Source organism: Antechinus flavipes, chromosome 1 (assembly GCF_016432865.1).
Source record: "Antechinus flavipes isolate AdamAnt ecotype Samford, QLD, Australia chromosome 1, AdamAnt_v2, whole genome shotgun sequence".
Classification (NCBI taxonomy): Eukaryota; Metazoa; Chordata; class Mammalia; order Dasyuromorphia; family Dasyuridae; genus Antechinus; species Antechinus flavipes.
Window position 1 is genome coordinate 119,490,731 of NC_067398.1, and position 288,358 is coordinate 119,779,088.

Below are 288,358 nucleotides of genomic sequence, written 5' to 3' on the forward strand. Positions count from 1 at the left end.
TCTCCAGAAAGTCACTTAGAACAAAAAATTTTAAAAGTGGGGAAAAAAACTTCAGCAAAGCTAATCAACACATTAAAAATGCCTGAAATTATATGTTGTATTCCACAATGTTTCTCTTCCACATTTACAAAGAACCATAACTCCCCCATAGCTCTTCTTTGCAGACAAGCTGAATCACTGTAATTTCCACAAGGTTCAGGATCAATTGTTTTATTTTTGTTGCTCTTTCCATTTTCATTAATTTTACTCTGTATGTGTATTGTTTTCCTTGTTCTGTTTTCTTCACTTTGTCAGTGATGAAAAGAAAGGTCATTCTTTTTTTTTTTTTTTTTTTTTTTTACATTTTCTTCTTCATTCTCCCATTATCATCACAATCAGGACAATCTTCTCCCACCCAATTTAATCAGAGATAAGAATCCAAAAGCAACTCAGATGTTGTTTTCTATCACTTTTTACACAATTATTTAATCTGGAAAAAGACATAAAGGTTAAAGCTATTAAGAAATTCATTTAACTTTTGCATTATTTGTGAAGTTTTTTTTTTCTCTTAATGTAAGGAAACCTCTCACTCTTATTTCGCCCTGTATGAGACAATAAACTAAAATTAAAATCAGAGACTCTCAAGATAAAAAAAAAATTATTATGATCTCCCAAGAAAGGGCAACTCCCAACAGACTAGGTGTCAGTAGAGGAATAAAAAGCACAAACTGCAAAACACAAGATTTATTGACTAAAGACCCCCACCTTCTCCCCTGACCTTTTCTCCCATTGTGTGGGGGAGTCCAGACTTACATTCTAAATCCCAGAAACAAAAGAATATTAGCAAATAACAAACTCTTCATTTAAATTTTCCTAGAGAACAGATACTCTTGGATGAGAGAATTGTTATCTGAATTGCCAAAGCCATCATCGCCTTTAAAAGAACTACTTAAATAGATAGCTCAGCTTGTTATTGTAAAGTCTCCTGGCCATATTCCCATGAGAGATCTTCATTCAGTTTATTCCATTCAGGCCCTCCTCTTTATTTATTGACCTTTGAAGACCTCTCACACTATTCTTGATATATTTCCTCAACCATTTTAGTCTCTAATCCCTCTGAGTCTGGTTTGTTCTTTTTCTCTAGTGAGTCCATCCTCCTCAAGAACTTGTTTTCAGTTTGATTCCTTGGTCCCATACTCTTCAAGTCTAACTGAACTCCCCCTACATATTGTTCAGCTTTCCTCTGTGGAAATTCCAATCATATTCCTGAGGTTAAATCTTCCCTATAAAACCTACTTGTGAGCCATCCCATGGCTGCTTCCTTCCTTTGGGTCAATCTACCACAATACTCTGCCTAGTAGTGTCTTTTCCCTTCCCCCATATTACATGGTGTCTCCTCTAACTCCACTATGCTTCCCAACCCCACTTCTTCTCCTTACAGCTAACTAACTCTTTTAGGGTACTTAGTCCCTTTAGGATTTAGACTGCGAGCTTAGAACATGTCCCAGCCTTATGGTACTCCCTTTCTATGGGGAAACTGCGAGAAAGGGGTATGAGAGAAAATGAGAGAAAAAATGAGAGAAAAATGAGAGAAAGGGGTAAAGGAAGATTGTATATGACTATAATGAGATTATGTATAGGGAAAAAGAGGGTGTTCATAGTGAATAACCTTCAATAATCAAAGTATTTTAGACCTAAAGTCATTTCAATCATGTCTAACTTTTCATGATCCCATTTGGGTTTTCCTAGATTTTTGTTTGTTTGTTTGTTTGTCTTCTGTGACTTGACTGGGATCTTAAAACAAGTTAGTGACAGAGTTGGAATTTGAACTCAGGTCTCCTGATTACTAAACCAGTGTTCTTTCAACCCTCTTTCTACTACTTTAAAGCATATAAATGTTGCTAATTAAATACTAGCCCATGCTATAGGTAGAGAGGAATCTAAAACCATATACACCTTAACACCTTCAAAAGGACTAACATTCTGAATGTTTCAAACCCACAATGATGAATGTATTAGAGACATTGAGATGATAAAAATGGAGCTTTCTGGGGGGGGGGGAGGTGTATGTGTGTACCACTTAACTAAAAATGTAATCATCAATGACATTATACTTTATCTGCTGTTCACCTACCTATTTAGGAAAAGAAAAAATACAAAACAAACATAAACAAGTACTCTCTGGCTCATTTTCTTAGAGCCAGACTGGTCATATCTCCCTTTAATAGTTATATCCCTCTATAGGGGTAGCAGTCATATCTCCCAGTACTTGCTATCAATTATCTTTTACATAGTGATAGATAGATAATAGATAGATAGATAGATAGATAGATAGATAGATAGATAGATAGATAGATAGATAGATGATGGATGGATTTCAAAAATATAAGCAAGAAACAAAAGTACTAAGATTCCCCTGCCCAACACCTCAGTGACATTCTGCCCTATCTCACCTGAATTTCTGGGGTTATGGTTTCAAACTTAGGCCAATTCCTATTTAACAAATTCATTTCTAAATACAGTTAGTTGAGCTGTTGTCTCAGCTATTAATTAAATGTAGAGAGCTAGAACTCTGGAAAAATATACTTGAAAGAAGGTGTTAGTTAACTCAGAAGAATTGATGATACAATGGTTATCTAGTTTACATAACTTAGTACTTAGCATGGTGATATAATAGTTCTCTAAGTTCATACATAATCAATATGCTGCAATGATGTAATTACAATAAGGTATATAAGAGCCAACAAGGATTGGAAGAGAGATGTTCTGTCTCCCACCATCCTGGTGGCTCTTCTGCCTTCTGCATTCCTCCACTGAGCATCCATCTGAAAGTCCCCCAGAAAGCTAGCCTGGCCCCAAGCAAAAGAGACAGATTGTGAAGGAGGTAATAAAGATTGTGGACTTTATTCCTGACTATTCACATGGTGATTATTCTGCTGAAACTAAGGCCCATTCAGAGGACCTCCAGAGAGTTAGCCAGAACATTACAACGCTATGTCCTAAATGTCACTCCTTACTTCTCTGGATAGTGGCACTGCGATACCTGAAAATGCCAAATTCTAGTACCTGGTGCCCATTCACTAGAATATCTAGTAGCCCAGATACATGTTCTCCTGATTTATCAAAACTTCACAAATTTGGAAGCTATAATTCTTTCACCTAAAACACAAAAGACCCATTTTATAAAACTACATATATGCCTAAGATGGAAGGGCCCACGGCCTTTCACCTTAAAACCATTTATTTCTCACCGGGTTTTATCATAAGAGCAGAACTGCTAAGAGAAAGGGAAAAATGGTCAAAATTCTGACCTTTTGAAAGTGGCTTGAGTTCCATTTCTGTAACTGAAGCTAATCAACTAGGCTGCCATCCTACTCTAGGTTAGCAGTACAGAACCAGTTACAAATGGTAACACATACTTCAGCATCCCTCCAAGGAATTTTCATTACATGTTATTGCAACACTCTCAGAAGCAGACTTCCAGCTTCTTTCATATGAGAAACATGATCTGGATATGTACCAATCCCATTACACAGACAAGGCAGATGGAGGCCTAGACTCAAGACAACTTGGTTGGGTCCATGTTCCACCTGAAAATAAAAGTTGGGGTAGAAGCAAAGAGCATAGTCTTTCCCTCTATAACTTTAAAGGAGATTAGGGATAGGTTACATACTCTTTACCACATGGAGTAGAAACAAAAAAAATCCCATCCAGATAGCTATTTCTCTTTTGAAAAGCAGAATCACCAGCTCCTGTGGATGAGAAGTCAATAAAAGCATTACTTCATCATTCCAAAGCTCCCAAGTTCTTCAGTGCAAGGCTATCACATGGCCATAAAACAGCCAGGAAGTTCATCATCTTTTATGTTCCCAAATGCTGAGTCACTATGTCTCTGGAGCCCCTAGGAGTTGCCAGGGAAACACCTGGAGTATACTCCCTGGGATGATGGTTCCTAAAGAACCAGTTTAAACTCTGCTACAAAATACATTAGTTTAATTCTTTCTAGGTAGACAATAAAGCAGCAAATAAATATTTTTAAAGCAATCTTTTAAAAATAGAAATAAATATTTTAAAGCAATCTTTTAAAAATAGAACTTTCCACTTTGATGCTCCTAAAAAAAAATCACTATCTTTTAAAAGAAGAATTTTTCACTTCGATGTTTATAAAACGTCAACATGTAGTAGGCCAACACCTCAGAGGTCAACAGATATTTTTTACATCATTGCCTGTATGAAACATAATTTTCTCAGCAATCTGGAAAACATTTATTCCAATCCCACTAGTTTATATGATTCTGAAATTAAAAGTTTGGAACTATTTTCCCCAAGGTAGCTATGGTCATCATTTAGAATATACCACTAGACTGATAACAAACAGAACTGTTGTTAAAGCTACTTCTAATCCCACATTGTGACCTTTTACAGTGTGTTCTGGGATAAAATGTTCACTGCAGGTTTTATGAGATATTTTCCCCAGGCTCTGGTGACTATTTAGAATCTAATGTTTTTTTTTTTTTTTTTTTTTTTTTTCCAATTTGTCTAACTCTAAGGCAAAAAATTTCAACATACCAGGACCTATTAAGCTAACCATAAATCTCTCACCCATTTGAGTAATGACTGTAACATTGTAGGTATGCTGAGACTTTCCTAGCTTTGCAAATAACATTTCCAATTCTTTACAAGATGCTAACCTGCCTGAAGCAGCCAGTCCTCAGATTTATCACCCTTTTGGATTTTACACCTAAATAGGAACAAAATTATTTGATGGGGTTAAGGTGATAAGGAAAGAGGGTAGTTTTGATGCTCTGAGAAGAATTGAAGAACATTTAGAATATAATCTAAAATAAACAAATAAAAATCTAAACAAGATGGCTTGACCAAATTGAACTCAAGGTTGATGACAGCTTATAGAACTATTTTTTTAAATATTGTGTAAACACAACTAATGAGTTCACTGTTAAGAATTTGCATTCTTTCACTCTGGTCACACAGACTAATTTCAGGGGATATTAACAGTAGTTTTGGGACATTGAAGAAAAGAGCAAGGCAGCAGGAGGGAAAGCAAACCAGTTTGTGTGGACTTTCTACAATCTCTAAATTCTAAAAACTGATAGGCCTGTTAGGTGTCATGTAAAAAATGCTGGTTTAGAAGAAGTCTAAAATATTACTGTCTTCCTTTGATCAAGGAGTCCCTTTGAGCAAGGTCTTTGGGGCCTCAGTTCTGTAAAGTGTAAAATGACTTCTTTTGTGGGTAAACTCCAAAACTGATGTTGTTGTTGTTGTTGTTGTTTTTAATGCAATTTAAAATTATTTATAAAATAGATGAAAGTAGGTTTTATTCACTTTAAAAAAAAAAAAGATAATAGGGTAGCTATAAGAGGGAAAATGTAAGTCAACATGAAATCTTTTTTTTTTCTTTCCCAATTTAAAAACCATATTATTTTTCTTTTCTTTAGACTTTAAAAAATTGTTTTGGAGGTTTAACTTCTTTCTTCTATTTCTGACTTGGAAATAATTTCGGTGTATGACTTACTCCTTCTTTCAAATTCTTCTGCTCCCTCCCTAGGACTTTTTTCAGATGCCTGTATCTTTTACCATTAATTAAATCGAATCCCGAGAGCCTCTCACCTGTTGCACCTTTGGGGCTTTTTGCGCCTGTGCTGTACACCTTTCGAGCTGCCTAGCCCGAGCCAGGACTAAGCCCTCTCCTCCCCAGAGGCTGCTTAGGACTTGACTCCTCCTCCATCCTTAGAGACAGGGAGCCCGAGCTAGGAGACACGCCCTTAGCTACCGGTTGCCCCTAACAACGAGAGGACGCGTCCCGCTTCTCCAAACGTATCTCTCCCGCCTGCAGGTGCTTACTACACAAGGGGAGCGGGCGAAGCCATGTCGGACATTGTATGCAGGTGGTTAAACCAGGAGGTGAAGCTTTCCCGGACCGTGAGTGAGTGACCGACGTGGGGTCTGGTGGGGTTGGAGAGGGGAGGGAGGAGCCCCTTTCTCCACTGAGTTGGAGGACGGAAGGGCAATCTGCCCTGAGTTTTTGGTGCAGAAGGCCTAGGTAACGGCCCTTATGCACAGCATCATAAGTAGAGCAGGAAGGGAGCTTTGACATATTCTTTTGGAGGTTATTTTCAATTCTCTCAATTTTATGGGTGAAGAAACTGAGTACCAAAGTGATTTCCTTGAGCCTTCACGGGTAGTAAGGCTCCCAATTTCCCAATCTATGAGGGGATCTTACTTCAGAGAAGATTTTTTTTTTAGCTTGTAGAGGGCCATGGATTGACCTCCTTTGGCAGTTTATAAGACCCATTCTCAGAATAATGTTATTAATAAAAAAGATAAAATACATATGTTCACAAAGAAAAACAATTAGTATAGAAACATAGTTATTAAAATATTTTTTTCTAAAAGTTCACAGATCCCAGATCAAGAGGGACTAGGGCTTGACCCCCTTAGCTATTTTCCTCAGTAGCCTTTAATTTCTCTTCCCACCACGGGACTAATCTCATAGTCCCTCTCTTTCCAATCCCCACTGTTATATACTGCCTTGTTAATGTAATTAAGATTTCACATAATTTCGTATCATAAGGAATTTGCTTTCTCATTTGAGCAAAAAAAGAATTTATGAATGTTTCTTTTACTGTCATAAAGAGAGGGCAATATCAGACATTAAAAACAATACTTGAAGGATATCTTATATTATAGATTTATAAGTGGAAAAGACTTTAAAGATTATCTTATAGAACCCCCTTTTTTAAAGTTAAGGAAACCAAGGACCAGAGAGATTACATTATTTGACTTGCTCAGATGTTAAGTACTGCAAAGTAATGTAATTCAAACTTAAGTCCTTTCAACTCACATTTAGCCTTCTTGATATTCATCTTTGTGTAACATCAATTACTATCCTTGCCTTATCTTGAACTTTCCAGCAGCACACACTACCAATTTCAGGATTGTTCTGAGTATTCGGGATGATAAGAAGGATTCATATTTATAAAGCATTTTTAAGGTTTGCAAAGTGTTTTATACACATTATCTAATTAGATTCTCACAGCAGTGCTGTGATGTAAGTGCTATTATGCTTACTATTTTACATGAGAAAACTAAGGCTTATACAAGTTGTCTCATTTGCCCATTTTCACACAGCTAAAAGGCATTTGATATACAGCTTAAGTCCACATCATCCTTAACTGCAAATCCAACATCCTATCCACTATTTCTATTTCATCATTAGAGATTGTTGTTCAAAATTCATCCTTAATGCCCATCTCTTAGGGAATAGCTGAACACATTATGGCATATGAATGCCATACTATTGTTCTATAAAAAATGATGAGCAGGTGGATTTCAGTAAAACCTGGAAAAACTTGCATGAGCTGATACTCAGTGAAGTGAGCAGAACCAGGAGAACATTGTATATAGGAACAGGAACATTGTGCACTTATCAACTTTGATAAACTTAGCTCTTCACAGCAATACATTGATCTACCACAATTCCAAAAGACTGGTAGTAGAAAATGCTATCCACATCCAGAGAGAGAACTATGGAATCTGAATGCAGATTGAAGCATACCATTTTCACTTAATTTTTTTTCTTGTGGTTTTTCCCTTTTGTTCTGATCCTTTTTTTCACAGTATGATTAAGGTGGAAATACAATGCTTATTGTCTTTGGGAGGGAGGAGGATAAGGAAAAGGAAGGAGGAAGGAAGAAAAAATTGGAAATCAGAACTTTATAAATGTTGAAAACTATTATTAAGTGTATTTGGTGGACAAAATAAAATACTATAAAGTAAGGAAAAAAGGATAATCAAAAAAAATCTCTGAAGTATGACAGCAACTTTATCACTAAATCTCTCTGAAGTTTTCTTTTTTTCTTTCTCTTTTCTTTTCTTTTATTTATTTTATTAAAGCTTTTTATTTACAAAGCATATGCATAGCTAATATTTCCAACATTGACCCTTGTAAAACTTTTTGTTCCAAATTTTTCCCTCCTTTTTCCTACCTCCTTCCCTAGCTGACAAGTAGTACAATACATGTTAAATGTGTTGAAATACATGTTAGATTCAATATATGTATACGTATTTATAGTTATCTTGTTGCATAAGAAAGATCAGATCAAGAAGGAAGAAAAAGAAAAACTGAGAAAGAAAACATAATGCAAGCAAATAATAACAGAAAGAATGAGAATGCTATGTTGTGCTCCACACTCAGTTACCACAGTCCTCTCTCTACATGTAGATGGCTCTCTTCTTCACTGAATAATTGGAACTGGTTTGATTCATCTCATTGTTGAAGAGAACCATCAGAATTAATCATTGTGTAGTCTAGTCTTGTTGTTGCCGTGTATAATGATCTCCTGGTTCTGTAAAGCTAAATTTACACAACTATAAAAGAAAAAGCTTGGACTAAATGGTTCCCAAGGTGCCTTCCAGATTGTAATCCTGTGATTCAATTTGGGGCAAAGGCTTACTTAAATTGGAATTATCCCACACCTGCAAACTGATATTCTAGGATTAGACCTCCAGTGGTCTAGCATATGAACAGACTGCTATATCTTTGTGGTAAAAGATGGGATTAATTTCTATAATGATTTAACAGCCTTTATGCCTTAGTCCCATCACAGAGTGAATTTCACCTACCAGCAGACTCATATGACACTTACATTTTTACAGCAATATGCCACATCAGTTGTGCTGGTTTTATTTGTCCCTATTGGTTTGGTAAAAAATTCATTAAACATTTGGTGTCATTTTATCTCTGGACTTTTGCCAAAGAGATTTATAAATCTTTCCTTATTATGGTACCAACCAGCTTTTAATAGCATTGGTTTCTTTGATATAGTAGTTACAGTGTAATTCCATATTAAGGCCATTTCTATAAAGTGAATCAAAACTTTTTAGAGGAAAAGTCAGTCCTACTTTGTGGACGGGGAAATTGTATCCAAAAGAAATTAAGTGCCACAAATATCGGCTTTTGTACAGTAGTGATAAATTTTCACTAACAGTCACTGGATTTTCAAAAAACACATTGCATTCTGCAACAGAATCTGAATACTGTTCCTTTACCAAACTCCAACTTCTACACTGATAAATAACAGGCAAAATCAAATACTCAGGGCTATCATAGTCCCACTGTGGATCTTGTCTCCCTAAAATATAATATTAATAGGTAATATTTGGTATCTTTTGCATACTCAAAAACTACCTCTTCTTTCATTACACAACCAAAAATGCAATATTAAGCTATTAATTTAGATTTCTCTTTAGTAAAATTGTTACCAGATTGCTTAGCCTAATTTGGCTTATTTATTGGCTCGATACAAAAGCATTTGCTCAAGAGTCTCCAGGGCTCAATTGCAGCATTGAAGGGCTTAAAATAGATATATAAAATTAATTTTTTTAATAGCAAAAGAGTAACACCATTAAAATTTCAATCAATTTTGGTAATGCCAGCTTGAAAAAAGAGGACTTATTTTAAGTTTTAAAAAACTAAAGCTCTTCAAGTCCTAAAGACATGGGCTGTTAATGGAAAATTCCCAGCTTATGCTTCCCTGGTGAACAAACCTGGTGCTTGTTAGCAGAAATACCCTTGCCTAATATAATGCTAGAAACCCCATGTACTCTCACTATATATTACATGTAATTTTTTTCATTTTAACTGCTTGGACAATATATTGAGAAAGAGACAAATCCCCAGAGAAACAAACTCTAGATGATGGTAGTGCTTTTCAAAGTGAAGTTATACCTTGGGTTGTACTTGGAAACAGACATCACTGGAAAACATAAACAAATGGTGCAGTATCTCCCTTGCTGTTAAAACACATAATTATATAAACCATTCTGTACTGCCTACACTAAAACTTTTAGATGATAATAAGGAAAATGGGCAATCATATTCAAGATAAAGTAACTTAAAAAAATTAATTTTCCAATTGCAATAAAGAAAGAATTACAGATTATAAAGCCATGAAAGTTTTTGCAGAAATGTGTTTCTCCCACCCAAATATACTTTGTTTTATAGAATTTTTTTCTTTATGGTTGAACCATGAAAGGATATTAAGAAATTAACTCTTGAATCATTTATTTCTTTGTATCTCTTATGATAGTCCATATGCTATCCTCATGTAATATAATCCAAAATTTATGAAGCAATGAATAATTTGTTATGCTAGATTAATTTCCTTGGAAAGAAATACAAGGATTCAATCATGGGGGAATGCTTTTACTTCACAGCTCACTTACTGGGTTCCCACTTGGAGTGAAAAATGAGAAATTTTGATTTTGATATTTCTTAGGAAAGGTATGTGAACAACTACCCTGGATATCAGGTTCCCAATCTATGAAATGAGCTATTGGGACTAAGCTACCTTTTAATCACTTCTAAATTCTACAATCCAGTGATAATCCTAAAGATCTGCTCAAATATAAGAAATAAAATATGATTGACGAGATATGTCCTTTTGTTGCCTCAATGACTCTGATTCTGCTTTGCAAATTGAAGAGAAAAAGCCAAGTAATGAAGCCTAGGAAACCAACAGATATCATTGCTCATACTATTCCTATGTAGCCGAAAGGTTCTTTTTTACCTGCATAGTATGTGACAATGTGAGAAATAATTCTGAATTCTGGTAGAATCAGAACATAAACTTCTGGGTGACCAAAGAATCAGAATAGATGTTGATATAAAATGTTGAATGTTAACTACTATTGGTAGCTAGAAAGAGCCAAGAGTTTAATCAGTCATATTTTTTCTGCATCTCCCAGCAATCATAGACTTTGAAGGGGAAAAAATCTATTTGAAGAGATAATGAGATTAAGGGATCTTTAACTGATGATACTTAATATCCTTTTAATCCTTAATATATTCAGTATTTTCATCTTAATAACACTATAAATTTGGCATCTACTACCTTTATATGCCTGTTAAAATAAAAATTGTAGAGATCAGTAGATTACAAATTAGTTCTATTACATGAAAATCCAAATATATTTAAGATTCTGGCATTGAGAACTGAAATGAAGTAACTATTTTATATACAACCATTAAACTAAAAATATTCAAGTTAAATGTAACAATAATTTCTTTCAGGGCTAAATCTAATCTAAGGGCTAAAGAAATTAATTAAAATAACTCCTAAACTATAATAGAACATGAAAGACTAATCTTAGCATAAACTTTTTTTAAGTTTAAACAATTCTTTTATAACAGAAAAGAGCACATGGATGATAATACTGCCCAAAAGCTTTTGAATAATTCTTGGTGCTTTTTCTTATTTTCCCCCTAAGAAGAAGATTCTATTTTTTTACTCAAGGAAGAAATTATTCATTCATCAATCAAGTTTATTGTTATTCACTTGTAATATTGTTGTTCAGTAGTCTTTATGACCTTATTTGGGGTTTTCTTGGCAAAGGTGCTAAAGTAGTTTGCCATTTTCTTCTCCAGCTTATATTACAGATGAGAAAATTGAAGCAAGTAGAGTTAAGGGACTTGCCCAGGGCCACACAACTAGTTAGTGTCTGAAGCCATATTTGAAATCAATTATCCTGACTCTAGGCTTAGTATTCTACCCACTGCACCATCTAGCTGCCTTTCAGTCAATTAACATTTGTTAATGAATACTGGTATAATGCACAGTGCTGAATACTTGGAAAATTCAAAATTAAATCAAGCCTTCTGCCCTTAAGAACTTTATAGTCTTCTAGGGATTGTTACCAAAAAACCAAACATTTAATTTAGGTAAATGAAAGCCCTTTCAACTCCATCTAGCATCCAAACCAACTTAAATATAAAGAATTTCAAAGGACTGGCAAACTATTTTTACTAGAATATATTTTTAAATAGTTGTATGGACATATGATATTCAATATATGTCAGTACTGGATTAGACAATATCATATGATAACTTATATTTCTTATGTATTGCAAATACCAAGTGTTTAACCAGACTTTGTCAAAGTTATAAAGTACTATTCAAAGGAAACAATGCATAGTAAAATTTCCAAATAGTTTCCCCACCTACCCCTGCCCCTATCCTGGATGTTGTAGTCATAGTAAAACATAGGATTTTTTAGATTAATATTGTTGTATAATCGAAGAATTTTACAGAGAGAAATTTTGAGCTAAACTTTTTTCTCTTAAACATTTTATTAAACTGAGAGGTTAAGGCACAGGCGTGCCCAAGGTTAATTAGGGGCAGATCCAGGTCTAGAACAATCTTCTCCAGTGTAGGGCTTTTTCCATGAATAATCACAATCCTAATTTGTCTCAAATTTCAGACACTATGTTCATCAGAAATTTTATTCCTTTTGATATCAATGCAACAGTTTGATTTCTTTATTCTGTGCATAACCTGGCACTATTGTACTTTATAGCAGTGTGGCTCAGAATGAATATTAGTTGAGATAGTGAGTACAATAGCATTTAGGCATTGTACAAATTAAGATCAGACTATTCATCTCATAAAACTTTGTTTTTCAAATTGCCAAGAAGAGGATGATGGGCAATAAGGTAATAAGGTAGCAATTAAGGTTTAATGCCAAATATTAAAGATGTTTGTAATTTCTGTTAAATGCTTGAAAGGGATAGATTATCAGAGTTTATGGTTTCAATCTCATACTGTTGAAAAAATTAAAAAGAACTAAATTAATTTTTCAAATGAGCAGACACAGGTTAGCTCTTTATTTTGTGAATATAGATCTTTTAATGAAGTCATTCAAATTATAGTGGTATTGTTCAGTCATTTTCAGCCAGATATTTGAGTCTTTGTGATGCTATTTGGGGTTTTCTTAGCAAAGATACTGGAATGGTTGGCCATTTCCTTCACTAGCTTATTTTACAGATGAGGAGACTGAGGCAAACAGAGTTAAGTAACTTGCTTTGGATCACATAGTTAGCAAGTGTCTGAAGCCATATCTGAAATCAGGAAGATGAGTCATCCTGACGTTCTAGGTTTGACATTTTATCCACTGTGTCACTAAGCTGTCCCAAATTATAGAATAGTACCTGAATTTTATTGTTAATTTTTTTTCCACTGAGCAATGTAAGGGGGATGGGAAAGAGAGAAAGAAAAGAAATTTGGAATGTAAAAAAAGTGCTAAAAATTATTTTACATGTAATTGGGGAAAATAGAATATTAAATCTTTTTAAAGTTCCATTATTAATGATAAAAGAAAAGAAATGTGCTGTTTTTATAATTAATGCTATAAGAATCAAGGCTTTCTAGGATATATTTTGAATTCTTTATCATTAGAAATGTTTGTGTAGAGCTTGACTGACAGCTTTTGAGGCTTACTAGGGAAAGTGTTCAATCAGTAAGTTAATAAGTATTTATTAAGCACCACTAGACCTTGCACTAATCATTAGGGACACACAAAAAAAGAACTGTCCCATCTCCCAAGGAAATTATAGTTTAATTATTGGGAGATTAAGTAGAGAGTTGGACTGGAAAATCTTTAAGTGGTTTTCATATTTTCAAGATTCTCTGACTACTTCAATAGTCTTAAAGGACATTAACTACTACCTGGAAGGGCCTCCCCATTGATGTTCCATCAATCAGTAGAGCTCAGCTATCACATAGCTTAGGAACAAACCGAGTTCTGATGCACGATAACACCGTATTTATACAGTAGTTTATACAAAAAAATAGAACAGAGTTCTCTGTGTTACATGAGTTTTTCCATTGTCTGGTGGAAAGATCTAAGGATGTCTCAGTTCTGGTTCAGGGTTAAATGAAAATTTAAAATCTGACCTATCTATGTTTATATTTGGAGTGGAAGCTTTTGCTGTAGACACAGACACAAAAACAGACTCAGTTACATATACATTCATATATGTCATATATGTATATATGACATATATAGATTAAATGACACAGATATATGATAGAAGCAAGCATAATTATTTGAGATTGAAATGAAATAAAATGTTAAGTGCAATAAAATAATATTTGGGGCAGAAGAGGAGAATAAGTTAGTGACTAGATCATTGCCATTTTTTCTCTTGCAAATATAATTATTGTTGCACTGAATAAATGTGATTACCAGGTAGGATTGAGAAGGGAGTAAGTGAGAAGGGATTAAGAATGGATTTAGCTACTACCCTCAATAAATTCAAATTATTGGGCTTATACAAACCTCATTGAATTTTGGAAAAGAACTACAGAAGGTGTATTTTGTCCCACTTTTTTTAAAGAGAGAAATGAGTGGAATCGATAAATTATAGATAAATGAGCTTAACATTGCATCCAGGAACAATTCTAGAACACATTAAATGGATATGTATCATCTGAAGGCACCTCTATACTTACATATGGATTTTTCCAAACAAATTAGGCCAGGTTCAATGTATTTTGTGGGTTCATACTTATAAAAAATAAGCTCAGGAGCCCTTATCTATGCATTTACTTTAAAAAATAAGCCAGAGGACACAGCCCATAGCAAATTCTTTCTAGGAAATAACATAGGAAGGAAGACAGCAACACAATATTATTTATATAACCTCGGGAATACTCTTCCACAAATAGTCACATTATCATTTGGAAGAATGGTCACACATAATAAGCATTTATGGAAAAGCATACAACGTGTAAGGAGCATGGAGTCCTCGGGGTACACATTTGGAAATGCACACCAGTAGGGGGTATTTATGGTTGTGGTGCATGTGTAAAAGTATGTGTGATCAGAGAAGGTGAGGAGAGCACAAGTAGGGAACATGTCGGAGGGCAAATTCAATAAGTAACCCCTTCTTCCTCTGCTCCTACTGGACTTCCTCCAACAGGTCATTTGTGACTTGCAGTCCTTGCTATGTAAGTGTCATGACATGTTGCTCTCCAAAGGTCTCATGGTACTTGCTTGATGTCTGTGTTTGCTGCCAGAAGGAGCTATTTAGCACAAGATTCTCTCTCTGTTTCCTCCTTCTGGCTTCTGAATTTAGCAGGAGTCTTCTGCAGTTGATAGCCTCATCCAGCTGGTTACCACACTAGGGAAAAATCTAGAGATGCTTTTATTCTCTTAGATTGAGTGTCTGTGACTCTCCAGAACCTTGTCTATGATAGACTTTTCCTCTGCAAAAAGAGAATCCTTGTCTGAGGATTCTAATCAATATCTTTGTAATACCGAAAGACCAGTTGGCTAAGTAATACCTGCAGGTATTAAGTCTATTTTTTAAACCTTGCTTTCTAGGTCACCAAGAATAATGTCTTGGTCTCAAGGCAGTCAAGAGAATGTTGTCATCTAAACTGCATCAAGAAACATATTCAGAACTATTCAGAGGATTGTTCCCCTTTTATTGTACCTTGGACAGAGTAATGGAATATCTAAGCAATGGGAACAGAATTTTAGGAAGCATATGGATAACCCTGTCATTTTGAGAAGAGTAGCTGAGATGATGGAACTGGTAAACTTTCCATATGAAATATAATTTAAGGAAATTGGGACATTTAGGAAATAAAAGACATAGTGGGAGACTGATAGCTTCAAGTACTTGGAGAGACCATTTTATGGAAAAAATGATATTATTTGGACTGTTTGGTCATAGAAATTAGAACTAGAGATAGTACATACAACTTTAAAATGATTCATATTCCAGCTATATACATAGAAAGCCTCTTGACAATTAGGGCTGTTGAAAATGGAGTTGGTTGTCTCCCTTCACTGCCTTTAAGGTCTTTGAGTAGAATTGGATAACCATTTTTCTACAATGTTGTAGAAGAGTCTTTTGCTTGTATTGAATAAGATGGACCTTTGTGGTCCCTGTCAATTCTAATACTATATGTTAGGACCTACTAATATTTTTACATCTTTCTTCTTGTCAATGTAGTCATGTATTTAATTCATGTGTCAGGACATTGTTATCTGGAATAAATATTATTAAAGAAGAGATTTTGTGATAAATTTTGATCTTTAGCAAAGATTATATGTAGGATTTTCAATTTCATCAATAGAATCTAATCCTCAATTTTCAAGGTGTTTATCTTTGAAGTTATATTAAAATACTAAGAAGGACATGGAGAAATGCAGACTGATATTGGGCCTGTAAGTTCTCATCTCATTCTAGTAATGAATGTTAAGTCGTACACTGCCCAAAATATGGTAGCAAAAGTTAATGAAATGGGAAGAGATATATCATCTGATTCTACAATCCATAAAAGAATGTTATGAAAATGACAGAAAAAGGAAATGGGCTGACAAAGAAATACTTCTAGTGCACTGTGTTTTTGATTCAGAAATCATGCTTATTATGAGTGCACCTAACAACTTAAAAGATGATGATTTTTTTTAGAAGAGATATGGAATTGTTTGTTTTTTTTAATAGTTCTTTTCTTTTATTTTTAAAGCTTTTTATTTTCAAAATATATGCACGGATAATTTTTCAACATTGACCCTTGCATAGCCTTGTGTTTCAGATTTTCCCTTCCTTCCCCCCACTCTCTCCCCTAAATGGCAAAGAATATGGAAATAATTTGGAATAGAGCTCCTTTGCCTTTTGATTATATTTTGCAGAAATTTTAAACTTTACACAAAGTATACCATGTTATATATACTATTCAATCAGTAAATATTTGTTAAACACCTACTAAAGCTCAGTTGTCTTTTTTTTTTTTTTTTTTTGCCTTTTGGTTCCTGAAAGATGGGTTATTATTTTTGAAAATAATAGTCAAAGAAAGGTAAAATTTATCCAATTAAACCTTAATTATTGACAAGAGAGGTGTTCAGAGAAGCTCATTTCTCTGCCCTCCAGCCTTCCAGTCAGAGAGGAGAAGCACCTGGTACATGCAGTTTTGAGAATCACAGACACAGAAATAAAGGTGGCTAGATACTCTCCACTACATTTTTTAGGAAGCTACAAATGACAAAAAATGCACGTTGATATCAACTTTTTCCCCCAGAAAGAAGTTTCCATGCTGTCTCAGTTCTATAGTATATGTCATCTGCATCTATGAATTGATTTCACAGTTGCACATTGAGCATGCAGTACAAAAAGTAACTGTTAGATCCCTGCCCAAGAACTTCCAAAGGCTTTCTCTTGCCTCCAGGATCAAATATAAAAGCCTGTTTTAGCTGTAAAAGTACTTTGTAACTTAGTCCCCTTGTACCTATGAAGTCTTCTTATACCTTATCCTTCTATAATTCAGTTAGTCTGAACTCCTACTAGCTCTTCCCACAAGGTCCTTTATTTCCCAAAGCTCCTATGCATGGAATCCTACTATCTGCAAGAAATGTTTCTCAGTATTCCTTAATATCAGTGCCTTTCCCCTGAGGTTTTCACAAATTTATCCTGCATATGTCGTCTTTGTATTTTTTTTTTTTTTTTTTTACTGCTCTTTGTCTCCTTCCATTAGATTGGGAGATCCTTAAAAACTGACTTAATTTTTTTTTGTTTTCATTTTTTATCCCCTTTGTTTAGTCAAGTACCTGGCACTTGTGGTGCTTAATAAATGCTTAATTACTTAACTGATCACTCTATTTGATACTAGACAACTAAAATAGCATAATAAGATTCTTTAAATATTTTAGCATCCATGCTTTTGTTTTTAATTCTAGCATTATAGTCATAGAATATTAGAATTGCAAGTGACTCTACAGATCATCTCATTCAATTCTTTCATTTTTCACATAATTAAATACACACAGAGAGAAATAAGGTAATGATTCAAGTGCAGAGACAAAGCTGGGATACAGTTCTCCTGAGCAAACATACAGTGCTGGTTCTACTATGTGGTTTATCAACTTCACTTCTGTTTTATTTCTGTCTGTGGTTATCTTTGGCAGCTAATTGGAACAGTAGATAGAGTACCAAACCTGAAGTCAGGGAAGGATTCCTCTTCCTAAGTTCAAATCCTGCCTCACACTCTTACTAGCTATATGATCCTGAGCAAGTCACTTACTCCTGTTTGCCTGTTTCCTCATCTGTAAAATAAGGTGGAGAAGAAAAAGGCAATCCACTCCAGTGTCTTTGCCAAGAAACTCCAAATGGAATTCTGGAGTAGACTCTTTCCTTTCTTCTTTCCTCTTTCCCTTGTTTCTTCTTTCCCTTCCTCTTCTTCCTCTTTCCTTTTTATTTTCTCCTTTCCTTTCCTTTCTTCCTTTTTCTTCCCTTCCTCTTTCCTATTTCCCTTCCTCTTTCCTTTCCCTTTTCTTTTTATTTTCTACTTTCCTTTCCTTTCTCTTTCCTTTCCTCTTTTCTCTTCCCTTCTCTTTCCTTTCCTTTTCAGGTTGGGGTCATTTGTCCCCAGGAACTCTGTTCACTGCAGACTACCTAACAAGAGCTTTTATCTCAAAGCATCTGTCTTTTATATCTTCTTTTGTGCTTTTGTCTTTGCCACTGTTCTCAATCAACAGTCGTAGTCAATTACAGAGAATTCATATAATCTGGCCAAGCATGAATAAAAGAATTCATCTATACTGTGCCAAATTGCTATATTTTGGCAGTACTAAGTTTAGCATCCACATCAGCAAAGGGGAACTAATATCATTTAGTTGTCTCTTTTTCTTTTTCAAAATTCTGCTCTTTGCCATTTCTTAGCCATATACTCTCATGATGGCTGGTCTATGAACTTAGTCCCTCCTAAATCCTCCAGCATACAGAAGGAGGGAGTTGGGAGTAGGCTTGCTCCCAGACGAACTTGCCCTCCAGTCAGGGTAAAGAGAGGAGGAGACCGCTATTAAAGCTCAGTTGTCTTTTTGTTTAGGTTTTTTTTTTTCTTTTTGGTTCCTGGAAGATGGGTTATTATTTCTCAAAACTCTATTTTTATAACTCAAGGAATTAAATATTTTTTTGTTTTGTGTAATTTTAAGAGTTTCATATGTGTTACATTCACTGTTTTAAAATATTTACATCTTTTAAAATTCAGGTCCAAAGGCACTTGAAAAAGATTTTTCTAATGGCTTCTTACTTGGAGAACTTCTGCACAAATATGAACTTCAGGATGACTTTGCTCAATTTTTAGAAGGCAGGTAAGGATGCTTTTATGCACTGACTATTTTTATTGTTGGAACTTCATGATACTACTGAACCAGAATGAAAAAAAGACAAACAAGCGTGCCTTAGAGGCTACAAGGGTACATGCCTGCCCACAATTCTACTGGGCTACTGAAAAGTTTTAGAAAATACCCTGATGGCTATTCCCATGCTTTTCAACTTGGAAATTGAGAAATTAGCTTGAGTATCTTGTAAATGTCAATGGCATGGACAGTATTAGAGTAGATTGTGTAATTAAAAGTCTTCCAGTACTTTTTTACTTGAGATTTATAACAGAACTTCTCAAAAGTGTGGTCTAGAGAATACATAGGAGGTCTCTGAAACCTTATGAAAGGGTTTACAAATTCAAATTTTTTTTTATTTCTAATATGATAAACATAAATATAATTCACATAATCAAAAACTCTTAGAACAGATCCTCAATAATTTTAATAATATAAATAGTATAAAATATGATAAAAAGTAAAAAATTTTAAAGTATGAAGTTTTGAGAACAAAAGTTTGACAACTACTGATTTAAAGAACCAGTTACAAATTGTGTGGTTCCCTCCTCTCCTTTAAGAAGAGGAAAAGAACAAGAGGCATCTGGGCAGAAATGATCACATCATAAAAGTAAAAGGATACTGATGGATAATGATAGGAAGCTCCACAGATATGGAGTTCTTTGATGCTCATGGAAACACCTTTGGAGGCCTCTCCCCACCAATTCTTAGAATGCTACTACCTGTTTGATGCCCAGGTATCTCCTGCTCTATATCTTCTCTCTGAAAGGGGTTGAACAGTAAGGCTCAAGTAGATAAGCACTGGTAAACCTGTGGGTTCATGTATTTTGGGAGTGAGTTGAGAGTGAGACTGATTTTAGTGATTACACAAGGGATAGTAGGTGAGTCGGTGCAGATCCTAGCTGGATATTTGTGAACTGATGTGAGAAATGCTATGTACCGGGAGAACACTGCTCTGATTGCTCACTCTATACACACATTTCAACATATATCAGCTGAATTAACTATGATCAGAGTCTATAAGAACATACTCTGTAGCATACACCACATTGGATTCATGAATATGAGCTCTTCCTAATTTGTTTTCAAGAAATGATTAGATGGGACCTTGGAGTGATCAAAAACATCTCCAGTTATGATTGGTGCTGCTTTAAGAATTAAAACATTTGTGTTGTCATAGATTTGAAGATACTTCCCCTCACTAATGTATATCACATCTCTCTTATGTGTTTTTTGAGATTGGCTCTGGCCAAAAATTCATTAACCCATTATTCATTAGCCAACTAGTGAAGAGTTTCTTTATTCTTTAAAGAATACGTAGCCTGGCACTAGTTCCAATATTGAAAGCAACAGAGCAGATTGGAATACGTGCTGAATTTCCATCACAGGACATGGATTCAAATCCTGGTTCTGCAATATAATATCTTTACAAACATGTATAGCCATTTCTCTAGTCCTCCATTTCTATAAAATGAAAAGATTGTGCCAATTATCTTCTAAGAAACCTTCCAGCTCTAAATGTCTAATCCTGTGATTCATTCTAACTTGCATTTCCAGTACATTCCAACATGTGGATGTGTCCTTCCAAAGCCTGGGATCTCCTTCATACTCTTACACAAGATGAGGCTTGTTGTTGTTGCTGTTTGTTGTTTTTCAGTCAATCATGTCTAACTCTCCATGACCCCACTCAGAGTTTTCTTGGCAAAAAATACTGGAGAGGTTTGCCATTTCCCTTTTTGGCTCATTTTACAGATGAGAACACTGAGGCAGACAGAGTTAAGTGACTTGTCCAGGATCACATAGCTATTAAGTGTCTGGGGCTACATTTCCTCCAGACTTAGTGCTCTCTGTGCATGATGAGGCAGTAGTGAAGGCCTTTAAAAGAGAATAAAATAACTCTAGAATGGGTAAATTCTTTTGTGTTTTAAAATGTCTTAAGCTCCAAAGTTAACCTTGAAAAGCATTCTTTTCAAAAATCTAAGCAATAAAGAGAAAAAGTTGCCTGGTACTTTAGGAGATATTTCCAAGCCATAGTCATCTCTTTTGTATTACAATCACTCTCAAACTCCATTATTTCCTCTGTTTGGTTGCCTCCCTTCACATCTCCTATGTGGCCTCAGCCTCAGAACTTGTATTTTGTTGGGGATTAGCTATTTACAACATCAAGTTGAAGAGACACACTTTGTGCTTAGTAGAAGGTAGTATTTTGGTTTTGAATTTTTAATGCATAACCAAAAGAGATGATTCTGATCAAAATAAATCAGAATAACAGTTATAATGGGTCTGTAATTATTGAGTCTAATTCCCCTCTTCAAGCTGAAAGGAGCCTGCTAAAAAAGAGGATAGCCATGTGGTTTTATTGACGTAGAAGAAGCACTGGAAAAATTGTTCTTCTGTACCCACTTCCTTCATTACTTCCTTCATTATCAATCAATCAAACAATAAAAATTTATTAAGTATCTACTTTGAGGCAACTGCTGCGGTTAGTGTGGGGTTACAAGGACAAAAATGAAAGATACTTCTTTGAAGGAACTTATTGTAGTCACTTGCAGGAGACAACATGAACACATATTGATTTTTTGAGAGAACAAATTAAATTGAGGAGGAAGGGCTCTAGTGGTTGCAAAGATTATATGAATCATATTCCTACCTAACCTGGAAAAGCAGTAGGCTAGAGAGAAAATTTGCTGTGCTATATACATTTGAATCTTGAGCTAATTTCTAAATTTCTAGGACACACTATTTTAGTAATTCCCTTCCATACATTACCAGTTTTCCTTTCCCACTCCTGCCTTTCTCTTTTACCATAATATATCATGGGAGGGATGACGCAGAATAAGATTAACCCCAACAGTTGAAATATTTTGAGCTACTGAGTCAGTTCTTATTTCCTTTTTTCTCTTGCATAAGATCAGACATGGTCTTTGAAGGCCATTACTATTCTGATATATTGTCATATTCTGGTGTCTGGTGATGATGACTTTGTTGTTAGAATGGTCCTTTTGGGAACAATCATTTCTAAACAGAAGGAAATTATTCACACCCCTGCTTCCCACATGTCCTCATGTTCTACAGAAAATCTAGAATTCAACTGGTTGTGGTGGCACATACCTATGATCTCGGCTAAAAAGAGGACTAAGGTTGGTGCATGTTTTGCCCTTGGGAATTCTGAGTTGCAGTGGACTAAGCTAATCAGATGGTCTGCCCTAGTTCCAGTATCAATAATATGGCGATAATTGAAAACACCAGGCTGCCTAAGAAGGAGAGAACTGGCCCAGGTCTGAAACAGAGCAGGTCAAAGCTCTAGTGCTGATCAGTATTGTGATCAGGTCCATGAATATCACTGATTTTCTGGGCAATGCGCTCCTTAAAAGAAAACAAAAATAAAAAAAGAGCATAGGATAGTAGAGAGAAAAAGAACAGAATTTAGATTTTCCAGAGCTTTGAGAACTGGCTCAAGCTCAGGACGGATTGTCTTCATATAATCACAAAGGGTTTATTTGCAAGTCAATCTTAGCCAAATGATATTATGTGACATTCTAGGGTCACCAAATTATATCAGGATTCTTTCTGAAAGGGATAAATTTGATTTCTCACTAAGATAAACATAATTTTATCCTTCTGGATCAGTACTGGGAAACCAGATATTTGAGCAGCAGAATAATCAGCCATATTCAATCTTTGGTCCTACTCGTCCTCTCTTAGACCATACCTTTATGGCTGTCACATAAATCAGCAAATATATTCTGAAAAAAATTTTCTTTTCTCTTAGCCTTGAAAATATCACTTTTAAACCAATTCCCAATTCTGTGGTCCATTATCTTTTGAAATTATGTTTAAAGTTTGAAAAAAAAGCTAAAAATATTTTTAATAAGAAGCATTAATTTTTTCTCCTTCCCACTTCCTTGCCAAAAGAAAAGTAAAATCTATGCTCATTATAATCAGAATTATGTTTCATTCTGTGTCATTTTTATCACTACTATGAAGATGGACAACTATTTTCATTATTATTACTTTGGAATCATAGCTGATCATTGTATTGGATCCAAGATCTCAAATATTTCAAAATTACTCCTTTTCATGATGTTGTTTTTATTGTATAAATTGTTCTGATCCTGTTTACTTCATTGTATATCAGGTCATAGAAGTATTTTCAGGTTGCTTCAAAGTGCTTTTGGCCCTTTTCACATTTCTTAGGAAACAGTAATGTTCTATTACATTCATATAACATAATTTATTCAGCAATATTTCTTGGTTTCCAATTCTTACTATTACAAAAAAGCTAATATAAGTATTTTTGAGAATATGGGTCTATTTCCTATTTCTTCCATTTCTTAGATCAAGTAAGGGTATCATCAGTTACCATCTTTTAGGGACAGGGCTCCAAATTGTTTTCTATAATGGCTATGCTGATTCATATCTTTATCCAAAGTTCTTGAATGTACTTGTTCTCCCATAGTCCTTCCAACATTTGCCATTTGCGGGGGTTAATTCTGTGAACTGAGTACAAGGTAGAACTTCAGGACTGCTTTAATTTTCATTTCTATTATTATTGCTGTCTTGGATTCTTTTTCTTATAGCTGTTGATAGCTTAGATTTCTTCCTTTGAAAACTACCCGTTTATATCCATTGACTATAATTGAGGAATCATGCCTATTTATCTTTACATTTTACATTTTTTAATATGCATAGTTAAAATCTAAGGGGTAGCAATAGGAACTGAATCTGTGATTTCACTGTTACAGGGAATTTCTTGTACCAATGAAACTTAGCACCTTCTCTAAAAATTATAGTCTTAGAGAATAACTTAAAATACTGAAAGATTAAATGACTTTCTAAGAGTACCAAAACTACTACTGTGTCAGAAGTGAGAGTTGAACATGGGTCTTCTTGGATTTGAGGAAAATTCTTTTTATGTTATATTGCTTCTCATATTGGAGTAAAAAGTTTGTTTTTAATTCAGCTTTAAAAAGGATTCTAAATTAGTGAAAAATATAAAATTGTTATAATCCAATTTTGAACCTTCCTTATAGTATAGAGGTGACTGCATTCTCAAAAGTTATTTAAACAGAGGACAACCTCCATAGATTTTGCCAGGCTAGAAACAGACTTTGGGAATGGGCTCAGACATGAGATATATATTCTATCATTCAAGAACCAAATAGCCCAGTGTGGGGTAGTTCATCACCAGAAGAATGATCCTAATTTTTCAGTAATGGGAACGTGAATGAATTGTGATCTTTGTTGCCACTGGAAGAAGTTTCTATTTGGATGAAATCAGTGTTCTTTCCAAATATCAAAATAAAGCACTAGTTTGAAGGCATTTGCCTTGGTAATTGTCCATGTTGGGGATAATATTCCTCATTTTGAAAGAAGAGTCTGCCTATCAATGTGGTTAGTTCTCTTGTTTAGGGTGAAAAGTGAGCATAATATGTACAAAAATGAACATGAATTTCCCTGGGAGGGTAAAATCTCCTCTCTGTACAAGAGAGTTATTCCCACAACACACTGGGCATCAAGGGAGGAGAATGGAAGTCCCATGACAAATAAGAAGAAAGGGTAGAGAGGGAGAATACTTTTCCCAGAATACTTATCTTGGTTCTTAAGAAGTCATCATTTACATCATATGCTTGCCTCTAGAGCAAAGAAGTCCTTAAGGTTTAACTTATCTACAAACAACTGTAGCACAGGAGCCCATAATGATGATTATGTTGCATTTATTAAAGCTAGTTTATGGGATCACCATTTCTAATTTGTGAATAGATTATGTTCTCAAATTTTGAAAATTGTTTGGAACTCAGAAAGCATTTCCCATTAAAAACTATTTTAAATGATAGTTACATACATTACAAGGATAAACTACAAAAATAACCCATTTGGCAACTAAACTGACATGTGAGTGCTGTTTACCCTTTGCTCTGAACTGTTAAAACTAGGAGCCATTTTGGGGCAGAAAGACTTTTTTTTCTTTTCTATTTCTGATAGAAGTGCCACTACAAGGTCAAAGTTAAAGTCAGTTTATGTTTGGCATATTCTGTTCTTTTTTTCTCAACCCTCTACCAATTCCCAGTGACCTTACTTTCAGGTGCCCACTATGCCTATTAATACTTTAAGTCTTCACAATACCATCCTACCCCATCCTGTCCCATGCCCCATATAATTTTGTTCTTCAAAGTTTCCGGTTTCTTTTCTCCTTGATCAAAATATCCTGTTACTTCAGCTAGGCAATTAATACCCCATTTAAACTAATTCATATGTCTTAACCCTTCCATAAACATAGAATTTATAAAAGAAATTGATTCGTGCCATTTTAAGTAATGTCATCAAAAGTAAATGGAAAAAAATCAGGTGGCAGGGGGAAAATAATTTTTATTTGTTCTTTTCACTATTCCTGTTTAGACTTCATCTTGGAATCATGGAAACTTGGTTTTCTCTAGAACTCGGCTTCTTAAACTGTGGGTCTCAACCCCATATGGGGTCTCACAACTGAATGTAAGATTTGCAAAAGCATAATTTACAATAAATAAATGTTTTATATGTATATCTATTTTATATTTCTATATACTCAGCCTTATGTAAAAATTTCTCTGGCAAAAAGGAGTCATGAGTGGAAAAAGTTTAAGAAGTCTTGTTCTATACTGGGTCTATATCCCAAAAGAGATCATAAAAGAAGTAAAAGGATACACATGTGCACAACTGTTTGTAGTACCTTTTTTGTGATGGCAAGGAATTGGAAACTGAGTGGATGCTTCTCATTTGGGGAATGGTTGAATAAGTTATGGTATATGAATGTAACAGAATATTATTATTTAAAAGAAATGACGGGTAGGCTGATTTCAGAAAAGCTCATTCACAGGTCCACAAAACAGTACATTAATGTGCCTGCGATCTTATTGGATTAAAATTACTAATTTTCCCTCCAAATTTTCATTTTTTTCCCTTTTTTTTGATGATTTGATGAGAGTGAGGTAAAACCTCAGAATTGCTTTAATTTGCATTTCTCTAGCTATTGGTGACTGGGAGATTTTTTGTTTGCTTCGTTCCTGTCATTTTCTCTGTGGCTATGCATAGCCTGGTTTTCTTCTATTAAGAACTGAGTCACATTTTTATATCATTTATCCATTATAGAAGATTCTTAATCTCACAAATTTGAATCAGTTCTCTAAATATTTTGGGAATAAGACTTTTGTAACTTAAATTATTTTGCAAAGATTTTCTTCCAAGTGAGTCCCTTTCGATCTTAACTTTATTTGGTTTGGGAGGCAAAAAGTTTTTTTTTTTTTTTTAATTTTAGATAACAAATACTATTATTTTAATTTTAAAACCTATGATCTTTTCTATTCCTTGTTTAATGAGCTTACCTTCTATTCATAGATTTTATAGGTGTTTTCCCTGTGTTTTTCATATGAGATGTAAGTGCTGGTATAAATCTATTTTTTCCATATTGCTAATTTCATCACAATATTTTTGCAAAAATAAGATAGTCCTCCTTTTGATAGGGTCTTTGCATTTATCAGACAGAAGGCTAATTGGTTTGTTACTTATTTGTTGTTATTAAATAATTGTGTTTGATTATTATATATAATATATATATACACATATGTGTATTATACATACAAATATATTTCTGTATTTGTTACATACTCTGTACCTAATCTCTTCCAGTGATCAACTTATTTTTAAATCACTACTAAATATTGTTTTGAGCATTACTGTTTTGTAATAAAATTAAGAGATTTGGTACTAGGAGTTACCCTTAATTCTCATTTTTTCTTTCTTCATTATCTTGAGCATGACCATATTCCTCTTTATGAATTTTTTTGTTATGATTTTTCTAGTTTTATAAAGTAATAATTCAGTACATTTACTGATGTGGCACCATATGAGTGCATTAAGTAGAATTGTCTAATTATATTAACTTATCTTACTCATAAACAATATTTTCCCAATTATTTATGTTGAAATTTCTGTAAAATTGATTTGAAGTTCTATTCCTATGGATTTTGGTGAGTAGTGTTCTACTTTTTGTATATTTTTAATCATTTTAAATATAATTTTTAAATTTTTCCTCACTATTTTTTAGAATTTTGATTTCCATTTTGAAATTTTGGAATTCCATTTAATGGAATGTTGATGATTATTACATTTATTGTATATGCCTCAATTTTGCTACTTATGTTCCTTTAATTGTAGTCAACTTTCTAAGGTTCCCTCTTTAATTATACAATTTTATTATCCGCAAAAAGTGATGATTTTGCTTCTTCTTTATCTTTGGTTATTCTCACAATTTTTTTCTTGCCTTATTCTAGTTGGCATTTATACTACTACATCAGATAGAAACTAGAATTTCTTAACATTTTCAGCATTGTGGACCCTTTATCAGTCTGGCGAAACCCTTCTCAGAATAATATTCCTATTATTATTATTATTATTATTGCTATTATTATTACAGCTTTTTATTTACAAAATATATACATGGGTAATTTTTCAACATTTAACCTTGCAAAACCTTTTATTCTTTTCCCCTCCTTCCCCACCCTCTCCCCTAGATAGCAGATAGACCAATACATGTTAATATATTAAAGTATATGGTAAATTCAATATATGTATACATATTTTACAGTTACCATGTTGTGTAAGGGAAATCAGATCTAGAAAGAAAGAAAAAAACCTGAGAAGGAAAACAAAAATTCAAGCAAACAATAACAGAAAGAGTAGAAATACTATGTTGTGGTCCACACTCATTTCCCATAGTTCTCTCTCTGGGTGTAGCTGATCCTCATCTTTTCTGAATAATTGAAACTGGTTTGAATCATCTTATTGTTGAAGACAGCCATGTCCATCAGAATTGATCATCATAAAAAAAAAAAGAATTGATCATCATATAGTATTGTTGAAGGGTATAATGATCTCCTGGTTCTGCTCATTTCACTTAGCATCAGTTCATGTAAGTTTCTCCAGGCCATCCTGAAATGATCCTATTGGTCATTTCTTACAGAACCATAGTATTCAATAATATTTATATACCACAATTTATTCAGCCATTTTCCAAATTGGTGGACATTCATTCAATTACCAGTTTCTAACCACTACAAAAAGGGTTGCCACAAATATTTTTGCACATGTGGGATCCTTTCCCTTTAAGATCTCTTTGGGATATAAATCCAGTAGTAACTATGCTGGAGCAAAGAGTCTGCACAGTTTGATAACTTTTTGAGCATAGTTCCAAATTTTTTCCCCAGAATGACTGGGATTTGTCCACAATTCCACCAACAATATATCAGTGTTTCAGTTTTCCCACATCCCCTCCAATATTCATCATTATATTTTCCTGTCATCTTAGCCAATCTGACAGGTGTATAGTGGTATCTCAGAGTTGCCATAATTTACATTTCTCTGATCAAAATGATTTGGAGCATCTTTTCATATGACTAGAAATAGTTTCAATTTTTTCACCTGAAAATTATCTGTTCATATCCTTTGACCATTTATCAGTTGGAGAATGGCTTGGTTTCAGAATAGTATTCTTAAGTAATTGAAGGTAGTGGTAAATTTCAGTTACAAGTTGATGAAAATAAAATGTTTTTCCCATTCAAGTTCAAGAAGATAAAACTATCGGTGATCCCTTTTAGAAGTCTGTGGATCCCAGATTAAGAACCCTTGATCTAAATAGAAGACTATATTTCAATTGGGAAAAAAATCACACAGAAAAGCTTCCTCTTTCTAAGTCAGTATTTTGTATCACTTCAATATTATTCCCTGTTCACTCCTCCTTGGCTCCAGTGTTGAAGAGAGTTTACCGTTGTTAAATCACTTTCACTATTTGTGCCCTTCATCCTATCTTCTTAGATGCCCTCCAAAAACTTGTCCTTTTTTTCTTCTGATTTTAAATCTCATCTTATTTATTGCCTACTTCTTGACAGTTTACAGACATTCTCTGATTTGAAAATTCTTCACTTGATGCTATCATCTCTGAATCTTCCCTTTCAAAACCAAATTCCTAAAAAAAAAAAAAATGCATATTCTCTTTTTTATTTCCAACTTATTTCACAATGTCTATTGCAATCTAGTTTTCAAAGTCATGAATCAGATGAAACTACTTTTCCAAAGTTACCAATTATCTTTATTTTTTAAAAATAAAATATTTATTTTATTCATGACTTTTCTTATCATGTGAATTTCTGGATATCTTTCTCTTCCACTCTTGCCTAGTGAGTCATTCCTCATAATATATATAGAAAAAGGATGAGGGGAAAAGATTAATTTAATAGATCTAATCAATGCATTGGTCTTGCTTGACAGCATTTGACCTATCTCTGAAACAAAGGGAGTGAGGCGCACATTTTCTCAAATCTTTTTTTAGCATTAAACTTGGTCTTTGAGCATTGGGTTCAGCTGTGAATTTCATATGAAATTCAGCTTCTGAATTTCCTTCTTTCCTTCTTTCCTTCCTTCCTTCTTTCCTCTTGGCCTTCACTTGTTGAAAAGGCAAGCATTATGATAATTGAAAATCATGAAAAGCATATTTCCATATAAGCCACATTTTTTTAAAAAGAAAAAGAAAGAAATTGAAAAAGTTATTCTTCAATTTGCACTCAGAATTCACCACTCCTCACTCTGGAAGTGAATAGCATTTTTTGTCATGAATCCCTTGAAATAATCATGAATCTTTGTATTAATTAGAAGAGCTGTCTTCCATAAGAAATTATTTTTTATTTTTTTTATTAAACCTTTTCTAAATATATGCATGGATAATTTTTCAGCATTAACCTTTGCAAAACCTTGTGTTCCACTTTTCCTCCTCTTCTCCCCATTCCCTCCCTAGATAGCAAGTAATCCAATCTATGTTAAACATGGTAAAAATATGTTAAATCCAATATATTCATATATTTATACAATTAACTTGCTGCACAAGAAAATCAAATCAAAAAGGGAAAAATGAGAAAGAAAATAAAATGCAAGCACACAACAACAAAAAGAGTGAAAATGCCATGTTGTTGTCCACACTCAGTTCCCAAAGTCCTTTCTCTGGATATAGAAGGCTCTCTTCATCACAAGATCATTGGAATTGGCCCAGATCACCTTGTTGTTTAGAAGAGCCATGTCCATCAGAATTGATCATCTTATAATCTTCTTGTTGCCATATATAATGATGTCCTGGTTCTGCTTATTTCACTTAGCATCAGTTCATGTAAGTCTCTCCTGGTCTCTCTGAATTCAACCTGCTAATCGTTTCTTACAGGATATTAATAACATTCACATACCTTAACTTATTCAGTCATTCTCCAATTGATGGAAATGCACTTAGTTTCCAGTTTCTTGCCACTACAAAAAGGGATACCACAGACATTTTTTGCACATGTGGGTCCCTTTCCCTCCTTTAAGATCTCTTTGAGATATAAACCCAGTAGAAACACTGCTGGATGAAAGGGTATGAGCATTTTGGTAGTCCATTGGGCATAGTTTCAAATTGCTCTTCAAAAACAGTTTACATTTCCATCTAAAATGCACCAGTGTCCCAGTTTTCCCACATCCCCTCTAACATTTGTCATTATCTTTTCCTGTCATCTTAGCCAATCTGAGAGGCATATAGTGGTATCTCAGAGTTGTCTTAATTTGCATTTCTTTGATCAATAGTGATTTAGAGCATATGACTACAATTGTTTTTAATTTCTTTAGATGAAAATTGTTCATATCATTTGACCAATTATCAATTAGAGAATGGCTTGAATTATTATAAATTTAACCCAGTTCTCCATAGATTTTAGATATGAAGCCTTTTGAATGTAAACATGTTTCCCTAGTTTATTGCTTCCTTTCTAATCTTTCTAATCTTGTCTACATTAGTTTTATTTGTACAAAAACTTTTAAACTTATAATCAAAATTATTATTTTTGTTCACTAATGATTTCTAGTTCTTCTTTGGCCATAAGTTCCTTCTTTCTCTATAGATCTGAGAGGTAAACTATACTTGTTCTTCTAATTTGCTTACAATATCACTCTTTAAATCTAAATCATGAACCCATTTCACTCTTGGTATAGGGTGTTAGATACGCATCACTGCCTAGTAACTTTCTGCCATACTAGTTTCCAATTTTTTTTTGTCAGATACTGAATTTTTATCCTGAAAGTTGGGTTTTTGAGTTTGTCAAAGCCTAGATTACTATAGTCATTAACTATTTTGTCCTGTGAACGGAACCTATTCCACTGATCAACTACTCTTATTTCTTAGCCAATACCAAATGGTTTTGATGACTTTTGCTTTGTAATATAGTTTTAGATCTGGTAAGGTAGGCCACCTTCATTTGTATTATTTTTCATTAATTTCCTTGAAATTCTGGACCTTTTCTTCTTCCAGATGAACTTTGTTACCATTTTTTCTAGATCTGTATAAATAATTTCATGGGAGTTTGATTGGTTTGGCACTGAATAAGAAAATTAATTTAGGTAGTGTTGTCATTTTAATTCTATTACTTTGATCTATCCATGAGCACTTGATATTTTTCCAAGTGATTGTATCTGATTTTATTTGTGTGGCAACTGCTTTATAGTTGTATTCATATAGTTCCTGACTTTTCCTTGGCAGGTAGACTCCCAAATATTTTATATTATCAACAGTTATTTTAAATAAAATTTTTCTTTATATCTCTTGTTGTTGGACTTTGTTGATAATCTATAAAAATGTTGATGATTTATGTGGATTTATTTGGTATCCTTTAATTTTGCTAAAGTTGGGAATTGTTTCTAGTAGTTTTTTAGCTGATTTTCTAGGGTTCTCTAAGTTCTCTAATAGTATGATAAATCATTATATCTGCAAAGAGTGATAATTTGGTTTTTTAATTACCTACCATGATTCCTTTCATCTCTTTTTCTTCTTTTATTGCCAAAGCTAAAATTTGTAATACAATATGGATAGCAATAGTGATAATGGGCAACCCTGTTTCAGCCCTGATTTTATTAGGAATGTTTTAAATTTATTCCCATTACATATGATACTTGGTGATGTTTCAAATAGGTGCTACTGATCATTTTAAGGAAAAAGTCCATTTATTACTATACTCTCTGGTGTTTTAATAGGAATAATTGTTGGATTTTATCAAATGCTTGTTCTGCATCTATTGAGATAATCATATGATTTTTGTTAGTTTGATTATTGATATAGTCAATTATGCTAATAGTTTTCCTAATATTGAATCAGCTTTGCATTCCTGGTATAAGTTCTACTTGATCATAGTATTATTATCCTGGAGATGACTTTCTGTAATTTCTTTGTTATATCTTATTTAAGATTTTAGGCTATCATTTTTTTAAATAATGCTGCTACTATGTACACTGATCTCCTCCTGCTCACTTTACTCTGCATTAATATACATAGGACTTTCCAGGTTTTTATAAAACCACTTCCCTCAACATTTCTTATATCACAAGAGTGTTTCATCACAATCATATTCTACAGCTTATTCAGTTGTTCCTCAGTTGAAGGGCAACTCACTCAATTGTTTGTCACCATAAAAACAGCTGTTACAAATACTTTTGTACATATGACTCCCTTTCCTTTGGGAAGCAGACCTAATAATAGTACTGTTGGGTCAAAGGGTATGCATAATAATTGTAATAATTCTCAGATTATCTCTCCTAGATCTATTTTCCAGGTCTGTTGTTTTCCCAAGAAGGTATTTGATATTTTTTCCATTGTTTCATTTTTGTTTTGGTTTTGTTTGACTAATTCTTGGTGTCTCCTTGAGTCATTCATTTCCATTTGTTTGATTCTGATTTTTAATGAGTTATTTTCTTCATTCACATTTTAATATCTTTTTCTAATTGTCCAACTGAGTTTTTAAGTGAGTTGTTTTGTTTTATGAAATTTTTTTCTATTTAGCCAATTTTATTTTTTAAAGAGCTATTTTCTTTTTCCAACTCACTAATTTTGTTTCTCAAGGATTTGATTTCTTTATCCACTCTATTGTTAAATGAGTGGGATGACTTATCCAGACTCTCTTGCCAAGCTTCCCTTTCATTTTCCCATTTTTCTTCTAGCTGTTTTGTGATAGTCTTTTTAATTTCTTCTATGAGAGTCTTGTGTATTGAGGACCAGATCATATCCCTCTTTGGAGATTCATCTGGAGACAGTCTGTTTTTAGTTTCCTCAGGGTTTAAATTCCCCTCTCTCTCCATATAGAAACTATCAATAGTTAGAGTCCATTTTAAGTTTTTGCTCATTTTGTCAAAGAAGAATCGAAGAAAACAAACTAACAAGAAAAACAAATGCAGTCTGCTTTTTTTGGGGGGGGGAGGGGGGAAGAAGGTCTGGATAGTATTACTGAGCTTCCTCTACAGACTGCAGGGTGGAGCAGTGAGGCACTAGCAGGACAGCAATGGCTGCCCTGTGTCTGAGCTCTGAGACTCTGAGAGCATGTTAAGACACTCCAAGTGGGTGTGGCCAGGTCCCAAGAGGCCCTGGCTTTTCAGGGCCCAGGGGACATAGTTTGAGGACTCCTGATTTAGAGAAACATAAAAAGACATGTAAACTAATCTATAGTAAATAAGTCCATAGTAAAAATAAAGAGAAAGGAAAAATACAAAGAATGACTATTAAAAATGTAAATTGAAAATAATAGAGTAGAATGCTAGAATTTATCAAATAAGCAATAGAAGCAAGAATCAGAGATAACTAAACATAATAACACAATGCTTGATATTCCAAAGCATGTAACTTTCATATTTAATATGAATTGTTGAAAAAATGGAAAACTTGATAAAAACAAAACAGTTTAAACCAACATCTTAATACCACAGATTTTTTGAATTCCAAATGGATATTCAATAAACATCCAAAATTATCTAATTTTAACATATAAGAAAACAGAGATATATTTTAAAACTGAGTGGGGTGTTCAGTTTCAAATGATGAGGTTGATCATTTGAATTGAGAAAATGGATCTTAATTGCAGAAGTGGAGAATAATGGATATAGAATATCATATAGTATCAAAAACTGTTGGTGTATTGATTAATTTTACAGAATTCCCCCCTATATTTCTTATAAGGAAAAGCTCACTGAATAATAAGAGCTTTCTCCAATTTTTTCTTATAATTTTATTACATTATATTATAATATATATAAAAATAATAATAATATAATAACTATCTTATAATAATAATGATAACCCTTTCTACCCCTCTGTTTATGTGAAATATACCTGCCATGCCTGGTGTCAAGCTGGCTCATGTAGCCAGTCTCCAAGACTTCAACTAATATCAGCTACAAAGATTCAGAAAGGAAAGTTCTTGGATCATTCCAAAGTAAAATCAATCATTCTCAGAATCAATGCAACATTAATATCTGCACATACCTATGTGCATTGTCTCTACCTGTTAAATTGAGCTCCTTCTTATCTCCCAAGATTGTTGTGAGATAATTGTAAAGTATTTATTAGTATGGTGTGTGAAATGTAGTTGGTCTTTAATAAATGATCTTTACCTTCCCCTTACTTTCCCTTAGTCATTTGATTCTGTTTATTTTTCAGTACTCAATTCATCTTATTCATCTAAATGCCTTCTATTCACTATTTCTTCCTGCCTAATAATGTTCCATTGCATTCACACAACATCAAGTCTTTCAACCATTAACCCACTCAATGGGAACCTGTTTTGTTTCCATTTTTTTGCTATTGCAAAGAATATAGCAATGACTATTTTTAGTATATGGGGAAATTTTATTTCTGTCTTTGATTTCACTGCACTGTATGTCTAGAGAGCCATTTTTGGTCATCATAGTTTATGAACAATTTAGTCATTTTTCTTTCATCATTCATAATAGCTTTCTGAAATGGTTAGGCCAGTTTCTCTAAGAGACCATTTAATATTGCTTTTATTCTACACATCCTCTTCAACATTGTTTCCATCATGTGTCATCTTTACCAATTATTTGTGAATGAGATGAAACTTGTATCTAATGGTTAGCCACCTGACACATAATAAACATTTTTTTTGTTAAACATGGTAATAGTATTTGTCAAATCCAATATATACATACGTATTTATACAATTACCTTTTTGCACAAGAAAAATTTAATAAAATCAGAAAAATAAGAAAATAAAATGCAAGCAAACAATAACAAAACGAGTAAAAATACTATGCTGTGATCCATACTCAGCTTCCACAGTCCTCTCTCTGGGTGCAGATGGCTCTCTTCATCACAAGACCATTAGAACTGGCCTGGATCACCTCATTGTTGAGAAGAGCCACATCCATAAGAATTGATCATCACATAATCTTGGTGTTGCCATGTATAATATTTTCTTGGTTCTGCTCATTTCACTTAGCATCAGTTCATGAAAGTCTCTCCAGGCCTCTCTGCAACCATCCTGCTAATTGTTTCTTATAGAATAATAATGTTAATATTCATTATACCATAACTTATTCAACCATTCCCCAGCTGATGGACATCCATTCAATTTCCAGTTTCTTGCCACTACAAAAAGAGCTACCACAAATATTTTTGCACATGTGGGTCCCTGTCCCTCTTTTAAGATGTCTTTGGGATATAAACCCAGTAGAAACACTGCTAGATCAAAGGATATACACATTTGGATAGCCCTTTGGGCCTAGTTACGAATTAGTAAGCATTTTTAAAAGTGCTTGTTGATTAACCAATCTCAATATTTTAATTTGCTTTTCTTTTATTAATTGGAAGCATATATTCTTGTGGTGACATATAGTTAACAATTCATTTGAAAGCTATTTTTTCTAACCTTTGAGTATTTATTCATTGGAGAATGGTTCATAATGTTACAAGTTTGTCACATTTGTAACACTGATTTTTATACAAGCATATTTTCCAAGACCACAGATTCCCTTCTATCCTATTTGCTATTGGTTTTATTCACATGAAATATAGGTTTCATACATAGATAGTTAAAAGTCTTTTTTAAACTCTATCCATTGTTTGATTAGGAATTATACTTCTAGCCATATTTTTAAAATATTCTTGATCTCATTTTTTTATAATTTTTAAAAAAGTTATGTGAACTTTTTATACTGATGAAATGTTTATACTAGGCATATTGTAGTATGTGGTCTAAGATGGTGTTCTAAATGCCATTTCTTTCTGCTTTTAGTTTTCATAGATCTTATCTAAAAGATAGTTCAACTCAAGTTATATTCTTTGATTTAACAACTAGTGGATTATTGTCTGTATGTGTCTTTCTATATTGGTAAACCAGTTCATTATACCTATAAAAAAACTCCCTCCTTTCCACATCAAAGTTACTTTTCTTCAAACCTAAGACAAAATAGTCACATTTTCTTAAGACTGCCATGATTTCAACCCACAACTGTTTCCTCTTTATGAGTGAGATACAAGACCAAAAAAGTAATTCCCTTTGTTAGCTTCTCCATCTTTCGAAGGATGAAATTATTGTTAGGTAAGCCAAAAAATTATCTATTCTGCTTTTGTCAGAGAGTGTGAGTTCCAACTAGATGATTGAAATTTTCATTACATTATGCCTCAGTGCTAGGTATTAAATCTGTTTCATAAATTCTTCTCCTATGAATGTAGTCAATAGTGTATTTTACTGACAATATCACTTATGTTTCTACCTCCAATGATATTCACATAAATATTCTTCATCATTCTTGGCTCTTCTCTTTAGTGATCATTTCATCTGAGACTATATTCTAAATTTATAATGTCACTCTACTATCACCCTTTTTTTCACACCCAATACTAACTGAATATGATACACAGTTCTGGAGTACTACATTAGTGTTGGATTCTGTACCACAAAGATTTACAGATACTTGTGAAGTCAAATTTGCTTCCTTGTATTCTAACCTATACTCCACTGTTATGCACATTTCTGTATTAATATCTGACATGTGGTTATTAGTTCTGACTCTCTTGAGGGGTTTTCTGTGTTGAGAATTTTGAGATCTTTCTTGTTGCTGTTCAGTTTATCATGATCTTTGTAACCCCATTTGGGATTTTCTTGGCAAAGGTACTAGAATAGTTGCCTTTTTCATTTGCAGATAATTTTGCAGATAAGGAAATTGAGGCAAGTTTAAATTATTTGTCCAAGATTGCACAGCCAGATAGAGAGATCAGCTCTGAGATCAGAGGTGAATTCAGTTCTTTCTAATCTCAATTCCAGCATTCTATCCATTCTCTCACTTACCTGCCTTGAAGCATTGCTGTTTTGTTTTTCAGGCGTGGAATCAGGAAGATGTGAGTTTAGATTCTCTCATTAACAATAGTTCTGGGGGGAAAGTTACCTAATCTCTCTCTCAGCCTCAGTATATTCATCTGTAATATGAAGGTATTAGTATTTTATGGAATTGTTGTATTAATCAAATGAAATCATATATGTAAACCACTTGCATACCTTAAAACACTAGATAATAGTACTACTTTTTGTTATTGTTATTACATTCCCTTTGAGCAAAACTGAATGATCCTGGTCACATCCCCTAACCTCTCCTCAGAAAAAGCCCACTTCTCCTTGTAATGTTCATTACTTGTTAATCACTCAAATTGATTTCCACCTTCAGGAACACCCATTCTTCTAAGGTTATATAAACATTAAATATTTTGTTTGATCTAAGAGAGATGGCCAAATAACCATCTTTCTATTAATAATGTGCTAGCATTATTAATAAATTGACTAATTATCTACAAAAAAGATATATATGCAGGAAAGGAAAATAAGACTACTGTCCTTAATAAAGTCTGATGCAAAAAATTTTAGAGAGAATATTATTAAGTAAACTACAATAATATGTGAATTAGAATAATTGTATACTATGACCAGATTTAGTTTATACCAAGAATGGTCATTATGCTCAACATAAGGAAAACTGTGAATATAATAAATCCTACTTGTAATATAATATAAATAAGATAACATCATTAAATCAATAGATACTTAATAGGCTTTTGAAAATCTATTACTTATTTCAATTTTTAAAAAGTTTCTAAAAATCTTAATAAAGCTCTTCAAAGAGCACTTATTTAAATGTAAGAGCAAATGTATATAATGAAGAAAAGTTGCAGAACTTTCAAAAAACCAACTCGCACTTGCAAAGTTGCAGGATATAAGATAAATTCATATAAATCTAATTGTAAAATAGTAGGGTATTTATTTTAATCCAAAAGACTTCCACTATTGAGGAAAGATAACAAAAAATAATGGGAAAACAAATTATATTAAGGCCAAAATCTCACATCAGACTTCAAAATAAGGTCAAATGAATATATGACCAGACATAAAAGTTTCTATCATAAACAAATTAGAGGTGGAAGAAATTATGTTTTAGATTTATAGTTTATGATAAAATAAGGAATAGATAAAATTAGATGGGATATGTGATTCTTATATAAAATACGAAAGGTTTTACACAGCAAAATCTAAAGGGAAATAGGTAGATGGGGAAATTTTTGTGTGTGAGCAGACCTTTCAGATGAAAGTCTCATTACCAAAAAGTATGTGGAATTAATTTAAATTTATGACTAAAAGCTATTCTCCAATAGGTAAATAATCAAAGGATATAAAGATGGACTTTTGAAAGAGAGAAACAAGCTATCCACAATCATATTTTTTAAATGCTTCAAATCACTTTAATTAAATATCTAGAAATTTTAAGCAACTCTGATATCATACTATATATAGGACTGTTAAAGATAACAAAAGCAAAAAATAACAAATTTGAAGGGGCTAAGGGTGGAGAGGTACCCTAGTGAACTCTTAATATTGAGGTGTTAAATTGGTCTAATCATTCAGGAAAGCAATATTGGAACTATGCCTACAAAGTTAATCAGCTATATGAGTATAAGAACTCTACCTCAAAGAAATTTTTCAGAAGAGAAAAAGGAGCTATACTTCCAAAATATTTGTAAACAGATCTTTTAATGATAGTAAAAAAAAAATTGGAAACTAAAGGAGTGTCTTGCTGTTGGAGATCGGTTAGTATGGTACAAAAAATTTAGGGGACTGTTATTGACACATAAGAAATTATGAATTGGATACTTTCAAAGAATCAAACCTTACTGAGGTTCCTTATTTGAAAAAGAAAAGAGTTAGAGTAGATGGTTTCTATGGTCTCTGCCCGTTCTAATTTGATCGGAGAGTCTTATGATTATTTTTGTTATTTTTATTGTTATGTCCAACTCTTCATGACCACAAGACCACAATTGTTTTCTTGGGGAAAATACTAGAGTGAGTTGCTGCTTGCTTCTCTCTCTCATTTTTGGAAATTGGTAAATGGGATTAAGTGACATAAATAACACAGCTAGTAAATATCTGAGGCAGATTTGAACTCAGGAAGAAGCTCAGCATTCTTATCAACTGTGCCATCTAGCTGATCATTATGACTACAATTATAATGGCGAATAATTGGTGGAGTTGAGAATAAAGTAAGGCCTTCTGACTCTGGGCCTGTGCTCCTTGGTATTTGTTTGTATGAATATGTATATGCACTCACACATTTGTGTATATGCACACACACAGATATGCACATATAATATGTATGGGATGCATAAATAAAGATATATGTGTGTGTGTGTACTTTTTTGTTCATGTAACTTTCCCTAGAAATTTTGAAATCTTAATGTGCAGAAATTTATGTCTTTTTCATTCAAACCTAATATAAAATAAATCACTATAGTGATATGAGAAAGCTTGAGTTTTAAATGGTATTAAACTTTGAGTGCATGGGAAAATAAAACTTTTTAAATGTCATACAATTTGGAATTGCATATCATGAAAATATTTGTTACTTGAAATGGTTGCTTGAAAAGAAATATTTACTACTATGATTAATGTTTCCATAGCTTGTATGTAATTGTTTAGATAAATCAATATTTAATAATGAATTTTTTTTTTCATTTTAGGGTTTCCAATGTCAAGCTTAATAACTTTTCTCGCTTAGAACCAACATTCCAACTCCTGGGAGTTCAGTTTGATCAAAATGTGGCCCAAAATATTATGACAGAAAAGCATGGCTCTGTAACCAAACTTCTTTACCAATTATACATCGCACTCCAAAAAAAGAAAAAAAGTGGACTGACTGGAGTTGCAATGCAAACAATGAGACCTTTAGCACCTGCAAAACTACAAAGTATGAAGAGTGAAATTTATAGAGAGGTAAGTACACCTGTAGAATTTAATATGTTAAACAGTGTGAAAAAATGGAAAGAACTTCACATAATTCCATTAAGATCCCACTGGATTTTTGAACATTTTTACCTTTTTTTTTTTAATGTTTCCTTTTGGGGCAGCTAGGTGGCACAGTGGATAGAGCACCAGCCCTGAAGTCAGGAGGCCCCCAAGTTAAAATCTGGTTTCAGACATTTAACACTCCTAGCTATGTCACTTAATTCCAATTACTTCAGCAAAAAACGAAAAAAGTTTCCTTTTTATTGTATTATTTTTGTGTAATGGTAGTTCAGAAATAAATTATTTATTCCTCTTAAGGTAATTAAGTGGTATAGAAGATAGAATGATGGACTAGAAGTCAGGAAGATCTGAATTCAAATCCAGTTTCAAATACTTAATAACGACAATCCTGGTCAAGTTATTTCATATCAACCTGCTTTAGTTTCTGCAAAAATAAAATATGGATAATAACAACACTCATCTCCCAATACTGTTTCAAAGATCAAATGAGATTATATAAAGTGTCAGATATAGTGCCTGTGTTTTAATAAATAATACTGAATAAATATCTCCTTCTTTATTTCCTTCCTTTCTTCCATCTACCCATCCTTCCTTCTGTTTTCCTTTCTTCCTTCTTTCCTTTCCTCTTTCCTTCCTCCTTCCTTTCTATTTCTCCTTACTTCTCTCCTTTCCTTTCCTTCCTTTCTCCTTTTTTCTCTCTACTGTTCCTTCCTCTCTCTTTACCTCTTTCTTTTCTTTCTTCTTTTCCCTCTTCCTTCCTTCCTTCCTTCCCTCCTTCCTGCCTCCCTCTCTTCTCTTCTTTCTTCCTTTCTTTCATCCCTCTTTCTCTCTTTCCATCTCTATTTCTCTCATACATACACATACACACAAAAAAACACTTAAAGCTAAGAATGACATATATGATTTAACACTCTCCCTTATCCATTTTATCTCATCAGTCAGGATCATTCAGTATTAGAGCTGGAAGGGATCTTCTTACAGATATTTAACAAAATAAGGAGATTGAAGCCAAAAGTTGCAATAGCTTGTCCAGGATCACACAGCAATCAAACTGAGAGTGCAGAACTCAAATTGAAGACCTCTGAGGCTGGTTAGCCCTTTGTATTACCATTATGCTGCACTTTTCATCCTTAGGGAGTCTCATCATTGCCACCACCTAGTTTAAACCTTCTTCACTGTGTCTTCCTTTCAATAGGTTCCTTATTGTTCTTATTGCCTCCAGGCCCTTTTCTCTCCAATCCATCCTGTACATTGTTGCTAGCAATATCTTCCAATGATATTGCTTGGATAATCTCACATCTCTTCAGTCTATCCTACCCCATAACTATGGAGTCAAATCCAAACTCTTTAATGTGGAATTCATAAGATCCTGTGACTTTATCATTTAGAATTAAAGAGCTTATGGAATACCATCTGCTAAAGATCAAGATGGAAAAAATAAACTGAGGACCAGGATTGTTGAATGATTTGCTACCAGCTGAGATTTAAATACATGCCCTCTAACCCTAAATCCAGCATTAACTATCCTACACTTCAAAGCATTCAATTTATTTTACAACTAGGTCTCAACTTATCTTTTGAGTTTTAAGCATTAATTGTACCTGAATCTATAGCCAGATTGGTCTTTTCATTTTTCTTTAATATATTTCATACATCCTACTCTCTTGGTTTGCTCACAACATTCCTCCACTTGGAATGAGCCACTCTCTTCCCAGTTTCCTTTTTGACTATACTCCTCCTTTAAGGTTTAGTGGCAGCTCAGCCTCCTCCATGAAACTGGCTGGCAGAGCCCACTTATAAACTCCAGTCTAGCATATTCTCTGGGAGATGCTTCAAGCTTTTTGATATACTCCCGTACATTGTTAGATAATATTTTATATGTATATATTTTATTTCTATTTGTAAGTCTATTTCACATCCTAACAGGAAGAATCATGTAATATATGCTTACATCCTCCCTAATTCCTTTACATAGTGCCTCACGTGTGGCAGGTACATAATTTGTGATGAGATAGGAATGAGATCATGTAATTTCATTGACAAAAAATAGAAATTTTTTTCTGCCCTAAGAAATTTCCTTACAATGAACAACATGTACTGTTAATTTTCTAAACTAGCGGGTAATAAGTAGCATTTTAAAATTTCAGTTTAGAACAATTTTCAGTTTAATAAATTTCAGTTTAAAAAAAAACAGAGTCCTTCAGTCATATAGGAAAATGTAATAATTATTCAGACCCCTAGTCGGCCATAGCAACTCAATATGGTCCATACCTGAAAATATCCTGAACACAAAATCTTTTCTAATTTCAGGACCTCTTAATGGAAAATGATAACAGTTAAGACTCAAAAAACAAATGGGATAGTTAATGAAAGAAACTGTATTGCTCATTTTATTTAGTATAAAAGATATGCCAATAAGGAAATTTTTTTTACCTTTTATTTAATTTTTAAAGCTTTTTATTTTCAAAATATGTGCATAGGTAGTTTTCAACTTTCACCCTTGCAAAACCTTTTCAAATTTTTTTTTCTCTCCCTTTCCCCACACACTCCCTTAGATGGCAAATAATCCAATATATGTTAAACATGTGTAATTCTTCTATACATAAGGAAATAATTTTTAAACAAATATACCAGCATTCATATGTCCAGAAGATTCTAAAATTCTCCAAAATTAGTCAGTCACCATGGAAAACTATTTTTTTATATTTATCAGAATTGCTGAAAACATTTGAAATTTCTCTTTGGGAATTACTTTTAAAGGTATCTTATAAGCAATATACCTTCTCTACCCCCCCAAAAAAAAATCAGCCTTCCTTTGTATATAACTAAATGAAACTGTTAACATTATAAGATGGAGTTCTTTGTAGCTTATAGATACTTTAAAAAATCAAATGTACCTTCATTACACCAAAACTTAAACACCAATGGAGATCAGTCAATAAACAATGTGTATTATATGCCAAATACTATCCAAAGTGCTGAGAATGCAAAAAAGAAGCAAAAAGCAATCCTTGCCTTAAAGGAGCTCATAACCTAATGGGCCAGATAACAAATAAACAAACATATACAAACAAGTTATAAATGAGATAAAGAGGAAAGTATTAACTAATGGAAGACATTGGAATTAAGAACAGATGAAAAAGACTTCTTATTGAAAATGGGATATTCCAAGAGATTCCATTGTCTTTGAAAGCAATTCTCAAAAAGGAAATTCAACAGCATCTCCAATAAAAGCAATTTTATTCCTTTATTCAAACAAATAGTTATTAAGTGCTTTCTATGTGCAGAGCACCATATTAAGTGCTGGAGATGGAAAATTTTAACTAAGATATCCCAAATGTTTGTCTCATTGGAATAAGTGTATAATGCCAAGAAAACTCTTTTGGAAGGTTTTAATCACATAATTATTTAGATTTTTTGGTATGAATGTCAAAAAATATTCTATCAAATTCCTTGGAATCATGGAATCATATATTGCATCAAGATAATCAAGAAGTAAAAATATTAACTCTGATGAGTCATATTTCCTTCACCACATCAGACTTGTTGACCTATTTGATTTCTAAGATTCCCTCCAAATCAAAAATATTTGCTTGCCAAATTACTTTATAATGCATAGACTGATAATCTAGTGACTTCAAGAAGCTAATGTACATCATTTCTTTACTAGTTGTGGTTTAAGTAAGTTGTAAGTTAAGTAAAAGAGAATTTGTTAATTTATTTTTCAGGTGATATTGATTCAAATGAAACTTGCATTTTGAAATTATTTTTTAAAAAATCAAACACAGGGCAAAGAATTTCATTAGTCTTTGAGAGACTATTTTATAAGAATTCAAGTGTTTTGTCTTTAGTTTTAGTTCAAATTTTTTTCAATTTTCTTTTATAACTAACATTTTAAAGACATTTTCTGACTAATATACTTGTTTATTTAAAAATTAGTTCAGATTATTTGTTGAATATTTTAAAATTGTTTGTGTTGTAAAATTGTTATTTAAAAGATGAACAAGCCCATTCATTTCTAACCTCAGGGTCTTTGGAAATGCTTTCTTTATTTAGAGACTTAAGAACCTGGTGCCTCGACAAACTGATTTGAATCTAAAACGGGTTTCAGAAAAGTTTCAAGCAAAGTTTAAACAGATGGAAGAAAAAATTAATCGTATACATTTTGAAAATGCCCAAAAAATTCTTTCGTTAAAGGAAGAACAAAGAATACAAGATCTTGAAAAGGTTCTTTATAAAACAATATTTTTTGGGGAAAATTGATGCAAAAGGCCAAAGATAGCATATTGTGTCAATTGTAATTTCCTGCCTATAATGTATTAGATATGAGCACTGACATACAAAGTTAAATTTCCCAAATATCTCTCATATGTCATCTTCTCAGTGCTTCTCGAAATCATTTCTAGGCACTGTTATTTTATGGAGGGATAAGGAGAATTTCTCCTGTACATCTTGACAGAGCTGCTACTATAATCTGGAGAGTTGTCCCATTCATAGAAGGCAGGTCCTGCCATCATTACCAAGATAAAAGATTGTCAGGAATGAAAGAAAACATGGCAAAGGACTGTTGAGATCTGCTCCTATTGGGGCACTTTCTCCAGCTTTTGTGAATTCTTTCTTAGTAGTCTTGCTTGCTTTCTCCCTCTGCCAATGCCCTGCTCGCTCCTCTAGATTCCTTTTACTTATTCCCTTTAAAAAATGCCTCAGCTGCCTATTTACCACCTTGCTTTGACCACCCACCTGCAAGACCTAAAATTTCTTTAAAAGATCTTTAACGAATTCATATATGTTTTTAAAACTGAAAAGGAAAATGGTATTTGAAATCATTGAAGACTTTTATGAGAATTTTAGGATGATAGGTACATGGGAGGTATATACATACTATAGGCATGAAATTACAATTCCCATTGCTATTGCACTATAAATTTATGGGGGTTTTTTGGTTTTTATTCGTGTGTTTACAATGCTAAGAAACTAAATGTGACCTGAATGTAGTTTAACTAATAAATAGATGCCTGGATAAGGAATGATTCAATGCCTATCCTCAAAGGAAAAATTTTAAAGAATAAATAAAATTAGAAAATTTTGTGATTTAAATAGTACAAAGAGAATATTTTTTTTTCTACTTTGGTTTCTATGGCATTTCCCTCTGTTGATTTTCGTCTTGTCTAATCCTTCTGATCACCTTTCTTAGATCATTATTTACATATATACATATGTCATTAGGCCTCTGTCCCATTCCCTGTCTTCCTCTCTATTTTATATTTTGTTAACTGTTTTCATGGGTATATCATCTCTACTGAGATGACGTGCATATCTGTACATCCAATCCACATCTCTCCTGAGTCTCTGTTGGCACCAGCCCATTGGATTTCTCTTGGAAAAACAATAGACATCTTAAACTTAACTTTTCCAAAATGGAATTGAATTTTCTTCCCCCCCCCAAAAAAAAAAACCTCACCATTTCCCAAAGGAGCCCATTTCTATTGAACTAAATTTTAAATGTTATTTAAAATCCCACTATTTTGCCTAATAAGTTGATGTTACTTATCTAAATATATATTAAAGATTTGAATCACTATATTTCAGATTAAATTTAAAGAATTTGGGGTATAGCTATCTAATTACTTTCAGCTATCTAATTTGCAGTTTTTTTAAAAAGGATTTATTAAAAAAACTCTTTTCCTCTTCATCATGCCTTAATAATTCTGTTTTCAAAAAACAATTATTTCTTTCATATAAGAAATGATGACCACAAATAATTCAGAATTTGGAACAAATTCTTAAATTCATTGTTTAAATATTATTGATTTGTTGGTAGACTTATTTAATTGATCTGTTTTCAACAGAAATCTTCCAGAATCTTTAAATAAATTCCAATCTCTCTAATAGTTTTATTTTTCTGCTAATATTCCACAAGCATGACAATATGTAATCACTTCCCATTGTATGATGGACTGGGAACTATATCTTTCCTATTCTTTCAGAACAGCATAACCAGCACTTTTTGTTTATCAAAAAGGAAACAAAGGATCACAGAGGACAGTAGATTGGCAAGCCTGGTTTACTTGTTGCTAATATGTTTTTTGAAAATTTGTCAGATCATATAAATAAAAAGTTTTGCTATATATATCATATTTACATGTATAAAGAACATCAATTTCTTTGATGTGTTCTATGAAATTTTTTGTGGATGAATTTTAAATAGAATGTTGTGGATCCTTCTGAAGAAGTGACAAATAGAATTAACTTTATATGTAAATAAACAGCACCGCTTAGGCAGAAGACGGCAACATGAAATGATGGCTAGAATTCAAGCAGCCATTTTACAGATTCCCAAAGTCTTGCCAAACCGTACTTTGAAAACTATTGAAAGAAATAAAATGATGTTGAAGAAAAAAGAGGAAGAGGTTAGTTATCATCTTTATTTTGTATAATTTCCTATCTTGTTGCCTAAATATAGAATTTTAAAAGGATAAAATAGATTTGAAATACTGAACATAACAGGCAAATTCTTCAAAATTTGTTTAGTCCTACCATGCTTTTTTTGTCTTAGCAATTATTGTTGTTCTTATTAAATCATAAAAATAATCATAAAGCTTAAAGGGACTAAATAACCATTTTATCTAAACCATGTACTTTACAGTTGAGGAAACTGAGACTCAGAAAAGTGAGATGACATTCCTCTTTCTGCCTCTTATTATGAGCTTCAGTTTCTATTTCTGTACTTCAGTTTGTTTACTTGAAAAAATAAGAGCAATAAAATATGTACAACTTACCTCATAGAATTATGAAAAACAAATGAGCTAAGAATTTGAAATGTTTTGTAGCATTTTTTGGAGTCTTTTCACTTCTGTCCAATACTCCATTTGTCGGGGTTGGGGAGAGAGACAGACAGACAGAAACAAAGACAGACAGACCCTTGCACCCCTGAGAATATAGAAAATTATTTTCCAAACTGAACATGATCTAATTACATTTGGATTGCAATTTGCTGGACTTCAAATATCACATGATGACCACTAGATGGCTCAGTAGACAAAGTAACTGGGCTAGAGTCAGGGCCTAGCCCCAGAGTCATATCCAATCTCAGATATTTACTAGCTCTGTGATTCTGGGCAAACAGTTCATTTCTGTTTGCCTCAGTTTCTTCAGCTAGAAAATTGGAATAATAATGGTACCTATATCCAGGTGCTTATAAAGATTGAATGATATTGTATTTTAAAAACACTTAGCACAGTGCCTAGCTCATAGTGGATGCTATATAAATATTTTTATTAATCCTATTGTTACTATTATAACAGGCAGTATCCTGTCATGTGACTGTCCTCACTATATAATTGGTTAGTACTCTAAGAAGCTCTTTCATAGAAACCTCCTCTTGAATTTTTTAATATTAAAAAATATCTAAACTTAGGAAAGAACTCTCTTGTTTTCAGATTTCATTTCAATACAAAGTTCAGTTTATTTTTTTTTTGTATGTTCTAACAATTAAGAATTTATTATGATGACAGTACAAATGAGACTTCAGAAGAATATTTAAAATGTTTAAAAGGGGGAAGTATACATCTATATTAATCTGGTCATTATGGCTTAAAAACAAATTCATTATCATAATTACATTGGGACATAGAAGGACATCCTTTGATTTAAAAAATTTTCACAATCATACATAGGATTTTAATCTAGATGGAATAGAAGGGAAATTGAATATGACAATTCTCTTGACCTCTTAGGCAACATTTACTAAAAGTAAGGAAACAGTATTCCTTTTAAAACAAACCTATAAGTCAATTTTTTTCACTATTCAAACTAGCCTTGAACATAATTAACACAAATTAGTGATGTCTGACTATAGCCTATCATGCATAATAACATCTTATACATTTTAATATGGTAACTGAGTGTCTTTATTTTTTGGAAAAGTATTAACTGACAATATGCTTTCTTTAGGATGTGCTTAATGAAATTAAGAAGTTTGAAGTGTTAATAAAAAAGGAGATTGAAGCCAAAGACAGGTGAGATTTTGATATCGCTTTATAATGATGAAACTGTGTTCTGCCATAAAAGCTTAACTACTTAATGCAAACTGATGTTTTTAATAGAGGAATAAACAGGGACATGCTGAAGCCAGCTCACACAGTCTCTCAGGAAGTGATTATTAAATTTTAGGTGTGAGCATTGTTTGTATTTGGAAATTGGCAAATGCTACAAATCAGACAATGTTTTACTTTCTTAGCAATTATCTAGACTTAGGAAAGTAATGGAGAAAATGTTAATAATGCAGATTAAACTTTAAAATGTTTTACATGTAAAATTTCTCTCCAGAGATCCACATGCTCATCATTTACCAGCACATCTCTAGGAACATGTCACATAAATTATAATACATAGTAGTACATGGAAATGTAGTAGAATAGTGTAAAACAAATTGCCTTGTGAGATTAAAAGGGGAAAAGACTGATAACATTGGTGTTAAGGCTGTTTGTTTAGGACTATGAAAATGGCATTTGATATGAACCTTGAAAGATGGTAGTGGATCAACAAATGAAGGAACAGAAATGGAATATTATAGGCTTTGGGAACGATATGTGAGCAAAGGCACATAGGATTAAATAGAGCAAATTGTGTTTGAACACTAGATAATTTACTTGTTTGGCATATAGAATGAGTGAAGTGAGTAAAAAACTTGGGTGATGCTAGTTTGTGGAGGGCCTTCAAGTTTGAAGTCTACTTTATAGGAGACAGGTAACTATACTTAAGAATTTGGAGCAGAGGATCAAAGCATAAAGTATAGTCTGATTAGCAATATGAAGGAGACATTTTTTGGGGAAAGAGGAAAACTGGGAAGTCCTCTTACAATACAGGCAATTCACAATTCCAAAGACCTAGAGGATCAAAGAAAATATTATAAAAGAAAATTTTATCAACAAAGACACAGCAAAATATACTAAAACTTAGAGAATACAACTAATACTGTTCTAAGGTAAAAAAAAAATTAATATATCTAAATTATTTATGAGCAAAATAAAGAAAAAATCAATAAAATTATAGTTTTAAAAATATTTAAAATTTGAAAAATCTCAAGCAACAAAAATGAAAAAAAGCCTAAGTAAATAACAATGTGAAAATTGTGGTAATTAAAGAAGAAATTAATTCAATTGAAGTAAAAGAAGACTACTTTATAAATAAAATTAAAAGCCTATTTTAAAAGAATTAATCAAATAAACAGCTAATTTTATTTCAAAAGAAAAAAGAAAATTGGTCATATCAAAAAAGGAAACAATATTTTGAAGAGGAAATTAAAGTATTAGAAAGTACTTTGCCCATTAATATGCTTACAAAATGTATGAGTTGGACAGAAAAGATGAATTCTTACAGAAATATAAAAATACTCATTAATAAAAGAAGAAATTAACTATTTAAATATCAACTAAAATATCAGAGAGAAAGACAGGTCTTTATCTGAACTCTCCCCAGCATCTCTCAGATCAATACTAGATGAAGCCTCTTAACTGATTTTGGAGTGACAAAACCAACAAATATTTGGAGGGTAACAAATTCCCAGCAGAATTTTGGAATAACTTCAGAAAAATTCTGTTTGAATCAGGCATGGTTAGAGGAGATAACAGAGGAAGGGGGAGGTGGCCAAACACAGGCTACATGGCAGTGACCCAGGACCTATGGCGTCTGTGCATCAGGGAATGTATCAGGAGGCCCTTAGCCAAAATACAGAAGCCTTGGCTACTCTGTCCTGATTATGAGCCAGTAGATCAGCAGATTAGCTGTGAAACATCCAATGCAAATACTAAATCAAATAGTGAGCCTCTGAACCCCAGAATAATAGGACCAGCCATTCCCACCCAGCACCAGAAGGAATTGCAGCACCATCCCAGAGCAGCCTAAAGCCTCTGCTGCCTGTAGAGCAAGCTTGGAAGAATCTCCCCTTTTCCATAAGAGGAGATCTCAACCTTTGCTCAAAATGAGCAAAAAAGCAAAAAGAACTCTGAAATTTATGGAGAAAAAGAAGAAAAGTCTTCAAATCCTGAGGATCTTAAAGGAAAATCATCTCTAGATGAGGCACCAAAGTAAGATGTAAATTTGTCCACATCTCACAAGGGTCTCTTGGAACAATTAAAAAAGAATCTTAAAAGATAGTTAGAAAGAAATGAGAACTTTTTAAAAGGGAGTTTGGAAAAGGAAACAAATTATTTGAAGAAAACTTTTTAAAAATAGATTTATTGAAATAGAAAAATCATATAACTCATTACAAATTAGATTTGACAAAATGGAAAAGCCAAATAACTCCTTACAAAATAAATTTGAAAAAGGAAACAATTAAAGAACACAATGTGTGAAATGATAAAAAAAAAAAAAATGAACAAAATACCTCATTTAAAAGTTAACTTGACCAAATGCAAAAAGGGATTTTAAAAAGTTAAGTGAAGAAATTAATTCACTAAAAATTAGAATTGAACAAATGAAAATGAATAACAATAAAACTTCAACAATCAGTCAAACAAAACCAAAAACATGAAAAAGATAAGAAAATGTAAAATACCTCACTGAAAAAACAACTGAGCCATAAAATAGATCTAGAAGAAACAATCTAATAATTATTGGACTTCCTGAAAATCATAATTAAAAAGACCCTAGACACTATCTTTCAGGAAATCATCAAGGAACACTGCCCTGATATCCTAAACCAGAGAATAAAATAGCCATTGAAAGAATTCACTAATCACCATCTAAAAGAGACCCTAAAATGGAAACTCCTATAAATATTGTAGCTAAATTTAAGAATTATCAGATCAATGAGAAAATGTTGCAAACAGTAAAAAAAGAAACAGATTCAAGTAGCCACAATGAGACTTACCCAGGACTTAGCTGCTTCTACTTTAAAAGAATTGAAGGCCTGAAATCTGATATTCTGAAAGGTGAAGAAACTTGGATTGTAGCCTAGAATCAATTACCCAGCAAAATTAAGCATTATCTTTCCAATGTGTCCAAAATGGGACATTTAATAAAATGGTAAATTTCATTTGTGATGAAAAGACCAGAGCTGAACAGAAATTTTGATCTTCAAATACAAAACTCAAGATAAGCATAAAAATGTAAAAAAGGAAGAAGAAAAAAACTTTAAAAGTTAAAAAGCTTATATCCCTATATGGGAAGATGATATCTTTAAATCTTGAGATCTATATCTCTGTTATAAGTATACTTAGAGAGTATAAGTACACTTGATTTTATTATGATATAAAAAAGAAGCTAGAGGATGAAAGAGAATTCTACTAAAAAGAGGGAAATGGAGTTAAAATGGTGTAAATTACATATCAAAAAGAAGCACAAAAGACCTCTTGCAATTGAAAGAAAGAAGGGAGGATGATGAGCATTGTTTGAATCTTACTCTCAGGCATATTTAGCTTCACAGAGAAACTTGTCTGATCCAATAAGGAAATAGGAAGGGAAAGGGGATAGGAAAAGGGGAAGCTAATAGAAGGGAAAAGAAAAGTAGAAGGGGAAAGGTATAAGAAAGGAGAAAGGCTTGTAAAAAGAGAGAGCTGTTTTAGGTAGGTCTCAAAAGCAAATTATAGGGGAGGAGAGAAAGGGGGAAAGGAAAAAGAAAAGTATAATTTGGGGGAAACAAGATGGCAGGAAATACATATTTAATCATGTAACTGTGAATGTGAATGGGATGAACTCTCCCATAAAGTGGAAATGGATAGCAGACTGGATTAAAAACTAGGATCCTACAATATGTTGTTTACAAGAAAAACATTTAAAGCTAAGTGATAACTTGAGAGTAAGGGTAAAAGGGTTAAGCAAAATCTATTATGTTTCACCTGAAGTTTAAAAAAAAAGTAGAAATGGCAATCCTGAGCTCAGGCAAAGCAAAAGCAAAAATAGATCTAATTAAGAGACAAGGAAGGAAACTATTAGATAATGAAGTAATATCAATAGTAAATATATATGCACCAAGTAATAGCATCCAAATTCCTAGAGGAGAAAAAAAAAAATAAGAGAGCCGCAAGAAGAATTAGACAGCAAAACTATACTAGTGGGGGATCTCAACCTTGCTCTCTCAGAACTAGATAAATTAAACCACAAAATAAATAAGAAGTTAAGGAGGTAAATAGAATTCTAGAAAAATTAGGTATGATAAACCTTTGGAGAAAATGGAATGGAAACAGAAAGATACATTTTTTTCTCAGCAGTACATGGAAACTATACAAAAACTGATCATGTATTAGGGCATTAAAAAACCTCAAAATCAAATGCAGAAATAGTCAATGGATTTTTTTCAGATTATGATGCAATAAAAATTACATGCAATAAAATACCAGATGAAGGAAAATAGACCAAAAATTAACTGAAACCTAAATAATCTAATCCTAAAGAATGAGTGGGTGCAACAACAAATCATAGACACAATCAATAATTTCATCCAAGAAAATGACAATAATGAGAACACATACCAAAATATATGGGATGCAGCCAAAGCAGTTCTTAGGGGGAAGTTTTATATCTCTACATGCTTGTTTACATAAAATAGAAAAAAAGAGGATTAAAGAATTGGGCATTCACTAAAAAAGCTAGAAAGAAAAACAAATCAAAATCATCCATTAAATATCAAATTTGAAATTTTAAAAATAAAAGGGGGGAGATTAATAAGATTGAAAGTAAGAAAACTATTGAATAAAAAGAGTTGGTTTTATACAAAAACAGCAAATTAGATAAATCTTTAGTTAATTTGATTAGAAAAAAGGAAGGAAAATCATATTGTTAGTATCACAAATGAAAAAGGAGAACTCTCCACCAATGAAGAAGAAATTAGAGTAATAATTAAAAGTTATTTTGCCCACTATATGTGAATAAATCTGATAATCTAAGTGAAATGGAGAAATAGTTACAAAAATATAGATTGTCCAGATTAATAGAAGAGGAGATTATTTAAATAATTCCATTTTAGAAAAAGAAATTGAAGAAAATATTAATCAACTTCCTAAGAAAAAATCTCCAGAGCCAGCTGTATTTACATGTGAATTGTACAAAACATTCAGTTAATTTCAATACTATGCAAACTATTTGGAAAAATAAGGAAAGGAGTCCTGTTACATGAATTGATGCTAAGTGAAGTGAGTAGAACCAGGAGAACATTATACATAGTACAAGATTATGTGATGATCAATTCTGATGGACGTGACTCTCTACAAAAAATGAAATGATCCAGGCCACTGAATATAATATAATATAATATAATTAATAATATTCATATATCATAACTTATTCAGCTATTCTCCAATTGATGGGCATCCATTCAGTTTAGAGTTTCTTGCCACTACAAAGAGGATTGCTACCAACATTTTTGCACATGTGTGTCCCTTTCCCTCCTTTAAGATCTCTTTGTGATACGGGTCCAATAAAAACACTGCTGGATCAAAAGGTATACACAGTTTGATAGCTTTTTGAGAATAGTTCCAGATTGCTCTCCAAAATCTTTGGATCTGTTCCCACTAACAATATATCAGTGTCCCAATTTTCCCACATCCCCTCTAACATTTGTCTCTATCTTTTCCTGTCATTAGCCAATCTGACAGATGTGTAGTATTGTTTTAATTTGCATTTCTTTGATCAATAGTGATTTGGAGCATCTTTTCATATGACTACAAATAGTTTAAATGTATTCATCTGAAAATTGTCTCTTCACATACTTTGGCCATTTATCAATTGGAGAATGGCTTGATTCCATATATTTTAAAAATGAGGCCTTTATAAGAACTTTTGAATGTAAAAATATTTCCCCAATTTGTTGTTCCCCTTCTAATTTTGTCTGCATTAGTTTTGTTTGTATAAAAACTTTTAAACTTAATATAATCAAAATTATCTATTTTGTGATTAATTATGATCTCTAGTTTTTCTTTGGTCACAAATCAGGATGGGTATTTTATAGGAAAAGTTAGGATGGGGATGAGAAGATTTTTGATCTGTGCTCATTGGTTAAACCCTTCCAGGTGGATTTTTTTCCTTAACTATTAGCCAAATTCTGAGAAAAAGCAAGGAATAGGAACATGTGGCAGAACCCAAGCTTCCTAACAGTCTGTGTATTAGGACCCAAGCTCCTTACACCTGAGTTTATGGCTAACCACAACCTAAAATTCCAGCCCTTGCCCTAGTGGGCAGCACCAACCTGTTTTTCTTTCCTTGCATGTGACTATGACTAGAGGCCCTGCTGGGAACTATTCCAAATCTAAGTCCAAATTCTACTTCAAACACATCCTCTGTTTAACTCAATTTTCTTAACTGTAAAAAAAGATAAAAATAACCCCTATCTCCCATGGTTGTTAAGAGTATCAAAAGAGAAATCTCCTAGCTCTTCTTATAATAAGGCTGTCTCCATTAGTGTTATTAGATAATGGTCCAAGTCTCCTAGAGTTAGTTTATACAGGACCATCAAGATAGTATTTACCATAGTATAAACACAGTTAATGAGGACTATAAGAGAAAAGGACAGAGACTTTCACTGATGGAGACATCAAAATCATCCCCCTTGAGGAATACTTAGTCTTTGAAAAAAACTACAGAACATGTATTCTCCCTCACCAGGAATGTTGGTCTTGAGATGAACTTTCCTTGTGATTCAGTCTCAGATTCCTCATTTGTGAAATAAGAGGGACCAGATGGGATCCATTCTAAATCTGTGTCTTATGATTTCCCTTTTACTCTGATTTGCTTCTGCTTTTCTTATTATTTACCACTGTGATGAGTTTATATTCTCTGAACTCCTTGCCCTATCTTCCCCCCTTCCCTGGTAGTGGAGGAATGCTTTTCACTTAGAACTCTTCTGAGTTAGACTCCCTGAGTTGTGTTCTCTGCTGGGGCAAGTTCCTGAGCAGCCAATAATGCTTCAATAATGGGATAAGGGCTGATCCAGAGGCCTGAAAGAAAGGGAAGTAAAGGGGAAAAGGAATTGCAGAAAAACAAGGAGAATTAGAGTGAGAGAGGAGTTGTAGTAGATTAGACAATTTTGTAATAGGACAGTCAAAAAGAAGAAGAGATAAGTATCATATGCTCATGGCACTGAGCTTCGGTTATTTGGCTAAATATCTATGTTCTAAAATTAAGCAAATATTGCCTTTCCTCCCCACCAAAAAAGCCAACTATAAAATTATTATGCCATTTCCTCATATGGAAAAGTATACAAATTGTAATATCTTTTTTGTAAACATTATTTTTCCTAGTGGATTAAAAGTTCCTAGCGAATCCCAGACAGCTGCTGACTTGTTAAACACTTATTCAGATGAAGAGTACATGAAGAAAATTCAAAAACGCCTAGAAGAAGATACCTTAGCCCGGGAACAAAGAGAGAAAAGAAGAAGGAAATTGTTAATGGATCAGCTAATAGCCCATGAAGCACAAGAGGTAAGATTACAGAAGTTTAAATTTCATAACAACATAAAATTGTAAACTCTGTGTTTTTTTTTTATTTTAAATGTGCTTTACTTTTATTTACTTTGTAAATTTGAAATCTTTTTTTTTCAGTGTTATTATTGTGAAATAGTTTATGATCTGAAAATAACAGCAGATTATTTTGAGTGAAAGAAAAGTATGCAAATTGATTTAAGAATTTTTTGAACTGTATGCAATTCATTTATTATAAAGATAGATAAAGGGAAAAGTTTCTTTCTAAACAATATAAAATTGTTTTGGTAATAATAGTGGTCTGCATGTTAAAAATTTAAAGATATATTTTTAAATTATTATGTCCTCTACTTAACCTAGGTAATCTGAATTTATATTATATCAAAATTGAACATATTATCAATCACTGTTTTTTAATTAAAAAGTGAGCCTTTCAGTAAGAATTATAGTCTTTTCTTAATAGATGTATTTATTTTTTAAAATTTTAGGTAATGAGGCTAGAAATTCAATAATAATAATTTTAAAGTTAATATACACTAAAATTTTTATTAGGTATTAAAACAATAATCTCTCAACTGTATTATTGTGGGTATTTCAGACTGTGACCCAGATTACAACCTTTTCACCTTTACAGAGTTGCTAATTATTATGTGCTACTCTGGACAATAATATTCATCATCCATTTGGCTATCTTTCTGGTAACATGTCTTTCCATACTTGCCCTTTTGGGTGTTTACCATGTTATAAAGGAAGCAATTCTAGCTTCTTATAAGACCCTTCAGGATTTGCCTCCCATGGCAAATACTTAGGAAGGTAATTTTCAAGATGTAAAGTGTTAACATTAGAATATCACTTTCTCTCTAATTATATATTAATAAATAATTCTATATAGGCATGAGTAATTTACATGGTACTATATATAGTGCATTTTTATGTGTGTGCATTATATATATATATCGTATATTTGTATGTGTGTGACCCTAAATTCACATCTCATTCTTCCTTGTGACATTGAAGTTAAATCTATGATCACATGATCTTCCCTGAAATTTTTTTTACAAGTATCATCATGAATACATGGTATTGAACATAGAGATGTTTCTATGGCTAGAACATAGAAAGTATCAAGCTTTGGCAGGTTCTACCAGTATGGAAAGGCTATGGATATTGTTTTGAGGAAAAATATATTTTATTCTTGAGGTCAGACTAGCTAAATATGAAGAATTCACTTCTTAGATTGGCCATATGATGAAGAATTTTTGGCCATAGCAACTCATAGAACAAGGAAAAACACAGCATTGTTTTTAGTCCTGTGTATATCCTGTCCTTTTCATTTCTAAAGTAATCATGATAGGCTAATTGTGATAGAAAAGAGAACAAAGGGCATCAACAATCACTTAGTTTCCAGACCATTGCCAAATATTAACTTATCTGTTGGTACTATAAATATGAGAGATTAAGTCCCATGACCAATCAGTGAATGCAAGATAAGAAGAACTAAATCAGTTTTACTTTGATAGTTTCATGATAAAACAGAAGACAAAAGGATTCTGACGTTAAATGGAAGAAAGTTCTCTTAGTTCTTCCCAATGCAAATACAGGATCTGTTGGATTTGGTTTCATCATTGGCACAAAGGAAACTAGCAGCATCATTTCAGTGATATGTCTATGGTCATTTTTGTGGGTTCTTGATAATAATCTGCAAAAAAATTTCAAAAAAGATCACAAGGTCACAGATTAAGAGATGGAGAGGACACATCTAGTCATTTTAAAGAAAAGGAAGTAAAAGTCCAGATAAATAACTTGCTTCTTTCTCTACCATTTACCATTTAATAGGTGACAGAGTCAATATTTTAACCAAGGTCTTCCAATTTGAGATTGTGTTCTTTCTAGGGTCATCTGAATAATCCAAGGGGTAGAACGTTTTCACTGGAATAAGGAAGATCTGAGTTTAAATATGGCCTCGGACACCATCTAGACAAATCCCTTAATCTTTGTTTACCTCAGTTTCCTCAATTGTAATGTGGATAATAAAAGCATTTATTTTGTAGGTTATTGTGAACATTAAATTGAGATATTTATAAAATGCTTCACAGAGAGCCTGGTATGTAATAGGTGCCAAATAAATGCTTATTTCTTTCCCCTTTCTATTTGCACCATACTGCCTCCCTAATTGTAGCTTATGCACCAAGTCATGAGAGGTATCAAAATTCTAAATATTTAATAACACCTTCCAAAATAAATTAATGCATAATTAGATAACAGAATAATTTTATATTTGAAAATGTGGTTCCATAATGTGAAATGAAAGAGAAGGCAAAGACTTAATGACTTTGCAGAATACTCACACCTTTTTGCTTATTGTCAGAAATATTTTCCACAAGAAGAAAGTTCCACAAGACATGGTAAACAAATGGAGTTATATCCAAGCAGACAGAATATAAGTATATTACAATCAGATATTGACTGGACAAATATCAAAACCAAACTATAAAATAAAATCAAAATGAGAAAGAAGCTATAAAGGCAGTTGAACCACTTTTGTCCTGATTTATTTAAACAAACTATTAAAGATAAAAATAGGAAGTGGATAAAAGAACAAATACTGATACAGCTTCTGTATCTTAAGGAATTTTAATTGTAAATCAGATGTCATAATGGGACCAAAAGGCCTTAGAATTAACAACAAACACTTGATTCTGTTTGCTAAGCAAAGAGATATGACAGCCAAGGGCAAACTATGGCTTAGAATACAAACTGATTTATAAAATCTGCAGAAAAGGAGAATGGAAGATAAGAAGCACCACAACTTTTAAAAATGGTAAGATGCTCTATAGATTGAGTGTGGGAGAGAATGGGACATATTTGTGAAAAGCTTGACAAGAGATCCAATTAAGTCAAATGTTCTGGAAAACAAATGAAAACAATCCATTAAGGTTTCTATAACAGATTATTTTCTCCCATCAGTGAGAGTGGAGTCATCAAATTTGGAATCCACTAGTAGAGAATGCATAAGAAAGAAATGATGTTTAAAATAATGAGAACAAATGAAGTAGAGCAAACTTGAATACAATTGTGCTGGATGAAACTCAGTTTTTATTTTGTTGAAGGATTGACTAGTGAGGCAAGAAAAGTTATAGGGAAAATATCCTTGATACTATTACTGAAAAAAGTGACCAAGAAAATTCCAGTAATGCCTACCAATATATATACTTTTCTGTCTCTTCAAAATCTTTATGAGAATGAATTGAGACCATTTCTTTGATAGAATTCTTTTCATATTTTCATATGATGAAAAGAAGACAGATTTTCCAAGTGACTTTTCACAGCAAAATCTATATAGAGACATCACTAACTCCATATTCTACTATGCTTATTTTTCTTAGCTATAAAACTTTTGATCCAATAATCTAAACATACTCTTAAAGGCTTCTGACTAGCAAAATTTCTTCCATGTTCATGTTAAAAGCATACAAAATTCCTTGAAATATAAAGCAATAGGTAACTTACTTTGACAAGTTTTTGGTTAGTAATTATTAAGTGAAGCATAAAACAGTCATTTCCTTTCAGTGGTTGTTTGTCATTTTCAGAAACAATGTGTCCACTATTCAAGTTCAAGTGGCAGATGAATTCTTCATATCGTCCTGTTGGTAGATAATATTGTGCCATTTGAGTCAAATTCCAGAAAATCTGTTTCCTAATTTAAATCCATAGGATCTCAAAAAAGAATTAGACCTAATTACCCATACTAAAAAGCCACGGTAATGAAAATGACAGTTGTCTGTCATTTTGGTTCATCAGTGAATGTCTTCTGGACCAACACTACAAATCAACAGGATTACTGAAAAAGAAGAGGAGAAACAGGGTTTCTGTGTATTTGAGAAGTGGGATCCTCCTCTTAAGGATTTCAATGGCTTCAAGCTTCCCTCAGAATAAAAGACTCACCTTTTTAACATCAGTACTGTTCTACCAATACTATATAGCTAAAAAACCTAGAATACCATAGTCTCTAAGTGATTTAACAAAAAGCACCATTGATGAGTTAATCAATGCAATGGTGCAGCAAGTAAACAGCAAGTGAAGAGTTGCTCAAGAAAAGGAATGTGGAAGCTATCATCTGACTTATATATGACTGAGAAAGGTGGTGGTCTGATTGGGTGACAAGAACAGTAGAATAACTGAATGACAGATTAAGTGCTCTGTTGATACCCTCACAATATCAAGAGTTCTAGAGAAAGATCTCCCATAATATTGAAGGTTCTTCCCATATGGGAGGACATAGACAGAAGGAGCATAAAACAAGGAGAGGACTGAAGTTGAAGATTGTACAACTAGAATTACTGAATTATCAAAAGATCCATGTTATTGGTATCTTATTTTTATGGAGTTTTTAAAAAATTTTATGTCAAAGGATTTCATATCTCATCTTTATTTTCCCCTCTAATTTTAAAGGAACTTTTTATGATTATACAAGGACTGTTTTGTTTTTGTCCTCATATTACCAACACCTAGCACAGAACCTCGAAAATAGTAAACACTAAATGTTTGTTGAATTAAATTTCACAATTATCTATAAATTATGCATATATGAACATATATTTTATTAAACTGTATTTTTAAAGTATATCTTGTTTCACAGTATATTTTTTAAATATGGTACATATACTTTTAGTAAATACATTTTTAGATAAACCAAAATTTAATTACCACGATAGATGTATTCTTTTTTTTTTTTTGAGACATAGGAATCTTTGTCAACTTATCTATACTCTCTTCATTTTTTTAAAATAAGGAAACAGTCTGAAAGTTTTGAAACATCCAATATCATGCATCATTTAGTGAAAAGTTAGGGTAAGAATTCAGGTCTCCTGAGTTGTTGTTGTTGTTGTTGTTGTTGTTGCTGCTGCTGCTGGGGTTTTTGTTTGTTTGTTTTTTTAGATTAGAGCTCTTCTGAGTTAATTGAAGGAGAGTGTGTAGTAGGAATTAAAAATCAAATTTTGGAACATTAAATCTCAGTGGCCCTCTGAAGGGGAACTTACCTTTCCAAACTTTATTTCTTTTTTGAGAATATCTATTGCACTGATATATGTGTACTGACATTTTCCTTGTCTTTGTCATCATCATTGCCATTGATATCATTATCAACAATATTTTAATCGATAAACAAAACACTTCACACAAAGATGAGGTGAAGGAATAGCTACTGTGCAAGGATTTTCATCTCTAATTCATGGATGAGGAGCCAGATTCAGGGAATTTAAGTGACTCTATACTGGGCCTATATGGCTAATAAAACTGGAACTTAATTTGAGGTCTGCTGATTCCAATATTTGTTCTCCTATGATGGATATTGCTACATCCAAGTATAAGTGATACTGTTAAAATCCAAGAATAAGTGGTATTGCATATCTTTCTAACCGTACAGAGATAGTATATATTCAAAGGGAGACAAACACACAACCTTACTTCTCACATCCAACTATTAATAAGAACCAGAAACAGAAGGGATCATAAATATCTTCTAGCCCTGTTCTTTCATTTTAAAAGACAAAATTAGCAGGTGATATAGCAAGAGTTTGAATCAGGTTTTCTTCCCCCAAGTTTCATTTCCATCTTCCTTCTGATTATATCTTCCCTCATCTCATAACAGTATAATTTGCTTGACCAAGAACTCCTCTTACACAATTACAGAGAACTTTTCTATATGTTTCTAAGTAGAAACAACTTGAAGAAGCTTGAGAAAAAGAAAAAAATCAGTTAAGAAAAAGAATTCATGTATTGCAACACATATATCCTTTTTTCTTTGTTGCCTCTCCTACAAATCTTTGAAGTTTCTTAGGAGTAAGAAACTATCTTTCTATTGTCATCTTTTTGAAAAGTATGTGTGCATGTATATACATATATATGTGTTATGTATATTAGTGTATATATATGTTTATACATAACAACATATATGCATATGTGTATTTGTACTTTTCAAAGATATGGTGATATACATATTGATATAAAAACATGTCCACATACATATATATGTGTATATGCACACATATACATCTGCATATACATATACATATGTGCTGAGCATGTATGTATAATGTGTATTTTCTATATATACATGCATAGGTATAGTCCTTTGACATCAATGGAAGAGGTCTGGCTCAGTTATAAAAATACAAAGACATTCAACTAAGAGGAAAAATTGTTCTGTGACTTGGTAGCTTAAGTTCTGACATCAGAATAAGGATTTGGGTCCTGCTTCTGACATATATTGCATATGTGACACTGAGGAAATCATTTAACCTATTGATATCCCAGGCAACTTTTTTGATGTTCCTTGAGCATAGATGTCAGGGCACACAATGTTATATGCATTGGTGGAAAAAGAGGATTTCCCTGGAAGTTCTTTACTCCAATCAAATCATGGGTCCAGTAAAATATAAAATATATAGTGTTTTATAATTTTTAAATCATTTTAACATGCATTCTCCTGTTTGAGCCACTTCCAAATAACATGATATTCTATTTTATAAATATGATCATGTCTACATTTCAGAGTTGTGAGGAAAATGTGATGAGATATGTGAAATATTCTGCAAACTTTCTGAAAGTCTTTTTAGATCTTTAACAATCTACTTTCTCTTTACTAGAATGTATAGCCAATGTATAATAGAATGTATATTGATGCTTCTTGATATGTTCTCTAGCTGAATATAATTATGTCAGTAAGTTCCATTAAACTGTTATGAACCTCTACTGAATTTTAGATTTTACCTTTTGTTTAGAGCTTGACATTTTCGTGTAAAACTCAGCCTATTGGTTGAAAATGATATAGCCTAATTTTAATGATTGTTTATATCCCTGCTGCTAGATAATGAGCTTTCAATATAACAGAAATTCAATTTCTTACTAGTAAGTAGCATAAAATAAAAATTAATGGGCTTTTCCAATATGAATTTGGTTGACTTGAAAAGTTGAATTATCCCCACTAAGCATTAGGAAGAAATACTGTAATTCCAAAGAATATGGCATTATTATCACCTAGTTGGCCACTTGGGGAATGTTAATAGTGTATATAGTAACTTATTCCTTGTCACCCTTTCATGAAACAACAGTAATGGCACTACAGTGAGAATAATCATTCAACATTTTGATGAGCCTCAATACCGAAACAAGAAACAGCAGCCAATAATAAGCATGAATTAAGTCCTGCTCTGTGTCAGGCACAGTACTAGTTCAGGGAGGGAGGTATAAAATAAAAAGGCAAGGGAATCTCTGAAGGTACTTCAAATAACTATATTCTAATATTAAAGTCAAAATACACTTATATAAATAACTATGCATATATAGGATGCAACATCCATAACCTTAGGCAGAGAAAAGCTGCAAACATCTGGGCAGGATAGAAAAGGCCTCCCATAGAAGAACATAGCTCCTGAACTGATTCTTCAGAGAAACTGAAGATTCCAAGAGACAGAGGTGAGAAGGGCGACAATGTGGGTGTGGATAGTGTTCATGCACTGAGATGCAAAATAAATGTCCCCCTTGGCACAGGGAGAGCAGAATATGATCCCAAGTAAATGGATAGCCATAGTGGGAAAGTGGAGGAAGAGTTAGGTTAATTGTCTGAGTAGACAATGACTTTGAGGCAGAAAGATTGAAGTTACAAGAAGAGAAAACAAACCAGGATGATATGAGAAGACTTTTTTTTATATGAAGGAAAATAAATTTCTTACACTATCAAATCCTACAAATAGTTTAGCAAGAATAACACCATCTCGGACAATAATATAAACAAGCAAAAGAAGCTAAATAACTTATCTATAATAGTGCAACTCTTAAAATATAGTCAGGTATTTAACATGATTAAAATATATTCAATTCATAATCAAAGAAAAAGTGTTCTTATTTCAAAGTATATTCCTACATCTTTCTTCTCCACATTAACCAACTGAAGGCTTTTTTAAAATGTTTTATTCAGTCTTTTAAAATGAAGCAATTATGTTTAGTGTATGATCAATGTTTCATTGAAAAGATGCAATTACTTTCCATAAACACATATTTCCTGTTGGGTTATATGTTGTTTCCTATTGAATTAAACACAATCCAGAAGTTTTATTTGCATCTTACTTGAACTAAAGGCTTGCCTTTGTTTAAGTAAAGGACTATTAAAAGAAGAAATCTTCACTTTCAGTGCTTTGTTCTGACTTGCCTTCATTGTGTAGTTGATGAGAGATTGTGGTAATTTTATAATGGGGATGAATAATTAACAAAAATTATTAATTGCCTATGAAAAATGTGAGAGTAGAGATAATTATTAGTCCATCAAAGTAATTTGTGCTAGATTCTGAATAAGTACTCTTTTTAAAAATAATGCATCTAGAAGGAAAAGCTTATCTGTATGAAGAAAAAAAGAAATATAATTGCTGACTACAACAGTTATCCAGTTCTTCCAATTGTTATGTAACAAGATAACTTCCTAGAGCATGCCTATAAAATATCCACCAAAGCAATATTAGGATATCCCACATATTGTTGGCTTGTCCTTGCTTTAATCATATTTTTGAATCTGCCAAGGGCAGACAACCTTTATGTGAGATATAAGAGTACAGAGAATTTCCAGAAATGGAAAGCCGGGTCTGGTTCTTTTCTGTCATAGAAAGTGTCCAACAGGCAGATCACTCAACAGGTCACTGGAAAAATGTCCAATTGCCCCTGGAGTGGTCGGTCCTATGCTGAGTAATATTGCTGTTTTGAATCAATTGACAGTCATGATGGTGCAGGATTTTAGTAAAGTACAACATTGGGAATTAGGGCTACTTTTCCTTATTCTTTACTACATTTGCAAAGAGAAATGAATCTCACAATCATCTTTTTTCCAGGTTTTGAGGTGGCACTTCTGCTACCACTGTGGATTAAAAGTCACGAGATCAAAATAAGTAAAAAATAAACAGATAACAAGTCACAAGACTAAGGTTCTCTTTTTCATATCTAAAATGAATATAACATTTGCCTTTGAATCACTGTCTTACAAAATTAAAGACTTAAAACAATAAATGCACCATCAAATGAGTATTTGAATATATCATTTTTAAGTTTTGCTTGAGAACATCCTAATACGAAATTTTTGATGGAACTAGAACTTAACCAAAAAAAAAAAAAAAGTGTATGGCAATTTCATCCACAATCCCAATTCCTGCTCCCTCAGGTTTCTCCTGTCATTAATACTATCTCATCACAAAAGTACCTGTGTTTCATAGTTCTTTCTCCTTACTCCATTCATTTGTCAGTTCTTCAATGTTATGGGTTCCTCAGATGGATTAAAAACTCTGAGCCTTTATCTGATCAATGAAGTATTGCCATCTAGTGGTATGAGAGAATAACTGTGGGCTGACGCAATGGGCTCATTATGTATATGGGGAATATGTGTGTATATAGTTGTCAGTTTTTCAGTTCAATTTAACAAATATTAAATCTTTACTAGATATAAGGCAGTATTCTAGGTATTGGAAATTCATTGAAAAATGAGAAAAGAGAACTAAATGTGTCTTGTGTTAAGATCATACATAGAAGTGTTTTATAATAAGCTTATAAGTAGAGCTAAGTGACACAGTAGATAAAATATTGAATTTGGGGAGAGCAAAACCTTGAGTACAAATTTTTAGACATTTACTAGCAAATGTCATGTCATGTGACACCGGGTCAGGCACTTAATTTCTTTTAGACTCAGATTCCCCATCTTTAAAATGGAAAGAATTATACCCATCTAAATCACTGAGATACTTTGTAAGGATTAAATAATATGACATATATGATATATACTTTACAAACTTTAAAGTCTCATATAAATATCTATTATCATACACCACGTGCCAATTAATCATAATTCCTTTTTCTCAAAGTACAGTAGCAAATTGCTAAGTAAATAGAAGTCATATATAAATGATTGAGTTTGGTCATTAAGATCACCAAAATAGAGATCTTATCGGATATTGACAAGCCATTCATCTGAATACAACCTAAATTGCTTAACATTTATTTCAAACACACATACCAAAAACAATGTTATACAAGATTTAAAATTAACTGCCTTTGTGAAATGAAAGAAATCCAATATAGAAGTCATAGGGTTATTACATTATAACAGTGGAAAGGATAAATACTAACAAACTTGATAATTTTTCTTATTCCTATTGAGAACATCTTAATATGGGGGGAGGGAAGCACACCGAATTTTCAACTGAACTTTTACAGACTCCAAAGTTATTTGATCTTACAAAGGTATGATTTGAATTCTCAGTTCTCAAGCTATCATCTTATCTCTTTCTTCTCTTCCTTCATTATCAGATTTCTAAAAAAGAGGCTACACTCTATGCTGCTATTTATTCTACGGATTGACTTTTTTCCAGTCTTGATTTCTATCTTCACCACTGAATCATAATTGCTGTAAAATAATTCTTTTGCCAAATCTACTGGGCTTTTTTTTTTTTTGGTCTCTACCTCCCTTTACTATTTTGAATTTAAATTGGATGGATAGATTTATTTATAGATATTTATTAATATTATTTCTTAATATTTATTTACTAAGTAATAATGCCAAGCACTAGGGATACACATAAGAGCAAGCAAAAAAGTCCCTGCCTTCAAGGAACATATATTCTATTCAGAAAAAAAAATCTTTAAGGGGAGCTGGAAAAGGAAAGAATACTTGTGAAATAGCATGACTGGCGATGTGGAAGATCTCACTGGAAATGAGATAAAAGTCTGCAACTCAGAAAGATCAGGTGAAAAATAGCCTGTGAAAATCCAGGGTACCTTTAATGGTTGAGGCCCATTCAAGTGAAGAGGGGATATCATAAAGTGAAGTATAGACAATTTTGGCAACTTTTCTTGAGTTATATATAATATTTCTTAAATTATTCCTGATAAGAATAGGGACCTGACCAGAATAGAGAATAATAAACTGCCTTCTTATTAATCAAGTAAGCATTTGACACTCTTGATCCTCCTCTTCTTGATGAACTTGGTGATTCCTTGGCTTATATAATCTGTACTCTTAAAGTGCTTCTCCTGTTCCTTAAAACTATTTCTTGTCATTTTCACTGGAACCTTTGAGTTTACCCTGCTTCTTAAAAGGAGGGGAGTCTTTTCTTCTCTCTTTATGCTATTTCATTTGACAACTTCTATTCCCTGACTTGAATTTCACTTCTTTTAATTATCTTAGTTATCTAATTATCACATCCCCTAATTAGATAGATCCCAGGTCTGTGTAATGCCGTAGGAATGATGCTTGCTGAATGTTTATTTATTTTGTATAGTTGTGGTAGAGGAACTATCTACATAGACTTTACTGTGATATATAAATGAAAATTCATAGAACCATAGGGAAGGCACCTTTGAGACCAGCTAGTCCAGCTTCCTCAACTAATAACCATCAGAGATAGGATCTGAATCTAGCAAGACCAGCAATCTATCTACTCTACCATGCTGCCCCACTTCTGAGTTGTTATTTCTGCTGCTATCATTTATCTGACCAAAGCTCCAGAGTGAAGGTTCTTTCCACTCTATTATGCGGGGGTGAAGGGGAAGAAAAATATAACATCCTTCCCCAAAAATCTGCTTTTCCTAATTTCTGTTGGTAGCACCAGAAATCATAATTACTTAAACTTGAAATCAAACTCAAACCTTTTTCCCTTTTTTTTTATTCCCCAAATTTAGTAAATCCCAAATCCTATTGATTTTCTGACATCCTTTTGATATTAATATTTCCTGAAAACGGGATATATCACAAACTGTCCATGCCTGATAATTATGTGTGACTCATAGACATTCTCTATCCTCAACCAATCCATTGGTTTCCACCTAGAAAGCTAGTGTCTTCGTGGAAGCAGCGCAATACAGTGGAAAGGATATTGGACATGGAATCAGAGGTCCTAGGTGCAAGTTCTCACTTTGCTGCTTTCTAGCTGTATAATTTAGGACAAGTCACTCAATTTCTATAGACTATAGTTTGTATCTATAGGCTTCTAAAGGGCAGGTCTCAAATCTCAAAGCTCTAGGATGGTCCTTACCTTTATTTGGGTTATCGATGGAGTATCAGAACTGTCCACTCTTCTTTCTGGTTAACTACTTAATTTTCTGGTCAATATTTCTCTTATGGTTACCTCTCTACTTAACTGATTTCATCCCTACAAATATCACTCCTGTTCTTCCTTCTTTCTAATTACAACCTCAATCATCTAGGATTTTGTCACCTTTTCCCTTAACTGGTGTAACAAACCTCCAACATATATTCAAGCCTATTTCCAGTTAATTCTTCATACAACTACCCATGGGATTTTTTTCCTCCTTCACCATTCTGATCACATTCCCCTGGCATAAAATCTTTTTTGTGTTTTCCAAGTCATCAAGTAACTTGGTCAACCAAGTAAAATACAAATCCCTTAAGTTTAACTTCAAAAGCTTTTCACATACTGGCCTCAAAGATTTGAGGAATGCAACTTTAATCCTTAAAACAATTAAGTGCAAGCTTTGAAGGGCTGAATGATTTCCATCTCACCCCCAACCTTTCTTAAACTGGAAGTGATTTTCTATTCTAAATATCTCCAAATATTCAAATATACAGGCTTGATTTTTGCATTTATTGTTTAATCTGTGTTATGACTCAGTTATAAAATATTAAGTACCTTTTGTGTATGGCCAATGTGTTAGGATGTGAGAATATACAAAAATGAAGTATATCCTGTCCTCAAAGAGGGGATTTTTATCTCTTATTTTCTACCTCTTATTCTAGTATAATGTTTGTGCAGTTATTTTAACATACTTTTCCTTTCTAGATTGTAAGCTCTTTGAAGACAAATCCTATGTTTGATTTCATCTTTATAGTTCTAGCATATAGTCATGCTATATAGAGAGTAGGTGCTTACTGTTTATTTCTTCCTGAGATCTAAAAACCATTGAAACATTGAGCCTTACTGTTAAAAAAAAAAGCTTCAGTTTTTAAAAATTAAATAATATATCTGAACATTTTAGATAAAATGCCAATATTTCAGATTTCCATCTATCAATCTCATACTTTCCCCTAGTGATTCTATTACTGCTTATCTTCTCTTCCTGTGGGGCTGGAAGAGGTCTTAGTAATACTATAATCAACTCTTTTTTTTTCAGATAATAAAGTTAAATGATATACCTAACTTCATATAGCTAACAAATGACAGAGACAGGACAAGAACTCAGGTCTTTGAATTTCCAGTTCAATACTCTTTTCCATGATACTGGTTTTGATTCAAGGTTTCTATCTAAGAGCAATGTAGAATAAATAAATATAACTCCTCTCAAATAGCTATGGTGACAGTACCTCACACATACCCACCCAACCAACCATTTCTTTATCTCTTCCTCTGGGTAAATATCCCCATCTTTCACAATTGTTTTTCATGCTAATATTTCACTTTTCCTATTGATAGCTAATCATATTTTCTTTATAGTTCATTTAACATCTTTAGCTAAAAGCTATTTGCATTATTTTCAGATCTACATAACAATGTGGTACATACCATAAAATTATACCACAGGATAGCTTTAATAAAGTAAAAATCTTGTATCTTGGTTGGTAACATTTTTCATAGAGTAAGATTATTTATGATTAAATTTCAGAGGAAGTAATATTGCATTTTGTATATGTTAAATTATAAATAATGATTTGAAATATCCAGACACCTCACCTTGCTGTTTCCAAAATTTAATGTGATGCTTTGCACTCTGCTGTTTTAGAATTAGGACAGCTATGTGGTTTAGAGTACCAGGCCTGGAGTCAGGAAGACCTAAGTTCAAATCCTACCTCAGACTCTTGCTAGCTGTGTTATCTTGGGCAAGCCACTTAAACCTGCTTGCCTCAGTTTCATGACCTGGATGATCTGAAGAAAGGTACAGCAGACCAAGAAAAACTCAATTGGGGTTATAAAGAATCAGCCATGACTGAAAAAGACTAAACTACAACAACTTCTAGAATAAAAATGGAATGTTAAAATTTCCAATATTCTAATTAAATAATTAAATAATAAATATATAAATAATATAAATAAATAAAAATATAATTAAATTACAAATAAATAAAATTTTAAAATCACACATTTTAAAAGAAATATACCATCTAAATTAAATATAATTAAGTATAAATTATAAGCAACAGGCATTTTGGAATTTTACTAAATTTTGTAAATAATTGAATTTTAAAATGTATTTTTAGGAGGCTTACAGAGAAGAACAACTCATTAACCGTCTAATGAGACAATCTCAGCAGGAGCGTCGGATTGCTGTGCAGCTCATGCATGTTCGACATGAAAAGGAAGTTTTATGGCAAAACAGAATTTTCAGAGAAAAACAATATGAAGAAAGAAGGCTGAAAGATTTTCAAGATGCTCTTGATCGAGAAGCAGTAAAATATATCTTCCTTAAATTTTTTTGTGTTTCTTTTTGATCCATTTTCCAGAAAATATTTTGCTTCTAGAATTTAAAACATTGCTTAAATACGGGTTTTTTGTAATTTTTTATTTTGTAAACTGATACATTCAAGACTGAGAATTGGTCCTGGTAAAGCAATAGGAAGACATAAATATAAGATGGTCAGTAATTCAGTTAAAACTAAAACTTAACTTGCTTGTGTTTTACTTATCTAGCTTTATGTATGTGGACTATGAAAGCAGATTGGCTTCCAAAGAAACTAAATTACAAATTTTATTTTTGAATTGTCTTCCATTTTAAATTTTCATCGGTGTATTAAAATGTTTAAATAGTTTGGCTTTGGATAAGATTAATTTATAGAATAGATAATGAGAATGAAATTTTAGAGAGCTGAGCCTAATCTGTTTGCTTATATTCGGGAACAGTAAAACAGAGAAGTTGTTATTGTTGTTGTTTCATGGTACATATTTCTATATAATCACAATCTAAAACATAATAAATAGAACTTCTTACATATTTTCTGTCTCTTAACTAAAACTTGCAAATCCTCCTAAATTCTCACACCAATAAAGCTTAACCAACTCTCATTTACATCTGCTCAGAAAACAATTGAAAGGTAAGGGTGATTCTAGACTGCAAATACTAGAGAAGGTACTGATAGTACTTAAGTATATGGAAAGATTATGGTTCGGAAGACTAGGTGTGTGAATAATTAGATGTGTGAATAACATTATACATACCTGGCTACTAGTTAGCATTTAAATAAGAATTACCATACAGACCAAAGGCACTTTTCCAAAGAAAAGAGGTTAGAAATACCCATAAAAAGGAAGATATGGCCAGAAAGATATGTCGAACCATCCCATATACATCCCAAGGACTCCATTCTCACCTATTTTGGATGAAAAATAGGTAATTACACTAGCTTCTCACAAGTTGCAGTGCCAGTATATTAATTTTTGGCAAGGTCCAAAATGCAACGTACGGAACATTGAGAAAGTGAATACAGGTCCAGGTCTCGGTAGTTTATTACAGTAGGTTAGCAGTGATAGTCTGAGTTCTCTCTCCTTTCTCCATATTATCATTTTGGGTATTGCTGTTGAACAGAAAGGGCATATAGTCAGACTCTCCTCTGACTTGATTGTGTTGTCCTGAGTATTTTGTGTGCACCATGGTCACACTCATTGCTACTCCAGAGCCAAGGTATAGTACACCTAAGAGAATCTGCATGCTTTTTTAGCTTAAGTTCTATATGACTGAATCTTCACAATTAAGTCCAATACAAATGGGGAACTTGTCTTGTGGTATCCCCCCTGATAGTCAATAACCAATCTGTTTTTATATGCCAGATATATTAAACTAGAGTAACTAAAAACAAAAGTAATTTATGGAGCATTTTAAGAAAAGTTGATTTTGCTTTAGAAAGCTTCAGTGGTACCCACTGGATGAATCTTTTTCTCATTTAAAAAAGAGCTTTCTAATATAAACTCAAAAGTAATGTAATATAGTACTTTGGTCAGTTTTGACCAGGACTGCTCTTTCATCTCTATGATCTAAATTATCTAGACAATTATTTCATCCTTTTATTTTGCCTTTTTGTAAATGTACATTTTTTTTCAATGAAATTTGCACAGTTATTTATATTGTGGTTGAATTAAACAATTATTTACAAAGGTACTCATTTTATATTTTAGGCCCTTGCAAAACAAGCCAAGCTTGAATATGAAGAACAAGCCCAAAAAGAAATAGAAATTCATGAAAGAATAGCAGCAGAAAGAGCTCAAGCTCGTTATAAGAAGCATTATTCAATGTGCACAGAAATTTTGGATGATATCATTGATCTCTCAACTAAAGTAGCAGAATATCGAAACTTGACTCATAAGTAAGTATGTGCTTTTAATAACCAATGCAAAAAAGAACAAATAAGCAGAGAAACAATAGGAAAGAATTGGTAAGCCTTAGATCTTGGTAAAATAAATTCAAGTTCTTTTAAAAAGTACTGGATTGGCCTCTTAAGGCCATCAATGTTATTTTAATTAAGATATTATGAGATGCAGGAATGTGGAAAATCATTATGCTTCTATCTGTATGTCAGATTTTCTATTGATAATGATAGCTCTATATAACCAACATACAGAAAGGAATAAGATGTTTCAAACTTTCTGAAGGATTAAAAGTATTCAAGAATTTAAAGTATTATCATTATAGCCATAAGTATATCCAAAAACATGCCTTTATGATATCCGAATAATAAAGGTTTAATTGTAAAAATTGTAAAAAAGTTTTATTGTAAAATTTATGGGGTTCATGTTAACTACAGTAATAATAACAATAATAGTAATAACTTTATATAGGCCTTTAAGGTTTATGAAGTACTTTCTGTATTTTCTAATTTTAGGCTTATAACATCCTCCATGAAGTAAACATATTATTCCTATTTTATCTATTTAAAAAAAGACTGAATCAGAGATGCTTAACAATTTGTGTATTCCCCAGAGGTTTTTAGCAATTTACTAGGCAATATAGTGTAAAGCATTTATGAATATATTCATAAAGACGTGATGAGATCACATATGCATTGAAGTATTCAATTAAATACTTTCATAGAATTCCCTTAATTCAACTAAAGAGTGGGGAAAGTTTTCTAAAAGTCATGTTTCATTTCTGCTATAATGCCATGCCTAGCCCAAGTAAAAATAGATTTTAGGTGCTACCTGTCAAGCAATTAAAATGAAAACTAAAGCAAAGTCATAAGTAATCAGGAGTATATTAGGAATGAGAACAAGTCCTGGGAATCAAAAAGAGATAAAGAAACCATCTTTCTAACTTCCTGACCCTTTCCTGTTCTTCATATAAGAGGGTTAGAAGTCAGGATAACAGATATCAGATAATCATGTCAATAGAAAGTTCATGGTCTGTGGGGGGTGAGTGGGGAGGAGGGAATCAATTCATTAGAAACTAATGGAGCAAGGAAAATAGTTAAAACAAGCAAACCAAAAAAATAATAAAACCAGGTAATGGGGGAAATACCTTAAAATCTGAATGAGGAAATGGTAAGCATCCTTCAGAAGGTCCTTAAAGAAGCTCCTTAACAAGGACTAAACTGTGAAATCACTGCCTCTGTGGGCAGAGGAGTGATATAGTTGTAGTGTGATTAGGAAGATTATTTATAAGAACTTAACAAAAGAGATGAATGGAAGAGGGAAGAGCCTGATAGTAGAGAAACCAAAAAGGATGATCTTACAGAAAGAAATATCATGTCACCAGGGCCTATATCAAAGCTTAGGCACCAACATTTTTTTTAATTTATTTGTTTATTTTAATATACTTGCTATATGAATAATGTTGAAAGAGAAAAATCAGAACAAAAGGAAAAACCTTGGGAGAGAAAAAAAGTTTTCAGAAGAAAGAAGTAAACATAGCAGTTTTTCCACATCCCCTTCAACAGTTATCATATTTTTTCCTGTCATCTTAGCCAATCTGAGGGATGTGATATAATACCTTGGGGTTGTTTTAATTTTCATTAATCAATAGTTATTTAGAATATTCTTTTATATGACTATAGATATCTTTAATTTTGTCATCTGAAAATTGTTTATATCCTTTGACTATTTACCAATTGGGAAATGACTTACATTCTTGTAAATTTGACTCAGTTCTCTATATATTTTAGAAAAGAAATCTTTATTAGAAATACTGGCTATAAAGATTTTCCCCCCAGCTTTGTGTTTCCGTTTTAATCTTCTTTCTGCTGGTTTTGTTTGTGCAAAACTTTTGTAATTGAATGTAATCAAAGTTGTCCATTTTGCTTTTCATAATGTTCTCTAGTTCTTCTTTGGTCATACATTCCTCCCTTCTTCAAAGATCTAATAGGTAAATTATCCCTTGCACTTTTAATTTGTTTGTTATCATTTATACATAAATCATGTATCAATTTTGACCTTATTTTGATATGAGGTGTAAGATGTAGGTCTGACATATTATATATTTTCTAGTTTTCTCTGCATTTTTTTTTCAAATAGTGAGTTCTTATTCCACAAGGTAGAATTTGATGATTTATCAAATACTAGATTACAATCTAATCATAGATTACTGTAATTCTTAATTATTGTGTCTTGTAGATCTAATCTATTCCACTGATCTACCTCTCTATTTCTTAGCCAGTACCAAATGACTTTGATGACTACTGCTTTATAATGTAGTTTTAAGTTTGGTACTGCTAAGCCACCATCCTTTGTGTGTTTTTTTCATTAATTCCTTTGATATTCAAGATGTTTTGTTCTTCCAGATGAATTTTGCTATTATTTTTTCTGGTTGTACAAAATAATTTTTGGCATTGGTATAACACTAAACAAAGTAGATTAATTTAGTCAGAATTGTCATTTAGCTCGGCCTATCCACACCAACATCTATTATGAAGGATGGAGACATAGAAAAATCCCATGAAGAGCTTGGTAAGACAGACTTTCCAAAAGGATTCATCATATACTTTTTTACTTGCTGCCTTAAGTGTTTGGAAAGGTGTGAATAAGGGTGAGAAGAAATAGTTTGGAAAATATGGCTCAGACATGAGACAGAGGAGGCCATGTTTGGAGATAATAAAGTCAGAAGCCAATAAATCATGAATGCCTTCTTCAAAAGAGTTAAGAAGAATTTGTTATGTCAAGCATTAGAAAATACCACAAAAAATAGCAAGAATAAAAAATAATAACTACTACCAATATAGGACCCATTTTGAATTAGTCTGACAGTATGCAGTCAGATTATTGACCTGTTAGTGTAAAGATAGAAATCAATACTAAGGGAAAAAATGGGGAAATGTCATGCAATTAAAATAACTCCAGTCATGCTGAAAAAAAATAAAAGAATAGCCAATGACACAGACTATCACTATTTCTTAAAGGATTTTAATGTAAATAACTCAGCAACTAAAAGACTAAATTATCTTAAAAACAACTTTGTCAAGTACATGTTTGATCACTAAGCTAAGATATATGACAATAAAAAGAAATTCTTGTTTAATATTATTACTACTAGGAGTAACAGCTGATATTTAAGATTAATTTAATATTTAATAGCATTTTATAAACATTATATGATCACATAATAGTCCATTGTCCATATACATACACACATATACACATATATATGTACTTATATGTCCCTATTATATATATAAGATCATCCTCTGATAAGATGTTATGTATATTTTTGTTGAAGTCAAATATTTGTTATTGAGACAGATGACCATCTTGATTATAAATATTTATTGAAGAATGAAGCTGGTAGACATATGCTTAGAAAAATAATGCCATAATCATTCAGAATATCCAATAGAATTCAAATGGAAGAGGCTTTGTAGAATTTCCTGTTTACAGATGAGGTTGTGCTAATTACATAGTCCTGAACTACTTTATGATTTTCTATGTATGATTCACAATCAGTTAAATTACTTCAGCCAAACTGTTTGCACAAGGGAAAATCAAGTGGCCAAAGAATATATTTTGAGATAAACTGAAGCCTGTGTGGATTGCCCACTAGCACATAGATTTTGGGCTTACAAAGTAAATGAACAATAATCTAGATCTAGAATGGAATAGGAGGAGGAGAATGGAGTAGATTACTTTTGCAATATTGTGCATCACTTTTAATGAACCCCTAAGCCCAAGCTTCTTTCTAAAACAAAGACCCATTTTAAAACATCAACAGTCCTCCAGGGATGTTAACATGAGTAGGAAGCATGAAATGCTATAATATCCAAAGAACTATAGTTCCAGCCAGCCAAATTTTAATAGAAGGACATGATGCACAGAAGGTATGAATAGGTTAAAAGCTATTAACACATGATTAAAGAGGTATGTGTAACAAAGAAGGTGAGCTTATAGTGTATTGGGAATTAGAGATAATATAATAAATAAGACATCCATGTGATATCAGGAGATAAAGAATACATTTCTAATCACATTGTTTAGAGCCTCCGAAGATGTTTTATAGGAGCATGCAGAAATGCACCTAAGAATGAGAATACATGGGTCAGTTTTAATATAGAATACCACTGGAGGGCATACTTTCATTCAAACAATCACAAATCCATCAAAGTATTGAAGCAAGTATAGGAGTGATTTGAGGAAAGAGAGACTTGAAGGGGGGAACCCAATTCTTACAATTACAGTAATCCAGGAAAGAAATCTAAATAAGGATGATGATTTGGTGTACAGCAAGGAGATAGACTTTATCAAAATTAATAGCTATTTATATATCAGTAAGAAGAACAAGTCAAAAGTTAATCACAAGTTTCAAAATTGGATAACAAAGTGTCGTCACAAGAAGTAGAGATGTTTAGAAGCCTACTTTTTTTTAAAGCAGGAGAGCAGAGAGAGGATAGTGATAATCAATTCCTCTTGAGTGTTAATAATTTCAAGATGTTAGTCTTGATCATATGCTTTAAGTTTTAATTTCAATGTGCTATAATTAGTATATGTAAGTTATTTGTATAGGTAGACATTTTTATTGAAAGCTACCTAAGATCAGGTAGAAATCAGTAGCCACCTCATTTCCCCAATCTAGTTATACTATTCTTAAAGTGGTAGGTCTTTAAGTACAACTGGCCAAATCTTTATTTCCCATACACTGCAGTCCCCAGTAATCAAACCATTGCCCCAGGACTGAGATAGCTATATATATTCCTTAAAAGAAGGGAGGTTTTGTAAATCTTTGTAGAAGGCTGAGTACAAGACTCCTGTGTCCTAATGATATCTTCTAGTACATTGTTATTCCAGACATTTCAGGAGAAAATAGAGTGTAGGGGAAATTTAATATATAGGGGATGAATCACTTTATCTCTAAGCAGGACCTACACGAACAGAGAGAATCTTATTCTCTCTTTTTGAGACAAAAATCTTAAACAGAAAAACAAAACACAAAGGTACGTGTACATAATGTTCATACTATTCAGTGGAATAAGTAACAACTGATTTTCTCCACTGTCCATCTTTTCCACCTTAGAAATATAACAGTTAATGGGAAACACATAGATAAGCAAGCTTTTATTTTCTGTCAATGATGGCAATGCCATAAGTAAAATCTAGAGGCAGGAGCTAAGAACAGTGACCTCTTTAAACATCCACACTGTTAAACATACCAGTTCATCAGGAGGCCCATCAAATCAATAATTCTTTCTGACACCAATTTGTTCCTCTAATTAAGTCTAAAAATAGAAGTGTTCAATCCAGTGTTTGAAACCAGAATCAATTTAAGATCACTAGTAAATATTAAGAACAATAGCACCAATGGATCCCATTTTGCTTACAGTGGTGAAGGTATTGATGTACATTGTTTTATTGCTCTTTTATTTCATGTGTTTCAGAATCTCCTTTTCACTCAGTTTTATTTTAAAGAATAATAATTCACATTTCCCCTAAGAGAAGAGATCATTCCTTTCCATTAACATTCATTTACAAATATCAATTGCAAAGTTGTATATTTCTAAATTATTCAGAAACTTTTTTCTCTTGTTTGTTTAATTTTCATATTTTTATTCTGAATTTGAACTTCAGAATAAGAAAGCAATTCTATATATCCAGCAGAACACAAAATATTTTATATGAAACTGTGAGTCTTCATATAATTTGCTTTAACAATCACAAAGTTTATAATTTCTACAACTTTCAAAACTATTGGTTATCTATGCTTCTTTCTGTTCTTTTTAAAGAAATTTTAAATGGCCTTTTAATGATATAACTATTGCTAATAATCTTTTCTGCTCCAACCCTCCTCCACCCCTAAAAAATAAGAAAAATCTTGAAACAAATAAGCATATATAAGTACAATGAATCAACACTATAGTATGTTCCACAATATATGTCTCTTCACATTGAATCAATCACTTCCCTGTCAAGAGGTGAGGTGGGAAACAAAACTTTTCATTGGTCTTCTATTATCTTTGCATTGATCTGAACTCTTAAGTCTTTCAAAGTTCCTTTCTTTACAGTTTTGCTATCTTATTATAAATTATTTTGGTTCTATTCAGTTCACTCTGACAGTTCATATTACCCAGGTTTTCATGAAATTATTTTGTCATTTCTTATAGCATAACATGATTTCATTCTAATCATATTGATATAGTATGATTTATTCAGCCTTTCCTCAATTGGTGGGTACTCAATCATAAAAAATAGCAATTTGAACTCGTTGTTCCTCATTTCTATACCACTATGTTCCCTCTCTAACCTTCCCTTCTCTTCCTTCTTTTCAGGCATTTAGAATAGAACCACTTTACTCATAGGGTCATTTCTCTTATGTGGATATACTAAGAAATACCTTTTGAAGATACTAAGTGTCTAATAGGACAATGTTAACCTCTTTCTTACAGCATTAGCACTTCATCATCATACAACCCCTGCAATCACATAAATTAAATGATTGGAAGTCCTTTATTTCATTAAATATCTATCTTCCCCCTTGGCCCTATTTTCAGCTTTATGTGGTAAGATTCTTGAACATAAACCTTTATCTTTTGCCTCTTGGAATATTATATTAAAGATGTCCTCTAATTCATAACATAAGTTGCCAAATCTTGTATGATCTTCATAGTGTTTCCTTGGTATTTGAGTCCATTCTTTCTAATTGCTTGGATTCTTTTCTTTTACATGGAAGTTCTATATTTGAACTATAATCTTTCTGGAACTTTTCTTTTTTTTCAGGTAGTCATGAATAGATTTCTCTTCTCTTCACTTTTCCCTTTCATTCTAATAGATTATGAGAATTTAATAGATTCTAATAGTTTTTACTTAACACTTTCTTGAAATAGAGTGTCTTAAATTTTTGTATTTTTATTTTTAATTGTGGTTTTCAGGAAGTCTGAGAAGTCTATCTCCTCAACTTGTTTTCCATATCATTTTTTGTTTGTATCAGATCTTCCATTTTTCTTTTTTTAATTCTTTTATTTTGTTTCTAAGATTTCTTGATATTTCATGGAGTCATAGATTCCTATTTGCCCTATTATAGTTTTCAGAGTATTCTTTACTTACGTAAAGTTTACTTCTCAGAATTCTAATTCATTTCTTCTCTTTTCATTTATTTCCTCCAGAATTTTAATTTTAATATAATAATAATAATAGTTTATGTGTATACAACATTTACTTTGTGCCTAAGTATGCTAAGCACTTTACAAATATCACCTTTGCTCTTCCCAACTACCATGCTATTATTAACCCTGTTTTACAAATGAAGAAAATAAGGCAAATACATTAAGTAGCTTGCTCAGAGTCACCTAACTAGAAAGTATATTAGACCACATTTAAGCTCAGGTCTTTGTGACTCCAAATCAGGCACTGAGCTGCCTTCTTGCTTCATTTCTTCCAGATATTTATGTAGTCCTGGTAAAAATTCCATTTCCCTCCATATAGTCTCTTAATATGGTTGTTATATAGAGTTACTCTTTCTTTCTAGGTTGTATTTTTGAGCACTCTAGAACTACAATAAAATTTTACACTGATTAGTGTGTTCTTTGGTTTCTTATTTGTAGTTTTTGCATTTAATTTAGCAGTTAAGTTAGAAGTTAAGTTGATAAATTTGAAATCACTAATTTCTATAGAATGGTGATGTCAGAAATTTTTAAGAGGTTGAAAAGTAAGTTGATAGTAAGAAAGTGGAGAGGACAAACATAAATAACCTCCAAGAGATTGAAAGTTTTAAAAAAGGAGAGCTTTCAGGGTGATAGCTAAAGAAGATGGCAGGGTGAAGAAAAGGAGAGCATCTTGTCGATATTTATAGAATGCAAAAAATTAGATCATAAACAAAAGTCCCTCATTTTCTAACCTCACATCTCCTATATTGAGCTGCTCTTTATAACAAAGGGAAAACTGAATTAAGCAAAATTACTGTATGATACAATATGTAAGTATGTGACATTGTGCTTTGCAAGGCCATACATTCCTGACAAGAGAAATTGTTTTTTGTTTGTTTGTTTGCATTCATTTTCATTTTAGGGGATCAAGTATGATCATCACAATTAATATGAGTTTGCCTTTTGGTGGTGTTTTTATTTTCATCATTGTAATCAATTGTAATTTGATTTCACTTATTTTATTCTCTATCAACTCACATAAATCTTTCTATATTGCTCGTATTCATATCTTATATTCATCAGTTTTTATGACACAATAATATTGCTTTTCTATAGCATAATTCAGCCATTTTCCAAATATTTCTAGGTTTTTTTTGCTCCTTTCCCGCACTTTTTGTTATCACAAAAATACAATTGTGAATATATTATTATATATGGCCTTCTTCAGATAGATATGCATCTGTTGTATTGGTGAATCACTGGATATGAACAGTTCAATGGCTTTCTAGCATAATTTCAAATTATTTCTCACAATGATTGAAGTTCAATATTTCTAATAAGTGAGAGGTAGTATCTCAGATATTTGATTTTGCCTTTTTCTAATGAATAGTGTAATTCTGAACATTTTTCCATATGATTATAGATAGCTTTGATCACTTCTTCTGAAAAATGCCTATTTATATCATTTTAGCTTCCACCCCAGTGACACAAACTTCTCCTAGAGACCTTCTAAATGTTTTAGGCTATAAAAATATCTCATCCTATCCTTTCATTGTCTCTGCCATTCTTAAATTTGATTTGTGATATTATTTTTAGGTTTTTCAGAGAGTAATGTTGAAAATGTTCAGTTGGATTACCCCTAATTGGTGTCTTGGCTCTCCTTTATAACTTATAATCTTAGAATATTCAAAGGAGTATGGGCTTGTTTGTCTAGTGAGGTTTCATCCCAACTTGGATTCACTCTAGAACTAGCATACAAACCACTATATGCTTCTTCTCATTGATTAAAATTAATTGTAACTTAAAGTTTTTATATGCTACTTTGTTCTAATCAAATTGTAATGCATTTTCTGAACTTCATTACTTGGATGTGTAATCAACATCTCAAATTCAATATATCCAAAAATAAATTTATTATTTTAATACTATAATTTCTCCAAATTTCCTTTCTTCTTTTCAGATTACCATCATCCTTCCAGTTACAAATGTTTTTAACCTCAAGAATAATGCTTAACTTTTCTCTCTTCTTTATCATGACTCCCCCATATCCAGTCAGTTAGTTGCTAAGTCTTAATTGCCCTTTCCACAACATTACTCACATCTATCTCTTTCTCTCACCTTACCTATTTACCACTTTAGGCAAGCCCTCATCATCTCTTGCCTTTACTATTGCTATAACCTCCCATTTAATCAAAAAGAAGACTCATAAACTTCTAGAGAAGCTTTCTCTAGAATGCTTCATTGAACAGTATCTTCTATAAGTTAAGTAAAATAGTGCTTTCTTTTTTTCTCATTTCCCTCCTTTTTATCTGATTTTTCTTGTGCAGCATAAATGTGGAAATATATTTAGAAATATATTTAGAAAACTTGCACATGTTTAAGGATATTAGATTACCACTGTCTAGGGGAGAGGGTGAGAAAGAGAGGAAGAAAAATTTGGAACACAAGATTTTGCAAAGTTCATGTATTTTTTTTTGCATGTATTTGAAAACTAAAAAGCTATTATTTTTTAAAAATGTTTTAATTTAAGTAAAATCTTAGCGAAGAAACTACAAAATTGCATTCCAAACTTTATTCATTAGGACCAAGGTAAATTTAGAAAAGAGGGGCTCTATGAATCTTCTTATTTCTTCCATTGCCCTAACTTAGAGGTCTTTCTTCCATTAAGTCTCACAAACATCCTGACTTCCCAGATCAGCAACAAACAGTCCTTAATACCATATCTAGCATCATCACTTCATTTTTATTATCCTCCTAATTGATTTCCCTTCTTCAGATTGTTCTTTACACCAGCTGTCCAAGTAATCTTCCCCAAAGCACAGATCTCCCTACATAATTTTATGGTTCAGGATTTTTAATACCTTCTATGATAAAATACCAATTCTTCACCTTAGCATTTAAAGCCCTTTATAGTTTGCATCCAATCTACCTTTTCAGACTCATTTAAAGTGATTTGCCTTCCTGTACTCCCCACTCCAGATCTGCCCTCTGAACTCAATGATATTATCTCATATCTCTGTAAAACTTAGTGATTCTATGCTAATCACTAAACTGCATGACAACAAAAGTATTGATAAGATGGCAGGCAATTGAAATATGGTTGTTATATACATAAACTAAGATTATATCAGCCTACAGATAAGCAAGACATTTGTCTCAAGTCTTCTGTGTATTTTATTGTATAGATAAGATCTACACAGATATTTTGCTTTGCTTTATAACAATAGTGATATGTATATGTGTGTATATTTCACATCATCATCCCAAACGGACTTTAGTGAAAAAGTAAATATAATTATCAAATAATGGAAAATAGAAGCAGTGACTGCTAGTGTTAAGTAATGCTTTGACAATATAAGATGCAATGACAAAAATTAAAGTTAAAATTCGTTACTTTTTAAGCCAAGCATGAAATAGTATATATTTTATTCAGAAAAATATACAAAAAGTTAGAAGAGATAGAAAAAAAATAAGATAGAGTTCTCTGACTTTATGGGACAGATAGTTCAGCAGAGAAAAGCAATACATACAAAGGTAACACATATAAAAGAAGCCATGACAGTTGTATGTAAAAAGTATAAAGAAAAGGCTATAAGAAGTTGGAAGATTGAGAGAGGTAAGAATTTTACACACTGTTCAATGAAATAAGACTTCATAAACATGTTCATATTTGTATTTGAACCTTAACATATGAATGCAATAAGTCAAGGTAACAAAGAGGACAATACAGAAGCAGGAAAGAGCACCATGTGGAGGAAGCATGCATAGGGTCTGACTGAAAGTCAGTGCTGGCTTCAGTGTGATATACTGGAAATTAAAGAAAAATAGTTTGGGATAAAGCTTTTTAAAGCTAGGACAGTTTCAAATTATGGAAAGTTTTGGGTGCCAGGCTTAGCAGTATGAACTTTATTCAATGAAAATCAGAGGCAACATTGTTCAATTAAACAACTAATCTAATTCAGCTGTTAATATTTTACTATCATGATGGGGGGGGAATATATTAAAATTGCCATATTCAATTTAAATGTGATTTTCAATCTGCAAATCACAAATATGATGAAAATATATTTATTTCTTGAAATAAGATTACTAATTTTGTGCCCCTGAATGGGTTTTTGACTCCTCTAATACAATACACATACATGTGTTTGTACACATCTATACACACACACACATATACATATATATTCTTATAGGTACTCATATTTCCCATATCTCCTTATACAATATAAGCTTTTTAAGGATGGCACAGCATCTATGCACCATTCCTTTTTCTTTCAGTAATAGAGCTTTATATTTTTAGAGGCTTAACAAATTTTGTTCAATTGAATTGGGTCAATTAAATAGGTATTGCTACTCTCATCATTCATTAAATAAGACATAGAAATCTAAGATATGATATGATTTAATATTTTTATATCACTTTCTATTTATACTAATTAAAGTAATATTAATGACATTAGCATGATAACACAAAGACTTTATTCCAGGTGGATATTTAAGTTAGCACTAATCTCTTGTGTTTTTTTTTCCTCTGTAGTCTTATCCCAATTAAAATTATGCGTGATTGGAAGGAGCTGTTTTTTAGTGGAAAACCAATTTATGAGCAAGCCTCCATTGACCCCATGCCTACTCGCTTCACTCCAGAACAATTAGTAGAACTATCCAAGAGGACTTTACTAGATGACAATGATTATGAGGAGTACAAGGTACCTACCTAAATGTAGGACAATTAAAGGAAATTTACTTGAATAAACTATTTCTCTTTAATATTTTATGTTCTGTTGTGATATATTCACTTGATTTTAATGTTACTCATTTTAAAAAATAGGCATCTACATGGTACCACAGACTCCCATGCCTTCTTCTTGTTTAGTTTTATTTTTTAATTGCAGTGGTAATTTAGTGGAAATGTTCAGCATCGTTTTGAAATTTATTCCATCAGAATGTCATAGTCTCAAAGTATTCAGTGTAGAGGAGGAAAACATAATCAATCTTGATTTATAAGATTTCATAGATTTCAGAGTTTTAACATTGTTGTAAAACTATCCTTTTTCATCTTTCTGTAATTTATTTTCCATTATTTCAGATACCCCCATTAAAAATTGCTTGGTAGTAAACCCTAAAAGACAAGTCAGTTGTTTCCACAAAAAGTTTTGGGAGAGACAATTCTGAATATAATGGTTATAATTTAAAACTTGTAAGCAGAGAGGAGAAACAGTAGCAATTGGACAACATTTATAAACAGAGTGAGAGGATAAAGGAATCAAGATTGGGCATTGTAGGAACATTGAGTCCATTATGAAACATTAGGGAAGGAATTTCAAAAAAGAAATCACATGGCTTGAACAAATTGAAGTGATGGTTATTTAGACCTTAACTAGGTAGTAGGTAAAACATCATTGTGGTATTGAGCCCAAAAGAAAAAAAGCTATCAACAGTGGGGAAAGAGAAAATGAAACATTTCAGAAATGCTAGAGAGCTAAATTTTCATGACACTTCAGGTAGAATTAGGTCTGAATTAAGAGTTATATGAATACATTCTATGTATGTTGTAGTGTAGCTATAGGATTTACTATATCAAATATGTCCATCAAAAGTATGAAAAGTGATAGAATGTCCCAGACTGAATAGAGTTTATTTAAAAAAACCTTCGCTCTTTTACAAGATAGTTAAATATTGAACTGAAGTTTTGCATGTTATGTTTACTTAAAAGTGAAAATTATGCTATTGCTGAAACCACAAAATATAAACATTCTGCTTGTTTTTTATGTTAATAGTAAGTCAAGACACTTAGCACAGACTTCAATTTAGCAAAGATTTCGGTGTGTGTGTGTGTAATGCTTACCACAGTAATATGCTTTTTTACCCACATCCTAAACCAACAGGTATGCTTGCTTTTGCAGAAAATTATCAGCTTTTGTTAGGAGTAAGTAAATGTCTGGCAGGCACTGTCTTTGTTGTTTTCTAAAAAATGAAAGTTGTTTTCAAAAGTCCTACTTTATGCATATGGTACCAACAGGTCAAATTGTAAATGAACTCTTCATTGAAAGAAAATAAAATAAGTAATGTGTACATTTAAATGTATTTGTTTACATTATATTTTAAAGTTTGTTTTGAGGAAACTATTGATTTTGTCAAATTCTCATGTTTTTAGAACTTAAATACTTTGGAGATCAAATTTTATCTGAGCATACAAGTAAAAATGAAGCTGATAAGTCTTATGACCTAGATTTGTAAAACATATGCTATTTGCAGTTTGTATGAAGTATAGTAGATAAACTATAGGATTGTAATATGAAGACTCCAGCAAAACATTGTAGGTTAACTTAAAAAACTAGCTAATCACTTTCATTATTGCTAAATTCATTCATTTTTTTCAATACATCAAGTAATTGTATATTTTGTAGCTCATCCAATTAGGGCAATATATAACAGATCTGGAAATATTTCTAACAATTGAGAAAGTTCAACCTTCAGACCACTGTCTTATTTAGAGGTTTTATTTTATTGTAGCATCCGTAGGCTTTTTTTTTTTTTTTTTTTTTTTTTTTGCTGAGGCAACTGGGGCTGAGGCAAAAAGTAACTTGCCTAGGGTCACATAGCTAAGTGTCTGAGGTCAAATTTGAACTCAGGTCCTCCTGACTTCATAAATAGTACTCTATCCACTGCACCACCTAGCTGCCCCTATCCAGAGGCTTTTAAAGAACTACCCTAATAGAATAAAATTCTGGCAGGTTAGATAGATTAAGCTAGAAAGGTTTTGAGTAAAGACTCAATAATCAAATCCAAATTTGACACCTGAAATTCAGTCTGGTTCAGAGATCCTTATTATATTGACAATGAATAAAGAAGGTTTGGGCCACAGCAACTCTAGAAAATCACCTGTTAAATGTCAATATGATTTTACACTACACCAAGAAGCAGAGTGTTAAATGAAAAGAAAGTAATGGTTTTGTTGGGTATTGCCCTGGTTACAACACATCTGGAAGGCCATCACTAAGCTAGTAAGTATTTTGAATGATGAATGGTCTATAGTATAGATGAGTTGAAGAAAGTAGGATAGTTTAGCCTGGAGAAGAGAAGATTTAAAGGCAAGTAATAACCACCTTTAATTATTTGGAGGGCTGTCATATGTAAATTGGATTACATTTACTCTATTTGGCCTCAGAGAGTAGAAATGAGAGCAATGGGGAAAAACTTAATGAGGAATAACTAGGTCTGCCATGAAGGAGAGGAAAAACTAGTAATTAGAGCTATTCAAAATTAGAATGGGCTGTCTTGGGAGATAATAGATTCTCCCTCACTTGGTGTCTTTAGACAAGGGCTGACCAACCAATTATTAAGCATACTGTATTCGAGATTCTTATTTAGATACAACTAGATGGCTTCTTAGCCATCTAAGCTCTGAGGTACTGCAAATAAGAGTTGATCAGATATCTACACCAAAATAAATAAAAACAAATCATGAAATGTTACTGTTTTTAAAAGTCATTTTACCTTGTTGTTCTTAGTTCAGTGTAGGTCACATTGTAAGTGCTTAATAAATATTTATTGACTACTGATTGACTTACTAATGCTCTTTCCACATAAAGTATAAAACAAGCTTGATAATTAAAAACCTGAAAAAGAACTCCCCCCAAAAAACCATAAGTAACATTAAAGAAGATTTCTGAAAAGTAGTTCATGTTTAATTCTTAAATCAAGTTCCTGAATCCCCAGCAAAAGTTTTTTTTTTTTTTTTCCCTAATGAAAAGCCATCAAAAGTTGACTTAACAAATGAAACAATACAAAACATCTCAACTACCTCTAAAAGGACTGTTATTGCTATCTAACTCTTTCTAACCCCCTTTGGGGTTTTATTGGCACAGATTGTGACATGCTTTTACCATTTCTTTCTCTAACCCATATTATAGATGACAAAATTGAGGCAAACAGAATTAAGTGACTTCCCTGAGATCACACAGGTAGTCAGATTTGAATTTAGGAAGATAAGTCTTCCTGACTTCAGACCCACTATCCCATCCACTCTGTCTTTAGCTGCCTTATCTATTAGATAATGATTTCAGTGGACATCATTATTTATAGATACATGTAATTAGCATGTTGGGTTTTTTTTTTTTTTACATTTTGCATAGGTATAAATGTAGGTGGCATTTGGCAACAGGGCTGGTTTTATGTGGATAAAGTCATAAGAGTTAGTTGATAAGAATTCCTGCCCAAGGACTGAATTGGACTCTAAGCATGTAGAGTTAAATAGATGAAAATATGAAGACTGAAAATATATACTGGGACAAGAAATATTTCCATTTACAAATTCTTTGAATCACTATGAATCCAACCCACAGCTATATGAAATCAATACCTTTAACAATTGCTATCTCCTGAAGCATGTCATTTAACTTTAAAATGGCTCTAATTGTTGAGAAGTTATTTCTTATATTTCTTATAGCTAGCATGAGCAAGACTTTGCTCTTTCTATCCATAGTTCCTAATTTTGTCTCCTGGTGCCAAGAAGAAATTTCCTCCATTTTCTAAATGACAATCATTGAAATTTTTGAAAATAGCTACCATTATTTTTCTCTTCTCTGGCCTAAGTATTCCCAATTTTTCCTAAAATGGCATGGCTCTCAGGTCTCTTCTCATGGCCTGGATATTCTCTAAATTATAGCAACTCTTCCTAAATTGTGGGTCAGTACTTGATTCATCTACTCCAAGCAGAGTTCTTAATTCTGAACATTATTTCTTTCTTAGTGCAGTTTAAAATCAAATAGGTTTTTTTTTTTTTGGCTGTATGTCAAACTGTTGAATTATTGAACTTGAAGTTCACTGGTACTCCCAGATCATTTTCATACAAACTGTTGTCTAGTCAAGTCTCCTCAATCCAAAGGTTTTAGGATTATAGATATAAACCAAAAATAGAATTTAGAGGTCAACCGGTCCAACTCAATTATTTTACTGACAAGGAAACCAGAGTTCACAGGATTTTTCCAAAATTACTTAGTAAATTTCAGGATCAGAATTTGAACTTAGATCCTTTAACTTTAAAACTATTTTTTTGTTCTGTTCTGTTATTAACCTCGGATACTTTTTAACCTAAGTAGAGAACTATATATTTAATTTGGTTCTTACCAATTGAAGTTTTTTAATTCTATCATGTCAGGTTTTACCATCCCTCCCAGATTAATGGCTTCTACTGATTGGATAAGTATGACATTATGACCTAAGTGTGGTCCAGTAATCAGTTAAATATATACATATATATGTATGTGTGTGTGTGAGTATATTATTAATTACAGTGATTAGATTATAAATGACATTCTTACCCCACATGAAAGGCAAAGAAAAAAAGAGAGAAGAGACAGAAAGGATTAGAGAAAGAAGAAAAGAGAAAGAAGGAAGAAAGAGAGGGAAAAGGGAAGAAAGAAGGATAGCACAGAACCCTTTGAGAATAATTGCTAAGCTCTCCTGTTCTTCAAAGATCCTGGTACCACTCACATCTTGGGTTCCACCATTTTATGCATGGTTTCATTTTTTTCTTGGTAGTCTAAATTTGGGGTGAATTACTTAATCACATAAAAAACTTATCAACCCCATCCCACCTAGGGAAACTAATCACCTTCCCCTTAAACACAACTCAATTTATTAGTTGATTCATTGCTAACTGAAAGATGATATAATGAGAGAATTCTTGGTTGACAGAAAAATTGGTTAGTTACCTGGTACCTTTGTCAAATATTTGCTGCCAATATTTCACACCCAACTCTTATGGTCTAGTTGTTTTTTTTTTTTTTGGTATTTATGTGGAACTAAGTACATTGTGGGTGCTTCCAAGGAAGCTGACAAATGTCAGAAGCAATGGATGTATTGTATCTTTCAGCAGATTCTTCTCCCCATTGCAAGAAAAGAAATTTTTCACTAATTTCCCTTAGAATATTGATGCATAAATCTTAAATAAAATATTAACAAAGAGATTACAGAAAGTTTTCCCTGGGATAATACACCATGACCAAGTAGGATTTATACCAGGAATGCAGGGCTTATTCAATATTAGGAAAACTATTAGCAGAATTGACTATATCAATAAACAAGCTAACAAAAATTATATGACTTATCTCAATTGATGCAGAAAAAGTATTTGATAAAACCCAATATCCATTCCTATTAAAAACACTAGAGACTATAGAAATAAATGGAATTTTCCTTAAAATGATGCATCTATTTAAAATCATTAGCAAACATCATATGTAAAGTAGGACCATTCCCAATAAGATCAGGGATGCCCACTATCACCATTACTATTCAATATTGCATTAAAAATGTTAGTTTTGGCAGTAAGAGAAGGAAAAAAGATGAAAGGAATTAGAGTATGTAATAAGGAAACCAAATTATCACCCTTTGAAGATGATATGAAGAAATCTGTCTTGCCATCCTAAGATAAGATGTTACCCAAAAAGTTAAATAATAAAATTAATAGAATCCATTCACTTCATTTGGGATTGTGGCACTTTTTGGTGGGGTAGAGTAAAAAAAAAACAAAGATTTTTTAAACTTTAGTAACCCATGAAATGTTATAGTAAAAATTATTTGTTCTCAAACAGATGCTAATATTTCCCCAAAGTAGTCCTATCCCAAAATCTATTGCTTATACCAAACTGCATCACATCGCTGGTGTCTACCAGCTATCAAAAAATCAGAAAAATTCTGAGACCAATTTTGTGTTCCTACTTGCCTATATAAGAAAATGTTTCCATAATTCAAATGGACTAAACCAAGGATTTAGTGGAGGGAGGAAGAAGGGAGACTACTTTCAATAAAAACAAAACAAAGCCATTTGAACCTATGTAAGCTATGTTGACAGGTGCTAAGGATGATCCCAAAATAATTAGACATGATCTCCCAGCCTCATGGTATGGGGGTAGAAAGGGAAGTAGATGATTATATAAATTGCTATAGTATAAAGTTCAGTGGGTAAATCCATAGGAAGCTATAAACAAAATGTGGTAGAAAGTAAGAGGAAAGAGCACTTCTGGGTGGGAATTATCAGAAAAGGTGGCATTTAATCTTGGCCTTGAAAGTGGTTAGAATTTGAACAGGCAAAATATTGGAGGAAAGAGAACATTGGTTAATGGCAAGGTAACAGAAGCCCACCAAAACCAGGTGCTATTTTTTAAAAGCAAGACTAATAACTATTGCATGGAGAAAATTCACATCTAAAAGTTGGTGAGCCTAAGAAATTACTGTACCATCTATCAGGGGTCCTCAAACTTTTTAAATAGGGGGCCAGTTCACTGTCCCTCAGACTGATGTAGAACCAGACTATAGTAAAAACAAAACCTTTATTTTGTGGGTCTTTAAATAAATAAATTTCATAGTCCTGGGTGAGGGGGATAATCATCTTCAGCTGCCGCATCTGGCCCACGGACCATAGGTTGAAGACCCCTGTATTTAGTTGGTAACATTTAATTAGTTAAATAAGAATTTGTAAAATTTCAGGTGTCCATCTTCAAATTACACATTGTTCTAGATAAATGTACAATTAGTGACTTCAAATATATTCCACAACAACCTGTTTTCAGGGAATGCTTGTTTTATGGGAGAAATGTTCTATAACTGAGTAATGTGATGAAAAGATCAATATTTCATCAAAATTCATGACTAGAAAGCAGACTAAGTGTTCCCAGGAACATGGTAGAAAATCTTAGAACTGTCATATTCCAGCAAAATATTCAGAGTTCAGTTGAATTTCACAATGGTACTTTCTACTTGATGCCCTTATGCATCCAGACTCAATTTTAACATCTTCAAAGATATAATATGGTTAGCTGTTGGGTGACAGATATCTGAATAGTTCTGAAATAAGGGGAAATGAGTGCTAGTGAACTGATTTAATGACCTTATGATCATTGAAGGTTATAGTCTTTCATTTTCATTTTTTTTACAAATAATACCCTCCAATTTAAATATAAAATGTAAAAAATAAATCCTTCTTTACAAAAAAAAAAGTTGAGAAATTCAGATGAAACTACATTTTGGGGGAGGTAGACATAGGCTGGCAAATAGTTTAGGAAGTCTTTGATTCAAACTAGGGTTTGAATTACAAAAGTAAATTTGGACAATATTGTTCAAAAACTCCCTGAGATTGTTTGAAGTTCTAAGAGACTGTGATATGGCCAATATGGAAGGACTATTTCAGCAGCCTGTTTAAAAAAAAGGATTTTCCTAGAAATTTTTATCTACAAAAAAGACTTTTTGATTTGTTTGAAATTGTCACTGACTTAGGTGCATATTTTTTTTGATCCTACCATGAATATAGCTCCAATATGTCAGATAGATTGGAGGTACTCTTTCTTTGTGTACTTTCTATAAAGAGAAAATACAATTATAGGATTAATGAAAAGAAATAGTACCTTAACTCCAAGGATTTGGGAAGTATAAAGACATAGCCAAAGAACTACAAGGTTCTTGGAAAATGTAGCCTTTGAGTTATCTGTACATAGATTATATCTATAATGTTTAAAGTCAATACCAAACAGGAAACAAATCATCTTATGGGTATATATTTCAGAGATTTTTAAGTTATTTCTTCCTACAGATAATGTACCCAGATAAGGGTTATATTGTATATAGTCCTTCAAAATAATAGTTATATTGTATATAGTCCTTCAAAATAATAATAATGATACTAGCTAATAGTATATATGTAGCTAATAATATAGCTATTAAGCCAATGGCAAATTGGCTTAATATAATATATATACTACATATGCATATATATAGTACTTTACAGATTTATATATTATTCATAACATATGAGAGAAAAAAACAGAGCTTTTAAAATTTGCAAAGTACTTTATAAGTATTAACCAAGTTTATCTTCACAAAAGTGCTGCTAAGTAGATGCTATGATCATCCCCATTTTATAGATAAAGAAACCATTTAGAGGAAATAGACTGGGATTAAATGACTTGCTCAGAGTCATACAGCTAGTAAGTGTCTGAGTTCAGGATTTCTTGACTTCAGGTCCAATATTTTATCTACCATATCACCTACCTGGTCCATGAAGTATCAGAATCTTTCAAGTTTTTAATGACTAAAATATTTCCCATATTCATCTGAACTCAAAGAAGTGAAGAAGAAGGAATCCTGGTGTCAATTTTTATCATTTTCTAGTAAGGAAATATCATGGATAAAATAACTGAATAGGAACCAAATGTTATAGGTTCTTACAGAATGCCCTAACTGAACATATGTACTATCTATAGAATAATATACACTCAGATTCTGAGTATAAAATCTAACATTACCTAAGTCATTTCTAGAGTACTAGTTGTATCCCACAATCCATATTTCTAATTATAGATGATCTAGTAGGACCTTTCTCCTTTCCAGAGTTCATTTGGTCAAATAGGAATCTACCAGAATCAAGAAAGTCCTTTAATTATGAGTAGGGTGGCCCAAGCAAGCTCATCCTCGATAACTGAATTAATTCCCTATCTAAAATGAAAATATTCTATACAATCCACTTCAATTTGTTATTAGTATGATCTGCAGAACTCTGTGGCTTATGGGTAGTTCAAAAGATTCCTCCCTCTACAAAACCATGAGTAGAAACTAAGCCAAATGAATTCCATCTCATTGAAAAGTGGGTATAGGTAAGGGAGTCAATGACTAGCAGTCCCTTTGGTCCAAAACTGTAACATTCCCCTCCAGGAGTTGGAAAATCTTACTAATGCTGTTTTTGTGCCAAGGTTGGAGGCTTCAGAAGAGGGATACAGAAAGTAAAGCTAACAGTATTGGTTACTAGAAACTATTACTATCCACCTTTATATGCCATTTTAAAGTTTTCAGGACTCTTTTGTCATATTCCTATAAGATAAGAGAACAAATATTAGTAATCCATTTTATAGGTGAGTAAACAAACTTGAAAAGCCCAAGAGTCTTACCCATATTTACTATTGACATTGGAACCAAGATGAAAACTCCAGACTCCAGTGCTCCTCACTTTACATATGTCTGAATCCCTAAGAAGCAATAAAGTTTCTACGGGCCCTTATCATCTAGCACTTGTGAAGTAGTGCAAATTATAAACAGTGAGGGTACCTGGAGCATGCACATGAGTCTGCATATTCTCAATATATACTGGCTCTGGATTTTTGGTACTTCTAGATGTGAATTAAGGATGTGATTTAAGGGAGCAGGCTTGAGAAACTCAAATCAGAACATGGTGACAATTGGCAGACAAGTGATCTAGGTAAGTAGAAGGGATTGACAAATACCAAAGCTCCAGGGGGGTTGCATATCTTCCAGAGAGTCAGTTAATATGTACAGCTAAAAGTCAGTCCCAAAGATGGCAGAGATGTTATGATCTGGGATATTCAGTGGGAGGAACAGATTCAAAAAGTAACCAATAAAGTATAGGAAGGTCAACAAAGGGCAGTGTATTAATAGGGTCCTCAGGAGTGCTATTAGTTATAAGGGTTATGACTATAATTTTATGTGGAATCTTTATTCTTTGTTTTTCTGCTGTGTACATAGGGATGAAGGGGTTGGAAGAGAGGAAGTAAAAGACCCATGGGCATTTATTTCTGTGTATGTGAGTCAAACTATCAGTAGACCCTTATCAGGAGCATGAGATTTGCTCTTCTGGAAGATTATTATAGATGGTATATATACAATCAGAATGAAGCAAAAGATCACCAATACATAATTTTCTGGGTGTGAACTGTATAGACGATCAGTTTAAAATATATTATCAAATAATCTAAATGCTATATTTGGGGACCTAATTTTGCCAGCTTGAATTCCTTGCCCATCTACCAAGTTTCTAGCTCACTTGCTATGTTTTGTTTAGGTTTAAGATAGCCCATTGCCTGTAAGTAACAATTTTTGTTGTCATCTTCTTGGTTGCTTAGTCTATGGCAACCATAAATTAAATAAAAGACAAGGTTTAAAGCATGGTTTTTTTTTTTTTTTTTTTTTTTTAGTTTAAAGCATACAAATTGTGAAAAAGAAGTTAGTAAACATTTTGATGCATATAAATATTTTGCGTCTAATTACAAATAATTCAGATAATGAGTATAGAGCAAGGGATAAAAAAAAAATCACTCAACCTAAAGTGAAAAAACTTGGGGCTCTACCAACATGTCACAGAAAAAGTATTTCACTGAGAGTCAGGGAGCCTGAATCTTAATCTTGTCACTATTACTAGTTAATTGTCAGTTTTCAAATCTGTAAAAGAAGGCTCAGACTAGACTATTTTAAGGACCTTTTTAGCTTTAAAATTGTTTCCTTATTTAGATTACATGTTATTAAGTCAATAAAATGTTTATATTATTACTTTAATCTCCTATGATGTCATAGCAAATTTACTGGTGTCCCAAACTAACAAACAAGCAAACAAAACAAACAAAAAACATGCACAGCTATTTACAGTACATTTTACTTTATGACACATTTTCTTTTGCTAAACCAAGAATTTTGGATAATAGATATTGATTAAAAGAGACATTCTAGTAAAAATGAAGACAAGGAAATAAGTAGGTAGTTAATATCTCATAACATTGATATGAATAGAATATGAGAATTAGCAGCTATCACAGAAATATTTTGAACAAAAGATGGTTCTTTAGGATTGATCCTAACCATTTAATAGATATTTGGGGAAATGGGTACATTTTCTATTAAACAGTTAATATGAGCATTTCTTTCATATTGGTCAAACAGAGAAACAACCAAGGATTAGAGATTCAACTTGGAAACTTCAACTTATAACTTAATATGGGATCAAAATATGTTGTCATCTAATGACAAATCATTGGCCTCCATGAAACTCAGGGTTCTCTTTAATCTCTGAATCCTCAACCACCCTGGTCTTGTTTGGTCAGATGATAATTTTTAGCCAATAATCTACAATTGAAATAATTTTAAAATAATCCTGTTCAATGAAACCTCATTCAGAAAATTATTGGGAATTGCTTAAGTCTATGTCCAATATAGACAATAATACTAGAATAAATCAGAATGGAGCTAAATGTTTATGCTGATTAGAATTGAGTGATTTAAATTTTATTGTACTCAATCTTTTTTCTTATGATTTTTTAGGGGGTTTGGTTTTTATGGAAACTCATATTGGTGAGGGAATCCTTAAGTTTATTTGCTACAAAAATATGTATTCTTTAGGCTATTCATGGTGGAGGAGGATAATTGCTCTTCTTTGGTTTGCACCTAAGTAGCTTTTCTCCTCACAAATTAGATTATCACAATCCATTTTGATTGTCTTTTCTATTATATCCATATCTAAAAGCACTATAATTCAATTAATCCCTTTGTGTGAGATTATGATCATTCTAGTTTCTTTTTGGCCTTTAGATAGTATGCTTTTTTTTTCTTTCCAAGTGAGAGTATTGTTTACTCATGAAAATTATTATAAAGAATGTATGAATTATTATATTGATTCATATGATCAAAAATACAAATTGCTTACATTGTATTTAGTATATGTACTATATGAAATCATACTAAGTATGATTCCATTATATATTATAACATATAGTATATTATGTGTTACTTATTTGTATATTATACAAATCATTACACATTAAAATCTGTTTCCCATTTACATTTGTCATAGACGTTGACTGGAGAATGGGCCATCCCAGAAGAAATGGCTGATGCTGTTCCACCTTCCAATAACAATATATTGGGTCATGTGCTTCGTGTAGTTCATGAAAAAGTTAACCCTCCAAAACCAGTAACTTATGAGCCTCAGATTCCTTCCTTTTCAACTAAAGGATGTATGTTGGGAAAGACATGTAGTGGGAAAACCAGCTGTCTGAAGATTTTAGAAGAAGGTAGATTTTTTAAAATATCTAATTGCTGCCAGGTTGTCAAATGTGATTAATGTTCCTGGTCACTTAAAAGAGATAATATACCATAATTTTGGCATACCATTTCTTGTGGAGGAAAAAAGTTAAAAGGTCTTGTAAGTCTTAGCTTAACAGTTCTGGGTTCCTTCCAGTTTTTCATTTATCTGCTCAAAGATATATGGTTCTGCTTAATTCATTTTTCATCAATTTATATAGGTACCTTCCATGTATCTCTTGAATTCTTTGTATCTATTGTTTCCTATTTCACATGGTTTTCAATTCCCTCAGACACCACAATTTTTCAGTCATTCGCCAATCAAACGTATTTGCTTTGTTTCTCATTCTTTTGCTGCTACAGATATTTTGGTTGTACTTTTCTATATGTTTTTCACTTCTTTGAAATATATGACTAACAGCAAAATTAGTGGCTTGATTATTTTTCTAGGACAATTTAAACTTATTTTCCAGAGCGATTGGTTCTCCAGTTGACAGCCTACCAACACAGTCTTCCAAAAGCTCAAACAATGAACAAAATTCATTAGTTTCATCTTACATCATCTTTTACAATGTGAAGGACATGAAATATGTTTTAATTGGCTTTTATCTCACTATTAAACATTTGGAGAATTGTTTCAAATGGTTATTAATGATTTGCAATTTCTCTTTTGAAAAAACTTCATAATATTATTCCACCCTTTATTAAGCAATAATTCTTGGACTTAAATATGTCGTTTTTCATATATTAGGAACTTCAGAATTTGTGTGATTTTGCACTAACGGAAATCAAAGATATTTAATGATATTTATTTCTTATACTTTACAATGTCTCTTTTCATTTTTGCAAACTGATTTCATTGTTTGTTTTGTGTAAAAGTTTTCTTTAGTTGTCTTTATCCCTTAGTTTTAAGTTTTCCCTTAACAACAATTGTCAAAGACAACTTTTTTCAATCTTTATTTTTTTTAAAGAACAGTTACTTTTTATATTTAGGCAATCAAACATATTTAGGTCTTTTTCTTCTTAAAGTATCGTGTGATATAAGGTAAAAGATCTTGATTCACACCTAAGTTTTACCAAACAGTTTTCCATTTTCCCACGTAGTTCATGGTGAATTAGGTGCTGTCCCCTAATAATTTTTTTTTGGTACATAATTTTATGTGCTGGAACCTTGCTGTAAATCATAATAGAATAGATTTTTGATGAAGACTGATCTATTTTATAAATAATAAAGGGGGATTTAATTACTAATTTAAAAAAAGAATCTCCTTTTAAAAAGGCAATTTTATGTTCATGGCAGCCCTTTTGTGGCAAGAAACTGGAAATTGAATGGATGCCCATCAATTGGAGAATGGCTGAATAAGTTATGGTATATGAATGCTATGGAATATTAGTGTTTTGTAAGAAATGATCAGCAGGATGATTTCAGAGACACCTGGAGAGACTTGCATGAACTTATGCTAAGTAAAATGAGCAGAACCAGGAGATCATTGTATACAGCAACAGCAATATTATACAATGATCAGTTCTGATGACTATGGCTCTCTTCAACAATGAGATGATTCAGACCAGTTCCAATGGTCTTGTGCTCAAAAGAGCCATCTACATCCAGAGAGAGGACTGTGGGAACTGAGTGTGGTTCACAACATAGCACTCTCACTCTATTTGTTGTTATTTGCTTTCATTTTATTTTTTTCATCATTTTCTTTTCTGGTTGATTTAATTTTTCTTGTACAACAAGATAATTATATAATTATGTGTGCATATATTGGCTTTAATATATTTCTACCTTGTTTAACATATGTTGGACTCCTCTAGGGGAGGAGGATGGGAGAAGTGGGGAGAAAACTGGAACTCAAGGTTTCTTAAGCGTGAATGTTGCAGAATTAACGATGCATATGTTTTGAAAAGTAAAAAGCTTTAATAACAAATAAAAAGCCTTTTCAGAAAAAAAAAAGGCAATTTTATATACAAGGCAATACTGGGGTATAGCTCCCAAACCAAAAAGACACTTATTATACTCTAAATGAAAAAATACATATCTTACACATAATTGGCACTCAAAACTTTTTAATTGTTTTAATCAAACTAACTCAAAATATTCCACTATATCTTAGCTTTCCACATCGAGATACTTTCTATTGATACTCTGGTTCAAGAAGCTATTCAAGCTTTTCTTTTAAATGAAACAATAACTGAAAATACAGAGGAAACTAAAGAAGTTGAAAAAGAAACTTTGTCAAATGAAATTTCAGTAAGTATAATCCGAACTTGTTTTTCATATCTAGAACTATAGAATTACAGTGTTGGAAAACAAATTTCAGATTTTTTTTATCCCTACATTTTATAGTTATGGAAACATGGGTTCCAAAAGTGGTTTCACTGATGATTAATAGCAGAGATAGAACCAAAAAAAAAATTATCCTTTTTCCAGAATCATGTATTGCTTCAAAGTAAGCATATTATCTTGGAGTTCTTAAATCTATTTAAGTATAGACTCTAGAAAGTACATGGACACACTTGCAGATTCCTGAAGGTACAAGGACACACTTGGAGTATAGAATTTGGCAAGAGATAAAATGAAAGACCAACCTTATTGTGTTTGAGGAGACCATCACCAAAACATTTGGTGAAGAGGTGATTATTTTTTTTTGTCCATAGATAATCATCACAACTATCTCTTGAGGCCTAGACAGGTGGAGATCTGTCTCAGTGCTATTAGTACCTACATTGATGAAATTATGGATACTTGAAAGTATTGAAGGATTCCCAGTTGGGAATCATATGCAGATCTATGGAAATTATAATTCTGCTGTTGAGAGTGTTTTTTAAATTCTTTGATTATACGGCTATTTATTGTGGATATCAAATCTTCACAATAAACATGTCCATCTTTCTCTGTTTCCCCAATAGCTGTCAACTAGTGAAGATCCAAATTTACACTGTTTGATCAAGGGATGCTTGTGATAAGCTAGACTTTTAAAAATATTGTCTCTTCCTCAGCCATAGGCTCTCCACATATATTACTTATAATGAATTATAATCCATTAAATTACAATCAGAATCTCTGAATCACCTTTAATTTCACTTATTTTCAAGATATAGTTATATGTATTCTGTCATTCAAGCTTTATTATAGAAAATTTAAATTATTAATCTTACTAAAATTTAAATAATTTTGGTTTTAGGATGAACCACAAGAGTCAACTTCAGAAGCAATGTTACTGTCCAAAAGGGATTCTGAGATAGAAGGTACTTTATTGAATCCATAGAGTAGTAAATGAATAAATGAAACACTTAGTAAGCACTTAACTATGTGCTAGGCACTGTACTAAGCATTGAAGATACAAACATATAAAGAGAGATAATCTTATTTTATGTAGATGATATTCTAATAAATAGATTACAGGTAGAGAGGCTAGGAAGGGATGTTTTGGTCTGTGTAGCTAGAGTGGAGAATTCGTATACATGGCGGTTAATTTACATGCCCTTTCCAGAAATCCTTTCCAGATTTGATGACTATGCAGAAATAAAGAGATAGAAAGTCATATAGGTGGGAATAAGGTTTGTATTAAGGGGTAAATGTGGGTACATTGGCAGGGAAATAGCAAAATACTGAGTGGATGATTGTCAGGTCAAATGAACTATGAAGGCAAAGCATGGTCCAGGAGCCTGGGCTATTTGTTTGAGTAATAAAAAGAGAGTTCCCATGATGAATAAATTAATTTCCTGATTCATTCAGGGCATGGATTCTGGATGTCCAGGGTATAAAGTGTTGGTTCAGGTGGGGAGAAAAGTATGTAATGTCATGCTTAAAAGCAATGATGAATTTAGAGGAGTGGCTGAGCAGAGGTAGTGAACAAAGAGAAAATTTAGATGTTTTCTTTATTCCACTTAGAAATAAAACAAAGAAACAACATTGGGATTTTTTCACCTTCATTTTTCTTTAAATTGTAACATATAATATGTTAAAAAGAAACTTGGAATTGGAATAATTGGATCACTGATTACCATTTCCTTGTATTATACAGGCATTTAATAGAATCCTATTACTTAACTATTTAATAATATATAACTTACTTTAGAAAAAAATCAGTTATTTCAAAGTAAATTTAGTCTAGCTAGCCCAAAATTTAATATTTATTTTACTTGGGATCTGCTTCTTAGTCATTCATTCCCTTTGTTAAGTGTCTTACAGAAACTCAACATTAAAATACAAAGTGACTTTAATATATTAAATAGGCTTATAATTTTCTACCCTGCTATTTATATTTCAATCATCATATCATTAGTACCATCACATGGAACAGAAAGGAATTTATTACATACCAACCATTATGCTAAGCACTGGATATACAAGTAAAAAAACAAGACAGTCCTCACTCTCAAGAAATTTACAGCCTAATTAGGGAAGACAACACAACATACCTATAAACATGTATATATCTGCACACACACACACATATATAAAATATATAAACACACATGTATATGTATGTGTATATATGTATGTGAGTTCAGCTATGAGTTGCATGGCAAAATCCAGGTGCCCAGAAGGCATAATAGTAGGGCAGCTGGTAAAGACAAGTAACCTACCATGTTTTCAAAAGGATAGCAGTTAATGACTTGTAATTCATTATCATTGTCACTATAAAAATTAAGTATTAAATTTAGTTTTCAGTACCATCCCCAAGATAGCTTGCTCTTTGCATCTTTTACTGGTAATACTGTGTTCTCCCATATCCCATTGCATTGATACTTAAAATCAAGATCAATTACTAAAAAACTTGAAATTTTCAATTTTATTTATTGGGGAAAATGTATTTGGCTCAAATCCTCCAATATACTTTCCTAAAATCAATCATAAGGAAAAATCTGTGTGACAACTTTTTCATAAGCTCTAAAGTAGTTCAATTAGTGTATGTGTTAATTGCCTATAGACTTACAGTTTTTTTCTTCTAAACACTTGGACCAAGATCCAAAAAAATTTTTTAAAAATTAAACTAAATAAATAGATAATCAGCATTAAATTAAAACCAAATAACCAAAGTCAGAGTAATATGAGAGAATAATAATATGAGTAATATGAGGTCTATATAATGAGTGGTTTTACTTTTAATTCTTTCATTAGCAATTAAAGAAATAAGTATTTTTCAAATATGCAGAATGGGCTTCCCCATATGGCAAATGTATACATTTACCTGTTTGATAAAAATTTTAGAGAAAAACTCTTCTGATCATTTATCCTGTCCTTAGATGAGGATCTTCTTAAAATACCGCCAGTTCTGGAAGTGAAACAAACCAATGTGACAAGAGTAAGTAAAGCATTCTGATTGTGACCCTGAAAGTCCCCAAGTAAATCCTGAAGCAGAGAATTCAGTTGTCATTATCTTTCTCTTGACTAGAATGAATCAGCAATTTTTTTTTTCTCATGGGAAAATATATTGGCATATTTGCCAGCCACTAATAATGCTTTTTCAAATCTATTACCCATGTATTATGCAGGTAGCAAAATCAATATTATGATTTTGTAAAATAAAAACTTTTTTATTTTCAAAATACATGCAAAGATAGTTTCCCACATTCATCCTTGAAAAATCTTGTTTCAAATTTTTCTCCCACTGTTTCCCCCACCCCTCTCCTTGACAGAAGTAATCCGATCTATGTTAAACATGTTAGCAATTCTTCTATACATATTTCCACATTTATCTTGCTGCACAAGAAAAATCAGATCAAATCAATTCTGATGGACATAGCTCTTTACAACAATGAGATTGTAGAGGGGCTAGAACTCTGAAAAGGTGTACTTGAATCTAAGACAGCAGAGCACTTAAAGCTAGTTACCTCCTCAATGTGAGATAAGCGTTCTATAAACATATATTTAGATGATACGGTAATGTGATGGCTCTCCTCAGGATTGGCTCTTGCTGAATGTGTGGGTAGTGAGATAATTGTAGATAAGGATTGGAAGGCTGAGAGAGAGAGATCAGAGTCTCTCTGCCATAGCACGCTGAGGAGAGAAGATTTAAGGCTCCAAACTCTTGAGTCCAGGATTCCTCTTTAATGAGCCAAGTGGCAGCTTGCCTGCCTCCTTCACTTTTCCTCCTAAAGACCAAGAACTTTGACTCATCTTGATAATCTGCTGATCCTGAAGCCCTCCAGAGAGCTAGCATGGGACATTTTATGAGGTTATTCAGACCTGTTCCAAAGATCTTATGATGATGAGAGCCATCTACACCCAGAGAGGGGACTATGGGAACTGAGAATGGATTGCAACAGATCATTTCACTCTTTTTGTTGTGGTTTTCTTGAATTTTATTTTCTTTATCATTTTTTTTTTACTTTTTGATCTTATTTTTCTTGTGCAGCAAGATAATTGCATAAATAGGTATGCCTATTTTGAATTTAACATATATTTTTACCATGTTTAATATATATTGAATTACATGTCATCAGGAGAGAGGTAAGGGAAGAAAGGGAGAATTGGAACACAAGGTTTTTCAAGGCTCAGTATTGAAAAAATTATCCTTGCATATGTTTTGAAAATAAAAAAAAACTTCAATTAAAGAAAATCAGATCAAAAAAGGGGAAAAATGAGAAAAAAACAATAACAAAAATGATAAAAATACTATGTTGTGATCCACATTCAGTCCCCATAATCCTCTCTCTGGATGCAGATGGCTCTCTCCATCACAAGTTTATTGGAAATGGTCTGAATCACTTCTGTGTTGAAAAAACCATGTCCATCAGGATTGATTCATGTAATCATCACATAATATTCTAGTTGCTGTGTGCAATGTTCTCTTGGTTCTATTCATTTCACTTAGCATCAGTTCCTTTAAGTCTCTCCAGTCCTTTCTGAAATCATCCTGTTGATTGTTTCTTATAGGACAACAATATTCCATACATTTATGCCATAAATTATTCAGCCACTCCCCAACTGATGGGCATCCATTCAGTTTCCAGTTGCTTTCTACTACAATAAAAAGGACTGCAAAAAACATTTTGCATATGTGGATCCTTTACAATTTTTTAATGATTTCTTTGGGATTCTGATCCAATATAGACACTGGATCAAAGGGTATGCACAATTTGATAGCCCTTTGGACATAATTCCAAATTGCTCTTTAGAATGATTAGATCAGTGCACAGCTCCACCAACAATGTATTAAGTGTTCCAGTTTTCCCACATCCCCTTCAACATTTATCACCGTTTCCTATCATTTTAGCCAATCTGAGAAGTATGTATCTCAGAGTTGTCTTGATTTGCATTTTTCTAATCAAGAGTGATTTTTTTCATGACTGGAAATGGATTTAATTTCTTCTTCTGAAAATTGTCTGTTTATATTCTTTGAGCATTTCACTTGGAAAATGGCTGGTATTCTTAGAAATTTGAGTCTATTATCTATATGTTTTAGAAATGAGGTATTGGATGGTAATACCTTTCCAGTTTTCTGCTTCCCTTCCAATCTTGGCTGTTTTGGTTTTGCTTGTACAAAACCTTTTTAATTTAATTTAATCAAAATTATCCATTTTGCATTTCATAATATTCTCCAGTTCTTCTTTGGCCATTAATGTCTTCCTTCTTTACAGATGTGAGAATTAGACTATTCCTTATTCTCCTAATTTGTTTATAGTATCACACTTTCTGTCAAAATCATGAACCCATTTCAATTTTATCTTGGTATAAGATATATGATGTTGGTCATGCCTGGTTTCTGCCATAGTATTTTCCAATTTTTCCCAACAATTTTTGTTAGACATTGACTTCTTATCCCAGAAGCTAGAGCTTTTGGATTTGTCAAACACTAGATCACTATATCTTTGACTATGATATCTTGTGAACCTAATCTATTCCACTGATCCATTATCTTTACTTCTTAATTAGTACTAAATGGTTTTGATGATTGCTGCTTTATAACATAGTTTTTGGTTTGGTACAGCAAGACTGCATTAATTTACTTTTTTTTTTATTAATTCCCTTGAAATTTTTGACCTTTTGTTCTTCCAGATTAATTTTATTATTTTTTAGATATGTAAAGTAATTTCTTGGCAGTTTGATTTATATGGCACTGAATAAGTAGATTATTTTAGACATAATCGTCATTTTCATTATATAAGCTGTGCCTATCCACAAGCACTTGATATTCTTTCAATGTGAAAAGTGTTTTGTAATTGTGTTCATATAGTTCCTGGCTTTGTGTTGATATGTAGAGTCCCAAATATTTTATAGTATATGCAGTTATTTTAAATGGAAGTTCTATCTCTTGCTGCTGGACTTTGTTGGTAACATATAGCAACTCCATTGATTTATGTGGAGTTGTTTTGTATCCTGCAACTTTGCTAAAATTGTTAATTGTTTCTAATAATTTTTTAGTTGGTTCTCTAAGGTTCTCTACATATACCATCATATCATCTGCAACTAGTGCTAATTTTGCCTCATTATCTATTCTAATTCCTTCAATTTATTTTTCTTCTCTTATTGCTAAAGTTTACTTAATACAATATTGAATAGTAATGGTGACAGTGGGAAACTGTTTCACCATGATCATTTTGATCATTTTGATAATGCTTCTAGTTTATCCTCATTACATAAATTGCTTGCAGATGCTTTTAGATAGATGCTACTGATCATTTTAAGAAAAACTCCATTTATTCCTATAGTTTCTAGTGTGTTTAATAAGAATGAATGTTGGATTGTTGAATACTTTTTCTACATCTATTGAGATTATCATATGATTTCTGTTAGTTTGACTATTGACATAATCAATTATGCTAATAGTTTTCCTAACAGTGAACCAACCTTTCATTCAAAAAAATCCTACTTGGCCATATCCTGATGATAAGTTGCTGCTAATTTCTCTTTGCTAATTTTTTATTTAAGATTTTTGCATTGATATTTATTAAAATGGAAATTGGCCTTTAATTTTCTTTCTCTGTTTTGACCCTTCCTGGTTTAGATATCAGCACCATATCTGGATCACAAAAGGAATTTTGTAGGACTCCTTTCCCTATTCTTCAGTTTGTTTGCATAGTATAGAAATTAATTGTTCTTTAAATGTTTGGTAGAATTCACTTGTAAATCCATCTGACCTGGAGAGTTTTTCTTAGGGAATTCATTAATAGCTTGTTCAAGTTCTCTTTGTAAAATGGGACTGTGTAAGTAGTTTAGTTTCTGCTCTGTTAATCTAGATAATCTATATTTTTGTAAGCATCCATTTCACATAGATTGTCAGATTTATTGGTCTATAGTTGGGCAAAATAGCTCTTAATTATTTCTCTAATTTCCTCTTCATTGATGGTAAGTTCAACCTTTTCATTTTTGATCATAGTAATTTGATTTTCTTCTTAACTTTTTCCAGTCAAATTAACTAAAGGCATAAACCTATTTTATTTTTTTTTCATAAAACCAACTCTTAGTTTTGTTTACTAATTCAATAATTTTCTTATTTTCAGTTTTATTACTCTCCCCTTTTATTATCAACATTTCAAATTTGATATTTGATTGAGGTTTTTTTTATTTGTCCTTTATTTAGCTTTTTTAGTTGCATGCTGAATTCATTGTTCTTCTCTTTCTCTATTTTATTCAAGTAAGTATCTAAAGATAAAATTTCCCCTAAAAATTGCTTTGACTGCATCCTATAAATTTTGATATGCTGTCTCATTATTGTCATTCTTTTGAATGAAATTATCAATTATGTCTATGATATGTTGGATATGTTGTTCCACCCATTCATTTGTTATGATTGGATTATTTAGCTTCCAATTAATTTTTGGACTATATTTCACTGGCCTTTTATTACATGTATTTTTAGTACATCATGATCTGAAAAATGCATTTGCTATTTCTGCCTTTCTGCACTTGATTTTGAGGTTTTTAATGCCCTAATACATGGTCATTTTTTTGTCTAGGTTCTCTATACCAGCAAGAAAAAAGTATATTCCTTTCTGTCCCTATTCAATATTCTTCAAAGGTCTATCTAACTTTTCTAAAATTCTATTTACCTACTTTTCTTCTTTCTTGTTTATTTTGTGGTCTGATGTGTCTAGTTCTGAAAGAATGAGGTTGAGAATCCCTCACTAGTATAATTTTGCTGTTTAATTCTTCTTGCAGCTCTCTTAACTTCTCCTCTAAGAATTTGGCTGCTATACCACTTAATGTATATATGTTTAGTATTGATATTACTTCATTATTTATGGTACCCTTTAGCAAGATGTAGCTTCCTTATCTCTTTTAATTAGATTTTTTTTTTTTTTTTTGCTTTTACTTGATGTGAGATAAGGATCACTACTCCTGGTTTTTTTTTTTTTTTAACTTCAACTTAAGCATTAGAGATTCTGCTCCAGCCTTTTACCTTTACTCTGTATGTATCTCTGCTTCAAATGCATTTCTTATAAACAACATATTGTGGGATTTTGTCTGTTAACTTATTTTACTATAAACTTGTGCTTTATGAGAGCATTCAAAGCCATTCACATTTACAGTTAAAATTATTAATTCTGTATTTCTTACCATCATATTTTCCCAAGTTATACGTTTCTCTCTTCTTCACCCTTTCCCTCTTCATCAGTGTTTTGTTTCTGACCATCACCTCCCTCAATCTGCTCTCCCTTTTTTCAGCTCTTCCCCCACTTTTTTTTATCTTTCCCCTCCTCTACTTCTGTTTCCCCTTCCCCTTTCATTTCCTCTCCTCCTTCCCTATAAAATGAGACAAGTTTTTATATCAAACTAAATAGGTATTATATTCTTTCTTTGAGCCAGATCCATTGAGATTAAGGTTTAAACAATGCTCCTTCCTCCCCTCTTTCCCTCAACTATTATAGGTCTTTTTTGCCTCTTCATGTGATGTAATTTGCCCCATTTTATGTCCCCGTTTCTCTTCTGCCAGTACAATCCCTTTTCCACCACTAGTGTCTTTTTTATATCATCACCATAAAGTCAAGTTACAAATACATCCTCTAAGTATAATGCTCACAAAGATACAGTTCTTAAGTGTTACACTTATCATCATCCCATGTAAGGATATAAACATTTTAATCTATAAAAACTTAGCTTATTTTTCCTTTCTCTTTTTATCTTTTTATGCTTCTCTTGTGTTCTGTATTTGAAATTAAAATTTTTTGTTTAGCTCTAGTCTCTTCATCAAAAATAACTGAAAATCCTCTTTCATTGAATATTTATCTATTTCCCTAATTGATAATGCTTAGTTTTCCTGGGTAGTTGATTCTTGGCTATAGTTCAACCTCCTTTACCCTGAAGAATATCATATTCTAGGTCCTTTGATCCTTTAAATTGGAAGCTGCTAGTTCCTGGGTAATCCTGACTGTGTCTCCTCAATATGTGAATTATTTCTTTCTGGTTGCTTTCAGTATTTTCTTCTTGATTTGATAATTCTAGATCTTAGCTATAATATTCCTTGCATTTTTTTTCATTTTGGGGTCTCTTTCAGGAGATGATTGGATTCTTTCAATGGCTGTTTTACCCCATGGTTTTAGGATATCAGGGCAGATTGGCTTGATGATATCTTGAAAGTTGTTATAGAGACAATTTTTTCAGTCTTGATTTGTCTCTCCTAGATCTATTTTCTACATCAGTTGATTTATGATGAGGTATTTTACATTCTCTATTTTTTCATTTTTTATTAGTTTTGTTTGATTAATTCTTGATCTCCTTCACTTCCATTTATTTGTTCAATTCTAATTTTAGTGAATTATTTTCTTCAGTTAGCTTTTTTACCTTCTTTTGCATTTGATCAATTAAACTTTTAAATGAGTTTTGTTCATTGTATTTTTTTTTCCATTTCACCAATTCTATTTTTAAGAAGTTGTTCACCTTTTCTATTTCACCAATTATATTTTTTTAAAGAATTGTTTTCTTCAAACATTTTTACATTCACAGGTTCTGATAAAGGCTTCATTTCTAAAATATATAGAGAATTGACTCAAATTTTAAGACTCCAAACCATTTTCCAATTGATAAATGGTCAAAGAAAATAGACAATTTTCAGATGAAAAAATTGAAACTATTTTTAGCCATATGAAAAGGTGCTCCAAATCATTATTGATCAGAGAAATGTAAATTAAGACAACTCCAAGATACCACTACACACTTTTCAGATCGGCAAAGATGACAGGAAAAGATAATAATTGAATGTTGTAGGGGATGTGGGAAAAGTGGGACAGTTGTAAATTGTTGCTGGAACTATGAATAGATCCAACCATTCTGGGGAGCAATTTGGAATCTGCCCAGTAACAAAAGCTCCACACCGCCATAGATCTGATGGTGCTGTCAGCTTCATTCTGGAACTGGAGGGATGTGGTCAATTCCCATTTGTTATACTAGGTTTCAGGGGTTCACTGTTTGCTTTCTGTAGTTGCGCTGGAGCCCTCACAGCTAATCTGATGATCCACTGACTTCTGAATCAAGACACAGTAACAGAGTAGCCAATGTTATTATATTTTGTCTTAAAAGCCTCTCACTCCCTGTATAAGGCCTCTCTGTTCTAGACCACCCTGCACTGCACTAGACTGATTCTTTCATCCCTATCCCTTTCCCCACCTTGCCACCTGCCCAAATGAAACAAACTTTCCCTGAAATCTTTCCAAGATAACTTCTGCTGAAAATGTGTTACACTTCAAATATTTGTGAGTTTCTTTACTCCAAAAGCCATTCGGAGGTTTGATCTTGTGCTGATTCTGAAGGAAACCAGGAAAAGCTCAGGCAAAGTCCTGTCTATTCTCTGCCATCTTGGTTCTGCCCCCAAATATAATTAATTTTATTAAAAATTCAGTAAAGTTGTTATTGAATCTTACCAAAATAGATAAGCAGACACTTGGAATATATTATTGAGTGGAAAAGAATTATTTTTTCACTTTTTTCTCTTTTATGTTTTGATTATGATTATGTTTGCTTTTCATATCCACTTTACTTTTCAACCTGCCAGAATTTATTCTTAAATAATACTAACTAGAGAAAATTATATTTATATCATAATAATTTTCTATAATTTTTCTTAATCATTTTACTAAATCTGCCTAAGTATTATGGATCTGTAGCATATATTAGTATTGCCTATATTAGTAAAATTTAATTACATTTTTCTTCTGACTTCATACTTTTATTCTCCATCAAAGGACAAATTTTTCAAGTGTTCTGAATTTCAAAACTTTTTCAAGGTTATTTTTGAGAGACAACATGGTAAAAAAAAACAGAGATTTGGCTTCAAAGCCTAATATATAGGCTTTGATATAAATTGACTCTGTGCCATTGGGCAAATCCCTGAGTTCCTTGAGGACCTAATGTCTAGGTGAGTCTCTCAAACTTTAAATTCAAAGAAATCTACACAGGAAGAAGGGGATACCTCTATTTCCCCCATGCCAGTGAAATCACAGGCACAGTCCTATCCAAATCCTATCCCTAAATTTTCACATCTTTCTGTGTTCAAGTGATCTGTTCTTCAAGAAGATATTCACCATAAAACATATTTTCCAAAGCCAAAGACTCCTAACTTTAGATATCTCATAAATACATATACTTGTAAAGACTACTATGACTATGACTACGACTATGATGACTACTACTACTACTACTGCCACTGCTGCTGCTAATACTACTAGTAGTAATGCTAATAATAATAATGACAATGACAATTATCATTTATTGATGATTAACTATTATTGAATGGCAATTATTCCTATTTTATAGAATTTATAGTATTTTAAGGTTTCCAAAGCATATTGTAAATATTATCTTTGTATTCCCAGAACAATGCTTGAAGGCAGGTGCTATTATGCAGTTGAGCATCTTACTGATTTAGTACAAATATATAAGTCATGGAATAAAAATGTCTCAAAATTCATAACCTGTTGATAGTAAAATCACCATCATATATATATAAAACTAGGCTTGCTCACTTGGCTTTGAAAAAATTTGTTCTCTCAATTGTTCATTACCCAATAAATGCACACCTACTCTGCTTTGAATTACATCTTATTTTTATACTGAAATATAATTATTTTAATTTCATAATTTACTTATTTTATTAATAAATTAATAAAAATGTTGTTCTCATAAGCCTTTGAGATAACAATGTTTTATATCATGATTATAACTGTCACCTAATCATATCTACTTGTAAATAAAACTTGATTTAGGGAGTTATTTTGTTGAAATATTGATTTTTAAAAATTATTCCATTTTGGCATGGGTATGACTTTCACATACATGTTAGTTTTTGTAGCAGTCTTTTATATAACTCAGAGACAATAGATTTTGAATAACTGACTCAGCATAGCACTATAAATCAAGGATTTTTATTAGTATTTGAAGCTTCTTGAGAACAGAAATGAAATCTTTCATGTCTTTGTATTCCTTATATGCTTACTGATAGCAGACACCCAGTCAACATTTATTGAATGGATGAGTTTCTCACAGTGAATTGTGAAGTTCTAAAATTCTTATTTGTGACTTGTTCCTCCTAGAGTTAGCTAAGTCACCTGAGTTTCATCAAAAGGAGCCAAGATGAGTTAGAATGATTAGGGTACTGTCATGCTAATTAGGCCTTTTCACCAATATTTCTGGCCTACCTTTCAGTTACTTAGAATTAACAACTTAAAGTAAAAATCAGTGTCTACTCAAAGAAAATTGTAGCAGAAATATTAATGTAGAAATTATATCAAATGAACATATGATCCTGGGTCATTGGATAAGCCCAGCTAGACTAGAAAAATAATAAGCTTTCAGAATAGTTTTCTTCTAAAATCTTTGGCTTTGGCTAGGGAAACACAACTCATTGCAATAGTACACTAGATACAAAACTTAAGATTTCCAAACCACTCTTTGAGCCATAGGAATTCCTATCATTTTTTCATGATTTCTTTTATTGAACCTTCAAAAATATTTTTATTTTCTAAAAACTAAACCCAAGCATGGATAAGTTTCTTATAATTACTAAATTATATTTTCATAATTACTAAATCTCTTTTAGATTTTACACTACACAGCTACTTCTTAATTATATAATCATTTCAACAATTTTGATATTATTGCACCAACTGTTGTCATGTGTATTTTTTTTATATATACTGTATATCCTAATTGCTTATTTCCACAGCTTAGTAACCGTGCTCAGCTTGGCGAAAAATGTGAAAAATTGCTGAAGAAAGGAAAAAGTATCCCTGATGTACTGCTAATTCAAATCATGGTGAATGCCATTAAGTATGAATCAATTTTTTTTGTACCATCCTTAATACATTCATAAGCTTGTTTAATTATGGATAGTTCAAACACTATCTGCTAAATTCCTACTCTCATAACCAGCATAGTTTAGCATAATGGGGATCCATGAGCTTAGACACTTACTGCCATACTGAATTTCCAGCATATATTTCATAATAGTTTAGCCAAAAACAAACAAACAAAAAAGATGGCTTGCACAAGAATAGTGAGAGATACATCTGGAAAGATAAAAAAGAGATGCATTTTAGAATGTCTTAAATTAAAAACCAAAGGATTTGAATTTGACCCATGAAGATGTAACCATTGAAGACTTTTTAGCATGATAATGATGAGACAATGAGACATTTTAGGGAAGATTAATGTGCTTTGCTCTAAAGTCAAAATATATATTATGAGTTTTTCCATAGATTTTTATTATACTATTATGGTTATGATTTGTTTTATTTTTCCTAAATATTAGTGATTCCATGTTCTTTCAAACTTTAGTCAAGTACCTGTAGAAAAAGGATGGATCTTGGATGGTTTTCCAATGACATTAAATCAAGCAAAACTTCTTGAGGAAGCCCTTACGGGGTGCAACCCAGATCAGCAAGAACAAGAGGGAAAGAATTACAAATCTACATTGGCATCTGATCCAACAGCTCCCAAAGATCCCTCTTCTCCCCCACCTGCACTTGACTTTGCTATGTTGCTGGATATAACTGATACAATGGTGCTGAAACGTGTGGTGGGTAAGTTGGATAGTTCATGAAAGAAAATTTTCAGATCTCTGTAGCATCTGTGCATTGAAAAGATGAATGAAATGTAATCATTAGAAGAGAAGACATGAAATAAACTTCAACCATTTTTTAAAAAATCTTGACCTAATCCTGATTCTTTCTACCATGGCTATTACTATTCAATTCTATATGCTGTACTTTGAAAGCATATAACATGAGAAGCCAAAGGCAACCTCACATTAAAATCCCTCAAAAAAAAACTTACCTGGAAGATGCACTCGATGTATTTGTGTAGTAATAAAAAATAGTTAAACTATCTATCCATGTATTTCAAAAATAAAATGATTTATAAAAATATTAAAAATAGTTTATATTTGCATGGCACTTTAGGCTTATAAAGCATTAAGGCTCATCGAGAATTTTGAAATGTTTTGAAAGTTTTAATTGTGCAGATCCTTTTCTCAGAATTTTAAAATTGAAAGGAACCTCAGAAACCACCTGGTCCAGTCTAGACTTGAACAGGAATCACTTTACAACATATCAGACAAGTGGTTTCCCAAACTTCATTGACCGATTTCCAGTAAGGGAAGCCCACTGGTTCTGAAAGTACCCTCTAATAATTTTGGCTAGCTTTGATTATTAGAAAATTCTTTTTTGTGTCAAGCCTAAATTAGTCTCTTTGTGGTTTAATTACTGTTAGTTCTTTTGTCTGGAGCCAAATAGAATAAATCTATTCCCAAATAACAGTGTTTTAAATATTTGAAGACAATGAGCTATTAATTTGGAAAGGAATAAAGTACCCCCAAATATATTTGCAACAATGGAAATTAAGTGAGACCTTTCAAAGCCAGATATTTGGATGTATGATAGAAATATTATTATTTCTGAAATCTTGCAATAATACTTCTATCTGAACGCCATTTTTTCGCTTTCCAAGGAAGTCTAATGCAGAAGTAGAATACAAGATAGAAGTCTTAGTTTAATGACTACCTTCCTTCAAGCCATGATTCCCTTACAACATCTCAAGTAGGTAAAAATCTGCCCTGCTTATCATAAATCTATATGTATATATGTGTATGTATGTGAATTAGGTACATATATAATATATAAATGTATGTATAAATATACATTAAAATGTTATCCATTTCTGCACAAGAACTGACCGGTATCAAATAAGCATTTGAGATAGGTATCCATTTGGGCAGGTAGAAATGCCAGGCATTTATAACTTTTTAATATTTCATAATGAAACAATTTTTTATACAGGAGAGAAAAGAACTTCCTTTGAAACATCCCATGGATTGGGCATGAGAAGTCCAGAATCATATCTTGAAGATCAAGAAAAGACTGAGCTATTGAGGGATCAGATACAGCACAGGTCTGTTTAACACTCATTTTTCCTTCTTTTATTTAGTATTGATTCAATACTTAGAAAATGAAGTTGCAGATACTTTGAAATTATCAAAACTTGGGAGAAAATGCATTGATTTAAGTATTTACTTTTTTAAAAATTCTACAACAAAAATGGGCTATTATCTGAAGAAATTCACCAACTCAAGGGGCATAGTTTCTCTGAGAGAATGAATATTCTGGCTCAAATTATTCTCTAGACCCTTAACCTTTAAAACATTATGATCTCCTACCAATGTGTTTGATTTTTACCTAATCACAGAGCACATAATTATATAATAAGCAAAGAAATTGATTAAATGGTATATTTTTAAAGTAGCAACATATATTGTTTTCTTGATTTTTTTTTCTTTCTCATTTTTTTCTCTTTTTGATCTGATTTTTCTTGTGCAGCATGATAAATGTGGAAATATGTGTAGAAGAACTGCACATGTTTAACCTATATTGGATTACTTGCTGTCAAGGGGAAGGGGTAAAAGGAGAGGAGGGAACACAAAGTTTTGCAAGAGGTGAATATTGAAAACTATTTTTGCATGTATATTGAAAATGAAAAGCTATTATTGAAAAATTTTAAAAATAAAATGGAAACCTAGCATTTCTCCTTTAAACATGGTGAATACATTTCCTACACATAGCATCAGTGGAAAAAGTATAGACATATGGACAGCTGCATGCATTAGAAAGTTATATGGATAAGGATTTCACAAAGGGAATATGTGGTCAAGGCATGAATATTATAGGAAACATGCTGCATTACTTGAAGGAGAATTTATGCCTCTCATACAATAGCACAGAAGATAACTTCTTTTTTTTCTAATTTGAAGAATTTTATTTTATTTTTATTATAGCTTTTTATTGACAAAACATATATATGAGTAATTTTTCAACACTGACCCTTGCAAAAACTTCTGTTCCAACTTTTCTCTTCCTTCCTTCCATCCCCTCCCCTAGATGGCAAGTAGTCCCTACATGTTAAATATGTTAAAGTATATGTTAAGCACAATGTATGTATACATATTTATACATTTGTCTTATACAAAAAAAATTGGGTTTATAAAGAAGGTAAAAATAACCTGGGAAGAAAAACAAAAATGCAAGCAAACAATAACAGAAAGAGTATAAATGCTACATTGTTGTGCACACTCATTTCCCAGTGTTCTTTCTCTGGGTTAGCTGGTTCTGTTCATTACTGATCAATTGGAACTGATTTGGATCCTCTCATTGTTGAATGTAGCCACTTCAATCAGAATTGCTCCTCATATGGTATTGTTGTTGAAGTGGATAATGATCTCCTGGTTCTGCTCATTTCACTTAGCATTAGTTCATGTAAGTCTCTTAAAGCTTCTCTGTATTCATCCTGCTGGTCATTTCTTATGGCACAATAATATTCCATAACATTCATATACCACAATTTACTCAGCCATTCTCCAATTGATGGGCATCCATTCAATTTCAAGTTCTAGCCACTACAAAAAGAGCTGCCACAAACATTTTTGCACATACAGTTCCCCTTCCCTTCTTTAATATCTTTTTGGGATATAAGCCCAATAGTAACAGTGCTGAATCAAAGGGTATGCACAGTTTGACAACTTTTTGAGAATAGTTCCAAATTGCTGTCCAGAATGGTTGGATCCATTCACAACTCTACCAACAATGCATCAGTGTCCCGGTTTTCCTGCATCCCCTCCAACATTCTTCATTATCTTTTCCTGTCATCCTAGGCAATCTGAGAGGTGTATGGTGGTATCTCAGAATTGTTTTAATTTTCATTTCTCTGATCAATAATGATTTGGAACGCCTTTTCATATGGGTAGAAATAGTTTCAATTTCATCATCTGAAAATTGTCTGTTCAATTCCTTTGCCCATTTAGCAATTGGAAAACAGCTTGATTTCTTATAAATTTGAGTCAGTTCTATGTATATTTTGAAAATGAGGCCTTTTATCACAACCTTTAACTGTAAAGATGTTTTACAAGTTTATTGCTTCCCTTCTAATCTTGCTTGCATTCATTTTATTTGTATAGAAGCTTTTTAAGTTGATATAATCAAAATTTTCTATTTTGTGATCAATAATGATCTCTAGTTCTTCTTTGGTCGCAAATTCCTTCCTCCTCCACTAGTCTGAGAGGTAAACTATCCTATGTTCCTCTTATTTATTTATAATCTCATTCTGTATTCCTAGATCATGAACCCATTTTGATTTTATCTTGGTATATGGTGTTAAGTGTGGCTCAATGCCCAACCCAATGAGTTTCTGCCATACTAATTTCTAATTTTCCCAGCAGTTTTTGTCAAATAGTGAATTCTTATTCCAAAAGTTGAGGTCTTTGGGTTTGTCAAACACTAGATTGGTATAATTATTGACTATTTTGTCCTCTGAACCTAACCTATTCAACAGATCAACTAGTCTGTTTCTTAGCCAATACCAAATGGCTTTGGAGACCGCTATTTTATAATAGAGTTTTTGATCAGGTACAGCTAAGCCACCTTCATTTGATTTTTTTTTCATTATTTCCCTTGAAATTCTTGATTTTTAGTTGTTCCTGATGAATTTTGTTGCTATTTTTTCTAGGTCATTAAAATACTTTCATGGGAGTCTGATTGGTATAGCACTAAATAAATAGATTAGTTTAAGTAGTATTGTCATCTTTATTATATTTGCTCGACCTATCCAAGAGCACTTAATATTTTTCCACTTGTTTAGATCTGACTTTATTTGTGTAGAAAGTGTTTTGTAGATTTGCTCATATAATTTCTGACTTTCCCTTGGCAGATATATTCCCAAATACTTTATACTATCACCAGTTATTTTAAATGGAATTTCTCTTTGTATCTCTTGCTGTTGAATTTTGTTAGTGATGTATAAAAATGCTGAGAATTTTATGTGGATTTATTTTGTATCCTGCAATTTTGCTAAAGTTGTGAATTATTTCTAATAGCTTTTAGTAGAATCTCTGGGGTTCTCTAAGTATATCATCATGTCATCTGTAAAGAGTGATAATTTGATTTCTTCATTACTTACTCTAATTCCTTTAATCTCTTTTTCATCTCTTATTGCCGAAGCTACCATTTCTAATACAATACTGAATAGTAATGGTGATAGTGGGCAACCTTGTTTCGCTCCTGATTTTATTGGGAATGGTTCCAGTTTATCACCATTATATATGACACTTACTGATAATTTTAAATAGATGCTACTGGCTATTTTAAGGAAAAGTCCATTTATTCCTATACTCTCTAGTGTTTTTAATAGGAATGGATATTGGATTTTATAAAATGCTTTTTCTGTATCTATTGACATTACCCTATGGTTTTTGTTATTTTGGTTATTGATATAGTCAATTATGTTATTAGTTTTCCTAATGTTGAACCAGCCCTACATTCCTGGTATAAATTCTACTTGGTTATGGTGTATTATCCTGGAGATGATTTTCTATAATCTTTTTATTATTATTTTATTTAAGATTTTTGCATCAATGTTCATTAGAAAGATTGGTCTACAAAGAAGAACTAGAGATCACTATTGACCACAAAATAGAAAATTTTGATTATATCAAATTGAAAAGTTTTTGTACAAACAAAACAAATGCAAACAAGATTATAAGGGAAACAATAAACTGGGAAAACATTTTTACAGTCAAAAGTTCTGATAAAAGCCTCATTTCCAAAATATATAGAGAACTGACTCTAATTTATAAGAAATCAAGCCATTCTCCAATTGATAAATGATCAAAGGATATGAACAGACAATTCTCAGATGAAGAAATTAAAATTATTTATAGCCATATGAAAATATGTCCAAATCATTATAATCAGAGAAATGCAAATTAAGACAACTCTGAGACCCCACTACACACCTGTCAGATTGGTTAGAATGACAGGGAAAGACAATGCGGAATGTTGGAGGGGATGTGGGAAAACAGGGACACTGATACATTGTTGGTGGAGTTGTGAACGAATCCAACCATTCTGGAGAGCAATTTGGAACTATGCCCAAAAAATTTTTCTTAGGTAGTTGATTAATAGCTTGTTTTGTTTCTTTTTCTAAAATGGGAGTATTTAACCAATTAATTTCTTCCTCTTAATTTGGACAACCTATATTTTTGAAAGTGTTCATCCATTTCATTTAAGTTATCAAATTTATTGGCATAAAGTTGGGCATAATAACTCCTAATTATTGCTCTAATTTCCTCTTCATTAGTGGAAAATTCTCCCTTTTCATTTTTAAGACTTAACAATTTGATTTTCCTCTTTCCTTTTTCTAATTAAATATATCAAGGGTTTATTTTATTGATTTTTTTCATAGAACCAACTCTTAGTTTTATTTATTAATTCAATAGTTTTTTTTTACTTTCAATTTTATTAATTTCTCCTTTTATTTTTAGAATTTGTAGTTTAGTGATTGATTGAGGAGGTTAATTTGCTTTTTTTCTAGTTTTTTTAGTTGCAAGCCTCTTTCTCTATTTTATGCAAGTAGGCCTCTAGAGATATAAAATTTCCCCTTATTACTGCTTTGGCTGGATCCTACATATTTTGGTATGTCGTCTCATTATTGTCATTCTCTTGGGTGAAATTATTAATTGTATCTATGATTTGCTGTTTCACCAATTCATTATTTAGGATGAGATTATTTAGTTTCCAATTACTTTTTAGTCTATTTTCCTCTGGCTTTTTATTGAATGTAATTTTATTGCATCATGATCTGAAAAGGAAGCATTTACTATTTCTGCCTTTCTGCATTTGAATTGGAGGTTTTTATGTCCTGATATATGGTCAATTTTTGTATAGGATCCATGGACTGCCAAAAAGAAAGTGTATTCCTTTCTGTTTCCATTTAGTTTTCTTCAAAGATCTATGATATCTAACTGTAATGTTCTTCTCTAAAATATATTATTCTCTGGGAAAAGGTTTCTTGGGGACTTCTGGGAGCAGCCTTTCTTTCAGTTCAGTGTAATCACCCCAAGTGCATCCAGGAATTGAAGTCCAAATCCTTTATTTTCTCCTTCAAAGTCTTGTCTCTTTTCCTGGGGCTTGGTTAGCTTTTATAGAGGCCTATCTCTCTCCTTGGTTCTCAGAGCTTAAGCTGCCTTCTCTGGCTTGTAAATCTCCTTGACTGAATCCTGGCTGAGGCTTAGAGCTTCTAGTGGGCTTCTGTTCTTTGCCACTGAGAGCTCTTCCTTATATATGCTCTCTTAAAGGTGTGAATCTTGTGGAATTATAGTAAGTACTAAGTACATGTAAATTAGAGAATTATTATCTCATCAAGTCCACTTACTTAGCACCTTGTAAGAATCCTAACATCTAACTTTTCTAGTGTTCTATTTATCTCTTTAACTTCTTTCTTATTTATATTATGATTTGATTTATCTAGTTCTGAAGAGTACAAGGTTGAGATCTCCCACAATTATAGTTTTGCAGTGCATTTCTTCTTACAGCTCTCTTAACTTCTTTAAGAATTTAGATGCTATACCACTTGGTGCATATATGTTTAGTATTTATATTGCTTCATTATCTTTGCTGCCCTTTAGCAAGATATGGTGCCCTTCCTTATCTCTTTTAATTAGATTTTTGCTATTGCTTGATCTGACATCAGGTTGACTACCCCTGCTTTTTCGACTTCACAGTAGTTGTGCTCCAGCCTTTTACCTTTATTTTGTATGTATCACCCTGCTTCAAGTGTGTTTCCTGTAAACAACATATTATGGGACTCTGGTTTTTAAGCCAGAAATCTGCTTTGGCTTTGTGGGAGAGTTTATCCCATTCACATTTATGGTTAAAATTTCTAATCCTCTATTTCCTGCCATCTTGTTAACACTAGATTATGCTTTTCTCTTTCCTTTTCTCCTTATTCCCTTCCCCAGTAGTAAACTTGTGAAAACCACTTGCCTCCACAGCCCTCCTTCTTTAGGATCCCTCCCTCCCTCCCCCTTAGAGTCCCTCCCCTTTTCTTAAACCTTTTCCTTTCAATTTCTGTATTCCCTTCTATTTATCCTACCCCTTCCCTTTTCATTTTACCCCTCCCACTTTTCAATGAGGTGGGAGAAAATTCTCTGTAAACCAGATATATCTAATATTTTCTTTTTGAGCCAATTCTGATGCGTGTAAGATTCACATTATGATCATCCTCATTCTTTCCCTCAGAAATAATAGGTTTCCTTTGCCATTTCATGAGATGTAGTACCTCCATTTTTCCCTTTTCCTAATATATTTTTCTTTCCACCTCTAGATCCTTTTTTATATTATAACAATAAATCAAATTATACATGTACTCTTTATGTATACCCATAACAGAAACACAGTTCTCAAGAGTTCTTTTTACTTTTTTATGCTTCTCTTGAGTGCTATATTTGGAGGTCAAACTTTTAGTTTAGCTCTAGCTTTTTTATCAGAAATAAATGGATTTCATCTATTTCATTGAATGGCCATCTTCTTCCCTGGAAGAAAATGCTCAGTTTGGCTAGATAAGTTAATTTTTTACTCATTTTTTTTTTAAGTTGAGGTCTGCCTTTACGGTGAGAGAGAGTTTCCAAGCAACTGCAGCTGCTGCTAGGTCAGTGCTGATTCACTCCTGGTGCTGGCTCTGCCAGGGGAAGTCAGCAATGCCCTGGGGCTCTGTGCTGGCATTTGTGGTCAGCTGCCCAGGCCTTACTGTTTCTCTCTTGCTTCTGATTAAAACAGACCTTCTCTGGTCCTCTTCCTCCCTTGAACTCTCTATCCCTGCCGAGGTCACACCACCACACTCAGATTGCTCTGCCCCAGGGCTGGCTCTGTCTGTGCTGGCATTTGTAGTCAGCTGTTTGTGCTTCACTGCCTCTCTCCCGTTTCTAATTGAAACAGATATTTTCTGATCTGTTTTCAATCTATAAAGGTTAAAACTGGATTAAGCAATCCAGTTTTCAATCTATAAAGGTTAGACTATAAGCCAATAATTGATACTTGCCAATAATTACCAAATCGCTACAGGGTTCAAAGTTCTACAGTTTTCTAATTCTAAATCTTTTCCATTTTCCTCTGTAGATAAGGGATAGAGAAAGTCAAAAAGACAAGTTAAGATTGAGATCTCTTGCTATTTTTCCTTAAACTACTCCACCTTTTTGTGCAAACATGGCCAACAAAAACTTGAACCCCCACAACCTTACAACAGTAACTTTTATATAAATTTGATATGTCATTCACTGAATTTTATATATAAATTTAAATTTAAATAAGTAGAAATTAAGTACTATTAAAGTTGTTCAATTCATGATATAGTGGATGCTTGCTAAGAAGTAAGAATATGCAAGGAAAATAATTGCATATCCATCAGACCAAACTGAAATTTCTTATATTTAGGATAATTTTCATTACATGAAATCAGAAAGATTTTGCACAAACAAAATCAATGCTGCCAAAATTAGAAGGAAAACCCAAAAAAAAAAAAAAAACTGGAAGAGGGAGAGATTTTAGCACATTTCTGTGATAAAAGCATCATTTCTTGAATACATAGGAAACTCAGTCAAACTTAAAAATAAGAGGTAACTGTTGACAAGTGATCAAAGGATATAAATAGTGGTTTTGAGATAAAAAAAAAACCTATGTATAGTCATTCAAAAATATCTAAATTGCTGTTAAATAGAGATATGCAGATTAAAACAGTTCTGAGATACCACCTCACACCTATCAGATTGGTTAATGTGACAAAAAAAAAAGGAAAATGACAAATGCTAGAGGAGAAGAGTAAAAGCAAGGGCATTAATGTATTATTGGTGGAGCTGTGAAACCTTCCAACCAGCCACTCTGAAGAACAATTTGAAACTGCTCAAAACGCTATAAAACTGTATGTGTCCTTTAATCCAGCAATACCACTACTAAATCTATATCTCAAAGAGAACAAAGAATAAAAAGGACTTATTGGGATAAGTGTGTGTGTGTGTATGTTTGTGTGTGTGTGTGTGTGTGTGTGTGTGTGTGTGTGTGTGTGTGTAGGAACTCTGTTTGTGGTGGGAAAGAAATGAAAATTGAGGGGCTATCCATAATTGGGGAATAGTTTGAACAAGTTGTGGTGTTGGATTATTGATAAAATACCATTAGGTTATAAGAAATGACGAGCAGGAATTTTTGGGGGGAAACCTGTCAAGACCAAATGATTTAATGATAAATGAAGCGAGCAGAACTAGGAGAACATTGTGCACTCTACTAACAATATTGACCTATTCTGATACAATTCCAGAAGTCATAATAAAAAATTCTGCTTCCCCGTCACAAGTGAGGAACTCTGAGTGCATATTGAAACATGCTTTTTTCTACTTTATTTTTCTAGCTTTTAACTTTTTTACAACATGGCTAACATGGAAAGATATTTTGCATGACTTCACATGTATAATTGATATCGTGTTGTCTGCCTTCTCAATGAATGAGGGATGGAGCTGGAGGAAGGGAGAGAATTTAGAACTAAAAAATTTTCTAAATGAATTCATTTTGAAGAAAAATCCCTCCCACTTATTTTACATAATTACTTATAGTATTTAAATGTTGTAAAATTTTTATTTAATTGGGATTTTGACTTCCTAAAATCAAGAGCTGTAGATGAAATCATTTAACAACATTCACTAGAGGAACCTGTAAGACTAAAGAGAATTAATTAGTCCACATAAGAATCATTTGAACTATATTGACTGTCCATTATCATGGAAAGAAAAAGATTCCCAGAATTGTTCCAACTTCTCAGTTTCAAGTAAACTGAGTCCATCTACATAGTAGCCCAATCAGAAAATCTGGAACTTCCCAGGTCCCCATTTACAACAAAACATTTAGCACCATATATTAAAAAGAGAACTGGATAGTTCTGACAAGCCTGATGGTCAGAGTAGAACTTAGTTTTCTGCCCATGGGTATAGAAAAAGTGTGTCATTTCTTTGGATTTTTATTTATCTATGAATAAAATGTTAAATCATGTTTGAAATGATGAAAAATTCTAACTGCACCTTTTCGATGTAAATCTTTCTCCAAAGCATAAAAAAGAAATATTTAATAATATCTTGACAATTTAAATGCATTGCTTCTAACTATGTTGATTGTGCATATATAAATAAAGATTGCTTTGTTGTGGGCATTTCTTTTTCAGGTTTAGCAATTTTATTAGTTCTCTTTCTACTTTACCCATTTTCTAATAAAAGGCTGAAAAATACAACTTACAGATTGCTCTACAAATTGATAACACTGATCTTTTGATGTTGCAGAATTCTGGGTTTCTTGGACAACTGGCCAGAATTGGAGAAATGGTTTTCAGAAAAACAAGACATTTTAATCAAAATCAATGCAGAAGTGGAAAAAAGGGCCTTAGCCACAAAAGTACAAGAGTATTTTATTGCTGAATTGAGGGAAAAAGAAGCTAAAGGTAACTGTCATGTTTAGGACATTATATTAGACCACAGGTGACTTATTAGAGCAAAGCATAATAAAACCATCATCTTATTATTTTTGGAAACTTTTGTGTGTCACTTAATGGAGCCTGAGATGCCAATAGCTTTTGTGACTAATATATCATACCCTAATAACCATTTCCATCTTGACACGTGTCCAAGACAGAGCTGGCATTGCCTTTGTCCCAACAAAATGTGACTTTGAAAAGTTGAAATCAATCAATCTCTTATTGATTCTTATAAAGCCATAAAGTGGGTGGGTGCTTTTTATCAACTCTCTTTGTCACAGTCCCAAGTCACCAAAATATAAGGAGACTAGTTTGAAGCCATTGATAAACTATATCCATCAGAAAGGATCTAGGGTCCATGAGACTCTCCACAGAGCCAAAGCCTATATATCCAACTCCATGGGAATTGCCACAATCTATCAGATTAGCAGATTCCCCGGTTCACTTTGACATATATGTTTGTAGTTGTTTAAGGTTGAATAATGTGCTCTTATACCACTTAATAAAAATGTTTTCTGTCTGTCCTTTTTTGAAGCTAAAAAGAAATTAGAAGAAGAAGAAGCTGAGAGGAAAAAAAAAGAAGAAGCCCTTTTGTCTGAACCTCCACCTCCACCTGCCCCTGAACCAGAGAAAGGAATGGAGACTGAAAAGGAGATAAAAGGGAAAGTTGGAAAAGGGAAAATTGCAGGTGACTTTTGAAATGACCTATAATCCTGATTTTTCATGTCTCATATTAGCTTTGGAAATAAATATAAATTACAGTAATAGCCCACTCACCAAAGCCATGCTTCTCATGCCTCAACCATCTGGGACAAAGCAAAGCCCATTTCATTCTTATTCAATTAAGCATGGAGATACTTCTTTGCTAACATAGGATTACATGTAAAATACAGCAGTTAACAAGAAACTGCAATGCAGACAGGGCAACCAGTACAAGAAGTGACCATTTACAAAGGGAGGAAACAAAAAGATGATAAATTGCAGAAAAATTCAAACAATCTATTCATTTGGGGATATTTAATGAAAATTCAAGCAGTGTTTTACAACTTAAGGAGGGCATCAATGTGTTATAGTGTGATATAATAACTGATGTTACTATAGACCTATATCAAGAAAAAAAGTCACATGATTTTAAGTCTAATGTTTAATCAGGTTGGGAACTGGTATATATTATAAAGATTTCTACCAAAATAGTTTTTAAAATTATTTTTGATGATTAAAAGTTTTCATAAACTTATAAATCTACTTTTATTCATCCATTAACCAATTATCTATTATGAATAGATTTCCAATATGTTTAAAGGGAATAAACTGAATGCTTCTTCTGCGGTTCATTTCCCACCTCTGACATTTACTACATGTACAACCATAAGCCAGTTACTTAATTTCTCTGAAACTCTGGCAATATAGACTTATTGATTGAGTTAGCATCTACGAGGAAGGGGAGGGTCTTCCCAGCTATGAAATCATAGATTGTGAACAAAATGGCATAATTTTAAAGAACTGTGATAAGCACCAGGTAGGTACAAGGATAATTAGCATATAAAGCATGCCTATATGGAATTTATAGCCTTACAGGAATACTCGTTTTCCAATGATGTTAGGTAAAGGAAGCATTAAATAATAAATAAATGAAATGTAGATCAAAGAATGGAACAGTTTTCACAGTTGTGGAAAGTCTCATTTGTTTTCTAGGTGATGAATATCTTTTACTGACAAGAAAGAGCAATAATCTGAAGTTTATTTTTCTTGTGGCATATGCAGTACTGATATTGATTCCAAATTGGGAGTATTATTCTGAGCAAAGGTCAAGCATATTCCATAATTTTCCTATGGGTTTGTATTTATCATACAGACATAAACGAAACTTTTTCCAGGTCAAGTTCTTAGAAAGCCTAATATAAGAGAATTGGTCTCTGAAATTTCAGATCCTAGTAGGGGAAAGCAAGATCTTATAATGGGGTATTCAGCTAGGTGTAAAAATGCAGCCACCTGGTGATTCCTTTAAGAATTACAAAGTAGTGCCTTGAGTGAATTAGAAATGAAACAGTGATCAAAAAACAAACATACAAACAAAAACAAACAAAATAAACAACAACAAAAAACCAATTGTCTGCATTCAGGTTGAACCTCAAATTAAAAGACAGTGGAAGAGATCCAATACGGGTCAATGTAAGTGGCTCTATGCAGCAGTCATTTAGTCTTAAGGAAGGGTCCAGTTCCCAATGAGAAGGGAAGAAATAAGAGAAGGCCATGAGAATCCTTTGGAATGGCCCCCAAAAAGTAGTAGACTTTTGGCATCATCTCCTTCTTTAGCTTGGTGAATTTTCCTGGAAGCTAAATTCCCCCACAATATTGCTTCTGCTTGGAGCCACTCTGGATCTTCTGGATCTTTTTCACTGGCTTGTAAAGGATACTTAGACTGCAGACAATCATTGCTTGGCCAATGGCATTGCTCTCTTTCACTGAAAGGGACTTTAATTCCCTGAAAAGACTTGTCTATATTTCATAAATGAATCACCAAGGCATGTCTTATTTTTACATTAGTTTAATACCCCATTTTGAGATTGTTTATGCTCTCTAACAGAGGCCTGGGTCTTCAGGCCAATTCTGTCACACTTGGAACTTTGGAATACTGAACTAAATTCAGAAATCATTTGCTCTCTAACTTCCTTATATTAGAATCAGCCACTGACCCACTGACTCAAAGTGAATAGATTATTCTATTTGACAGATCGTGGACATGTTTTGGCCTTATGCTTTCCTCAATATGAAAAATACCTTTTGACATTTTTTTCAAATTTGTTAAGATTGTTCAAATATAATACTAGATTTTTTTCAAATTTGTTTTCAAAATTTTTCAATTTTTTTCAAATTTGTTAAGGTTGTTCAAATATAATTCTAGATTTTTTTAACATGATAACTTCTAAAATCCTATTATACATAGCTATTTTTCACTTCTGTAATTTATATATGAGATAAATTCTTTGTTTTTTCCTAAAATAGTTATGTAGATTCAAATAAAAGACTTAAATTTAGTAATATTGAAATATGTTCTTTAAATTAGATTGGACCCTTATCTTAGATTGAGTAGTAAAACTTTTATCAATATGCCATTAAAGACAAATGAAATTTTTCTGGATTTGTATTAGACAAAAAGAAATAAGTCTCTTGAATGACATCCATGGAACATTTCAAATAAACAATGATCCTAAGGAAAATTTTACTCTCTAAACCTTTCTTAGAATCAGTGGCAACAAACAGAAGTCTTTGAAGTCTAGAAACAAGTAAATCAGGGTCATCTTGATTCTTTTCTTTCAACTCAAGAAAGCATAGCAATGTTTCCATCTACACCTTAAATAATTAAATAATTTTGTCATTCCCAAATTTTCCTCCAAACCTGGACTTCTGTCTAGCTCAAGATTGAAATCTTACCTGACATCAATGCCCACTAGAACCACCAGCTAACAGATTGTTGCCCAATTTTCAGAACTATTTAAGCAAATTCTTATGAAGGACTCAGAAAGCTCCTCAGATTATCAAATGTTAGCTAAACTTCTAACTAAATACAACAGAGAGTTTGTATCTGCAGGTCTGTGCAATGCTACTATTTGAGAGAGAAAGACACACACACACACTTACTTACACACACACACAACCATAGTATTCACTAAAATCCAAACTCTGATCATTTTCAATTCAGAAAAAAACGTTTTAATACTAAAAACTTATTACATAGGAAACTGGCAACTTATCCCCTCCCCAAAAGCAAACTCCAACCTATATGTCTATTCTTCAACCCAGATTCCCTCTGAAATCTTAGACATGGTGACCTGGTATTCACTAAAATGTCAGGTGAGAACAATGACTTCAAAATTTTTTGAAGTGTTAAGTTGCTGAAATGCATGATATTTTAAAGCAGTTTGGTTGTTTTATACATGTGTCACGAAACCTTTCTTTAGGTTTGGCTTTTAACTTGAACAATTTTTGGCCTCAGAGTTTAGAAATTCCTGAAAGTGTGTCAAGGTAATTTACATGATTTCTATGCATATATTCTAGAATAATATAAATGCATGTATACACATGTGTATGTACTATACACATATGCATATATTTTACTACCATATTCATTTGATGGATTTAAGCACTCCACAATTATTGATAAATAATGATCTTTCTTCACAATAAAGTAAGGATATTTGTATTGGAATAAAAAGTCACTATCAGCAAAACTTTAAAAATTAGCTTTTGTTGCACAAATTTGTTAAAGCTCATAGGCATGACCTCAACTTCTTCTCTCTTTCCAACTACCGTCTCCTACTAGCTTGGTAGGAATTGAGAAACGTTGCATAGCTATAGATTGAGGGCAATTATAACTTTTTAAACCTTATAATTGGAAGTAATATGTTTAGAGTAACTAAAGCTATAAATAAACAAGAGGCTACAGCTAGCTTACAACCTACACTTTCTTTGCTTTTATCAGAGACAATAGTACCTACACATTTGTCTAAGCCAACCAGAAACTAAGTGGTAATTCTCATTCTTTATAACATAATTCAGTCTTAAAGCATTAAAAGTTTGTTTGCAACCTTTAAAAACTGTACTCTTGAATTCTCTGAATTGCAGGAACAATAAATCTGTTATTGCTTCAAAGAGTGAGTGTACCTGTCTTTATTTTCTCTCTATTAAGGATAGGGCTAGTGGCCAGATCCTTAAAAAAAAAAAAAAAAATGAAAATGTTACTCTCCAAAGGCGTCATTGTGGGGAAGAGACATATGCACAAACATTTTCATGCAACAAAAAAAGTTTCCAAAAATAAACAGTAATTTTTTTGGATAGACTGATCTATAAATCCTATACCTTTATAATCTGATCTTTAAGTTTGTGTTGATGCCTAATCATTTAACAATTAATAATTTCACCTAGCCATTCTACTTACTAAGAGAGTAAATTTAATTGAGTACAACAGTGCTCAATATCAGTTATTTTGTTTTGTTTTTCTGTCAACTACTAGGTTCAAATTTTGATAGTAGCATGGTAGTCCAGTGTTTGTCAAATTATTGATTAGTAGAAATGGTAGATTATGAAAAAAAGAAACTAAACAACTAGAACATCAAATTACAATTTTAAATTTATTCTTCCTTTTTGGTAGTTCTTCCTTCTGAACTATATCCAAGCATTTTGTGTCAGTGCAAGGTTATTTATTCAAGCAAAACAAAATGGAAAAAATAGGTGGCATTATACAAATGACATAGTTATATTTTCTTCTACATAGAGAGTAAGTAACATTTGCTCAAATGACTTGATTATCATAAATGCTAAGATCTTCATGACAGCATATAGGTTTTTGAATTAAGAATAGATTCAAGGGAATCTAGAACTTAATTTGAAAGAATTCATATCACATCAATTAGAGTAGTCAGCTCCACCAAAAGTGTATATCAAAATTCTGGAGCAATATATCCATAAATCTTTTTCTTTTAATTTTCATTGCCATTGTAGTAGTATGTCAGTACCAACATTATAATAGGTTCAGTATGATAAGTGACATTTACAGTTTTGAAAATATAACAGGACATTTTAAAGACCTATCTGTGATACCTATGTATTGAATTTTATCTAGAAGCGGTTAAAAGAGAGTCTCCTCCTAAAGAAGGAAAAGGAAAGAAAGGTGAAACTTCTCCCAAAGAAAAAGGTACAGCAGTTAAACTTAGTTAAATTAGTTCTACATTTTATAAATATGTTAGTGAATAGATTTTTGGTGTTAGTTAACATTGTATTTCCCACACAGTTATGAATAGTAGGCAGATGTGAGAAAAAGTTTTAGCGTTCACCAGAGCTAACTCTTCCCAACTCATTCCTGAGATATATATTATTTTTTTAACAAGCTTTTAATTTTTCTCTCTCTCTTAACATGAAATTAAAAACGGGAGAGGGTAACAAGGAGGAAAACCCTTTCATCAACTATGCAAAATCAAAGGAAATAAATTCTCATATCTATAAGGCCTGTCTTATTAAGCAAAATTTAAGATGTATGTTTTTAATACTTGTAGTGTTGCAACAAAAGGATTAAAATTTGTAGTGCAGCTATAACTCCACAAAACCATTTTTAGTAGAGTGTTCTAAAATGCTGGTACACATTTGATGTCCCTTTTCCTAAGTAGCACTAATATAAAATAAATATAAACCTAATCCAGGAATCTTCTTAGCTTTTTTTTTTTTAAATCATGGATCCTTTCTGCAATCTGATGAAGCATATGAAACCCTTCTTGTGTATTTATAAAGTCATAAAATAAAAATACATAATATTACCAAAGAAATAAATCATATTGAAATACATACTAAAAATTTTAATAGAATAGATAAATCTTGGTTCTAATCCTATTTTTTCAATATTGCTAGCCAATTTTCCCAGCAATTTCTTTATTGAATAAATATTCCCATTGTGTTTTGTTACTTGGTACCTTGTTTTGTTTCCATTGTGTTATCAAATACTAGAAAGGGGTTCATTTACAAAGGGGGTAGGAGGGAAAAGCATCTTTATAACTTTCAATTGTGCTGTGAATTCCACATATGATATGTGGCTATAAAGTGCTGAGAATGATTTCTACAAATTCCACAAAGCATCTGTTTCCACAGTAGATGTCAGAACTGTGATTTGAAACCAGGCTTCTAGATTCTAGGAGTTCACAGGAGAAAACTGTAAAAATTTAGATAAGGATCTGAGCTACTGTGTGTATTTTTGTTGGTTTTGGTTTTGGGTTTTTTTTTTTTTTTTTTGCATTGTCTCTGGAAAAGACATTTAGTAAGCAAAACATACAAAAGTAAGATTGAAAGATAAGAGTTTAAATACTGAAGAAGAGAAAAAATTAGATTACTTAAAAGTACTTAACTTGGAATGGCCAATCTTTGCCCCAAGAAAACTGATAAATGAGGCACAAATGAGGCTTTCCTTTTAGTAAATAGGTTGGAACTATGGATGTTCATATAAAAAGTCAACAGAGGCCATGTGTGCATAAATTATACAGATATATACATATATGATGAAGTACATACATATGCATATATGAACACATATATACATATGCTTTTGACTTTTTTTTATCTTGTGGACTCTTAAAACAAAATTGCTTTGACTGCTTATGGATCATGTCTAAGGAAGCCCTGTAGTCTTGATGCTCTCAGCTGATTCATCTACAAAAAGACATTCGAATAACTTCCTTACTGCCATGGAAAGTCCAATTCAATTTAACCTTTTGGATGAGTCTTTAATGAACACCATTTGTGTGTGTGTGTGTGTGTGTGTGTGTGTGTGTGTGTGTGTGTGTATTTCACTATTTTAGATCTCATATTGATATTGATAATCAGAGAAGCATTGAAACAAGTTATCTCTGTCTTTTCAATTATTTAGGAACCTTATATGACTTTAACATTGGTATAAAAAACAACCTATTGGGGAAGCACTTTCAAGACTATTTTGCATTATTGAGCTAAATACTTTTGGGGAGGATTAATATGGTCTTTTTTGGTTATTTTTGTAATTCATCTTTTCTCATTGCCATAGCTAACATTTTTAGGTTTCAAAATGAAAGTAAAAATAAGTTATCTGTTCCAGTTAAAAGGTGTTATTGTTTTGTTATCACAATAATTTTATTTGGGCTCTTAAATGCTTTTAATTATGGTAAGAAAACAACCTTATGTTCCCACGCTTTTTAAAATGTTTAAACATGAAACCACATTATAATTTATTATTAAGTTTCTGAATTTATTTATATCATCATTTGGTTCTTGTTATGTTTATCATTATTCTTGTCTTAGTTCTTATGTTTATCATTGCTATATAAAGGGGCCATTTGGCTTAGTAAGTAGAATGCTATTATCAGAGTCAGATCTCAAGACCTCAAGCCTCAAACTCTGACCTTGTTGCTTCTGTGAACCTGAGTACTTCTTAGTGGTATCAGTAATATCTAAAGTAATATTTTCAATTGAGGAATAGCTGATAATTAGAATTAGTAGATAGGTTTTCCTCATTAGTAACCTACATGGGTGAAATTAAAGGTCTAAAACCTCCTCTTCTATCCCTAGCCTAAATAAAATTAATAAATTTTTCTAATACTGAACCATTTCCATTCCTGATAAGCCTAATGTGATCTTAATTTATATTTAGCATAATTTTATTATCTTTGTATACCTTTTCTGTAATTTTAAAAAATAATAATTCTCTTTGGTTTTATTCATTATTTTATATTTCTCATGAGAAAAAGTTAGACATCTTCCTCTGTTTTTGAAAATAGCTTATTTGATATAGAAGTTATTTAAATGTTTAGTAGTACTCTCTACTGAATCCATTTGATTCTTTTGGTAATTTTCTCTCATTATTAACATGCTTTTATTTATTTGATTAAATAATTGTCAATAACATATTAAAAATAACATTTATTTTATGAAAATTCATCTTTCTTGAGAAGGCACCCCTCTTTGAAGTGGGTTATATATGTGAAGTTGTACAAAACTTATTTCCATATTAGCCATATTGCAAGAGAAAGCACAGAGCAAAAAAAAAAAAAAAAAAAGAGGACAGTTTTAAAACTTTGCTTAAGTCTGCAGAATAAAAATTTCAAGAAGTGACAGTTTATTGAGGGAAGGGACAAAGGAATTATGAAAAGCAGGCAGAAAAATTCCAACAACCTAATCATTTGGGAATATTTAATGAAAATGTAAGCAGTGCTTCACAACTTTATGTGGGCATCAATATATTATGTGGTTCATAAATGGTTTCAATCATGCTCAATTCTTTATGTTTCCATATTTGGGTTTTCTTAGGAAGATATTAAAATAGTTTACCACTTCCTTGTGCAATTATTTTTACAGACTAGGAAACTGAAGTAAACAGAGACAAATGGCTTACCCAGGGATACATAGCTAGTGCCTGAGGCTGAATTTGAATTCAAGAAGGTGACTCTTTCTGACTCTAGTCCTGACATTCTATCTATCATGCTACCTAGATGCCCCCAGTGGGTTATAAACTTGTACAATAACTGATATTTTTCATCACTAGTTATCAAGGGAAAGAAAAATTACAATATCTTTAATATTTAATAAGATAGGAAGTGATATATTAGTGTGTGGGAAAAGGTGAAGAACTTACAGATTCTTTTTTTTTTTGATTTTTATTTAATAATTACTTTATATTGACAGAATCCATGCCAGGGTAATTTTTTTTACAACATTATCCCTTGCACTCGTTTCTGTTCCGATTTTTTTTCCCCTCCCTCTCTCCACCCCCTCCCCTAGATGGCAAGCAGTCCTTTATATGTTGGATATGTTGCAGTATATCCTAGATACAATATATGTTTGCAGAACCGAACAGTTCTCTTGTTGCACAGGGAGAATTGGATTCAGAAGGTATAAATAACCCGAGAAGAAAAACAAAAATGCAGATAGTTCACATTCGTTTCCCAGTGTTCTTTCTTTGGGTGTAGCTGCTTTTGTCCGTCATTTATCAATTGCAACTCAGTTAGGTCTCTTTGTCAAAGAAATCCACTTCCATCAGAATACATCCTCATACAATATCGTTGTTGAAGTGTATAATGATCTCCTGGTTCTGCTCATTTCACTTAGCATCAGATCATGTAAGTCTCTCCAAGCCTCTCTGTATTCATCCTGCTGGTCATTTCTTACAGAACAATAATATTCCATAACATTCATATACCACAATTTACCCAGCCATTCTCCAATTGATGGGCATCCATTCACTTTCCAGTTTCTAGCCACTACAAACAGGGCTGCCACAAACATTTTGGCACATACAGGTCCCTTTCCCTTCTTTAGTATCTCTTTGGAATATAAGCCCAATAGAAACACTGCTGGATCAAAGGGTATGCACAATTTGATAATTTTTTGGGCATAATTCCAGATTGCTCTCCAGAATGGTTGGATTCGTTCACAACTCCACCAACAATGCATCAGTGTCCCAGTTTTCCCGCATCCCCTCCAACATTCATCATTATTTTTTCCTGTCATCTTAGCCAATCTGACAGGTGTGTAGTGGTATCTCAGAGTTGTCTTAATTTGCATTTCTCTGATCAATAATGATTTGGAACACTCTTTCATATGAGTGGTAATAGTTTCAATCTCATCCTCTGAAAATTGTCTGTTCATATCCTTTGACCATTTATCAATTGGAGAATGGCTTGATTTCTTATAAATTTGAATCAGTTCTCTATATATTTTGGAAATGAGGCCTTTATCAGAACCTTTAACTGTGAAGATGTTTTCCCAGTTTGTTGCTTCCCTTCAAATCTTGTTTGCATTAATTTTGTTTGTACAAAGGCTTTTTAATTTGATGTAATCAAAATTTTCTATTTTGTGATCGGTAATGGTCTCTAGTTCATCTTTGGTCACAAATTTCTTTCTCCTCCACAAGTCTGAGAGATAAACTATCCTATGTTCCTCTAATTTATTTATAATCTTGTTCTTTATGCCTAGGTCATGGACCCATTTTGATCTTATCTTGGTATATGGTGTTAAGTGTGGGTCCATGCCTAATTTCTGCCATACTAATTTCCAATTATCCCAGCAGTTTTTATCAAATAATGAATTCTTTTCCCAGAAGTTAGGGGCTTTGGGTTTGTCAAACACTAGATTGCTATAGTTGACTATTCTGTCTTATGAACCTAACCTTTTCCACTGATCCACTAATCTATTTCTTAGCCAATACCAGAACTTACAGATTCTAAAGTAGATCAAGCCTATAGGCCTCAGTTTCAGCTCTGGAGTTACGTGAATTTAGATAGAGTCTGAACTACATTCCATTATGCAACAAAGGGATTATGGGCGAAGAAGCTGTATATCACCTTGTCTACTACATTCCACTGACCAACTATGGGAACAGTAGATTATGTGATCAATCACAACATATAGAGAGTGGGATTTTGGAGATTCTTTATCTGAAATGTATAAAAGCTGTCAGCATTTTCAAGGCTCTGGCCCTATCCTGCTGTGAAATTTGGCTCATGGAACAGGATGGGGTCCGCTTCTCGAGGTTCTAATAAATAATTCTGCTTTCTATGAATGATCTCAGTAGTAGTCACTTTGGGTAGGTCTTTTTGTCCCAAACATTAGAAACATTACTACCAAAATGGTTTTTAAAATTATTTTTGTTGCTTAAAGATTTCAGTATATTTAAAAAGCCACTTTTATTCATCCTTTAACCAATGTCTTTATTATGAATCAATTCCTAATGTGTTTAAAGAGAGGCAGGTTCAACTCCCACTTCTGACATTTACTAGATGTGTAACCATAGGCCAGTTGTTTAATCTCACTGAATTTCTGACAATATTTCAAGACTTACTGAGTTTTGAGTTAGTATCTGCTTTGGACTAGAGGGTCTTCACATCAGTGCAATCACAGATTGTAAACAAAATGGCAAAATATTCTTTTAAATTAAAGAACTGTGATAAGCACCAGGAAGGCACAAAAGTAATTAACAATATTTCTCCACATGGGTATCTAAGTGGTTGAAGTGCCAGAACTGTAATCAGGAGGGTTTGTCTTACCAAATTCCAATCCAGCCACTCACTCAGCCACTCACTTGTGACTCTAGGTAAGTCACTTACATCTGTTTGCCTCAATTTTCTCTTTGGTAAAATGAACTGGAGAAAGAAATGTCATACCATTCAGGTATCATTGCCCAAAACAACAAACAAATAACAAAAGATGACTAAAAAATAACTGAATAATAACCTTTTCATATAAAATTTATGGTCTTTTATGGAATATTCATTCTCTAATGATGTCAAATATATGAAGCATAGTAATAAAAAGATAAAATGTAAAGTCAGAAGAAGAAATAGTTACATCTGAAATCACAATTGCTTCTATTCAGAGACTCATTTGTTTTCCAGGTCCTAAATGTCTTTTAATTAAAAAAAAAAAAAAAAGAACAATTTTCTAGTACTATATGCAATATTAATATTTATGATTCTGAATTGAGGATATTATTCTATGTCAGTGCACTCCATAAAAGTTAAGCATATTCCATGATTTTCTTATGGGTTTTTTATTTATGATACAGACACAAACAAATTCTTCCCAGATCAAGTCCTTAGAAAGACTAATATAAGAAAGTTGACCTCTGAAAGTCCAGGTCCTAATTGCAGAAAGCAAGGATCCCATAATGGGATATCCAGCTGCCTATAAAAATGGAGCCATCTATGAATTACAAAGCAGTGCCTTGAGTGAATTAGAAAGGTTGACCTGGTCTTCTATCTCTTTGAGGACTTGTCAGAATTTGTTGTGATCCATGTAGTTAAAGGCGATACAGTAATCAATAAAGTAGAAGTAGATGTTTTTTTTTTCCTGGATTTTTTCATAATTCAACAAATGTTGAATCTGATCTCTAGTATCCCTGCCTTTACAAACTTAGCTTGCACTTCTGGTTATTCTCAGTTTACATACTGCTGAAGCCTACTTTGCAGAAAAGAATCTTGCTGACATGGGAATTGAGCAGAATTGTTCAGTAACTTGAATATTTTTTGGAAATGTATTTCTTTAGGCTTGAGATATGAACTGGTATTTTCCAATCCAGTGGTAAAGATGAATTTTCCAAATGTACTGCCATATTGAGTATATCTTAATCATTTTGTCTTTTAGGAATTTAAATAACTCAACTGGAATTATATCATCTCCACTAGCCTTATTGTTAGCAATATTTTCTAAGACCCCACTTGACCTCATTCTTGAGATTGTATGACTAGATCAGTAACCATGGCATTGTGGTTATCAGGGATGTTAAGATATATGTTATATAACAGTCATCTATATTGTACAATTCTTCTGTGTATTCTTGTCAACTCCTCTTAATCTTCTACTTCTGTTAAATCCCTACCATTTTGTTTTTTATGATGCCCATTTTTACATGAAATAGTTCCTTGATATTTCTAATTTTCTTGAAGAGCTCTCTTATCTTTCTCATTCTATTATTTTTATTTATTTCTTTATATTGCTTCATTAAGAAAACATTTTTCCTATTCTTTGGGATTCTACATTTTGCATTTCTCTTTTTCCTTTTCTTCTTTCTTCAACTATTAGTAAAATCTAATCAAATAACCATTTTACTTTTTTCTATCTTTTTTCTTTGAGATTTTTTTTGTTGTTCTCTCTAATACAATATTGCAAACCTCTGTGAATAGTTCTTCAGGCATTTTATCTACCACATCTAATCCCTGGATTCATCACTATCACTTCATAAGGAATAGTTATACCTATATCATCTTATGGTTTCCCCAACTTTTTAAATCTGAATTTTGTAAAGAGAAATTCATGGTTTCACTCCAATCACCTTTCAGTCTAGTTTTAACTGACTGCAAAAAGCTTCTGAACTTTTTACAGTAAAGTATATAATCAATCTGATTTTGATATTGACCATTTAGTGATAACAATGTATAGGGTCACCTTTTAGGTTGATGAAAAAAATGTTTGCTATAAGTGATCTTGACAAAACTTTTATTAGTCTTTTCTGTTTCATGTTTTTTTTTTTTTATTCCAAGGTCAAACGTGCTTGTCACCAAAATTATCTTTTGGTTTCCTACTTTCTCATTCTAATCATTTATGATGAATGTGACATCCTTTTTTCGTGTTTTGGTATTATTTATAGAAGATATTGTAGGTCTTCATAGACCTCAGCAACATTGACATCTCTAGCCAATAGACTTGTATAACTGTGTTGTTGAATGGTTTACCTTGGATATGAATAGATACCATACCTTCCTTGTTATGATTGTTCCCCAATAATGCTTTTTTATTGGTTCTAAGAACTATTCTATTTCTTCTAAGAGATTCTGTCCCACAGTAGTATATGCAAAAAGTAAAATCACTCATTTCCATCCATTGCTGATATATAACCATGTTAATATATAACCTTTCCATTCATGTTTGGCAACATCCACCTTGCTTTGATTCATAGATCTTACATTCCCAGGTTCCTGTGCAATATTGATCTTATTGGACTTTCCTTTTTGTCTTTCACACATGACACATTCACAGCTTAGTTTTCTTTTTTTCTATGTCCCAGCTACTTTGTAGAGGCATTTATAGCTATGAATCGTAGATTTGATATCTTCTAAGGAACTCATCTTTTAAGGATTATATGTTTTATCATTTTGATACTATCCATGGGATTGTCTAGGCAAAGATACTGGAATGGTTTGCTATATCCTTCTCCAGCTCATTTTACAGGTGAAAGAAACTGAGGCAAACAGGATTAAGTAATTTTTGTCCAGGATCACAGAGGTTGTAAGTGTCTGGATTAGATTTGAACTCAGGAGGATGTCTCCTTCCCTGATTTGAGGGCCAGCATTCCATCCACTACACCACCTAGCTGTGCCTGTTACTATAAATAAAGGTAAAAATATGATCTCTTTCCTCACTGAATTCAAATTCTAAGAGAAATAAATATTAAGATTTTGTTTTCTAGATCATTGACTCAAGAAATATATAGATATCATATATATATATATATATATATATATATATGAAAAATGTCAATAGTATTCACTAAAGTCCAAATCTAACATAAACTTTGGTCATTTCAGTTCAGAAAAAGTTTTAATACTAAAAAGTTACTTTAAAAAAAGAAGAAATTCCTAAATAGAATTCTGGCAACTCAGCCCCTCCAAAAAAGCAAAGTCTGTTCTGAAGTTTTAAGCATAATGACCTTGTGTTCACTGAAATGATGTCAGGAGCACAATGACTTGGTAATTTTTTTGAAGTGGTAAACTATTGAAACGCATGATAATTAAAGCAATTTAAGTGTTTGTATGTGTGTCACAAAACATATCTTTATGTTTGAGTTTTAGCTTGGACAGTTGTATACTACACAACATTTATTCTGACTTACAGAGTAAATCTCCCTTGAAATTCCTGAACATGTGACAAGATAATATCTGTGATCATATGATTCCTACAAATACATGTATAAGCAACAATAAAGTTTCCAGAAGTAAGCAATAATTCTTTAGGTAGACTGATCTAAATCTTTATTCTTTGGCCCAATATCTTTGTAATCTGGCCCTTAAGTATTTATGTATTGTTGCCTAATCACTTAATCATAATTTTCACCCAGCCCTTCTACATGCTAAGAATCTTAGAACCAGGGCAACTAGATAGTACAGTGGGTAGAGCCTCTATCCTGGAATCAGAAGAACATGAGTTCAAATCTGCCCTCAGACATCTAACACTTTATAGTTATCTGAGCCTGGGTAAGTTGCTTAACTTAAAGTACCTTAAAGAAGAAGAATTTTATGACAGGACTCAATGTTTCATTTCCTAACTAAAATATGAATTAAAGTGCATGGCTTTTTGGGGAATTAGTCAAATTCTTCATTAATAAAGATGGTAGATTTTTGGGGGAAGGAACTAAATATTTAGGGCCTCCTAAAAAAACATCAAATTTAACTTATTCTTCCTTTTTATTGTTTGTTGATTTTTCCTACTGAACTACATTCAAGCCTTTGATGTCATCACAAGGTTATTTAGACAATGAAAATAAAATGGAAAAATTGGTGCCATTAGATAAATAACAAATCTATTTCCTTCGACATGGAGTTACATTTACTCAAATGACATGGTTATCATTCATACTATAGGTTCAACTCTCAGTGATAGCATAGGGATCTTTTACCCTGGAATGGATTCAAGGGAAACTAAAACTTAATTTGAAATAATTCATATTGTTTCAGCTAATGTAATCTTATCCACCAAAAGCCTGGTTCTACAATCAGACAAAAAAACAAAATTTCAGAGTTCAACTGGAATTTAAATGATTTTTTCATCTGTCATCATTTACCAGCATCACCATATAACAGGTTCACAATAAAATTAAATGCTTGATAATATCACAGGATATTTTTAAAGACTCATCAATGATATATCTATGTATTGGATTTTGTCTAGAAGCTGGTAAAAGAGAGTCTCCTCCTAAAGAAGGAAAAGGAAAGAAAGATGATACTTCTCCCAAAGGCAAAGGTACAGCAGTTAAACTTAGTTAAAAATTTTTGGCTAATGTAGAATACTGCTTCTACTAATAATAGAATAAATAGTGTTAGTGTGCATTGTGTATATTTCCTGTGAAGTTATGAATAATAGGCAGATTGAGAAAAAGTTTAGCATCAGGATTAACTTCTCTCAACCCACTTCTCAAATATACATTAATATTTTTTTCTATTACCAGTCAACCTTTTTCTCTACCTCTTTTATTCCGTTGAGAAGAGGGGAAAACTCTTACAACAAATATGCGTAATCAAAGGAAATATGTTTTCAAAAGAATCAGGCTTGTTTTTCAAAGCAAGATTTAAGATGCATAATGTTTTCTACTATATTGAAATTATTGTCACAATAACTTTGAAGTATAGTTATAGCTTTACAAAATTATTTTAATGTGTTCTCAAATGCTGATGTTTGATTTCCCCTTTACTAGAAATTTTTATGTTATGAATATAAAACTAATCCCAAGAATGTCTTTAACTTTTTTTTAATCATACTCTTTTTGTAGTCTGGTAAAGCTTATGGAACCCTTCTCAGAATTGTATTTTTAAATTCATAAAATATGAAGCTATAGTTTAAAAATAAATCATATTACTATGGCTATAAAAATTTTATAATATAATGGAGGTTATGAAATCTTGGTTCTAATCCCATCTTTGCCATACTACTAGCTAATTTTCCTAACAACTTTTGTATTAAATAAGTATTTCCACTTTCTTGTGTTTTGTTACCTTGGATTTACCAAATACTAGAAAGGGGTCCATTTACAAAGGGGATAGAGGAGAAGAGCATCTTCTTAATTTACAATTGTGCCATGAATTATATACATAATGTGTGCCCAGACTGATTTCCATAAATCCCACAAGATAATTAGTTCCAAAATAAATGTAAGAAGTGAGATTTGAATGCACGCTTCTGGATGCTAGGAATCCACAGAAGAGTACACCAGGTTGAAAGATGTATTCAAGAAACTATGTCATGTACCCAATTACTCTACAGTTATGAAGAAACCTCTTTTGAAATTTGTGACAATTTAGAGAGGATCTGGATTATCATTTGCCTTTTTTGCATTGTCTCTGGAGAAAGGGTTTAGTAAACAAACAATATAAAACAAGATTGAAAGGTAAGTTTTTAACTGCTGAAGAAGAGAAAAAAAGAAATTAAATTCCTTATAAGTACTTACTTACAATGACCAATCTCAGTCCAAGAGAAAGTGATAATGAGGCACAATCTTTTTTTAGTTAAAAGGTGAGGTACAACATATGTACATATGAAAAACAAGTCGTGTGTGTGTGTGTGTGTGTGTGTGTGTGTGTGTAATGTATACATAACGTATACCTGCAAACAGATATACGCACATGTAACAAAGATGGATTCACAGATATCTCTTTGTTGATTTTTTGTTGTTGTATTTTCCTCTGTATGGATTTAGACACAGATTTCCTTTGAAGCTTTTAGGTCACGTTGAGGAAACTTATAAAATGTTTTGAGTCTTGATACTCTACAGCTATAAAGAGAGATATTTGAATAGCCTCCTTACTACCATAGGATCCCTCTTCAATTTAAATTTTCTAATGTGTTTGTAATGAATATCATTACTGTATATTTCTCACCATTTTAGGGCTTCCTCAATATTCATAATCAAAGAACCATTAAACAAAGTTATCTTTGTATTTTCAACTATCTATGAATCTTACATGACCTTAACATTGATATAAGACACAATCTATTAGGTAAACACTTTTAAAGCTATGTTGTTTTATGTTGGGGTTTTTTTAAATAATTTCATTAATTTTTTATTTTTTCTCATTGCAATAACATTTTTCAGAATTACATTCAATAAAAAGCCAGGGGAAAGTAGACCAAAAAATAATTGGAAACTAAATAATCTCATACTAAAGAATGATTGGGTGAAACAGCAAATTATAGACATAATTAATAACTTCATCCAAGAAAACGATAATAATGAGACATCATACCAAAATGTATGGGATGCAGCCAAAGCGGTAATAAGGGGAAATCTCATATCTCTAGAGGCCTATTTGTATAAAATAGAGAAAGAGAAGGTCAATGAATTGGGCTTGCAACTAAAAATGCTAGAAAAGGAATAACATTTTTCAGACTTTAAAAATAAAAATGAGAATAAACTGTTCATATTAATATTGTGTGGTCAAAATTATCATATGTTATCAAAATAAACATAACATTAATATTATGTTATTTATATATAATTATTTCATTAAATATTTCTGAATTTCATGCAAAAATATTTTTAATATTTTATAAAAAATTGAACTTTAAATTATCTTCTTCTTTCCACCACTTCAAACTCCTTGAGAAGGCAAGTAATTTGATATTGATCATACATGTGAAGTCATACAAAACATATTTCTATATTTTAGTCATGTTGTGAAAGAAAGCATCATTAAAAAAAAAACAGATAAAGTAAGAAAATGAAAAAGTGTGCTTCAATCAGCATTCAGAGTTTTAACAGCTCTCTCTTATAATCAGTCTTTTAGAATTTTCTTAGATCACTGTCTTGATCTGGGTAGCTACATTTCACAGTTACTCATTACAATATTATTCTTATTGTATACAGTATACTCCTGATTGTTCCCTGCACTTTATATTATTTTCTGAAACCGTACTACTCATCATTTCTCATGATAATATTCTATAACAATCATATGCCACAACTTACTTGTTCAGCCATTTATCAATTAATGGTCATCTATCAAATTTCCACAAAGAGCTACTATAAATGTTTTTGTACAAAAAGATCCTTTTCCCTTTTCTTTGTTCTTTTTGGGATGCATACCTGATGATCACTGCGTCAAAGATTATGTGTGGATTTATTGTTTTTTGGGTGTAATTTCAAATTGTTCTCCAGAATGATTAGACTAATTCACAATGTCAACAACTTCACTTTTACCATATTTCCTTCATCATATGTTATCTTGCTTTTTTGTCATGTTAACCATTTTGATATGGGTAAGATGGTATCTAAGTTATGCATTTATCTAACCAGTTATGATGAAAAGCATTTTTCTCATGACTGTTAATGTCTTTGATATCTTATAAAAAACTACCTTTTATTATTATTGAGCACTTATGAATTAGATATGGCTCTTTTTTTATAAATTTGAGCCAGTTTCATATATTTATGAAATAAAAATTTTATGCAAAGTAAAGCTTATTATAAAGATTTTTTCTTAGTTTCTTGTTTTCCTTCTAACTTTGACTGTACTAGTTTTGTTTGAAGATTTTTTTTAAATTCATGTAAGCAAAATTATTTTATTTTCTGTGATGTTTTCTGACCCTTTTTTGGTCACAAACTTTCCCCTTAGATCTGACAGGTACATTTTTCCATGTACCTAATGGTACATTGGTACCTAATTCATGATATCATCCTTTATGTATAAATAATTTATTAAATTTGATCCTATCTTGGTATTCAGTTAGAGAACTGGTCTATATATAATTCCTGCCATGTTGTTTTCTAGTTTTGCCAGTAATTGTTGTCAAATGGTGGCTACTTGCCCCTAAAGTTTAGATCTTTGAGTTTGTGAAATACTAGATTACTATCATCACTCATTATTTTGTATTATATACCTAATATATTTCACTGATCAACCATTATATTTCCTAGGCAATATTAGATTGTTTTGAGGATTACCACTTTAATATACTTTATAATCTGATGCTATTAGGACACCTTTATTGACTGACATTTTAAAAAATTGATTCTCTTGATGTTCTTAACCTTTTGTTCTTCCAGATGAATTCTGTTATTATTTTTTCTAGCTTTATAAAATAGTTCTCTGGTATTTCAGTTGGTATGACACAAAATAAGTAAATTAGATAGAACTGTTCTTTTTATTATATTTACTCACTCTACCGATGACTAATTAATATTTCTTTGATTGTTTAGCTCTGTCTTTTTGTGTGTGTGAAGTGTTTTGTCAAATAGTTCTCTGGAAGGTAGACTCCCAATTAGTCTACATTGTCTTCAGTTATTTTAAAAGAAATGTCTCTTCCTACCTTTTATTAATTAGTTTTTTTATAGTGTATATAAATACTGATCATTTATGTGAGTTTATTTTAAATCTTACAACTTTGCTAAAGTCATTTTTAGTTGATTCTGTGGAATTCTCTACATATACCATCATATCATCTACAAAGAGTGATAGTTTTGTTTCATCATTATCTATTCTTCAATTTCTTTGTCTCTTCTTATTGTTATAACTAGTATTTCTAGTACAATATTAAACAATAATGGTTAAAATGGATATCCTTGTTCCACCTCCAGGAAGTTTCAAGTTTATCCCCATTAAAAATGCTTCCCAATGTACTACTTATCATTTTAAGAAAGGCTTCATTTATTCCTAGGCTTTTTGGTGTTTTATGTGTGATGTGTATTATATGTTGTCAAATGTGATTTTGTTTTTGGTATGATATAGTCAATTATGCTTGTAATTTTTAAAATATTGAACCAATCCTGAATTCCTGGTAGAATCACACCTAATCATAGTGTATGATCTTTGTTACATATTGCTATCATCTTGTTATTAGTATTTCATTTAAATTTTTGCAAAAATATTCATTAATGAAGCAGAGCTATAGTTTTCTTTCTCTGTTTTAGTTCTTCCTGGTTTAAGTATCAAAACTATATTTGTGTCATAAAAAGAATTGGGTAGTGGTTTAATATTTTTTTTCAAATAAGTTTGGTATTGGAATTAATTGTTCCTTAAATGTTTGGGAGAATTCATCTCTAAATTCTTCTGATTCTGAATTTGTGTGTTTTTTTTTTCCCTAAGGGAGATTATTGATGGTTTGTTCAATTTCTTTTCTTAAGATAAGGTTATTTAAGTAATCTATTTCTGTTATCTGAGCAGTTTACATTTTTGTAAATATTAATCCTTTTCACTTATGTTGTCAATTTTACTGTCATATAATTGAGCAAAATAACTCTTAAGAATTGCTTTAGTGTCATCTTCATTGGGTATACTTTCCCTTTTTGTTTTTGATATTTGTAATTTGGTTTTCTTCTTTCTTTTTAAAAATCTTTATGTATTTTATTGATTTTTTTCATAAAATAAACTCCTTGTTTTATTTATAAATTTAGTTTTTTTTTTTAATTTTCAATTTTATTCATATTTCCTTTGATTTTCAGGATTTCCATTTTGATTTTTTATTGGAGATTTTTAATTTTGTTTTTTTCAAATTTTCAGTTGCATACTCAATTCATCTGTTTTTTTCTTTCTTTTATTAATGTATGCATTTAGAGAGCTAAATTTTCTCCTAAGTACTGATTTGGTATATGTGAAAATTTTTGGAATATTGACTCTATGTGGTCATTTTCTTTAATAAAAGTATTGTTTCTGTGAATTGCTTTTTGACTTACTCTTTCTTTAGAATTTTCTTTAGGATTTAGGTCCTGGACCAAGCTCCATTTGGTCATTGTTTAAGTTCAAATCAACTCATTTTGAATGTAAATAGCAATCATTTCTGCTTTTGCCAGAAACCAAGAAGATCTTCCCCATCACTCTATTTATTTATTTATTTATTTATTTATTGGATTTATTTTTGGCTAGGTGACAAAGGAGATTCTTCGCCTCAATTACTATTTAGCCTCCATCATTGAATGTGTGCACCCTCAGACAAACTGATACTTATTAAAGACTTTAGCTTAAAAAGGCCAATGTCTCCCATTTCATCCAAAGCCATCTTTAGTCATCTTGATCCATGTCTTCCCAGATGGCTCTGGAAAGGAAAGTAAGGTGAATGACATTGCACAGCCTTCTCTCACTTAAGTCCAATTCACTTGCATGTCATGCTATCACTTCCCTAATATCATGGTCCTCTTTGAGAATGAAGGACAAACAACAGTTCTGATGATCTAAATCTATTAACCAAGTAGTTTTCTGTTTTTCCTTAGTAAGGGAAATTGAGACCATTTATAAATATGTTTTATTGTCATTCAGAGTGACTTTGCTGTTGAGAATTCCATAATCAGTTGGAAGACTTTTTGCACTGATCTTCCCTTATGGTAGCATAGTTGAAATGTTTTCACTTTGCCAAAACTCTATTATATGTGTGAGAAAATTATATTTGTCATGCTTTACATTCTATGTCTATTCCACATCTGCTTTTATTTGCCAATACTTGAAGAAACTTTCATAGATTTTATATGCTAATCAAATAATATATGCAAACATACCTGCTTCTCTAGAAATTAACTAAGTCAAAGATCATGCAGACTTTACCTTACACAAAAGTGCAAATATATTAAAAGAGAAGTCTTCATTTTAAATTTTGGGATAAAATGTATTCTGATTATTTAATTTCAGGTGCAAAAAAATCTTCCACAAAAATGTCTTTAGCTTCTAGGCTCAGGTAACTGTCTTTCCATGTATGAAGAACTGAATTTGCTTCCACCCCTTGACTTTTCACTATTTTTCCTTCTACATTTTGACTTATAGTTTCAGAAAAATATTAAAGTCCCAAATATGCAAAGTATTCTCATGGAGTTCCATAATTGTTTCTGAATTATTCAATTCATTACTCAACACAGTAATGATATACTAAAATAGTTTTTTTTTTAAATCTTACCCTAAAATGGTTATAGTTCAAGTAGGAATTAAGAAGAACTTAAAGAATAGAGGAGAGATTCTAAAAGAAACAATAACAACTTAAAAAGAAAAAGGTCCCAACAAATTTAATTAACCAAATGAGGCACAAAAAATTGTTTTATCTTTCAGTCAGAACAAAGATTTGATTGGTTTTCTTGCTACCATTGAACTCCACTGAGCAATAACAATCTTTTAAGACCAAAACATTAAGAAGAATTTGACGTTCAAGCCATCATGTGAGAAATTATTCTCTTGGCAGTCTACATTTTTATTATTTGCAAAGGGAACATGCAAAGGACTTCTTTTGTGTGATCTAAATAATATTTTACATATAAGTGGCAAAAAAAGAATTAATCTGCAGTTTATTATTTTGATAATTTTATAAATATAGTATCTCGATCCTATTTGCATGAATTTTCTACTAAATAGAACTAAATATATGAATTCTTTTAGACTATCGGAAGTCCTTATCCTAAAGCCTTATAGGAGAGTTCTAGTTTTGTATTCTTGGAGAGGATAGGAATTATAAAAATAGTAAAGAAGAGTGTCTTTCCCCTTGGATCTAAGGATTAATGGCCCAACAAAACTTAATTTTAGGCTATTATCTCATTCTTGGGTGTAGTTTTATATCATGCCAACATTTGGGTGTTCTTTAAACCTCTTCATTACAGCTGGGGCATTATTCATATAAAGAGGCTGACCTAATAAGTGCTTTTAGAAGTACATGCTTTTCAATTTTTCCATTGATTTCATCAGATCTGCCCCTCCAAGGAAAAGAAATGTTCGTCTCCATCCTTAAACTCCACAATCTACCAAAAGGTGTCTAAAGCAAATTTTATAGACTTTTAGCTTTTAAGTTGAGAGGGACTTTTATAGTTGAGGAAACTGAGTTCTGGTGAAATTAAGCAACTTGAACGACTTAATACAAATAAAAACTAGTAAGGCCAAGTTTTTCTTTCTACTGTACCATGAATTCTGGACTTTACCTTTTCGCCTGTGCAAGAGAGAAAATTGAATTTGGTAAATTATTATTACAGAGCATTTGAAACAGTGTTTTTCTCTAGATTTGAAAAAGAGTCATATGTCCATTGTCATAAATTAATAACAATTCATGTCCTAATGTAGAAAAACAAAATTAAAATTATTCTCATTAGTGGCATTAGGGAAGGTGTTTTTTTAAAGTATGATAAATAATATGAAGGTAGTATTTATTTGCAAAGCTACCCAAGTAGGGAAAAGAGTTAATGTACCCCTGTAATATGTAACAATCAAAAATCTGTTAAGCTTCAAAATCTAACTTGTGGATATTTTCCTTATGAACCAATATAAGTTTCACCTAAAGGAAAAGGAGCAGATAAGAAAGGTCTGGGAAAGAAATCACCTGTTGAAGAAGTAAGCCCACCTCCTCCACCTCCAGGACCACCACCAGTCAAACCAGGATCAGAAGAATGGGTCTATGTGGATGAGCCACTTCCTCCGGTATAGTAGTTCAGGGAAAAAAGTATGATAAATAACTTTCAATTTTTTCATTGGCCCAAATGAATTCTCATTGAAACATCTGAGCGATTGTTTTTACCCTCATTGGGCCATGATCTTATTCTTTCCCCTGAGCTAAGTAGGGGAGGTTTATATTTTATAAATATTATCTCATTAAATCTTCGCAATAACTCTTAAGATATAAGTACTATTATTAAATCATTTTATAGTTGATAAAACTTAGACAAACAGAAGCTTAAATATTTTAACCAGAGTCACACAGCTAATGAGCATCTAAGGCTATATTTGAATTCAGATCTTCCTAAATCCAGATCTGGTAGTCTATTCTCTATGCCATCTAGCTGTTTTTCAATGAAATATTTTTTAATTGTGAAGATTAGGGGCATTACTATAAAGATAGCACACTTGGATTTCTGGCATGCATTTACAAAATCACTCATTAAATCTTAATGGATAAGATGGGGAAAGATGAGATAGAGAATTATAAGGTAAGGTAGCTTCCAATCTGGTCAAATAACTAAGCACAAAGATTATTGTTTAATAAGTTTATTTCAATGAAACCAGGCTAGAAGTACAATTTCTGTATTTACTAAAAGGTCCATCTTTGACCCCCTATTCTTCTGTTTGAGAGTTTCTATCAGTAACTTAAATGAAAGCACAAATAAATGCTTATCAAATTTAACAAAGAACCAAAATATTAAGAAACATAGCTAATATATTGAACAATAGAGGTAAAAATCTAAAAGGAGATCAGCACATTGGATTTATGAACTGAATACAATAAGATGACATTCCATAGAGGTCAATGTAAGATTCTTATATTTTAATTGACCACAATTACAGGATGGTGTAGATGTGTTTGGTTAAATTCAATATGCTAACAAAATTCACATTTTAAAAAAATCTGAAAACTGTGTGGTATTCTAAGTTCATTATGACTCAATAGTATACTCAACCAAAAAATCTCATGGGATTTTAGGCTATATTGAAAAAAACACAATGCTCAGAAAGTTGTAGATATATTCGGCTCTGCTCCTTTCCAACCCTATGGACCCTTTGGTACAATTTAGATTACACAATTTAGAAAAACCATTGACAAGTTGAAAAGTTGTCAGAAGAGAGTAACTAAAATTATGGGAAAATTAAAAATCATGCAAAATAGGAAGTAACTAAAGGAGCTTGGGATACTTAGTGTAGAGAAGAAAGGATCAGAAGAGCACATGATAGCTATTTTCAATTATTGGAGATTTTTCATATGGACTAGTAAGTAGATCTAGATTACTTAACCTCATAAGGCATAGTCTTTGTTATTTGGATCACATCTTGAAGTATCATTAGCCTGGTGATCTAACTTCTAAGTAGGGCATTAACATACTGTATAGTGTCTTTAACAGGGCTTCTTGACCTTTTTAAAGTCATTACACATCTAGAAGTCTGGTAAAGCTAATAGGACTCCTCAGAATAATATTTTTAAATGCATAAAAACAAAACATATGGGATTATAAAAGAATATGTTATTAAATATATTTTAATTTTACTGAAATAATCATCAAAAAAATTAGGTAATCAGTAGTAAAGAACTTATCCAAGGTTACACAACTAATAAGTGCCCAAGGCCGGATTTGAACTCAAATCTTCCTGACTCCAAGCCCAGTACTCCTATCCACTGTACCACTTAGCTGTCCCAAATATATTTTTAAAAAATTCTTGGACTCTATATTAAGACTCTCTGATCTAGAAGAAGAAAATTAGGATAGTGTAGAGTCTGGAAATATGTTATGCAACATGCATAAAGCCTAAAGGGCTAGGAATTGTAGCTGAAAGAATTTTCCCTTTGTAAATAGTTAACGGACTTAAAAAGTGGCAGAGTTTACTTTAAAAAATTAGGTTTCCTAATCACTAATTCATTATTCTTTCCATACATGATAATTAGTTTGGTTGGTTTTTAAAGAGGTATCACATAGAAAAGTATATTGAATTTGGTCTGTTTTCCTTTAGAAAATAAGATAGGATCAAAAGTAAAAAATTATGGGCAGGCAGATTTGGGATCAATATGAAAAAGAAGAGTATAAGATCTCAGTATAAGAAAAAGCCAGTTAACATTGGCTCATCTGCTAATATGATAACAATATGATTTCTTAATTAATTTCGAATTGGCAAGTATCTACCAAGTTCAGTGCTAGACACTTGTAATTCAAGTCTGAAACCAAGATAAATGTTGCATTCACAGATGTTTCAATTCTCAGCATTATTCAGGGAGGTAAGACAAGGAGAGAAAGAGTGTTGAGACCAAAAAAGAAGAAGAGCATTGAGCAAATACTATAAATGCAAAAGGATTACTCAGTAATAGAATGGTATTCATTGGAGGAATCAGAAAAAGTATATTGTAGAAGCTAGCACTTAGCACAAAAGTCTTTAGGGAAGATAAGTTGTCCTAATGGCATAAATGAGTTTGACATGAAAGTCTTAAAGGAAGGTAAGTTACGTAAATGACGTAAGTGAGTTTGGGAGAACATTGCAGGAGGCTGGATGTCAAGAATGTGATACACATGAAGAAAAAAGTGGATCTCTTATAGAAGAGATTCCCTTCTTAGAAGAGACATTAGATTAGATGACCTCAAAATCCTTTCAGCTAAAATTCTATGCTTCTGTGAATAAATAAATGAAGAAAGAGACTCATGGACCTAGTACAGAAACATTTTTCATTAAACAAAATATATACCAACAAATCAAATTCTTTTGCCTTCTTTGACTTCACATAAACATTATATAAAAGTTTTGACTGTATCACACATGATGCTTTTTTTCCTCCTTTTTTCATGCCATCCAAGGTTATACCATCCAGAGTAAAATATAAGACGGTTTGGCAAAATCTCCATTCCAGAGTATTAGCTTTATTTGTACCTTAGGAATAATGAAACCTTAAGAGGCTATTTCAACAAAGGGAAATAACTCAAGTGGCTGTTACTTTTTTCTCCCAGGATATGCCATTTAATAACACACTACTGAGTGGGAGGTTCCCTAAAACTTTCTTCTATCCCAGTCCCAATCACCCTTTTATCACATGCTGCATATAGGGAAGGAACAATTCTCACTATCTCCTAGAATATATGAGAACATATATGGTGAAGTTACCAATTGCTCTTATAACAGCTTATTACCTTTGTCCATTGGAACTGAAACCCCCTTGATCTGTATTGTTATGGTTCCATTTAATCAATTATTCATGAAATGTTGATTTGTGTGTTTTACTATTAGGAAATACCTCGATATTTAGTGCCTTTTTGGGAAACAATAGAAAATTCATACATAAACACAATTAAAGCAATACTGAGACAGATAAGAGATGAGAGACACAACGTGCTTTATTATCTACATGACGCCAGGTGAGTAAAAGTTAATTATATCAAAAAAAAATTTCCATTCTGTTGTGGGGAGGAAAATAAAATATATTTTATTTTCCTTTGAAATTACACTAATGTACTACAGACTAAATTATCAGGAATTCCTACAACGGCCAGACCACAAGCAAGAGTTTGTATCTCAATGGCAGGATGATTATAACAATCTCCCTGAAGATTTGTGGGATGATGAAGAAACAAAAGCTGAACTACACCAAAGAGTCAATGTGAGTCAATACTCAGTATGGCAGGCTGATGTACAAAGAGTTCTATTTGCTTCTAATTGAGACAGTGCAAAAGATTTAACACAGCACCTGACACATAGTAGGTGCTTAATAAATGCTTAATTCCTTTCTTCTTCTTTCCCTTCTTTTTTCCTCCCTCTTCTCCTCCTTTCCCTCCTTCTCTCTTTTCCTAGAATATTGATAGCTTTGGTTGAAGGAACTCAAGATATTTTGCCTGAATAAAATAATGCTCAGTGGGATCATAGTAGCTGTCTTAAAGTTTTTAAAGAGCTATCACATGGAAGAAGGTTTTGAAGAAGAAAAGCAATTTTTTGCTTTTGTCTGACCATTAATGACAGAAAAGAATTCAAGTGCTGCCAGATAAAAATTTAAATAACATCTATCAGCTTATAAAAAATGTTACTTTAGTAACATTGGTCCTATAATACATTATATTTGTATCACACTTTTTAAGATTATTCACTGATTCTCAATAGATTACAATAAGCATGCATGATTGGTATCTACAGAATAGTAGATTCTGCTCTCATTTTGCCAGTGAGAAAATAGAATCACAAGAAATTAAATGGGTATCCCAAAATAATGTTGTGAATCAGTAATCCAAACTAAGACAGATCACCAAGAATTTATAGTTGTCATCTTTTTTGTAAATGGCTTCTGTATCTATATACCAGCTCTTTGCTGAGCACAAGTATTCTTGCCAGCTGTATCAAAATAAATGTTCCATAGGCATCTCAAACTTGATATGTAGCTAATCCACTTTCCCCCTAAAGTCTTCCTTTCTCTAAAATTACCTATTTATGTTGCATACAAAATGACGCTTCTAATCACATGGGCTTAAAATCTTCAAACTTGATTCCTGATTCTTGAACTACCCATTATTTGCTTGTGTATAACTCCATATGCAAACATGTGGTCTCCCCCAGTAAGTTTAGAAGATGTTTCAGTTTGGGATTAGTTTTCTTTACCACTTACCACATTGTTTGATAACTCATGGAAGACACTTAATAAAATCACTGTTCTTGAGTTGAAGATTTAGAAAATATGACTGTAGGATCAATTAGTGTTTTGAGTCCCTTACAGTCATTGATCTATCTTTATATTAAAGTACGTCATTGAAAGCATACCCAATGATGAGGATCTTCTTAATAAGTAAACAATGCCAATTGAGAATCAGGCTTTTCAATGGTGTTATTAAACCCCCAAATCATCCCCCCTTCTCCCTAACCTCTACCAATGATATATTTTACCTTGGTCTTTTTTTCTTTTTCCTTTTTAATTTTTTTTCCAATTTTTTTGAAACATAAGTTATACAACTAATGAGTATCTAGGTAAGATTTCAATTTAGGTCCTATATGACTTCCTAGCCCATGCTCTATCCACTGTGCCATCTACCCACTTCATCTTGTAGCCTCACCTTGGTCCTTTGTCAAAATTTCTTGTTTGCATTGAGATCATTTAGGCTGTGCATCTGAAAAAATGTTTTTTTCTATTTAGGATTTAAGAGATCGCTTGTGGGATATATGTGATACTCGAAAAGAAGAGGCAGAACAAGAACGAGCTGCTATCATTGATGAATCCTGGTTACAAGATCATCTTGGAATACTCATGAATCATTTCTTTTCTTTGATGCAGGTATGAATGGTCAAGTAATCACAGTATAGTTATCATATGCCATTCCTCCTCCAGCCATTATTGTCCTTGTAAAATACTAAATTTAGTATTAATAAATCAACATTTATTAAGTATGTGTTATGTTCCAGGTACTGAGATAAACTGGGGTTGGGGGGAAGGAGGGATACATAAAGATACAAAAAACAGCCTCTGTCCTCAAGGAGTTCACAATCAGCTAAGAATTAATCTTGTAAACACTGTTTATCTTTAAAATTCATTACAATTTGCTAAAAAGGTAAGCTTCATGTAATAATTGTGGTTAGCAGTAACAATATAAAATTTTCAAGTATGTTCCCAAATACCAACTTGTAGGCTTACATTACTTAGCACCTGGGGAGAAAGCAGAATGGATATCTGACACTGTGTTGCATGATACTCTCCTACGTACTGGTCATTCAACTTACAACTTCAACCTCAATATAAACCAAGATCCAAAATGACATAGTATATCAGTGGTATGAAAAGATTCTTGAGAATGGGCAATCTATTACAGCCCATATCTCCATGGAAGATGGCTTCTTCCATGGAGATATGGGCTGTAATAGATTGCCCATTCTCAAGAATCTTTTCATACAGGGACGGAGCCAAATGGCGGAGACAACAGACACATATTTCTTTCTGACCTTCTCCTACAACCCTCAGACTAATTTGCAAATCCAGTCTCTGAATTAGCTCTGGACCAGAGCTCCCACAAATATTGGGAGTGCGACAAATTACCAGCAGAAGACAATTTCAAAGATCTTCAGAAAAAATCTGTTTAATCAGAAATGGGACAGAGGCAGCCAGCACAAGCAGCTGAACACAAACACCAGTGCAGATAGCTCAGAATCCTGGTCGCAGACCCCTGTAGGGGGGTGCAGAATCCATGTGATAGAGACTCTATGGGGAGACTCTACAGCAGCAGTGTTAGCTACTTTCCTTGGCTGCAAGCCAATAGATCAGCAGAGAAGTTATGAAGCATTCAACACAAACATAAAAGGTAAATAGTGAACCCCAAAATGCCAGAATCTCACAGGACTGGGCCACCCATCCAGCACCAAGCGTGAGTCAGCACTGACCCAGCACAGCTGCAGCCACTTCTAGAGGAAGCTGATGCTTGTAAAGGAAGCTTGGAAAATCTCTCCCATACCAAAAACAGACCTTAACTTAAAAAAAAATGAGTAAAAAAGTAGAGAACTCTTACAATAGACAGCTTCTATGGTGAAAGGGAAGAATAGATATCAAACCCTGAGGAAACTAAAGGCAGATTGTCTCCAGGTGAAGCCCCAAAAGATGATATAACTTGGTCCCCATCACACAAGGCTCTCCTAGAAGAAATTTGAAAGGATCTTAAAGCTACAAGAAAAATGGAGAATGGAAATAAAAACTTTGCAAGAGGAAAAGGCATATAACTCATTAAAAGATAGATTTGATAAAATGAAAAACAACAACAACAACAACAACAACAACAACAACAACAACAACTCCCAGAAAAATAGAATTTGTGAAATGGAAAAAGAAAATAACTCCTTAAAAAACAGAATTTGTAAAATGGAAAAAAAAAATTCCATAAAACAAAATAACTCATTTAAAAATTCAATTGGAAAAATACAAAAAGAAGTAAAAAAGTAAATGAAGAAACTGAACTAAAATTCAGAACTGAACAAATGGAATTGAATGACTCAATGAGACAACAAAAATCAGTCAAGAAAACCAAAAAAAAATGAAAAAAATAGGAAAAAAAAAGTAAAATACCTAATTGGGAAAAACAACCCACCTGTTATATAGATAAAGGAGAGACAATCTAAGAATTATTGGACTGCCTGAAATATATGATGAAAAAAAGAGCCTAGACACTATCTTTCAGGAAATCATCAAAGAGAACTGCCTGGAAGTCATAGAATCAGAACGTAAAATGACCATTGAAAGAATTCACCAAACACCTCCTGAAAGAGACTCCAAAATTCAAACCCAAAGGAATATTGTGGCTAAATTTCAAAACTATCAGACCAAGGAAAAAATATTACAAGCAGCCAGAAAGAAACAATTCAAATACCAAAGAACCACAATAAGGATTATTCAGGACCTAGCAGCTTCCACTTAATGATTGAAGGGCCTGGAATCAGATATTCCAAAGGAACTTGGAATACAGTCAAGAATAAAATACCCTGCTAAAGTGAGTGTTGTCTGTCAGGGAAGAAGATGGGCATTCAATGAAACTGGTGAATTCCATTTATTTGATATGAAAATACCAAAGCTAAACAAAAAAATTTGACCTCTGAATATAGACCTCAAGAGAAGCATAAAAAGGTAAAAAGGAAAAAAAACCTCTTGAGAACTATTTCTGTTATGGGCATAGATAGATAATATACATATAATGTGATTTTACTGTTAAAATATAAAAAGAAACTAGAGGTGGAAAGGAGATTGTAACAGAAAAAGGGAAAAGTGGAGGTAAAATGAGGGAAATTATCTCAGGAAGAGGCAAAGAAAACCTATTATAATTGAGTAAAAGAAGGGAGGGTGACAAATATTGTATAAATCTTACTCTAATCAGATTTGGCTCAAAAAAAGAATATTAGATATATGTGGTTTCATTGAGAAACTTCTCTCACTTTATAGAAAAGTGGGAGAAAAAGGAAAAAAGGGAAGGGATAGGCTAAATAAAAGAGAAAACAGAAATAGTAAGGGAAGATAAAAGAGAGTTTCTAAAGGGAAGGACTACTTGAGGCAATTAGTGCTTATAAGTAAAATATGGGGGATGAGGGAAAGGGGAAAAGCAAAGAGAAAAGTATAATTTGGGGTTAATAAGATGGCAGGAAATACAGAATTAGTAGTTATTAAGTATGAATATGAATGAGGTGACCTCTCCCATAAAACATAAGCAGATAGCAGACTGGATTAAAATCCAGAATCCTACAAAATATTGTTTACAAGAAAGACATTGAAAGCAGAGTGATGCATATAGCAGATAAGTAAAAGGCTGGAGCAAAATCTATTATGTTTCAGGTGAAGTAAGAACAAGCAGGGGTAGCCATCTTGATCTCAGATCAAGCAAAAACAAAAATTGATCTAAATAAAAGAAATAAGAAAGGAAATTATAGCTTACTAAAGGATACCAATATCAATATTCAACATATATGCACCAAGTGGTATAGCATCTAACTTCCTAAAGGAGAAGTTAAGAGAATTGCAAAAAGAAATAGATAGCAAAACTATAATAGTGGGGAGATCTCAATCTTGCTCTCTCAGAACTAGATAAATCAAATCACAAAATAAATAAGAAAGAAGTTAAAGAGGTATATAGAATACTAGAAAAGCTAGATGTAATAGCTCATTGGAGAAGATTGAATGGAGACAGAAAGGAGTACACTTTCTTCTTGAGAGTTCATAGAACCTATATAAAAATTGACCATATGTTAGGACATGACCTCAAAATCAAATCCAAAAAGGCAGAAACAATAAATATATTTTTTTCAGATCACAATACATTAAAAAATTACATTCCACAAGAGGTCAAGAGAAAATAGTAAAAAGTAATTGGAAACTAAATAATCTCATCCTAAAGAATAAATGGAGGAAACAGCAAATCATAGACACAATCAATAATTCCATCCAAGAGAATGACAATAATCCTAAAGAATGAGTGGGGGAAACAGCAAATCATAGACACAATAATTTCATCCAAGAGAATGACAATAATGAAGTAACATATCAAAAATTGTGGGATGTAGCCAAAGCAGTAATAAGGGAAAATTTTATATCTCTAGATGCTTACTTGCATAAAATGGAGAAAGAGAAGATCAATGAATTGGGGTTGAAACTAAAAAAGCTAGAAAAAAAACAAATTAAAAACCCCCAATCAAATACCAAATTTGAAATTCTAAGATAAAAGGAAAGATCAATAAAACTAGAACTAAAAAACTATTGAATTAATAAATAAAATTAAGAGTTAGTTTTATTAAAAAGAAAAAAATAGATAAACTTTCAGTTAATTTGATTAGAAAAAGGAAAGAGGAAAATCAAATTAGTTAGTCTCAAAACTGAAAAGGGAGAACTATCTACCAATGAAGAGGAAACTAGAGCAATTATCATGAGTTACTTTGCCCAACTTTATGCCAATAAATTTGACAAACTAAATGAAATGGAATACCTACAAAAATATAGATTGCCTCAATTAACAGAAGAGGAAATAAACTACTTAAATAGTCCCATTTTAGAAAAAGAAATAGAACAAGCTATTAATTAGCTCTCTTTTAAAAAAATCTCCAAGACCAGATGGGTTTATATGTGAATTCTATCGAAAATTAAAAAAAAAAAAAATAACTCCCAATAGTATATAAACTATTTGAAAAACAGGGAATGAAGGACTCCTACCAAATTCCTGTTATGACACAGACATGGTACTGATACCTAAACCAGGTAGGTTAAAAACAGAGAAAGAAAATTATAGACCAATCTCCCTAATGAATATTGATGCAAAAATCTTAAATAAAATATTAGTAAAGAGATTACAGAAAATCATCCTCAGAATAATACACCACAACCAAGTAGGATTTGTACCAGGACTGGTTCAACATTAGGAAAACTATTAACATAATTGACTATTTCAATAACCAAATTAACAAAAACCATATGATAATCTAAATAGATGCAGGAAAAGTATTTGATAAAAAAAATTTTAAAAAATACTTGAGTGTAGGAATAAATGGACTTTTCCTTAAAACAGTCAGTAGCTTCTATTTAAACCATCAGCAAGCATCATATGTAATGGGAATAAACTGGAACCATTCCCAGCAAAATCAGGAGTAAACCAAGATTGCCCACTATCACCATTACTATTCAATATTATATTAGAAATGCTTGCTTTGGCAATAAGAGTTGGAAAAACAATTAAAGGAATTAGAGGAGGTAATGAGGAAACCAAATTATCACTCTTTGCAGATGATATGATGGTATACTTAAAGAACCCCAGAGATTCTACTAAAAAGCTATTAGAAATAATCCACAACTTTAGCAAAGTTACAGGATATAAAATAAATACACATAAATCATCAGCATTCTTATACATCACTAACAAAATCCAATAGCAAGAGATACAAGAGAAATCCCATTTAAAATAACTGTTAATAGTATAAAATATTTGGGAATCTATCTTCGAAGGGAAAGTGTGAGAACTATATGAGCAAAACTACAAAACACTTTTCACACAAAGTCAGATCTAAACAATTGGAAAAATATCAAATGCTTTTGGATAGGTTGAGCAAATATAATAAAGATGACAATGTTCCTAAACTAATCTATTTATTTAGTGCTATACCAATCAAATTCCCAAGAAATTATTTTACTGACCTAGAAAAAATAATAACAAAATTCATCTGGAAGAACAAAAGGTCACGAATTTCAAATGAATTAATGAAGAGAAAATCAAATGAAGGTGGCCTAGCTGTACCAGATCTAAAACTATATTATAAAGCAGCGTTCATCAAAACCATTTGGTACTGGCAAAAAGAAGTTGATCGGTGGAATAGGTCAAGTTCACAGAACAAAATAGTCAATGACTATAGCAATTTAGTATTTGACAAGCCTAAAGGCCCCAGCTTTTGAGATAAGAATTCACCGTTTGACAAAAACTGCTGGGAAAATTGGAAACTAGCATGGCAAAAAGTGGGCATAGACCCACATTTGACACTGTGTACCAAAATAAATTCAAAATGGGTTCTTGTTAAGGAATGATACTATAAAAAAATTAGAAGAACATAGGATACTTTACCTCTCAGATTTGTGGAGGAGGAAGGAATTTATGACCAAAGAAGAACTAGAAATCATTATTGATCACAAAATAGATAATTTTGATCATATTAAGTTTTAAAAGTTTTATATAAACAAACTAATGCAAACAAGATTACAAGGGAAGCAATAAGCTGGGAAAACATTTTTACATCCAAAGGATCTGATAAAGGCCTCATTTCTAAAATATGTAAAGAGTTGACTGAAATGTATGATGATTCAAGCCATTCTTCAATTAATAAATGGTCAAAAGATATGAACAGACAATTTTCAGATGAAGAAATTGAAACCATTTCTAGCCACATGGAAAGGTGCTCCAAATCACTATTGATCAGAGAAATGCCAATTAAGACAACTCTGAGATACCACTATACACCTGTCAGATAAGCTAAGATGACAGGAAAAGATGACAAATGTTGGAGGGGATGTGGGAAAACAGACACAGACACATTGTTGGTGGAACAATTCAATGAAACAGGTGAATTCCATTTGTTTCTAATGAAAAAACCAGCACTAAATAAAAAATTTGACCTCCCACTATAGGACTCAAGAGAAGCAGAAAAAGGTAAAAATAACTCTTGAGAACTGTATTTCTGTTATGGACATACATAAAGACTACATCAATAATTTGATTTTACTGATATAATATAAAAAGGGAAGTAGAAATGGAAAGGAATAATATCAGAAAAAGGGAAAAGGAGAGATAAAAAGAGGGAAATTACATCCCACAAAGAGGCAAAGGAAACCTATCATATTTGAAGGAATTTAGGGAGGGGGGAACATCATGTGAATCTTATTCTCATCAGATTTTGTAATGTTCTCTTTGGTTTGGTTTTCTTGGGGTCTCTGGGAGCAGTTTCCAGTTGTAATCACAAGAACCACCAGGGGTTAAAGTCCAAATCCTTTATTGTCTTTTTTCAAAATCCTATCTCCTTCACTTGGGCCTTGGCTAGTTTTCTTAGAGGCCTACCTCTCTCCTTGGTTCCAAGAGCTTAAGCTCTCGCCTGTCTTTTCTGCCCTCTGAATCTCTCAGAATGAATCCTGGCTGAGGCTCCTAGCTTATATTCTCTACACTGAGTAGAAACCAATCATTATATCACTAGGAAACCATTATTTGTTGTAGGATTAAATAAATCATATTGAACCATGCTAAAATTAGATAACCATTGTCTCTATCAATTCCACTGACTTAGTACCTGGTAAGAATCCTTTGTTTCAAGTTCAGAGTTCTGGCCCATAACAAGATTTGGCTCAAAGAGAAAATAATTGACATATTTGATTTACAAACTTCCCTCACCTCATTAAAAAGTGGGAGAGAAAAAGGGAAAAGGAAAAGAATAATAAGGGAAAGATATAAGAAAAGAAAAGGGATTCAAAGGGGGTGAGAGGGATTCTAAAGAGGGAGAGCTGCAGGAGGAAAGTGGTTCCCATAAATTTCATACTAGGAAGGTGGGTAAGAAAAAGAAAAGCATAATCTGGGGATAATAATATGTCAGGAAATAGAGAATTTGTAATTTTAACTATAAATGTGAATGTGATGAATTCTCCCATAAAGTGGAGGTGGATAGCAGACTGGATCAAAAGCTAGAACCCTACAATATGTTGTCTACATGAAACACATTTAAAGCAGAAAGATACATAGAGAGTAAAGGTAAAAGGCCAGAGTAGAATCTATTATGCTTCAGGTGAAGTCAAAAAAGCAGGGGTAGCTATCCTTATTTCAGATGAAGCAAAAGCAAAAATTGATCTAATTAAAAGAGATAAGGGCAGAGATTCCAAACATGGCTACCATGTGAGGACCCTCTGTCCACTGGACCCTCTATCCAGTGCCCTCCTTATCTCTACCTTCGCCTGTACTTTAACTTTGCTTATCTAATAATAAACCTCTTTTATCAATCTAGAAAAAAAAAGAGATAAGGAAGAAAACTATATCTTGCTAAAGGATAGCATAGACAATGAAGCAATATCAATACTAAACATATATGCACCAAGTAGTATAGCATCTAACTTCCTAAAAGAGAAGTTAAGAGAGTTACAAGAAGAAATACACAGCAAAACTATAATAGTGGGAGACTCAACCTTGCACTCTCAGAATTAGATAAATCAAACCACAAAACAAAAAAGAAAGAAGTTAAAGAAGTAAATAGAATACTAGAAAAGTTAGATATGATAAATCTTTGGAGAAAACTGAATGGAGACAGAAAGGAGTATACTTATTCTCAGCAGTTCATGGAACCTATACAAAAACTGACCATATATTAGGACATAAAGACCTCAAAATTGAATGCAAAATTAAAAGACAGAAATAGTAAATGCATTCTTTTCCAATCATGATGCAATAAAAACTACATTCAACAAGAACCTTGGGGTAAATAGGCCAAAAAAAATTGGAAACTAAATAGTCTCATGCTAAATAATGATTGTGTGAAACAGCAAATCATAGACACAATAATTTCACCCAAGAGAATGACAACAATGAGACAACATACTAAAATTTGTGGGATGCAGTCAAAAAAGTAATAAGGGGAAATTTTATATCTTTAGAGGCTTATTTGAATAAAATGGAGAAGAGAAGATCAATAAATTGGGCTTGCAATTTAAAAGCTAGAAAAAACAAATTAAAAACTCCCAATTAAATACTAAACTTGAAATTCTAAAATTAAAATGAGAAAATGATAAAATTTAAAGTAAAAATCTATTAGTAAATAAAACTGAGTTGGTTTTATGAAAAAAACCAATAAAATAGACAAATGTTTGTTAAATCTGATTAAAAAAAGGAAAGAGGAAAATCAAATTGTTAGTCTTAAAAATGAAAAGGGAGAACTTTCCACCAATGAAGAGGAAATTAGAGCAATAATTAGGAGTTACTTTGCTCAATTTTATGCTGATAAATTTGATAACCTAAGTGAAATGGATGACTATCTTCAAAAATATAGGCTTCCCAGATTAACAGAGGAGGAAGTAAATTGTTTAAATAGTCCCATTTTAGAAAAAGAAATAGAACAATCTATTAATCAACTCCCTAAGAAAAAATCCCCAGGACCAGATGGATTTACATGTGAATTCTACCAAACATTTAAAGAACTCCAAAGTTATATAAACTACTTGAAAAAATAGGGAATTAAGAACTCCTACCAAATTCCTTTTATGATACAGACATGGTACTGATACCTAGGTTGAAAACAGAGAAAGAAAATTATAGACCAATCTCCCTAATGAATATTGATGCAAAAATCTTAAATAAAATAATAGCAAAAAGATTACAGAAAATCATTCCCGGGATAATACACCAAATAGGGTTTATACTAGGAATGCAGGACTGGTTCAATATTAGGAAAACTATTAGCATAATTGACTATATCAATAACCAAATTAACAAAAACCATATGATCATCTCAATAGATGCAGAAAACGCATTAGATAAAATCCAACATCCATTCCTATTAAAAACACTTGAGAGTATAGGAATAAATGGACTTTTCCTTAAAATTATAGGTAGTATCTATTTAAAACCATCAGTAAGCATCATATGTAATGGGGATAAATTGGAACCATTCCCAATAAGATCAGGAGTGAAACAAAGTTGCCCACTATCACTATTATTATTCAATATTGTATTAAAAATGTTAGCTTCGGCAATAAGAGTTGAGAAAGAGATTAAAGGAGTTAGAATAAGTAATGAGGAAACCAAATTATCACTCTTTGCAGATGATATGATGGTATACTTAGAGAACCCCAGAGATTCTACTAAAAAGTTATTAGAAATAATCCACAATTTTAGCAAAGTTGCAGAATATAAAATAAACCCACATAATATCAGCATTCTTAGATATCACTAACAAAATCCAGCAGTTAGAGTTACAAAGAGAAATCCCATTTAAAGTAACTGCCAGTAGTATAAAATATTTGGGAACTTATCTGCCAAGGGAAAGTCAGGAACTATATGGGCAAAACTACAAAACATTTTCCACACAAATTAAGTCAGATCTAACCAAATGGAAAAATATTAAGTGCTCTTGGATAGGACAAGCAAATATAATAAAGATGACAATACTACCTAAACTAATCTATTTATTTAGTGCTATACCAATCAGACTCCCCAAAAAAATATTTTAATGACCTAGAAAAAATAACAAAATTCATCTGGAAGAACAAAAGGTCAAAACTTTCAAGGAAACTAATGGGAAAAAAATCAAATGAAGGTGGCCTAGCTGTACCAGATCTAAAACTATATTATAAAGCAGCAGTTACCAAAATCATTTGGTATTGGCAAAGAATTAGACTAGTTGATCAGTGGAATAGGTTAGGTTTACAGGACAAAATAGTCAATAATTATAGCAATCTAGTGTTTGACAAACCTAAAGTCCCCAGCTTTGGGGATAAGAATTCACTGTTTGACAAAAACTGCTGGGAAAATTAGAAATTAATATGGCAGAAACTAGGCATTGACCCACACTTAACACTGTACACCAAGATAAGATCAAAATCGGTTCATTATCTAGGCATAAAGAATGAAATTATAAATAAATTAGAAGAACATAGGATAGTTTACCTTGCAGACCTGTGGAGAAGGAAAGAATTGTGACCAAAGAAGAACTAGAGATTTAACATTATTGGACTACCTGCCAACTGGGGAAGGGGGTTGTGGAAAGGAAGGGATAATTTGGGGGAAAAAAAAGGTTTTGTAAGGGTCAGCATTGGAAAAATTACCCCTGCATATGCTTTTTAAATAAAAATTAATTATTTTAAAAAGATAACTTATAAAAACCGTATCTTTTGGTACATCCAAGGGGGTTGAAAGTGACCATCTCTACAACTGGTTCAAGTCATCATTGATTCAATACACTCAATTTTAAAGGGTGACAGCATCTCACTTCTATTAACCATTTAATATTCAGATTAGGTTTTCCAAGGAAAATTTACTTCCAAGGTACAACAAAAACAAACATATAAACATTCTCTCCCCTCTGGGCTGACAGCAACACCCTGGCTGAAATCCTGGATTCACAGCTGCCTCCTGTGAGTCAGGAGACTGGGGATTCTGTTATCTAGTACCTAAAACAGCAACAAAAAAAAAAAAAAGGATAAAGGAAAGACCAAAAAACTCCAAACCCATCTCTGTGGCCAGAGAGTCTCGGAAAATAAAATAGTCTGTCCTTCTCCTCCCCCGCTTATGGCATAAGGCCAATGCTGTTCATGAACAAGACTTTCATACCTGGATGGAACTAGAAAGAGAAAATGACTCTTACATCTGCCAGGTAGATGTAAAGACAGACTTTCTCTTAGCCAGGTACTGGAAAGAGGTTGTCCCCATTCACATGTCTTCTCCCTGAAGCAAATCATCATTGGAGTTTCCCACATAAATACCTCCCTCTTACATGACTTAGAAATTCACAAAGTCCCATTATGCTTACTTATGTCTCTTGTATAGCAGGGCTTTTTAAATTTTTCTATTCACAACTCCAATTCACATGAGAAATTTTTTCATGACCTGGGGTACATAGGTTTACAAAATAGGATACAAATAAAACATACTGATAATAAATTATAATTTCATGATGCCCACATTCAGTTACAAGACCCTCCATGGAATTGTGTCCCAGTTTATGAAACTTTGCTCTATGGAAACTATTTCATTTTCTTATTTGTATGCTCAGAGAATAGTATAGTATATATTACATTTCTGGTACTTAATAAATATCTATTAATCAAGTTCTTTTCTTTTACCAAGATCCCTACACTTCCCTAATCATTTTTCCTATACTGGATATTCTTCAGCTTATTATTGTCCTTTCTAAAATGTGAAAGTCAAAACTGAATACAATATACAAAATATACTCCAGGACTGGAAATTCAAAACTGAATACAATATTCAAAATGTAGTCTGATCAGGACAGAGCACAGGATTTCCTATGGTTATTATGACTCTATTTTTCAATATTTGTGTTAATTATTATAAATTTTTGTTAACTCTTAATAATATCCTTAATGTTTCAATGTTACTATTTACTATCCATGTCACCAATTTAAAAAAAAAAAAAAACATTGAATAGCATAAGAACAAGCACAGATCTCTCAAGATAGTCTATCAATCAACCCATCAATAAACAAGCATCTATTAAATGATTGTTTCTGGAATTATGCTAAGTATTGGAAAAAGAAAGAAAACAAGAGAAATGGTTCTTTCCTCCAGGGCATTGACATTCTCAAGAATGGCAAAAAATTTGTAGTCAGTACAGCAATATAAGTAGGTAGAAAGAAATTGAAGATTAGAGAGAAGTGGGAAGTAAAATGAAATTAATAGTAGTCTTTCACAAAAAGATAGGATGGGATGGAGTCATAACTACATATGGAGGGGTAGACCATGTCAAGAAGGAGGACTATTTCTTCCTCAAAGACTAGAAGATTTCAGTGGTTTAAGATTAGGAGAAGGGATTTAGAAGAGGGAGTTAATAGTAAATTACCTCAATTTTCTTGGTAAAGGCTGAATCAATGTCTTCAAATTAGGGAGAGGATAGAGAGAGTATTACAGGAGGCTTGAAGAAAAAATGTTTTCAAACTACTGCTGTGGTGAGTGAGATAGAGAATCAATAAATCAACAAGTACAGGAATTGATTTGCTTCATAGAGACCCAGTTGAGTCTAAATAACAAATTTGTAGTGCAAGTAGTCTGCATGATTGAATTCCTTCCTTCCTGTAGCTTCACTTATAGCTCTTCCTCATAACACCTTAACATCATCTTTTACTATTTCCTCTTTGAGAAAAAAAAAAAAGAGTCCTTTTCCTGCATGGCCTGTCCCTCTGCATGTAGTTATGACTTCATCCCATCCTGTCTTCTCTAGAAGACTGCTACTAATTTCATTTCACTTCCCACTTTTATCTTTAGTTTCTTTCTATTTACTTGTTACTTCCTTGCTGACTAATGCTAGTAAAAAACAGTGTCAGTTGGATTTGGAAAAGTATGACCCAGTTATAGAACATAGAGACAAGGAAATTGACAATAGAGGATCATATAAGAGGTTGAGATTAGTAAGAGAGGGTAGTATAAGCAGACTGGAAGTGATGGTCTGGGAAAGTACCAGAGACTAGAAGTACTGGAAATAATGATCAGGAGGAAAGAAGGAAGAAATAGATGGATGGATGGATGAATGGATGGATGAAAAGACCTTTATTAAGTACTTTCTAAAGGTAAAGGTCACGTGCTAAGTTTTGGGGATACAAACAATAGTATGCCAATCTCTGCTTTAAAAGAGGTTGCACTTTAACAGGCAAAACAATAAATACAATATATTTAAAAGAAGTGAAGCGTACAGGGAGTTTGGTAACAATTTATCAGTAAAGGAATTTTGATTTCTTGATCATGGAAAAATAACATTTTGGGGAAGATCAGAGTTAAAGGTGTAACCATCCCTATAGCTGAGTTGGAGTGGATATCAAAGGAATTGAGTTGTAAAATGGGTAAAGAATGTTGGAGGGAACATCCATGTTAACATTCAAGTCCCCTAGTATGAAATCAGCAATTTAGGCACAGAGAGACTCTCTGCTCATAAAGAAAAGAGAATATTTTGTGGACTGGAAGATAATAACTGGGTAATTAATTTGCATATAATAAAGTTCAAAGGAATTCTTTCAGTAACCTAAGATATAGTTCATCTGGGCCCATTGACTTAAATTCATCAGAACAGATTAATATTTGACTCTTTCTCATCTTTGACATCAAATCCATATTAGCTCTATTATTTTGTCTGAAAAGATAGATTTTAGCTCCACACAAAGAAAATTAACAGTCCTCTTCAACAAAATAACAGAATGCTAACAGGGTAATAAGTTGACAAGGAAATTGTCCTGGCAGAAATAGGATAAATATTGATAAGGGATACCTGTACTAGGATAAAAGGTTGGAATTAAGATTCTTCTTATAATACAGATTGAGATATATCACAAGTGATACTACATTCCTGAAATACACCTACAATGATGAGGAGAAAAAACTTGCTATAACAATATTTCACTTTTAATAAAAGGGGAAAACAGTGTAACAAGGTGACCTTTTTTGGGTAGAAGTAAATTTATCACCCAGGATTAAAAAAAATGTCACTATGTTCTTTGGCTCCTTAACAAGCTTAACCAACAAATAAATATATAAAGTAAAAATAAATAAAAATTAAATATCCCCTATTTGGGGGAAAATCCCCAATTTCTAAAATACTTACCCTAAATAGTGTAGAACCAATTTAGAATGTTCTAAATATTTTATAACCTCCAAATAATTTCTTCTATCCTGAAAAGTATTATTCTTAGTTACTTGTCAATAACTAATTTGTCCTGAATACTTTTTACAGAAAGTGATTTTCATCTGTCTTATTGTGAATGTGGTTTTTTGCATGTTCCCAGGAGGGTACAGTTTTGTCAGTTGGAACTCAATTTCTGTTGGTCTAATAAATCAAAGCATGACAGGTGCAAGTGTTTGTTGCTAAAGTTTGAGATTAGTAGGCATAGGAAAACTTAAAAAGCTCTTACTTTCTCTGAAAGGAAATAGAAAAATGCTCAATCTTATTCTTCCCAATCATTTTGCAAGTGTTATTTTCAAATATAAGAAGTGCAATTCATATCTTTATGATTTTTAAATCCAAATAAGCAACCTAAAATACCTTTTAATGTGAATGGTTATTTTAATTTGAATGCACATTATCCTCCCTCTGATAATTATTCTCTTCATGATTTTAAGTGAATCATTTAACCCATTAGATTAAGTAACCACTGGGGGTCTCTTTGAATACTCTATGAATCTATAAGCAGAAAGTAACTACATATATTTCTTCCTTGATTTATGATATAGTGCTACAAAAGCTCTGATTATATGGAGGATCTAAACTGAAACTTTCTTTTTCGGAAGAGCATCTTCCAAGAAAGGTATAACATGTTTTCCATGTCACCCAGTGGATTATAGATTTGCTTGTTCAGAAAATATGCCTTTTTCAGTTCAAGAGAAGACATTTAGATGTCCTTTGGTTCACTTCAATTAAGTTTCAGTGAAGATGTAATTATTTTTGTCCTTTAGAAAATTCATCATTTTTAATAATACATGCTGGTTCTTGGTAGTTGACTACAAATCATAGGATTTTCTTGGCATAATTCTATGGATTGTGTTTAACTTCAAGATAATTTCAATAGAGCTGATAGCTTCAATTTTTTGGAGTTGAATAAATTTAAGCACCAAGGAAGTGTGAATCATTGGAAAGGAAAGGCCTGGGAATAAGAAGATCTGCATTCTAATCTTCATGTGATCTTGGGCAAAATCATCTTACCTCTTGTTTCAGTTTTTTAATCTGTAAAAATAAATTAGCTCTAAATATAATTAATAATAATAATAAATAAATAAATTTAAAGAATGCAATACACTTTATATTCATTACCATGGACAGAAAACATGAAATCCCAAGTCACACCCAAATGTAATCACATTGTCTTTTCAATCATAAGATCTTGCCCAATAATTCTACCTTAGGTTGGATCTGTACTCAGTATTGGTACTGATTATCCATTTAATTTAAGATTATAAATTAAACAAATAATATTAGCTTAAATAATGAGGAATAATTAGATAAATAACTAATTATAAATTAGATGAATAAATTAGAACCCTTACCCTAAAATTCCACAAATAGAAATAAATCCTACATGTTGTACATATTGAAAAGCAAATATTTGAAATATTATCCATCACAATTTGTAGTTTGAGGACTAGTATAAAGATTCATTAGAATGTTTTCAACATCTTTTGCATAGCAATTAAAGAGATCCTGCTTCATTTCATAGTTGGAGTTAGAATGTGCCAATATGCCCTCACCTTTCTATTCTACCTTAAGACTCAGGCAACCTAAAAAGTCGGCAGCTACACATTTAATTGATTCTTTTTTTAAATTTTTTTTTATTATAGCTTTTTATTTACAAGTTATATGCATGGGTAATTTTACAGCATTGACAATTGCCAAACCTTTTGTTCCAACTTTTCCCCTCCTTCCCCCGACCCTCTCCCCACGATGGCAAGTTGACCAATACATGTCAAATATGTTAAAGTATAAATTAAATACAATATTAGTATACGAGTCCATACAGTTATTTTGCTGTACAAAAAGAATCGGACTTTGAAATAGTGTACAATTAGCCTGTGAAGGAAATCAAAAATGCAGGCGGACAAAAATAGAGGGATTGGGAATTCTATGTAGTGGTTCATAGTCACCTCCCAGAGTTCTTTCACTGGGTGTAGCTGGGTCAATCCATTACTGCTCTATTGGAACTGATTTGGTTCTTCTCATTGTTGAAGAGGGCCACATCCATCAGAATTGATCATCATATAGCATTGTTGTTGAAGTGTATAATGATCTCCTGGCCCTGCTCATTTCACTCAGCATCAGTTCATGTAAGTCTCTCCAGGCCTTTCTGAAATCATCCTGTTGGTCATTTCTTACAGAACAATAATATTCCATAACATTCATATACCACAATTTATTCAGCCATTCTCCAATTGATGGGCTTCCATTCAGTTTCCAGTTTCTGGCCACTACAAAGAAGGCTGCCACAAACATTCTTGCACATACAGGTCCCTTTCCCTTCTTTAAAATCTCTTTGGGATATAAGCCCAGTACATTTAACTGATTCTTTAATGATTCTGCTTTACATGCAATCAATTTTTCTATATCTCTTCAAACATAAATGCCAATATCATTTTCTGAATAATCCGCAGCATGAGTGGTACCATTGGTGAAGGTATTATTTTCCATATCATACTATACTGTACCATGGCACATCACTTAAATTCAAGGGGATTGTGTGAAATGGTGAGATTTTACTTATCTCTTTTGTGTATATTTATTATCTCTCTAACTAGAATACATACTTAGGACTCCTACCAAAATATATTTATTTTGTATATGTGTGTATGTGTGTATTTGCATGTGTGTGTGTGTGTGTGTGTGTGTGTGTGTGTGTGTATGTTGACTTATCCATCTTTGGATTTATATAGAGATAGAAGGAGGTAAGGGAAAAGAGAGACAGAGACAGAGACAGAGAGACAGAGAGAGAGAGAGGAGATTCCTATAAATCTAAATTAGATATAAACATGCCTCATTGATCCCCATTCTTCTTAAACCTATTTTCAATCCAATCAGTGAAGATTCCTGTGAGTCTAATAACAAAGACTCATCATAGATATATTGATTGATCAATGACTGTGCTGATGGAGGACCTAACACCAAAAACTAGAAATTCCTAGCATTTAAAAAAAAAGAATGAGTCTTGTTCCCTAAAAAAACATGAAGAATAATTTTGTCTTAAATTAATGAAGCCATCAATATCACTGACAATTATATAGCAATTTGAAGGATGCAATACATTTTATATTCATTACTATGAGACAGAGAACATGAAATCCCAAGTCACCCATAAATGTAATCACAGTGTCTTTTGGATCATGACATCCTGCCCAACATTCTACCTTAGGTAGGATCTGTGCTTACTACTGGTATTGGTTATCAGTGAAGATAACCAATATCCCATCTCTGGCTTTTAAGCTGTCATTAGTAAAAAGACAGATACTCCTTAATGAAACTACTTTGCAATAACCAATATCCCATCTCTGGCTTTTAAGCCAACTGTCATTGGTAAAAAGGCAGATACTGCTTAATGAAACTATCTTGCCAGTGGCTTCATATCCTAAGTTCTCATGAATAGTATTTAGAGATGTGTGAATCAATGCCTAGCAGAGTTCAATAAATATTGATTGAATACTTGATTGAGAGACCTACAAAGACCCTAAAATGTTAGAAATAATACAATCAGCTCTACATTTTACAAATAATGCTCTTTTGGTTTAATTTCAAAACCTAGTAGAAATGTTCTTTTTTTTTTTTTTTTTAATGAGGAAATATGTTAACATTTGCGTTAAGGAAGAGGTTGCAAAGTTAAGTGATAACTTTATACTCCAAAAGGTAAGACACACATTATTTCCTGACCAAAAAAAAATGCTTATCAGAATTTAAATGGTAATTGGAAAGAGAGGGGGGGAAGGGGGCAGAGAAAGAGACAGAAAGAAACTGTCTCACTCTTTCTTATATATTAATCTTCATTTTGCTTTTGAAGGTGGAAGTTTCACGTTTCCAAGACACAAAGAGACTTCTTCAAGATTATTATAGGGGAATAGAAGGCAAAATTCCCATTGAACTTGCTAAAAGTGGAGGCACTCGAGTTCCCCTGATAAATCTCGAAGATGAAGAGGTACCTGAAATCTATGCCAAGTAAGAATATGGGGGGGGGGGGGGTTAATGTAGCTTTTTAACTGGTACTTTTAAATTACATTTAGATATCCTTTATGGGAAACTTCAAATTTATAGATTATTATCTATATAAGTGCTATATTTCACTGAAAACAGTAGGCATTATTATCCTAATTTTATACATAAGGAAGCAGAATTAGAAAGACTTAAGTGTATTATAAATGTACTTACTCCAAACAGTGAATCTGATAAGAGACTATTTAATTAGGTTTCTAATTGCCTCTCTAACTCTAGTAAGCAAATGGTATATATAGTGAAGGAACAATTTATTTTAAGATAAAAAATACAAAACATTTTGTGAATTCTTGACTTTCATAGGCCAACTTCCTTCACTTCTCCCTCCCCCCAAAAAAACCATGAAAAGAACCTAAAACACTGAAAGAAAAGAAAAAAACACTGATTATAAAGGAAATTTCAAAAAGCAACAAGTATAGCAGCAGTCAGGAAAATCATGGTTTAAATCCTGTCTGAAATGCTAATTAGCTCATACTAATCAAGGTTAAATCATTATACATTTCTTGGCCTTGGTTTCCCTATTGGTAAAATAGGGAGAACAACATCACTTATTTCACTGAGCTGTGAACATCAAATGAGTTAAGTAAATTAATATATATGCCAAAGAATTATATTAGCTTTATTATATAATATATTGTTAGTTATATTATGTAATATATTAATTATATTATACATTTATATCTATTATTATTTACAAATAACAGATTAAAACATAAAAACATTTATCAGCATAAAATATTAAATTATGGAACTTAAGAGAAAAGGAAGGATTAATTTGAAAGTAATATACTAATATGAGGCATTAATTTTTAATCTGTCAAAGGATAACCTCAAAATAATGTATAATAAATTCCCTTGATTTGGAGGGGAAAAAAGAAACAAAACACACAATGTTTTGTCTCATGTCTCTTTTGTCAGAGTAACTGAGCCTAGAGGAAGAAGAGTAATAAGAGGATATAAAACAACAACAAAAGTGATCATTGATGGGTTTATATAGCCATAGAGGCAATAGATAGCCAGTAAGCATTCATTATGTGTCATACATTGTGCTGAATACTTAGAATACACGACAAAAGAAACCACAGTCCCTGCCTCCAAGTATCTTACATTCTAATGGAGGGAGACAACATGCAAACAATCATATACAAATAAGGTTTATGCAGTACAAATGGAAGGACATCTCTGAGGGAACTGACTAGCAACTTAGTCCAGAGACCAGAGAAGGCCCTTTGCAGACCATGAGGTTTAAGCTGCAGCTTAAAAGGAAGCCTGGGTAATCAGGAGGCAGACTGTTTTAGGAATGGGGGATGAGGATAGGCAAAGAAAAGCAGGGAAATGAGAGATGTGGGAAGGAACTGTGAAGAAAGCATGTGTCAGTTATGTAGATTCCTTTAGATTTTTCTAAGAAATAAATACTTTTTAGGTTCAGCTTCATCTCTGAACAGTTACAGAAATCCAAACAGTTATTTTCCTTTTAATAAAGGTATGAACCACTAAGCTCATATATCAGACAATCTATTATCATTTCTAACTAGAAAATTAGGGAGAATGAGAATACTGGAAAGTTCTTCCCCCTTCTCTTTAGTCATATCTTTACATGATGACTTCATAATTTGGTGTGATATGTTTATTGCTTCTCAAAATACAAAGCGATCGACCTATGTGAAAGAATGAATGAAAAATATTATATATTATGTGTCATATATACATACTATGTATATCATATATGCATGGTATCATAATATATATAGTATGTATTATATATCAACCAATTTTATTTAAACCAATATTATTTCAACCAATATCAATATTATTTATCACATTCTATTCATAATCACACAATTGCAGGATTAGAAGAGAATTTAGATATTATCTTCCCTGATCCTCTTATTTTGTAGTTGAAGAAAATCATTTACATTTGGCTTCCTAACTAGTTAGTAGCAGAATCAGTTTTGAACCCAGATCTCTTGATTTCTAGTCCAGCAAGCTTCTTCATGCCATAAATCTAAATATGAAAATATCTTTGAAAGCCAATTATTGGTTTTAAATTTCAATTAATAAGTTTAATCTACCAGCATTAGCACTCAATTCCATCACCACAGAAATGAGTCAATAATTACATGTTAAATTAAACCAATAGGCAACAGTTAATTTGACATCTTTTCTTTGAACTTGACTGAATTAATCTTCCCTATAATCAGAGTACATAAATTGAACATTATCCAAACTTACACTTTACTTTTCTTACTTTGCCCTCTCTGGATTTATATCTTAATTCTCTTCTCTGCACATTGTTTTCCATATCCAAAGTGTCTCTCTTTCTCAGCTTTATGATGTCCTCTTTTCTCACAACATGATCTAGTGTTCTAAGTACATTTAATGATACATTGACCTAGCTTCTAAACAAGGTTGATTGGCTCCTAATGGAGAAATATAAATCTACACTAATAAAATTAACGAAATATATGAAGTTTTTCCTCCCAGAAGCCACTGCTTGTTAAAACCTACTACTGATTTTTTGACATACTCATTAGGTTAATTTTGTTTACTGGTATTAATATGTTTAGCCTGAAAAATATATCTTTGGCCTTTTGTGAGTTTATTGCTCCTTCAAGAATTCTTCTCCCAGGATTTTTTTTTTTTAATTGAGGTTAAAACATGTGTTTTTAGACTGCTGCTGAAGAAGCATGAGACTGGAGAATCCCTTAAGTTCAGACAATGTAACCTATATCAGGGATAAAGTCAAACAATCAGTGCAGTTTAGTCACCCTCAGAATGGAGAACCAGCAGGAAAGCTAATGAAGGGGTGAACCAGCCCAAGTAAGAAAAATGGAGCATGTCAAAACTGATCAATATTAGAATCAGCCTGTGAATAGCATCTGTACAGTCTGAATGAAAGGGAAACTTGGATTCAAAAAATGTTAAAGTATGGTAGTTAAAGTCACAAAAACATTTTATCCTGAAAAATGGAAGTTTAGAACCAAAACTAACCTATCTTCTTTTCTAAGAATCCCTGTAGTTCCCAGGAAATTTCCCTCTCTTGAAGGACTAATAAGCAAGACCAAAAGTAGAGGGTCCCTGAAAAGAGGCACGGCTGATTACTGTATAGAAGTTGTTGAACTCAAATTTGAAGTAGATGAAAAGACTGTCATGAATGTGTGGCAGAATGCAAATACAGCAATAAACAGCATGGTAAGTTCAATGGTCTTTGATTTTATTGATAATCATTTAGCACATATATTCTAAGCAGAAAAGATATCTGAGGGACTCTTTGCCCTCAGAGGAATAGCTTTCCAAAAGTAAGATTAGGGAGGAACAAATATGGGGTGAGGAAATTGAGTTCCCACCAAGTGCCTGGGACAGGTTTTGAACTTCAATTTTCCTGATCATAAGGCCAAAAATCTTATCCATTACTATTCCACGCTTGACACACATCACCCTATCTTGAAAATTCAAGGTTTTCAGCAATCTTGGTTTAACTCCTTCATTCTTAGCCCCTACTGTTCCAATATCCAATATCAGTTTTTGCCAAACAAAAAAATATTTTATTGCTTCCCAAACTTAGCAAGCACATCACCTCTCTTCTTCTTCAGCTCACAATTTTCCCTTCTTGGAATCAATTGATTATCTCTTTTCAATTTAGCTAAATCCTAGAATTCCTTCATATACACAGCCCAAGCTCTATTTCTTCCAGAAAACTCTAACTACCCCACTCTTTATGACTTCTTCCTCTTCAGGATCTCAATGTCAAATATTCTCTCTGACATGTCATGTAGATAGATAGATAGATAGACAGATAGATATTTTATATGTATATATATAATTTTAAAATATTATATATAATTCAAATATAATATGTATAAATAATATATGTAAATAATTTGTATATGCCTCCCAATTAGACTGTAAATCCCTTAAAGTTTGGGACTATATCTTGAACCTCATTGTATGCCCAATACTTAAACCCACTGTCAGTGTCAATGAGATAAAATTCAACCAATGTTGATGACAAAGTTGACAGTAGAGTGAGGGACCGTCCTTGCCTTCATAATTCCACCTTTTTATATGTCCTAAAATGCTGAGGTTTTTCGATAATTTCATGAATTTCTTCTTATAGTGCCAAATAAATCATAAGGTATGTCCATTTTAATTCTATTACTTGCATTAAATCTCTCTGAGGGAGAAAATATGAGAAACTTCTTAGGTTGAAAATTGTCCCCATAGTTTTCTGTTATTACTATCTTCATCATAATTACCATTAAAATCATACTAAGTGATTTCAGAAGGGGTGTTCAATGACAAAATCATCATCATCATCATCATCATATGCTATAGTGGAAAAACAGTGGGTTTTTAGACAGAAGTCTTGGGTTTGTGTACTAGCTCTGTGTAACAGCTCTTAAGATTTGTGGGAAGTCATCATCTCATTTGATCTTTAAGGGGAACTAATGGAAGCATTAGTAGTGATAGTGAAAAGAGACCCTTCCTGCTCCAAAAGAGATTAATTTAAGTTTAATTAATTGCCACAGGGAAAACAGGATCTTTTAAAATCAGTGCTGTTCAAATCATGTCAATTCAGCACTTGGGGAAGTGTAAACAACATGGCAGAGAAAAAGGCAGGAAATGTCTTGAGCTCTGTCCCCAATTTCTTTTGAAACAACTTTAAGTCATGTCTCAAAATGAATTCTGGAGGGACAGAAGCCACAAAAGGATATGATGAAACAATTTTTAAGGTCAAGATAACTTAGAAGGACTGCAAGAAAGGTCTGTTTCATTTGAGTGAGAAGGGAGTGTAGCCTAGCACAGGTGGTGTCTAATAATCACACTCCAATTGCCCTTTCTGCCCCAGCCCGGCTACTTCTCCTTCTCCTACCTGTCATCTCCCCTCCACCCTAGCTCTCTGCCACTTTCCCCTTCCCCGTAGCCTTAGCCAACACTTCTCCCCAGCTCCTAGCTATCTCCCCTTACTCCTTAGTTTCTATCTCCTCTTTCCCCACACTTTCCCCTTATTCCACCTGCCACCTTCCACCCCCCATCCCAGCCCCATGCTACCAACTCTTCCTCATATCCCTATCACCTCCCCCTTCACTCCACCTTCTCCCCCAGCCTCCTAGGCCCTATCGTCTCCCTCTTCTTTCACCTGCCACCTTCCCTTTTCTCCACCTGATGCCTTCCCTCTTTCTTCTAATTCTTGATATCTCCCCTTTCCTCCTAGCCCCCATCACAATCTCCTGCCCTCTGCTCCTGACCCTTCCCATGTTCTCCACCAAGCTCTGCCATTTCACTCTACCCCTCCCACCTCAGGAGCCTTGGGACAGTACCTCCTGTGCCTAGGAGCAGAGCTCAACTTTAAAAGTCTTAAAATAGGCTGGAAAATGAGCAAAAAAGAAACAGAAAAAAAAAAACCCTGACTGTAGAAAGCTATTATAGTTTCAGGAAAGATCAAAACAAACTCAGAAGAGAACAACAAGAGCAATTCAACACAAGTCCTTTTCTTTACAGCAGTTTCTGTCAATAGTTACCCATTTTGTATGTTGTTTTAATTTTAGCAAAGCATTCTTCTAATTAGTCAGGACAAAATTATTTCAAGGAAGCAAATTAGATTTAACTGTCACACATCAAAATGTGTTTTTACAAAGTCCTCACCCATCTTATTAGCTAGGTAAGTAAAAATATTGCCTTTTCATTTTAATTTCGAAAGGGACTCAGAGACCTCGAGGGAAACAGCCCAGGAAAATGAACAAGATAATAATTGTTATTATCATCATCATCACAGAGATGTTGACAAAGCAGAAATATCAGATTTAAAACAAAATTACTAGCTTGTAATGCTTTCCCATAGCAAGTTGGAAATGAATTGCCCACATTTTATAGGAGCAACACTAACTACCTTCAGTTTACTAAGAATTGGAAAGCATGTTTTGAAGTCAAAACATTCATAACAAAAAAAAAGTTACTAAAGTAGTTTTCTTAAACCTTGAATATGTTCATTTGTTTTATATGTAATGTGTATTTGTGTATGTGTGTATACTTATGTAAATGTGTATGTGACTATTTCAATATCATTAGTTTTCTTTATATTTCTATGTATTTTATGAATTTAAAATTTGAGAGGGATTCACAGACTTCATTAGCTTGTCCAAAGGGTCCAAAGAAGAGACTTGCTCTAAAAGAAAATTCATTCAATTCCTAAAAATCTTCAATATATCCCAATGCTCATCTGAGAATGGACATTAAATGAATACTGCATAACATAAAGAATCAATTTTATCAGCATGTATTTATTGAGCATCTATTCCAAACATTTGTCTTTGGAGCTTCTGATCTCAGAAAGTTTACAATTTTTTGGAGAGACATAACTAATTAAACAATAATTAAATGTTAAACTTTATGCTACTAAATATATAATATATAAATGATGTGGGAGTCCAGAGAAGAAAGAGTTTATTCTAAGCTGATTTATCCTTTTTTTTTTCCTAGAATTTAATTTGAAGTCAGTTTTCACATGGAAGTAATATAAAAGGTGATTGGGTCCTATTAACAATGAAACAGCATTTTTCAAATTATATTCTATGTAAACAGTTCTGTTAAAAAGAGCCGTAACCTGTTAATAATCATTTAAAATGTTGTAAATCACAAATGAAATGAAAAATATAAGTTAAAATAACTTTGAAGTTTCGCCTCCCAGCAAATAGGAAAAATGAAAAAAGATTGAAATAGAGTAAATTTGGGATAGATATAGGAAGATAGTGAGAGTAATGCATTGATGAAGCTTTAAATTAGATCAACCTTTAGGGAAAATAATTTGAAATTGCACTTAAAATGTCATTCCCCTTTGACTCATCAATGTCATTTCTAATAGTAAGGAAGCCAAAGATAGAAAGAAAGGTAGAGCACCTAAGAACTGGGGGTGGGGTAGAAAGGAAAAATCAGCTTCCTTTGATTGAGAAATAGCTGACCAAATTGTGGCACATCAATGTAATGGAGTATCACTGCATTGTAAGAAATAGTGAATGAGGATGAAGGAGGCAGAAAGACAGAGAAAGACAAAGACAAAAAGGAGAGAGAGAGAGAGAGAGAGAGAGAGAGAGAGAGAGAGATGAGGGGGGAGGAGGGAATGTATGCATTTGTGTGAGAGTTTTACTTGAAAATAACCAATACCCTGAGCCATTGTTTATCGTCTCTCCTAAAAAAATATCTTGTTCACTTTCTATTGCTTCCATATAAGGACAATATACAATTTGGAAGATTCTGTTGTTAACAAGTCAGTTTCATTTATATATCAGAAAATTTTACAAACCTCCCCTGCTTAAAAACATTAAGAATAGATACCTGACCTCAAAAGAGTAACTCCTCTGATAGAAAGGCTAATTGTTAATTTTTTCTCTTCCTTCCTCATCCATCAGTTTAACAGAAAATCAAATATTCTGACCCCTAAATCCAAACAAATTATATTTCACAAAAATTCAGATTATAATAAAATAACATCATTTCTAGGTAGCTAATGAAATAAATTTGAAAAAAGATGATGAAAGTGAAAGCAAGCTAGAAGAACCTAAAGAAAAATCTCCTCAACAAGGAAAAGGTGTCAAAACTGTGAAGAAAAAGGAAGAGAAGAAGAAGAAAGGTATTCCATAAAATAATTTATATTCTGCAGTCACTTCCTGGTAGAAAACATATACTTACAAGAAAACTTGGAAAAGAGATACTGGTCATAAAGCTAGAATGAGGAATAAGGTTTAGAGTTAAGGGATAAACTGGTATGCATGTGATGTAAAACAGCTAGGGGATGTCTTCTCTAGCACATTTGATGGTCAGGATTTGTGGGAAGCCATGGTTTAAGAATTGAATGGGGCAAAAGGTCTACATCTATTGCAATCTGTGCCATGAGAGAAAGTAACTATACTGATAAAATCTCAGCTCCAAAAAGGTATAGAATAAGCTAAAATGAATTAAGCACAATCACATAGATTTTAAGGAAAGTTCAGCCCAATATTAATAAATCAATAATCTATCTTCAGTCACAGAATAACAGACTTTTGGGGCTTAAAGGACCTCTTAGACTATGTAGTCCAATTTATTCCTAGGAAATTATATCGACAAAATTCCTGATTATTAGTCATCCAACTTGTTTTTTTGTTGTTGTTGTTAAATCCTCACCCAATCCACTTTTGGATAGCTCTAATTGTCATGATGTCAAGTTCAAATCTGTCTTGCATTTTTGGCTTACTACTATAAGTGAAACCAAACATAAAACACCAATCTCTGTTCCATATGATTAACTTGAAAATAGCTATCATATTTACTTTCTGAGTCCTGTTAGCTACACTATTATATACACTATTATATGCTACTATTCCTAAAATGTGATGACCAGAATTAAAAATAGTAGTTCTGGTTGACATGTCCAAAGCAACGTGTATAACATGACTATATACATTAGACATGATGCCTCACTTAATTTATTTTAAGATTTTTTTTTTGGCTATCATGTAACATTGTGGCTAATTGAATTTAAAGTTTAACTAACTGCTGTATAGCCTTGTGATTTTTAAAAAATCATTCCTCCATTTTTTCCCAAGGCTCTGTTCCTTACTGTTGAGATTTTTTCCTCCTCTTTCTTTCCAACAGCCTTCTTACCTTAGAAGATCATCCTGTCCATGAAATCCCTTCTTCTAGTTCCTTTCAGGGCCTGAATTTTAAGAAAAGTGCCCAGGTCACTCATAGTGATTCCTTCATTCATACTTATGCTCTACTCCAGAATCTCAAGACTTCTTCCTCCACAAGGCCCAAACAGGGTTACTTTCCTGCTTTCTCAATTCCCTTAACCCTTACTTTCTGAATTTTTTACATGTTGCATTCCCTTATTTGAATTCAATTTCCTTGATGACAAGAACTGTTTTTATTTTCTTCTATTTAATTCCCATTGCTTAGCACAGTGCCTATAACATAGTGTTTGAATATCTAAGCGTATGGCATTTTAATTATTCCTATCAAAATTTATTTTATTATATTTTATTCTGTCAAATGGTTACAATAATTTTAGATCCTAATTCTGTCATCCATCTTCTTAGCTATCCCTCCTGGCTTTTGTCATCTGAAAATTTTATGAGTTTATTGTATGCCTATAAGTCTTTGATGAAAATGGGTTGAGGAGAGATCTTTGGGGAACTCCAAGACAGACCTCCATCCAAATTCATATAGAATTGTTGATATCTCTATTTTTGATGTTCTGCAATTCAAATAGTTCTGACTCTACCAAAGAACACTACTTTCTATTTCACTTTCCATCTTATGCATAAATTCAGCAAATATATGAAAAACATTGTCAAATGTTTTACTAAAAAAATCTAGGCAAAATATACTGCTGTCAAACCCAGTCCAAAAAAAGGAAATGATTATAATCGGCCTTACATATTTTTAATAAAATCTTTCTATCTCCTTGTGATCACAATTCCCTTGGCTAGATTTCACTAACTTTTATCCTCTTGGAAGGAATGAAAGTTCACTTCCTTGATTTATACTTTACACGTGGTAAGCACTTTACAAATGCTTCATTCATCCATTCATTCCACAGATCTTGAAGATTGGAAAAATCTCAGTGGCCACATCTGGTAGAACTCCAACATGAAAGGAATTCCACTATCATATATCTAACTGACAAGTGGTTCTCTAGATTTTACCTGAAGCCCTCCAAGATGGAGGAATTGATCACCACTTGAGGTGACAAATTCACATTTGACTAGTTTTGCTTGTTAGGAAGAGCCTGACATTATGCCTAAATATTCCTCATTGAAACTTATACTTTTTGTTTCTGATTCTATCCTCTGGAGTCAAATATAACCAATATAGTTTCTTCTTTACATGACAGTCCTTAACATATTTGTAGATAGCTATTGGGCCCTCCAAGTTTTCTCCTTGACAGTTTCTTTGACCTGTTCTCATACCCACAATTTAAAAAGTTTTACTCTTTAGTACTTAATTTTAGGATACACATAGGAAATCTCCCATCTATTCTAATTTGAAGTACTTTCAATTAGATTTGCAAATGCTCTGGCAAATACAGTTTTATTAGCTATTGTTAGTTATACTCAATCTCTGTCCAGAGCTATATCAACCTTACCCTCTAAGCCATGATCATGAAATCCAAATCTCTTTCTCAAGTATCTTCCCCTTAGTTTTCTGTTCACTACTCAGATTAATTTTCTTTTCTATATCTCTTGCTCTAAATTTTCAAGTGAGGAAAACAAAAGTGCCTCCAATGGACTTCAGTTTTATGCTTAAGATTTCAAAATAGTTGACAATATTTTGGGTTCCTTCTGGAAGCGTCATATATGCCTATGTGACTCCCCAGAAGAAGACAGTTGTCATCTGTTTTGATAAATTTTGGGAGTATCTTAGATTCAGTCCTTAAGAAGACAAAAAACATCTGTATTGTAATCATGTTGAAGGCAGCTGCTTTGGTGCCCCTGAGCAGATCATTAGCAACTATTACTCTTTCTTCTTTCTCTGTCCATTACTGGGTGATCTCTCACTTGAGAGCTTCTGTGTCTATACTATGTTATTCTTAGGACTAGTGGCTTCTTCATCTTTTGAACGTCCAAGTCTATCATCTTTATAGGCAAAGCCTCCAATTGTACAGGTGCCCTTTTCTTTCTCATTCTCTTCTATATAATAACTTCCATTTGCTATCATTATAACAAATATCAAGTCTTGCCTCATCTACTCAGAAGTTCTTTTGTACCTTTGTGAAGTCTTACTTCTGTTTACTTCATGAATCTTTCATCCTGTCTTAACAATTCAGAGTATAGAGAGGCATTTTTTTCTATTTCCCTGAACTTACATTGTGAATATTTACAATTCAGCCCTATACATGTTAAAACTTTTTTATAGTCAATTATTAATTTTTAAAAGAAAAAAATTGGCAGCCATTTTGCCCCCTACCTAGCAATCCACTCTGTCAATTCACTTAATGTTCATTTGTTTGTTCTGCCTACTTTTTCTTACTTTCCTTTCCTTTCCTTGTTTTACCAATTACTTTCTCTTTAGCTTTTTTGAGTTTACTTTTTCAAGTTCCATTTGAAGGATAAATCCTCCTCAATCTTGCTAGATCCGTCTATATCTTCCTTAGTTTTTCTTCATCTTGTTTCTATTATAATCCAGAAGTAGAAACTGGGCCAGTGATTGAGATTTTTCTCTTTCAATTTTTTTCAGTTTATCTCACATTTTGCTAAATTTCTTCTCCTAAATTCAACTTCTGATCTTGTTTACTAGTCCAGTTCCCACACATCTCATTATTTCTTCTTATTCAGCTCAAGCCCTTCTCTCTTCTTCTATTCTTCCTCCCACAATCTTATTTCACAGAAACCTCTTCCCTATTTTTGAAAATGAGGTCATTTACACTTTTTCCATTCTGTGACATCTTCCAAAACCATTCAATAACTGCTGACAGTGTCAGCAATCATATATGCAAGTCTTTTTAGTACTCTAGTTCTTCTGTGTTCCTTGACTTAAATTTATCAAAGTCTTTATAATTGATTTCTCTTCTTTAAGGATCAGATATAGAATAGAAGTTCCATTCAAGAAGTGGTTACAATAAATCATTATTAGAGCAAATTGGAAAAAGATGTTAACATTTGACTTTGAAAGGAAACAAGTATTTATTAAATGTTTACTGTGTGCCAGGCTTATGGCAAGTGCTTTTGAAATATTTATTTGATCTTCCCAAATACTACACAATACTGCAAGGCAGATACTATGACTATATCTTCATTTTACAGTTGAGGAAAGTAAGGCAAACAAATTAAGTAAATTGCTCGGGGTTGTATAGCTAGTAAATATCTGAGGCTGTTGGATTTTAACTGAGATAGTCCTGTCTCTAGGCCCAGTCCCCTATCCATTGTACCATTGAAATTACCTCTCATTAATAATTACTACACAATATCTACATGCCAAAGTCATAATAGCATTTTATTTTTTTCAAAATACCTGCAAAGATAGTTTTCAACATTCACTCTTGCAAAACATTGTCCAATTTTCTCCATTTTACAGATGGGGAAATTGAGACAAATACAAAATAAGTGACTTGCCCAGAGTCACACAGCTTATAAGTATCTGGATTTGAACTTAATCTTACTGACTCCAAGTCCAGTGCTCCATGTACTGTGTCACCTAGAAGTTAAGCAATTCTGTTTCCTCTTTGTCATCTATTAATAGCATAGAGTTTGCCTCAATCAAAAATCTCTTCCCTGTTTTATGTAGCATTTTTTAAAAATCCTTTTTGTTGCATTCAGCTTTTGCAAGTGTCTCTGTTTTGAACACGGACTGTCCTTTGTCACAAGTTCATAGCACTCCTTTGTATTCATTCTCAGTTGTCAAAATCAATAATATATGAAACTGTGTAGAAACAATCGCTATTATTCTTATTAGTGTAGTTATTGTTAACCCCATTTTTTCATCATTAATTATTCTTAAATTTAATGCCAAAAACTGAATTGGAATGTTTTTTATGAAGACACATGTTTGTCTTTGGAGAGCAAAAGATCTCAAAGACCACTCACCCAAAATCTTCCCACTACCACTGGGTGAGCAAACTAAGATGAACAGTGTTAATGAAGCATGCTTCACATTAATATTAATTCTTAGATACTTAATTCCAGGAACATGTTTACATCCACAACTTCTGCTCCTAACGAAAATCCTGCCTTATCAAGAAAAGATTTAACTATTCAGTATATCTTTTAAGGGTAATGTCTAAGGAGAATTCCATTCAAAATTCCTGATAATAATTTTTAAAAATATCTCACTTAAAAGGATAATCATAGATGAAATATGACAGCACCATATGAGAACTCATACCTTATGATATGAGTGGTCCATTGGTCACACTTTAGACTTCTGTCCTTAGGTGACTATAAAATGAAGCTGATAATAGTCCCCCAGAGGTATTGTGAGGATATAATGAAATCAAATTTACCAAGTTCTTTACAAAGCTTTAAGTACTCTATAAATCCTAGTTGTTAACCTATCTCCCAGATATTAGTGTTCTTTCTTCTTCAGGATATGTTGTTGTGGTTGAGTTGTTTAAGTCACATCCAAGTTTTTGTGACCCTTCTTTGGGATTTTCTCAGCAAACATACTAGAGAAGTTTGTCATTTTCTTCTCCAGCTCATTTTATAGATGAGAAAACTAAGACAGACATGGATTAAGGGACTTGCCCAAGTCACATAGGTAGCAAGTATCTGAAGTCAGATTTGAACTCATGAAAATGAGTCTTCCCGATTCCCAGCCCATTGAGATTCTGCCACCTAATGATCTCTCCTCAGGCTATATTGACATCCATATTCCCAACCTTCACCACTAACATCATTAGACTATAAGCTTTTTGAGGTTAATGACTGATTTGTTTTTGTCTTTGTATCCCTAAGTACCTGCCATGTGTTGCTGTTCACTCATTTTTTCAATCATATTCAACTCACTGGGACCCAATTTGGGGTTTTCTTGGCAAAGATATGGGAGTGATTTGCCATTTCCTCCTCCAGCTCATTTTTACAGAACTACTGAGACAAAACAGTTAAGGGACTTCCCAGAGTCACTTAGCTACTAAGTGTATAAGACCAGATTTGAACTCATGAAAACGATAATTCCTAACTTGAGGCTACGTGGAAGTGTTTAATAAATATTTGTTGAATTGTATTGTTTAATAACTGTATATGCATATAACACATATAGATATGTCCATATTATATACATGTTATGTTATGGGCCAGAACTTTGAACTTGAAACAAAGGATTCTTACAAGGTGTTAAGTCAGTGGAATTGATAGAGACAATGGTTATCAAGTTTAGCATGGTTCAGTAAGATTGATTTAATCTTACAACAAATAATGGTTTCCTAGTGATTTAATAATAGGTTTATACTCAGTGTAGAACATATAAACTAGCAGCCTCAGCCAAGATCTGTTCCGAGAGATTGAGAGGGCAGAGAAGACAGGTGGGAGCTTAAGCTCAGAACCAAGGGGAGAAATTCAATTTGATCTTCTACCTTCTTGGTGGCTGGCCTGGCCTCCTACACTTCCCCCACTAAGACCAAGGCAAGACGGAAAGCCTCTCCAAAAAGCTGCCCAGGTTCAAGCAAGGAAATAATAAAGGATTTGGACTTTAACAACTGGCTACTCTCGTGGTAATTACTTGAACTGAAAAAAAAGACTGCCCAGAGACCCCCAAAGAAAATGGAACAGAGAACATCACAATGTTATTATACATGTTATATAATGTTATTATATGTACATACATATTATTTCACATATATTATGAAAATATTATTTTTATTCAAACATTTTACTTCTGTAGCTCCATCACCGGAAATCCCTCCTGTGGTTCTTACACCAGAGGAACAAGAGGTTCTAGAAAAGCAGAAAGAATTGAAAATGAAAATAAGAGATGAACATCTTACAGCCCTTCAGTGTGAAGGTATGTAACAATCACATCATTTTCATGGAAAAACAAATAGTCTTTAAATTTACAAATCATAGAAGAATTCTAAGAAAGGTTATTTAACCTATGTCAGCACTATGACAGAATAAATAGATAACAAAGTAAACAATTCAGTGTCATTCTTGTTCTGTCTATGCAGGCCAAACATCTGACTTGATGATCTACTTTTCCTAAATTGAACAAATGATTCGGTATCACAATCTTGCTATAGAACATGTGTATGTTATATATGTGTATATATGTTATGTATGTATGTTATGTGTATGCTATGTGTATGTATGTTATGTGTGTGTGTGTGTGTGTGTGTATGCTATAGAACATGTATTGGGAAGGGAGAACAGCAACTAGGAAAGTCACTAAAAGTGTGGGATGGGTGTAATAAGGGAAAAAAATATGGGCACTGCTGAGATTTATTGGCCAGAGAAGAAGACTGAAGGAAGACTTAAATGGGGTGAATGAAAATGGGAATGATTTACATCTGAAGAGGGGGAAAATTCCTGATTGAGTGTTCTTTAAAAAATAAAATTTAGTTCTTAAGAGTAAAATTTGTAAAAATTCCTCTCCCTAAATATAAAGGAGAAGTGGGCACCAGGCAGTGCTGGGAAGAAGTTGATAGATATTTATCTTCCGATAGCCCATTAACTGGTCACCTCTTTCAGTTCTGTGATCTTAAAGTTCTGGAAACCAAATGAAAAAGGAAGATTTCAATGTGTTCAAGAAATAGAACCAAAACACCATAAACTTTTACAAATCATTATAGTCAATGGATTAGAAACTAAAATTATCTAAGTGCAGAATTATGGGGTGGGGAAAGGGTGGAATAGTGATCCAGCTAGATCTCTTAGTACTCCCTGCCTTCTTCCCAATGTCTACTACAAAAGTTTGACATAGGAGAAAGAGAAGAACCAGAATGACTGAAGTCTCATACTTTTGTTCTGTTGTTCACTCCTATCCTACACTATTGCTATGGCTTTCTATATCTAACCATTGCTCTTCTGTGCATCATGTATCCTTCTAACCTTTAAAGCTTGTAGGATGACATCATCAGAAAGCTACTAATGTTCCCTTAGAGAGTCTTTTGATTCTAAAAGAGCAGAGTCACAAAAACTTAACCCTGTGGTCTTAAAATAGTGAAATAATCAGGATATTTCTTAATTCTTAGTTATAATTTGAGGAAGAATCTCCTGCCCATTTTTTAAAGTTACCCACATGTGGTAATTCTGTCTTTACTTCTCACTTCAGGAATGATTACAGAGGTTGACCATGTCATGTAATCCAGACTTGAAGACCAATTCTAGTCTCAATGTAAATATTTTCTATGCTTTCCTCCTGAATTAAATAAACCAAAGAGGTTTGCTTCTTAGGAGAAGTCATTTGCTTAGGAGAGTTATTTCTTGTTTATGGGAATACTCGTGTTCAAATCATCACTATTGGACAGGGAGTACTATTATTTGAAACTGTGCATATAGAATTCAAAACCATCCCTCTCTGACCTCACTTTTTAAATACAGCACAAGCAACACAGTTCCGACTTGAGCTAATCAAGAACAAGACCCTATCTTATATGGAAGAACTTCTAAAAAGAGCAATAGATGTTTACAAACTGATGGACAAGTGGCTTGGAGCCCGATACTTGGCAGAAATGGCAAGGTAACATATGGCTCAAAATTAAAGAATGCTTAGCAACTTACTTGAATGAAAAAATGACAAAGATTATAGGATGAGAAGTATAAAATGTGATATTTTTTAAATCTATTGACAATATCAGTACTTACATTAACATTCCATTGACAGTTGATCTGTTCAAGTGACAACACAGGCTCCCAACAGCCATTTTCAAACATGAATTTTTACAGGATGCTGATGAATATGGCCTTCACATTACTAGATCAGGATTTCGAATGGAATATCAGAGAAGTAATTCCTTAAATTTCTGAATATTTATACCATTAGGAATACCATACTAAGAATCATAACATTTTAATGCTTGAAAGGATCTTAGAGATCATCTGGATTGTATTTCAAATAAGAAAATTAAGACCCCAAACTAAAGGTGATCCAATGTGGAGCTAAGGAGGCATTTACAGAAATCCAATCAATTTAATTGACTTGCTTAGATAATCCCCACTGTTACTTTATAAACAGTTTCACCCTCTCAATTACATGAGGAAATTATAGAGACCTGGTATATTGGGAATAAGAGACTTGAATCCTAGGTTCAGCTTTACCCCAGATTTGCTAGGTAATCTTGAGTTCATATTTTCCAGGCTTCAGTCACTTTATCTGTAAAAATGAAATTTTGGAGACTAGATTATTCTTCCTAGCACTACAGGGCCATGATCATTTGGATTACAATATTTCATAAACTGCCCACATGTGACATTTCAGTTCTGAAATTCTGGAAATTTTTATCAATTTGTCATTTTTCTTTACTATTTTCCACTTGCTAAAATTTCAACTCTAAACTCTTCAAGATATATTTTCAAAGCTATAATCTTCAAAGCAAATAGAGCATATCATTTTTTCAGTCTGTTAGCTATACCACAACACTAATGAAAATGAATAACTCATTAGTCTTGAAGTCTAAATGTTGTCACCTTTATTGTCCATATTGGTTCAATGTGCTATATGCTGATTTCAGATAATGGAGTATCTTTGGGACATGAAAAGTTCTTTTTCTCATCGTCATTCATGCAACAAACATTTATTTATTTAGTAGCAACCAGGTGCTAGGTGCCAGTGAGACATGATAAATTTTACATAAAACATTGTTTTTCTCCTTTGGTCACTCACAGCCTGGAGAAGTTAAGAGATTTAAACATAGATCTTTAGTATTGTGAAAAGCACATTGGAAAGGCACACACAGAACACTATCTGAGATCCAAAGAGGAATGTCATTATTGATAGAAAGAAACTTCCTAGAAAAAAGTAACATTTGAGAACTAAGAGAACATTGTACACAGCAACAAGATTATATGGTGATCAACTGTGATGGACTTGGCTTTTTTCAACATTAAGATGATTCAGGGCAATTCCAATAGTCTTGTGATAGATAGTGTCATCTACATCCAGAGAAAGGACTATGGGGACTGATTGTAGTTCACAACATAGTATTTTCATCTTTATTATTGTTGTTGTTTGCTTGCTTATATTTTTTTTTCTTTCTCATTTTTTCCCTTTTCATCTGATTTTCCCTGTGTATCATGATAAATATGGAGAGATGGTTTTAAAAAAATACATTCTTTGTAGATTATATTTATTTTTGCCTCCCCGACCCAAGGAGGGCTTATATTCTTCAGAGGTACCAAAAGTGAAATCTCACTTTTTAATGCAGTTTAGGGTATATTGACCATTCATTTCAACCTATATCCTCTAGTGAAAATTATCATAGCTCATATTCTTTGAGTTTTCTCCTTTTCTAAATGAAACCTTGTTGCCCGTTTTTTTTTACAAATGATTAACTTATCAGGAGTTGATGCTCACCATTTTGGCTACCTGATTACTTTGATTCTGACTCAGTTAACTTTGAAAGGTCCCCCTGCCTCATTTTCTAAATGAATTCAATGCTATCATCAGTCTTTTGAAGCAGGAATTAGTGAATTAATACATCTCATCTGAGAGACTATAAAGACACAGTCGTTTAACTTTCTGAAACTGTTGTCTCATTTTAAAAATTGGAAGAAGAATAATAAGTCTTAATTTTCTCATAGATTTATTGCAAGTCATAACTTTTTGCAGCACAAGTAAAATGTTTTAAGTTTAATTTGCTTTATTATTTAAATCTAAAAATTAATCAAATAAAAAATCAAGTTCTAACTTGTAACATTGACCATAAATGCTAACCTGAAAATGTAAGAATAGATTCTTAAGAACTGTTTTGTACTGGCTTTAGTACATTTCTAGGCTCATATAAAATCATGAATTGAAAGAGTTTTGCAAGCCTTAAAGTAATATGTGTCAGATAGTTTTTATTTCAGAAAAAAAGCTAGTTATTTCTCTTTTCAGAAAATGTGTATATTTTTGTGCTTATGAAAATTAAGTAATATACACATGTACATATGTGTCTATATGTATATACATATGTGATGTGTCTGTTTTATTAAATAACTGAAATTTACTTACATTCTGAAATCTCACTGTTTATCTGGCTTCTCAATACTCAATGTCTCAGACTTAGCACAGCAAAAAATTTTTGGTTTTTTCCTTCTTTTTTTTAATTAAAGCCTTTTATTTTCAAAACATATAAATGGATAATTTTCAACATTCATCCTTGTAAAACCTTGTGTTCCAAATTTTCCATCCCTTCTCCCCACCCCCTCTCCTAGATGGCAAGTAATCCCTTATATGTTAAACATGTGCAATTCTTCTACACCATTTCCTCAATTATCATGAGAAGCAAATTTACTTATCCCACATTGGTTAGCTATTATACCATGTTGTAGGGTGATATTCAATTGATATTGATCTTGTTATCATTTTTTCCTGTGTGCAGATCTTTCAACATGGGAAAGTAGAAATTAGTACTAATGACTAAGGAAGTAGGATCCCCCCAAGCTAATTGTCACAGAATATTTCATCAATGATGCTACAAAGAATCAGGTTGCAATGGACCCCACCAACACTTATTTTGATACTAACATTTGATTGGTTTCAGATTTGATGATGCAATTGTATAATCAGGCACAAAGAATTGGCTTTTCACAGCAATGACACAGACAGGACTAAAATCCAAGTGTAGTACAAAGGATTATCCATAAATTTCTGTGAGATGTTGCTTCTTTGGTAATGACAAAAATAAAGAAATTACTGAATTTTATGTTAGGAAGACTATGAGAGATGTCTCATTGAAGTACCAGCCTATTTCAAAGATTCCCAGTGTCAAGCAATGTTGGAACCATTGCTGATCTCAATATGCTTCATCATCAATGAGCAATTGCTGCTGATTTTTATTATTGTTTTAATAAAAAGATTGGTTTATCTACTGCTCCATTCAGTTTCAACTTCATGAAACAATATGTCTCTCCCAGATTAATCCTATAAACTCTAATCTCATTACCATGCTGATGTAGCCTAGATTGGAGACACACATTTGGAACTTTGACAACCACATGATTAATTGTTTAATTGCTGAATTCAAGCGAAAGCATCAGGAAGTCATCTATGAGAACAAGAAGGTTGTCCACTGACTGTGCAGTACTTTTAAACATATATGGTATGCTCTCTCTTCCCATAACCAAAATGATAGTAAGATTGACTCCCTCTGATGAATAGCAACTTCTTTATATCAATCATGTGTCCATTTTGAAAGCTGAATTTCTTCCCTGATGAACTAAACTCTATAGAAAAAACCCTGAAGGAGATGCCAAATCAGATATTCAGGACATTATCTTGGTAGGTACTTCCACCAATATCCTTCAAGCCCAGAAATTTCTGCAGGATTTCTTCAATGGCAAGGAGTCCAAAAAATTATCAATCCTGATGAGGCTATTGCAACCAGTCTGCATCCTTCTTGAGATAAATCTAAGAAGGTTCAGCACTTGCTACTCTTGGACATCACTTCTCTTTTTTCTTGGTACTGAAATTGCTGATTAGATTATGACAATTCTAAGCACCACAATCTTTACTACACTGATTCAAATGTTTATCATGTACTCAGACACACTGCCCAGTGTGCTTATTCACCTTTACAAAGATGAGGGAGCAATGACAAAGGATAACAATCTATTTGGCAAGTTTGAGCTCCATAGCAATCTCCCTTGTCGTAGGGTAATTCCTCAAATTGAAGTTAACATAATGTAAATGGCATCCTCAAAGTTTCTGCTGGAAGTTTCTGCTGAATTTAAGAGTATAGGAAAGGAGAAAAAGGTCACCATTACCAATTAGAAATATAGTCTGAGCTAAAAAGACATTGATCATATGGCCCAGGAAGCTGAGAAATAAATGTAAGACTGAAGATAGAAGCAAAGAGACAATGTATCCTGCAAGAACTCAACTTGATTCTTATGATTTTGAGACTACAATATAAGATGAAAAATTCCAAGACAAATTAGTGATGAAGATAAACATAAAATCCTTGACAAATATAAGAACATAATCAACTATCTGAATAAGAATCAGATTTCTGAGAAAAAATAATTTGAACATTAGTGGAATGAATTAGAGAAGATCTGCAACCCTCTTTACTAAGCAATGTGTCTGATGGGTTCCCAAGTAGACCAGAAGGAAGAATATTCCACAAAACTTTATAAAAGCTGAAGAACTCAAATTTATAGCCAAGGCAGTAACAATTTAAAAATAACATTTAAGCTGTTATGTAAATCTGGTCATTCCTACTACTTGAATAGATTCAGAGAGAGAAGTGGATGCCATAGAATTTTATCAGTACTGTAGACAAATGGAAATTCAATTCTTGTTCTGGGGAATAAAAACTCTTTAAATTTGGCATCATTAAAAAAAAATTGAAGTAGCATTTGTTTTCTCAAATAGTTGTGTTTCTTGCCTAAACTTTAGCATTTGTGTAATAGATATTTTAGGCCAACAGTTTTGTTCTTGTTCTCTATTTTAAATTCTTGACCATGATTTTCTGGATGTCTCAAAAGCTATTCTTCCTACATTGTAGTTTATTTCTGTTACTGAGCTTGGTTGATTCTACATTTGCTTTTCTCACCCCTCTATCCTTTTTTTAGCTTCAAGTTCTTTTGATTTCTATTTTCAAGACAACAGATGAATATGTTCTAATCAACTTTTGTTCAGGGTATACAGTCTCTCACTAAAAGTCTTGTCATTCCTATATTTTAAGCTAAAGTCTAAAAATCCATATTAACTTTCTGACATCAAATTCTTAGCTCCAATATCAGATTCCCCCACACTTCCAATCCCTATATCCCTTTCACAAGCAACACTAATGGAAATACTACATTTGACTCGATGATCTTTTTCTTTGGACACTTGTCTGAGAATATTACTGTGTTAGAGAATATAAACAGTTTAGTGAAGTTTAGAACATATTTCTAAATTTTTAACCAATTCACAAATCCACCATCAGTGTGCCTGACCTCCCACAGCCTTCCAACAATTCCTGTTTTGCTTTTTTACCAATAACTAAGTGGAGCAGTAGATGGAACATTGGGCATGGAGTCAGGGAGATATGAGTTCAAGTCCAGCCTCAGACACTTATTAACAGTATAAACTTGGGCAAGTCACTTGACCCGTTTGCCACAGATTCCTAATCTATCAAATGGGGCTAAACACTTGTAAGAATGTTTTAAGGATGAAATGAGATATTTGCAAAGTACTTAGCATAGTACTTGGCATGTAATAGGCACTTTAAAATTTTAACTATTGCTGTTATTTTCATCAATGTTATTGTTGTTATCTTTACCAACAAATGTAAAGTGGAACTTATTATTTCATTTTATTGTGCATTGCTCTTATTATTGGCGATTTAAAATATTTTTGGTATGGCTGTTGATAGCTTGAATTTCTTTATTTCAGAATTCTCTATTCGTGTCATTTGACAACTTATCTACTGGAGATTTTATTATCTTTTATTAGACTTTTATTTGGGATTTTTAAAGAAATATCTTCCCCCAAAATTATTACTTTTTGCAGATGGCAGGATGTATAGTATTTAAGAAATCCTAGGAATTCAACTTTTCAGATATATTTATTCTCTCAATTTCTTTTTCTTGTTTTATTGTTTGATAAAGAACTTTCAAAAAGCACTCTCATATCTGTTTTTATCAGAGGATATAGAGGCTCTACAAGCCTAAGTAGTAAACAGGGCAGATATAGTTTTATATAGTGAAGTTTTATAGGGTCAAGAAATGGAAGATCAGAGTAGCTGAGTGGGCAAAAGTAGGGTAGTGCTAAGACTGTCCTGGAGACTTCTGATTCATGGTCTACTGTTATTTCCACCATACTACACTGTCTCTTAAATATAATAAAGATAATGGAAGATAGACTCAGGGCACTTTGGTTTACAAAGCATTTCTTTACAACCTAATTGACTTATGTGGTTATAGATAACTTGCTGAAATAACTAGCCAAAGTTGGTATTTACAGTCTTGAGGTTCACAAAACACTTTACATAAATTATCTCATTAAAAAAAGAACCTTGGGAGGTAAATACTAGAGCTATTATTATCCAAATTTTATAGATAAAGAAACTAGAGTTCACAGTGTTAAAATTAATGTCACAATAAGTGACATGTTCAGTTGTTTTTCAGTTAAGCCCAACTCTCCATGATCCTATTTAGTATTTTCTTAGCACAAATGCTATACTGGTTTGGCGTTTTCCTTTCCTGCTCATGTCACAGATGAGGAAACTGAGGCATAAGGAGTAAATGACTTGCCCAGGATCACTCAGCTAGTAAGTATCTGAGGCCTGACTTGAACTCAGGAAGATGAAAATTCCTAATTCCAGGTCTGGGGTTCTATCCATTACACTGTACAGCTGCCTATAAATCTCTAGAAAGTGCCATACCTGAGGCAGGAACCTAGACCTGATGGCTCTGAATCCAGTCCCCTTTTCATTACAAAGCATTCTGTATTTCTCATTTCTGAGAGCCACATGATTTGATTGCAGCCCTGATGATAATTATGGAGCTATTTGGAGTCTTCACAATTGATCACCTGTGCCATAATCCATTTTGAAAACTACTTTAGGTTGAAGAAGCAATATGTTGGATTGGGTAGAAAGCTAGATCCAGAGCTAGAAAGGCTTGGATTCCTGTTTTGTCTCTGATACAAACTGGTGATGAGACCCTATGCAAGTCACTTAACTTTTGAATTACCTAAAACCAATATACTCCTAAGTCTGATTCCAAAACAAAAGCAAAAACAAAAACAAAAACAAAAAAACTTTAAATGATATTGACTTGGGAAAAATTTATATTAGACATAGCTCTTCTTGACATCCTATGATACTTTATAATGTTCCCGTTTATAATCTTTACTGAATTTAACCTTTAAGATTATTTAATAGAATTTAATATCCAAAAGAAATTCTTAATGATGTGCTATTTACATTTGACCATACTCTCTGGATATGCAATTCATATGTGCCTTATTGTTTAATAAGTTATATTTAGTTTGGAAAGAGTGACATAGTATATAATGGTTAGAGGTCCATGGGTTCAAGTAATATTAAACTGGCTGTGTAACCATCAATTATACTTCGCTTCTCAATGCACCCTGGGCCACAATCTAAGCTTGTATATTACAGAAACATTACCCATCTATACCCATGGAGGGCATTTCCATACCAAGGGTTTCTTAAACTGAATGAAATCACAGTTTTTTTTTTAAGTATAAAAATACACTATCCTTATATAAGATGCCTAAATTATAAAGCTCATTCTCCCCCAATTCATACTTTAATATGCTCATCAAAGTCTCATTTTTAGCTAGAAGAAGATGCATGCTGACTTATTGTATGTGTAGCATAAACACCTAATATTATTCTAGCATTTTATTCTAGCATTTTTTGAATTGAGAATTACATCTTTTTTACAATTTTTTTTCTTTCCAAACAGTGTGGAAAAGTTAACTGAAGTGGCTCACTACCACATTGAAACTTCAACTAAGATTCAGTATGAACTTATTTTAAATGGTGAAGACTTCTACATCAATGGCGATGTGAAAGTCTTTCCCGATCCTCTTCCTCCTGTCCGACCTCCAGCTGTGGAGAAAGAAGTAAATACTTGTCTCACTATCAAACAGCTCAACACCCTTCGACAAGAATTCATGGAAATGGCACCGAAAGGTAGGGAAAATAATTATTGATCCAGGCATCTCCAAGGAAATTTAATCACTACAATAATTGTCACTTCTTTGAAGAGGTAGGTAAAATTTGCTCTGTGGAACTGAAGCCAAGCAAATAGAACTCTGTTCTCCTTTGTTTCAAAGGGATATTGTACTGAATTTATCCTTCAAGATTGAGGCAATCAAGTTCAGTTATACCTTACACACCATATAATGTGAGTCATTGCAGGGGTGTATTGGGGCTTGAGAGAGTTGTTAGAAGTTCATTGCAAGAATTTTTGCCTCAGAAATCAACAAAAACTACAAATTGGGCCTTTTTGTTTGTTTGTTTTCAATTGTTAAGACTTAAAAAGGTGAGGGAGAAAAATGCAAATAATGCAAACTAAGCTTAAATGCACATTGCGCACATATTTTCCCTCAGAGACCTTGTTGTTAAACATGTACCAGGATACCCCTGGGTAAGTGTATATACAAACATGAACACAATCTCTCCAAAGAGCATTGTAGTAGGTGAACACATCATTGTAGCTTCAAGTGTGATTTCTTGCATCAAAAAACTATTAACCAAATAAGTCGATTCAAACATTCAAGTACACAGAGCAAGCATGTAATGATTATCTTCATTTTATAAACAGGAAAACAAAGGCAAAAAATATTCTGGAATCTATCTGTGCTAACTCTTAGTCAGGCTGCTGCCTATTACCTTGACCTTCTTTACCTGTGTTTCCTTTTAAGTTTCAGAAATAATCTCTTTTTAGAAAAACCATAGCTCTTCCCAGCAAGGCCAGCTAGCCAGAGTATTTCACATCTAACATTTCCATTGAAAGAGTACCACTCTTCTTTTTTTTTGTTAGATTACTATTTAAGCCAGAGAGATGAAGGGAAAAGGAATAACCACTTATATGGTGCAAACTATGTGTCAGACGCTGTGCTAAGCCCTTAACAAATAATAACTCATTTGATGAGATGAGATATTTTCTTAAAGTCCTTATTTCTCTATGAATTGTTCCACAGTTAGTCCCTAGGAGCATCCATACCATTGGTCATAAATATGGTTATGCATACAGGTAATGAGAATCTGAACAGGTTGTATTTTGCCTTTATGTGAATTCTTGTCCCCTTCACAACTGACCTTTCAACCTGGTTGCACTTGGATTAAAATGCCATACAATTAGGAGAAGAGGAATACTATTTGTATAAAAACAAGTTTTTAGAGTGAAAACATATATATATATATATAAACAATGCCTAATAACCAGAAAATAATTATTTTAACATCTCTGAAAAACGTACTCCAGCAATCTTGGCCCAAGGTCATGCCTGGGAGTTCTCTGTTTGCTCACTAACTTCAACATTCAGGGCTCAGAATGATATCACAGAGCTCTGCTTTTGCCTCTCCAGTGCCTCAGTCGTGATCGCAGAAGTGCCTAGTTTGTAAGTCTTCCTTACTTACTCTAAGAATGATCATTATAGGTAGAAACTCCCAGTAGCATCATTGGCTTTCATGATAATACTCAATTCATTTTTTAAGTTCCTCTAATTAGGATAAAGGAAAAAGGAAATGGTCCCTGTTTCAAAATTCCATAATTTCAGAAAGACATGGTAGATGAAGTGATGTTCATCATAAAAGTGGAAATAAGCAGAGCTGATTTAAATTTAGTAAATTTCTTAATTCTTGCAAAACATTTTAAAATACAGATATGGGGAAATAAGCATTTTAGCATTTCCTCATATCTGTTCCAGTGTATATATAATAATACATTAAAGGAATCTCTTCAGTTTTCTGGAAATCTAAAGAAATTTCTGGAAATATAATGAAATATGCTTTTCTTTAAAAAAAAATAACATTTAATATTGCTCACATGTTGTATCCTCACCAGGACTTTTAAAGTCAAATTTGTAAGGAATGTTAACTAAATTACTTCTTAACATTTATATTCCTGTGGCATTACATTACCTATATGCAATTTATGAATAAAAGGGATATTATTTGGTTAAAGAAACTAAATACCTAAGAATGTTTACAGGAGATAGTAGGTATCTAATGCTTTCATTACTAAAGAAATTGCTTCTTCATATGATTTAACCTATTTGAATATCCAAATTATTTTTTTAATTTAAAGACTTTATTTATGATAATATTACATAAAAGGTCAAAGAATCATAGATTTAGAGTTGAAGGAGATCCTTTAGACCTATTATCTTTCCCCATTTTTAGCTGAAAAGAATAAGTCAGAAAGATTAAGTGACTTCCTACATGAAGTAAAATTTGAACCCAGGTCTTCTGAGTTACTTTGAAACACACACATATATACTCAAATGACCTCTTGTCAACCTGTTAATCCAAAGATTCATACCTCAGATACCATCTAGCCCAATCTTTTTATTTTTCAAATAAGGAAACTGAGGCATAAAAGGACCAAGTGATTTCTCCAAAACAGAAAAAATAGTAAATGAGAGACAAAGTCAGGATTCAAATACAGGTCAGCTGACTATTGATCCAGCATCCTTCCCAATCCATCACACTGCCCTTTCACATATTCATTGTCCAGTCATTTTTATCACATCCAATGCTCCGTGACCTCCTATGGGTTTTCTTGTCTAAGATGCTATTTGCCATTTCCTTCTCCCACTCATTTTACAGATGAGGACACTGAGGCAAACAGGGTTAAATGATTTGGCCAGGGTCACACAACTAAGACGTGCCTGATTTCAACTCAAGGAAAATGAGTCTTCCTGATTCCAGGAAGTGCCATATGTACTATGGCACCTTTACCTGCCTGTATGCCCCCTCACATGGATAACTAGAACTACTAGAATTATAGGTAAGACAATAATATAGCAAGAACAAAACATAATTGATTGAATCTTTGTTCACCAGTCAATAATACTGGCAAACACTCTACACACACTATGGACCTTCAACAAAGACAAGAAGCACACAAGATGTACTTTTTCCCACTGTCATATGCGATATGAGTAACTTATGATGAATTGCTAAAATCTTATTACATTTGTGCAGTTCTTCCACCTAAGAAAGTCCCAGATATTTAGAAGTTTGAGAACTAATCAATCAGTTCTTCCAGCAACTCTCCCACAAATAATACCTCCCTGGCACCCTTCTTTTCTATACTCCCCTTATGCTCTTTCAGGAATTTAGGGAGGACCTAATATGTCCAGACATCCTCTAACTAAAACATCAATTCCACTTTTAAATTTGCTCTTCAAACGATAATATGAAATTTCTCTGTGTTTCATTTTAGTTTTTCTCCCATAAAAATGAATTTGGGGGTCAAATGGGCAAATATAGTATGTCTGAAGCAATGCTTTCCCTTGAATTATACCAAAGAGATAGAAATTTGTTTTGTATTGTTAGATTTTATCTCAGGATTAATTCCTTAGAATTTGATAGAATTCCCATTTCAGGACTTATTGCTTTCATATTGTCACCAACCATTACCACTGATATCTAGAGAAAGATGAAATTAGGATGATGTCATTTTGTTCTCTTTGGTGCTCTCTGTTCCTGCCTGCCAGATGCTGATTCTCTGACAACTACTTTTACCCTGGTCACCACTACCTTTCAGTCATGGCGCAAGCAATTTAACTCAATTTAAAGGCTCACAGAGAAAATTGTAAGCTGAAAAAAACTTAATAACTTTAGAAGATTTTGGAGTGAGGGCCATTGTGAGTTCAATAGAACCAAATCAATTAACTCCCAGAAATCTAATCTCTCAGGTATCCAAGAATGACACTAGAAGAGAAGATGGACCAGTGCCATAAAAATACATCAATTCAGTCATTTCTTGTAACCTTTTGAGAAAGCAGTCCTTTGGGAAAAGCCCCATAGTTCATGGCAAATAGCACTGCAGTGGTATACTTTGAGAGCCTAATGTATTGAGCACACAAGCTTTGAAAGACTTCCATCAGGAGCATCACAGTGCATCCTGATAGTAGAAATGTCACCTGAAAAAAGCCAGAACACTACAATCTGTTCTTTTGTTCAAATGAAAATTCTCCCCTACTTATTGAGGGAATTTGTACGTATTCCATATAGGGCTTTTTTATTAGGGATATTATTAGTATTTCAGAGAAAGAATATAACTTTTCAACCTTTGGTATCTAAGCCCATGAGGCATCTCAAACAAAGTACACTCCCTAAACAATTTCAGGATCTGGAAACCATTGGTCCAGACCAAGAGAGCATGTATGTTGTCAAGGCTATAGCTGTTACTGACCTTATGTCCTTGAGTTATTGATTTATCCTGTGCCTAAGAACTCAGGCATCTTACAATATGAACCTTGCTAGTTAAGATAAAGATCTGATTTAAGAGGTTCCCCAACTACATAGGCTATGCAGTGGATCTCAATTTAAATTACGTCTCTGATACTGGCCATTTAATCTCGTTGGGTCTCTTTAACATGAGGAATTTGGAATATATATTTCCCTTTTGGATCACTTGAGAACACTGAAGTACTTACCTTGGACTTCATTAGCAGAATAGCTTGACTTCTGGCAATAGTAGATGACCTATAATCTATCCAGATCAAAGGCTTAGCACAGTCCCAGAATCCTCATCTTCCCCAGATTATTCTACTCACAAGTCCATGTTGAGAAAGCATGTTTTATTGTTGAAACTACAATCTGTCTATGGGTTGACCATTTAGTTTTAAACTTCAGTTGAGACTGAGATGTCACACTTAACTGTGAGAAAATATAGCTATATGAAAACAATTGGAATACACTTATAGAAAGGAGCCTGTCTGGGGCATATAGATATGATATGAAACAAAATGGACATCAATCTGAGTCTACTAAATATGAGATTTGTTCAGTATTTAGGCATGCATTGTATTTTCATAACTATCTGGTTATTGTTTAGACCAGAGGCATCAAAACTCAATAGTCTTAAGCCACCTGACCAAATTAAAATGTAATTGAGAAATATTTGACAAAAAATAAATAAAAATATAATAGGGCACAAATAATGTTGACATGGTTTTCATAAAGTCAATATGCTAGCCATAGGAATTCTTATGTGTGGTTTAGTGGCCCATTTCTATTTGACATGTACTGTTTTTAAACTGATATTTAAAACACTGAATTTAAATCCTGTAAATTTAAATTTAAACCAGAGTTACAGCTTGGTCTTTTACTGTCACCAACACTTTTTCCTTATGAGGAGTATTACTCCCTCCCCAAGTCACGTTTTAAAAATCATTCTGCAATGACTTCCCCCCAATACAATGATATTCATTGGCTAATTTTAGGAGTAATTATGATCCTGTGAATTCTTCCACTTTTAATTCTTGGGAGCAACTACACTTTTGGTCACCATTCTGTCTATAATAATGATTATGATGATGATATGGCAAATCAAAGTTGAATAATCACCTTTTGAGAAATGAGGCAACTTACTGATGTCCATTATCTATTCCAAACATACATTATCAATCATGCATTTGTTCCCTTTCCATATAAGGAAACAAATAATATGAGGAAATTGTTTTAAAAAGAATAATGGAGACTGGGAGAGGTATCTTTTTAAATAAATCTCTCAGAATCACAAAAATTTAAAGGTAAAAAGGATCATTTTGTAGCATCCTCATTTAACAGAGGAAGAAATAGAGGCACGAAAAGTTAAGTGGAGTGCACTGTCTATGGCCATAATGCTGGTGAATGGCCCAGGACAGGAGACGTCAAGGTTCTTGAATCATAAACAACTTGAATCATAAACTGAAATAACTTCCAGACTACTTTTCCTTTAGGATCAATCACTTCTCATGGAATTTCATACAATTACACATGTGTAATAATAACATTTTCATATTGTGACTTCCTTCATTTACTCTGCTTACAAAGAATACTTACATAGATATAGTCTTCAAACCATCTCTATTATCTTCAAACATCAAGTAGCTGAAGAGAATTAAAAAGAAGCAGTGGAGATGGCTCCCAGAGGGAAAATAAGTTTCATTGCATTCTCTCACATTTGGGTTATGGAACCTTTAAAAAAGAGGGTGGCAACCAGAGTAGCAACAATCTACATTTGTAGGAAGCAATTCTGTTCAGCAAACATATATTCTATAGCTGCTCTGTATGTGATACCCTATAAAATATTGGGCATGCAGAGATTAACACAGCAGCAGCAGAAGGATTTCTTATTGAGAATCTTATATTCTATTTGGGAGTAGGGAAGTGTGCGGAAGAGAAACAGAGATGAAATGTATACAAAAAAATAAGTATGCTATGAGGTAAACTATGAGAGGAATAAAGAAGACAAAGTATTCTAAGAAAATCTTTAGAAAGAAATTCACACTAGGATGCAATAGAAACAGCTGGATTTGAGGGTTAGAAGGCCAGAACTGGAATACTATCTCTGCTAAATACTCCCAGTCTGGGCATTGCCATTGACCAGCACATTTAACCCCTCAGGTTCTCAGTTTCCTTATCTACAAAATGAAAGACTTAGATGATGTCATCTCTAAATTTTCTTTGAGTTCTACATATTAAACTCCATACTTTAGCCCTAATAAATGCTTCACTTACACTGTTTGAAGTGTGCAGAAATCAATAGGAAAAATTTTGTCTCAGTCCCTCTTACGAAAAAAAAGAGTAGAACAAAAGAGAGCAATTAACTTCTCAATAGTGTTGTGTCACCCCTCTGTACTGAGGTTTAAAACAAAAAACTCCATTAAAATGCATTTAAAGAGCAGCTAGGTGACACAGTGGATAGAGGACTGATCCTGAAGTCAAGAAAACCTGAAGTCAAATCCTACCTCAGATACTAGCTGAGTAAATCATTTAACCCTGATTGCTTCCAAAAAATAAAATAAAATAAATATATTTAGTGCTTATATTTAGCATGCTATAAAGCTATATGAGATAGAATTTAATATAAGACAAGCTACCTAGTAATAAATTCTAATTGGGGAAAACATGACATACATTGAAGAAACATTTTTAATATTTCACTAGAACTTTGTGATTCTTCCCTTCAAGAACAGTTTTCAAACATTCCCAACCTCTTAACTGATCGTTTTCATGAGTTCCTTTAGTTATAGTATCCTTCAGCCATCCTTGGAAAGAAATTCTTCAGTATTGGCTAAATCTCTAGGATCCCGGGACAAAAACATTGTGCTCATACTCAAATCTCTTTCAGTTTTATATGGGACATGTTTGAGCTAGTGCTCTGCTCCCTTAGGCTTTATAAATCCAGGACCATCCATGACATGATGAAGCAGCCTGCAGAGGAGAGCCTTTGTGGAATATGGCATGTTTATCTGCATTATATGTATAGATGTATGTTTATGTTGATATGTAGTGGGGTAATCAGCCATGCAATACAATTAGAAAAATAAAATAATATAAAATGTTTAGTAGAGATAATTGTCCAGAGGATGTAGGAAAGGAGGCAGGTTTCATAGTGACATCATTCATGGTAGACCTTGAATGATGGATTACCTTTGGATAGAGAGGGAGAAGGGCAAAAAGCATTCCTGTCAGAGGGGAACATTAAGGTCAAATGGACAGAGATAGGAAAAATTTTGATGCACGTTAAGGTGAGAACATGTGGAGGATACAAATAATGAGTCATAAGCTTAGAACAAATAAAGAAAATAAAAGGTTATATTTTTCTAGTTAAATATGTATAATCATAACAAAATCAGACATGATTGAAAACTCTTTTGTCCACTTGTTTCTCCAGCTTCTACTACTAACCCTTAACAATAAGAACCTTGAACTATCTGACCTGTTTTCTGTGTAAATTGGGCCAAATGAAACATATAATCTTTTTTTTTTCTTTCCTAGATTCTTTTCTCTAGCAAGGTAGAGAAATTTAAAAGAATACATTAAATAGGTCAAGCATATAAGGTACATTTCAATATAAATGTAATAACTAGTGATTTTTGCCACAAAATTGACCCCCTTTCATATATGTTCAATCAAAAGTAATGACACTGAAGGACAGCTAGTTAGCACAGTGGATAGGGCACCAGCCCTGGTCAGGAGGACCTGAGGTCAAATCTGGCCTCAGATACTTAACACTTTCTAGCTGTGTGATCCTGGGGATGTCGCTTAATTTTAATTGCTTCAGCAACAACAGCAACAACAAAAAGTAACAACACTGTCCCAGTCAACTAGTCTAGAAGTCTGGTCATCTTTGACTCCACTGTCTCTCTTGCCCTTTACACACAATCAACAAGTTTTGTTTCCTCTTTTTTCATGATATGGGTTGCATCCATCCCTTCTTTTCCATTCCTATCATTAGCACTCTAATTCAATTTCTTAAGTTCCTCCTGTCTCTATTTTCTATCCATCCTGGATAGCCCTAATCAAATTGATTATTCCTTGCTCAAAAACTTCAGTGGTTCCTAGAGGAGAAATTTCAAATTCTTTATCCTGTTATTCCATAAGCTGGACACTAGACTATTTTTTCAACCTCTTCCTACAGCTTGACCAAAGAAACCTTTAATCAAATTGGTCTAGTCGCTATTTTCAGAAAATGGCTAATGCTTTTCTACCTTCAAGGCTCTGTTTATGTTCCCCTTGCCTGGAATGTTTTCTCCCCATCCTTTCCACTTATCCAAAATGTATTCCTCCTTCAAGTCTCAGTTCAAACTCTGCCTCATCCCTGAATATTTTCCCCATGAAATGATCTTTCTTGGCTCTGTTCCTACAAGTTTATGGATCTTCTTAAGAGTTTTGGGTCCTGGGGAGGGACTGACTGATTCATGGGGAATTCCAAAAGGTTTAAGAACTATTATCTTGTTGATGTCATTGTAGAGAAAGTGTCATGGAAATCATGATTATATATGCTTTATTGTTAATTTACTTTTTGAAACTATAGCCAAAATACCATGGAAGTACTTTAAAAAAGGAAGCTCTTCAGTTGATACTAGAAGATATGCTGAAGAAAAGAAAAGGCTGAGGAATCTTGACTATTACCTACCTAAGAGAACCAACCAATTTCTGAAAATTTGGCTTAAAAAATACCCCTGGCTGGTATATGATGACAGATCAGACCTAATGTTCTGTGGCTTATGTCGCAAACATGGAGTGAGCTCAGGAGGACACCAAGTTAGTTTTTTTTATGGCACTAACAACTTTAGGACTGAATTTCTCCAAGCACATGACAATAGTGAAGCTCATGCCAAGGCTGCTCTAGCAGAAGCAATGGGTGTTTCCACCTTGACTGATGCGCCAAAGAGCAGATGATAAAAAATAGGAACAAAGTAATCCTGGGAAGAATAGAAAACCTTTTTAGGTCATGTCATGCCATTGCCAAGACTGGGCGTCCCCTTAAAGACTTTGTCTGGATGTGCAAACTGGATGATATGAAGGGTGTAGATATTGGCCCAATATTCAGAAGTAACAAGTCAGCCAGAACGTTCATATACTTCATTGCCGAAGTAGAACGCAGGTCACTGAAAGAGAAACTAGAAAAATGTAAGTTCTTCTCGCTCATCAGTGATAGCGGCACGGAAAGCGTCATCGAGGACATCAAAGTCATTTATGTGCAGTTTGCATATGAGGGCAAAGTCCATTGTCAGATTGTTGGAGTGCAGACTGTGGACAAAATTGATCCAGAAGCGATAAAAAGTGCCATTGAGAAAGCACTTGAGATAAATCTTCAGCTGAACTTGTCCAGCTCAGACTGGTCCAAAAAACTAGTTGGGTTTGGGAGTAATGGCACAGCTGTCATGGTCGGAGAGAACAATAGCGTCGCCAGGCTTTTGAAAGAAATCCAGCCCTGTGTGCAAACAGTCCACTGTTTTGCACATCGGCTTGAATTAACTTATCAAGAAGCACTGCAAGGCATTGAGCTATACAATACTGTCAATGATCTTCTCCAGAATGTGTATTATTTTTACCATGATTCACCTTCAAATAAGAATGCTCTAATAGCTATCTTTGGAGACCTTAAAATCCGCCCCGTGATTCCCTCACGAGTCAGCAGCAACAGATGGCTCCCTCGTCTACAGACAGCTCTCCAGGTCTTTCTCAAGGGATATTCTGCAATTGTCAAGCAATTGAGAACAGTAAGTACTTTTGGATCTATGATTTTTCTTTAAAATAAGCAAAAAAATGACACATACCTCCCCACCCCCCGACCTCTTTCCTTAAGTATTATGATAATCATTTTGAAGAAAATAAGCTACTGTTTTATTCCCTGACTATGCTATAGATACCTGAAGACAGAAATATCTTGGATCATCAGAAAGCTACGGAGCTCCTACAATTCCTTCTCCAAGCTGAGGTAGTCAGATTTACTCACTTTCTACTGGATATAATCAATGTCCTCAGCATTTTGTCCCGAGTTAATCAGGATAGAAATTCATCAATAGGAGATGTATTTGCAACGCTACAATCAACACTAGGAACCCTCAGCATGTATAAAAGAAGGTAAGGTATCTTAGCTGATTGGTGAGCTAGAGTACACCCAACAAGTTTTCTTTAGAAAATTATTCAGCACTTATTTTAATATGTTTCAGACCAGGTCCAAAGGAACGTCTGACTGAGTCTGCCACACATTTTCATGGTAACCAACTTACAGGAAATGGAAATATCTCTGAAGTACGGAACACAGTCTTAACAAACCTCATAAAGCATCTTCGTGATTGTTTCAGTGACGCCAACCATGATGTGGTGAGGGCAACCACTATTGGAAGTTTCAAATTATGGCCTGGAAAAATAGATCAAGGTAAAACATGTTTACATATATACACATACACACACACATATATATGTGTATATATATGTGTGTGTGTGTACATATGCTGATTTACTATCCAGTATATACTGAAATCTATGTGGATCATTTCTTTTTCTCTGACATTTTTTTTTGTATCCATATATAGAGTTTGGTGAAAAAGAGATATCAGTTCTTACAAAGCATTATGAACCTGTGTTGGAGGGTGCCAATGTGAAAATTGATGAAGTGGACACAGAATGGAGCATGATGAAATTTGAGATTTATAATAGGTGAGAAGCAAAGCTGAGAAAGCTCAATTGTGGTAAATTAATGTTGATGTTTTTGATGTGTTAATAGATCTTTGTACAAACACACACATATACATATATATATGGATATAAACTGGAATCTACTAATTCTTGACACTTTTCTTTGATTCTTATAGATTTCAGAACATCCGAAAGTTAACATGGGATTTTGTGAATTCCATTTACTCAATCAAGTATCCCAATATATTGACCCTTGTAGATCTAGTGCTGACACTACCTGCAAGTTCAGCTGAGGCAGAACGTGGCTTCAGTCAGATGAAATTAACCAAATCACAAATGCATTTCAAAATAAAGCCTGAGAGCATGACAGACCTTTTAATAATTCAGCTGAATTCTCCAGACATCAACAAATTTGACCCCAAGGAAGCCATCCAACTATGGAATACCTCCTGGCAGAGAATTACACCTCCACCAACTGATTATATGATAACTCAGTCCGATTGCTCCTCAAGCTCAGACAGCCTTTATGAAAGTGATTAACATTGTAAGGGACAAAAACAAAAACAAAAACAAAACTTGAACTCCATAGTTTTTCATACAGAGTAAAGAGGTCTTCATACAACAGTTATAAAATGACCCCATACTGGAATTTAAAAGCAAATAATCAACTAAATTTCATCTAGAAGAAATGGTATCCAGATCTACTTTAATTACCTTACAACTATGAAGGCAATGTCGCTGAAGATGCTTTTTGCTGAAATCGCCTGGGTTTTTGTTGGACTTGGAGTCAGGCTCTGTGAATTTGAATTCTGCTCTAGTCACATGCTAGCTCTGTTGCCAGAATCTTTTTCCTCCTCTGTAAAAAGGAAATAACAATATTTACACATGGGTTCTTATGATAATTTTGTGAAAGTCCTTGGCTACGGAATGGCTATGTTGTAGTAATGGGGAAAGAGTACTGTACATGAAGAAAAAAAGACCTGAGTTCAAATTCTGTCTTGTTACCTACTACCTGTGTAATCACTAAATCCCCCTGAACTTAAAATTCCTGTTGAGCTTTATTTTCCTCTTCTGTAAAATGAGTGAATTGTTGAATTAGATGTTTTCTGTGGACCTTTCCAGGAAATCTTCTAATGCTTCCTCTCAAGAGCTGTTGCAACCAGAGATCAGCACAGACAGGACTGAGCTTCCCCTTCACAAAGACATCACAGATTTGCAGCAGAGTTCCAATTAAGGGCAAATTCTAAACAAATGTGATTTAGGTACTTAATCTCCCAGGATCTTATTGTCAAGAGAATTTCTATTACATCCCTGTATCAAATTCACAAGTGCATCTCTTTGGTTTTCCATTATCTTTATGGAAATCTTTTTTTTCTTTTTGTATTCTCTATGACATGAATTGTTTTTTTGAGCTCCCTGGAGGGAAAGACACATAAATTTAAAATATCATTTTAATATGATGTTTACACAACAGCCAATGAGATAAACTCAAAAATGTGAGTTAAACATTTATAAGCTCTAATTCTCTCTTAAATTTCGTATAATGTGTTTTCAGGACTTTTCATGATGATAGCAGCTTTTCTATCTCCACTTTTGTTTACTTTGATTAAACTTAATGAATTGAGGAGTTGTACCTTTCTAAATAATTTGAGGTTGAATTCAGCATTACTAACTGAATTTACTTAACAGGAATTCTTGAGGTCTGTGAACTTTAAATATATATATATATATATATATATATATATATATACACATATATATATACATATATATATACAGAGAGAGAGAGAGAGAGAGAGAGAGAGAGAAACCAATTTCAATATATTTGTTTTCTTTTGTAATACTGAGTATTTTCTTTTGTGCATTTAAAAACACTCTTCTGGGGGTAGGGAAAAGGATTCATGAGCGGCACTCAAATGACCATTCACTTCTGAATTGTCTCCTGAATAATTAGAGGAAGAGAAGATTATCTTTTTTCCATCCAAGAAATTATCTACCATATTTCAAATTGAGCAAGCAATTTGAACTCCTAAAATTTAAAAGTTATTTCACTTTTCCAAAAAGTATCAGAAAATAACAAAGCTCATGCAGGATTTAAGAAACTAAGACAAGCTGATCATTTAAAATGTAGCATCTCTGTTTCACTCTTTTCATTTCTAAACCAAGAACATCTATGTGCTTTGGACCTAAAGACCCCTGATTATCCATAGGATCCTCTCCTGACTACCAAAGGTATTCTGTGATGTATTATCAGTTATTTTCTGTTGGAATTCAATTATCCTTTTATTTTTGGTGCATGTGCATGAAAAACAATCAGCTCTTAAGGATGGTAATTTTAGCTGGGGATAGGAATACACAACTTTAGGAAGGCTAAAAAAAATAAGCATGCTTTTCTTTCATGTGGTATGTGGAAATGTTTAGCTAATAAATTTCTTCATGAAGCAAATACTTTTCATTCTAATAATTTAAAAATGAGATCAATTCCTTTATCTGTGGAAAGCAAGTATATTATGATACATGGGATTAGGTGAGGTTGAAGTGTCTACTTAGAACATAATCATTTGCATGCATGTAAGCCATTCAACTCATGTAGGCCAAAAAAGCTAAACTCAAGTAACTTTCCAACAATTAAAAAAAATCTAAGAAGGTATATTGAAAATGGGAATGGATGCTCAATACATGAATTCTTAAAATATTGGCATTTTTCACTTTTAAGAGAGCAACTTCAGAGGGAGTTTTTTATCTTTTGTTTCAGAGAAGTTACATATTTAAATATTACATATTTCAAACATATATTAATCATCCATTTATGTGTGTGTTATATTCTAGGGGAGGAAAAGATCCATGCAATATAATTAAATATTTTTATTCCTTTACTAGGTTATTTGGGAAATAAACATTTTACTGATATTTTGTATGACTTGGTGACTTTGAACCTTGGAACAAACCACCTTCCTGAAGCTTGGCTACACCTTACTGTACCTGAAGTAGGTTTCAGTTGTAAATGGGTATGTTGTCATTCTCTGAGTTTCAGAACTTTAGGCCTCTGTCCTTTGTAAGTGAATTATTATTTCTGAAGTAGGTAGTCTGGGACTAAATGTTCATGTGTTCCTGAAATAGTAACTTTTACAAGGAACTCTCAAGAGGTTACCTGGTATATAGTGAATTAAGTGTGGGAATGAGAAGGGACAAAACCTGCCTTCTAGCCTCTGATGTCTACTAGTAGTGTGACAATGAACAAGTCGTTTAATCCTCTCTTGAGTCTCAATTCCTTCCTTGATAAAATGTACATAATATCTACTTCAAAAGGTTGTTTTGAGATCCAAGAGAGATAATATATTTGAAGGACACTGCAAACTTTTAAGCCTACACAAATGTCAGTTATCTTCCATTATTCTGAACTAAATACTGATATAGTTCAGTTTCCCAATGATTCATTTTATCAAACCTTTTTTGAGAATGATTAATTTATAAAAGAGAAACTGTTGGAAATTGTGGGAAGTACAAAATACAAATCCCCTCTCTGAGGGCTAATAGCTTTATAGGACATATATTCAATTAATATTAACACTGTATGTAATATGGAAGGACAGAAGAAATGTATATAATATTATATAAATGATGAGAGAGGTCACTTCTACAAGGGGGAAATGAGGAAAGTTACATAAATAAATTGACATGATTGATGTGAAAACACTGCCATTATCATTGGACAGATGTTTAGGTCTATACCACTATACTAACAAAATCTTATTTGTTCAACCCTATAGTACTATAGATTTGTTTAGATGCCCAGGAGATCTGAGTTTACACTTTCTAAAACACAAATGTGGCCATATCACTCACTGCCTTTCTTAAGAAACTTCAGAGGTTCCCTAGTGCCTCTGGGATAAGAAACAAATATTGGGATTGAGGATTTTGAAAACCCTTCACAATCTGACTCCATACTAACATTTTGAGCTGATTTCTCATTACTCCCCTTCATGTACTCCATGTTCTTTGCCAAACTGGCCTATTTGAAACTCACTACCGATGACTACTTCATGAAACATGTGAAAATTAGGTTTACCACAAGAGAAATGAATATGTACATGTAATCTAAAGAATTCATATTCCATACAGACATTTGCGTTTTTATAACAGTATGACAAAGGAAGAAAGAAAAAACCACAAATCTTCACCTAACAGATATGACATGGAAAGGGAAAAGGTACAGCAAAAATGGGAAAAGGATAAAATCCCTCTTCCTAGACTATGAAGATAGAACGGTTTGCTTATCTACAAGGGTCCAGAAGCACAAGCAATTTCTCAGCCTAGTGCAGACTGACTGGTGTCTGTCCTGACTCTCAAGGAAACACAGGGAATCTAGTTTGAGATAACACATTATATTGCCTCATTATGAGGCTTTGTCCTTGACACACTCAGGGTCTCCTATATGCACTGAATCTAGTGTTCTGGAAAACATAGCAACTTAAAAAAAAAAACAAATTCAAGGAACCTCTTAGCATTCCTCAACACCATATAGCAGTGGTTCTCAAAGTGTGGTCAAAATAATCCTGGGGGTCTTTCAAATCCTTTAAGAGTATCGAAAAATTCAAAATTTGTGTCTGTTTCTAAATATATATATATGCATATAAACCTAACACACACAAAAAATCTTGGACAGTTCCTAATTTGAATAATATAAAGATACTGAGAATAAAATATTGAGAATCATTATTGTGTAGGACCTTCCACCTCCAATCTCCATGCTTTGTAGAGGCCTCCCATACATCAGATGAGGTAGAAGTGTCTAATTAGAACACAGCGGTCATTTATATGTCTGTCCTTATTTCCATGTCTTAGCATCTCTGTTAGCTTAGAGGTCATTTGAGATTTGATAGCAATTTTCCAATACTGGAAAAAAGAATGGTAAAAATGAATAGTGACATTGGCCATTGGAAAAATGGGAAGAATGCAAGAAGGTCAGGTAAAAAAGAGAGGAAAGTTTATTCAGATAAACTACTATGAAGAAATAAAGGAATTGAAAGAAAATAGGTTTAGGGAAGGCCAACAGAAGCTGAAATTATTATTAATAATAACCCTTACACAGCAATTTAAAGTTAGCAAAAAGCTATATTTACATTATTACATTTGATTCCCAAGAATAATTTTATTTGTGGAAAATCAAAAATTACTGTCCATGTCTAAACGTATATTTAACACTGTTTAAGAACATGTACAATTTCACATATTAGAATTCTGGATCTTAAAATCAAAGGACTATTTTTCAAGTCTTAATTCTGTTACTTCTGTGACCTTGTGCAAGCTTCATCAGAATTTCCTCATTTGTAAAATTTGGAGGTAGGACTAAATGCCAATTCTCAATATGTGATCCTTTGAATTTTTATATTTGACCATTTACAATTCTCCAGAAATAGGTCCAATTCAAAAAGTTTGTATAGTTCACAAATCAATATTTAATTGAATATTAAAATTAATTGAATATTAAAAAAATAAACTGAGTTTTAAGTTTGTAATACCTAAGCATCAAAACAGCCATTGTCATTATTACTTATAGGACTGAACAAATGTGATTATATTAGTGCAATGCTACATAACTAGACAATTTTCAAATGATAGTTGAGATCAGCCATTCTCACTTTTCATTTTAATGCATTCCTCCCCGTGTTTCCCCCACTCCCTAAATAGAGAACAAAATATCAAGATATAGCTCCTTTCCCCCTGAACACTGCCCTGCCTGTAAAAACTACAGCTAATGTCTTGCTGTTCTTGAATTGGAAGGGCAACATGATGACAAAGATCTGCAAGGTAACAAATGACAAAAAGCAAAACATCAGATGGATGGAGCAATGGCACCATGCAATTTAGGGCAGTCTATATTCCCTATCATTAAAAGGTTCTTTATTGGAATATCTTAGCACAAAAAATAATGTAACAAAAATTTCAAGATTAATATAAAATAAAAATAAATTAATATAAAACATAATATTTTCTCCTTTTATTTACAGTTACAAGAGATAACAACTTTATTAACAGTGAATTCAGAATTTGTTGACTGGCGCAAATTTTTATTAGTCGTTTCACAACCTTGGCCACTCCCATCTGAGGAAGAACTTCTTCAGACACTGAAAAGATTTAAAGAAATTGATAAAGATGGAATGGGCTCGGTTACCCAGGAGCAGTATAAACAGGTTCCTTATGCTGTATATCTAATTGGATTCATACACACACACACACACACACACACACACACTCACACACATGCATTTTTTTTTCATTGTGAGATAGTTTGGCAGAGTGGATAGAAAATTAGACTTTATGTCTGACATTCTTGGGTTAAAATCCTGCTTCTAACACATATCTGCTATGTAATTCTGTAGAAATCACTTAATCTCTCAGGTTCTTGATCAAGTCAATAAACATTTACTAATTGGCAGGTAAATCAAATATAAATTCATGTGATAAAGTGGATAGAGTACTTGCCCTGGAGTCAGGAGGAACTGAGTTCAAATGTGCCCTCATTAGCCATGTGATTCTGCCCAATTAATTTAATCTTGATTGTCTCAATAGCTTTGTTGTTACAAAGCATTTATTAAGCACTTAGTTTACATCACATGGGTAAGTGGTTCAGTGAATAGAGAGAGCACTAGACCTGAGCCATTTCAAATGCACCACTGACACTCACTAGTTGTGTGACTTTTAACTTCGTTTTGCCTTAGTCCAATACAATGTGTACAAACAAGGGAGAGTCTTTAGCTTTAAGGAAGATGAGAAAAGGCTTCTCACTGAAGATGAGCTTTTAGCTGAGACTTGAAGAATCCAAGGAAGCCAGGAGGTAGAGATCAGAGGGGAATTCAGGCATGAGAGAAATTCATGGGAAATTCATGGGATAAGGAGATGGATGGAGTATCTTTTTCAAGGAAAAAGAAAGAGGCCAGTATAACCGGATCACAGAGAAGGGATGAGGGAAGTGAAAGAAGGAAGGGGCCAAGTTATAAATGGCTTTGAAGACCAAATAGATTTTATATTTGATACTGAAAATAACTGGATTTGATACTGAAACCACTGGAGTTTCTTGAAGGCAGGAGAAGGAAGGAAAGGTATTATAAAGTCAGATTTGCACTTCATTAAGATCAGTCTTTGTTACTTATCCCAGTCAACTCTCTACCATGCTGATCTTCAAGTCATAGAGAAAGTTTCTCTTTATGAGAACATTCTTTATGCCAGTGAAATCACACATCTAGCTTCTATCTCTAATCTTTTTTCTATTAAAAAGCTGCTACAAAAAAGCTACAATATTCTGTATCTACCAGTATTGTATCTTTTACCTACTTAAAACCTAATAACAGTGTGGGTAGTATCTATCAAGCATAAGAATTTGTCAGATATCTTCTAATAAGAATGGATTGAATGAATGGGTAGATATTGTGTGCTCTGAACTCTGTTAGGTATTAAGAAAATGGCAACTTGATTCCTTCGTAAGTAGATTATATGTGAGATAAGATTCAATACACATAAAGCACCAGCTGACATAGGAAAGTGCACAATAACATGGTACAGAATATTAAGTAGGGTTCATTATAAAAATATTACTCACATCTCTAAGTTTGGGGAAGGCTTCATGGAGGAAGATTGGTTTAAATTCTGCTTTGAACTATAGGAGGTGGGATTTGGAGAAGAGGGAAAGGCATTTGAGGCAAGAAGAACAAACAAAAGCTAAAAATAAAAAAAACAAGAATGAGCATAGTATGTTCTTAGCATAGTTAGAAAAAAAATTGTAGAAAAGGAGAATGTATATTATGGAATAGTAAGGAATAAAGTAAGTCAAATCAGGAAGTTTTGAAAAACAGAAAAAAAGGATTCATAGAATGGGAAGTCACTGAATATTTTTGAGTATAGTGTTAAGAGATGCCAAGACAAAAATGATGGTTTGGCTAGATTTTAACAGTGTTATCACAAAGGATGGATTAGAAGGGAGAAAATCAAATAAGCTATCTTATATCGGATTTTCCCAGGATAGCCACAGTCATTACACATGCTTTAGACTTTCCCAACCCTTGTTATTACTATTTGCTTCTTCTATCTGGAGTTTAATTCATCCCATGCATTTCAGAATCCTGGTCTGAGTCAGCCTGGTTTCCTATCTTAATTCCCATGTGAACTATGTGAACTCCCACATTATTTTTCTTCCTGTACCATTTTAACTCTTGGGTCCTATAAAGTTTCATGAAAATGTCCTTATCTTTCATTGGCTAAGTCTACACAAAAACAAGTATGGAAGAATTGAGGCAGGATTCAAATAATTCAGATATCCTCCTTCACTGAAAAGAGCCTAATTTGTTTTAATTTGGCTGTCAATATTGATTAGATTCACCACATTGTTCATTTCACTGGTTTACTTCATCCATGAAGATCCAAAGAGATGGGGATTTTAGTGAGATGCTACATTTATAGGCACATGATACTGTATAGGAGAGTGTATCTTAGCAACCAAAGATTCACCATTTCCCAGTCACCAATGAAGTAAAGTAGGGCTACATGCATATATATATATATATATATATATATATATATATATATATATATATATATATATATATATATATATATATATTCAGCAATGTTGTTAGTCACCTTCTGTGAGGATGAAAAGAGCATCATTGTGCTCTATACATTATTGTGCTATAAGAAATGATAAGCAGATTTTAGAAATGCCTTGAAAGACATGAACTAATGCAAAGTGAAGTCAGCAGAACCAGAACAATGAACATAGTAATAACAATATTGTTCAGTGATTAACTATGGATGACTTAGCTTTTTTCCAGCAATACAATGATCCATGATAATCCCAAAAGACTCATGTGAAAAATGCTAGCCACAGCCAAAGAAAGAACTGATAGTCTAAATACAGAACAAAGCATACTATTTTCAATTTATCTTTTCGTGTTTTTTTTTCCATTTGCAAACAAATGTCTAATTTTTTGTAAACTGTTTCTTTTATAATATGAATAATATGGAAATAGCTATTACATGACTGAATATACATAACCTAAATCAAATTGCTTAGCATCTGAAGGAAAGGGGAGAAAATGTGGAACTAAAAATTTCATTAAAAATGAATGTTCTGGGACTTCCGGCCAAGATGGCGGAGAGGAAATACACTTCTGTGTAATCTCCGTGTTTTTCTCTCACTATTCATTTCATTTCATGCCTCTGAATTAATGCTCGACTGAAAAAAAAACCATACAATTACTTACCAAGAGAAACCATCCTTGAGACTCGTCAAGAAAGGTCTGTTTTTGCGCGAGGGCGGGGACGGTATTTGGAAGCAGTCTGCGGGCAGCAGCGGCAACCAGAGCACAGATAGCAGCTCAGAACCGGGTGGACCGGAGAGGGGGTAGGACGCAATCGCAGCCGTCTCTGCGGTGAGAGCTTTGCTATAGGAGCAAGTCAGCAGCTCAGCAGAGAAGCTAAAAACACCGGGGGTGAAGAATACAATCCCAAACAGCTGGAGCTTCTCGGGACCTGGCCACCCCTCCCCCACAGTGTCTTAGCCCGCTCGGATCTCAGTGCGCAGGCGCCATAGCACAGTAGGACCTGTGCCTCACGAATACCCTGCCCCTCCCCCAAAGAAAGCAGCCTCCATTCAAGGGGTTTTTTTTCCTTCTGTTTCTTTGATAGTTTGTCTTTGATAAATAGACAGAATGAGCAAGAAACTGAAAAAGAATTTAACCCTGGACAGCTTTTATACAGATAAAGAGCAGACTCCAAACCCTGAGGAGACTAAAAACAAACAGTCCCCAGGTAAATCCCCGAAGGAAGAGACCTTATGTCCCTCAGCACAGATGAATCTCAGGGAGGAAATTAAAAAGGCTCTCACAAGGGAGCTAGAAGAAAAATGGGGAAAGGAGAGGGAGGCTCTGCAAAAGGAGAGGGAGGCTTGGCAAAAGAGCCTGGAGAAGTCAGTTAAAGAGAGAGTGGATAAAGAAACCAAATCCTTGAAAAATAGGATTAGTGAACTGGAAACAGAAAACAGCTCTCTAAAAAACAAAATTGGCGAAATGGAAAAATGAATGTTCTGGAGAGCAATTTGGAACTATGCTCAAAAAGTTATCAAACTGTACATACCCTTTGATCCAGCAGTGTTACTACTAGGTTTGTATCCCAAAGAGATTTTTTAAAAGGGAAAGAGACCTGTATGTGCAAGAATGTTTGTGGCAGCCCTCTTTGGAGTGGCCAGAAACTGGAAACTGTGTGGATGCCATCAATTGGAGAATGGCTGAATAAATTGTGGTATATGAATATTATGGAATATTATTGTTCTATAAGAAATGATCAACAGGATGATTTCAGAAAGGCCTGGAGAGACTTATGTGAACTGATGCTGAGTGAAATGAGCAGGACTAGGAGATCATTATATACTTCAACAATAGTATAATGATCAATTCTGATGGACGTAGCCCTCTTCAACAATGAAATGAACCAAATCAGTTCCAATAGAGAAATAATGAATTGAACCAGCTACACCCAGCAAAAGAACTTTGGGAGATGACTATGAACCACTACATAGAATTCTCAATCCCTCTATTTTTGTCTGCCTGCATTTTTGATTTCCTTTACAGGCTAATTGTACACTATTTCAAAGTCCAGGTTTTTTTTTGTAGAGCAAAATAACTATTTGGACATATATACATATATTGTATTTAACTTATACTTTAACATATTCAACATGTATTGGTCTACCTGCCATCTGGGGGAGAGGGGGAGAGGAAGGAGGAGAAAAATTGGAACAAAAGGTTTGGCAAATGTCAATGCTGTAAAATTACCTATGCATATAACTTGTAAATAAAAAGCTATAGCAAAAAAATGAATGTTAGCAGTTGTCTTTCAATAATGGATAATAGACAATGACTTCATGATTTTCATGAGGATGAAAATGGCATCAAGGTCGGATATCATATTGACAGTTAATCATTAACCTTGAAAAGGTTTACAAGCCAAGACTAAAGTAGAGGAAGAGTTGATACACAACTTTTTGTTCACTGACCTTGGTCTCTTAGGCCAAGATGCAACAGAGTATAGATTGATAATCTGTCATTTGTGCTAACTTTGCCCTGATAATATTAAGAGTACAGACGTTCTCTACCAGCCAGCACCAATCACGCCATCCACATGTGGAATCATCTGTTAAACAAATGGAGAAATTTTGAATGTTGTGCATGAGTTCACATACATTGACCATATACTTTTCAGAGGTATACACATAGATGATGGAACTAACATGCATTTCCAGAGCTACCTCAGTGTTTGGAAGGTTCCAAAGGAAAGTGTGAGACAAAAGAAGTATTAAACTACCTACTAAACTGAAGATCTACAGAACCATTCTGCTGACCTAATTATTGTAGGCCTATGAAACCTGGACAATCTACCAGCAACATTCCAAGAAACTTAATCACTTCTGATTGAATTGTCTTAAGAAGATTCTGAAGTTCACTTGACAAGATAAGGACAATGAAGTCCCCTCTCAGGATGAACTGTTAAATATTCAAACTTTATTGGGAAAAGTACAACTCTAATGGGTTGTTCAAATGCCAAACATACTTTTGCCCCAAAATCTGTTTTACAGAGGACTCACACAGAACAAGAAATAACACAGAAGTCAGAAAGAAGTGACATGAGAGCCCTCTCTGAAGAACTTTGAAATCAATTGTGGGACACAGGAGACATTGGCATCAGACTGTCCAGTATGATGTGCCCATCATGCCCTGCCTGCATCAAAAATGATGAACAAAGCATCTATGAGCAAAGCAGAATTGCAGTAGCTCAAAAGAAACAAGAAAGGTGCAAATTTAGGGACATTTCTACTCCAAATATTCAAAGGATTATTTGGGCCTGATCTATGGTAGAATCTTCTAAGCTCGTATTGAATTGATCAGCTACAGTCAAAACACCCAATACCTTGACCCTGACATAGTGATGCCATTTTTGTTCTCTTCAAGCAAAAAGAACAACACTTTGCTGAATTATAGAGCTGGGTCACACAGATGCATGGAATCCTTCATACCAATAAGATGACATTAAAAGCATGGGGATCCTCCATAAAATGCACTTTCTTTTCCCCATGACCCTATCACATTAAAGAATTGTTTCAACTAAACTTTGCCTCGCAATGGATTGAAACCAAGAGTCTGCGAAGATGCCTTTACTACAGGAGACCCCTCTTGAAAAAGAGGCCCATGGAAATTGCTCACCTCAAACTACTATAGACTTGCTTAAGAAAGTTTAGAGATTGCTGACCTTTCAACAAAGCTGATGAAATCTAGTCCTACACAATGCTCATAAATATAAAAACTGATTTCTTCATTGGACAAAATATTGAACTAGGTTATCTGAATATTCTATTTTAATTCCTAGAAACTTTTGTTCTTTCTTCCAGTCTCTAACTGCTAAAGTTGAGCTGATGATCATATATCTGATTTTGCAAATTGCTGGCATTTTGTAATTTATATACATTTTTATTATTACCTCCTTTATGAAAGAACAAATAAATAAGGCTCTTAGGAAGGGGGAAAGTTACATGCCACTATGTATTATTTACAAAAACCCTAATAAGGAAGCTATGAAATAAATAAGTGAACAAATAAATAAATGGTTTAAAAGACACACAGATATAGCAGGTGTAAGAGTAAATAAACATAAATGAATTCATAAAGCATTTTCATCAAATATAGATTGCCATCCTTGAATCATGACCTTGACTGGGTAGATGTACCTATTGTGGGGCTATCATTATTTTGTATCCTATTTTTATGTTGTTGCATAACTGCAAATTCATAGCAACTTAAGGACTCTAACTTCAAGGATATAATAAAATGCCAAACTTTTGAAATCAGGTGAAGCAATTGTGTACATAGATTCAGCAATTGAAAAATATAACAAGAAAATGTCCTTCTGAGCTTCCTTGCCATCATCTTCATCATTCACATACTGCCCTTTGCCACAAGTAGAGGTTTTACTCCAAGAGAATTTTTTGTTTTCAAATTACTGACTCATATTTTATCAGTCAGCAGTATTATAGGGTTAATGAGTCAAAAGTTCCAGGATATTTGTTCTATACAGAAAAGTAGGGCTTTAAGATTGTCTGGCCATATTTTAGAGACAGAGCTCAAGATATTTCCATATTTTAAAAGTAATCATGTAATAATCAAGTAAAACAGGATGTGGTTGACTTAGCCTACCTTATCAATTTGAACCTTACCTACTTAGTTGTGCAAACATTAAGATTTTTATGCAGCTACAATTGACACTCTTTTTTTTCTAAAACTATTTTTAGACCTTTATCCTGCCTTGCTCATACTTTTGGAAACAGTCTCATAATTGGTGTTTTTGCTTAAAATCTCTCCCTTAGTTAATTCATTCTCCAAACAACTGCTAAAGTAATAGTCCTAAAGCACAGAGGGGGCTGACAACAGGTTACTCCCCTACTTTTCCTGGCTTGTTATGCACTATTTCCTCTCATGCAGGCTACAGTCCTGCCTAACCTCCCTGCTTGCTGTTCTTGACATACAAAACTAATCTCTTTTCTCCATGCTTTTGTACAGATTGTTCCCCATGACTGGAATGCATCTTCTCCTAACTTCAGCTTCTTAGAGAATCTAGTTTCCTTCAAAGTTCGGCTCAAATGTAACCTCTAACATAAGATTTCTCTAAATCTCTCTTGCTGCTAGTACATCCCTCCAAAAAAAAAAGCTTTGTGTTTATTTTTTCATATTTGTTCACATATTTTACATACATACATATGTCTCCACCAAAAAAAATCTTGACTACTTACAAGCAAGGACTATTTCTTTTTTTTGTTTGTTTGTTTCTCCAGCACTTAGCAAGAGCAGTGCTTGAAACATAGTAGGTACTTAAGAAATGCTTGATTTTTCTTCCTAGGATCAAATTATAATTATTTCCTTTCTTAAATGTGAAATATTTTGAGACAGTAATCTCTATATTAAAATGATATAATTTGTACTTTTCATAAATAAGAAAAATGCAAGAATATTACAGAATTTGAAAATATGATTGCTGGTTTAAAAGATATGTTTGTAGATAAGCAATCCTTAGCTTCAATTGATTCTTAATTAAGCCAACCATCTTTAACAACTGAGCATCAAAAGCAAGTCATTTTGCTGTAGTGAAAAAGGAGAGGGTATGGGACTAGACTATACCTATCCCTTCTTTTGAGGGATTCTCAGAAATTGTGCATTCTGAAAGGTATCAATAACTAGGAACCAATCAACAAATACTTATTGAGTGCCTACTATGAGATTAGATGTCATCAATACAGCAAGAGATCTGTAGCTTCACCTCTACCAATGCAATATTTATAGGCTCCCAAATTGCAAAAGAATCTGCCAGTGTTAAGATCTCATGTAGTGGTACTTAGAACCAAACCAGATCCAGCCTGGTTCATTGTTAGGTGCATGTGGTTAAGTCTTTTCAGTTATCCAATGTAAAGGGCTGAAACTCTGAATAGGTGCACTGGAATCAGACAATGGAACACTTAAGGCTAATTACGTATTGGCCAATACTCCATCAGCATATGCTTGGAAAATGGCCCTTCTCACTATTCTGTGCTGGTTCAATCTTTTGGTGTATACAGAGAATTGTAGGAGGGATTAGGGGATGGAGTAAGATAAGCCAGAGTCACTTTGGTGGTGGAGGAAAAGAAGGGAAGTTGTGGAGAGCTTGTGTCCATCCCTTTCACTTCTCCCCCTAAAGACCAAGAATAAAGACCAAGGACTTTTGCTTATCCTGACTCCTGCTGATTCTAAGATATCCAAGGTTCTAACCCAGACTTCACATCCAGAACCCATCAAAAGCTACACTCTGAGCCTTCAGGAATCAAGATTCATTTGTAGTGCACATTGAAGCAGCAGATTAGTCTATTCATAAGAATACCTGAACTTAAAAGACTTTATATAAAAAAGAGCTAATGTGTTATTCTAAGCTAAGTGTTATTCTAAGATTAGAATCCAGACAGAAGAGAGGTCTTTGGTAGCCTATGTGCCAAAGAAGTGTTCACAGAATAGCTTGGCACTCTCATGACTGCTCCAAACATTCTACTCTCCTCAAGCCACTGACTTAAGTCTTCTAGCCACTCTCCATACTCCACACCTCTACTTCTATTCCTTTGAATCTCACTCCTCCTTGCCTCTAGTTTCAGAGGAAGAGGTGACCCTTCTCCATGTTAAAATTAACCTTTTATTTAACCTGTACCTTTGTTCTCTTCTCACACCTGTCATCTTGTTCCATCTCAATCATGCTGTCTCTTGCATCTTTAAACTTTTTGTCCTCTCCTTTTCTCATTTTTCTTTCTCTCTCCCTCTTATCTCTCATGTATCCCTGCATTTCTGTCTCAGTTTCTGTATCTGTCTCTTTGTTTCTCTGTTGTTCTCTATCTTTGGTTCTATCTCTGTTTCTCTGTCCCTGATATATTCTCTCTCTCTCTCTCTCTCTCTCTCTCTCTCTCTCTCTCTCTCTCTCTTCTCTCTCTCTCTCTCTCTCCCCCATATCTTCTGTGTGTTTCTCTCTCTCTTTCTTTCCTTGTTTCTCTCTGTGTATTTCTGTCTCTCTGTCTCTTTTTCTCTCTCTCTCTCTCCCCCCCTCCATATCTTCTGTGTGTTTCTCTCTCTCTCTCTCTTTCCTTGTTTCTCTCTGTGTATTTCTGTCTCTCTGTCTCTCTGTGTCTCTCTCTCTCTCTCTCTCTCTCTCTCTCTCTCTCTCTCTCACACACACACACACACACATACACACACACACACACATACACACACCACAAACACACACACACACACACACAAACACATTCTTTCCTAAAGTACTCAGGTCTTTTCATCTTGATAATAAAAATTTCTCTTGACCCTGATGATACCTCAGATCATTATCCTTTCTCTTTCCTCCAACTTCATAGAGGTTTATTGTTTTTATTTATTGAAAACTAAATACAAAACAAGAAAAGAAAAATAGAAAAAGAAAATAAAAACAAAACCAAAACAAAACATGGTCATGTGTTCAGAACATCAGAAAGAATTCAAAATATATATCAATTAATTTCCATTTCAAAAAAGCATATATAATAGAAGAGATTATATATTCATGATTGTCCATCTTTTCTTTGCTTCCTTATAGGTTATTCTTTTGTTTTCTGATGCACACCCTTTACTTTATTCTTTTTTTATCCTTTTCAGCCCTCCCCATCTCTCCTGAGCAGGTTATAGTTAAACATGGACATATTTATATATATATTATATATATGTATACATATACATATATATAATATATATATACACATTATCTATTTTTTTCACATCCACCCACATACATTATATCTGTCTACCCAAATACATATATCTACATGCATACACACACATATATATACATAGATTTGCATATGTATTTATACATGTGTAGATATGCATCTAAAACAATATTAATATTGCTGACATATAATATAGAATTCTCTATTGACTGAATCTGTTTGACTTTGTCTGAAATGAATAATTACTAGCCCTCCTTTTTTTTTTCTAGTGAATTCTACTCTTGATCTTTGTTATAGTGTTTGTATATATTTCTTATTTCCTATCTGTGTTAACTCTTCTCCTTTAATTCTACTCCTTAACTTGCCTTGCTATTACTTGGCTGAGCCTCACCCATGGATCCCTCGCTTATCTTCTCTCCCCACCTTTTTCCTCCATCTTTATCCCATTCCCATTAAGCTATACATCTTGTCCCACTGCCATAAATCTACACAGCCTTCTATATCAGACATTCTATTTTCTCCCCCCTAATTTCTTTATAGATTTTGGAGGATACAATATCCTTCATAGTATATATAGATATATAAATATAGATAGATATATGTGTGTATATGTAGGTATGTAGGTATATACATATTGTTCTCTATTTAACTCCCTCCCCCCATTTAATGTTATTCTTTGGGGTAGAATAGACTTTTTTTACTTCATTATTGTCCTCTGAAGATGAATCCTATTTTCCCTATTCCCATAATAAGGTTTTTTTTTCCCCTTTGTCTGTTCTTTTTTTTTTTTTTTTTTTTTTTTTTTTTTGAGAATTACTGATATCTCCTCTAATCACGTGGTAGGAAGGGTGGTAATTCTAGTTTCACTTCAGCTCTCCCCTCTGACCTGGAACTCTTAATTCAAAAATTCCATCTTTCTTGCAAGGGCCCCCAGCTGGCATTGTCCCTGTCCCACTGCTTCTGCACTCACCAGGTATGCTGGTGCCTTCTTGTCCAGGGCTGCAATTCTGCAGCACAGCAAGGCCTCCCATTCCTAATCAACTGAAATTCCCTCAGTCTTCCTAGATTTAGACTCCCAACTCCTGTCACTACTGGGGAAGTGAAAGTTCCTGTTGTTCAAACTGAGGTTACCGCTAAACCTAATTAGCCCCAGGGCTCCCTACTGGTTGTTTCTGCAGAGATAGACTAGAGGTGTTTATACCTCACACTTAGTTAAACCAGAGACTTGGAGTTGCTCTTCCAGTTTTCTTAGATTGTCCCAGGAGGACTCTTATTCTGCCCTGAATCTGTTTTGTTTTCTATCAGTCTATTTTTGTCCTTAGGCACAATTTTGCTTTGTTCATTGGGGAAATCTGAAGAGCTTGTGATTTTTTAACCTGTTCTGCCATATTTCCAGAATTCTCCTACCTTCATTGTTAAACACTGAGAATGTTTACTAAAAAAAAAAAAAAAAAAAAAAAAAAGCATGAAGAGAATACCATGTCCAGTCTACAGAGGGGGTCAAAGAAGGTAAACAGAAAAGGCCCACTGAATTTGTCACTCAGGTCTCATGTCAGAAAGAGCTTGATCAATAAAATTATAAGAATTTGCAAGCTATATTGTCAGGGGTTAAGATATGAGTAGATGGTGGAGAAGTAAAGATAGCAAGTATAGAGTAATCTTTCAAGATTCGTGATAACATTTATCATCCTTTTGTCTCTAAGTTTTTGTCTTAGCTCTTCTCCCTAATCATCTCATCTACTCCCAAAGTTTCAGCCATCTCCATGCAAATTAATTTCAAATCCATATCTGTTTACAATATTTACATTGCAGGACAGTTAGGTGGCACAGTGGATAGAGCACTAGTCTTGAAGTCAGAAGGAACCAAGTTCAAATCTGGTCTCACATACTTCCTAGTTGTATGACCCTGGGCAAGTAACTTAATCCCAACTGCCTCAGGAAAAAAAAAAGACTTACATTGCATAACATTTATCTCTCTTTACCCCGAGGTTATTATGCATTTCTAACTATCTATTAGACAATTTTATTCTGCATGTCATCCAGTCCCCTAAATTCAACATCTATCAACATGGTATAGTGCAGACGTGAATCAAATATGCAGCTGAGGATCCACATGCAGTCCACCATATTCTGTAATGCAGCCAAACTAGATTAAAATGTAATTGGAAAAATTTGATAAAATTGATAAAAATACAATCAGACATAGATTATACATTATAAAACTTAAGTTAACATGTAATTTACAAGGATCTTTTTTTATACTTTCATGGTCCCATTTCTACTTGAGTTTTACATCACTAGAGGGATAGAAAGGTCTAGGTTTAAATCTTGTCTCTGTCACTTACTCGCTGTAAGAACTTGGTCAAGGAATTTAACCTCAGTGAAACTCAGTTGTCAACTTCAAATCATAAAGGGGTTGAAGTAGATGACTTTTAATTAAAGCCTTTGTATCAAATTGAAGTCATTGATTCATTCATTAAATATATATTTATTTAGACTCTATTCTAAGCATGGCACTTTGCCTTGATAATTGCCCTAATAACTGGCAATTAGAAAATTTCAAGAAAAACTACTATGCTCATATTTATGAAAACAGTATTTTAGAAAGATTGTTTTACTATGTTTCAGGGAGAGGTTGAAAGCAAAACAGTTTGTAATCTATAGCACTCCCCCAAGGATGAGGAATAAAAGTATAAAATAGAATAGTACCAATGAGAATGGAAAAGAAGGAATAAAATATAATAGACATTTTGAAGGTAAAAATAGGAAGTTAGAAAGATTTGTTGGTAAATTGACTAAGTAAGGTGAAGGAGAAAAAGTCAAAGATAATTGATTCCAGAATCTTGAGCCAGAGTAAACAAGTGATGGTAGTGTCAATATTAGAAATCAGAAAGTCATAAAAAAGAATTTGTCATTGATGGAATGGGATGACATGTAGAGAAGACAAGGTTGTTTTGAATTGTAATACTAATATGTAATAATAATAGCATAAATATAAAATAACATAACATAAATAAAAGTTAAGATGCTATAGAAATGTAGGACTAGAACCCAGAAGTTATCAGTTCTGGGGATAAAGACTTAGGATTCATCTTGCATTTGGAGGTAAGGGCTGAAATATTAAGAATGGATGAGATTGCTGAGAGATCAGCTTTAGAAAGAGAGGAGATTGGTTACTAAGTACTCTCTCATCGAAGAAAGATGGGCCTGTGAAGGATTTAGAGAAGGAGAAGCAAAGGAAGAAGTTTACAAGAGAGTATCTTGTCCCAGAAACTTGGGTAGGAAAAACATTTAAAGGAGGAGACAATAAACAATGTCAGATGCTACCAGGCTCAATAATGAGGAAGAAGAAGAAAATACTGAATTTAGAAAATTTTAAACTCACTGATAACCTGAAAATATTAGTAAACTTGTAGATACTGAATAAATAAAGAAAGAGGGCTAAGAAAAATAAAGGAAGAACACAAATAGTAAATTAAAACATGAAATGTTGACCACTAATTCTGGAAGTCTGGAAGCAAGAAAGTAAATAAGACTATTCAGTGATAGTAGGAGTACCCGAAACATAATTATAAAAGACCATAAACTGATATCTAAAAGAAACCTTTAGATCTTCAATTTCAAACTGAGCCCCCCCCTCCTTTTCTAATTACAAAAACTGAGACACAAAGAAGTAAAATACTTTGCCTAAAGACACTCAGGTATTAAGAAGCATCACCAGAATAATGATAAAAATAACTAAAATTCATATAGTGCTTTGGCATTTACTTATGTTATTATCCCTATTTTGCTTATTAGGAAAGTTGAGTTACACAGCTAATAAGGCTCAGCACTATATCCACTATGCTATCTAGCTAAATCTAGGTTCTCTGGCTCCAATTCCATAACTTATCTCACTACACAAGATTATATATGCTGCAGTTACTTAGATGTGATGTTACTTTTAAACAAAAACATCAAAAATCTATCATCCAAAATATATGCAACAATCCTAAATACAGAGAGATAAATTATGTTGGTTTACTTAGAAAAAAATTTCTGCTAAATGAAAAATAATGAAATAAAATAATTATATTTCTTTTATTTATTATGTAGGTTGGCTTGTGGTTTACAGGTGATAAAGATGTCAAAATTCCAGAAGACCCACTTGAACCTTTACCATATAATAGACCAGAGCATCTTATAGAGGTAATTATTGAATTTTTTAATTGACTGTTATAATGTTTCTGAAAATAGTTTTGGTTTTCATTACCAGTATATGGGATATTTTGCAATTTCTACAACATGTTCTTTAGTTACAGCCTGGGCTATAATTTGGGAGACACAGGTTTTATTTAGCTCAAGTTCTAAAAATTACTTAGCCATATGAACTTTGACAAATAAGAAAATGAGGGGATTAAACAAAATGATAAACATTACTATTAATCACATGCCCCAAGAAGGTCAAAGACTGAAAGACCACAATAAATAACAAGGCATATATAGTAGTACCTTTAGTGATTTAAAAAAAGAAACAAAAACAAGCAAGAAAGCAAAACCTGGAAACAATGAGAGCCCACTAATTGGAGAATGAATAAACAAAAAATGGTGCATACAATTAAATAATGTTATATTAGAAATTCCAAAAAATATGAGAGTACTGCTACAAAATGATGTAGAATAAAGTAAACAAAACCAGGAAAATAATATATGCAGTGACTAGAAAAAAATGTAACTGAAAAGAATGCTACAATGAAGTCAACTTCTATATAACTATAATAAGGAAATTTGGTCCCAGAGAAGAAGTGAGGAATTGTTTGTCTCTCCTTTCTTTAGAGAGATTTGATTGGGGGTAAGAAGAAAGCAGGAGAGAAATTGGTTATGGAATATTGCTATCAGTTTCTTTTGCCTAACTATTTTTCCTCCTTTTAAGTGAAGCCTCCCTGAGTGAAAGGTCAAAATATAACCAGTCTTGATATATGTGGGTAGATAGATAGATACATAGATATCTAGGTACATAGACACATAGTCATTTACAAAACTGCAAAAAATAAAATCTAGAAGTTTAGAGAAATGAAATCCAAAAATATATATGTGCGCATGCATATATGTTTATATACTATTATGTATTTATACATATTTACATATGTTTGTGAAAGTTTCTAAAACATTTTATTTAGAACTTCTAGGGTTTTTTTTTTTCATTTCACTATAATAATATCAGTGTCCTGTAATTTAAAAAAAAAACATACTGAATTTTATATATCTTGCATGATCAGATTTAATTTATTTGATATTCCTAGTAGCCATGATGCTCTTAAGTCTTGGTGCACAAAATAAAATGGAAATAGCATAACTAGTTTGACTTTGGTATAAATGTTTACTTTCAGAAATATTAATATATCAAAATATTTAATTTCCCAACCCCATCTATCAATATTCTTATATGAGGGCAGAATTCTAGATAATCAAGAATAATGTAAGTAAAGAAGGATGGGAGATTTGAATAGAGGACAATATGAATAGTTTTATAGCAGACAAGTGTCTAACATCCATCCATTTGTGAAAAATTTGAATTAACTAAGGGCACAGAAATTAAATCCCTGAAGTAGGCAATTTCAGGCACAATTTTGTATATATGCTAAGCCCTTGAATTCATCACACAAGATAGTACTTAAAACATTTGTAAAATGTTGGTGGCTACAATTTCTTGTTAAAACAATGGCAAGAAAGTTCACAAGCAGTTAAAAAGAAATTGTTCTAATTGGATCATGATAACATAATAAAAATAGCAACACTAACTAGATTAATTTTCCATTTTACTGAGTGCCACATCAAAAACCATTCAAATATTCTTTTATATTGCATTACAACCTTCTTTATCTCTTCTTTGCATAAGTAATTCAAAGTTCAAGTTTAAGTATATTGGCCTATAAAAAAAATCTTTATATTTCTTTGGTGTTTCTCAAGTTCAGGACCATAAGATATTTTAAATTCTCCAAAAAAATGCTCTCACATTGTGAATATATCAGCTAATATCTTAAAGTTCTTCATTTGATAAAAAAGAAATTACCTTGATGGTAAGTACAATACCTATAAAAAAGCTTCATACAATAAGATTTTTCATTCAGTTGTAATTGGTGGCACATTCAAAGGCCTACAGCCCTGCTCATAATTGGAAGAAAGGGGAACCAAGAACTTTGCATTGAAAAGAGAGTAACTGAAGAGAAATGGGAAGAAGGGAAAGAGTGATCTCCAAGTTAGGAAGGGAGCCAGTATCCCGATTTCTGTCCCAGAAAGTCAGTCTATGAGTAGAAAATATGCCACACACACCTCTGTCTCACTTGCTCCAGTGGCCCCTGGGTATGGGCCAAGATTGCTTTTGATTATCCCAGATGATTTCTGAGCCTCAATCTTAAATCACCAGCTGAATAATCTAGTCACCAAACTTGTTTTCACATCCTCTTCCCCTGACAGCCACAACTCACTTCTTTATGTTCAGGTTTCAACAAGCAACTCCACTGCTTTCTCTCCCCTCCTTATAATGTCTTTTTCTCTAGCTCCTCAATATTCTTTTTCATGCTTTACAGATCCCATTCAACTTTACTGACTTTTCTGATAATGACCCCAGACAATAACAGCAAGAAAATTCATACTCATGTAATGCTTAAAAGTTTTCAAAGTACCAGTTGCAATGGATAGAAGTTGCAGAGAGGTAGATTTAAGCCTGAGGCAAGGAATAACTGGTTAATAATTAGAAGTATCTAAAAGTAGATTCCTAGCCCCTCACTAGAGGTTTTCAAACTGAAATAGCCCAGGCAATAAAATTCAAGACGGCCATAGTAATTCATAATTTAGAAATAATTTATTTATAACTGGCCTAGATGGTGTGCATGGCCAGGACGGACCTCCAGTAGAATTCTGGCATGGTTCTGTGTCCAACTGAAGTAGGGACAGCCTTATAAGCATTCTTGTTCACCCTTGCTGGCATATTTTGACATTAAACAGTAACTCGACTTTACAGGAAGAAAGATACAAAGGCAGATATTTTAACATAGATAAGGATCAGGGTTAGGTGACCACCCTCATGGAACAGATATCCTTGGGAGCATTGTTGATCTGGCACTTTGAAGTGCAAAAGAAGTCCCCTAATCTAATTGAGCAGACCCTTCTCTGGGTCCTTTAAGCTAAGACCGAGGGAGCCAGTCCTTTGTCCATTTCAAAACGATAGTTAGATGACAGCTTATCAGTAGGTTGCAGGTTAGTTGCTTTTATTAGATTAGATGATCACTGAGGGCCCTTCAGCTAAGATTTTGAAATTTTGTGATCCTATACACTGGCCGCTTTCTATTCATAGGTCATATCCCTAATTTTCTTTAATACATACCAATTAGGTAGCTATGTGGAACAGTGTATAACACATTGGGCCTGGAGTCAGAAATCTGACCTTAGATACTTACAAGTTGAGTGACCCTGAACAAGTCACTTAGTCTCTACCTCAACATTTCCTGACTCACAGGGTTCAAATAAGTACTGGTACATGGTAGTCATTTAATACTTATTCCATTCATCCTCCTTATGTCTTATTCTTAGCTTCACCCCCCTTGAACAAAGTACAATAGTAAATATTGGAAATAAAAACCAAAAAAGACAACCTGTTACCTTAAGGAGCTTATATTCAACTAGGGAAATATAACATTTTTAAACACAACACAAGTTGAGAAAAGGAACAGAACAAACAACCTGAAGGAATGAGAACAAGCTTCCCCTGACAGTATTTGAATTGAACCTTGAAGGAAACTAAATATTCTAAGAGTAAAAGTATGGATGGAGTGGATTCCTGGCATGATGACCAAGTTATGCAATGGTACAAAAGCAAAAATTAGCTTGATGAGCTTAGCTTCAGCAAGAAAACCAGATACACTGAAACTATGTGTGAAGCATTGTCTAAAATCAAGATGGAAATGGAATAGACTGGTTTCAAAATAGAAGAGTTTGTATTCTATCCTAAAGGAAACATTGAGTTACTGAAGATTTTCAAGTAAAAGAATGCCATAGTTGAATTATTTTGACATGGGAGAAGATTTGGAAAGGGAAATATGTGAAGTAAAAGAGAAGGAAAAGTTCATGAAAATTCTGAGGTTGAGGAACTAAAAAGATAAGAATATACTTGAAAATTATAAGTTTGGGGGAGAGACATGTAGTGGTGGAGTTCCATTTTGGACATGTTGAAATGCCTACAAGACTTGCAGATAGAAATGGCCAGATAGAGCTCAAGATAGTATAGAGAGAGATTTGGGAGTCAGATGCAAAGAAATGATCACTGAATCTTTTGGATTTAATAAGATGACTGTAAAAAAAAAAAAATGTAGAGAAGAAAGTAAAGAGCCAGAATAGAGTAAATTAATTCAATTAGGGATAAAATATGCTTAACAAAGAAAAATGATGGGAACCAGGAAAAACCGTAAGACTTGGAAAAGGAAAGGGCATTCAATAGCATTAAGAGTTACAAAGATAAGAAGGATGAGAATTGAAGGGGAAAAGTCCTCACATATGGCCTTTAAAAGATCTGAATTTTAAAAAAAAAATCTGATCTTGAAGAGAACCAGATAATTCTATCAGAGGCAAAGAGTTAAGAAGTAGTAGGACATGAAAAAAAAGCAGAATAAAAAAGGGTCAGTGGAAATTTGATTCTGAAAAGGAGAAGAGTTATGGTATGAAAGCTGAGTGTGGAAGAGTCAAGAATTTTTTAAGGAGAGAGAAAGAGAAGGAATGAAAAGAACTGATGGTAAGGACCAGTCATTGCCAAAGGCATTAGGAATGGATGAAATTGATGGTACAAGTAGAGGAAATAGTATTGACAAGGAGGAAAGCCTGCTCTTTTTCAGAGACTAGAGAAAATAACACCTTCTTTCTGACTTTACTCATATCTCTAACTAATGTTTGTTGAACCTGTTGTACAAAATTTTATGTAGATTATGTAAAAGATAGCTGTCTCCTTTGAGGACAATTTTTAATTTATTTAAATATGAAAGAAATTTCCTGTTAGTTGAGGAGACATAATTTTTTCCCATTTTTAAAGTCTTATTTGTGTGTGCCTTCTATCACATAATGGATGGTATTAAATGAGTCACTCTCTAAGATTTGTGCTCTTTGGCTAGGTTGTTGAGAGGTCTAAATGATATATTTGATGTAAAACACTTTGTAATCATAAAGCATTATACAATTGTATCTATTGTATACTTGTATATAATTGTACGTATTGTATATTATGTATAATTGCAACAATTAAAAATTATAATCTTAAATAATAATATATTTAATCATGTGGGACTTTATAAGAGCAGTTCAATTTAAATACACAACCAATTTTTTGTCATAGCAAGGAAATTGAAATCTACAGATAATCCCCCAATCTCATTATTTTTCTGATAACTCCACTCACTGCCCCCACCAAACCTCTTATTAATAAAGAAATCTAGTTTTGCTTCTTTCTCTCTCTATTTCTGCTAATAGGCTTAGAAATAGCCAAAATATTGATGTTAATATGGAGGGAAATGTCAATATGGGCCTAAATAATCTATAAACTCTATAATTAACGCCTCAGGATTGATAAAATAGATGGCATACTATGAAAAAAATGATCTTCCAGTATCTCAGACTGGGATAGACATTGTTTTCCCCATAACAAAGACTCCAAAAATATTTTGTTTTATTGATGAATTGAGTTTGAAAGTACATTCATATTTCCTGATAAAGCATTCTTTTTTGCAATATAAATATACATGTCCAATTTTTCCTGAAAGATCTCAAAGAATTTCCAATATATTCTATGCATTTTTCCTTTCTTAGGAAAAAAAGCTCTCCACAATTTATATTAGGAATATATAATAAAACCTCCTAGCACTTTGTATTACCTTTCAGATGAATTAATTAAAATTCTTTTCCTTTGACAGTTTTTTTTTGACTTGTTTGCTGACTTCAAGAAAGACCCACCAGAAGTGGACTATTTTCAGATGCTTCTTTACTTTGCATGTCATCCAAATGCTGTGGAAGGAATCTACAGAGCCCTAAGTCTGGCTATCGGAACCCACGTCTTTCGAAAAGTTGAAACCCGAGGTGTGGATGTAGAACATGTGACGGTAAGAGCTAACAACTCTTTCTAGTGGTGGAAATCACTAGATCCTGATGGCCCTTGGCCACACAAGTGTTTTTTCTTCAAACTGAAGAAGAGATAGCTTTGTTTCATGTAAGAACACTGGCTTTGCCATCAGAAGACCTGGATTCAAATCCACTTTTGATTAGCACTATGACATTGAACAAGTCCAACTACTTTGTGTATCTCAGTCTATCAGTCTATCATCTATAAAATTTGGGAACTGGGTTAGATAACGTTCCATCTCTAAATTCTATAATCCTAGTTATGCACTGCCTGCTTTTCTATTGCTTCTCTTTAATCTTTGGTAGGAAAAGCAATAATTGTGAAAATTGTCCCTTTCCTTAGAATGATAGTGTCCATTCTTCCTTTTTTGCTACAGAGGGAAAAATTATGTTGCTCTTCCAGCCTTCTCTCTTAATCTCTGATTTAGTAGTATCCCTTTCAGCTGTGTCCATGGCTATTTTGTTATGTTACTTGATGTATTAAACTTCCCTGGACGTGGAAAGAGCAACAGATTTGATATTCAACAACCTGAGTCTCTTGCAAACTACCAATGTGATTTTGGCCAAGTTGATAAATTTTTCTGGGCCTCATTTTTCCTCAATCATAGAATAAGAAGTTTAATGCAATAATTTCTAAGGGTCTTCTGGTTCTAAATATTATTATCCTTATTCTTCTCAATGAATTAAATACTTGATGAATGAGTAAATAAAAAAGAAGCCTCTGCTATATCCTAGCTATGCTGAAAGTAGGTCCTCCTCTCTCTACTCCAGGGCAAACTTCTATGATTAATTGTATAGCCAAAGCCAGGAGAAGACATTTTTGTGCTCTGAGAAGCTTATAAAAACTGGACTCTCTTGAATATGATAACTGTATACCTTTCCACATATGTTTCTGCCCATTGGTGAAAAAGCTTTTTTTTGAGCATTTATAGGAATGAGAGAGAGAGAGAGATGTATGTAAATAGATAGATAGATAGATAGATAGATAGATAGATAGACAGACTTAATCCCCAAACAACTATCTATATATGATGGAAACATATAGGAGCAAAGGGGAAGAAAGAGCACTAATCATAGCCTTTAGTTAGTATCTGAGTATTCATCTCTACTCTGCTAGATCTATACTGCTTTACTCAAATTTATAATCTTTTATTCTTTTTTCCTTCTCTTGTGCTACACAATTGACCAAATACAAATTCCCACCTTTCCAGTTAGTCAACAAACATTGAGTTAACTGTTAGTGTCCCTAAGTATATTCAAGAGTAATATAACAAGAAGAAAACATGACCTAAATCCTAAGAAGTTTTCAGTCTTATGACAAAGATTTTATGATGAGAGAATAAAATCAAATGTATTCTAATGTGATACAAATTGTATAACAACCATGGAAGGGAACATGAACTAAAAAACAAATTAAGTGTGGTAATTCAAGATAATTCCGATAGACTTGGAATGGAAAATGCCAATCACATTCAGAGAGAGAACTATGGTGACTGAATGTAAATAGAAATATAATATTTTCATCTTTCTGTTTGTTTTCTTTCTCGTGGTTTTAGTTTTCCTTTTGGTCTGATTTTTCTTGTACAACATGACAAATATGGAAACATGTTTTAAAAGATTGCACATATTTAACCTATATGAGATTTCTTAATGTCTTGAAAAGAAGATAGGTAAAGGAGGGAAGGAGAAAAAAATAAAATGCAAAGTTTTTACAAAAAATGAATGTTGAAAACTATCTCTAAAAATGTATTTGGAAAAATAAACTACTATTGGCCAAAAAAAAAAAAAAGTTTAAAAAGAATGAATTGAGCTAGAAAAGACTTCATGGAGAAGTACATAAACAGCAGTGGAAACAGTGGAAACAAGAGCAAACTCGAGGAAACAAGAATATAAAATTCATTCCAACAGAGACCATCATCACAGCAACATGGAAGGAAGGAATTGATGACAGTGAGAGAGGAAGGGCTAAAATGAGACTAGCTCTATACCCCTTCCAATTCTAAAGTATAATACTTGTTATTTTTTTCAGATTATTGGTATTTTTAATCAAATGACATTTTTGTTTTAAATTAGAATACTGTATGATACATGTATCCACTAGAGAGAGAACAAGAAAGACATCATTGTGGGAAAGAGGTGTGTGTGTATGCTACTTCATGTTTCATCCATGTCACTTGCCTCCCCCTCCTCCCCTTACCCAAGTGTTCTGAAACACAATAAAATGCTATATCTTCACCTTCATCCTTCATAACTCTAGCCCTTGCAATAAAAAAACTCTGATTCCATGTATTTTGACTGTTTAGTTTTTCTATTTGTGAAGTCTCCCTAATAAGACTGTTCCAAAACTTAAAACACTGAAAATTTCAGGGTTTTCTAATCCAACAATTCAGTTTTTTGTTCAGTTGTCAACATAAATCACCAAAGATGTTACCTAGGTCTCTTTCACTCTTTCTGCTACTTATGCCAATTTTACTTAGTGAAGGAACTGACTTGAATATGGCTTCTAAGATAATCTTAAGGAAAGAAAAGAGGCATTATATTTGTCAAGAGCTGGGCAGTCTTTGGGAAACTTGAAAATATGTGCATTATATACTTAGTCTATGTCTAACACTTTGGTATATACAATACTTAGAACACTATCAGCACTGCAGGGGGAAAAATGGGAGAAGCTACTTAGTAAAGTAGAAGGAATACTGAATGTAGGAGCCCAGGACCTGATTTCAATTCCCAGCTCTGCCACTTAGCACGTAGGTGGTCTTGTGCAAATCAACTACATTTTCTCCATCTGTTAAAAAGAAGCAGAAGAGAAGAAAAAAGAAGGAAGAGGAGAAGGAAGAGAGAAAGAAGAAGGGGAGGAGGAAAAGGAAGAGAAAAAAAGGAAGAAGAGGAGAAGAAAGAAGAAAAGAATTTCAAGGAGGAGGAAGAAGACAAAGAAGATGACCAATAAATTCCTTTGTAGCTGTATGAGAGTATCACAGGACCATATATTCTATGTTTTAGCCTTATAAAATCAGTATAAATCAAATGACATAGGCTCATGGAGCTTTAAAAGTGTCACAAATCACCACTCATTTCTATACTATAACACCTTTAACCACATAATACCAAGTATCTGACTTTTGAGAATGCTTAGAATGATAAGCATTAGACTGATTAGATAACAAAAATAAAAAGTAAACACAGTTTGTCATTGATCAGCAAGATCATTGTTTGCTTAAGGACAATGTCTTGTTAACAGATTTTCACAATTTCTCAAAAACTAGTCAAACTAGCCTAGATTGGCACCATTTCTACTTTTCAGCCATCTATTCAGCATGTATTCAATTCTGCAATTGTTGTTCATGTTTGCTTTTGCCTTTTCCAACTCAATAACTGAAGCAAAAAGGGTTAAATAATTTGCCCAGGATCACACAACTTACAAGAGTCAGAAACTAGATTTGAACTCAGAAAGATGAATCTTCTTGAACCTAAGCCTTGTACTCCATTTACTGTGCCACCTAGCTACCTATTTATCTAATCTATGAAAGCATTAATTTATCTCCAAATTCTTCTTCACTAACTTTGTATAAAACTCTCAAAATCTCTATTCTTTGAAGACCTGCATTAGAAAGAGAACAATCCTTTCTGTCACATACTCCTAAGTGCCTTTCTGAACTAAGCCACCTTAGTTCATGAGCAATCTCTCTTCTCTCACACAGCCACAAAGCTGCTGCTTCCTGAACTTAGATATCTCTAAAAGTGATAGAATTGAAGTGAATCATTAAAGCTTCTTTTTCTCATACAAAACTTTAGAATTTTAAATTATTCATTTAAGATGAAAATTGCCAGCTTTAGAAGATGTTCATCAATGTATATATAAAAGTCATGACCAAATAGTAGAAATAATAGAGAAAAGCAATTCTCTCATCTTGGGCACTTGGCCAGTAATCATTCATTCAATGAGCATTAGGTTCTGGAGATACTAAGATAAAAAACAAAGCAGTCCTATCAATTAAGGATATTATATTCTATTGGAACAAACAACAGGTACATGCATTAATAGGTACAGAGGTATGTTTGTAACTAAATATTGTATGTATATACAAGTATTTACAAAGTGACCTCAAAATCTTTATTCAGTTTTAAGCTTTAACATGTGTGTATGTGTGCGCACACACACATATGTATATGTTACCAAATAGTGATAAACACATTAATTTCCATTGCATAAAAATGGAAAATGTGTATCCTAAATAAGTTTCTTTGTTTAATCTGTAAATTCAGCCCCACTTTCTTCTGAATAATTTTGCCATTCATCTTTCCCAGATTCGCTCTGACATCGATACAGTAACAATTGAAGGACTTCCTGAAGTAGAAGAAACAAAAAGAGGAAAAGAGAAAATAATAGTTCCAGAATTTCTGAATAAGGAAACCATTTCCATTCCAACACTACTTAAGGTGTTCCAAAGCATAAAAGATGCACAAGATAACCATCGGTTTTTTTATGATGAAAAGATGGAAAACACTTTTTTTGAGGTTGGCAATGACATCATAATTGTTTCATCTCTTTTATAGATCTCATATATAGGAAGACATGTTGTTCTGAATATCTTCAGGGGTCCTTAAACTTTTTAAATAAGGGGCCAGGTCAGTGAGGGGGATAATCATCCTTAGCTGCTACATCTGTCCCACGGGCCGTAGTTTGAGGACCCCTGATCCTGATCATATGCCTTTTAAAAAGTTATTGTGACACAGAAAATAAAAACTTATTGTGACTAAGACTCAGAAGTTCTATCATCTGAAACTTGGGATTTTATCTTCATATTCCCCATACTAGTAAAATAAATGAATTAAAATAAAATCAATTAATTAATTCAGCTTCTTTTTTTCTTCTTCCAAAGATTTTCAAAAAAGTATATCAGGTCATAGGTAGCAATAACATGGAGCCAGTTGAAGTTGCTTCTCTTCTCAAGCACCCTTTCATTCAAGATTTACTTTTAACTTATAAGGAATACAAACTTCCAGTGAGTATTATAAGAAAGTTACTTTCTTTGCTACTATCCTCTTTTAGCATTTTAATAGCATAAAATTATTTTCATGGCTATCATCCTCTCAGCATTTTAACAGCATGAAATTACTCTATAAGCTGTCTGTCAGACACTTCTAGGTCTATGTAAGATGCGTTTTATGTGAAAAAAGCATTTCTCCTTTGTAGAAAAGAAAAATCAAAGTTTTATGATTAAAATAAAGTCCATTCTAACTTTTTCAGAAATTATACCTGTGGTTTTATAATTAAAGGCTCCATCTATGCTTTTAAAATCATTTTGTATGAAAATGATCATATTCTTCCACCTGAGTTAGTCTGTTGTTTTCACAAATGTCATTCATTATCTGATTTAATACAAAATTTATCTACATAATGCAAAAAGTATATTTCCCCAAAAGTTGCATCCAATAGTACAACAAATTTTTTTTTAATTTTAACAAATCAAGTTAACAAGTATTACTAAGTGTTTTATTTGGAAGACAACTTACTATTCCTTGAATATTTAAGCTATAAAAGGTTATTTATAAACAAGTGTCTCTTATCTTTTGAGAACCTGAATCATATGAGCTGAAATAGTCAGGGAAGACTGAAACAGGATATGGTAACCTTTCAGGATACCTAGAATCTAGAAAATGTTGTAAAGATTCATGTGGCCCACTAAATGGAGAGAATAGCAAAAATATGGAATCAGGAGCAGACATTGTTAGTGAGGAGAACAGTGACTATTAGAGATTTATAATGAAAAATTATAGAAGTTACATAGGTAAGAAGGTGCTAGAACATAGAAGGCTTCTCAAGCAAGAGAATGTCTTGATATAAAGTGTATCCATTTCACCTCTGACCATATCATTATGTCTCTTGGTCTAAGAAGGCTCATTTTTACTTTATTTTATATTTCTCATACTTGATAATTTAATTAGCTGTGATACCTTAAAATTTTTGCTTAAGCTTCCCTATATTATCAGTTTCAATACCATAACTAGTCCCATTGGATAATTTTGCAGAAAGAAGGGAAGGAAAGAAGGAGAGAGAGAGAGAGAAGGAGATGGAGGGAGGAAAGAAAGAGAGAGACAACATCCTAGAGATAGAGACAGAGAAACATACAGAGAGAGACGGAGACAGAGAGAGAGACACAGAAAAACAGAAACAGACATAGACAGAATCAGAAAGATGAACAGAGACAGTGGCGAAGAAGAGAGAGGGAAGAAAAAAGGGAGGGAGAGAAACAAAAGGAAGGAGAGAGGGAAGAAGGGAGAAAGTGAAGGAGAGAGGGAGAGAGAGAGGGAGTCAGAAATAATAGCAACCAGAATGATTCCCTGAAAATACTTTAGCTGGAATTCTTCTTTTCATCTTTCTCTCCCTTCACATCCTCTCTGTTTTCCTGTCTACCTAAAACATCTAGTGAGATATTAGTGAGCAAATAATGACTGATGAATATGTTCAACAGTGAAAGTTGAATGATAAACCCTATGGTCAGATTTAGTTTCAACTCTTAATTTTCTTGCTTTGAGTAATCAGTCTCATAAAATACTCCTTGTTTTCTTGTAATTGTTTTACCAATTAAAAAAAAAATTCACTTATAAACTCAAGAAGTAATACAATAAATCCAGCATCATTTTTCCCTCCAAACATTCACTCATTTGCCATGTATCAGACACTGTGCTAAGTGCAGAAGATGCAATGAAAAAGGAGGAAAAAAAAAAACAGTCCTTGCTCTCATTTAGCTTGCAGCCTAACAGAGCAGCTATGTGCAAACAAGATAGTTACAGAATAAATTGGGAATATTTTCAGAAGGAAGGCACAAAGATTAAGGACTGGGAAAGATTCCTTACAGAATATGAAGTTATCTGAAACTTGAAGGAAACCAGGAAAGCCAAGAGATGAAGATGAGGAGGAAGAAAGTTCAGGGGTGGGAAACATATAGTGAAAATGCACTTATTTCAGGGATGGAATATCCTATGGGAGGAACAGCAAAAAGGTGAGTGTCATTGGATAGCTTAATGAGGGAGGAGGAATCACATGTACCACTGGAAAGGTAGAAGGGCCATAGTGTATCCTTACACCCGTTTTATGTTTTTGTTTTTTTTTTTTATTTCATTACAAATGAACTTTAACCACAGTGATGTTATTTTGAGATATTTTTGTAGATAAGTGGAGCAAAAGATAGAGTGTGGTTTTTAAGGCAAAAATGTTTGCTATTATAAACAGTGAGAAATGCAACATGTTGCTAAACAGCTGTTAAATTTGTTACTCATAATTACAATCAGCAGCATTTTCAGATATGCCCAGGAGAAGAAACAATTGTAGCTATTTTTCCACTAATGTGAAATCATTTTATCATTGCATTTGAAGATTTAATTCCTGTAAGACAGTACCAGTTGTGTGAACTTCAAATACTCTCATATCACCTTCTAGTATTTACATAGTTCTCTTTGAATTTCTATTCAATTGAATTCCTCTTTGGTTCCTATTCAGTGCTGTTTCTACAATACCAAAATCAAGCACAGTAACATTTATTAAGCACCTGCTTTGTGTCCGACATTGAGCTAAGTGCTTGGGAATATAAAGCAAAACACAGTCTAATGAGAAAGACAATATGCAAATAAGATGAAGAAAGATAAATTTAGAGATTTATCGAGGCAGTTATCCATGGCATGGAGTACCTGGAATCAGGAATACCCAGATACAAAATTACTTTTATATAGTGTGACCCTGAGCAAAATATGGACATTTAAACTCTATTTTTGCTTCTTTATCTATAAAGTGGAGGTAATAATATTTACTTCCTAGAATTATTGTGAGGATAAAATTAGATAATACTTGTAAAATGCTTCTACAAACCTTAAATTGTTATATAAATGTTAGCTACTATTGTTGTTGTTATTGTTACTCTTGGAGATAAAATCAGGAGGAAAGCACTAACACTAAGGGAGACTTAAAAAAGACTTCTTGCAAATGGGAGGATTTCAACTAGACTTGAAAGAGGCTGAAGAAACCAAGAGGAATAGTTATATTCTTGTACTTCCCATATAAGGTACCATTACCTTGGCATTTGGAGATGCTTAAAAATCTTTGAGAAATTAAATATATGTGATAAAGAGCTAAAATATAACTTTTTTAAAAAAAACACACAAATGAAAAACTCATAATTCTATAAGTAGAACAAAAAAAACACATATTAAAATCTTTAAAGGAATATAGATTTTTACCACAAAAATAAACCAGATGAAATTTGAAGCTTTATCTTAATGTCTGAGAAATTTGTTTTTAAATCAAGGAAATGCTGCTGTCACTTAAACTCAGACATTTATAAAACACGAGAATTTCCACAAGCAGAATTAGAAATTGATAAAGCAGTCTTCTGTCAAGGGGGTGGGAAATGTATTACTCTTTATTCTTGCCATAAATTTGGTAAGTACTAATACTAAATTATTTGCTCACTTAAATGTTTATAATTGCCATTTGAACATTTTCCTCTTAGAATATTAAAGGAATTCTCCAACGGGTTGACCAACTGCAAGTCGTCAGTGAAGGGGACCAAAAAGTAATTGAAGAAAAGAAATAAAACAAGAATAGCTTGATTGTGTCAAGAGAGACAATGATCCTTCTGGAGAGCCCAAGTAGACACATTTACTGTTGTACATGTGGTTATTTTCATTACAGAAGCAACCACTAATCAAGCTTTGTGAAGAACTGAAGACAAGGTCTTCTTTGGATATCAAGTCTTTTGGAAATTCACCTTGAAGTGTGATAGCAAAATTACAAATGAAAAGGAAATACTTAAATAGAATGAGAATTAAGTCGAACTACATGTTGCAGGAACAAAGTACAGTGATTAAATCTGAAAGTGCCCTAAAAGACAATGTCACCATTAGGAGAATTTAGTTCAGAATTTCCCAGGAATTTACAAGATCCATGCGGTATCTGCAGTGCACTCGAATTCAATTCATAATCAAGACAATTATTTCCCTATATATTTCCAAGAGAAACACTGCACAATGAAAATGTTAATTATAGACATCCCCAAGCCATTCTTTCATAACTGATCATCTTTAGTCTTTATCTGTAACATGGGTGTTCATGTACATCTTTAAATAAAATAATGAATTAAATTGCATTATTTGTCTCAAGGAAGAATTAAAAATAAAGTAAAAATAAAAACAAGGTGATGTGGTGGAAAAAATGGAATTCTAATTCTAGAGCTCCTACTAATCAGCTATGTAAACCTAGATAAAGGACTTACCCTCTCTGAGTCAGCTTCCTCACTTCTAAAATTTGGATTAGGTTTGGATTTAAGTGACCTTTGAGGTCCTTCATAGCTCTGGAGGTCTGAGGGCATGATATTGCTTATTGACATTTGTGGTGGCACATCTCTTTGCTAGAAGTGACTCACAATGACTATGCTATCATTGGACAGGATTCTTGGATGGCATGGAAAATTTCTGACTGTTTTCTTCTCTTTCAATTCCAGTCATCCTAAAAAAGAAGTTTTATTCTCTAATCTGCAAGTGTAATAGTAGGTACTCAAATTTTTCAGTGATTTTTCACAAATCACCTTGAAAAAAGTATTATTTGATATTGAAATCAATACTTCTACTCCCTAGAACAATATAAGGAAAAAATGTGTCCTTAAGTGTCTTAGGAGAGTATCAAAGATGCAAAAGGTAGCAAATGACAATGAACAAGCAGTTAGGGAGTAGGACCAATAAACAAGAGGGTGATACAATTGTGGATAATAAAAACCAGCAAATATCAGTAACATTTCTACTCATTTGAAGAATCTGATATATTTAGGGACCACAATTTTCCTTCTTCAGGATATCTTATAAAATCATAAAGCCTTAGAATTAAGAGAAACTTTAGATGGAGACTATCTAGTTCAACTTCTTATTCATTATAGCAATCTCCTCTACAAGAAAGAGATTATGCAGTCTCTACTTGAATTGCTTCTGTAAGAGGGAACTCACTATATGGGGAATTTTTGTTCTGTTCAAAACATTTTGTTTCCTACAAGCTTTTCTTAATATATCCTTCACTCCCATACACAAACCCCCCTTTATAACAATAATGGTTAGCCAAAACTAATACAGCAACCATATCTTATTTCTTGTGTACCATTATTTACCCAAAGTCCTCTGCTTTTCCAAGGAGGGAAGTGTTTTTCCTTATCAGTCCTCCCAGAATAAGATTGGCAATTGCATTTAATCAGTGTTCATCTTTAAGTATTATTTTCATTCATATTATAGTCACTCTGTAAATTGTTCTCCTGATTCTGATTTCTTCACATATCAGTTCATGCAAGTCTGCATACATTTCTCCAAAATCCTCATGTCTGTCATATTTTACAACATAATCTTCTTTTACATTTATCTACCATAGTTTGTATTATTCTCCAAAAGATTAATCCTTTCTTACATTTTGGAAATAATCTGCCTCCCTCCATAGTCAGAATTCTTTTTATCCCATGTTGTTCACTTGTTTCAACCATGTCTGATACTTTGTGAAATCATTCAGGGTTTTCTTGCCAAAGACATTGGAGGAGTTTGTCATGTCCTTCTCCAGCTCATTTTACACATGACAAAACTAAGGCAGAGCTTCAACTCATCTGAGGTCACACAGCTTGTAAGTGTCTGAAACCAGATTTGAATTCAAAAGACTAGATTTCTTATTTCAGCCTTTGCATCCTAGTCAATGAGCCAACTAGCTGCTCTGTCTACTAGGTTACCTTAAAATGAGTTTGCATTGCCAAAGGAATAGGAAATGGGAATTTCAAAACATCTAGCAGAGTGAAACCAGAATAGAATTACCAAAAAAAAATTTTAAAAATACTATGGAAAATGTATATGTGTTATGCCACAGTTCCCTTTAGATGTCCTGACCCAGTTTCCCCATTGTCCTATTTAGTTACTCTGCCTCAGGTTACAACCTTTCCCTCTTAAAGTTTGATGAGATAAAGGTCTACCTCAATTGCTCTGCCCCAAAACCCCAAGCTATAATCATTACCTCTTAAATGGCTGATGAGATAAAGATTTTATATCTTTAGGTTATAATCATTCCTTCTTCATGTTTGACAGGATAAAGAGTTAACCGTTTTAGATGTCATTAGAATGTCAGTAATCAGTAACCTCCTCCATTGTGTTATCCTACAGTGCCTCCCCCCGCATTAGGTTATCCCCATCCAGGTACCTCCCCCATTATGTCATTGTTCTTGTTATCCTTTAAAAAAGCTTGCCCGAATTTAGAGCTAACCCTAACCCTAAATTCGCTTGCCCTCGGATACTTAGAGCTGGACTCTTTGAGATGATAGTCTTGTCCAGCCCTGGGACCAAACATAGATCCAATGGTCCCAGTATATCTCTCCATTTAATAAACTATTGAGTTGCTCTCTAATCTCTGTCTTGCTCAGTTTCTCCAGCATTACATAAGCCCAAATTTGACTATTTTAGATTAAAGAACAGTGAAAGTTGACGTTTAGTTTTAGACTAGAATCAACATCTGGGTTCTAAATTCTGCTTCTGATACTTATTTGAATACTCTCAGTAGTAAAGAACTTATGGTATAAAAAGAATTCCACTCTTTTTTCTGTTTTATTGAAGCATTTTATTTTTTACAAAACTAAAATTTTATGTGACCATAGGAATATCATTTAATCTCTCTGAGCCTTGGTTTCTTCTTCTGTAAAATGAGAGGACTTTGTTATATGGTCTTAATAATGCTTCTAGACCTAAATATATAATCTTCTTATTCTATTAACTAATGCAAGGCATCCTAAAAGTTTTAATATAGTTTTAAGATCCTAAGATTCATAACTACTTTAAATTACTGAAGCTTAAAACTCCACCAAGACTTTTGGGCACACATATTTGCAGACATTATTACATTTAGTTGTCACAATCTAAAATAAGTAATGAAGGTTTATAGGGTCTGACTGAGCAAGGATTTGCACCCAAGTTATATGACAGCAAATATAATTTTCTTTTCATTATAGCATGATGATGGTACTTAAGAGCAATTAAAGTAACAGTTACCTTACATTGCAACAAGAATGATAACTGTTTTCTTCACAGCAAGAGTTTTTTATTTGAATTTTAATTATCCTTGGGAAATGGTTCAATACCTTCCTTAGAAATGTTTGGGGGAAAAAATGTTACCCAATTTTAGATCCTTCCAACAATTTGGAGACCAACAGTCCATTTTAATTAGCAAATGAGGCAGTGTACACGAAAAAAAAAATTGGGGGCAGCTAGATGACATAGTGGGTAAGAGTACCAAACCCAGAGTTAAGACTTATCTTACTGAGTCTGAATCTGACTTCAGCTTACTAGTCGCGAAACCCTGGGCAAGTTATTTAACCCTGTTTGTCTCCATTTCCTCAACTGTAAAATGAGTATTTTTGCCAAGAAAACCCTATATGAACCAAAAATAACTGAATAACAAAAATGGAGAAAATGCTTAAACCTGACAACACTGCATAAGTGTTGGCTGCTAATATTGATATGAAGAGTCTTCAATACACTTAAAATCTCATTGCCAAATAAAATCATTCTCCAGCCCATTTCCAACCCCTTCCTCTCTTTTTCTCCTTTCCCCAAATTTAAAAGTAAACAATAATCCTTCCAGTCATTTTCTAGATAAAGGATTGGGTGAAGTTTCCCAAGTTTGAGCAAATGAATGCGGTATTCCTGTTCTAGAACTGTGGTATTATTTTTCCATCAGAACAAAGAATAGACCAGAGAGTGAGTATGGAAGTACAAATTACAATTCTGAGATACCACTTCACACCTTTCAGATTGGCTAAAATAACAGGAAAAGATAATGATGAATGTTGGAAAGGATATGGAAAAACTGGGACACTAATGCATTGTTGGTGGAACTGTGAAATGATCCAATCATTCTAGAGAGTAATTTGGAACTATGCCAAAGAGTTTTAAAACTCTGCAATCCCTTTGACTCAGCAGTGCTACTACTAGGTCTGTATCCCAAAAAAGATAAAAAAGGTTAAAGAATCCACATGTGCGAAAATGTTTGTATCAACTCTTTTTATGTTAACAAAGAATTGGAAAATGAGTACATGCCCATCAATTGGGGAATGGCTGAATAAGTTGTGGTTAGAACTGATGCTTAGTGAAACTTGCAGAACCAGGAATACATTGTACACATTAACAGCAAGATTGTGCAATGATCAACTATCAAAGACTTGGATTTTCTCAATGGTTCTGGGATCCAATGCAATCCCAATAAACTTTGGATAGAAAACACCACATATATCTAAAAAGAGAACTATGAAGATTAAATGTAAATCAGCCCATGCTATGTTCACTATTTTTTATTGTTTTTTTTTTTTTTCTACCCTCATGGCTGTTTCCTTTTGTTTTGAGTTTTCTGTCCCAACATGATTCATGAAGAAATGTATATTTAAAAAGTTAATATACATAAAAATACAGGAAATACAAAGGGGAAAAAATGAAGCAGCAACCAATTATAATAGACATTCTCAACAAAGTTGTGAAATCTTAATGGAAAAAGCCTTGAAAAATAGAAAATATCATAGTCTCATGATTTTTTTAATGAAACAGTATTGGCTAGATGACACAATATTATGGTTGCATTCAGTCTTAAGAGTCCATGATTTCAATCCCAAATGACCAAGAATTAGGAAAAAATGGAGGTTAACTATTAGGTACTATAATTAGAAAGAACTTTAGAGATTATCAAATTCAACTCCCTCATTTAATAGATGAGAGAACTGGAAATGCAATTATGTCATTAAGATCACAGGCTAATTAAGTACAAAGAAACCATGAAATGCTGCAGTGCAAAGACTGTGGTGCAAATAATTTGGAGTCAGTCTCTGGTTTTTAATCCAAGTGATGAGGTCTAGCTATGGGGTACCTAAATGAAATTAGGGTTTAATTGAAGTCTAGTGGCAGGTTGGGGGTACAGGGAGTCAAATGGAGCTCCCCTGCAACCCCACTGAATTCAGCACAAGGATAGGCGTTATATGAGGTCTAGTGGGAGTCCCCAATAAAAGCATTTATTGGCTGGAAAAGGTAGATTGATAAAAGAGGTTTATTATGGGGTTTGGAAGTAAGGAAATAGGTGAAGGTAAATATAAAAAGGGCACCGAACAGAGGATCCAGTGGACAGAGGGTCCTGACATGGCTAGCATGTTTGGGACCTCTGCAAAGAGGGGGTCCCAGCGTGGCCCTTTTATAATGGGAGATTTAGCTAGAGGGGCCTGTAGGTAGAGCCTCAAAGTTGGCTCAGATCCAGGTGGGGGTGGGACAGGTCTGGATCTTCTATTGGAATTCAAAGGGACCAGGATTTGTGAATCAAAAGGCAATTAACTAGGAAGGGCTGAGAATCAGAAAGAAAGGAATCTTAAAGGGACCACATCTGCATCACTAGTAATGTCATTTGCTAGCTAAGTGTCCTTGACATTATCTAGACACTTAATCTCCATGGGATGGTCTTTTCCTTTCTAAAATTAGGATGTTGGTTATAAAGGTAAGTTATTATTTTAGGTCACAAGCAGTATGTGTTCATAAATGGTATTGCTTGATTATCATGATTATTTCTGTGAAAAATATGGCTCTCTTTCTATTCCAAATGCTGCCCTATACTAAGGAATTTCAATATGCATGTTATTTACTGATCCATCAAACACACAGGCTTTCCACTTCTTCAATTTCCTTAATTCTTATGAACTACACATTGACACTACCTCAATTACATGCTATCTCAGCCATACCCTTAATTTTATCATAACCTATAAGAGTTGTAAAACACACTCTTAGTTCCATGATCATAAACTCTGAAATTCCTCTGGTTATACTAATATGTTTTTACTATTTCTTCCTACAACTCATTTAACCTTTCCTTTAAAAATGTTGATGCTATGGAGCATATTTGTTTAATATTGATACTACTTCATTGTTGGTGGTACCTTTTTAGCAGGGTGCTATTGATTCATTTCCCCATGTCTCATTTTCCCTAAACCAATATTTTGTTCTCACTATGACCCCCAGCCCTTCCCACCTTCACTGTTCTCCCATGAACTACTCTGGCTTCACTCTCAGATTTAGAACTGAATGATACCTTGAAAGTCCTCTAGTCTGATACAACTTCATTTTATAATATGGGGAAACTGAAGCACAGAGAAGTTTCATGATTGATTGAAGGACATACAAATGCTTAATCTTGACCCTCTAATTAGCCATTCAGCTTTCCATTGCCCTACTTGTCTACTTGGGCTATCACACTGGTGCAATTGTAGACCTCCCCAAATCTGGATTGTCCTCATCATCGACCACTTTCACTCCTACTCATATGCTGCTGACTACTACTAGATAATGTCATAAAACTCTTATTTTAAGCCAGGCCCGATTCAGACCAATTTTGTGACACAGGTTTGAGATCAGAATGCAATAAGCTACCCTCTAAACAACTTTGCTTAAGATTTAAAAGAATATAATCCAGAAAAGATACAGCTAACCTTTCAAGTTTATTTTCATTCACCACAGAAACCAGCTGCTCTAAACAAAAAACTAACATGTCAGGCAATGGGCATTTCATTAAAACCTTCAACTTCTTCCCTATAGACTGGGCTATTTATACCTCTAGTAGCAAGAAAGCTAAAACAATGACAATCTGGAGAGTACCTTCAAATCTTCCTTAAGGGGATACCAGCCTACTCTATATGTCTTGAATGCCTCTTGTACCACAATTGTGCTGAGTGGGTCCACTATAAATTTGTTAGCTATTCTCAATTGCTATAAGGAAATAATTTGAACTTTATCAGTAATAAGGTTCTTTCCAACACTAACTCTTATGGAATGTTACTATTCTTTTGCTTATTTCTTTGTTAATTATTTTTTTGTTCTGGGAATTTAGGGTATTTCCTTCCAAAACATAAATGTTGCCAGATTTCAACAGACCTAATGAAGAAATATAAATACTGGTATTACTTCATTCAACAATTCTGAAGTGTTCTCATAAGAATTTGAAATACATATTGATAACCCCTCAAGTACCCTGACATTCCAATTCTTCAGTTTACCCTAATCCTGAGCAGCTTGGTGGCACAGAAGATAGAGTACAAGCCCTGAAGTCAGGAGGATCTGAGTTCAAATCTGGCCTCAGACATTTACCACTTCCTAGGCAATCCTAGGATTGTAATCCTGGGCAAGTCACTTAACCCCAATTGCCTCAAAAAAAAAAAAAAAAATTATTCTAACTCTCAAGACCCTAGTCATTACACTCTTATTTCCAATTATGCCTTACCAAGCCCTGCCCTGAATTACTCCAAAGATCTGACTTTTTATTCTTATTTCTGTACTAGTGAATAGGTCTGGAGGAAATCATAAAACTGCAGATTTATATTAAATATATATAACTCAATTGAGCTCTCATTGCAGAAAAAAAATATATATTGATCCTTCCTGTCTAATTACCTATCCAACCCTAAACAGAGCTTACTTTTAAAATCCTTGTCTCTTTTCAAATCTCCCATGGAATCCTCTCTCCATACCTTCTAAACATATTATTTCACCTCTTTATTGATCATTCAACAAGAATTCCTTCTTCTCCACACTTCATTTCACATCATTCAGACATTTTCTACTAATATCTCCTTTTTCATTCAGGTATAACATATAGATATGGCCTTTCTTCTTGCCACAGTCAACCCCTCTAACAATCCCTTGATTGCATGTCTTCCTTCAGCAAATTAATCCTACCATAACCCAGTCTCTATTATTTTTAAGTTATATCTGCTTATTCCTTCTCTACTGCTTATAAACATGCCCATATCTCCTCCATCCATAAAAGAGTCTTCCCATCATCTCACTATTCCCATTGTTATCCTATGCTCTTCCCCTCTTATTTAAACTCTGGAAAAACCATCTATTTTGTTGCTTCTACTATGTCTCTTTTTTCCCCACAATTTGACTTCTGACTTCATCATTCAATTGAAATGGTTCTCTTAAAAATTACCAAAGGTCTCTTTATAACCAAATGTAATGAATGGCCTTTTCTCAGTTCTCTTCCTTTATTATTTCTCTGATGAATTTGATGGCATTGGTCACTCTCTCCTTCTAGCTTCTTACCTCTCTCTGGGTTTTAACAAACTTTTTCTCTGCTGGTTCTCCTATCTGTTGATATGTTCCTTATTAGTCATCTTTGCTTATTCTTTATCCAAGTCATGTCTGCTAATTATGGTTACTCCTCAAAATTCTGTTTTGGTCTTTCTCAATTCTTCTCCCTTTATATATTATCTTGCTTGATGAGATCAACTATCTCATGAATTCAAAGATCTTCACTATGCAGATTTCCAAATCTGCTTATCTCCATAAAAGCCATAAACTCTTTACTGAGCTCTGATACCACATTGTCAGCTTCCTCTTGGACATCTTGAACTTGATCTCCCATAGATCTTAAATTCAACATGTCCAAAATAGAATTTATTTTTCCCTTAAATTTTTCCTTTTTCCAAACTTAGCTAATGTGGTCAAAGGCACCAAATTTACAGTCACTGAAGCTTCTAAATTCTTCATTATCCTCAATTTTTCTCTCTCTCACCTCACATTTGCAATATATTGTTAAATTTTGTCATTTCTACCTTTACATTATGTCTTATTTAGATCTTCTCTCTACTCATATTGCTACAAGCTTCATTCCTAACCATTTAATCTCTCATCTGAGACTTGTCAAGTCTAACTTGTTTCCCTGCTTCAAGTCTCTCTAATTCATTTTCCATTCAGCTAATAATTTTCTTTTAAAGCATATATCTTACTATACCACTTTTCTGCTTAAGGAGTCTCAGTGGGTCCCTATTATGATCAGAATTTTTTTATTATTTTTATTATTGTTTTTTTTAATAACTTTTTATTGATAGAACCCATGCCAGGGTAATTTTTTACAGCATTATCCCTTGCATTCACTTCTGTTCCAATTTTTCCCCTCCCTCCTTCCACCCCCTCCCCCAGATGGCAAGCAGTCCTTTACATGTTGAATAGGTTACAGTATATCCTAGATACAATATATGTGTGCAGAACTGAACAGTTTTCTTGTTGCACAGGGAGAATTGAATTCAGAAGGTATAAATAATCCTGGAAGAAAAACAAAAATGCAAGCAGTTTATATTCATTTCCCAGTGTTCTTTCTTTGGGTGTAGCTGCTTCTGTCCATCTTTGATCAATTGAAACTGAATTAGCTCTCTTTATCAAAGAGATCCACTTCCATCAGAATACATCCTCAAACAGTATCATTGTTGAGGTATATAATGATCTCCTGGTTCTGCTCATTTCACTTAGCATCAGTTCATGTAAGTATGACCAGAATTAAATATAAACTCTGGTATTTAAAATTCTCTATAAAATTTGTTTCTTTCAGTTTTCTTACCTTTTCAGACTTCTTACATTTAACTCTTCCACACACTCCTTGTGATCTAATTACACAAGCCTATCTCCATTTCTTCTAACAATTCTTCTAACTAACTACATTTCCAATCTCTGTGCCTTTACCCTGGCTGTCCCTCATTGTTATGGGCCAGAATTCTGAACTTGAAACAAAGAATTCTTACAAGGTACTAAGTCAGTGGAATTGATAGAGACAATAGTTATCTAATTTAGCATGGTTCAGTATGATTGATTTAATCCTACAGGAGATGTTATGGGCCAGAACTTGAAACAAGATACTAAGTGGAATTGAGAAGACAATGGTTAAATCTAGTTTAGCATTGAGTTAATGGTTTCCTAATGATATAATGTCTAGTGTATAGACAGTATATAGCATATAAACAAGAAGCTCTTAAGGCCAGAAAAGACAAGCACACTAGAAGCTCTAATTTTTTAATTTGCTCTTTTTCTAGTTTTTTAAGTTGACCAATTCATTGATCTTCTCTTTCTCTATTTTATTCAAATAAGCCTCTAGAGATATAAAATTTCTCCTTATTACTGCGTTGGCTGCATCCCACACATTTTTGTATGTTGTCTCATTATTGTCATTTACTTGGGTGAAATTATTAATTGTGTCTATGATTTGCTGTTTCACCCATTCATTTTTTAGAATAAGATTATTTAGTTTCCAATTACTTTTTTGATCTATTTTCCCCTAGCTTTTTGTTGAATATAGTTTTATTGCATCATGATCTGAAAAGAATGCATATCCTATTTCTGCCTTTCTGCATTTAATTTTGAGATCTTTATGTCCTAATATATGGTCAATTTTTGTATAGGATCTATGAACTGCTAAGAAGAAAGTGTACTCCTTTCTGTCTCCATTCAGTTTTCTCCAAAGATCTATCATACTTAATTTTTCTAATATTCTATTTACCTCTTTAACTTTTTTTTAGTTGTTTTGTGGTTTGACTTATCTAATTCTGAGAGTGCAAGGTTGAGTTTCCCACTATTATAGTTTTGCTGTCTATTTCTTCTTTCAGCTCTCTTAACTTATGTTTAGTATTGATAATGGTTTATTATCTGTGCTATCCTTTAGCAACATATAGTTTCCTTCCTTATCTCTTTTAATTAGATCAATTTTTGCTTTTGCTTGATCTGAAATAAGGATGGCTATCCCTGCCTTTTTTTTTTACTTCACCTGAAGCATAATAGATTCTGCTCCAGCCTTTTACTTTTACTTGGTATGTATCACCCTGCTTTAAATGTGATTTCTGATTTCTGCAAACAACATATTGTAGGATTCTGGCTTTTGATCCAGTCTGCTATCCGCCTCTTCTTTATGGGAGAGTTCATCCCATTCACATTTATAGTTAAAACTACTAATTCCATATTTCCTGCCATCTTATTATCCCCATATTACATTTTTCTCTTTTTTTTCCTCTTAGCCCCTTCCCCAGTATTAAACTTATGGGCACTATTTGCCTCACACAGCTCTCCCTTTTTAGAATCCCTCCTACCCCCTTTGAGTCCCTCCCCTTTTCTTATACTTATCTTATTATTTCCATATTCCCTTCTATTTAGCCTGCTCTTTTCCTTTTCCCTTTTCCTCTCCCACTTTTTAATGAGGTGAGAGAAGTTTCTCTGTAAACCAAATATGTCTAATATTTTCTCTTTGAGACAAATCTAATGAGAGTAAGATTCACACAATGTTCCTCCCCCTTCCTTAATTCCCTCAGATATGATAGGTTTCCTTTGCCTCTTCATGAGATATAATTTCCCTCTTTTTACCTCCACTTTTCACTTTTTTCTGATACAATGCCCTTTCCACTTTTAAATCCCCTTTTTTTATATTATAGCAGTAAAATTAAATTATACATGCACTCTTTATGTATGCCCATAACAGAAATACAGTTCTCAAGAGTTCTTTTTATCATTTTTTGTTTCTCTTGAATCTTTGAATAAGAAATGACTTCTTATTAGTAAGTTCATTTCAAACCATTTCAAGAATGTGACTCCCTCCATGGGAACCTAGCCTTTCTTTAACCCTATGAGACAGGAAATATGCCACATGTGTTTGGCTTCATTTCCACAATACCAGGAACTAGCCACTCCATGGGACACAATGGATGTCAGTAAGGTTGGCCCCCTCCCTGACATCTACATTAATCAAGTCATATCTTGGAAGCCCATGTGGCATTTACTTCTCCTATACCTAACTTTCTATATGTAAGCAAGTTGGCTCCGTGCCAACTTTGTTTTCAAGCACTATAAATTCAGGCCAGTTTTAATTGTAATTGGGACCTCACCTACCTGGGATCTCTCCCCATTCAGGACTCAAAGGCTGTTCATTTGAGGTCCTCCAGCCTGCTGCAACTTAAGAATTGCAACCTAGGAACTGCAACTTAAGAATTGTACTTAGAGACAGTGCTCTGACAGACAGGTGATTCTAATCATATTTCTCCTTTTTCTTTGTCTTTTATGTATTATTTACTGTGTTGGTTGTTATTGTAGGCAATCTATTCCGTGTATTGTATAATTAAATTTTACTTTCGCTTAAACTGAGTGAGAAAGCATCATTTATAGGAGTGAATCCAAACCTTTCCTAAATTAACATAACAGTCCTGTATTTGGAGGTCAATTTTTTTGTTCAGCTCTGGTTTTCTCATTAGGAATAAATGGAATTCACCTGTTTCCTTGAATGTTCATCTTCTTCTCTGGAAGAAAATGCTCAGCTTAGCTGGGTAGTTTATTTTTGGCTGCATTCCAAGTTCTTTTGCCTTTCAGAATATCAGACACCAGGCCCTTCGATCCTTTAATGTGGAAGCTGCTAGATCCTGAGAGATCTTTATTGTGGCTCCTCAGTATTTGAATTGTTTTTTTCTGGCTGCTTGTAATATTTTTTCCTTAGTCTGATAGTTCTGAAATTTAGCCACAATATTCCTTGGAGTTTTTATTTTGGAATCTTTTTCAGATGTTCAATAAAATCTTTCAATGCTTATTTTACCTTCTGATTCTATTACATTAGGGCAGTTCTCTTTGATGATTTCCTGAAAAAATAATGTCTAGGCTCTCTTTTTTCATCACAGTTTTCAGGGATTCCAATAATCCTTAGATTATCCTTGCTAGAACTATTTTCCAGGTCTGTTGTTTTTCCAAGTAAACATTTAACATTTTTTTTTCCATTTTTTTTGTTTGTTTTTCTTGACTGATTCTTGATGTTTCATGAATCATTCATTTCCATTTGTTCAGTTCTGATTTTTAATGAGTTATTTTCTTCATTTACTTTTTTTACTTCTTTTTGTATATGTCCAATTGAATTTTTAAATGAGTTGTTTTGCTCTATGGAATTTTTTTTTCCATTTCACACATTTTTAATGAGTTATTTTCTTTTTCCAATTTATAAATCCCACTTTCCTGGGAGTTCTTTATCTTTTCCAATTCACAAATTTTGTTTCCCTGGAAGTTCTTTACCTTTTCCATTTCACATTTGAGGGACTTGTTTTCTTTTTCAAATTTTTATTTTAATGAGTTATATGCCTTTTCCATACTCTCTTGCAGAGCTTCTCTTTCCCCATTTTTATTCTAACTCTCTTTTAAGAGCTTTTATAATTTTTTCTAGGAGAGCCTTGTGTGGTAGGGACCAGGTTATATCCCCCCTTGGGGTTTTGTCTGGAGACTGTCTGCTATTAGTCTCCTCAGGGTTTGAAGTCTGCTCTCTTTCAGTATAAAAGCTATTTATAGTTAAAGCTCACTTTGGTTTTTTGTTCATTTAAAAAAAAAAAAAAGCCTTAGGGTCTGCCTTTAGGGCAAAGAGTTTCCCAACTTCCTTTACAGAACATGGACAGACAATGATGGTCACTGGCTGTCCAGCAAACAGACTTCAAAGAACAGCTGTGCTGCAGAAGTGCGACTGCTCTGGGAAGAGCAGCTGTACTGTGATGCTGCAACTGCTCTGTGATTGTGCTGAGTCACTCCCTGAACTAGGTGGGTGTGGCCAGGTCCTGTGAAACTCTGGAGTTTTAGGGTACACACTGTCTTTTGTGCTTGTGTAACTTCACTGCTGATCTACTGCTTTGCAACCAAAGCAGAACAGCTAACCTGTGGCAGTCCTCTCTGCAACTTCTTCACCTCCCTGCCTGCACTGGCCTCCTTCCACCCAATAAAGACAGACTTTTTCTGCGATCTTCCATATTATCTTCTGCTGGTAATTTGTTGTACTCACAATATTTGTCAGTTCTATCACTATTTCAGAGGCTGAATTTGTAATCAGTAGTGAGGGTAGAAGGGAGCTCAGAATGAAGCATGTGTCCTCTCCTCCATCTTGGCTCCACTCCAAATCCCTAGTCTAATTTCATAGTTATTTCTACCTCAAAAGATATCTTGATGACTGAAAATCATTTAATCTAATCATTCCCTTCACTTCCCTTCCCTTCCATTCCCTTCTTCCTTTGCTTCCCTCTTCCCTTCCTCTTCCTTTCCATATTGTCTTTCCTTCTCCCAACATTTCTCTCCTTTCTTGGACTTTCTTATAAACTGAGATTTTCCTCATCTAGCTCTTTCCCAAGACTCTCAGATAAATTTTATGTTTCAATAATATTTCAGGATATCATTGTACCACCACAATTTTCCTTACCTAAAATTCTGGAATTCATTTCTTTGATTTCTATGTTGTCACTATCTCTAGAAAGGAAAGTACTAATTTATTAATTCATACTGTTTGTTGGTCTTTTGCATCTTCTTTGTACAGAGAGGTATTCCTAAGATCATAAACTTATGCTGTAAGGGATTCAGAAGCCATCCAATCACCATCACTACTACCATCATTTTATGGACAAAGAAACTGAGGTTGAATGATTTGACTAAAATCACACAAATAGTTTGAGACTCAGGATTTGAATCCAGGTCCTCTGATCCCAGAGCCAGGGCTCTTCCCACTGTATCAATTATTATTATAGATACTGCCAAGGGCTCTGTAGATAATTGCTTAAGTCTCTCTTCTTTTCATTTAAAATACTCTGTATGCGTGCAATATTTCCATGCCAAGGACAGAGCTACATTTGTTTTGATTTGTTTTTAGCTTATTTCAAATAAAACTAGAAAGATGTTCTGGAGCCCGACTGGCATATCTAAAATTCAGAACCCTGCTATACCTTCTCTCACCCCAGCTCTGGAACCTGAGCATCAGCCTGGGACTGGGGGCAGAAGTTGTTGTGCCTTTTTACCCTTCATGCTAACCACAAGGAACTGGAGCAGGTAAACAAGCACTAGCTGAAAGTCTACCCTTGCCACACTGCCACAAACCAGCCTGAAGCCACAACATCCTTCTCACACTGAAGGAGACTTGACAATAGCCCTGAAGTGACAGGACTCCCATCAGCACTTTATCTTCTACCACAGGTTTCTCAGCCAAGACTTCTCCTTTCTGGGGCTGCTGAGAGCATGATTTGACTTCTCAGCCACCTTTGTATTTGTGTTAAGGGAAGGGGAAGAATGTCCTCCTGTAGCTAGGGGCCTGAATTTCTTAGTTTCCTGAGACTAAGTTCCTTTTCTCAGGTCACTCAAAGTTGAGTTGTATTAGATAAAACTCATGTGTTGTTCCACTGTTTGTGAATAAAACACTGAGGCTCCACTAGTAAAAATGAACAAATGCTCTTTCTCCTGGGAGATTAATTTTTCTAGAGGAAGAGTTTTTATTCTCAATTCCATCAACTTTTTTTTTTTTTACCCATTCCACCAGGATTTGAGGCTTGTCAATTAAGCACATCAGCCCAGATGGTTTTGCCAAGTGTGGCCACCGTATATGCTTCAGCTTCTAGAGCCACAAGTAAGTGTTGGGTGACAAATGGACACCAATGATAAGCAGCCCTAAAAAGGGCTCACTAAGCCCTCACACCAGAAATGCTTGTCCTTCCTTAATACTCCATAGGAAGACCCTGAGAAGAAATAGGAAGACTGGGCATCTAGAATCTATGAAGGAGATAGACCCAGGGATGAACATGTTTTTAAAGCTCCAGCTTCTATAGCTTCTTTGATCCTATTCTATGAGTCTGGGTTGCTGGGCAACATGATCTATACTAAATCTGATCATTGGGGATCCTGGCCTAAGCCTATAAGACAATATACTAGAAAGAATCCTGAACCTGGAATTAAGAGATTTTTTAATTGAATCCTACTTCACAAAAACAGTAGCTGCAAGGTTGGTTGAAATAAAAGGGATAATAATAGAATTTGGTATAATAGAGATCTGGGTTAAAATACTCATTTTGTGGCCCTGGGCAAAAGGTACTTTAAACTCTCAGTGCCTTGGGCAACTCTTTAAGAATAAAAGTTGTAAAGTAGATGCTTATATTTATTGATACTGTTTCCTCACCCTATACCCAAGAATTTACAGGTTTACCCCTATCTCTACTATTTCTACCCTTGTTTTGTTCACATTTATCTTACTTGATCCTCAGAGCAATTCTGTGAGATAGGTGCTACTATAATTTGCATTTTGCCAACGGAAAAACTGAGTCTCAAAATAATATGAAGTAACTTGTTCTAGATCACAGAGCTAGAAACTTTCTGAGGAAGGATTTGAATTCAGATCTTCCAAATGCCCGTATGCCATGCCTCCTTTCAAGAATATTTATATGTCTGTATTGTATCTAGGATATACTGCAACATATTTAACATATATAGGACTGCTTGCCATCTTGGGGGGGGGGGAGGAGAGAGGGAGGGGAAAAAACGAAACATAAGTGATTGCAAGGGATAATGTCGTGTAAAAATTATCCTGGCATGGATTCTGTCAATACAAAGTTATTATTAAATAAAATGAAATTAAAAAAAAAAGAATATTTATATGTCCACACTCTTTGACTTACTTATCTACATATGACTGGGGGTGAAAACAGAGGTGAGACAACTAAATTGTGCAGTGGATAGTGCCCTTGGCCTGGAGTTAGAAAGACAAGTTCAAATATAACCTGAGAAACTTATTAGCTGTATGATACTTAGTAAGTGACTTAACTTCTGTCTGCCTCACTGTCTTCAATTATAAAATAGAGATCACAATAGCATCTAGCTTTTATGCTTGTTTTGAGGATCAAATGAGATGATAATTAATAAAGCACTTAGCATTCACTCAGTAATTAAATGTCTATTATGTGCAAGGTACACTGGGGATACCAGAAAAAGGCAAAAGATGGACTTAGACAGCAAGGGACTAACAGTCTAATGGAAGAGACAACAAGCAACTAAGTTACCCACAAATAAGTTATATACAAGATGAAAAAAGGAACAATCCACAAAGGAAAGCATTAGAATAAAAAAGCATTGAGAAAGACTTCCTAGAGAAAACTGGGTTGAGTTAATAATTCAAGGAAATCAAGAAAGCCAGTAGGTAGAAATGAGGAAGGGGAACATTCTAGGTGGGGGATGGGGACAGCCAAAGGAAATACCTGGAACTGAAAGATAGGATGTCCCAGAATCAGTGGTATATGGTGGGGAGTAAAGTGTAGGAAGACTGGAAAGGCAGCTGGGGATTAGGTTATGATGGGCTTTAAATACCAAAAAGAATATTTTGAATTTGATTCTCAGGGCAATAGGGAGCCACTTTAAGAGAATCACTAGGGAGAGACTTGTGGCATGCAAGCTCACCAGCAGGCTATTGTAACAATACAAATATCAATGAAAATGGTCTACTCTAGGGTGGTGACAGTATGCAAGAAGAGAAGGGAGGATTTTTTTTTATTTAATTTTATTTAATAATAACTTTGTATTGACAGAATCCATGCCAGGATAATTTTTACACAGCATTATCCCTTGCAATCACTTATGTTTCGGTTTTTTTTTCCCCTCCCTCCCTCCTCCCCCCACCCAAGATGGCAAGCAGTCCTATATATGTTAAATATGTTGCAGTATATCCTAGATACAATACATATTTGCAGAACCGAACAGTTCTCCCGCTGCACAGGGAGAATTGGATTCAGAAGGTAAAAATAACTCGGGAAGAAAATCAAAAATCAAATAGTTCACATTCATTTCCCAGTATTCCTTCTTTGGGAGGATTTTTAAAAGATGTTGCAAAGATGATTCCATGATTCCATACGGAACTTAGCATCCCATGATGCCAAAGAGGTATCTTTCCAAAAGGACATTATCTCAAAATACTTCAGAAGCCACAGCCAATCACAGGTCAGGATTTCCCCTGATTGTGCAAATCCCATCTTGGAAATTATTACTAGATATATTCCCATCAGCTGTGCTTTCCCCACATTGTCTGACTTCATCAGCTATGACATTTTAATCATCTCTATTTTTCTGCCAAATAAATATTGGGAAATAGAGTTATTTTCATGCCAGTCATCTCCATGACTATTCCATAAAGAGAAAGTGCAACAAGCCTTCCAATGACTCATGACTAGGCTAAGCATAGATCTCTAGAATCAAAGATTCTGGGTAAATTCTGGGAATGAGTTACTGTTACTTCTTAGAAGTATATTCTAGTCTATTTCTACAACCACTGGGGACCAGAGAATTATTATTTACTGGACTCAGAAGAAACTTTATGGACCCTCAAGTAGAAAAAGTCAACAATCTCTGACATTCTTTTATCATTAAAGGTATACTAGAAGCTCTGATATTTTTGCATATAATTAGTTCTTAGCAAATGTTGTTTCTTTCATCTAATCATTCATTTACCTCCAATACAGCTAATACCTAGAGTACTTAGCTCAGAGCTAAGTCTCCAGTGAAATCATTTATTCATAACAACTGTTTGATAGGCCATCAAAGAGATACGGGGTTATTGTGAAGACTCCATGGGGGAAAGAAATTTAGACCCTCAGTAAGCATGCTAGAATTTTTTAGCTTGGGTTCATTCTACTAGCCCATGTGAAAGGGACTAAATGAAGAACATCTCATATGAAGAAAACAGAAAGGGTTATTATTGAAGCCTGGAACCAGCTGCAACTGAAAAGTCAGTATGCTAGTATGGCAGACTGACAGCAATAAGAGTTGCCCACTATGCAGTTTTGGTTTTTTCCTGTCTGTAGAGGAAAGGAAAGCAAGATGAGAGATATGGAGAGGATAGCCAGAATGATGTAGGCTGCTCTCACAATGGTAACCAATCATTGCAGATGAATCATTCTTCCTACCCTCCATTTCACTTGAGAGGAACTAGAGTTTGTCTGTAATCTTTGATAAATTGTGTTTTACTGAAGAAATTACTTCTCCTAAACTTTCATGATTGAATGGATTAGTTGCATCAATTGATTTGTAATTAAAGGACAATTCTATGAACAATCTAATTTTGTTAATTTTAAGTCATTTTTAGTCAGATCCAATTCTTTATTTTCCCATTTGGGTTTTTCTTAACAAAGGTACTAGAGTGGCTTGTCATTTCCTTCTGCAGCTCATTTTACAAGTGAGGACATTGAGGCAAACAGAGTTAAGGGACTTGTCCAGGGTTGCACAGCTAGTAACTATCTAAAGCCAGGTCTGACTCCAGGCTCAGTGCTCTATCTAATGCACATTCAAAATAGTGAATATAAAATAACCAAAAATAGCAACTTTTAGCATGTGTCCCTCTCCTCTCCACTTTATAATTAAAGCTTCTCTATCGGGGTTATAAGAGGGAGAGGAGGGGACTGCTCTGAATGATTCATTCACATGTTTCATAACTAAACTACCAAGGACAAAATCCAAACAAACCTGAAGTTTTCCTTCTCTCTTCCTTTTAGACTATAAACCTAAACTTTTTATTTTTGCTTTTAATTACCACATGACCCTAGTATCTGACTCACTAGCAGCAAGAGAGGCTATATCCTTTGCTGCTTTCCTAATTCTAGAGAAAAGGGGAAGAGAAAGTAAGGGGAAAAGAGGAGAAAGAGGAGGAAGAAGAGAATGAAGAAGAGAAGAAAAAGAGAGAGAAGAGGATAATAAAAAGGGACTAGAGAAAAAAGTGCTGCCTTTGATCTGGCTCTAGCAAAAGTTCTATGAAATGTTTGACTCTACTCCTTTCTGATCCACAGGGTCAAGTGAAGAGAGCATAGACTTTTTGGAGTTCCATAGCAAAACTAAACATTACATATGTAAAAACACTTATTATCTGAAATTAACCAGCTATTTTTATTAATTGCATGAGGGTAATAGGCAAATAAATGAATGAAATGCATTTATTAGGGACTGTGTTATTTTTTTCATCTTTGTACTCCTAAGGCTTAGCCCAAGGCTTATATGTCTTCCATATAATAACTGATCAAAAATTTTTGTTATTAAACTGCAACTAAGTTTAAAAGAATCTAAATACTTAAGTCTGATATTGCATGTTGATATTAAATTTATTAATATTTTCTCAACTAAATTTCGACTTGTCCTTGGACTAGGACTATGCCTTTTCCATTTTTTTATCTTCCTTGGCATTTAACATAATTTTCTGAAGTAGGGAGGTACTGAGTTGAGTTTAATTAAAACATAAGAGATTGAAGAGTTAGAATAGGAGTTAAGATGACCTTCATAAAATCACAGAATCTTTCAGTTTGAAAGTACCTCAAAGGCCACCTAATTCAACCTCTATCTGAATAAGAATCCCCGCCAATACACATGCATCAAGTGGTCATCCTGACTTTCTTGGTCACCTACAAAGGAAACAGTGTTGTCCTGGCAAATACTTCACAAACAGTTCTCCAAGGGGGAAAAATGTTGACACACTTTGAAGTTTATTCTGCATCATTAACATTTTATTCACCACTTCTTAAGTCTAGACATTAACAAAACAAATCTCTGAGTACCACTTAATTATCCATCTTGAAGAAAAGAGAAATAGTCTTATCCTTATTTATTGAAGTAAAAATCAGTCAAGTGCCCAATAAGTCCCATTCCTAGGTCCAGCCAAGAAGGTAGAGCTGTTTGAGGTAAAGACCAACCTCTATCTATGTGAACATATTTAGAACAGATCAAAAGCTACCCTCTAACATAGGTGTCTGCTGTTCCCCACTTTCATTTTACCTGGCAAAGTGAAATTTGAAAGTGACTGATACAAAGCCACTTCCTGCTTTTAATTTCTTTGTTAGCAAAAGTAAAACAATAAAAAAAAAGTTAAAATGTACACAAAATCATTGCCATCAAGTTCTTAACTGTGTGTGATAAAAGAGGGGAGAGAGACACAAGAGTGGGAGTAAAGGAAGAAATTGAAACTGTAGGAGAATTAAATAATGTTCTCTGAAACTATTGAAAAGTACCCATATCTACTCTTTGTAGGAACAAAAGGGGCTAGTGGCAAAACACATTAATTCTAAGAAAGCTGTTTTATCCCTCATAATTGCAGCCTTATATCTTTCTAAAGCTGTGATTTAAAACTCCTCCAACCAAGAGTCCTGTGGACACATAGGAGAGAAGAGCCTTCAGAGCCCATCATGGGAAAGGTCCGTTTTTAAATCCTAAGCACAACACTCCCTTTAAGGCTTAGAATAGTTTCTCCCTCTACTTCAGTTTTTCCATCTTAAAAGTGGGAAAAGTAATGGATAGCTGGAAGAAAAGGACCCTAGCTTCTACCAGCTCTTGAGTCTATTGCACACTCAAATCAGGTGTCAGGAATCCTGAAGTTTTGTTTATCTTAGTCACAGTATGGCTTCAGAACTGAATATTAGAAAATAATAATGTAATTTTGAACTCAGAAAGAAAAATCTATTTATTGAAGATCATCAGCCCATAGACCAAAAGGGAATTGTTAGCCTAATAATAAACATATCAATCTATCAAAAATCAATTTTTGTTCAGTCATTTTTCAGTTGTTCTGACTATCTGATTCTTAGTAACTCATTTGGAGTTTTCTTGTCAGATATACTGGAGTGATTTTGCATTTCTTTATCCAGTTAATTTTATAGATGAGGCACTTAGTCAAAGGTTAATGACTTGCCCAGGATCATTCAACTAGTAAGTTTCTGAGGCCACATTTTAATTCATAGAGATGAGTCTTCCCAACTTCAGGCTAGGCATTTTATCTACTGTGTCATCTATCTGCTCCTATCAAAAATCACTCATATAATTAAAATAGAATCCTTAGCAATAATACAAAATTTTTACATATATATGCATATATACACATATATGTATACATATATACATATGCATGAAGAAAACATAATTATTTCTTTAAAAAGTATTACAATACATTGCCTTCCTATGTTCAATGGTATATACCTAAAAATAAAGTCATATAAACTTCCCAGCAAATGACAAAAGATGGAGGGAGGAAAAAAGGAAGAGGAAAGAGAAAATTGATTTTTGTCACTCCTCTGATCACCAGAACATTTTTATATCCTTTTCTTTCCTTAGAGAAAAATTTCTTTGTTAGAAAAAATAAAGCCAAAAAAAGCTAAAATGTACACAAAATCATTACCATCAAATTCCTAAATTGAGTGCAATAAAAGAAAAGAGAGAGACACAAGAGTGGGAGGAAAGAGAAGATGAAATTGAAGGAGAATTAAATAATATTCTCTAAAACTGTTGAAAAGTACCCATCTCTACTCTTTATAGGAACAAAAATATTTCTCCTCTGTTTTGGCAAAGGAGGAATCAAAAGAAGAATGAAATAACTTCTCAGCTCATCAAGAAAATGAAGACAATGTCAAATCGATGCTGAGAACAAGAGTTCTTGACCATTTTTTATGTTATAGATCCCTTTGGCAATCTGGTGTGGACTATGAACTCCTTAGAAAAGTTTCTAAATGAAATGGATGGGATTGCATAGAAAATCAATTACATTGAAATACACTTATCAAATTTTTGAAATAAGTTTATAAAGTTTAGAAACTTTGGCCTAGAAGTTTTTGTGAAAAGCCAAAAGGAAAAGAGAGGGGAGGATAGGAAAAGAGAGCAAGAGCTAGACTATAGGAATGCCAATCCAGATGGCTGAGCTGAAGGAAATAATAGACCTGAGCTCTCTCCCACAACTATTCCACAAATTTCCAGTAAATGCACTAGCCAAAGACCCTATCATCCCCCCCAAAAATCTCAGTGAGTTATTTTTCTAGTCAAAATCAACTTAATCTGAAGCATGCAGAAAAATATCCAAGGCTAGAATACCAGACCTAAATTAAGTCTACAGTTCTATCTGTTTCTCCTGTGTCCAAGTCTAGGTACAGTCTACACGAGCTCCAAAGAGGGACAAGTTCAAAATTATTTTGCTCAAAACCTGACTCAGATCATAAACATGCAAACCTAAGACAAAGACAATAGTGTTCGGACTTCACCCTGGATCAAACTCCTGTAGACACATTAAAAGCTTGAAAACTTATAAATCTTCAGCATTTTTCCCAGAGATCCTAAAAAAATGCAGCACTTAATACTCAAAAAAAGCAACAGCAAGATCCCAGAAGATATACAATAGCACCAAGCACTGACCAATCATTAACTCCAGAGGTACAGATTCTAATCCTAATACAAACTCTGAAGTGAGGAAACATGGCAGAAAGAATGAGAAAACAAAAAATAATTCCATGATAAAAAGCTATTGTGGTGACAAGGACACTTTCAAAACACAAACCCGAAAGAAAATTACTTTAATAATCTACAAAATCTCAAAAAAAAAAAAAAATTAACCATTTTGGCCACAATGTGAAAAAGAATTCTGGAAATAGATGAAGATTTCTATAAAAGAGATAAAGAAAAAAATTATAAATGAAATTAAAGCACAAGGAAAAAAAACATTGAAAAAGAAATGAGTTATGAAAAAAAATTAGAAAAAGATTTAACAACTTGGTACAAAAAGTACTAAATTTTTCCCAAACAACAGATTTTAAAATGAGGATCATTATAAGTAAATGACCCTTTGAAACAAACAAACAAACAACAAAAAAAAAAAATATATATATATATGTATTATATATATATTATAACAATCAAAAATATACAAGAAAGTACAATGTAACTCATAACAAGATACAACTGACTTGGAAAACAGATTAAGGAGAGAGAATCTAAGAATCATTGAATTCTCTAAAAACTATGCCTTCAAAACCAGAGGCTAGTTATATTTCAGGGAAGAAAACTGCCCAGATCTTTTAGAATCTCTTACAAGGCAAAATGAAAATAGAATCTATTAGTCATGTTGTGAAAGAAATGCCAAAAAAAAAAAAAAAAAAAAAAACCTCCCAGGATCAAGATAGACAAAAGCTAGAGTTTTCAGATCAAAGAAAAAATATCATAAACAACTAAAAAGAAAAAAGAAAGAATGCAAGTGCAGAAAAATTATAATAAAGATCATACAAAATTTAGCAGCTACCACTATAAAGAAGTAGGAAGATTGAAATATATTTCAAAAGGCAAAATATATATAAACTTAGAATCAAATCAAGTCAAATAAATAAGTATTGACTAAGTACTAGTTTTTTGTACTAACTACTAAGACTATCAGTACAAACAGAAAGGTACTCCCTGACTTCAAGGAGCTTACATTGTAATAGGGAAAATACAAAAGGAAACTGAAAAGGAATTTTTAATTTAAAAAAAAAAAAAGACTGATGAAAAGACAAGAGGTCAGTAGAAACATTGAAATACAAAAACAGGAATCAAGAAGTGCATGAAAGGGTTAATATGAGTAAATGATAATACAAGGGATTTAACAAGGATAAACTATTTACATCTAATATAAAGAGATGATACATATATTTCCTCAGAAATATAGCATCATCATGATCCATAGAGGGATCTAGTAAGACAAAGGGCAAAAGATTTTTTTTTACAAGTTTTGATGATTTTAAAATAAAAAATTGGAGGAAGGAATATGCTGGCAAAGTAGGGATAGGTGTCAATTATCTCACAAGTAGAAGATTATAGAAAAAAGAAAAAGGAATGGGAGAATTGGGCAGCACTTGGGCTTCTAGTTTGATGTGGAGATATATTTTGCTAAACAGAGAAACAGGAAGAAAAAAAGAGAAAGAAATAAGAAGAAAGGACTTGGAGGGTAGATTAAAGAAGGATTAGTCCTAAATCAACCAGAGGGAATATAAACCCAGATCCTGTCAGGGAAGAGTTTAGACCCAGGGTGCAGAGTGAAAAATATTTTATTTTGGAGGTGACCAGTAAAAGAATTTCATTTGCTTTTGCTTATTTGTTTTAAAAGTTTTGGTTTTATTACTTTTTCCAAAGGGAGGGTTTAGGGAAAGAAGGTAACTTTTCATTAATTGAAAAAGATAAAATTAAATGAAGAAAAAAAAGAGATAAATTTTGAAAGTTCTGCCTATTTCAATCAAAGCAGATCACATACTTTCAGGCATATATTTTGCAGCTACTTAGAACCTAAGGCTATATCTCAGATTTACTTCAGAACTGCTTCACTTCAGTCAATACAATTCATCAGAAACCATATCTCTGAATAATGGAGTTCCTACTGCATTCAACAATGGAAAGTCAGATCCTCAACGCTGTAAACCATTTGGGAAATAATTCTATAGAGACAAGAAAGAAAAGACTTTACCCTCATTCACAGCTAGAGGGTATCAAGTGCTAAGTATAATATTTCAAGGGATAGAGACTATAGTGATAGCCATAATGCCTTAGTTATTAGCTATGGCATGTGGGACAGTAGTATATTATTGTGATGATTACCATACTATAAGAAATAATGAACTTGGTGATTTTAGAAAAATATGGTTAGACTTGGACAAAATAATGAAGAGTGAATTGAGTAGAATCAAGAGAACATTGTCTATAGTCACTGTAATATTGTTTCAAGAACAACTTTGAGCAAATAAGTTATCTTGACTATTATAAATATTCACATTAAGTACAAAGGATATATGAAGGAAGATACTATCAGCATCTAGAGAAATAACTGATAAAAAAAAAGTATATGTGGAATGATCTTAAATATATACATAGTGGTGTCTAATGATAGCTATCAGAAGAAGAAAGAAAAAAAAGGAACTTGATTTATATTTATAAATCAAGTTCCTTTATATATTTTATAAATATTATATGTATTTATAAATATGTTTATAAATATTTGTATATTATAACTTTATTGTATATATTTTAAAATAGCAAATTGTAAATAATAGATTTGTAGTTTCATGTGCAATCATCTTTTTATTATATCATGTTATGAAATTGATTGTTTTATTCCATACATTTAAAATAATTTTTTAAAAAAGAAATTGCATGAGATTGTAAAGACTTTAAGGGTATATCTTGAATTCTGGCTAAATATTCCAGCTTTTCAGAACACTAAATATTATATCACTAATCTGAGAAGTGATTGGCAATTAATTTCCTAGCAATGGAATGTTTGTTTTTGCATCAACTTTTCAAGTTAAATTTTATTGTGCAAAAAAAAAAAAAAAAAACGCTAATAAATAACACTCTGAGTTCCTTAGGATTCATAATCTTATCCCCTCAAGAAGAAACTTCTTTGGAAGAATTTAATAGCTTACCACCTCTTGCCACCCTCAGAGGTAGTTATCATTGCTGGTGATAAACATGCAAAGATTCATATATTTCAGGAAGAGGAATCATTTAAAATGTTGTCTGTTTAAATATAAAAAATTAATTTTCCCTGTGAGGAAAAATACAAATGGGCAAGTGGAAACTAATGACTTTATAATACATCAAGAATAATAAAAGAAAATGAAATTTCTCATTGGAAAACTACTGACCTGGAAGACAGATTCAAGAGAGATAATTTTCGAATTATTGGACTACCAAAAAGCATGATTGAAAAAAAAAAAAAAAAAGCCCAGACATCATCTTCCAACAAATTATCAAGGAAAACTATCATGATATTCCAGAGCAAAAGCATAAAATAGAAATGGAAATAATTTACTGATCACCTCCTGAAAGAGATCCCAAAATGGAAACTCCCAGGATATCACAGCCAAATTTCAGAGTTCCCAGGTCAAGGTAAAAAATATCTCAAGTAGACAAAAAGAAACAATTCATATATCATGGAGCCATAATCAGGATAACACAAGCAATTTCTATGTTAAAGTAATGGAGGACTTGGAACATGATATTACAAAGGAAAAAAGAACTAGAATTACAACCAAGAATCACTTTGTATAATCCTTTTGTGGGAGAGAAATGGAAATTCAATTAAATGGAAGACTTTTAAGTATTTCTGATGAGAAGACCAGAGCTGAATAGAAAATCTGACTTTCAAATACAAAACTCAAGCATAAAAAGGTAAACAGGAAAGGAATTTAAGGGATTTAATAAAGTTAAACTATTTACATTCCTACATACGAAATGCTACACATAACTTTTAAAAACTTCCTTATTATTAGAGTAGTTAGAAGGATAGAAGGACAGTAGGCTTGGGTATGAATTGAATATTATGAGATGATCATCTTAAAAATCGAAATTAAGGAGTGAGAAAAAGTAATGCACTGGGAAGAGGTAACCTGAGAGGTAGACTGAGCTAAATTATCTGACATAAATGATACCTGAAAGAGCTTTATAGTGAAGTAGAAGATAAATGGGGCAGGATTAGAGTAGCACATAAACCTTACTCTAATCAAAATTGGCTCAAAAAGAGAATAACCGTCAGTTTTACAGTCAGTTGAGTGTAATCTATCTTATCCTACAGGAAAATAGTAGAGGAATTGAATAAGAGAAAGGGGGAAAGACTGAAGGAAGGAAAGGCAGACTGGGGAAGGTAAAAGGTCACAAGCAAAACATTTTTGAGAATAGACAGGGTGAAAGGAGAAAAAGTATAGAATAAATGGGAAAAATATGATGGAGAGAAATGAAAATAGTTGTTGCTGGAAAAAAAAAAAACTTTCAGCAAGTTTCTCTGATAAAGTCTTCATTTGTCCAATATAGAGAGAACTGAGTCAGATTTGTAGAAAGAGCCCTTCCTCAATGGACAAGTGATCAAAGGATATGAATGGTAGTTTTCAGACAAAGTAATCAAAGTTATCTGTAGTTGTGGGGAAATGTTCTAAATCTATCGATTAAAAAAAAATGCAAATCTACCACCACACACCTCTCAAATGTTTAGTATTACAGAAAAGAAAAATGACAAATATTGGATAGGATTGAGAAAACTAAGACAACAATGCACTGTTAGTGAAGTTATATATAGTTTAATTAATATACAGTTTAAGAAGCTGGGATCTAGAGGCCATTTGAGAATAAAAATGGAAGGAGAGTTATCAAACAGACAAAAAAAAAAGGATAGATCCATGAAGATTTTTTATAACAAATTACTCTCTGAATTGTATTCTGCTAGGCTAGCATCCTTGAATTCTGTAGTGGTTGTTTGTCTTTCGTTCTCAAGAGTTCCATGACATCAGGGAGGTGATACCGTGCAGTTCAAGTGAATTGGATTTAAATGAGAGAGGGTGGTGCAAGGTGCAAACATGCTGGGGAGCAATTTAGAACTATGCCCAAATGATTATAAAATAATGCATACTCTTTGACCAAGCAATCCAACTCCTAGGAGATTAAAAAAAAAAAAAAAGATCTCTAGGTACAAAAATATTTATAGCAGTTCTTTTAATGCTGTCAACAAATTGGAAGTTGAAGGGATACCCATCAGTTGAGGAATGGCTAAACAGTTGTACATGATTGTGATGAAATACTATTGTGCTATAAGAAATGATGGGCAGGGTACTCTCAGAAAAATTTTAAAAAGTTTACATGATCTGATAGAAAGTGTCATGATCAGAACTAGGAGAATATTGTATATGGTAACAGCAATATTTTATTATGATCAACTGTGAATAACTTAGATATTCTCAGCAATACGCTGATCCGAGACAATTCTGAATGACTTAGGATGAAAAATGCTATCCATCTCCAGAGAACTGATTGTCCGAATGCAGATCAAAGCATACTTTTTCTTTATTTTATTTTTCTTGGTAGTTTTTTTATCTGTGTTTTCTTTCACAATGCGACTAACATGGAAATAGGTTTTGGTTTTTGTTATGTTTTGTTTTTATAGCTTTTTATTTACAAGATATATGCATGGGTAATTTTTTCAGTATTGACAATTGCAAAACCTTGTGTTCCAACTTTTCCCCTCCTTCCCCTGACCCCCTTCCCCAGATGGCAGGTTGACCAATACATGTTAAATATGTTAAAGTATAAATTAAATACAATATAAGTATACATGTCCAGACAATTATTTTGCTGTACAAAAAGAATCGGACTTTGAAATAGTGTACAATTAGCCTATGAAGGAAATCAAAAATGCAAGCAGACAAAAATAGAGGGATTGGGAATTCTATGTAGTGGTTCAAAGTCATCTCCCAGAGTTCTTTCACTGGGTGTAGCTGGTTCAATTCATTACTGCTCTATTGGAACTGATTTGGTTCATCTCATTGCTGAAGATGGCCACTTCCATCAGAATTGATCATCCTTTAGCATTGTTGTTGAAGTATATAATGATCTCCTGGTCCTGCTCATTTTACTCAGCATCAGTTGATGTAAATCTCTCCAGGCCTTTCTGAAATCATCCTGCTGGTCATTTCTTACAGAACATAATATTCATATACCACAATTTATTCAGCCATTCTCCAATTGATGGGCATCCACTCAGTTTCCAGTTTCTGGCCACTACAAACAGGGCTGCCACAAACATTCTAGCAGATACAGGTCCCTTTCCTTTCTTTAAAATCTCTTTGGGGTATAAGCCCAGTAGTAACACTGCTGGATCAAAGGGTAGGCACAGTTTGATAACTTTGTGAGTATAGTTCCAAATTGCTCTCCAGAATGGCTGGATGTATTCACAATTCCACCAACAATGTATCAGTGTCTCTGTTTTCCCACAGCCCTTCCAACATTCCACATTATCTCCTGTCATTCCAGCCAATCTGACAGGTGTGTAGTGGTATCTCAGAGTTGTCTTAATTTGCATTTCTCTGATTAATAATGAGTTGGAGTGTCTTTTCATATGGTTAGATATAGTTTCAATTTCTTCATCTGAGAATTGTCTGTTCATATCCTTTGACCATTTATCAATTGGAGAATGGCTTGATTTCTTATAAATTAGAGTCAGTTTTCTATATATTTTGGAAATCAGGCCTTTATCAGAAACTTTGACTGTAAAAATGTTTTCCCAGTTTATTGCTTCCCTTCTAATCTTGTCTGCATTAGTTTTGTCTGCACAAAATTTTTTCAATTTGATATAATCAAAATTTTCTATTTTGTGATCAATAATGATCTCTAGTTCTTCTTTGGTCATAAATTCTTTCCTCTTCCACAGGTTGGAGCAGTAAACTATTCTATGTTCCTCTAATTTATTTATAATCTCATTCTTTATGCCTAGGTCATGAACCCTTTTTGACCTTATCTTGGTGTACAGTGTTAAGTGTGGGTCAATGCCTAGTTCCTGCCATTCTAATTTTTAATTTTCCCAACAATTTTTGTCAAACAGTGAGTTCTTATTCCAAAAGCTGGGGTCTTTGGGTTTGTCAAACACTAAATTATTAAAGTTATTGACTATTTTGTCCTTTGAACCTAATCTATTTCACTGATCAACTAGTCTATTTCTTAGCCAATACCAAATGGTTTTGGTAACTGCTGCTTTATAATATAATTTTAGATCAGGTACAGCTAGGCCACCTTCATTTGATTTTTTTTTCATTAACATGGAAATATATTTTAAACCATTGCTTATGTTTAACCCATTTCAAATTGCTAACCTTTTCAATGAAGGGGAAAGAATTTGTAACAAAAAAAATTTTAATGAATGTTAAAAAATTATTTATGCAAATAATTGGAAAAATGAAATATTAAAAAGTGTTTAAAGTAGATTCAACACAACTTATATTTATTTTAATGCCTTTGTATTCATAAAATCTTAATGTGTTAGAGTTGAAAGTGACTTTCAACACTTTCCAATTCAACTTTTCATTTTATATATGAGAAAACTGAACTCTGGAGAAGTAAAATGATTTGCCCCATTTATGTAGCTATTTAATGTGTTCTTATAATATATTGATAATGGCTATAGACCAAAACCCAAGGAGCATATTTTCTAATATCATTTTACTTACCATTCTTGGAAATCAAATGCTCTGATACTTTTAAAACCAAATAATTATCAGTGGCCAAAATTCTTGATTGTGAAGATTTCTTTCAAGTCCCAGAGAAAATTCCACCTTCTATAGGAAACCTTTGCCAATTCTTCTTTATTCTAATGCCTTCCATCTGTTGATTATTTCTATCACATCCTATCTATAGCTTTTTGCAAATAGATGTTGAAATATTGCCTCCCCCATTAAATTGTGAGCTCTTCAAGGGCAAGGACTGTCCTTTGCCTTTCTTTGTATTTCTAATGGTTAGCACACAGTAGAGTTTTCAAATAATAGGCACTTAATAAATATTTTAAACTGACTGATCTTTATTCTTAGAAGAGCTTTAAAACAGTTGAAATATCTACATTTAATCAAAGAATTCTTTATTTTACAGAGCCTTGAAAGTTAAACTGATATCTAGACTTTAAATGTCCTCAATCCACCAATATTCCATTTTTAGCTGTCTCAGATGATAAAGTGATCCTGATCTGATCCTACTGGGCCACTCCTAAGCAACCTTTCATATGCTTTGTGAAAAAAGTGGCATCTGATCTGGGACTTGAAGGATGAGTAAGATTTCAGAAAGAAGAGATTATGCAGAAAGAGATCCCCTATTAACCCTGAATTTTTCCTTCCTTAGACATGGCATAAGACAAAATAAAGGCATGAGAAATAACAGGGTTTTATTCCTCTATTCAGAGAAAAATATCTCAGACAAGCAGGAACATAGAATATGCAGAAATGCATAAGTAAAGATAGGGTAGCACCTGATTGCATAGAGCCTTATAAAGCAGGCTAAGGATTTTGGATTTTATGTGATAGAAAAAGGGAGACCATCGAAGGATTCTGACGAATCCAAAAGTATCTAGCACCAGAGTGAAGGATAAATTGGTGGAGAGAAAAACTAGAGGTGGGAAGATAAATCAAAATTCTGTTGTATTAGTCCAGACAGAAGTAATCAATCCACAGATCTGCCTAACCAAGCAATAACTTCTTATATTCTTCTAAACAGTACAAGTCCTATGGGTCCTTGAAAGGTTCTTCTGGATTCCACCAACAATTCAGACATTAGCATTGAACAGGAATATCTTCATCCTCAATAGTTTGGGTTGTTTTTTTTTTTCCTCCTTCAAAGATAAACCTGAAACAAGAATGGTTTGTGTCAGATGAAAAAGCTGAATTTGGGACAGAGAAAAATACTGTATAGATTGAAGTATTTAATCTTTGATGTTAAGAAAAATATCATGGGTTCAAATTTTATTAGGAAAATAACTAAATCTCTCTGAGCCTTGGTTTCCTCATCCATAAAATGAAGTTAATAATAACAACTATCTCCAAGGGCTATTGCGAGAATCAAATTCAATCAAATAATTGATGTGCTTTTTATTTATAAAAGTGCCAAATAAATGTCAGCTATTTTTATTGTTAACATTTTTCTTTCCTACTACTACTCATATCCGAATGTGTTCAGACACCTTCCCTTTCCCCTGCTCCCCCCACCACTATTTTTTTTTTAATTTTACAAGAATGGTATATCAGTTCAAGTAAAAGGAGGCCAAATTTGCTTTCTGGTTTGGAGATTTACTGATAACATAAAAGATTATTTCCTATCCACAGTTCACATTTTAGTTGAGAAATTGCAAGTTAACCATTTCTGGATTAAGTAGAATATACAGACAAGGTTCTTCTTTCTTGGAACACCAAGTTTCCACATGTATTCTATTTTGACCTCAGTGGTTTGGCCTAAATGACAAGTTGATCAGCTTCCACTGTCAGCTTTTTTTTTTTTTTAAGAAAACTTTCTCTTTTATGGGCCAATCAAAGGCATTGTGGTTTCTGGAGCTTTCTGTGTCATATCATTTTTAATCTGGATTCCCTAAAATTTTGTCCAGGATGTTACTATATAGAAAGAAAAATCTCTCTAATCTTCCTTTCTCTAGGGTAACCTGAACTATTAAACAGTAGCTGAGTGATTTTTATAAAGACCTTGAACCATTTACTAATGGGTACTTAAAGAGCACTTTCTAAAATGCATGATATATAAGAAGAAAGGTTTTTTAAGGACTTCAAGTTTGGAGTATAATGATCTCATAAACTTTAAAGGAATAATGAGCAAAAAGGCAGATATTTCAAATGCACCCTTCCTTCTCTTTATGAAAAAAAAAAAATAGGTTAAATTGAATTAATTCAAAGTAATTGAAGGGAGAGCTCAATATGTTTTTTTTTAATCTGAATTGCAGAATTTACTACTCTAAGTACATTTATTAATTAACAACACCAATAAATGCTTTTGATATAGAATACTTATGGAACCTATTTTAAAAAACAGAAGAGAAAAAAATTGTAATTTAGCTTATTGCTACTTTTTATTTTATTTGTATTTTTATTGACACCTAGTTGGTACTTTTCAAGCATCAAATGGTGCCTTAAAACTATGCCATTCCCCTCCTGAAATAGCTTTTAATCAGTGGATTTTCTTTATACAAACATTCTTCCTGGTTAGTTTGCTAAACTGTATTATCATACATTCTAAATTAGTAGAAAAACTGTCATAACCTTTCCAAGCAAAGATAGAAGAGAGAGAAAAGAGAGGAGAAAATACATGAAAAAGACTTCTGATAACATCCTTGATCCTCCATCATAAATCTAGAATTGGGAGGGACCTTAGCAATCTAGTTAGACTCTTTAATTTTACACATGAGGAAGCTCAGTCCCAGATAGATCACACAGGTAATATGTGGCAATAGCAAAGGATTTTGTGTCCAGCTCCTCTGATTTCCAGTCCAGCTTTCCTTCTATTTGTCTACAAATTATCATTTTGTTTCTACACCATTCTGTTTTAGCCCTTGACCATTTAAATGGGCTCCTTTTTTTTTTCCTTTTGGCTGTTTCACAACCATTAAAGCTTATCTAGTCCTAACTCCTGCCTCATCTTCAATGTGATCATATTTTTTCTTTTTCTTTTAAATGTAATCTGTGCTTTCTGCGCAAAGGCAGAGAAAGTATCCTCTGCAGGACATTCTGACCTGACCTAGTTTGGCTAGAATGTGTTTTTGTCACAATTAAGAACCACTCATAAACACAAGCTGACCTAGTTCCAATTATGTAACACCATAGTGAATTGTTGCTAATACCTGACATTTCAACAGAGAGGAAATGGTCTCCAATCATTATGCTATTTGCCGTTTCAGTCAAGGAAAGGAGAGGAAAATTAAACCAGCCCCTACCCCTAATTAATGACCTTAGTCCAGACTCATTTCTTCTTTTCTCACTCTCTCTTCCATATATTTAAATGCTCATTATAATTCTATAACATCATTAATAGCTAAATGTTATTCAAGCTACCTTCTTTCACCTTCTATCAGAACACCTTCTGGTTGAATTAATTGCTCAGATTAATAATAATAATAATAATAACTAGCATTTATATATTTCTTTAAGGTTTACAAAGTGCTTATAAAAATAAGTCATTTGATCCTCGCAACAATCCTTGGAGGTTATTATCCCCATTTTTCAGTTGAGAAAACTGAGGCACACAAAGCCTAAATGACTTGCCCAGGACCACACAGCTAGTATCTGAGGCCAGATGAGAACTTGGGCCTTCCTGACTCCAGATCTGGTGCTCCATCCACTATCCTCCCTAGCAGATTTCCTGATTGGATCAACCAGTTGGTCCAATTTAACTAGGCAGAATGGATAGTTTGGTGTTTCAGGGAGGGTAACCCTGCTTCTAAGGACTTTCAGTTTCATCTGGGATATTTAAATCCATCCTTATCCCCAAAAAAGTATACAAAATAATTAAGCATAACAAACTACACATAGAGTTGATAATATTAGATAATTACCAAGAAGTGAAAAAGCTTATCACATTATTTTAGGTGATTCTGAAGGGATGAGATGATTAAAGGAAAGGAGGAAACCTTCAACACTTTTAAACCAAAAATCAAATGTCTGATAAAGTTCTTGTTTCCTCTCAGTCTTCTCAACTAATTTGAATCTGTAAGCAAAATGGTGACCAATCACTCTTTGTGCTCAAGCTTTCAGATTTCAGGGTCTCCTCCCCAGCAGGTTGCAGGGCTGAGTCTGGAGGATGTTTGCTTTTAAAATCAATATAAAATGTTGGCGGGTTTGCCTTATTTTGTTTAATTTCACTGTATAATTAATTGCTTGGGGTTATTTGATTCTCCAGATTCAGGAAAAATCTGTATCATTGACTGACTGAGTTCTCATAGTTTGAGACCTCTATCCTGAGGCCCAGCTGTGCTTCATGGTGGCTGAAGACAAAAGCGGCCCCTGAGACGCTGAAAACCCAAGATTTTGTTTCAAGATAGAACTGTTGTCTGAAGTGTGTAAACAGGAAAACCCCATCCCTCTGCAGTTTCCTACCTGAATACCTTTTTTGTTGTTGTTGTTGCTGTTACAAGCACGTCTGTAAATCATCAGGAAACTCCAAGATGCTACCTATTATGGTGACAATACCACTTCTGTTCTAGCATAAGCCACCGCAAAAGAACAAAGGGCCTGGAATGGTTTGAGCCCACCAAAGCTACACCCCCAAACTTTATGTTCTCTGAAAGAAAACAAGAAGTGACTAAGTCTGTGCCCTGTTCAGGAGAATCATGATGGTACAATTGAAGGAACACTGGATTTGGAGTTTGGGAGACTGAATTAGAAAACTCCAAATCTGTTTGGGAAACCTGAGGTCAAATCCCAGCTTGACTACATGGGACCATACCAGACTAAATAAATTCTCTGTGCTTCCATGGCTTCAGTTCTCCTATCTATAAAATGAAGGATAAAGGCCAAGTTATTTCTAATTTTCAATTCTCTATTCTATTATCAGCAAGTTAGCACACTAGATGAACTTGGAATTGGGAAGACTTATTTTCCTGAATTCAAATCTGGCCTCAGACATTTACTGACCCTGAACAAGTCACTTAATCCTGTTTGTCTCAGTTTTCTCATGGTAAAATGATCTAGAAAAAGAAATGGTCAAATGATTACAGTATCTTTGCTAAGAAAACTCCAAATGGGATCACTAGTTAGACATAACTGAACAATATTATATTCTTTGGATTTGTAATTAGGAGTCCCTGCTCTAAACTCACCTTTATCATTTATCTGACCTCAAACAAATCATTTAATCTCTTTAGATCTCAGTTTCCTCATCTGGAAAGGAGATGAAACTAGAAGGCTCTTCTAACTCTAGATCCTATCATTCTTTTTCATGTATTAGTTCAAATAACAATGTGAGTAAAGTTAATTCATCAGATTCAATCATTCCTTTTTGATTAATCCCATCCCAGTTTCAGAACCAAAGAAATAGCAAGATTAACCTTTTTGGTAGATCTTCTACTTTATCCCTACAAATCTCATTTGTCACTTTGCCCTTATATTCATTCAGTTAAGCCAATAAAGCAGGTATTAAATACCTACTATTAACACTGTTGTAGGTACTGAGAATACAGAGATGAAAAACAAATTGTCTGCTCTCAAAGAGCTTACAGTTTAATGGGAGGATAAATCACACAGTCAAATATATGTAATAAAAAGTGGAGTGTAATTGGAGCAAAGGGTAAGAGTCTAATCAAGTGATCCAAGAAAATTAGAGATTAGAATTCTTGAAAAAGACAGTGAGGTGCCAGGCCTTATGATAGAAAGCTCTAAGTTCAAATCCTGCCTCAGACACTCACCAGCCACACAACCCTGGTCAAGTCACTTAAGCTTGTTTAACTTAATTTCCTACTTTATAATATGAGCTGGAGAAGGAAATGGCAAGCCATTCTAGTATCTTTGCCAAGAAAACCTCAAAAGGGGTCACAAAGTGTCAGACTGACTGAGAGGACTAAACTACAACAGAGTACTTTCAGCTGGGAGATAATGCACAACTTCATGGAGGAGGTAGACTTGAAGGATGACAAGGTTTCCAGTAAGTTGGCAAATGTAAGGACTGTTTGACATACAAAGATGTAGATGTAGAAAAATGGCATCCTTCAATGTGCAAACATGAGGAAATTGAGTAGAAAGATTTGGAGAAAACTTACAATCCAATTTGGTTGAAACCAAATATATAAAAGTATAATGGTAGGAAAATAAGCATGGAAATTTAAATTTGAGACATATTATAAATGTTTTATATGTCAAGAAAGTTTTTAATATGCCGTTGTATTTATGCCATGGGATAGAGTTCGAACTAAAGCAGATATTATTGAGGTAATTCAATAGAATTTGACAAATGATTAAGTTGAAGGCTGAAAGCATAAAACTATCTGGAAGAAGCTTGACTTTCATCTAACAAAGATAGTTCAGGTACAGTCTTATCTGAATATTAGGGATGGGACCACTTTGTCTCTTTAGGTCTATCCAATTTTAAGAATCTATAACCAGACAAAGGATACTTATAATCCCTGCTACTGAGAAGGCCTTGAGGCTGGTAGGTCACTTCAGCATGGAAGCTTTAAGCCAATAAGGTGTCAATCATAGTGGTACCATTATAATGAACTCTCAAGAATGAGGGACCACCAAGCTGCCTAAGAAGAGGCAATTCAGCTCAAGTAGGAATAGAAGAAGTCAAAGTTTCCATTTCAATTTTAAAAAAGATCAATTTTCTCAAAAGTAATTTCTACTCTGTGTTGAGAAGGATGGGGGTAATAGATTGATTCAGATTGTTGATTTTGATTATATCTCTCACAGAATGTATTCTCTTCCCCTCAGTCTAGGATAACATTCTAAATCTTCTTTCCTTATTCTTTTCTCCCTGCTGGAACTAGAGCTCATTCTTTTTGCTTCCCAATTTTGTTCCTCTCCACCACTTTATCACTTTCAGCTTCTCCTTTCTAATAAGGCTGAATGATCCTTTTATCATGTTTCTTCCAGAGTAATTCCCATTAACATGTTCATATTCATTTTTGACTTGTATTTTGCATCATAGACATTGCCTCAACCACTTTTACAAGTGTTTCATACAAATGTTTCCTGTAATTGGGAAATGCCTGCCTAGAAAGTTAGAAGGGGGAAAAGGTAGTGATAATAGTTTCTGCTTTCAGAATTAATCAACACTCTGTCAAGTAGAGGAATCTTATGACTAAACACTTGAATAAAAAAAATTATACTGATACGAGATGATGACGTTTATGTAGCATCAGATACCTAAAGAGGCATTAGAGAGTTAGTAGACTGTAAGTTCTGTATGAGTCAACAATGGCATGGCAACCAAAACATTTAATGCATTTTAATGAAACGGTTTTAGAACAAGGCAAATGATGGTCTTGTCATTTTTAACTATTGTCAAGCCTCTTTTGGTATGGAATTGAGCTCCTACCAAGATATTTATGAGGTATATTAATGAGACTGAGAATTCTAGAGGAGAGTAGTAGATCAGTGAAATCAAGTTAAGTACGTAACACAAAGTAGTTAATGACTATAGTACTCTACTGTTTGATAAACTCAAAGACTCCAGCTTCTGGGATAAGAATCCACTATTTGACAAAAAAAAAAAAATGCTAAGAAAACTGAAAAATAATATGACAAAAACTAGTTATAAGTCAATATCTCACATACTTTGCCAGGATAAGGTCAAAATTTAGTCATAAATAATGATACTTACTACAAGCAAATTAGGAGAGCATGGGAAAGTTTACATGTCAGATCTTTGGAGAACAGACATATTTATGACCAAACAGGAAATAGAGAACATTATGAAACAGAAAAGATATAATTTTGATTACATTAAAAAGTTTTTGCACAAAAAAAAAAAACTGCCAGATTAGAAGGGAAGCAGAAAGCTGTGTAACAATTTTAGGGCCAGTGTTTCTGATAAAGGTCTCATTTCTGAACTATAGATTAAACTGAGTCAACTTTATAAGAATGCAAGTTCATTCCACAATTGATAAATGATCAAAGTATATGAAAAGACAATTTTCTGATGAAGAAATTAAAGCCATCTTGAAAATATGTTCTAAATCATCACTGATTGGAGAAATGCAAATTAGTACAATTCTGAGGTATCACCTCCCACCTAGCAGACTTTAGACAGCACTGGTATATTCTTCAATCCTTAAAGACAAGAAATAGTAGAGAGAAGGAACAGAGACAACAAGATGCTCCTCCAAAAACAAAGAGAGGGGAAGCCTTAGGTAATCCTAAAGAATTTCTAAACTTAACTCTTTATATTATTATTATTTTATTTTTTTGATGAGGATGCACTGGCTCCAGCAGACAGGTTTCCTAACCCTACAGAAGAGGCGTATCCAGTGGGAGCAACTCCAGTATCTTTAAATAATCTCCAGGTGATGTGGAGAGATCCAGGGAGTGGTGAATGGAAGGGACCAGATCAGTTAACAGCTTGAGGGAGAGGGTTTTCTTGTATCTCTACAGATGGAGAAGGAATCCAATGGGTGTCAATGAGCTATATCTTCCTTTTCCATCAGAGAGAGACAGAAAAAGAGAAAACCCTTGAAATGAAGGAGAAGACCCCCCCAAAAAATCATGTGCTTCCATCTCTGACTATGTCTGTCACTAAAAAAGCATGGCAGTTAGCCCTATGTGTATGGCAATTGACTAAGGAACATCACCATGACCATAAAAATAATTTAATGAGACTGATGCAGGACGTCAAAACCTGCAAGAAACATTTGATTCCCTGACACATGAAGTGACAGACAATAGATTAGCTCTGAAATATTTCTTGGCTGCTGAAGGAGGTCTATGTGTGGTTGTTATTTCTATACCCTCTTTATGGGACTCATAGAAATCTTTTATACTATCTTGTTTGTTACATTACTATTTGCCTGTGTGATTTCACCCACACTGATGGATTTAACACTGATGTAAACCTGCTTCAATTAAAACAAAAGAAAGTGAGAGATGTAGATGGCCACAGATAGTGGGGGAACTGGATGAGATTTAAGACCCTTCAGCCTAGCCAGGAAACCTGCTGACAGTATCCGGTTTGGCTCTCTATCCCCCTTGGGGGCATTGTGGCCTTCCTTAGAAGTCAAGGGCCATGACAATCTGTATTGTGCTTGAAGCAGAGATACTAACATGTAGCAAGAAGACATCTGTAGATAACAATAACAAGTTACTTATGTGGCTCTGCATGCGCAGTATCCTATAGTTGGCACATGCCTGGTATAGTTAGCACACGCACATTGTGCTATAGTGATGCAAGTGTACTAGGATATTTAAGGCTGAAAGAATTTGAAATAAGTGAGCTCCATGTTTGACCATTCACATGAGTTTCATCCCTTCCCTGCTCACTTGTGATCAGGATTAGGGCTGGTACCAAGTTCCTACAGTGATCTAGTCTGGACATTATAGTTTCTGAAAGAAGAAACCATAAAGTAACTCCTAAAGAAAAAACACAGAAACAGATGAATTTATAAGTGAATGCTATCAAATATTTAAATCATTATAGATGATATATTAAGAAAAAGCATAGTATAAGAAGATTTCAAAGATAGGAAAGAGACTGGTTATGAAGGATTTTAAATACCAAATGATTCATTTTATATTTGATCTTGAAGATAATAAAGACATATGAGAATTTATTGAATAGAGGGAATGATAAGATCAGGCTTATATTTTAGGGAAATTACCTTCGCATCTAGGTGAAGAATATATTAGATTAAGGAGAAGTGAGGCAGGGAGATCAACAGAAAGTTATTCAATAGCCCCAGGAATAAGGAATGAAAGCCTTTAGTAATTAATTATTATCTAAAGAGAATAAAAAGAAAGAAATCTTTTAATAACTGAGTAATAGCGGGTATGAGTTAGCATCAAAAAATTAAAACATGAGGAAAATCAGCAAAGGAAATAAACTAACTTGTATAAAAAGAAAACCAAATGATATTCAAGAACAAAAGTGAGATTAAATAGGCCAGCCAGTCTATATTGTTCTATTACTGAATGAAGGATGTTTTTCACACTTTTACTCCTGACCTGAAAAACCACAACAGAAGGTCTCAGGCTTATCACCTATTTTCTTTTGCATCACCTGTCCATTTCACATGACTACATGCTCCCTAAGCACCATTGTCTGTCTAAACCAGTCCCAATTTCAAGAAAAAGTACTTTTTTTTTTAGTAAGGCCTTGAAAAAACCATAGACTCTGTCTAGCTATTTGTCCTGATTTTAGTTTCAAAAAATATAATCTTCTTATCTCAAACTCCCCAAATAATTTAGAAGTAAAAAACACAAGGGCTGTGCTTTCCTATTACTGAAAAGTTTGGTTTAATGATTGTCATAAGCACTGATGACTACTTCAATTTATTGTTCTTCACTAAATGGTTGTGGTGGCATAAAGATAAAGTTTTGTATGGACCAAAGTAAAGTGAAATAAAGAATAGAGTAATTCTTCTGTATATTTGATCTGCATAGAAAGTAGATCATAATTTTTAAAATCAGCAATTTCATTAAAGAGAATGACAATGAGACAACAAAGCAAAACCTTTGCGATATATCAAGGGCAATGATCAGAGAAAAATTCATATAGCCAAATCCTTACAATCAATAAAATAGAGAAAGATCAGATCAATGAATTGGGTATGAATTTATAAAAGGGGGACAGCTAGATGGTGTAGTGAACAAAGTCAGGAGGACTGGAATTCAAATATGGATTCAAACATTTAACACTTTCTCCCTGTGTGATCCTGGGCAAATAATTTAAATCCAATTCATATATATAAATACATACATACATGTAGTGTTCTGGTTGGTTTTCTGGAAGTCTCTAGACCAGCCTTTGTTTCAGCAGAGTAATCACCACAAGAATAGCCAGAGATAAAGTCCAAAAATCTTTATTGTCTCTTTCAGAGTTTTGTCTCCTTGCCTGGGGCCCCAGCTAGCTTTTTGAAGGTCCTCCGAAATATGTCTTGGGAAACAGGAGGACCACCACGATGGTCTTTGTCTTGAAATCTCCCTGAGTCCAAGAGTTTGTGCTCCAGCCTCCTGTCCTCTGTCTTCCCCAATTCTATTTCAGTCCCCCACGGTGATGGGAGATGAAATGAATGTTTGAGTCAGAGGTCTTGTGCTCCAGCCTCCAGTCACCATAAAAGTAAGAGAATGACCGTCTCTGGCTGAGTTTGTTCCAGCTTATATTCAGTATACTGAGGATAAGCCAATCATTGTATCACTAGGGAACCATTATTTGTTGTAAGATTAAATCAATCATACTGAACTAGACAACTATTAATCACCATACTAAATTAGATAACCATTGTCTTATCAATTCTATTGACTTAACACCTTGTAAGAATCTTTGTTTCAGAGTTCTGGACCATTACACACACACACACACTCATACACACACACACACACACACACACACACACACACACACATACACACACACACCCCTCTAGTAAAAAAGAAAAAAAAAAAACTAAAAATTCCCAATCACTAAATTGGAAAAATTTTTAAAAGTAAAGATGAGAATAATAAAATGGAGTGTAATTGAATTAATAAATAAAATTACCAGTTGATTTTATGAAAAAAAAATTGGTTCATTGTATTTTTATAAAGAAAACCAGATTACTAGTATTAAAAATAAAAAGAATGAATATACCACTAATGAAGATAAAATTAAAGCTACAGTAAGAAGTTATTTTGCCCAATTATATGCCAATAAACTTAATAATTTAAGTAAAACAGAAGAATATTTTTAAAAATATAAATTGCCTAGATTAACAAAGGAAATAGAATATCTAAATGGACTTATTTTAGAAAAAGAAATTGAACAGATCATAAATAAACTTCCTAATTTCTTTTAATTTTTATAAAGCATCAGGATGAGATGTATTTATAAGTGAAATCTATCAAACATTTATAAATCAACTAATTCCAATATTAAATAATTTGGAATAATAGACAAAGAAGGAATCCCATTAAATTCCTTTTGTGAAACAATAAGATACCTACACCAAGAAAAATAAAAAGAGAGAAAGAAAAATATAGACCAATTTCAAGTGAATATTAACATTAAAAATTATAAATCTATTAAAAACTATTTGAAAGCATAAAAAGATTCTGCCTTAATTTGTTTTTTAAAGCATTTATCTAAAACCTTCAACAAGAATGCCCATTGTCACCGATATTATTCAGTATTGTAGTTAAAAAAAAAAAATCCTAGCAATGGCACTAAAAGAAGAAAAAGAAATAGAAGAAATCAGAATAAAGAATGAGCAATAAAACTATCTTTTTTTCAGACAATATGATGATATATTTTTAAAATCCCAAAGATTCACTTAAAAAGTTAGTTGAAACAATTACTCATTTTATCAAATTAGCAGGATAGAAAGTAAATCCATATAAATCATCAGCATTCCAATATATCTCAACAAAACCAGGCAAAAGAAGAATGCAAGAGATGCCCCCATTTAAAATAATTCTAGGCAATGTAAAATACTTGAAAGTACATCCATCAAAACAAACCTAGCAATTATATAAATAAAGTTATAAGAATACTTTTTAATAAAAATAACAATAAAATTTAAATAATTGAAAAATATTAATAGTTCATGGGAATATAAGGCCAATATAATAAAAATAGAGATTTTTACCTAAGCTAATTTATATATTCAATGCCTCCTAATATAATTATCAAAAAATATTTAACTGAATTATAAACAAAATAATTCAAAAGCATTTGAAAGAACAAAAAGTCAAAAATATCAAATGAACTAATGGAAAAAATGTAAAGAATACTAGATATTAAACTATATTAAAGTCAATATATCTGTTACTATTTTAAAATGGAGCACAGAAATATACAATTTACAATAGGAAATAAAAATAATAACTTTGTATTTGATAAGTGTAAAGACTTAAGATTTTGTAATAAGACTTTATTATTTGGTTTAAAAAATTATTGGAGGGAACTGGAAAGCTGTCCAGCAGAAATTGGACATATGCCAATACCTTATACCCGGTACCAAAGTAAGTTTGAAATAGATACACAAAGTGGATATAAAGAGAAATATTACATGAAGAACATAAAATATATTACTTATCAAATTTATGGATATGGGTGAATAATGAAATATGAATAAACAAGAGATTGAGAGCAGAGTGAGGTATAAAATGGATAGTTTTGCTTGCACTAAATTTTAAAAGGTTTTGTACAAAAAAAAATAACAAAAGTAACCAAAATCAGAAGAAAAGCAGAAAATATGGAGTAAATAATTTTATAGACAGTTTCTCAGTTAAAGGTTTCATATTTCAAATATATCAAGAATTTTGTCATTACCATAAGAACACAAATCATTCCCAATTGATAAATGGTCAAAAATTATGAACGGGCAGTTTTTCGATAAAGAAATTAAAAAAAAAAAAAAAACTTATAGTCATATGAAAAAATGCTCTAAATCATTATTCATTAGAGAAAATAAAATTAAAATAACTTCAAGATATCACGTATACCTATCAGATTAGCTAAAATAATTGAGAGGAAGAGTGACAAATGTTGGAGGAGATATGGAAAAATTGGGAGACTAATTCATTATTGGTGAAATTATTCGAATTGGTTCAACCTTTTTGGAGAGCAATCTGGAAGTATGCTCAAAGAGTTATTAAACTGCCTAAATCCTTTCACCAAGAAACACCACTACTTGGTCTATTTCCAAAGATGACTGGGGGGAGGGGGGGGGAAGGAGGAGGGGAGAGGTGGAAAGAACCTATATATTCTAAAGTAATTATAGCATCTATTAGGCATGGATCCACACTTAACACCATATACCAAGATAAGATCAAAATGGGTCTATGACCTAGGCATAAAGAACGAGACTATAAATAAATTAGAGGAACATAGAATAGTTTATCTCTCAGACTTGTGGAGGAGAAAGAAATTTGTGACCAAAGATGAACTAGAGACCATTACTGACCACAGAATAGAAAATTTCGATTACATCAAATTAAAAAGCCTTTGTACAAATAAAACTAATGCAAACAAGATTAGAAGGGAAGCAACAAACTGGGAAAACATTTTCACAGTTAAAGGTTCAGATAAAGGCCTCATTTCCAAAATATATAGAGAACTGACTCAAATTTATAAGAAATCAAGCCATTCTCCAATTGATAAATGGTCAAAGGATATGAACAGACAATTTTCAGAGGATGAGATTGAAACTATTACCACTCATATGAAAGAGTGTTCCAAATCATTATTGATCAGAGAAATGCAAATTAAGACAACTCTGAGATACCACTACACACCTGTCAGATTGGCTAAGATGACAGGAAAAAATAATGATGAATGTTGGAGGGGATGCGGGAAAACTGGGACACTAATGCATTGTTGGTGGAGTTGTGAACGAATCCAACCATTCTGGAGAGCAATCTGGAATTATGCCCAAAAAATTATCAAAATGTGCATATCCTTTGATCCAGCAGTGTTTCTATTGGGCTTATATCCCAAAGAAATACTAAAGAAGGGAAAGGGACCTGTATGTGCCAAAATGTTTGTAGCAGCCCTGTTTGTAGTGGCTAGAAACTGGAAAATGAATGGATGCCCATCAATTGGAGAATGGCTGGGTAAATTGTGGTATATGAATGTTATGGAATATTATTGTTCTGTAAGAAATGACCAGCAGGATGAATACAGAGAGGCTTGGAGAGACCTACATGAACTGATGCTAAGTGAAATGAGCAGAACCAGGAGATCATTATACACTTCGACAACGATATTGTATGAGGACATATTTTGATGGAAGTGGATTTCTTTGACAAAGAGACCTGAGTTTCAATTGATAAATGACGGACAAAAGCAGCTACACCCAAAGAAAGAACACTGGGAAACGAATGTGAACTATCTGCATTTTTGTTTCTCTTCCCGGATTATTTATACCTTCTGAATCCAATTCTCCCTACGCAACAAGAGAACTGTTCGGTTCTGCAAACATATATTGTATCTAGGATATACTGCAACATATCCAACATATAAAGGACTGCTTGCCATCTAGGGGAGGGGGTGGAGGGAGGGAGGGGAAAAAAATCGGAACAGAAATGAGTGTAAATATAATGTAATTATTAAATAAAAAAATTAAAAAAAAAAAAAAAAAAAGTAATTATAGCATCTCTCTTTGTGGTAGTAAAGAACTAGAAATTGTGGGGATGCCCATTACTCAGGGAATGACTGAACAAGTTGTGGTATATGATTGTGATGCAATGTACTATGCTATAAGAAATAGTGAGCTCAATGATTTTAGAAAAATATAGAAAGACTTGCACAAAATAATGAAAAGTGAAATGAGCAAAACCAAGAAAACATTGTACACAGTAATAGCAATGTTGTTTTAAGAACAACTTTGGACAAATAAAGCATTTTGACTATTATAAATACCTAAAGTACAAGTAAAGTAGAAATACCTAAGTACAAAGGACATACGAAAAAAGATCCTATCTCATCCAGACAAAGAAATGATATATAAATTTATAGAATACATATATAAAGTGGTATACATATTTGTGTCTAATGGTAGCCATTTTGAAATGGGGAAGAGAAGGACAAAAAAGAAAGGAAGTTACATAATAATTATATTTTAATTATTTATATATTATTTTAAATAATATATTTAAAAGGAATATTAAATTATACATAATAGATTTGCACTTTCATTGTGTTTTTTCTATTCTACTATGTCGTAGAAATACTTCTTTTATTTCTTGAGATCACAATAAAATAAACTTTAAAAAGAAAAAAGAAAATAGATATATTATCAAAGAGTTAAAACTAGTAGTGATCTCAAAGATCATATCATCCAGACACCTCATTTTCCAGCATTCTTGATTCTCCCAGTTGAAAATGAATTCTTCTATTTAATTTTTTATATTATTATCATGTTCTGGTTTTTTATTGTTATTTGCATTCATGTCAACTATGCTGTTAGATTATAAGATCTTTCTCTAAGTTCAATTTGTATGCTCCATTACGTCTACCTGTTAATCCCCTTCATGGAGGCAAAACACCCCACCATTTGGTTTTCTATATAAAAGGCTCTGAGTGAATGTTGACTTGTTTACTGCACCTGATTTAGCTTTTGAGTCTGGAAACTAAGACTGAAGAGTTGTGTTAATCCAAATAAAGACCTTAAATAAATCTCAGCATATCTTTTTTTCCCCTAACATTGCCTGAACTTTAAATATTCTAATAAGCAATATATTGGAGTATGGATGAAATAAGGTCTAAATTCAGCAAATTTTACTAATAGGGATTTCAAAGAATTCAACCAATACTATCAGAATTAGCCCAATAAATTTGCAAAGTCATCCATAACATTAGTCCTAAAATCACTCATTCCATTTCTGCATCCTTCATTACATCAAATATGTTGCTCAAATCCTCTCAAAAAAAAAAAAAAAAAGATATGGAAGAAGGAAAAAGTTGACATCTTATTTTCCACTAATCACTGCTTTACAGCCCTCTTCCCCACCCCCATCCCCACCCCCACCCCCACCCCGCCAAAAAAAAGCCTCAGAAGCTACTGAACCATCACTGAGTAAAAAGGAAAAACTGAGAGGTCATCCATGAAGCCACAATGGCCATAATTGTAGCTGCCCAGATTGATCACTAAGACCCAAAACAAAGAACTTAAAGTTTCATGGTATCCTCTGTCTCCAACTCTACTCAAAGATTCATTCAGTTTTAAATACATTTCATTAGAATAATTTTAAAAGTCTTCCACATAATTTGTCCTTCCTTTTCTAATTAAGTCATTAATTAACCACACCAAAAAAATCATTCATTTAGAAAAGCATTTGTTGCTAAGTGAGAGTTTTCTAAATAGATAGAGATTAATCAGCTCTTATTTTCCTTTTTAAAAAATTACTATAAACCGCAAATACATCTAATTCACCTCTATAGTATTTAATATAATGAAACAAATAGTAACAGTAAGTATTCAATAAATATTTGGGGAATTA

The 288,358-nt window shown here is 33.1% G+C and overlaps 1 protein-coding gene and 1 long non-coding RNA gene across 10 annotated transcripts; one reads left to right on the forward strand and one right to left on the reverse strand.

Annotated features, from left to right (window-relative positions):
- The first annotated feature begins 5,814 nt into the window (after positions 1–5,814).
- Positions 5,815–241,203, forward strand: SPEF2 (sperm flagellar 2). 9 transcript variants are annotated; one of them, XM_051989705.1, is made up of 38 exons: positions 5,815–5,923; positions 18,834–18,936; positions 39,851–40,103; positions 44,193–44,363; positions 46,406–46,546; positions 48,090–48,154; positions 55,376–55,556; positions 69,802–69,990; positions 71,711–71,898; positions 83,624–83,792; positions 95,717–95,936; positions 98,064–98,200; positions 99,135–99,198; positions 101,203–101,261; positions 111,060–111,163; positions 111,671–111,915; positions 113,170–113,281; positions 122,532–122,689; positions 123,258–123,410; positions 128,346–128,417; positions 138,677–138,748; positions 146,729–146,877; positions 150,154–150,281; positions 150,385–150,523; positions 152,039–152,176; positions 170,126–170,280; positions 173,343–173,526; positions 177,832–177,961; positions 184,687–184,806; positions 186,342–186,480; positions 194,367–194,596; positions 208,442–208,548; positions 211,573–211,755; positions 225,969–226,061; positions 231,809–231,994; positions 236,319–236,528; positions 236,894–237,016; positions 240,521–241,203. In XM_051989705.1, exons 1-38 carry the CDS (start codon positions 5,866–5,868, stop codon positions 240,602–240,604), a joined length of 5,412 nt encoding a protein of 1,803 aa, XP_051845665.1. In that variant the 5' UTR covers positions 5,815–5,865; the 3' UTR covers positions 240,605–241,203. The 9 variants fall into 9 exon arrangements, with proteins under 9 accessions (XP_051845665.1, XP_051845671.1, XP_051845678.1 ...); XM_051989711.1 differs by having other exon boundaries at positions 138,680–138,748; XM_051989718.1 differs by lacking the exon at positions 138,677–138,748.
- Positions 57,068–59,633, reverse strand: LOC127556553 (uncharacterized). Its single transcript, XR_007952476.1, has 4 exons — positions 59,502–59,633; positions 59,300–59,397; positions 59,067–59,200; positions 57,068–57,255 (listed from the first exon to the last, which is right to left on the reverse strand). It is a non-coding gene; the product is annotated as an uncharacterized LOC127556553 (long non-coding RNA).
- Positions 241,204–288,358: the final 47,155 nt, after the last annotated feature.

Bases quoted from the DNA above. Each gene is read 5' to 3' on its own strand.
- SPEF2 (XM_051989705.1), top strand. From the start codon at position 5,866: ATGTCGGACATTGTATGCAGGTGGTTAAACCAGGAGGTGAAGCTTTCC. The intron at 48,155-55,375 runs GTGAGATTTTGA...TATTTTTCCTAG, and splicing joins GAGATTGAAGCCAAAGACAG to TGGATTAAAAGTTCCTAGCG. The intron at 177,962-184,686 runs GTATTCCATAAA...TTACTTCTGTAG, and splicing joins GGAAGAGAAGAAGAAGAAAG to CTCCATCACCGGAAATCCCT.